At 42.1% G+C, this 288,358-nt stretch overlaps 1 protein-coding gene and 1 long non-coding RNA gene across 2 annotated transcripts; one reads left to right on the forward strand and one right to left on the reverse strand.

Annotated features, from left to right (window-relative positions):
* Window positions 1-33,018: 33,018 nt before the first annotated feature.
* Window positions 33,019-37,495, reverse strand: LOC127689578 (uncharacterized). Its single transcript, XR_007978943.1, has 3 exons — window positions 37,249-37,495; window positions 33,704-33,962; window positions 33,019-33,610 (listed from the first exon to the last, which is right to left on the reverse strand). It is a non-coding gene; the product is annotated as an uncharacterized LOC127689578 (long non-coding RNA).
* A 9,977-nt stretch (window positions 37,496-47,472) lies between these two features.
* Arpp21 (cAMP regulated phosphoprotein 21) lies at window positions 47,473-209,776 on the forward strand. Its single transcript, XM_052187090.1, has 21 exons — window positions 47,473-48,075; window positions 92,897-93,073; window positions 94,910-95,070; window positions 96,007-96,048; window positions 96,611-96,700; window positions 100,967-101,111; window positions 102,387-102,465; window positions 103,121-103,180; window positions 103,901-104,041; window positions 122,170-122,278; window positions 124,386-124,484; window positions 130,180-130,217; window positions 131,907-131,966; window positions 135,692-135,921; window positions 142,171-142,398; window positions 151,663-151,856; window positions 152,602-152,706; window positions 154,179-154,439; window positions 159,153-159,279; window positions 207,780-207,928; window positions 209,033-209,776. The coding sequence occupies exons 3-21, from the start codon at window positions 94,945-94,947 to the stop codon at window positions 209,282-209,284; spliced, it is 2,535 nt and encodes an 844-aa protein (XP_052043050.1). The 5' UTR covers window positions 47,473-48,075; window positions 92,897-93,073; window positions 94,910-94,944; the 3' UTR covers window positions 209,285-209,776.
* Window positions 209,777-288,358: the final 78,582 nt, after the last annotated feature.

The following is a 288,358-nucleotide window of genomic DNA, read 5'->3' on the forward strand; positions in this document are numbered from 1 at the left end:
CCTTCAGTGCTGTACTGTGATGTGGAAGCAGAAGTCAAAGAAGTACTTTCTTCCTCAAGTTGCTCTGGGTCATGCTGTTTTGCCACAACAACAACAACAACAACAACAACAACAAACCCATGATAATTGCATTCTGTTTCATCTAGATAAATTGCTAGGGTTCTTTATTGATTTGACATTGGGATGACTTATATAAAGCTTATTTCTAGACTCTTCTGACACTTTATTTCTATTCGTATTTGTTTTACTAAAATAGGTGATAGTGTTTGATGGATATACCTTAGATTAAATATATCCCTTCATTACTAGGCAATGGCCTTCTTTACCTCTTAGAGCTGATTTCTATTTGAATTCTACTTCATTAGAAACTGTAATAGCTGAGTTGAGTTGCTTAGGGCTGAATCCGTGAAGAATGCATTGTATCTTTGGATGAACAGTCTGTGAGTGTTTTTTTCCAGTGACAGTTGCTTCTTGGAGACCACAAGCAGCTGTACCCAGTTTCCTTTAACCCAGTCAGTTTGTCTTTATCACTTAATTGATGAATTGCAGCCATTTACATTTAAGGTCGTTATTGAAAGATGGTTGCTAATTCCTGCAAAGTTTGGTTGTTTTCTTATTGTATCAAAGGTAATCTCAGATATGATGGCTCATTTCCCACACAGATGTCATTGTCTCCCTACACATGCCCTTCCTCATGCTTGCTTTCTGAAAAACTTTTCCTTGGTGTCCTTCTAGTATTAGGGTTTGCTGGTTTACTGTGTGGACAAGATGGATGGCTACTCTAAATTGTCCTCTTTTCTCCTTTCTGTCCCATGAATTTTTTTCTTTCTCATGCTCCTGTGTTAGAGACTCTCTTTCTGAGTGTATAATATTTCATGAGGTATCTTCTGCAGAGCTGTCTTGATGATCTTGGACTTCCTTACTTGGCACTGGAATTAGATTCCTAGCGGTTTGTTGTTGGTGAGACTTTTTTGTTTTGTTTGTTTGTTTGTATTTGTTAGTTTTTTAATGAAAATAGAAGATTTGGATTTGTTTGTAAGAAAACAGAAGTGGGAAGGGGATAAGAAAGGATACTGGAGGTTGAAAATAAGCAAAATACATGTACATGTATGTGTGCATGTGTATGTGAGTGTGTGCATGTGAGTGTGCATACATTCATGTGTGTGTGTGCTTGTGTATGTGTGTATGTACTTTTCAGAGAATATTTTTAAAGATTTATTTTTAAGTGCATATGTGTGGAGGCATAGGTGTATATATACATTCCACAAGTAAGAAAGCAGCTATGGAAGCCTGAAAAGAGCACTGAAGTCCCTGTCACTGACGTTATAGCGCTTAAGAGTGATGTTCCTGGTGTTGAAAGTAGAACCTAGATCTTCTACAAGAACAGCAGATGCTCTTAAGCACTGAACCATTCATTGCTCCATCTCCCTAAGTATATGTTGTTTATTTAAAGAAAAAGTATCCTCCCCTAAAAACAAAACTGAGGAAGAAAGGAATCTCAGATTACAAAGACACACAGGCAAAGAGACTTCAGAAATGTGACTTTAGTGACACATTAATTAATTAATTGATTTCATCAGGGCTGCTTGCACTAGAAAATGATCCAGTAAAACCCATGTGTGACTTGCCAAAATCCATTAAGATTTCTATATACAGAAAACTAAACACTAAAATAAAAATTCAGACCGAGCGTGGTGGCACACGCCTGTAATCCCAGCACTTGGGAGGCAGAGGCAGGAGGATTTCTGAGTTCGAGGACAGCCTGGTCTACAGAGTGAGTTCCAGGACAGCCAGGGCTACACAGAGAAACCCTGTCTCGGAAAAAAAAAAAAAGAAAGAAAGAAAAAAGAAAAAATTCAGTATAGACTTGGAGCATTCTTAAAAATCTTATGTGAACTCCATTGAGGGGAATAAAGAAAGAAAGGGTGAGAGACAGAAACAGAGTCAGAGACAGAGACAGAGAGAGAAGACAGAGCACACCATCCAATGTGGATGCCCCACAGACAAAGTCAAGGGAGCAGTGGAAAATGCTCCCCACCTTCTTTTACCACAGGGCTCTCCTGGATAGTACATTTCCTTAGACAGGAAAGAGAGATAAGAGAGAGAGACTCACTCATTCTCATCTAAATTCATACACATGACAGAAATAACCTTACATTGTGTGTAGTGCCATATTTCTTTAATGATCTTCAAAGCAGAATTTACAGACAACTTTTGTCAGTACCTAAATAACACTTTGTTTTCAATTCATGAAGCTGTGTGCCTGTATTCCCCACATTTCCATTGTAAGATTTCCTCTGATTTAAATTTCACATCCTCTAATACTTCCATTATTTCCTAGGTTGTGCTGTTCAGCTGATTTAATTTTTAAATCTTTTTGCAACTTCTCCTTTGCATGGTCTTCCCTCTGTGCTTCTTTGACTACACATAGAGTTGCTGACTAGAAGATACCGCCCATGCCTTTCAGGTTCTATCTCTCTAGTTACACACTAATTAAGGGAATCAGACTTTGACAAATACGCAACCTTATTCAAAACAGAGGTGTGTGGGTGGTCAACAAACCACTCTTTGACAGACATAGCAGAAATTTGCCTTGAAGGGGAAAATGAGAAGAGAAATCAAGGTGATGTAGGCAAGTGTAGAGATGGCTCAGCACTTAAGAAAACTTAACTGTTCTTGCAGAGGAGATGAGTTTTGTTCCCAGCATGCATATTATGCCTCACAACCATCTCTGAGTCCAGTATAAGGGAATTCAAAAACTTATTTTGACTTTCATGGGCACTGGACAGACATACACACAGGTAGAACACCTATATACATAAAATAAATAACTCAAAATAAAATTTTAAAAGGGAATAGCTCAGCAGCCTGAGACTGTGCACAGCTTAGGACACATGCAGACACAGACACACAGACACACAGGAGCACACATAGATACACACACGCATACACACATTGGGTTTCAGACATCAAAGGGCATTTGGCCAAGGTCACGCTGCTACCAATTAGACTACAAATTGAAACTCTGCTTTTGAGTTAAAGTCATCTTAAAATTGTATGCTCAAAACTTCACAATGAGCGCCACTAAGACCAAGAAGCCAGTTACATCTTGTTCAGTACGTCTGTGGTATCTGGTCTCCATCCATGCCTTGAGTCTTCCAGGAACAACAGTGCCAGTGAAGACAACTGAGGCCCACTCTACAAGCTCTATAGCAAATGTATCTGACAGAGACTGCCTTGAGCACCAAAGAAGCTAGAAAGAAGTAGACTTTTCCAATCAGATGGTTAAACTAAATGGGTCATATAATAAAAGCAAAAGTCAAGAACAGACAAAATATTGATGGGCATGAGGAGAGTTGACAAGGATGGAAAGGTGATGAGAGAATCCACGGGGAGAGAGAAATCACAAAAGAATGTTTATGTTTGTGGGAACTGTCAAACAACAAAATAACTCTTAAGAGAGATAAGTGAGAGTGTCGACCCATGGCTTCTGAAGGAGAGGAGCCCTGAGGTATATACTGAAAGCAAAAAGCATAAATCCTGAACACACGATCAACACTGAGAGCAAATGCTGATTCTGGATGTTCAAGTACCTCTGTGTGGTGTTCTAAGCATCTGGTATATAAGTCTTTGCATCCATCCATCCACCCATCCATCCATCCATCCACCCACCTACCCACCCATCCATCCATCCACCTATCCATCCCCACCCATCCACCCACCCACCCACCCATCCATCCATCCACCCATCCATCCACCCACCCACCCACCCATCCATCCATCCATCCATCCACCCACCCATCCATCCATCCACCCATCCATCCACCCATCCATCCACCCATCCACCCACCCACCCACCCATCCACCCACCCACCCATCCATCCACCCATCCATCCATCCAGCCAGCCAGCCAGCCACCCACCCATCCATCCAAGAAGGTTGTTCAGCTTAGCTGTATGCTCAATCTCATGGCAGAGGACTCAGGGGGAAATGATCATGTGCCCAGTTATTATTTGAATAAAACTGATTCCTCAGGATAAGGAACAAAACTTGACCCAGAGAGGAAATTACATACATTAATCATCATTTTTATTTATGACTATCATGAGATATAGTGAGAACTTGGGCTGTGGGTGACACATTCTTCCTGAGTGAGATGAATGGGATCAGAAATGGTTTCAAGAAGTAAAATCAAGACCAGGAAGAGGGCATTCCATCTCCAACTCTGTCATTCTTTAAGTGCTACAGGAGCTACGCATGATGAGATAGGAGGTATCGTTGTCTAGCAGTCATGGCTAGTGCTCTTCCTGGTCTAGCAACAGATGCACGGGGTGATAAGTAATGGGTAACAATTACAGAGGTCTCATCATGATTGTAGTCTGTTTCCTCAGCTTTAATCATTCAGTCTGATAGCCACATAAGTCAATGGGAAAACATCACGGAAAGGCATTCAAATGGAGATCCTATTGACTGTTCCAAGGCTGAAGGCCTGACTGTGTTATCAGCCATCTCTCTTCTGGGGCAATTATCTCGTTAATGGCTATTAAATGATCCTTGGAAATAACATGTCCAGACTGTTGCCACTAGAGGCTTTCCTCAGACACAATCCCATTTGACACTGTAAACAAATCAGAAGTGAGTGCTGGCTATGAGAAGCCCTAATGTGACCTGATTTGATCAACCATAGCTCAGACCTTGTTCCTACACTGACCCCAGAAGCTCCTTGGACAGATTGTCACATGATAAATGACAGCAGTACTCATTCTCTTGTCTAAACCTTCTTACAGGCAAGGAAACTGAGACCCAGAAGGGTTATGCCACCATACAAGGTCATGTGGTAAGAGCTGTCACAGTTACCCAAGCTTCATTTCATCTCCCACATGACTTGTAGTGGATGTTTCTTTAGGAATAAAAATCAGAGACTTACAACTGCATTGGCAATACTTTTTCCACTTAGTCACACTTAATGTGAGTGTGTGTGTGTGTGTGTGTGTGTGTGATTGTGTGATTGTATGGAACCATGTGACCACTCGTACCTGTGCATATGTGGAGACCAGAAGCAAGAATCAAGCATTTTCCTGTATTACATTCTTCATATTCCTTTGAAGCTATGTATTTTCCAGAAACCAGTTTCTGTTTCCATAGCTAGTCTGGAAGGAAGCAATCCTCCAGAGTCTGCTTCAGCTTGGAGCTGTAGTTACAGGTCTACACATGATATCAAGCTTGTTACATGAGTGCTGGGATCTGAACACCATCCGCGTGATTGTACAAGTGCTTATAACTGCTGAGCGTCTCTCCAGCCCACCTTTTGCCTATTTTCCTTTCTTTACTTCCTCATGTCAAGCGACTTGCAGAATAATGGTTCTCAAAACCTCTGGAGTTTGCTAACAGTACAATGTTAAGAATCTGGGTCCCATTGCATAATTAATAAAATAAAATTTCCTGGAACAGAAGGTAAGATCAAAACCTTTTTAAGACCTCCCAGCTGATTCTACAGTAACTTACTGAGCAGTGGCCTCAGGATGTGACACTGTGATTATAGTCCTGCCAATGTTATGTCTTAGAAAATCTTGAAACTTAAAACTTCATGTACTGTGCAGAAAAATATTGGTCTGGTATTTAACTTATTATATGGGTGAGATGACCATAAATGTGAGAAACTATTTATGAAATTCATCAACATAGTCTGAGTTATCTGTATACATTCCTACTAGCCTTGGTTTACAGATTTCTGCTTGAAGTCCATCCCTATACGGTATCATGTGACCACAGCCTCCAATAGGGAAGTTGATGGAAGCCTTGTTGATTTCTTCATTCAATTATCTTTCCATATGTAAACATCTGCCAGGAAGAATCTGCCAGGAGACTTGGCCTAAATATTAAAACTGCTCTTTAAAAGTCTCTTGGGAAAAGATCAGAACGTATACTTTAACCTTGTAATATTTAAATTGAAGAAAATGCATCCAAAGGAGGCAAAGAAGATATTATTTTATTTTAAAATAATTCATAAATAATCCATAGATATTTTAATTCATGTATTTAATTCATAAATAATCCATAGATATTTTATTTCATATACAACCATGCTGTATTTACATACTGCAGATACCCTCATGCTATATTTACATACTGCAGATACCCTTTTGCTGATTCCAACTTCTCTCATGTCTCCCCAGACTCTTTGTCTCTAATTCATAATCTCTTCTGCTGTTTTTATTTTGTAATATACATGTCACACATGTGAATATACATATTATATACATATATTTACAATTTGCTTAGTCTCGTAAATGTTGCTCTTATTTGTGTTAGGACTGGCCTCTTAGGTCCAGGGTCTTGTCCCTTGTTCTCCCTCTCTCAGCATCCATACACTGCCCACGTTTCTTCATATTGGGGTAGGGCCTTGTGATGTTTTCTCCATCCATGTTAACATGTCTATTGAAGTGATCTTTGCAGATTTTCAGCAGACAACCATACTGTTGGGAGTTTATGGGGGCAACAATCCTGTCTTGTTCAGATAAAAACTTTCTTGCAACAGTTGACCAGGCCTCTTGGTCTTTTTCTTCTTCCAGTCTTTCCACTCTCTCTTCTGTTATGTTTCCTGATCCTAAGGTGTGGGTGTTCTAGATGTCGCATTTGGAGCCAGGCAACCCAACTTCACATTTTCTGTGCATTTTGAACAGTTGTGGATCTCTCTAGTAGTCTCCTGCAAAAAGGAAACATCATCAGTGATAACTGGGAATTGTACATCTCTTTGATGACTAAGATAAGTACATAAAGGACAATTGGAAACTAATACTTAGTAATTTGATATTATGTTCTCCAGCTCCTACAATCTCTCAAGTAATGGGCTCTTGGCTAGTTTGACAGTAGCAGAAATGAGTTCCCTCCAATTGAGTGGGCTTCAGATCCAATTGGTCAGCATTGGTTGCCCCCAAGAAACAGGTGCCACTATTTCACTATTGAGGATTTCTTGCTTGTCCTATTCTTATGGTCCTCAGGATTTACAGGAGGGTTAGGCCGCTGATAACTATTATCTGTCATTAGCATTTATAACACATTCCAACATTATAAAAGCCATCCCTCAGGGAGGAAGCTTCAAGGTCAATACCAGCTTGATTTTCTCTGAGTGCTTTGTCTGAAGTATGTGATATCTCCAGTGATAGGATCTTACCATCCTATTCTGGAAGACAAGCAAAGAAAATTGTGATAGTCTATATTGTTTTAGGGGATCTCTTGAATCCTTCTGACTAATGACTTGAAGGGAGATGATTCCTGCCTAGTCTTGGTTTATTGTAGTTGTTGTTGTTGTATATTTTATGGCACTTTGGTAAGCATTATCCCTCCATATGCATTAAAATCATATGTGTGTGTTGTGAAGTGCTCATCACTTGTCTAATCATCTTTTGTGATATTTATCCCTTTTTTCCTCCCTCTATATTATACCCCCTCCCCTATTCCCAGCTATTCTTTCCTGCTTATTTTTACATTTTCTCTTCTTCATGGTCACATTTTTATTGAGAGGGATTGAAAGTTGGAATGTGTGTATATATACGTATACTTATCAGCAAGATTAAAACTTGAGTCAAAGACCAGAATAATATTTTAAGTAAATTAAAATCAGTGTTCTAGTTTGAATCTGAAGCCCACCAAGAAGACTTACATAGTAAAGGCTTGGTGCACAGATGGCATCACTACTGAAGGGAAGTACTAGATCATGAGTGTGCTCACCTCATCAGTGGGCAAATATATTGAGAAAGAAAAAGGAAAGTTATGTTGTGGAATGGCATTTGGTCAGTGGGGATGAGTGGGTCTTTGAAAGATATATTGGGATATCTATCTATCTACCTACCTATCAATCTCCTTCCTGCTTTACTATAACATAAATATCTTCCTCTGACACACTTTTCTGTCATCATAATAGAATTTTCCCCCACAAACCTAAAAGAATAAAATCAGTTGACAAGGAAGTGAAACATCTGAAGCCATGAACCAAGATAAGAAGCCTTTCCAGCATTACATTGGCCATCCTGGGTGATGGTGTATACTGATGAAAACATGCCAATGTAAGTTCTTTACAAAATAGACTTACCCCAGGGTAATACAGCCTTGAAATGTGGGCTCTTTCAGAATAAATAGAAATAAAATGAGATAAAAAGGAAATATGACTCAAATTAGAAAAGCCACTCAGTTGAGTTTGTACGTAATGATTGCCACCTCTCAAGTTCTATTCTTCTTTTATTTAAATAAAATACAGGCACATCATTTTTTATGAAAAGGGGATTTGTGCTCTTTAGCTCCTCAACCAATCCCCTGTGATGCTGCAACAATACTAATCAATTTCTAAGAGATTATTAGTATTAATGGAAAAATATTTTACAAAAGGAAGACTAAAGAGACAGTGTAACCATGCCAATCCCAAGGAATGTATTGGAAGATAAAAGAGAAGAGAAAGGAGAAAGGGAAAGTGGCTATTCGGAGGCTCAGCTGTTTAAACAGATATGCACAGACTTTCACTCATTATTCTATGCTTCTTTAGTATTTTATTTTTATTCTTAAATTATGTGTTCATACGTGTACATCTATTAGGGAATCTGTAAACTTGTGAGTGTAGGTGCATGCAGACGCCATAAGAGAATGAAGAGTCCAATGGCCCTGGAGTCACAAGTAGTTGTGATCCACCCAAGGTGGGAGCTGGGAACTAAATTCTAATATTCAGCAAGAACAATATTGTGGTTATTAGAATAATAATGTGTTTCATAGCCTATTTTATTTGAATGCTTGGTCCCAGTTAGTAGAAGTGTTTGGGAAGGATTTGTGAAGTATGGTTTTGTTGGAGGTGTGTCACTGGAATGGGTTTTTGAGGTTTCAAAAGTTTATGCCAAGCGCCCCTCTACCCTGCTCTCTGCCTGCAACTTGTGGTTCAGATGTAAGCTTTCATCTAGTGTGCCTCCAGCATCATGCCTGCCTCCTTGCTGCCATGCTTCCCACCATGATAACTATGGAGTTAACCTCTGAAACTGTAATCAAGCTCCCAATTAAATCTTTTCTTTTGTAAGTTATCTTGATCATGGTGTTTCACTGCATAAGTAACTAAGTAACTAAGACAACCATCTTTCCAACCCCTGACTCATACGTCTTAACAAAATAATTTTACACACTAAATGTAGCCCTGCATAGCATTTTTGGCCCTGTGCGCATATGAGCTAGCTATTGCATAAGCTGTATTCTCTTTTTTTTCCAAATCCCAGAGCTCTGGTGAAAGGGATATGACAGAACCAACTGTGCTACCTAATGAGGATGTCTTGGTTATTTTTCCTGTGACTGATATAGTCCCCTAGGATACATACCTTAATGGGAAAAGAATTTATTTTGTCTCACAGCTCAGGGTAGTCCATCATGGCCAGAAAATTTTGCCAGTGGGATTTTGAGGTAGCTGGTCAAGTTATATGAGAGTGAGGAAGGAAAGGGAGTCTGCCACAATGAGGAAAGAAAAGGAGTTTGGGCTCAATTCACTTAATCCTTTTAATATAATCCAGAACATCTCAACACAGGCCACAGTGTATTGTCTAACCTCAGTGAAGCTAATGAAGATAATCTCATATCCCATGGGCATGCTCAAAGTCTAACATAATCAAATAATTCCTCACAGGTGTGCATGGAGACATGTCTCCCAGATGTTTCCAGATCATATGGGGTTGGCAAACAATACTAAACATAGAAAGAGACCATGAAAAAGCCCAGTTATCTGTTCTCTGGCCTACTCACAGCTACCTCTTCTTGCTAGCCTTGTCTAGAGCAATGAGGAATGGGGTGATGATGAGGGAGTTTCAGACTATTGGCTAATATAGCAAGTGTGGTGCTTAAGCATGCATTGTTTCTGGAGCCAAATTGGTAGATGTGACACTTTCATGTGACCCTTGAGATACCCTGAAATTTAGTTTGTGGCACCCAGAATTGTGGGTTTTCTATTTGTAGCAATGATAAAGACAATGATACATGCTCACTTAAAGTACCAAGTTCACTCCTGTCCCTGTTTTTCTCTGTGCTGCTGTGATAAACACCAGGACAAAAAAAAAAAAAAAAAAAAAAGAGGAGACTAATTTGTTTCATCTTATGCTTCTAGGTCAAAGTCCATCTTTGAGAAAAGTCTGGGTGGGAATCTCATAGCAGAAATGGTCGTGGAATGCTGCTTGCTGGCTTCTTCTTCTTCTTCTTCTTCTTCTTCTTCTTCTTCTTCTTCTTCTTCTTCTTCTTCTTCTTCTTCTTCCTCTTCTTCATCATCATCATCTTCATCTTCTTTTTCTTCTTATCCTCCTCTTCCTCCTCCTTCTCCTTGCTCTTCCTCCTTCTTCTCCTTCTTCCTCTTCCTCTTCCTCATCCTTCTCCTTCCTCATTTGTTCAGATTCATCTAGGTTCCTTTTCAAATTTTTCCTTTCATATTTATTTTGCCTGTATTTTGTGTGCATATATGTCTGTGTACTACATGTGTGCCCCCTGTCCTCAGAGACCAAAAGAGGGTCCTGGCACTAGAGTTACACAGTTATGAGTTGTCATGTGGATTCTTGGAACCAAATCCAGACACTCTAGAAGAATCCAGTCTCTTAACTGATAAGCCATATGTCTAGCCCCCCAGGTAGAATTCTTATACAGCCCAGACCCCCCTACCTAGTGGTGTACTGTTCATAATGTCTTGGGCCCTCCCATATCAATTAGCAATCAAGATAACCCTACCAGGCCAAGCTGATGGAAAGAAAAATCTTCCAATTGATACCATCCTTCTCTTATTAGCTCTGAGCTAATAAGATAAAGCAAGAACTGGGAGGACTGTTTTATACCTAGAGCCAGTGGATTTTCTTCATGACCTGTTGTCTTAGCTTTCATAACAATCCCAAGCCAAAATGCATTTCCCTTGATGAGTACATCATCCATCACCTTCTATTGTTAATGAACCACCCCCCAAATGTTGACAATCACTGCCATTTCCTGAGTGCCTGGATCTGCAGATTGGCAATTTGGACTGGATGCAGCTGGCTGGTTGCTATGGTTTGGCTAATCTTGGCTGGCCTTGCTCTTACATCTCCAATCAGCTGTTAAGTCAATAGGGCTACGTGGAACATCTGGGCCCCTGTCCACATCAAGAGCCTGCGTTTGTTCCCATGGAAATGGGAGGGTACTGAGTAAGCAGAGTAGAGACTGTTAGACCACTTAAAATCCATATTTGGAATAAACATGCTATGGAATTCGGTCCTAAAGCACAACAGCTGCTATCTTCATCACATTAGCTATACCTTCTTGCAAAATATCCTCATTAGAACTTCCCTCCCCTCAGAAGAAGTGAGTAGGGAGGGTCACTGAATACTCAGGTGAGATTTCCTCCATTCCTGTAGTTCTCAGGCATTTGTGTACAATTATATCATAACTGCCCAAGGTTTCCTAATCTTAGGGAATGCTTAGATGTATAGGCAGGGGAAGGCAGCCAAAGTGGGTACCTTTATCTATAGCTATGAGAAAAACCATCATCTATGCTGGGATGAGACTTTCCAGTGGTATGGCTGCTATAGGGTTACCACACATCTATAAGTGATCCTTCACCCCACCCCACACCCCACACCCCACACCCCCACCCCCACACCCCACACCCACACCCCACAGCCACACCCCACACCCCACTCCCCACCCCATCCCCCACACTAAGTTAACCCAACTCATCTGTTCTCAGGTGAATGTGGATGCAACTGTTCCTTAGTTTGTTGTTGAGGCTGTAAGGGAGGGGTAGACATGTCTTATGTTCCCCTCCATTAGAATTTGTGCAACAAAATCTAACATCACCTCTGCCTCATCCTTTTGGCTCAATCATATCTTTATGATGATGATTATAGGTCCTGCCTAGGCTGAAGGGTCAAATGAAAGTCTTTCTCTTAACATAAAATCACTTATAATTGGTACAATTTGCCACATATCATAGCAGGTCAGTTCTCTCTGAAGACTATGTTAATTGACAAAGCTCTGTGGCTTCTACCCACTTCCCTGGACCATGCTATCATCATCCTTAGTGCAAATGACCTGTTTCATTTTAAGTTAAAATTCTTTCTCCTAGTGATTAATCCCAAGGCTAAAACTAGCCTGAACTGTCAGGCATTTGTTTATTTGGAGGTTAGGGGCTCCTCTTCTTCTTCTTTCCTTTCTGACAGGTGTCCCCAGAAATCCTCGAGAGCAGCAATCTGGCCCTTCTTGTTTCACCAATCTGATCACCCTGGGGTACGATGGTTTAACAGGAGTAATTAATCATTGTGTTTGCGACAATGGGAATCGAAGGAACATTAGCTTCATACCAGAGAGCATGTGTGCAAGTAAGGGGGTGATGGTGGTGTGTGTGTAATGAGAGAGGTGAGAGTCTTATAATTAAGGAGGAGCATAAATAATAATGAAAGTCATTAGTGCCACTCGGATGAAAGAATGTCATAAATGTAATTGGGACATTAAAGTGAAATCCATTATGACAAACATTAACACATACAAAGGAGGGGAAATGTGGTTATCTTGGGTCTGACGGATAGTGTCAGCTTCCAGTGGGGCCCAGATGGCATTCAGGAAAATGTTATGAGCAGTTTATTTTAATATTTTTGGTTATGTGATATTTGGGAATCGAATATCACCAACACATAAGGAATTTCCGTACGCCTGGCCTGGCCTCCAGTAGGCTGGGAGAGGGGGAAGGTGACCCAGGCAGGGGCAGGCTGGAGGGCTTCGATGGTGGTCGCTCGCCAGGCAGGCTGGCTGAGGTACCATGGTAACTGGAGGTGCACAGTGCTCTGTGGCACCGAGCCTGTGAAGTTCCCTACTGAGGCAGACACACAGCTCGGGTGCCTTCTTTAAAAAAAAAATAGCGAAGTTTGGGGAGAGAGACAGGGATGAGAATGAGGACATTTAAACAATTATGCAGGAAATTATAGGATGCTAAAATTGAACGAGGACAGACTGCTCAGTGGCAGGATTCCCACTCGTGCTGAGCTCTGCAGAGGGAACGGGTGTTGGCTTTCTCTACAGGACTGTAATTTTTTTTGAGCATGAAATAATTCTGAATGCAAAACAAAAGAAAGGAATTAAATATGGCTAGAAATGGAAGCAAAGAGGAAGAAATAAAATCCGTTAAAATATAATTAAGCTGAAGGAAATTGTTTGCATTGCACACCTGTGTGTGTGGATGAGCACATGTGTTCATGTGGAGGGGTGTGCATGTGCACACACACACACACACACACATTCAAACTTGCACTCACACAAAGAAAGAGACTGATAAATAATTGGTTGCTTGAGAGGAGAAATGCTTTCTTCTGGGTTTTCCTTTGGGGACAGCACAGAATCAAGAGTCTCATGTTTCTGCCACACAGGGGTATTCTGGGGACACAATGAATCTATCCATATATATCAAAGGCTTAGCACACTGACTGGAAAACGGTAAGCCCTCAATAAAGGAGAGCTATAATAACGATCATTATAAACATTATTGTTATCATATATCAAGGCTGATGCAGCATGCCGTGTATTTGGGGATCTAGAATTATTCACACTTGATGAGGAAGAGGGAGGGAGGGAGGCGTTCCCACAAGTGAGGAGCCCCCTTCATGCAAAGAGAACTAGCAAATATGTTGGTTCAGTGAACACACATTGCAAAGCTGCTTGTGGGTAGTGTTGCCTGCACTCAGGATGACAAAGACTCATGTTAGTGACATCCATGTGAAGCAACTGAGACTGTCACTGGTACATGGTAAGTACTTGGCAAATGTTAGTTCCTGTGACTGTCATACCCGAAGTCATAGTGCAGACTGAGTCTTAGGAGAACTCACATTAAACTCTTCTCTTTGGTTCTCACTGCACCAAGTTACTCATATGAGTCCTCTGGGTCAAGGGCACCCTCCACTGCAAGTGAGAGCTGGGGTGTACTGAAAGGGCTTTGAAGCCTCCAGTCAAACCCTTATGTTGAGGTCTCTGCTGTGATGCTATAGAAATGTGGGGTTTCTAGTATGGGTGTGGGAATGGTGCCCAGAGTTGAATACAAGGAAGGAGACTTGTCCCTGTCACTAGGAAGGCTGTCAGTAGAAAGTCTCCGTTTGCCAGCCTTCTGGCTCACTTTGGTGGCCAAGAATCATCTCACACAAGGTCATGGCCATGCCTGAGATTGGCCGTACTTGATGACAGATGGCTGTGGGATTAGAGAGGCCTAGACATCTCAACTCAATAGGAAGAACTCCAAAGAGCCATCACAGTTCTGGGCCTCACGGCAGGTAGGGAATGGCACAGGCCAAGCTACCCTGGATCTATGTTTCAGCTCACCTCCTGATCATCTGCAGCCCTTTCCCGCCATTGGAGTGAGTGCCGGGTGTCCTTTCAGTAAACATTCTTGCTGTGTGAATTTTTCTGCGGGGATATAAACAAATATCTACTCAACCCTGGACAGGAGGAGCGAAAACAGAAACACACACACACACACATGCACACGCACATGCATACATGCACATATAATACAGACACACACACCACACAACACACACACCACAGACACACACACATACACATACCACAGACAAACACACATGTGCACACACACCCACAGACACACACACTACAGACACACACATATACTCACTACAGACACACACATATACACACATATACACACCACAGACACACACATATACACACACATGTACATACACATACACACACACACACACACACACACACACACACCACCCTTCAGGGAACCTGTCAGAACAGTTACCTTTCTCTTATGGAACTAGAATGTCTGTCTCTCTTTTCATAACCTCCCTTCTGCTTTCCAAGATGGTTTTCTTTTCTAATTAGTCTTTTCTTCATACTAAAGAATTTCTCCTAGCATTCAGGGCTCTACTGCATCATGTTCTAACTCTCCTAATGAGGCCCTTCAAAGGGCAATTCATCTCTGCTCTTCTCCACCAAATTAAGAACACCTTGTGTAAGTTACAACAGCCTATATCAGGAAGTTAGCTTTGAAACAGCAATTGCTATTCTTCAGAAAATATTCTTCTTCCAGCACAAACAGAATGACTTTTCTCAGACCCTCATTGCACAGATATATTTGCTCTCTAAAAATGCATACATGTGAGTGTGTGCAGGTGTGTGTGTGCATGTCCATGCATATGCACATATGTATGCTTATTCATGGATGCCAGGAGACAACCTCATGTATCGTCCTCAAGAATGCTATCTACCTTTATAGGGATGAGTTATCTCATTTGGTCTGGAGCTCACCATTTAGGCTAGCCTGGCCAGCACAGCTCAGGGCTCCACCTCCATAGAGATCCACAGGGATTTCAGAGGGTAGAGAGGATGGCTGGCTTTTTAATGTGGGTCGTGGTGATTGAAGTCGGGTCTTTATGCTAGCAAGGCACCGCTGAGCCTGACTATAGCTAATTTCCACAGACTTGAAGTGGTCTGATATTTTCTGTGATTTCATTTTTAGGCAGTTAATCATTAAAAATATGCAACTTAATATCTACATATTTTGGAGGGCATTAGCCATGAATACATTATTGATTTCTAATTTGATTTCATCAAGGTTAGCAGACAGTCTGATCTCTTCTAAATTAGAGCTAATTCCTTATTCCCTGGCATATTATCTGTTTTCGTTATGCCTCAAGTGCTTGAGAAGAATACAGATTTCTTTTCTCTCTATGAGGTCACAAAACATTCCATAAAGCTATTAGGTCATATTTGTTAATTTTTACATTTAATCTCAACCTCTTTACCATGTTTTCTTTTATTTATTCATTTATTTTTTATTCAATATATTTTTTATTTACATTTCAAATGATTTCCCCTTTTCTGGCTCCCCACTCCCCGGAAGTCACATAAGCCCCATTCCCTCCCCTGTTTTTCCATCCAACCCTTCCCACTTCCCTCTTCTGGTTTTACCCTATACTGCTTCACTGAGTCTTTCCAGAACAACGGGCCACCCCTCCATTCTTCTTGTACCTCATTTAATGTGTGGATTATGTTATGGGTATTCCAGTTTTCCAGGCTAATATCCACTTAATAGTGAGTGCATACCATGACTGATCTTTTGAGACTGGGTTACCTCACTTAGTATGATGTTCTCCAGCTCCATCCATTGGCCTAAGAATTTCATGAATTCATTGTTTCTAATGGCTGAATAGTACTCCATTGTGTATATATACCACATGTTTTGCATCCATTTTTCTGTTGAGGGATACCTGGGTTCTTTCCAGCTTCTAGCCATTATAAATAGGGCTGCTATGAACATAGTAGAGCATGTATCCTTATTACATGCTGGGGAATCCTCTGGGTATATGCCCAGGAGTGGTATAGCAGGATCTTTCTGAAGTGAGGTGCCCAGTTTTCTGAGGAACCGCCAGACTGATTTCCAGAGTGGTTGTACCAATTTGCAGCCCCACCAGCAGTGGAGGAGTGTTCCTCTTTCTCCACATCATCGCCAACACCTGCTGTCTCCAGAGTTTTTAATCTTAGCCATTCTGACTGGTGTAAGGTGAAATCTCAGGGTTGTTTTGATTTGCATTTCCCTGATGACTAATGAAGTTGAGCATTTTTTAAAATGTTTCCCTGCCATCCAAAGTTCTTCGGGTGAAAATTCTTTGTTTAACTCTATACCCCATATTTAATAGGGTTATTTTGTTTTCTGGGGTCTAACTTCTTGAGTTCTTTGTATATATTGGATATTAGCCCTCTATCTGATGTAGAGGGCTGATGTATTGGTGAAGATCTTTTCCCAATTTGTTGGTTGCCGATTTGTCTTTTTGATGGTGTTCTTTGCCTAGAAAACTGGAATACCCAAAACATAATCCACATATCAAATGAGGTACAAGAAGAACGGAGGAGTGGCCCCTTGTTCTGGAAAGACTCAGTGAAGCAGTATAGGGTAAAACCAGAACAGGGAAGTAGGAAGGGGTGGGTGGGAGAACAGGGGGAGGGAAGGGGGCTTATGGGACTTTTGGGAAGTGGGGGGGGGGGCAGAAAGGGGGAAATCATTTGAAATGTAAATAAAAAATATATCGAATAAAAAAAAGAATTGAGTTGGGATTTTGATGGGTATTGCATTGAATCTGTATATTGCTTTTGGCAAAACGGCCATTTTAACTATATTAATCCTGCTGATCCATGAGCATGGGAAGTTTTTCCATTTTTTGAGGTTTTCTTCTATTTCCTTCTTCAGAGTCTTGAAGTTCTTGTCATACAGATCTTTCACATGTTTGGTAAGAGTCACCCCAAGGCACTTTTATACTGTTTGGGCTATTATAAAGGGTGTCATTTCCCTAATTTCTTTCTCAGCCTGCTTATCCTTTGAGTATAGGAAGGCTACTGATTTGCTTGAGTTGATTTTATAAACTGTGACTTTGCTGAAGTTATTTATCAGCTGTAGGAGTTCTCTAGCAGAATTTTTTTGGGTCACTTAGGTAGACTATCATGTCATCTGCAGATAATGATAGTTTGACTTCTTCTTTTCCAATTTGTATCCCTTTGACCTCCTTATGTTGTCTAATTGCCTGAGCTAGTACCTCAAGTACAATATTGAAAAGATAAGGAGAAAGGGGGCAGCCCTGTCTAGTCCCTGATTTTGGTGGGATTGCTTCAAGTTTCTCTCCATTTAGTTTGATGCTGGCTACCGGTTTGCTGTATATTGCTTTTACTATGTTTAGGTATGGGCCCTTGAATTCCTGTTCTTTCCAAGACTGTTAGCATGAAAGGATACTGAATTATGTCAAATGCTTTTTCAGCATCCAATGAAATGACCATGTGCTTTTTTTCTTTGAGTTTGTTTATGTAGTGGATTGCATTGATGGATTTCCGTATATTGAACCAGCCCTGCATCCCTGAAATAAAGCCTACTTGATCATGGTGGATGATTGTTTTGATGTGTTCTTGGATTCGGTTGGCAAGAATTTTATTGAGTATTTTTGCATCGATGTTCAAAAGGGAAATTGGTCTGAAGTTCTCTTTCTTTGTTGGATCTTTGTGTGGTTTTGGTATCAGCGTAATTGTGGCTTTGTAGAAGGAATTGGGTAGTGTTCCTTCTGTTTCTATTTTGTGGAATAGTTTGAAGAGTATTGGTGTTAGGTCTTCTTTGAAGGTCTCATAGAATTCTGCACTGAAGCCATCTAGTCCTGTGCTTTTTTTTTTGGTTGGAAGGCTTTCTATGACCCCTTCTATTTCTTTAGGGGTTATGGGACTATTTAGATGATCTATTTGGTCCTGATTTAATTTTGGTATTTGGTATTTGTCTAGGAAATTGTCCATTTCCTACAGATTCTCCAGTTGTGTTGAGTATAGGCTTTTGTAGTAGGAACTGATGATTTTTTGAATTTCTTCAGTTTCTGTTGTTATATCCCCCTTTTCATTTCTAATTTTGTTAATTTGGATACTTTCTCTGTGCCCTTTAGTCAGTCTGGCTAAGTTGATTTTCTCAAAGAATCAGCTCCTGGATTCGTTGATTCTTTGTACAGTTCTCCTTGTTTCCACATGACTGATTTCAGCCCTGAGTTTGATGATTTCCTGTCTTCTACTCTTCCTGGGTGAATTGGCTTCTTTTTGTTCCAGGGCTTTCAGGTGTGTCCTTAAGCTGCTAGTGTATGCACTCTCCATTTTCTTTTTGGAGGCACTCAAGGCTATGAGATTTCCTCTTAGCACTGCTTTCATTGTGTCCCAAAGATTTGGGTATATTGTGCCTTCATTTTCATTAAATTCTAAAAAGTCTCTGATTTCTTTCTTTATTTCTTCTTTGGCCAAGGTGTCATTGTTCAGGTGTCATGGTGGCTGTTGTTCAGCCTCCATGTGTATGTGGGCTTTCTGTTGTTTTTGTTGCTATTGAAGACCACTCTTACTCCATGGTGATCTGATAGGAGGCATGGGATTAGTTCGATCTTTTTACATTTTTTGAGGTCTGTCTTGTGACCAATTATATGTTAGATTTTGGAGAAGGTACCATGAGGTGCTGAGAAAAAGGTATATTCTTTTGTTTTAGGGTGAAATGTTTAATAAATATCAGTCAAGTCCAATTGGTCCAAAGCTTCAATTAGTTTTATTGTGTCTCTGTTTAGTTTCTGTTTTCCTGATTGGTCCATTGAGGAGACTGGAGTGTTGAAGTCACCCACAATTATTGTGTTAGGTGCAATGTGTGCTTTGAGCTTTAGTAAAGTTTCTTTTACAAATGAGGGTGCCCTTGCATTTGGCACATAGATGTTCAGAATTGAAAGTTCTTCTTGGTGGATTTTTCCTTTGACCAGCAAGAAGTGTTCTTCTGTATCTCTTTTGATGACTTTAGGTTGAAAGTCAATTTTATCTGATATTAGAATGGCTACTCCAGCTGTTTCCTGAGACCATTGGCTTGTAAAATTGTCTTCCAGCCTTTTACTCTAAGGTAGTTTTTGTCTTTGACACTGAGGTGTGTTTCCTGTATGCAGCAAAATGTAGGGTCCTGTTTCCTTATCCAGGCTGTTATTCTATGTCTTTTTATAGGGGAGTTGAGTCCATTGACATTAAGAGATATTAAGGAATAGTGATTATTACTTCCTGTCCTTTTCGATGTTATTTTTATATTTGAGTGGTTATCTTCTTTTGGGTTTGATGAAAGAAGGTAACTATCTTGCTTTTTCCAGGGTATCGTTTCCCTCCTTGTATTGGAGTTTTCCTCTTATTGTTTTTTGTAGAGCTGGGTTTGTAGAAAGATATTGTGTAAATTTGGTTTTGTCATGGAATATCTTGGTTTCTCCATCTATTGTGATTGAGAGTTTTGCTGGGTATAGTAGTCTTGGCTGACATTTGTGTTCTCTTAGAGTCTGCATGAGATCTGCCCAGGATCTTCTAGCTTTCATGGTCTCTGGTGAGAAATCTGGTGTGATTCTAATAGGTCTTCCTTTATATGTTACTTGCCCTTTTTCTCTTGCTGCCTTTAATATTCCTTCTTTGTTTAGTACATTTGGGGTTTTGATTATTATGTGACAAGAGGTATTTCTGCTTAGGTCCAGTCTGTTTGGAGTTTTGTAGGCTTCTTGTATATTCATGGGCGTCTCTCTCTTTAAGTTTTCTTCCATAATTTTGTTGAAGATATTTGCTGGCCCTTTCAGCTGTAAATCTTCACTCTCATCTATACCTATAATCCTTAAGTTTTGTCTTCTCATTGTGTCCTGGATTTGCTGGATGTTCTGGGATACAAGCTTTTTGCATTTTGCATTTTCTTTGACTGTTGAGTCAATGGTTTCTATGGTATCTTTGGCATCTGAGATCCTTTCTTCCATCTCTTGTATTCTGTTGTTGATATTTGCATCTGTGACCCCTGATTTCTTCTCAAGGTTTTCTATCTCCAAAGTTGTCTCCCTTTGTGATTTCTTAGTTGTTTCTACTTCTGGTTTTAGATCCTGGATGGTTTTGCTTAGCTCCTTCACTTGCTTGTTTGTGTTTTCCTATAATTCTTTAATAGATTTTTGTGTTTCCTCTTTCATGACTTCGGCTGTTTGACTCACTTTCTCCTGCATTTCTTTAATTTTTGTGTGTGTGTTTCTTCTTTATTGGCTTCTATCTCTTGAGCCTTATTCTCCTGCATTTCTTTAATTTTTTCTTCTTCTTTATTGGCTTCTATCTCTTGAGCCTTATTCTCCTGAATTTCTTTAAGTGATTTTTGTGTTTCCATTATACAGGTTTCTAGCTTATTCATGTTCCCCTGTATTTCTTTAAGAGATACATTTATGTCCTTTTTGTGTTCTTCTAGCAGCATCATGAACATGATTTTAAATCCAAATCTTGTTTTTCTGGTGTGTTTGTATAACCAGGACTTGCTGATGTTGGAGAGTTTGGTTCAGACATTGCCATATTGCCTAGATTTCTGTTAGTAGTGTTCCTGCGTTTGCCCTTTGCCATCTTGTTATTTGTGGCGTTAGTTGGTCTCGCGTCTCTGGCTGGTGTTTATGCCTCTTGTAAGGCTGTAGGGCTATTTCTGCAACACTGGATGGCTGGGTTTCCCCTGTTACAGATTGCTGATGTGCTTTCCTCCTCTTTGGTGCCCTTGGAGCCCTAGTGTGCCTTGCCCCAGATTGTCTGTGTGAATCAGGTGGTGCCCATTTGCTCCTTCAAGGAGTGCTGATGGTCTATGCTGCAGGACCTTTTCCGAGTGCTGGTCATTCTGCTAGGCAGCCAATCTCCCAACCAGGTTGGTGCACACAAGGCTAGCCTAGCTGCTCAGGCCCTGAGTCTAGGCAAAAGCCTGGAAGGCTAAGGCCCGAGCAAAGTTCCACTTGGGCTATGACTGTTAATTGGTTCTGTCAGGTGGCCAGGATGGTGGAGTGTGAGAGCGCTCCCTGAAAGTGCTGGGAGAGTCTGCTAGGCTAACAACCTCCTGGCAGGGTTGGAACACAGATGGCCCACCAAGCAGCCCAGGGCCTGGGGTCAGTCCAAGGCCTGTCCGGCTTAGACCCACCACTATGTTAGCCTCAGGCTATGACTCTTAGCTGACTTTGCCTGCTAGAACTCTCTGTGTCCCGTAGTCAAAATGGAGGTGCGCCCCGGGCCGGGCAAACAACCTCCTGGCCGGGTTCGCACACCGATGCCCCCCTCTCCAACAGCCCAGGGCCTGGGTGCAGGCCAATGCCCGTCCGCGATGTTGGCCTCGGGTTGTATTTGCAAACCTCAGTCTGTCTGATTTCTCTGGCGCCTGAGATCCAAGATGGCGGAGAGACTCTCTTAAATGACTGGCGGGAGGCAGAGTTCTGATGTGGCTTCTGTGGGGTGAAAGGCGCTGTAAATCCGCCGCTGCTTGCAACCCGGCTGGGCAGTGATGGTCAGTGGTAGCGGGCACAAGGCCTGCCTGGACCCTGTCACCTTGGTTCCACTGCTGATGGCTCTTCCGCTGGACCAGCTGCTGCTGCCGCTGCCGCTCCAGTCTCAGTCCTCACTTTCTGTTTTCAATCAAATTTTAAAGCAGAGGTGTGTATAGAGGCAATGCCCAGCACTCAGTATTCCTCAGGATTCCCATGTTTTCTTTTAATCTACCATTATGTATACTTGCATATGACACCATTGTAACTTGAAGTTACGTTTCCTTCTTAAACATATATTTCTTTGCAACCAAATGTAGCTTGGTTTTCTGTTGAAATGCCAGCTGCCACCTAGAAAAAGGTGCTATTCCCTACTAGTCTGGAGAAGGTGTGTTCATCATCTCCTTCCCTTCCGCCTTTTCCAGAGATCAGTAATTGATGACTTTCTCCCCACAGAGCCCAGATGCTCCTTGGAACACACCGATCCAACACATCTGTACCAACTGATGTGATTGCAGTGTGCCCTTCCAGTCAAGCCTTTCTGCCTTCCCTCCTTAAAACATCACCGAGTCAAGAGAAGAAAATAGAACTGATTGTCTAGCATGTTAGGATAGAAACATCAAAAATTGTTTTCTTGACTAATATATTAGTCAAAACAAGTAACCCCGCACTGTGAAACTCAAGATATCAATACATTTTTATGACCTTTCAGAAACAACTGCTGGGTGGAATCCAAATAACCAAGAAATAAATCAAAATGAACAATCCAATCTTAGATAAACCATGGCAAATGGAATCCATCCAAATCTAATTAACCAATTACAGTTACAGGCCATAATGAATACAGGTTCGACTTTGTTAATCGTTATGATAAACATTACTAAGAAGAAGTAAGCCATCTGGCCCATGATCTATACATCTTTAAGTATTGGGAGGATGTTGTCACTGAAGGAAAAAGTCTGGTGGCCCAATGTATTTCTTGTAAACATATCCATAAATTGTCAGGTTGGCAAACATACTGAGGTATTTGATAAGAAGGAAGGTCTTTATCTACAAAATACTCTGAACAGCGTGCACCTGGGTAGGGATGGCTTTGGATCAGTGGGACTAGTATCAAAGAATCAGTAAAGAAAGATTTCAAAGCTACAATAGTGTGTAATACCTAGGGGTTCAGGCATTGAAAGCATCAGTTCCAAAGAGCATGAGAGTCTGAGAATTTCCGTAGCTTAGAGCTCTTGGGTACTACCTGTTATCCACCTTGCAGGTGCAACTGTGCATTGTGGTATTTGCTCTCTGCCAATAACTGCCTCCAAAGGCAGGTTCCCAGGAGACAGACACCCAGTTCTAACATGGAGATTCTAGGAACTAGATCTTGATCTCTCTTATCTCAATGATTGCTACATGTTACTGGGGTTTCCTAGACTTTGAAGTAAGTGCCTGGTGATGAAGGCAGCCCCTGTAATAGTGAAGAAAGTAACTTTAAATAATAAATGAGATGATAAATGCTGAACAGTGGTAAACAAATTACATTTGCTTAAATGAGAATCAAAAAAGATTACCCACACCTTAACCTAATAATTACTCTTCACACATGTGGGTATCACTGAAGACTGAAGTAATTAAATAGGTCACAATATAAAGACAATATTTTATATGTCAGTGAATAAAATCTGCTTTTCTTCACCTTCTTTAGGTAAAGGCCACAATTTGTTATTACAAACTTTGCTCTATAGCTTGTTTCAATGTGGCAACAGTGACATAATTAAAATATACAATAGAAACATATGCAAAGTATAATAAATTAGAAAATAAATAAATGCATGAAACTCAAAAATATTGAGTGTATATCCTTATGATTGTCATCTTATATCTCAAAGCATACCTAATTTGATATTAAAATTAAAGTGAAAAATAAGGAAAATGGAACATTTAAATAAAACTGTTCATATTATAATATTAATACAAATCAAATCATTTTGGATTTTAGATGTGAAGCTAAGTATAACTCAACCCTTAAATATGTGCAGGTATATGTACATATCTATATAATCTAGATTATACATATGCATATTACATATACATCACATATACATACATATATATGAAACTAGAAAGGGAATTACTTATTGGGGACAGAGAATTGAGAAAAGAAATAGAAAGGAAGAGGGAGATAGAATGGAAGTAGGAAGAGGCAATATGAAAGGATGGTAAGAGTGGAAAAATAAATACCACATATTTTTTCTACCAGTGACATCTAAAATTTTTAAAAACTATAATCACGGCAATTAAAACAAAGGTACATGTCAGTAAACACCCAAGAAATTACTGCTTGGACAAAAATGAACAGGAGCATTGATCAAACAGATACTGGTCAACTTTGGTAAGTGGATCAGCATGTCTTTAAAATGGTGATTTCAAACCCAGGGGTAATACGCTTGACCTGCAAGAATTCACCTCTTCTCTTACAGAAGTGCCTCCATGAGTCAGACTCTGCCTGCATTCTTAGGTACCACCCTTTGCCCTGTTCAGCCAAGTAGAAATTCTCTAGGTACATGAACTTAGTTTCTCTCTTTATCTAGGACATAGGGCAAAAGTCCAGGAGAAGGCTTGTCCACATGGGACTTGGAATGGTTTAGTCATGCTCACGCATGTGGAGTGTGACTCACACCTGTCTGCACTAAGTCCTTGACCCTGAGTGACACTAAACTCATAGAGTCTTGGCCAAGTGTATAGGGACTCCCATGCATGAGTTAGCACAATTCTGCTTTCTGTGAAGTCTGGGGCCCAGAGAAAACATGTGTTACAGCTTCACATAAAGACTACTGCACATAGCAAGAGTAAATGGACAGCTTTCTTCCAATATGCATCTGCCCCAAAGCTTCCCAATTCCCCTTAAAATCAGTTTTTATGTGACAAGCTGGGGTCAACGAACTGAGCAGGAGCACTGAGTGCCTTGTGTGTGCCAAGGCATTTCAAAGTTAGTGAGATATCTTCAGCCAACTATAGCTGAGACCCTATTGAACCCATAGCAGAGCCTCCTTACCTAAGCAGGGAAGAGCCTGGCACTGTTCCACATGCAACAGGATGCTTAAAACTTCCCCCTTAAAGCAAATTCAACAACAAAGTGACATTGTGAAATTCTACCAATCTACCAGACATTTTAAAGAAGAGGGACGACCAGTTCCAATTAAAATCTCCTTGTAGAGAAGGGGATGCTTTCAATATGATTCTGAATACAGTGGTACCCTGCCAACAAACCAGAAAGGACACTAGAAGGAAAGGATGGAAGAAAGAAGCAAAGAAACAAAGAGAAAGGGGAAGGGAGGAAGAGAGAGAAGAGAGAGAAAAGTGGAAGGGAAGGAAGGAAAAGAAAGAATGAAGAAGGGGAGAAATAAATGGAGGGGAAGATGATAGAATGAAAGAATGTAGGGAAGAGGTGGGAAGAGGGAGGAGAGTACTAGAAGAGATGAGCAAGGGAAGAAGAGAAAAGTGATGAGGAAGGGATAAAGGAAGAGAGAAAGAAAAAGAAGGAATGGATTAGATGAGGGATGGATGGGTGGAGGAAGGGAGGAAGAAAAAACCTGCAGGAGATCTTTGAAGAACAAGCATGCAAATATTCTCAACTAAATTTCAGCAAACTAAACACATATTACAAAACAATTCATCAGCCGGGTGGTGGTGGCGCACGCCTTTAATCCCAGCACTTGGGAGGCAGAGGCGGGCGGATCTCTGAGTTCAGGCCAGCCTGGTCTACAGAGTGAGTTCCAGGACAGCCAGAGCTACACAGAGAAACCCTGTCTCGGAAAAAGCCAAAACCAAAACCAAACCAAAACAAAACAAAACAATTCATCAAAGTTACGCGAGTAGTCATCATCCCAGGATTACATGGACAGCTCAGCACATATAGAAAATAAATCCAGTTGGGCACGTTCCCTGTGTTGCAAAGCACTGCTCATCATCCCCAGGACTGGGTCATAGACATAAAAGACAGCTATATCATTTCAATAAAATCAGAAAAGCATTTAACAAAATTCTGCATTTCTTTGTAGGGTTAAAAAAAAAAACTCAACAAACTAGGAACACAAGGTCCCAACACAAGAAGGGTCATGGTTGCCAGCTCACAGGTGATACTAACCTAAGTGAGAAGAGTTTCCTGTAAGATACAGAAAAGGACCAATAAGAGTTACCAACTTTTGCTACTTCTATTCCACAGATTTTGTGAAGTTCCGGGTAGAATGATAGGTAAGAGAAAATAATAAGGGACATGAATTGTAAAGAAAGTAGTTAAATTACCCGTTTGTGGATAACATGATTATCTAAATAAAACACCACAACGATGTCAGTGAAAATCTGTTAGAACTAATGAACAAATTCAATAGAGTTTCAGGATACAAAATCAATAGAAAAAAATCAGTAGTGTGAACACTGGCTAATGGAAAATCATCTGAAATAGAAACAGAGAAAATGATCCCACTTAGAGTGACTACAAAAATGTCTTGGGAATAAATTTAACAAATAAAATGAGTGATCAAAATCAAAAAAAATCATAAATCATTAGTAAAAAATAAGATGCAAATAAATGAAACAATATGCAATTATATTAAAATTCTTATTCTAAATACAGTTATTGTGGAAGTTTGAATGAGAGTGGTCCCCATTATGCTCATGCATTCGAAGTCTTTGTTGGTCCCAGTTGGGGAAACTTTTTTGGAAGAAACAGAAAGTATGGCCACATTGGAGGAGGTGTATCATTGGAGATTGGTTTTGCCCACTACAAGTCTAGTCTATTCTCTCTCTGTGTGTTTCTCTCTCTGTCTCTCTGTCTCTGTCTATCTTTCTGCCTACTGCCTATTAGTCAAAATATAAGACCTCAGCTACTCCTCTCTCCTCTCTGCCACAACAGTCCCCACAATGATGGTCATGGAGTAGACCTCTAAAACTGTAAACATACCCCCATTTAAATGCTTTTTGTTGTTGTTTTTTTACATTACTTTATTTATTGATTTTACATCCTGATCATCACTCCCCTCCTGGTCCCCCCTCACACATCCTTTCCTCCCTCCCCCCTCCCCTTCTCCAGTGAGAGGGTGGACATCCCCCTGGATATACCCTTACCTTGGCAAATCAATTCTCTGCAGGGCTAGGCACATCCTCTCCTACTGAGGCCAGACAAGGCAGCCCAGTTAAGGGGATGGGATCCTGCTCCAATTGTTGGGGGACCTGCATGAAAACCGAGCTGCACATCTGCTGCACATGTGCAGGGGCCCTAGGGCCAGTCCATGCATGCTCTTTGGTTGGTAGTTCAGTTTCTGAGAGCTCCCAAAATTCCAGGTTAGTTGACTCTGTTGGTCTTCCAGTGGGGTTCCTTTCCTCTCTATGGCCCTCAATCCTTCCCACAACTCTTCCATAAGAGACCCCAAGCTCTGTCCAATGTGTGGATATGGGCCTCTGTATCTGTTTCACTCAGCTGCTGGGTGGAGCCTCTGAGAGGACAGTTATACTAGGCTCCTGTCTGCAAGCATAACAGAGTATCATTAATAGTGTCGTAGATTGATGCTTGCCTGTGTGATGGGCCTCAAGTTGGGCTGGTTATTGCTTAGACATTGTCTCAGTCTCTGCTCCATTTTTGCCTCTGTATTTCTTGTAAACAAGCAAAATTTTGGGTCAAAAATCAAATGTTTTTTTTTATAAGTTGCCTAGATCATGGTGTCTCTTTATAGTAATAGAATAATAACTAAGACAATTATGTACAAATCGAAAACCATCCCTATAAAAAACCTCGCTGAAGGTTAGTACTGTATGCTCTCCTAAAAACACACCAAAAACATTTTCAAAGAAGTAAAACTCACTAAATAAATAATCTTAAAATTTATGGGAAACCATAAAAAGCCAAATAACAGAAAACAACAGCAACAACAAAACCTGAAAGCATCATACTGCCTGACTCCAAAATACAGAACAAAATTATTCTAGTCTAAAGCATGATTCTGACTTAACAATGGCCACAAGGAATAATAGGGAGCAAATAGAAATCCATTTATTCCCTAGTAAGTGCTTTCCATGAATGGCCAAGGAGTTATAATGGAGAAAGGACATGCTCTCTAATAAGTGATGTAGAGGAAGCCAATACTTGTATACAGGCTAAAATTAGGCTCAGGTATCTCATCTTCTGCAGGCCTCAGCTCAGATGAATTATGGATTTTTATTTCAGACTCTAAACTGCAACTTTCAGAATAGGACCCATGAACTTGTGTGTTGTGAAACTTTTAAGAGGGTTGCCTAAGACCATAAGAAAGCACAGATATTTATATTATGATTCATAACAGTAACAAAATTAGAGATATGAAGTAGCAATGAAAATAATTTTTATGTTGTGTCCCTAACACAAGGAACTGTGTTAAAGGGTCACAGCATAGGGAAGGTTGAGAACCACTGCTGCAGAAGAAAACATAGGGGAAATACTTTATCACCTAGACCTGAACAAAAACTCTTTGGTTACAGCCTCAAGTGCACAAGTAACAATAATAAGTAAGTGTAATTTTTTTCTCAAACAGCATAGCTTCTCTATAGCTAAGAAACAGCTGCAAAAAGAATTGCCTGTGGAGTAGGACAAATGTGAGTGTAGAACATCTACAGGAATCCAGGCTTCTCAATATCAAGGAAAAAATTTCATGTTGGTATCAAGTGTTCAAAGAGATTGAATAGGCATTTCTCAAAAGTGGACAGTCAGATAACCAAAATAGAGTTGTAAAAGTACTCAATAGTGCTAATTAGAGAAAGGGAAATTAAAACCGTGGTAAGGTATCACCCATTCCTGTTAGGATGGACATTGGCAAAAGTGGAAGAAGTGTGGCCTTGCTCCACTGAGCAAACCACTATACATTTATTTTTCTTATTTTATACTGCTTTTCGTATGTGTGTGTGTGTGTGTGTCTTTCTCTATTTCTCTATGTCTGTCTGTCTCTCTCTTTCTCTGTGTATGTAAGTATGTATGTATGTCTATTTGCCTTTGTGTCTGTCTGTTCCTGTCTGTTTCTGTCTCTTTCTCTGAGTCTTTACGTTTGTCTGTGTGTGTCTGTCTCTTTGTCTCTGTGTCTGTCTGCCTGCCTCTTTGTCTCTGTCTGTGTGTCTCTGGATGACTGGATTTTGTCAGAGAGATGGCTGTCTCTGTCTCTGTCTCTCAGTCTCTCTCTGGTGTGGGACCATGAAAGGCAGTCTGTGGCCTGGTTGAGTGAGGCTTACTCTGGAGACCCAGTAGAATATTCTACAAGGGACGGAACCAGTGAGCCGTGCTCCCAGAGACTCAGGCTCATACTCCTGATTCCTCAACTCCAAAATCCTGTGGCCATCAGTCACACATAGAGCCAGGCTCCTAGTGTTCTGGCTGGATTCCACCCACATAGTCTCTCTCTCTCTCTCTCTCTCTCTCTCTCTCTCTCTCTCTCTCTCTCTCTCTCTCTCTCTCTCTCTCTCTCTCTCTCGTGTGAGTGTGTGTGTGGTGTGTGTGTGTGTGTGTGTGCTCACATGCTATGGTGTATGTGTGGAGATCAGAGGAACTTTCATGGGGATGAGTTCTCTCTACTCTGAGTTCCTGTCCAGTTGTCACACTTGGCAGCAAACCCCTCTCCCCACCTACTCCACCCAAACTGCTGTACAGTACTCACTCTTCGTGAAGAAGCCTCAGAGCACAACTGTGGCAGTGCAAAGAGGTAAAGGATTTTGCAAGGCTCATTGTGGGGAAGAAGATGCTAAAAGTTTATGTGTCCACTGATGAAGCATTTATATAAATATATGTAGCAAAAATTAATAAAACTGAAATAAATAATTGAAATGTGACCAACTTTGAAGACCCGCCTCTTGTCAGCTGAGAGAACAAACCATCAGCCAAGTCAGTAAGGAAGTAGAGAACTCATTTCCTACATGTATTTTTCAAATATACACGGGAAGGTGAACAGGGTACACAAATGCTGGGCACAGAGCAAGTCTCGGTAGATATTAAAGAATACATTTCTCTTCCAGTACAGGCCGGGCTGGACCCCACCATTTCAAATCAAAGCCTTTAGAGTTTTGTGCTGAGGATAAAAAGATTGGATGTGGGGGTGAGGAGCAAAAATAGTAACAAAAGAAAATAAAATAAATAAAAAACGGGGAGTGGGAGGTCTGGACGGAACCTGTTTCTGAAGAATGTGGATGGGTCTGAAGAGAGGGAATGTGGGCTGCATCACTACATGATGCATATTCTGTTGAAAAGAATTTCAAGTGTAGAACTGAAATTTCCTGAAAAATCACTTCTCTGTGCTAACATGAGACCACATAGTTAGAATATCTTGCCAAGGCTATCCAGGTAGCATTTCTAAGTAGATTATACTACGATAAAGACCAGTATATAACTAGACCGTCGTCCACCAGGCACCAATTCTTTGGAATTTTATATATGATATTTTCTCTCCTCACTAATTATTCTCTCAGTCTCTTCAGACCTTTCTGAGGCAGCTTGTTCTTCTGTGCTATAGTGCCAGCTGGGTCACATGACCTTCCCCCACCCCTTTTTATGAGATACATTTAGAAAATGCTGGTAGACAGTAAAAACTATGTTGTGAGATACGTAGACAAGCTAATGAGAATAAATCCAAGTTTATTTTAGAGCCCCTAGAGAGGAGATGTGGCAGAAGGACAGAACACTTGATTAACACATGTAAAGTGGAAGATGAACATCCCAGGTTCGGCCCCAGCACCACACCAAAGCAAAGCAAAGAATAAAGAGATTTTAAAAAGATTCAACTAGAGTCTCCAAAACCAATCCAAACCAAACAAACAAGCAAAACACTGACCATTCTGTAATTGTGTATATATTGTCCTCGTTTGCTTTCTGGTGTGATAGACACTATAGCCAAACTCAAGTTGGGCAAGGAAAGAGTTTATTATGTCTTCTAGTTTATAGTCCACCATCATCTTGAGATGGCCTGTCTCCATCCTCTAAACTGAGAGTTACCACTGAACCATCAGGACCACAACCCAGCATTTATATGAATTCAGGGGATTTGATTCAGTCCTCCATTCTTTGCAAGGTCATTGCTTTAACCACCGAGCTATCTCCTCAGTCCCTAGACTGCCAGCTTCTCACCACAGTCTCACTCACGGGGCAGAAGGAAGACTCCCTGAGGTCTCTCACATGAGAGTGCCAAACTCACTCATGCAGCCTCCTCTCTCACAGCCCCGCCTTCCTGTCCCAGCACATAGGTTGTGGAGCACAGAGATTTCTATTACAAACCTTCATTTTCCTCATTACATAAACATGCTGAAAAATGTCTCTCATTTAACCACATATCAGAAATACCAGGAAGAATAAACCTCAGCTTCTTCTAAGCTTTTGGGTTATATGCCAAGAACAGACTTTTCATGGCCAGGAGAAATCAGGAAAGCATAGTTCTTCAGTGTGTGCCAGGGTCTGACCTTCCATTGCAGTTACTGAAGGCAGGGTACCTAAGATACATGTAGAGCAGTCTTCAATGTCACTGAAAGGGAGAGAAAAAATAGCCAGTGACCGGCATTCTGGTGACAGCTCACAACCAAGTCCAGGCCTCACAGCAGCAGGGTCTGGATTCAGAGTCATCAGGTGCCACATGCTGGGGCGCCCCTCCCTTTAAATAGCTTATGAACAGCTGTGTTGGCTGCTGTGTCCCAGTCAGCTTCACATTCTCTTCCAGTTTTAACTCATGATCTTCTAGGACTGGATTCTGGTGGACAGCTGTCTGGTGTTCACTAATCTCCCCCAACTTCTCTTTATCAATGCAGTAATTGAAAATTGTTTTTATTCTTTGATTTTTTCCATACTTGATGTGTGTGACTGTTTGTGTGTGTGTGTGTGTGTGTGTGTGTGTGTGTGTGTGTGTGTGTGTGTAGAGGAATGTGAATGCCTATGCATCTATAGGTCAGAAGATGACCTTGGGTATGACTCCTCAGTGTCATTTACCCTGTGTTTGAGACAGGGTCTGTCACAGGCCTGGCACTCCCTAGGTACCTGCTTGCCCTGCATCCCCAGAATGTCATCATGCCAGGTTCTGGTAAGGAACTCTAGTCCTTTTGCTTAAAGAAAGAACTTTACCCAGAGAACCAACTCTCCAGCTCAGTTCAAACATCTTTAGTAGCATTTCTTTTTGGAGACTCAGATCACACGAAGTGGGTCCATCATATTTCTGAATGTTCCTATTTCTCTTCTATTGAAATCTTGAGAGTTTTCAATACACCATGTTCCAAACTGGCATTAATTTCCTTTGTCAACTCATTTCTCCTGCATCTCAGAGCTAGGGAAAGGTGGAGTTTCCCAACTCTTACTAGGTGAAGTTGAGATAATCGTACATCGAAATTTCTCCAGGCAATGGATGCTTTTGGTAGCAGCAAAGGTGACCTGGGTGCCCGTGGCTATGGAATCTTTCCTCTGTGCTAGAGTTCAGATTAACATTGGGATACATGCTCCACTATGTTCATAGCAGCTCTATTTATAATAGCCAGAAGCTGGAAAGAACCCAGATGTCCCTCAAGGGAGGAATGGATACCGAAAATGTGGTATATATACACAATGAAGTACTATTCACCCATTAGAAGCAATGAATTCATGAAATTCTTAGACAAATCGATGGAACTGGAAAACATCATCCTAAGTGATGTAAGCCGGCCTCAAAAGAACACTCATGCTATGCACTCACTGATAAGCTGATATTAGCCTAGAAGCTTGGAATAACCAAAACACAATTCAAATACCAAAAAAATGGGATTTTAACATACATGTAGGTGAGTATTTAGTCCCTAGATGATCTCTCTGTGCTGCCTTCTGATATGATTTCCATCTAATGTTCTCTGCCCTGGTTCAATTTACCCATCCTCATTGTTCTTTCTGTTCATAACTTGCCTGTTTTGGATACCAACTCACAAGCAGAAGAGAATATCTATTTGCAGAATGCCCCTTTGTTATTGGTGTTCTTCCACTGTGTCCTCAACAGCATCAATGCCAAATACTTGCTGTCCACTGGTGACCTTGTGCTCCTCACTTTATCTTATTGAACAACCCCTCTGCTTAGAAGAAGGACTTGTGTTCTCTGGTAAATGAAAAAAAAAACTCTTGTGAAACAGTCCTGCATGTCATGCCAACTATGAACAGGATGAGACATACACCGATTTCCAAAAATCCACATTTATTTTATGTATATGTGTGTTTTGCCTGCACATTCCTAAGTCCACCATGTGTGTGCAATGCCCACGGATGCCAAAAGAGGGCACTAGATCCCCTGGGAACTGAAGTTACTGGCAGCTGTGAGTCATGCATGGGTCCTGGGAAGCAAACCTGGGTCTTCTGCTGGAGCTGTCTGTGCTCTTAACTGCAGAGCCATCTCTCCAAATTTCCCTCTATTCTTTCTGTTCAGTTAGGTTTATTGAAATGTAATGGATTTGAGTGGCAGTGACCAAGAGAGGAACACATCAAATGTAATTTATTTTAAAAGCAATTGAGAAAATGATGTACCTAAGTAGCATGTCTAACAAATTGAGGGAAAAGACCAGATTAGATTTTTATTCTACCTTGAATTGGGAACTAGATCCAACAGGAAGATGTTAATTTTTTTATTTTTTTACAAAAGCCCTGAAAAGATCTTTTTCTGTTAACAAATGTTTAGTGTGAGATTTCAAAGTGCTTCCATTGTAAAATATCCCAATAAGCTGACCAGATGCTTCTCTTTCTCTTCATCAAACTTTATGTGGTGAATGGATACACCCCATGCTTCAGTAAAAGACTGTCAAGTTCAGAAGAAACAAAACACAGAAGACAAATTTAGGAACCAAAGAGGAGGTGGTACAGGGATTAACAATTGTGTTTATTTCCTTACCTTTATTCCTTTATTGTAGAACATGAGCAGGGTACCATGGACCAGGCTCTTTACACACAGGCATGGTGATGGGACAGTGGAGTGTTAGGAGACCCTGGAGTGACACCTCTTCTCCAGGATCTAAGATTTATGTGTACACATTCTTGTGTCATCCAGTTGGCCTTTCTTCCTTTGGAATCCAAAGAACTCTTGAGTCCTCTTTCTAGTGTGGCTAAGCTCCCAACAGACCAAAACCTCACTGCTATGCTAGTAGCGAACTCTGTAGAATAAAAGACAATAGATGCTGAAAGGAAACTGATCCTGGAATCAAAAGAGCATTAGATTCAAGGTTAAACATGTTCATGGATTGTAGCTGGCCAACAATCTAGCTAAGGCTCTATTCAACAAAGGTTTAGTCACCTGACTTGTGGAGAGTAATAGAGGACTCCAAATGAGCTGTTCATACAGAGGAACCCTCATTCTGTCCATCTATCTCATCTGAAACCTTGGGGACTCACCTTGGGTGCACAGAACATAATGTAGAACAGAAAGATATGGGGGATTTTCAGTTGCTGGTTTAAATGCTGAGTAGGCAATTTGAGCCCAGTCATGTTAATTGTCTCCTAAAGCAAAATTCACCACACCAGTCACTGCGCCACAACAGAACAAGAACTGGACATTGCCATTCACCCAGTCTATCATTTAATGCAAAGTGTTACTAATTATCAAATAATAACTATAAGATGGTGTTTAGGCTGTCTTTCAGATAGCTCTGACTTTAGAGTTGGTAACTAACTGACCCGCCCAGCAGGTCCAGTTATTCCAGAGTCCCGAAGAGGCACTACCTGAGGGTCAAAAAAGGGGGGAGAGAAGGAAGGAAGCCAAGCACCCTAAGAAAGACAAGTCAGTCTGTGTTGTGTCAAGGCTTCATTTAATGTCGGGGAGGTAAGTGGGTTTTAAGGCTTACAGAGAAGGAATTGACCTTCACACAAGAACAAAGGAGGAAAGGGCAGAGACACCTCTAGCAATGGAAGCAGGAAGCGAGGAGGTCATCCAAGTGGGGACACCCGCCGGCAGGAACATTCCTCTGTTAGGGCAGGAACATCTTGTGGTATTCTTGGGAATCTTCTCGCACCGATAGCTCAAGGGGAAGGCTCTAGTTAATTGTTCTTCCTTCTTGGCAACTGCCACCTTAGGGCTGTGAGTAAGCATAAGTCCGAATAGCTCGGGATGGTTCCCCACAACTAACAGGTTTACTTTTTTTTTTTTTTTTTTTTTTTTGGATTTGGTTTTTTGAAACAGGTTCTCTGTGTAGCCCTGGCTGTCCTGGAGCTCACTCTGTAGACCAGGTTGGCCTCGAACTCAGAAATCTGCCTGCCTCTGCGTCCCAGAGTGCTGGGATTACAGGTGTGTGCCACCACCGCCCGGCTGACTAATAGGTTTAAAGTAGGGATCATAATTAAACTAAGTGAGAGAAATGAAAATATATTTTAAGTGAATAAAAATATAAAGAATGTGAGACAATAAAAAGATGTGAGAAAATAGCAAAGTACATTCTAAACTGAAAACAGCTAAATTTTTAAGTTATAGCTGTTCTAGGGCTGAAGAGAACACATGCTTGTTCTTGAAAAGTGTAAAGAATATCTATGGCTCTTCTAATCTGCCAGGCCCCTCTGCCACAAGGAATGCTGACAGCAGGAGAAATAGCTTCTCTCAGGGAAGAACACACCAATTGGCTCTCCAGTACCAAATGGTCAGTCCTGAAAACATACTTAGAAGTAACATGATACAGACTAGCAGGTTGTAATTTATGTATTTAGGCATATATGCACACACACACACACACACACATACAAACACATACTCACAAACTCACACATACACACACCTGCATACATTCACATACAAACACACACACTCACAAACACACACACATATGCACACATACTCATACCCACATCCTCACACTCACTCATAACCCACATGCACACACAAACACATGGAGACTCATAAACACACACATATACAAACACACATATGCACATATATACTCATACACACACAAACACACATATGCACATATAAACACATACAACACACATACAGACATATAAACACATAAATGTAAATAATGATTTTTTTTAAAGGCTACAAATTTGAAAGAGAGCAAGTAGGGTTACATGGTAGGATTTAGAGAAAGGGAAGGGGAAATGATCTAATCATAATAAAATCTCAGAAACTTAAAAAAATTAAAAAGATATAAGGCATGAAAATTTGTACTACTACTAAACTCCTAAATAAAATAAAATTTGCCACTATCAAAAAAGCAACCAGAAGTTTTCATGTACATGTATACTTGTGGCTATGTACAAATAATCATTATATATACAATATATATACTATATACATAAGATCTATACTACACGCCATAGTATATGAAATACTTTTTGAAAATGCATTTGTTGAGTAGACAGGCATTTAAAACATTATGCATAAACTGAGGCTAGAGACAGCTATGTGGTTAAGAGTGTGTGTTGCTCTTTCAGAGGACCCAGGTTCAGTTCCCAGCCCCCACAGAGCAGCTACCAACCACCTATAACTCCAGCTCCAGGTGATCCAATTCCCTTTTCTGACCTCTGCAGGCACCACACATGCATGTGGTATGTATCCCTTCATGAAGGCTGAATACTCAAGCACATGAAATGTGCATGCAATAAATAAATCTAAAACAGTCAAACCTAATACATCAAACACTATGTAGACATATATGTTATAAGGACATTTGTTATATGCCACATGTGACATATACTGTGTTGTACAATATATTATGTATGTATCTTACACACAAGCCAATCAATTTTGTTAGGAAGCACATTAACACAACGGAAAAGACAATTATGAAATTGGATATGCCAGAAGCTATCATACAAACCCACTGAAAAATCTTCCTATAAATTATATATACTACATTATAATATATATATATATACTGTACTCTACAATATTATAATATATGCATGAGTAATCATATATGTAAGATTAATCAACAAGCTTATATGTAAGGGTATATACATATGAAAATATTTTGTTTACATGAAATTTTTGTCTTGTTACTATAAATTGGTGATGCAATATTGTTTTTTAAAGGCAATCTATAAAAAGTGTTATATGCTCTAGTTTGTCAACCAAAAGGAGGTATGGACAGATGACAGCTTCTAAGGCAGAGAGTATCTCTTTAAATATCTGTTACTCCAGTAGATCAGCTGTGTTCCAGCAAATGGTTCCACACCCAAAAGTACATGACTAGCCCAAATTGGAGTTGAGTTATTAAAGTCTTCAAAATGAATAAGATATATTAATATAACCAAAACTTTAGAATAAATATTTAGTTAATTTTTCTATGGCATGCTTAGTTCATACTGATGAATCTTTTCTGGTCGAGTTAATAGAAATGGCAAATTCACAAGGAAATTAGAAAGAGCATCCTTGGAGGCTTAGTAATTATGAGAAAAGAAATATAGATTGAAAAGAAAATTAGACGGAGGAAATCATCCAAGTCCTCCTACCTGACGGGGCAGAGTCCCACGTAGCTTCAGAAGGAAGAGTGAAGAAGTCAGAGCTTCAAAGGCCACCGGAAGAAGGCTCTTCTTCGAGAATCACTTCCTGCCTCTGTCTGAGGGTGACACACCTGTGTGGATCCAAATCTCATCAGTGATGTGGGTCACTGGGGACAGGACTGAAGGCTTCACAGCTGGGACTGGACAACCGGCTCACTGGGCTCCTGAGCACTGAGCAGGGTGACTAGCCAGCTTCCGGGCCCCGCCCCCACGCCTTTCCTGCTTTATGAGCCCAGATATGAGCCCATTTCCCTCCTGTTACTTTTGTTGGGGGTGTTTGGTCACACCAATGGAAAAGAAACGGAGGCAGACAACATGAGGAGAGATATTTAAAAGTATCCAGAATGGCAGGTTAGTTGTTTACTACATTTGCAAGGGGGAAAAAAAACCCCAAACGGCTATATTCTAATAGGTGACTATGCAAATGAAAACTAATTATTTTGAGATACATAGATAAAAACAGTATGCAAATAACTAGGAAACAGAAATGTATGAAAATATTAAATGAAACCGATTCCTTAAATTATTTTTGAAGAACCTATCAAGCACAGGTTTTTTTAAAAAAAAATCTTTATTTTTATTATTTTTTTGATTGTGTATAGGTACGTGGTTTGCACGTGGATTTGTGGACATGATTGCAGGTGTCTGCAGAGTCCCGGATGTTGGATTCCCTTGAGCTGAAGTTACAGATGGTTGTGAGCTGCTTCCCCAGTGATGGCAACCAAGTTGGACCTCTGAAAAAGCAACAGATGTTCCTAACTACCAGCCACCTCTCCGGCCTCTTAGGCTCAGATTTTTAAGATAAAGGCCATTCATTATTTTTGCATTCCATTTACATGACAGATAAAGGAAGATGGGAAGTTAGCAGATGAGCTGTTTGACCAGGGCCTTGGGCAGTCCATGGAAGAGCACCAACAGACCGTTGTAGCTGGGGAACATGGACTAGATCATTGGAAGATGAACAAAAGAGAGATCCTAAAGTGGAACATCTAAAATGTGTACAAACGAAAGTATAGTGAAGTCTAATAGATGGTTAAAATCACAGGTGGGAAAGAAAAAGAAAAAGATCAAAGACAGGAGAAAGCCATAAAGAAGTCCCTACAGGAAAAGGAGACAGTTTGAAGCATCAAGAGCCTACAGTTTATATCTAATATAAGCCTCGGGAAAGAAATCAAAGAAGCGATGGTCAAGGTGAAAGTCTTCAGAACTAAATCCGGAAGAGAGTAACAGAGTAGAGGACAGCCCTGGTGGTATAAATGAGCACAGATCTAGCAAATTAATCCCTGAGGTTGTATTTGTAACAGACCAACAGTTGTCGACCTTAAATGAAACAGGACCGCAACTCAGAACATACACTAGTAACAACACAGGAGATGCAAAATGAAGGTTGAATACATCAGCACTGGACGGTCAAAACAAAACTTTTCTGTCTATGTTAATGACAGGCAAAATCAACTTTCAAAAAGGCCGTGTGTAGCTAGAATGCTTCAATGGGAGGGGAGGCCCTTGGTCCTGTGAGGGCTTGATGCCCCAGCGTTGGGAAATGCTAGGTGATGAGGCAGAGTGTGGTGGGGAGTGGAGCGTGCTCATAGAAACAGGGTGTGGAGGTTTGCGGAGGGGAAACCGGGAAAGGGGATAACATTTGAAATGTAAATAAAAGAAAATATCCAATTAAAAAGTGGAAAAGAATTAGCAAAAGACACACACAATGTAACATTTTTGTCTCAAAGCGTACTCATAATAAAAGAAACTAAAACCCACAATGTTTGTAGTGGAAAGATTAGCAAGCTTCTAGAAATAATCGAAGACGTTAGCGCTGTTCGCTCAGTGGCTGGGAGAACAATGCAACAGCGCAGAGGGAACAGCAGAGGCTTGTTTGAAAAAGTGCAAATGGTTTATACGGCTGAACTAACAGTTTTACACCGAGCCTCTACTGACGGACATACGTTGTGTCCAAAGCACACGAACTATTGGAAGACACTGTATGGCAGAAGCTAAAGGAGAGCTCCGCTAACTAAAATTACTGACTGAGATAAAGCAAAACTAAGTCTCTGTGATGAAAGATGAGGCAGCCCTCAAAAAGCAGGTCAGTATAAGTCAGATGTAAATGATAAAAATATTTCCTAATTCTCGTGGCATGATAATGATTTATAATTCAAATTATAGTGTAGGACAACCATAATAAAAATAAAGCTTATATTATAAATACAATTATATCATATATAATAATGTTACCATTATATTATAAATATAATTACATTATATATAATAGTATAATATTCTAATATATAATGCAATAATGTATATATAATATAACAATGCATATATGTATATATAATATATAATGTAATAGTAACATAATAATAAAGCTTCAATGGGAACAACTTTGGCTTCCAGCAGATGCATGCTAAGATAAATCCAGATATATATTGTTAAGTGTATCTAACAAGAGAAAACATTCAGATTTAATAAGACAAATGTATTCCTTAAGTGGTCAAAATAATAACTGAATAATTCCTAAAGTGTTCAAATGAAAACTAAAAATGTAGGGGTTAATGAAATAGTAAAAGCATTTTATTTAACACCCAGGCTATTTGGAGAATTACCATCAAAAAACTCTGGTAACATTGGTAAAAACAGGTCAGAAGTTAAATAATTGAATCTAGAAATGAAAGAGTTTATGGGCAGATGTGACAATAAGGAGTGGTGCTGGAACCTGAAAATCCTCACTGCAGGTGAGAAAACAGGATTAGCTCAGATTTTAGATTTAGAGAGACAACAGCAAACGCCACCAGCTCCCCACAGACACCCTCTAACCTCGACTCGGTTCTGATGTAAAAACCTTTTAAGATAGTTTATGAAGATTTCTAGGCCAGTTCTAGAATTCAAACAAAGATGAGAGCATGTAATTATATTGCTGGCGTAATGTTAACATACACTAGGAACAAGCTCCTTCTGGGTGTGTGCCAAGCCTCACCGTAAAGTGTCAACAGAACGGCTCGGGATTGATTTGAAGAAAAACGTAGACTCTTCCCTGCATTTTAGAAATGAAAATAAAAGTAATAATAAAAAGTAGATATAATGGGGTTCATATATAAAAATGACTGGTTTGAATCTCACAGTAATTTGGTGACAGGTTCTGTAGCAACTCTGGCCTTGGGAATCCTAAGTCAGGCTCTATTTACTAGACTGCCGGTCTCATGTTGTGGGATCAGTAGTTTACAAATCATGGCAATCTAGATGGACTTTGTAACAAGCAACAGTTCCCAATGGCTTAAGCCACAATGTTAGCTCTTGCTGAACTTCTGTGTCTCATTGGGTCATCCTCAAGGCTGATTCTTAGAGACCCTCAGAGACTCACCAAGTCTGTGAAATTTTCATAATCCCTTGCCTAGATTCTCTGTACATCCAACCCCATGTACATCACTGTGGGAGATAAAGGTGCTATACATCTCTAGCACAGCACAGAGAAGCGTCATTTGTCAAAATTTGATACAAACCATTCCCATGGTAATTGAATGGTCCACTCATCATGACCTCATCAGACAGCAAGAAGATGGAATACAATGCATGCAGGAAAGTCGGGAAGCCGCGAGAGCCTGGGTTTCAGGTTTATAAGGCATGGAGAAGACAACTGCAGACAGATGCCTGGCAGTCTTTCTATCCCAACAGAACCTTCCTTTCTGCCAATGTGTTTCTAGGAGCTGAGGAGTTGCAGTAACATCATCAGTGCCTGTGACTCTGTAGGCTAGAGTCATAAGCAAAGAAAAGGGACGACTTTAGACACCTTTGGGTGTTTCCTAGGGGTCTGCTTTATCGCTGGGAGAGCAGAGAGCCGAATCTCCTAGCCCATCAAATCCTAACTTCTTGGTCTAAAGGTGTTCAGTTTTATTTGAAATTGTTTACCAAAGAGAAGTAAAATGGTTGTTAGCAAACACAGAGAATTTCTTTTGCTCACTACATAAAAATGATTTTGTCTTAATTTAAAACAATTTGGGCCAGTGGGATGGCTCAGCAGGTAACGGTGCTTGCTGCAAAGCCTGGGGACCTGAGCAGAATCACAGGCCCAATGTGGCGGAAGGAGGGAACTGATTTTCACATGCTGTCCTCTTCACACACACATACACACACACACACACACACACACACAGGAATACAAACATAAGTGCACATACACAAACACAACAGATTTTTAAAATATCTTTTAAAATCCCATTAATTTAAAAGTATATTTTAATATATTTGTGATATACTTAAATTCTATAAAATCAATATAATAATAAATGAACAACCAACTGCTCTCTAATAAATCCTGATAATAAAAGAAAATGATATTCAGAAATTAGTATAATAACTGTAATCTAGGATTGTATCAAATATAAAATATAGATACTTTTTGGAGGAAGAGCTCAAGTTTTAAGATTTCCCTTGGGGCTGGTGATGTAGCTTTGTTGATAGGGCTCTGGAATATGCTCTGGGCCTAATGAGCAGCAGTGTGTACACTGGACATGGTGACACAAACCTATAATCCAAGCACCAGGGATCTGGAAGCAGGAGAATCAGTCCATGATGAGTCTGAGGTAAGCCTGGGCTACAGGAGACCTCAGGAGGGAAAATTCATTTACTTTAAAGAGAATAAACTCTCCCAAGTTGGAACTCATATATTCTTTTACTTGTAGCAGAGGTACATTCAAAGATTTAATGAACTACTGTGTTGTAATTAACCAATATAGCCAAAGACATAGAAAGAACTCATGATTCATTCAAAAGTCGAGAGGAGAGCAGGGAACAGGGAGGTGGATTATAAAATAACACGTAGTCTATAATCCATGATTGCAAAACAGATCCATGGATTTACAGATACATATGCATAGATATTGGCTAAGCAAAAAAGCTGTGGCAATTTGGATGGTTGTATTCTGGGAAAGGTTTTATTCTGTTTCCTCTGATTTTGAAATCCTCTTCTTTTCCCCAAAAAGCCTCTTTACATTGCATAAATGTAAATTTCATTTTGAAAAGAAAAAAAAAGACATTCTTTGAAGAATGGCTCTAGAGAACAAATTGTACATTTATGCAGATAACTCTAGTGTTGTCCTTCTGGAGAGGCTGGCTATGAGATGACAATTATCTTTTTCATAAGACCTAAGTATTTTTTGAAGTGGCAAGTGCATACGTGCAGGCACACACACACACACACACACACACACACACACACACACACACACATCTCACTTTCTGGTTTGGAGAATAGTTTTGAAATTGAGATGTCCTGCATCCCATCAGAAATGGACTGTAGCTACCCACTCCCCATAACACCTAATTAAATTAATTGAATTGTCACTATCAGAAGCCAAATATCTGATAGTGGCACTCATCTGCTTCTGTGCGAGGAAGGAACCAGTGTTTATCCTGGGGAATCTGTGACCTCAGGAAAGGCTATAAAAGAGATGGACTACAGACCTAACTTGGCACAGCTTTGGCTCTGCTCTCTGTCCTTCCTGGGACTTCCTGGATACAATATCGACCTCTCTTTTCTTACATGGTCTTCTAACACTTGTGGTTTTTCTCCACTTTCATTTTTAGGCCAAGTGTTTTGTGTGTTTGTTTCTTTTAAATCAATAACACCTTTGTCTGGGGAAATGGCTCACTGGATGAAAGCACTTACTGGGTAGGCTTCAAGATCACAGTTCGGATCCCCAGAACCCACAAGAAAGCCAGATGAGCTTCGAGCCCCAAAGGTCCCAGCCAAGCAAGCTAGTTAGATTAGACATATCAGTGAGCTCTGGTTCCAGAAATATACCCTACTTTAATAAATAAAAGTGAAGATGGGCAGAGGAAGACTCCAATGTCAATCTCTGGCCTCCATATATTTGTACACACAGGTGAATGTGAACTGCGAGTCCATGTGTGCCCACACCACATGTGAAAATACATACTCCACAAGCAAAAACCAAAAAAAAAAAAAAAAAAAGCAACGATGCCTTTAATGGGTTCCATGTGGAACTATACTATACTTCTATTTAAAGTGGTCCTAGAATAGTCGATGATAAGGGTATCCCACTCCTGCTTTGCAGAAAAAATGTCTTCCTGCCTCTGTCCTCCTGCCTGACCCCATGAGAGCCTGGGGCTTCTCAGGATGCAAATGGGCAAACACAGTGCTCTGCTTCCCAGCAAGGAAGCAAGAGAGAGAGAGAGAGAGAGAGAGAGAGAGAGAGAGAGAGAGAGCAAGATGCTTTGAATGTCTCTCTATCTGACCCAAGGAATGCTGAAAAGAAACAAGGTAACTTATTCAGCAGCTTTCCTGGTCTATTGTTGCTCAGATCTTTCCCTGACAGGTTTTCCAAACCTCCCTGTAGCAGATGCCTCCTGTGCCTCTGTCTCCATCGCCCCTCCTCTGAGTCAGGAGCTCCAAGAAAGCTGCAAACCCATTTATTTTTAAGAAACGTCTTGAGCTACTTTGGCAACAGAGCATCACTTCATGGGAGGGCAGGCTAGGGGTCATTCCTGGCCTGCCTGCTCACAGAGATCGTTTTCCTGCATTGCACACAGCCAGCCTACTGCAAAGGAGACAGAGCTGGAACCAAGGGATCTGTGCCATCTGAACATTTGGTTTCTAGTCTCAGAAGTCCTCTTTGTTTTTGATCGTGACATTTCTTCACGCTCAGATGCATACATGATGTAACATTCTTTGTTGATGTTCTGAAATGTGTTTTTGGAGTTATTTTGGCTGAGTACGAAGTAAGAATGGGGGCTCTCTCGACTTTTCTGGTTGAAATGTTAATCTTGCCGCCCTTACCCCGCCCCATCTTTCTCTTTGCCTTCCTCCCTTCAGTATATTTCTAAAGCTTGAAACCCAAACCCAAGACTGATATTTAATAGACCCTAGCCAGTTTAGCTGGATACGAGGTGGATGAGAAGTCTCTCTAGGGAATATGTGGGCCTTTACAGTGGAGGGGGTGTCCACCCTTAAGTGGAGTTCCTCACAACCTAATTGTTGAGAAATGCTGCAAGTTCAACAGCATGGAAATCCGACTTCTCGCTTCAGTTGAAAAGGTGCTCATAAAGGTAGCTAGGTTATTCTAGCAATTCGCCTTATTTTGAAAATCCAATTTGAGAGCTTCATTAAAGGGCACTAATTTAGTGTCTCCAGGGAGTGTGTGTTTAGAGGAGCTTGTCAACAGTCTCAGATGTTTGCCAGTGTGTAGGTGAGCTCAGCTCCCTAAGCTGGGGTTACCTGGTTACAGGCTCCCCCTCCCATTTCAAACACAATGCCAGCAAACACTCCAGGGCCCTCAGACCAGGAGTAACAGCACCTCCTGCTTTTCCCACTTGTCTAGGTCATCTTTAAAGTGAGGACATCCCCGCCACTGTGACTTTATCACTCAGAGGTCCAACACGGAAGATCTCATTTTACACAATAAAAGATCTGTTAATCTGTCAGGCCAAAGGCCTCAATGGTTAAGAACCACTTCTAATCATTTAAGGAAATGTGCACCCTTTCTGAACCCTACAATGATAGCACTGCTCACTATCTGCCTAATAGTCCCAAGAGGATATTTCAGTCCCACACCAGGACACAAATTTTTTAAATTGGATAGCTGAATACCAATTAGCAATGTGGCCTCAAATAAACTTGGACCTTCTTAGGCCACTGATTTGTTGGCAAAAATACACACACACACACACACACACACACACATATATATATATATACATATATATATATATATGGAGAAAAGTCAGAAAATAAAATTGAGTTTTAATGTTTTAAATCCAAATGTACTTCCTATTTTCAAACAGAGCTTAAAAATTCACAAGAGGTATTACTCTAAATATCATCATCCAGTTTGTCCATTATTGTTAAGGTTTAGAAACTTTTCCTCGGTCTAAGTGCTAGAGTTGTTTTGTTTTTTTAAACTAGAATTTCTCACAGAATTCCACTCTCCTTTTCAAAAGCTGTAATTTCCACTCTTGTTTACAGAATTGTGTTCTGTGTGGGTATGTATGGGTATATGGGGATGGGGATGGTTTTGTCTAGAAGATACCTACACTGACCACATACACATATTAATACAATTTCCCAAGAAGCCATTTAGTGTTTGGTTCTTAGGGTATGATTAGAAACATTTTTTCCTATTACATTCCAAAAGGCTGGAAAACACTTACCAATATGTTTTGAGAAGCGTTAGTCGGAAAGATGGAGCTAAAGCCAAAGTGCTGATCCTGAAAGCTTTAGGATCCTTTGCCTGAAACTTTACACTGTGAATTTGTCCTGCCCTGCAGAAGTGGAAACCCAGAGGGAGACGCTAACAGCTAGAGAATAATGACCTACTCATCAAGGACCAATCCAACCTTCTACTCCCTGTAGTGTACACATGCATGTGTGAACACACACACACACACACTTTAAGATCTATAATCTATATATTAGTAGCTGGCTGCATGACTATACAGATTCTATGCAAATCACTCTTCTAGAACACCACGGAAGCCATGTGTCTTGATAAGTCTGTTCTTTGTTGTCGTTGTTGTTTGTTTTTCATTTTTTAACCACTACCAGTAAAGGCAGATGTACTTAAATAGAAGTCAAACAACAAATAAATAAAAGAAGAGATTTTCATAGCATAGTTTATGGTGGTTACATATTTGTTGTTTGTTCATGGGGTTACTAATCACCAATGTAAGTTATTTGTTGTTTTTTCTTTTTCTTTTTCAATGTATTGTGCATTGCAGCAAATCCACACTTAGCTCGCTGTCTGCATCTCAGAAGCTCGGGTATTGGATATTGTTAAAATGAGCTTTGGCAGTTGCACACAGAAGTGCACGACTATAATTTTGCTATCCATTAATAACAAGCCAGCCAAGAAAGCCAGAATCCAATGCCTTGCTCTCAGCTGGGGGTAGGAAACTAGACCTGACTATCTTGGCTGGTGACCTATGCTGTTGGAAAGTAGGATGTATAGTTTGCTCGCGGGTGGGCGGAATTCCGGAAATTTATTCACTCTTCACTGTACTTTTTCCTCCTCTTGGTAGTGTGCCCTTAGATAATGAAAAAAAATGAATTGCGCATAATAAAAATAGTATGCATCTCCAAAACAAATGGGTAAATCAGAGCTTTTATTTCTTCAGGTGTCAACTCTGCTCCCTGCCTCAGCCCTACCCCTCTGGGCTCTGCAGTGCTTGGTTTCTCTCAGTCAGCGCACCAGCGCCCAGCGGGGCAGACAGCAGTGATCTGGGCGGTCTTGCATCCACAGGACCAGCCTCGCTGAGCAGCTGGACTTGTGGTCTCTCTCAGCTCCAAAGCCTGGGCATCTGAGAGCTCAAAGCTGAGAATCGTTTCTTGGGTGGGGTGAGGTGTTGCTGCCCTGGGCTGTTTTTTGCACTTGGCCGGGGAGAGTAAGCGCGGGGTACCAGAAAGCCAGAAGCTCTGGCCAAACATCCCTAGGATTCGAGGTGGTGGTACCCCAGCGAGGTAGGCAAGGGCTGGGCTCCGGGGCGCGCCTGATGGCTGGGAGGGAGAGGCAGGGTGGCGGGGCCGGGGCAGCGCGCCAGTTTCCTCTCTGATTAATGATGCTCGCGCTGCCGCGCGCGTGGCTCATGCGCTTTGTCTCCAGCCCAGGGGTGGCGAGAGCAGTGGGGATGGCAGCGCCCGGCGCACAGAGCAAGTGCCGGCTGCGCTCAATCCTTGGCTTTGCGTGGTGGCGCAGCGACCGGGCATCACCAGGCGTCCCCTCAGGGCCAGCTTCCTCCGTGGAGGGGTCGGGAGCACGGGTCTTGGGCAGGAGCTATGGGGTGGGGTGGGGGGAGAGTATGTGCAATGCTTTCGGTGCTCTTGGTGCCCGCCCGGCTGGACGCGTCTTCGGCCAGCGGGAGGAGCTGGGCGCTGCCTGGGAGCCTAGCCAGCCATGTGGGAGGGCATGGCCGGGCGGGGCGGTCAGGGGGCCCCACCGAGGCTGCTGACTCCGGCGGGACTGCAAGAGTGACCGGCAGGTGGACGCACTCAGCCAGAGAGATCGAAATCCTGCGAGCGAGAGAGAGAGAGAGGAGAGAGAGAGAGAGAGAGAGAGAGAGAGAGAGAGAGAGAGAGAGAGAGAGAGAGAGAGAGATTCAGTGGGCAGAGAGAAGGAGAGGGAGAGGGAGGGACAGGGACAGACAGCCCCGCGCACTCGCTCCCTGCAGTCACCTCCTCCCACCCGACCTGGGGAAGTGGCCGGAGCGCAAAGTAGCAAAGTAGCAGAGACCTGCGGGCTCCAACGACAAGTCGCCTGGTCTCCCCCCACCCTCCGCATTGCTTGTGGGACCTCAGGTCGCAGAGGGGCGGACAGATCAGTGCAAGGACTGGCTGCAGGAGACGGTGGCTACTCCCGAGAGAGAGGAAAGGAGCAAAGCCTGGACACCACCCCCAACCCCTTTCTTGAAGCAGACTGACTGACAGACAGGCAAATAGTCGGACAGGAGCTCAGCAGCCTGGGGTGACAACAGGCTCTCTTGCAGCGACGACCTCCAAGCGTCCGGAGCGACGGGCGAGCGTCCGACAGCCGCAGCCACACGTTCCCCAGCAGCGCTGTGCCTGGGCAGCGCGAGGACCCCTGACTCCAAGCCGAGGGCTCCTTTTGCTAGCAGTTAAATAAATCGACCAAACAGCAAAGGCAAGCCACAAACCAAACTGACCCAACCAAAGCATTCACTGAGAAACAATAATTATTCACAAAAGCCCCAAACGAAATCCAGTCAGTCAAGGCACCTGGACGCTGTGTCACTCCACTGTTCCTTCAGGTAAAGAGCCAAGTCTTCCGACGTGAGCATCGCAAGCCTTTTGTGTCTCGCTGTTGGGGCTTTCTGCTTCTGCCGCCCACCCCCACCCCCTTTTTTCTTTCTACCATCTATCTGTGTTTTCCCTTTGACCTGTTTGTCGTTTCTGTGTTGTTTATCTTGTTTCTGTGTCTCGGCCGAAAGCATGGGTGGACTCCCCTTCCCCCAAAGCAGGCAAAAATTGAAATCTGGGAAGGGAATTGAAAGGGACGAGGCTTTCTGTAACAGAAGTTTCCAATAATTTCATATGGGTTTTATGGTGCCAAGTTTGGACATTCTCTTGATTCAGTTGAAAAAGAATGTCGAGAAAATGGAAACTTGTCACTTTCCTCAGTTACCACAGAGGTCCTAGGTCCCAAGAGGCCAAAGAAGGGAGGGGGAGGATGGTAATATTTTTGTTTTATTTTGTAAAATCTTGAAGTCATTTTCATGACAGCCTCCGGTGTAACGTTAGATGTCTCGGGTGATAAATGTGGTAGTAGGATTGGATCTGTATCAGGCAAGTGTTTTAAAAAGTTTCTTCTTCGGAAGAGAAATTATATGGCTTAGGATTGATGTCACCGATGTGTTAAGTTCGAAGCTTGGTCACCTTCTCCAGACGCAGACTAAGACTGGAGCATAAGTTTAAATTAAAAAAAAAAAAAAAAAAAAAAAAAAACACAGAGGAAGGTAATGTCATGGCAGGATGGGAGGCACAAGGTGAGGCTGCTAGAAATAATGTCCCTGAGAACATGTTACAGATGGAAACCGTCATTTTGCTGTCTGCCTTCTCAAAGGACACAGCTTCTGGAAGTAAGAATGACAGTCTCTAAAATGGAAATGAATCTGTATTTTTTTTTTCAAAATTTGCTCCAATGCAGAATGAATCTAGACTGTGCCCACCCCTTCCTCATCTGCCTTGGAACACAACTCTGCTGCTCACTGCTTTAAGTAAGCAGAGAGGGCAGGCAGGAAGGCAGGAAGATCCTTGTTTGCTTGTATATTTTTTTAATTCTGTGAAAGTGAGAAAGCCTTCTATGTGTTCTTCAGCACGAGTAGACCCTCTCCTCCTTCAAGATTGTGTTACCATAGGGCTTGATGTCTGACTAGCGTTTTAGCTAATGTCATTTTCACGAAAGACAGTCATTTGGAAGTCACGGGAGCTGGTTATGCTCCCTTCAAATAGCAGAGTGATCTTAACAGGAGAGACCCTGTCTTCGGGGTTATGTAGCTCTTCAAGGTATGTAACTGCGTGCCTTTGATTCTCAGTGTCATTTGTCCACATCTTCTTTTGCTTTTTAATCGCTTTGACTGGAGGGCTATTTTTATAGTTTTCTAGAGAATAAATGTAGATGTCTTTTTAAAGTGATCCATGTTTTCATTCCAAAAAATTGAGAAAAGAACCTCTCTTGCTTGTCTCTCTTGCTTGTCTGGGCTAATATGATTTGGTTTCAATGTAATTTTAAATGTATTGCTTTAGATCATAGTATTTTACTATGTCTTAGTTTCTTCTCTCTGAGTATAATTTATGTCATCCAAATGATAAAGTAACTATTCCTCTCACTGGATGCTTATTTAATAATACTTTGGGTGAAGCATATGTAAAGAAACTTATGCAGCTCTGGGGAATAGTATTAGATTTCTTGGTGACTGAATTTCATTCATTACATGGTGATTTCTTTTTGCTGATAATTCCGTTCAGACCCAGACGTGCGTGTGTGTGTGTGTGTGTGTGTGTGTGTGTGTGCGTGTGTGTGTGTGTGTGTGTGTGTGTGTGTGTGTGTGTGTGTGTGTGTGTGATTAGATTTGCACATTGCCAATCCCGCAGTGACTGCTTGTCATAGATCCCAGTTGAGTGTGGTTACCTTGAGAACTATAGCAATCGCCCTGTTAGAGTATGCTGCCCTGAGGAGTTCTTTGCAGTCTGTGTTTAATGCTGTTTAGCGAAGAAGTAGGCATCTCACTCTGCAATGAAAGGAGCACAAGAAAAGACAGAGCCCCGTGCTGCTGTGGAGACTGCAGAGCAGAGGGAAATGGAAAGGTAACACAGGCTGCAGAGGTGGTCTTTTGAATCAGGTCCTTATATCTTATCAATGGGAATTGATTGCTTTGGGTGAAAGAATTCTCTCTGAATAGCTGGTTAGATGTTCCTTCAATGTCTTTGCTGGTTCTTAGAAAGAAGACTCAATAATTCGAGTTTCTTAAAACTTGGGAGGAGATGCTAACTGGGGACTTCCTGTGTGTCTACTATTTTTAATATAGGCTGTGAGAATGTTGGGTAATGAATGCAGAAATAATTTCAAATTCCTGAATCATTGTTCTGCTGTGGCAGATGGGTTGGACCTTACAAAACATTCTGAGATTCAAAGAACTACCACCATCTTCAGATGGTGGTGGCAATCTGAATTTCTGCCACGGGAATTTTGGGTTGATTTTTCTGTCATGAACTTGAAACTTTGCTCCAGAGCTAAAGGAATCTGGAGGTTTTAGATGGACTTGGTGGAATAGTTGTGTTATTTTTTTCCCTTTAACTTTGGAGGAAATCTCCCTCATTTATCTTTCTAAAGACTGCATATCTTAAAATGTCTCTGAGGTAGCACTGATTGCCTTTAGAATATTATTCTTGAGGGCCAAATATCTTCACGTAATAGCGTGTAAGATACAAGAAAACATCTGTCTGCATTGCCGGCATCTCCACGGAACACCCATCTTCAGGGACAAGGTGGGGATGTTCAATCAGAAAGGTATCTTGCTCGTTTTCGTATTAACAGCAATCATCGGGCCACTCCCCCACCCCCAGGGTGAAGCTCATCAGACTAAACACTTAAGTAGTTTCAAAATTAATAAACATAAGAGAACATGAGCAGCTTATGTGAAATGGGGAGCTAAAGTCATATCATTTTGTATCAATGCCTCTATGAGAACTCAAAAAGTTGATGTGGATATGACCAAGTTTAAAATGAAGTAAACACCTAAGAAGAATATTTGCATGGAGATACTGTAAAATCTTTTGTCCTTTTTGTTCATTTGTCCTCCAACATGCTATTTCTAGAGGGGGAAGTCAACCACATTGGTTGTTAATATTTCCCTCATGACTCTGCCTTTCTCTAGCTTCTCAAGTCTGAGGGCATTCGCATCTGAATTCAAAGTGCATTTTTTTTCCTTTGGACAAGATAATGATAAGCTTCATGAACAGAGATGGGAATGAGTCAGCTTCTGAAGATAGAAAGTAGCCAGGAGCTGGTAGCCAGACATGGATACTGTGGGGAATTCTTTTAGAATGGGGAGATATTTCAAAGTCCATAGGGCTGGACACTGAAATTTCACTATTTGTTTGCCAGTCAGTGTCATTTGAATCTGGTCTCTCACAAGATTAGTCACGAATGGGGCACCTAACACTGTGGCTGCCGTGGAGAGCCATTTTCTCCGGGGGTAAGTACTGGCACCATTTTACCTGGGTCCTTCATTTAGGGAAGCTGTGAGTCTCCTGGTCACGGAAGGGACTTGGCTTCCATAACAAGGCAGCTGGTTACCGGGGAGATCTTCAGCATACCTTCAGTGATGTCCTATTTGTAAAGCATCCACTTCTTCCCTTAAGACAAAGGATCTTAAGAATTGCTTAATCCAGAGGTTCCAAGTGTCTGTGGGTTTTGCTTTTTAATATTGTTCACTCCACCACCTTGTATTAAATATGAAAACCACTTCTTAAATACTATGATATGCCTACGCTTACGGATTATGAAATGCAAGAAAAACTGAGGCAACACAGTCTAGACTGTGTATGACTAAACTTATTTGTATTTTTGCTTCTAAGTTCTGAGTTTCTTTTAAGATATTTTTATGGTAAGTTCTTAAAAATCAATTCTTTTCAGTGCTAGGTCTGATCTTAGATTAATTTGGATCATGTTGGATTACTGCTAACCATAGATATAGAAGTTTTTATTATGTATGTTTACATCATAGACGTCTCATGTCTGTAAAGATGCAATATGAACTGAGATATTACGTAAATCACTGTGTACTTACTAAGATTGACAAAGAATAAATTCCCTAAGTATCAAGCTCATGCAACAGTTTTTAATGTTGACAAGGTTGTTATGCTATGGCCTTCTCCCAATCCCCTCACACCTAGAGATTTTTTTTAGTATATCAAATGCCTTCATAGCGTCTTGAGTATGTCCTTGCTGGGGCATATCTCTGTGATAAAAAAAAGAGAACAGAAACAAGGCAAGAAATGAATTGAAGCAATTGCACAGAACAATTGAAGAGTTGGGGGGGGGACAAAAAGGTGTTGGCTCGACTATATGGTGTTTATTGACTTTCTGCATTCAGACTTGGTCCTTAGCTTCATGCTTCACTGCTGATTCTCCTCCTCCTCCTCCTCCTCCTCCTCCTCCTCCTCCTCCTCCTCCTCCCCCTCCTCCTCCTCCTTCTTCTTCTTCTCCTTCTTCTTCTCCTTCTTCTCCTTCGTCTTCTTCTCTGCCAGCATAGATCCCAGCACTGCCAGCAGGTGGGAAGAATGTTATCCACTATCAGTGGTCACAATAGATTGATGCTTTAAATTCCATCCTATGGAAATCTCTTCTGGCAGTGTTACACATAACCACAACTTAATGCATACAACAATATGACAAGGTGTTTATGTTCTGTATAATCAAAATGAGGGATCAAATGGTCAATGTAACTTAATGAAACCTGATCACTTACACAAGGAGGATCTCATTCAAGGCATATATTTATAATTGTTCCCCAGTCATAAATTCGTATCACATTTTAAAATACTACCATCACTCCCTTTACTTAACAACAGATAATCATTCACTTTTTCTCCAGGTAAGGAGAGACACAATTGTCTCTTTTATAAACAGGCCTTCTAGCACATTCTCAACTTTCATATGACTTCAAGATGATACATGCAGTTTTCAAATTAAAAATAATTACGGTGATATACAAATTATTACAGTTGTGCTAATGTTAAAGTCAATAGCCCCTTGTGTGATGTTAGTTTAATGGTAACGGTAACAACATGCAAAATTTAGTTCTACTTTAAAAGAGGAGTCAAGACTTTTAAGGAGACAACAGTGACATCATTTTAAATTTCAAATATTTTGGCAAATTTTGTAGAGTTTTACTTAACACCATGGGCTATATTTTGGTGCAGAGACACATAATCTACTGAAGTATCAAATCATCTCTTTATAGCTGTTTCCTAGAGACCATGTGACTAAGCTTATCTACTTTCATGAGTCCAACTGATTCCTTCCTCAGTGCCCCCATCATCCACGTTAGTGCTGGAGTTCCTAATAATCTGCACTCATTTCCTCCAGGTCACTGGTTGCTTGTTTATTATACACTAAATACAGTACATAGATGCAGAAATCATACAACAAGCAAGGGAGGTGGGTTTCTGATACTTAGCGAACTCCCTTCATATTGACTAGATAACAACCCTCACTTTAGAACACCCCAGCATAAAAGGCCTTTCAATGAAAAGGAACATAAACCCGTTCATCCTGGCATTTTGATTTAGTTGGCATTAAGAATCACCATAAGGGAGGGGCTGGAGAGTTGGCTCACTGGCTAAGAGCACTTGCTGTTCTTGCAGAGGATCTGAGATCTGTTCCCAGGAACCACCTGGTGGCTCACAACCATCCAATGATAGATAAGGCATGTGGTGCACATGCACGCATACAGTCAAACAATCAAACAAAAATAAATGAATAAATAAATTTAATAGTAATTTAAAACACTGTGATAGGAATCAACATATGCAAGCTAAAATATTCCCAGTACAACTTGGAACATTAATTTCTAAAAGGTCTTTTTTTTCCTCCCAGTTTAAATAAATTATCTTTTTCACTAGTTCCTTAGGTGGTAAAGAAACCTTTCATACACTCAGCATTTCAGAGTGTCTTCAGAAGAGTTCCTCAACGTTACCGCAACTTAGAAAACTCTAGAAAAATCTAGATAAAGACCACCGAATTTAAAGAAGGGACAGGTTAATTCATTGGCACTCAAAGGTTAGTCTTGATCCTTTAATTTTTTTTTATTTGCCTATAATGGGCTCAACTGGAAAATTAAAGACTGTCAAATGATTCCCATGTCTCTAAAAGCACAGTCAAAAGTCTCACAGGACGTTCTAGCATTTATTTGTGGGGAAAAGGCAGTGAATGGCGTTCCTGGCTCATGTTTTGTCTGTCAGGAAATGTAATTTCAGTAGGAATTCCAGTGCTGCTGTGATGGCACAATGACATCATCAGCCGAGAAGAAAACAAGAAAGAGCAAATTCAAGCACGCAGCAGAATTAAAACCTCCACAGCACTTATGTTAGCGGCACACCTCCTCTCTAAAACAAATGGTTAACTGGGTTTGTAGCTGGGAAATGGTGCACATACATTAGTTAATTAATTAATTAGTTAGTTAATTAATTAATTAATTAGAAAATAAGTCTGTGCAGTTTATCATCAGGTCCTGACTCTAAACCAGTATGGTACAAAGTCAAAATTGGTGCTGAATTCCCCCAAACGAATTGTGAGACTTCCACGGGGGAATGGCTGAGCCAACACCAGCACCTTGTGTTACCTGGTGTGTTTGTGTTCTGTCTACTATAAGTTATTTACCTGGGCTGCAGTCAGCAGATTTTTTGGAAGCCAGGATCTCCACGGCAAAGAGTTGATCTATTTTTTTTCTTTTCTTCTTTTTCTTTTTTTTTCCAATCCTGGTTTTCACATATTCGTTAAGAATATTCTGGAAACATCCAGCAATGCAGTGCTGATCAAGCTTCCAAAGCAAACTGTGAAACTCCCGCTTGTACCAGAATGTCATGTGTGTTGTAAGGAACGGCATGTTTAGTCTCACAGTGGTTGCTGTCTCCTAGATCGATAAATAACTTCCTGTTAGGAACTCTCTTCAGCATCAGGATGTCATCAGGAGAGTAGAAATGATGTACCGGTTCATGTATCACAAAATGTTTAGGCTTAGTGAGTTGAGTCAGCCAGGGAGGGTCTCTGTCTCCAAGGCTAATAATCCAGGTTCAATCCCCGGGACCCACATATGGAAGGGGAGAAGTGACTCCTGCAAGGTAGCTTCTGAAGGCCGCTCACACTCAGTGGCTTGGTGCGCGCACACACACACACACACACACACACACACATACATACATGCACACACGCATACACACATGCACACACACATACACACACACACACACACACGCACACACACATGCGCACACACGCACACATATACCCATACACAGATACACATACACACACACATACACACACACATACATACATACACACACACACACACGCACACAGACACACATACGCACACATGCACACACACATGCACACACACACACACACACATGCACACATACACACACACACACACACACGCACACATACACACACACACGCACGCACAACACAACACACTAAGAAGATGAATTTAAGCATTTCTAAAACAAATTATACATCTCCCAGAGCACTGGTATAATTATCCTCCTACAAGTAACTTTTATATCTGTGTGGTCAAATGCGAGGCAGGAAGTCAGAAGCAAAAATACTTTGACCTTAAGTGGAGTCTGGGATTGAAACTAGGGTTAGAACCAGTGGAGAGGATGTGCACCCAGGGAGGATAGGACCTCATGTGACAAGAGCAAGGAACAGTTAGGGGAGAGGAAGGACTGTTCTCCCCAGGAGGAGTCTGTGGCCTCCCTCAGATTCTGTGAACATAATTTGCATTGGGATCAAAGGATCAGGGAAATAAAGCCTATCTTTTGCACAGCAAACCTCAGTTCTCCACCCTAAGTACAGAGCTGCTCACCTGAGTGAGAATATGGCCTAGATGCCTGGCTTCTTCCCTACAGTACATAACCTGCTCTGGGGACCCCAGCTCAGTTAACCTGTGCAGTAGCACTCTGATCTTAATCATCTGCTAGTTATATGACTAGTAACTTAGTTAACTACTTACTTTTTCTGATCTCCATTTAGAAGGTGGAATTGACCTTCCAGCACTAACCACCCCTGAGATGGACAGTGCACCACTAAAATGAAGTCTTCATCCTCCCTCTCATATAGAAAGGTTAGACACAGATTTACTTCATTACATAAACAAAACACAGTTCTCTTAGCTATTTTATTTTATTTTATTTTATTTTATTTTTAATGTGTTTGCTTGTTTTTCCTGTTAAGTGTGTCTCTGTAGGACATGCATGCCTGGTGCCTGCAGAGGTCAGAAGGTGTGACACATCCCCTGGAACTCTGAGCTTCCTCCCACATGGGTTCTGGAAATTGGAATTGTACCCAGGTTCTCCAGTAGAACAACCAATGCTCTCAATCTAACACAGCTCCATTTAGGAAAAACAGAGAAACAAAAAACAAGAACAACAAAAAACCCAAAGCTTAAAAAAAAAAAAAGCTAGGGTTTGGTACTGTAATTAATAATCATTATTAATTAACAACAAGTACTTTTTCTTTTTTATTGTTTTTATTTTTTAATTTTTTTTTTATTTTTCAGACTGGGTCTTGGTACGTACCACAGACTAACCTAGAATGCATGATCTTCATGACTTCCAGATGCTGAAACTGTAAACATGTCACTATGCCCAACTGCCAAATATAAATGCCAGTTTCAGTATTTAAAATCAATGAAGAGCTTCATTCTTTGTGTCTAAGACTTATCAAAGACCAAGGTAGTGACTAAATCTCAGGGGTGCTGATTGGAAAAAGAGCACAGTACTTCCTAAGACCCTATCTTCTCTCCGTCCCTAAGGGAAGGGATGTCTGCCCAAGAGTTCTCCAATCAGGCCGTTGTACTTGTCTCATTTCTACCATCTAAAACGGACGGCCCGCTTTTCAGATCTTTGAACCAGTGATGGTTAGAATAACTCCGTGAAGGAATAACTTTGCAGAAGCCAGGTAGGGGGAGCCACTCAACAAGAGTTCGGATGGCAGGGGAGATTAAAACAAAAAATCAATTTTCTAACCCAGGACAAAGAGCAAGTGAGTTTGGGGGCTTCCGAGGAGACGCTCCTGTTTTTCTCCCAGGTTCCGGCTTCCGGCTTCCTCTCTCTTACACTCCTTTGCGCGCAGGGCAGCAGAGCTGGCCTCTCTGATCCTGAAGTGTCTGCGGATAATTTTGTTCCGTGAGTCAGCACCCTGGGCTGCAGGTATGCCTGAGGAGGAAGGCCACGGCTGTCAGGATGAGGGATCCCACTTATTTCCCCTCACAGGAAACAGAGAACCACAAGAGGTCCTCAGTATAGAAGAATGTGGGCTGCACCCAGCAGCAAATGCATCCGATAATTGCATTGTGCTTTCTAGTGTAATTTGAATATCGTCCTTTTTTTTTTTCTGGGGAAATAGCACCATCACTTTTAGCCAACGAACATTCTCAGAGGCCTGGGGGCACTCTCACAAACCTTACCTTTTACAAGATTTTCTGGGAAACAAATAAAAGAATTGCATGGATACACAGATGCATACAAAAACGTGTGTGTGTGTGTGTGTGTGTGTTCGTGTTAAAATCAACAAAACACACCCCAAAAGTTCCTTCCTCACATATTTTTCATAGTCTTCAGCAGTTTCAGGCTAGTATAGTGATTATTTGTGATTAGTTATTTAATCAAAGTTCACTGAATTAAAATTTGACCTTTGTTAGTATTGATTGGAGCTCATGTGCAGAGCTCCTACTCAGTATTACATGAAGTTTTACTTGTATTTCCTTCATGGAATTTCAGCTCGCACACCTGTGACAACTGTCTTTCTGAAAAAAGATCAACAAAGAGATGCCTTTAAATATAACACTGTAACCACACTCAAGACTTTTCTTTTGCCCTTTCTTTCCCTATTTCAGGAAGCAGGTAGGAATTCTGAGACATCACAAAGCCCCTTCCTTGCCGGCCTGCGTCAACCTAATGATTGCTGACCTGCATGGGAGGGAGTTACGGTTAATACTCCTCGCTCAGCCAAGTGTTGGGAGGCGATGAGGCAAAAGTGGGCACATGGTTTTGAATTCTTGGCTCAAGGTGCTGGAGATATCTGGCCTTTCCGGGATCTATGCTTATGAAGGGATTGTGTCTGACTTGGGGGTCGGGGAGGGTCAATCCAAGGACTAAGCAGGTAAGAGGCCAGCTCAGGGGTGGAGAACAGAGAGTTCTAGCACACCAGGACTTCCTCAGGCAAGACCACTTTTCCTAAACTCCAGAAAAGTTGATAGCTCCCTGTCTCTTAGGAAGAGGATAGACTTAACATGGCTTAAATGGCAAAGGATGTAAGCCTCCCCCAGGCCACTGATGACTGATGGACTCTCAGCTGTAAGGGCAATTTTGAGATAGATAAATACATAGATGACAGATAGATACACATGCGATAGATAGATGGTTACGTAGATACATAGATTGTAGATATAATCACATAGATTTTCATATAATTCATGAATATATACATATATACATATCTAATATATAGATATATATGAATATATCAAATTAAATTGTAGGTTGCTCTAAAAGAGAGATAGGGAAAAAATGGAGCCATAAAAATTGTCTGACTGTTCTTAATAGATGAGAGCTTGCTGTCTGTAGTTAAAAAGCAGTGGAATTAGATACAGTTCTAGGGAGCCCTTAGTTCCTAGGGAGTGGTCTAACCTGCAGGTTACCTGCCAAGCACAGCTATTGCATCAGATAATTACATTGTATTTTGTAATATAGTGTGTATGTTGGACATTCCTTCTTTTGTATTTGTGTGTATGTGTTCACACATGTGTGTGCTGGTATGTGTTGAAGGAGAGACTGACATTAGCATGTCTTATTTTTTGAGACAGGGTCTCGCTCTCTCTCTCTCTCTCTCTCTCTCTCTCTCTCTCTCTCTCTCTCTCTCTCCCTCCCTCCTTTCCTCCCTCTCCCTCTCTCCCTCTCCCTGTCCCTCTCTCTCCCTCTCCCTGTCCCCCTCTCCCTCTCCCTCTCTCTACCTCTCTCTCTCCCTCTCCCTCTCCCTCCCTCTCCCTTCCTCCTCCCTCTCCCTCTCCCTCCCTTTCCCTTCCTCCTCCCACTCCCTCTCTCTCCCTCCTTCTCCCTCTCCCTCCCTCCCCCTTCCTCCTCCCTCTCCCTCCCTCTCCCTCTCCTCTCCCTCCCTCTCCCCCCTCTCTCTTCCCCCCCTTCTTCCTCCCCCCCCAGCCTGGCACTCCCAGATTCAAGTACACTGGCTAGCCATCCAGCTCCTAAAGACTCCCAGTCCATCTAACCCAGCGATGTGGTTGCAGGTCCATGCCTGCAGGTCAGCTCTTTTCTGACATCTGAGGACCTCAGGCTTACTCACCACATCTCACAAAGGTACCCATGCTGTGCAGCGAGTTACCAGCTCACCCATTTGCCTGGCTACCCCCCACCCCAAGGACCCCCTTCTTTTATTTTAAATGCAATTCTTTCCATTGATAGAAACCTTGCAAGCAAAAGTGCACCTTGTGAAATGATTATCTGGGTAGGACTTTAAGGTGAACCTTTATTGACTCCAGGCTCATAGGATCAATGAAAGGTAACGACCATGGATGCTGAAACAAAGCATGCCGATGTGAGACTCAGGATATCCGCACTGGAACTGAGCTCTGGGCTCATTGGTTCATGGCCAAGTATCTTATCCCACAATATCACACTGGGGGGGGGAGCTATTTAAGGGGGTACCTATAAAGCAATCCATGATATCTAAGGTCTCTTTTTGTTTATAATTTCTGTGATTCAATGGCACACTTGTTGTAATAACCGTGGGTCTGTTTTTATACTGTAATGTTCATGAATTTTTATTATAGATTTTCCCTTCGGGCTTGAGAGCAAGCGCGGGTCTGGGAAATAGAGCGAGAGTTTAGACTGATGCGCTTATCAAGATTATTCAGTGAAGAAATGGGGGGGGGGTGTTGAGGGAGGGATGGAGTCCCAAGAACCAGACTCAGATCCCACTCTGCCAGCACAAGTTCATTCCTTGAGTGTTCTGCATTGGTGTCTTCATTTCTAGAGCACGACTGCACTAAGAACTAACGGCCAAATGTTCTTCCCAGTGATGAGTTTAATTTTTTCCCTTGTCCTCCTCATATCTTCATGCTTTGCCTGGGTGCTTCCATCACGCCGAGCACAGCCACACTGCACATGGTAGCAGAGACACCTGTAAAAAGAGGTCTGGGTGAGAATGATTCAGAATTCCCGACCCACACAGAATTCCACACAGCATTTCATTACCTGCTAACCTGACTCATCTCCGAGGTGAGACCATGTCTTTTTGCTAATTTACAAAGGAAGTTACCCAGGCCTCCTCCCAGACTCCTCCTATGATAACACTTTAGTACCCTCTCAGGGGTGATTTAGATCACTATCTAAAGAACCAGAAATCAATTCAAAGGAAACAGTCCATAGATTTCTGACTCGTGCTGTGGCAGAGAAAACCCATGAATCTATCTGGCACATGTCATTTGTAAAATCAAATTCATCTATTGGATACAGCCAGACAAGGGAGCTCTAAAGTAATTTACATTTTTCCTAAAATCACAAGAAAACATGACCTCATTGTGTTAACCTTGCTGTGCAAGTCTGATGGTTTACGATCAGAAGTGATTGCTTGTTTCACTGGTGATTGATTAGAGCTTTGGGTCTAAGCAGGGATCAGCTGCCTTGCTGGTTTTGCCAGGGTCTGCGCAGCTTGGAGAGCCAGCCCTGTACATGCAGATCTGTGTCTGATGGTGTATTTTAATGTGTATACATGAACTTACATATAGACTATGGAATCAACAGAAAGCCCATGACATTGATGGAAGAATACTAGGGAAGACAAAAAAGAAAGAGAAAAAAAAAAGAATTTTTTTTTTCTGAAGTGGTTAGGGAAGCTACCTGTGGTCATTTGTAGTGGCAACTACACTTACTTCTGCATCAATGAGTTCATGTGTTTGTGTGTGTGTGTGTATACATACATATATATATGGACACGATATATATACACACAATATATATATATTGGACATATATATCTCCAATGTGGAGAACCAAAACCTCTGTAGGTTGTTTGCATTGCTTACTAAGGCCACATGAACAAAGACAAGTAAAATTCTTTCTTTCTCTCTCTCTCTCTCTCTGTGTGTGTGTGTGTGTGTGTGTGTGTGTGTGTGTGTGTATGTGTGTGTGTGTTCATGATGTCCAAACTGCCCTGCCTTCTGTTAGGGATCACACAAAGCTAGTGTCTCTGGTGTGACACACACACACACACACACAAGACTGTTTTATTTCTTCAATGATTTTTCTTTGTGAGAGGAACTATACTATATTATGTAATTGCTGTTTTTTAAAAAACCTACAAACACTTAAGTGGTATAGTCTCAAAGGAGTGGTTGAAAATCCCAGAGTCAAAGAAGATTATATAATGAAATTCTGGTGGGAAAAGAAGGCATAGGAGGCAGGTATAGATGGGTAGTCTTTTGCGGTGAGTGTGGCTGCTGCCCTGGGTGTGTGTACTGTCTTATACCACTGTTCCTAGTTTTAACTGTGCTCCTGCCAAGGTTCCCCTGAGGTCAAGGACAGGTAGTCTCAGGCCCTCCTCTTTCTTACCTTCCCAGTAGGCCATGGGGAGCTTGGGGTGTCCTTAATGAATCTCACATATAAAAATTCCCCATGTAATTAGAAACACAATCTCCACCCCTGGTGTTTTGGGTTTTTTTTTGTTTTGTGTTTTCTATTCATTGACTGTGAAAAGAAGCCACTGTGTAGCTACACTTGCAGAGCATGTTCAAGGCCACATTTGATTCCATCCCAGCACCACACAAAAGAGGAGGAAAAAGGAAAACCCAGAAAGATGGGAGAACTCGGAGGACAATGGAAGTTTGGTTTGTTGTTCTAAATATTATAATATAAATAGTATATTCTATTTATAATATAAATATTATAAAAGAAAGAGCGGCCAGAATCTTGTTTTTGAAGAGGGCCAGCAATAGATATTATATAATTGCAAAAAGTAATAATGAAGGCCGGGGCAAAGGCTCCTGCACTACACATTTCAACTCACCCTACAGATTAACTTGACTCAGGCTCTGGTTTAGGGACCCAACAGTTTGTACTTAAAACACCAAAATACCCACAGAGTAAGGGTTTATAGAAAAATATGAACTTTTCAGGGAAAAATGAGCAAATATTAAAAATGAGTTATTTTGTAGGTGCGTAGAAAGTAGAGAGTAAAATTGAAAGAAAAAGAACCTTTTCATCTTTCTCCCCCTGATGGGTTCTCCTGCTTGAGACTTTCAAGCCCCCTGCTGTAAGATCTCAGTTTTTGGTTCTTTATGGTGCCGGTGAATTGCCTCCTAGTCTTTAGATGTACATTCTAATCAATCCCTCCCCCCAGTTAGAGAAAAGTGCTGAACTGCTCACATCTGACCTGCCTTCCATCCCCTGCAGGACTACTGTTAACAGGAAGAGGAATTTGTTTTTAATCCAGTGCCAGCATGGATGGATGTATTTTATTGACAGTGGGGATGAAGTTACCCACTTCAGATTAGCACCTTGTCCCAGCATTATCCTCCAGGACACATAAATGAGCATTAGCCAGCCTGGTCCCTGGGCGCCAACCAGTCCCCCTAACCCCTGGGATGCATGTGTTTGGGCCGAGCTTCAGCTTTCTGCCTGTCTTTGGTACAGGGCAACGGTTACTCTGCAGATTTGGCACAGGGTGGCCGTTGCTCTGCAGATGTTCAGGATCGACGGGGTACCTCTCTCTCTCCCCTCCTTCAACTCTCAGGAGTCAGTTTCTCAGACAAAGGAAGTGGCGAGGCTAAACAGAAGGTGCAGCGTGACCCTGAAATAGAAGTTAAGTAAAATAGGTCCAGCAAACCTGTTCATCAAGAATTTGTGAAAGGCAGCAGGCTTTATTAAAATATTCTAACAGGGAAAATTAGAGACAGTGATTAACTTTTTTGCTAATGAGGTGTTAGATCTTATTTCTTGACCTGAAGCAATGGAACAACTCACATAATCTTATTTATTTTTCTCACTCAAAAAAGCAGAAGAAATACAGAACTGTAGAAATATTCATCAAGGGTAAATAGATTTATTTTTCTCTCAATATATTTTAGAAGATATATAGAAAACACATTGCTTCATGTTTTGTTTGGTCTTTTTTTTTTTTTTTTTTTTTTTGCATTTGTCTGCTTCACCATAGGCATTAGCTTACCATAAGTATCAACCCAATACCAGAAGGTCAATTTAATTTTAACGATACTTTTTGAAAAGAGTAGAGAAAAATCAACAAATATGCCTACACTGCTAAACATATATATTTCTATGTTGATAGGTACCATGCATACATAACTATATAAACTGCATATAAACTAATAAGTAGAATTTATTTATATACCTGTATAAATTTGGATCCTCATTCTACTATGAACATATTAATCTCTGCTATTAAAGAGCCTGTGATAGAGTGAGCAAAGCTCACTGATTTTCTGTTCCTTTTGTATTTATTTATTCTACAACTAATGAAGAATATAAGTACCATTAAGCATAAGGTTACAGAACAGAATCAGGAAGGAAAGAGGATTTTCGTCTTTCTCTGGTTCCAAACCCTTAGCCCCAGTGAAGTAGAAAAACGAATAGAAGATGAATGAAGAGTTTCAAAATGCAGCTTAAAGATATGCATACATGCAATTTTTTATTTCATATCTCCACCCCAGGGATCACTGTGAACACCCTTCCCTGTCTTTCATGCTCACTGGTGAGCCAGGGGTGAGCATCTGTGAGCTACGCTCTTCCTTAAGTGAGTCCTAGTGCAATGGAACCACATGTGCCATTTCCAGGGGAAGTCTCAGACTGTAGCACTTTGTCTTCTGCCACACCCAGGAGAGTTCTTGCCCTAAGCATTTGTTCTCAAACCTGCACAAGCTCTGGCCAACAGGGTTTTATAAAATACAGAGCATTCTATCTCAGTAGGTTGGGTGGGACTCAGATCTGAATTTCTAACAAGATCCCAAACGATGCCCAAGTTAGTGGTCCATGAATCGCAAGTTGAGAACCAGTTACTGAAAAACTAGGCTTTCTTCACAGAACGCAGTATGCATAACCAATGGATGGCCATAATTTCACGGGCTGAAAAAATAGTAGTAATATAAAGTAAAAAAAGTAGTAATATAAAATTCTCTGGAACAGACCAGCTTCTAGGCTGGCATGATAGCTCATGCCTACAGTCCCAGCGGCATTTAAACAACACCTTCCAAAGAAACTAGTGCCCTTCTGAAATTACTATAGTATTTGAAGCCACCGGGGCCCCTAGAAATACCTGGAGAGTCAGGGCTCCCCAAGGGTTCAAAGTCCATTGTAACCAAAGCTATAATTACGGAATGTGGACACACAACTCCAGGGAGGATGAGTACATTTTTCTCAGCGAAAAACACAGTGGCTAAGACACGCACAGTGATAACTAGGTGAGACAGGGACCCCTGGTTCTTGTTTTCGAGGTGGAAACTGAGGCACAGAGGTTGCCTGATGAGTCCTGGATGTCTAACTCAAGATTTGAGACTAAAGCACAAGGCTATACTTTCTCTAGTTGAGGTTTTGCTTTCTCTGCATTTTTCTTCTGTGATGTAAGCCTCTATCCTTGTTAATACTCCCTCCTAGTTCACACGAGGTCCATGAGATCTGGGGGCACCTGCAAGCCCTTGTCCAGAACTGATCTGTTGAGGCACCAGGGAGAGTTTTTAGATCTTCCTGTTTGAAGCTGTTACACTGGAAGCTGTTGGGCCAGGTGGCTCTGCCTGTGTAACCTACCTATGTGGGCATAGCTACAGCTGTGGCAGGAGGAAACACCTGGTAACACAGGAAGGGGAGGGAGGGGCTCTCGAGTGGATGTCCTGAGATGCTCTCCTCTTGTATAGCCAGCAGGGCACTCTCTGCCATTCACAGCAGAAGCTTCTTGGGGGAGTAAAGAGTGTATTCCAGAGGAAGCTGGGCCAGGCACGTGCTGGTGACCTGGTAAGGCTGCTTCTCCCATTCCCATCTAGCAATCAGGCAGGACCTGAAGGTATGGGACAAGAAGGCCCAGCTATTTCTCTTTCACTGACAGGTCTGGTGGAACAGCTGAGTCAAAATGAGGCTGCTAGCCAGATGTTAGAGACTTTAGGTTCAAAGCAAACCAGTGGTTTCTATAATGCTTCAGTGAGCCTGATCCTCAGAGAGCTTCGGTCAATTCAGTCCTCAGAGATGGCTACGGACTGAGGTCAGCCCCCACCATAGAGTCTAACTTTTTAAAGTCTCCAGGCTCAATGGTCAAGGTAAGACACCAGACATTCTCAGAAAAGCCTTCCATAAGTACAGTTGCATTTGGGGGTCACAGGCTACATGGGCATTTGGTAGTAGCAGGTATTTGTGACTGAAAGGTTTCTTATTGTTAGCCCAGCTACAGGGGGACACAGATGTGTGTTTTAAGGGGTGTGTGACAGACAGTGCCATAAATGGAAAGCAATTACATGCATCTGGCTGTAGGTTGCAGAAATGACACTGATTACTAAGACTAGATGCATTTTGATGTGGCTTGATACCTTGCTGCAGTAAGTGACAGTGGCTCTGTGTGTGCCTATTGCGTTCATTTTGAGTAAACAGAACCCAAGTGGATACACGGAAGGGGGTAGTGTTGTAAAGCAATAGACAGAGCACGAATTTCTAGACCCAGATGAATGATGCCAGCTTCATTTGACCTTGGACAAGGACTCATCCGTTTTAATCTCAACAATTCCTTCCTTTTCTCTCCCTTCCCTACCTCCATCTTCCCCTCACCTCCCTCTCCTATTCCCATCTTCCTCCTATGTAGTTCTTTCCTTCCTACCCCCTTCTTTGCCATCAATTACATTCATTCATTCATTCATCATTCATTCATTCACTTACCAATTAATTTAGTTGTGCCATGATGCACTTGTGGAAGTCAAAAGACACCTTCCAGGAGTCAGTTCTAGCCTTCCCCCATGGGGGGTCCTGGGGATAGAACTCAGGTCATTAGGCTTAGCAGCAGGCATCTTTACCTACTGAGTCATCTGTTCAGCACCCCCCTCTCTTTTTGTGGTTGCTATTTTTACTTTATTCTTTTCTTCCTCCTTTTCCATTTCTCCTTCTTTATTATGTATAAGTAAGTTGTACCAAGCACGAAAACATTATATATAAAATGATCCTTTGGGCACTTGGCCCATGAAATATAAATGAAGCCACAATAGCTGTTATTTTTATGGGACATGTAAATGCTTCTGTGTTGGAGGTGAATCAAATAGAATGGCTCTGGGGTTGTGGCTACCACTCTCTAACACCAGCTTTGTGGTTCCCTTTACCACAGATCTGCAGCATCATTTCTTCTCAAGTAGGAAAAATGGACCCAAGTTTCTTTTCCTTACATCACCGAGTCTGGTGAAAAATAGAACTGACCTATTTAAGTTCAATTCCAGGATTTCCATAGAGGTAAATGCACATCTATCTATAACGGAGGACATGCTTTAAGGTGGCTGTGTCTAAGACAAGGTGTTTTTGGAACCAACCCATGGTCTTGGCTCTAGATGTGTGGCTGGTATGCTAAGTGCTGACTTTGGGGACTCTGCAGATGTTGGTCACAGTGTACATGCCGAGAAAATACCCAGCCAATCTTCTGCAGCTGGGAAGAGCAATTAGCAGCTCCGTGAATTAGGGTCTTGTTTATGACGCTGCCCAAGATAATCATCTGTTTGTTTTAACTAAGATGCTCTGTCTTCATCAGGCGAATCAGTTCTCATATTTTAATGATAAGGCCTTTGAATCTCACACTAGTGTTTGAATTTCATGGTGGGATCTCCAGCATAGCTTTCGTTTTTTCTCTTGATGACTCTGGAAATCAGCACACAATGTCCCTGTGTATTTTCCATTACTTCTCTTTCGTCTCAAACAGAAAGGGAAATGCCTGAGATCTGCAGCATGAATTCTTACTGAACACATCCATTTTAAAAAATACCTTACTTCATTTGGAATTCTAGTATGCATTTGTGTGTGCACGCTCAAGACACACACACACACACATGCACACACACACACACACATGCATACACACACATGCACACACACACATGCACACACACATACACACACACACACACACACACACACACGAATCAAATCCTTATGAGTCGTAGTCTTTTAGCACAGGTAACATACTCTAACTCATTCTGTATTCAGGCTCATTCTATATCCATCTGAGGTTTCTATTTATTTCACATAAAAATATCCCACTGGGGATGCAGCTCAGTCGGTAGAGGACATGTAGGAAGCCCTGGGATCTATCCCTGTAAACACCCTGTAAACTTGGCGTGGCAACCCCAACACTTGGGAGGTAGTGGTAGGAAGATCAGAAATTCAAGATCAACCCCAGTCTCAGATTGAAGGCCATTGTGCGGTATGTAAAACCCTCTTCTTTAAAAAAAAAAAAGTGATAGAGAAAGAAATGATGGAGGCAAATTAAAGAGTAATTAAGTAGTGGTCAATCTTCCTGACTTGCTATTGGGTCACAGCAAACTGATGCTCACTGACATACCAGGGACTTACTCATGGCCCCCTGTTTTCTCAGAGTTTACACAACAGAGCTCATCTGGGCTGAGAGTGAGAATTGATTATTATTTTCTCACTGAATACTTATTGGTCTTTGAAGAATAGGATCATTCATAGTCACAGCAAGTATTTATTGATGAGACTTAAAACTTATTTGGGGAAAACTTGGGTATAAGTCACTAGCTGACTGATGTCCACCATGCCAACAAAGGATTTCTTGTGTGAGTTAGTCCACATGTACCTGACAGATATTTCCTCTTTCGGGTTCTCCATTCACCAGTCGCAGCTCACAAGCTCAGATCAATTTCTTTTTTTAAAAAAAAATCCATCTTAGACTATGATAGTAAAATGTAAATACAAACACTGAATATTTAAACAAATGCAAAACCTTAATTTTTAGAAACATTAATTTCCTATGAGAGTCCGTGATCTTTTCACTCTGACACTCAGAGATCAGAAAGCATGGCTGCTGACCTGGGGAAGCCTATGACCTGCATGATTTAGGGACCCTGCCTTTCCCTGAGGAGAAGTGGAGATGTGTGGCCTGGTAGGAGCATTAGCGTGAACCCAGGGTATGCCAGAGGATTGTTAGAGAGGTGTCTCCTGACTCACTCTGTGGGTTAGCACCGGTTCAGAGCAGGTTGGCTGTCAGAGGGAGAAAGAGTTGTTAAGAGATGGGAGAAAACAGGAGCCTGGAGATGGATGGAATACAACTCTACCTGGTGCAGGGGCTCAATGCCTTCCCCCATAGCCCTGTACCCTCAGTCAGGACGCCCTTAGGGTCACCAAGATGCCTGCCTGCGTATAGACTCACTCATGTAAGAGAATAAAACAAGATTGCTGCATGACAGGTGTGCCTTGCTCCATCTGCTGGCACAGACAAGCATGAGACTCGTTGCCAGGGACAGAGCAGAGTCCTGCCAGGACAGGCCTCCTCGGCTTCGTTCTCCTGGGCTCAGGCTCTGAATCTTCCTCCCTAAACACAGCCTTTTCAGAGATATTTTCGAAGGAGACCATGAGTCCATCGCCCCCAAGCGAATCCCAAAGATTCTGTGAAACCTTTGGACTGAGGTAGCAGCTCTCATTCTCTCCAGGGGTCACAGGAGACTAGTCGATTCACACCTCTGCCAAAGAAGCATGGTGACATGTGTAACAGGTGGCAGGTCACCAGAGGACTTCCTGCTCTTGGCTTCACCTTGTTGGTGGCGTAGTCTCTCTCAGGAAGCCAGCTGCCTGAGCTCTGAAGGCTTCTCTCCCACAGACCCTAAGTTTGTGGCCCAGGTTTGACCTTTTTTCTCTTTTTTTTAAGCCACCTCAGATATAGAATGCAGCCTGTACACTCACCTCAGGATGGCTGCGCCAACTCTAAGTAAAGACCTAGGGCAGGAGATGCATGCTCGGACTCAGGTGTGGGAGGCAGAAGACTGGCAGCCACAGACACCTCAGTGTGTGATAACAAGTCACAGACTCTTAGATTCTAATTCTTGGTGGGATTCCAAAGGAGAATTTCTAACCCCTGACTAAGAGGATGCTGAGTAAGAGTTACTATTCATAATATTGGTTGCAAAAGGGATCCTGTGTTTGTGTGTTGGCTTGTTTGTTTGAAACATGGATTAGTTTGTTTTCCTTGAATGTTAGGAACTAATGATAAGGATTTATTTAGAATTATTTTCTACAATACTTATTGAAAAATACTTAGCAGACTTGTGTAATTATATGAAGCTAATTGCAATTTTTTTTAAAAAAGACTCATTTTTATTTTATGTGTGTAAGTATTTTGCATACATGTATGGATGCATCATGTGTGTGCCTGATACATGGAGGAGCCAGTAGAGGACATTAGATTCTTGGAACTGGAGTTACAGTGTCATGAGCTGCCTTATGGGTGCTAAGAATTAAACCCAGTGCTCATAGCCACCAAGCCATCTCCCCTGCTCCCCAGGGCACATTTCTTAAAGCAAGTGTGCCTTTTACAACAGTAGAACACTCACTAGGAGCTGATTTCATAATCCCTTTTCATTGTTCCACACATTATTGGGGTCTACGTACATAGATGTACTGAGGTATACATGGACTGGCTAGACAGTTAAAGCCAGGCTCTCCTCAGTTCAACTGAAAGACAAATGCAAGCCTTCTCAGTCTTGTAGAGCTTCAAGCACTGCCTCCAAACTGACACTTTCCTGTGAGCCCTTTACCGTGTTCAGGATGACCTTCACTGAGCTGTGCAGATGAGCAAGAGGACCCGTGGTGCTAAAATCTCAGAGCTCCTAGGGGTAGCCAAAAAGAGAAGGGCAGTAGTGAGTGTGGAAACAAAAAGAGTGGGAAGAGAAAGAGAATCCAGGTCCTTGGTACAGTGCAGTGGAGTTCCGCTCAGCACCCAGGATCGTGACATAGCGGATGCTATTGGAGCTATCCAGGCCATTTCTTTTAGGGAATACTGGGGTGGTTTTGTGCATACTTTTTATGGAATAGTGGAGCTTGGAATTACATTAATCTCTAATGACCCATTACAAATTTTAAAAATCAACTTTACATTTTGATACCTTGCTTCTTCCTGTGGATAACACATCTCTCAAGACAAAGGGTCACAGTTTTAGTACTTTTGAACTTATTAGTTGGGAAAGGTGTGTGGATAGACCAGTGTAGAATAGAAAGATAAAGATTGAGAGAGAATAAATGAGATGATTCTGTAAGCCAATGAGCATTTAGAGCAGCAGTTCTCAATGTGTCGGTCTCGGCCCCTTTGGCAAATATCTATCTCCAGAATATTTACATCATGATGCATAACAATAGCTAAATGAAAATAATTTTATGGTTGGGAGTCACTGCAATAGGCAGGAACTGTATCAAAGGGTCACAGCCTTATGAAGGTTGAGAACCACTGACTTAGAGTACTGATGGTTCATCTTAAATGCTAGCTTGATTAAGAAATCACCTGGGGGCTCGAGATGCCCCTTTTGGGTGTGCCTGTAAGAACATTTATTAGAAAGGGTTAACAGAAGAACAAAGGCTGTCCTGAAGGTAGGTGATACCATCCCATGAACTGCAAGGCCCAGAATCAGTAAAAACAGTAACAAATGGGGGAACTAGCTAACTTCTGCCCCACCCTTCTCTCTGCTTCCTGGGTGGCCGGCCCTGTAGACAACTGAGTAAGGTTGCTGCACTCTCTGCTGTGAAGAACTGGACTCATGAACACTGTGAGCTGAAATAGACCTTTCTTCCTGCTGTGTTGGGCTGTTTGTATTGGATCTTCTGGTCACAGTGATAAAACTAACACAGAGGCACTAACTCATATGCCATCCTTATACCTTCCTGTTACGTATCATACAGAATAATAGTTGCTTGTGCTTCAGAACTAGAGGTGTGATTTTTTGAGACACCTAAAAGGAATGGGGTTTCAATTTGCAGTTAGTAAATTAAACACCCTCTGAATGCTAACATGAAGACAAAACAAAAATCAGAATGACTTCACACATGAAGGTAAGGATTCACACCATTAGAGGAAATCACCTCTGTGTGTGTGTGTGTGTGTGTGTGTGTTCTCCTGTTAGCCTGTTTAAAATTAAATATGTGGTTTCATAGGAGCCAATAAGCAGAAGTCATGAGAGTCAAACTGGAACATCTGGTATTCCCATTGGGTCCCTTAGAGATATGCACAACTCCTGGACCTTACAATTACTGACCAGTCTTAGGAAAGGTGTGTTGAGAGAGCCTAGGTAGGGTCTCTGGAGCAAGTTCTGAGGTGGAGTTCAGTGTGCAGTTATTTAGTAGGGAGCACTCTGGAGACAAACACCATTGAGGGGCTGAGGGAAGAGCAGCCTGGGAAGAGACAAAAGGTAAGCTGTAGATAGTTAATGCAAAGAAAATGGCCTCCCCAGGCCCACAGGATGATATGGAGCTAAAATGGCCTCTGGACTGTAGATTCCCAGTCTCTGCTAGTCCCTACTAGATTCGCTATTTTTCTCATCACTATGACAAAATGTCCAAGGAAAGCGACTTAAGGACAAAAGGATTCAGTGTGGTTGGTTCACTGTTTGAGGGTGTGGTCCATCCTGGGTGGGAAGCACAGTGGAGGGACTAGGAGACAGCTGATGTCACTACATTCTTAGTCAGGAGTGCTTGCAGACAGAGGGATGCTCGGCATCCTATTCTGTGTTTTATTCCGGGTAAGACTCCATCCCATGGGATGGAACCACTAACATTCAGGAGGGGTCTTCTCCACTCAGGTCAAGCTTTCCGGAAGCACCCTCACAAACACACTGGTGTCTGTGCATCCTAATGGATATTAAATCCATCAGGCTAGCAACAAAGGAAAAGGTGGCTTGAGTTGAGCTGACTCAGCATTTTAGAAGAGCTTTCAAGAGGCACAAGTCAGGGCTCTGCAGGGGGTTCAGTGAAATGCCTGCTGTGCAAGCCTGGGGCTGAGCATTCCATCCTGATTCCCCCAGATCTAAGAGGGAGGCATGGTGGTCTGCAGCACTGGGCGGGTCAAGAGAGACAGATCACTGGGATTCACTGGCCAGCCAGCTTAGCTTGATTAGCAAGCTCCAGGCCAATTAGGGACCTTGTCTCAAAAAATAAATCAAACAGAACCTGAAGAGTGAACTCAAGGTTGACCTCTGACCTCTGCATATGCATGCATACATGTGCAAATATGCAGTCCCATACATATTCAAAGATTCTCTCTCTTGTGTACACACACACACACACACACACACACACACACACACACACACAAGTACATGAACACACACAAGTACATGAACACACATCTAGGGCCACTTGTCCTACAAGGGAGATGTGTGTCTATGACCTGAACTCCACCAGAAAGATTAGAAGCACACCAGGTACTATTCTGTGAGAGCTGAGCTCAAGTGTATTTTGTCTTTCTCCATACTAGACTTATCATTAACAACGCCAAGCATAGCTACTTGTGTTGCTGGGTAAATGACTAGGAGGGAGGGTATGGTTTCAGAGCAGGAGAGGGTTGCCAGTGCCTGAAATCAGGCCTGTCTATTGGTTGAGTTGAGCTGAGTAAGAGTAAAGGCGTTGGAGCCATGTTTCTGAGAAATGGGAAGTCCACTGTGCAGCCCTTGGGCGGGGCGAGCTGTCTACTTTTGTTTCCAACATTCAGATTCTACAGAAGCCCAAGGATTTGGGTCTGATGCTAACACCCAAGGCTGCTTCGGAGTCCTGTGGCCTCAAGACATCATGCTCTGAGTCCTACACTACATGAAGGCACAAAACATCCAATGTGCTTGTTTATTTTGTCTGCGTGCCTTGCCTGCACATGTACATACATGTGGTGTGTGAGTGACGGCCAGAGACAACCTTGCATGTCCTTCCTAGGACACTGCTAGCCTTTTTTTAAACAGTGATTCTCACTGACGAAGAACTCTCTGACGAGATGAGGCTGGCTAGCAAGGAGGAGGCATCTTCAAGTCTTTACCTACCAAGCAGTGGTATTACAAGCATGTGTTGCCATGCCTACCTTTATAATATGGATGCTAGGGATGAATTTAGGTCCCCACCATTGCAAGGCACACATTTCACCAACTGAGCTATTTTTTCCTTAGTGTGTGTGTGTGTGTGTGTGTGTGAGACAGAGAGACAGAGAGACAGAGACAGAGAGAAAGAGAGAGAGAGAGAGAGAGAGAGAGAGAGAGAGAGAGAGAGGAGGAAGAGGAAGAGGAGGAGGAAGATGTCATTTAGTAAATTTCCTTTTGGAAATCAATAAGTCTAAAAGTGACTTTAACAGCCACTCCCCTTATGTTTCTAGCAGATTTTCATCTCAGCATAAAACCAAAATGAAAATCTCTGCTTAGGAAAAGAGTATGTTCCAGAAAGTCTACAGGGAATATTGAAATATGTTTGGAATCTGACATGAGGCCTGCCACTTGAGCACACAGTTCTGACTCCCCACCATTCAAATCCACAGATGTTTTCCGGAAGTGTGGAAGATGAGCTCCCGTGCCCAGCTCTGTCCTCACTGAGCAGGGCCCAGGCGCGCCTCAGAGTGAACCAGCAGCTGCTGTGTCCATGAAAGGGAGCAGGGCTGCCGCTGGTTGGTTGGCTCTGGAGCAGGTGGCGAGGGGTGGGGGGAGCGAGGCTCCAGCATTTCCTCTTTAAGGTGGTAGCCAGCTGCTTCCTCAGTCATGCGCCCGCCCCAGTGAGCTCCTGCAGGAGGCAGGAGGCCAGGAGTACAGCTGAGACAGCAGGCAGCTCCCGGCAGCTGCTGCTCTGTTCTTTGAGCTGAAGCATCTCCAGGCCTCTATGTGGCCTGATCTGGCATTTGGGGAGGGGCAGCAGAGGAGTGTTGCTTGGATATTCCCGACTTAAGTGACTTAACCCAGCTGCTGTGCTCCCTGCCCTCGTGTGTGTGTGTGTGTGTGTGTGTGTGTGTGTGTGTGTGTGTGTGTGATAACTGAAGCAACACTTCTCAAATTCCTTGAAAAGTTTACAGCAGTGAGAAACAGAGAGGCCAGATCTTAAAGGGGTGCTTGGTAAGGAGAAGGCGGAGCCTTCCCTCCTACCCCAGGTTGCATGAGTTTAACACACACAGAGCTTAGCTTCTGTCTGTCCACCCCGTATTCACAAAAGCAGCCTCCAGAAAAGCTGTGCCAGGGGCGTGCCACAGCCGGTGAGTAGAGACTGAAGCAGAACTTTTTGGAGACCCTTGTTTTCTTCCACCTTTAGGTGAGTTCTGAAAATCAAATACAGGTTGCCAGGCTTGTACCACGAGCCTTTAGCCACTGAGCTCATCTCAATGGCTAATACCATTGGTTTCTGAGACAGAGTTTGCTCTGCACCTTGGTCGATGTGGGATTCAGCAGGTGTTTCAGGGGCAAAGGTATCATGATCTCCCAGCTTCTGCTGCCAGGGCTTTTGTAACCCCAAATTTGTTTTGGTTTTTGTTGTTGTTTTGATTTTTTTTTTAATGTAGTCATTGATGCAGGACTCAAAGGAACTTCTATCCCAGTAATAATAGGAAGAAATCTGATATAGAAGCTCTTAGGCAAATGTGTAAATGAGAGTGTTTTTTTTTTCTAGAAAAGCAATAATTTCTCAACCTTCCTAATGCTGTGACACCTTCAGTTCTTCACGCTTTGGTGACCCCAAACCATAATTTTTTTCGTAGCTACTTTATAACTGTAACTATGCTACTGTTGGGAGTCGCAATGTGAATATCTGTGTTTTACTATGGGCTTAGGCTATACCTGTGAAAGGATGCCTGGGTCTTCAAAAGGGTCGTGCAGGACCCACAGGTTGAGAACCACTGCTCCAAGCAAAGCATGATGGGAAGAGGGGAGGGATCTTTGGGCCAATACTGGCAGAAAGAGGCTGGCTTGCGCAGATCATATGAGGGAATCAGCCATTTTGCGTATCTAATGTTTTAAATCGTTTAACTGCAGTACACAGAATTAAGCTGCGTTATGGCATTTTCAAACAAAGCACACTTTCGTTAATGCTCTCTCCCAGACCCCACCTCCTTTGTCTCCGTTCTTCCCTAGTCTCCATTCTACTGCATCACGTGTGTCCCATTACCCAGCCCTCCACGCGTCCTCAACACCTTTCCTTTTTAAAGTCTCTTACCCCCAGAGTTCACAGACTGCGCCGAACTCTGCCTCATTTGCATACATGCAAATAAGCCTTTTATGCCGGTGTCCTCAGGTTGCTGGAGTGCTTCTAAGTCGTGAGGTTGGGATTTTCCTCATGTAAGATACAACCGATCAGTTGGCAAGTTCGTCCTTAGAGATGGCATGCCTCTGCCCTGCACCTGGTGGATTTTATCTTTGTGATGGGGACAGCGACAGAGCCGAGCATTCCAGCATTCTGGTGGGTGCATTCCACGCATCGTTAATGAGAGAGGGCTTTACTGTCCGAGTAAGAAACTATGCATGAAGGATTGGAGAACCTGGTCTGTCTTTTGTCTCTGTTAGGGTCTGTGTCCACTTCAATAAAGATATAGTAACCCTGTCAAGCCAAATTATGAAGACTTACATTAATATATTCATGTATATATGTATATATATATATATACACTATACTATTACATATACTATATTTTAGATTAATATGGTAATTATATTTTATATTATATACTATATATCAATTTATATAATATACATATTATGCAATAATGTATAATATATACAAATATGTGTGTACGTATGTGTGCACGTGCATGCGCCTATGGACTGTGTGCCATGATGCATGTGGAGGTCAGAGGACTTGCAGATTTTATTCTTCTCCTCTAGATCTTCAGACTTAGCTACAAGCTCCTTTACCTACTGAGCCATCTCATTGCCTCTAAAACCCTTGCTTTTGAAAGGTCCATGCAAAAATTTTATTCACTTACATCTATAAACTTCTATGGACTCAAAATGCAAGCTTAGGCTCATATCCACATGCTTTTCCCACTGGGCCACAGTTAATACAGCTTTTGACATCATGTCATAGAGCTGATTTCTGTGATATCTCATTTGGAGAGAAAGGATCACCTTAAACATTTGAGATTCCAGTCTGGTCTTTTGTTAGAGAAACAAGAGATGAATCTTATGGTGACTATCCACAAGTCCACAGGCCCATGCCCCAGACAGAAGTGCTGCAGTCAAGGGAGAGATGTTTACTCAACCAAATCCAGGCCTATGAAGTCAATACAACTTGAAAAACCTTCTGGAGGCTGAATTCTAGCCCTGTCTGTGATGTCTATTCCACCAAAGTCCTTGGCTCCAAAGGGTTACAGGTGTCACAGGTCCCTCTGCTCCAAGCATGCCACTATGGGCTCTCCTAGAAATTTGGTTTTCTCTGAAATTCTTTCATTTTTGTCTTTCAGAAGGAAGTGAGCTTAAAAATAGTCAAGTCTTTGGCTTAGCCCAGTCACTTTAGCAGTTATTCTGGGCTCAGTCTTCAGTGTACTCGCATTGTTCTGACTTTGATATTTATTCCAAGCACAAAAATCTATTTTATGCTAATTTAAATGATTACTTAATAAGTGTGAATATTCTTTTGGCATTTCGTTAAGATCTGAGTTTGCATATAAGGTGTTTTCCTTTAGTTTCTTTTTCTTGAACAATTATTTAAAACATCATGTTCTATTAACAAAACTTCTCTGGCACATTTGATTCTATTGCATTTACATTTCTTCACGTTTAACTTCATTGACATTTCATGGCATCATGCTAGATTTCTTTTCCTTGATTTCGGGACTCTGGGTTCTTCTGTGTGCACATTGGTATGTCTAAGCACAGATACAGATGTTACAAGTGTGCAGCACCATACTGGACTATTTACATGGGTTCCTGGCCTTGCAAGCCAAGCGTTTTACCAACGAAGCCATCCCTTCAGTCCAGTCCTGGTTTTCTTAGTATTTAGCTTTATTCCTGTGTAAAGTATCAAATTTCACAAAACAAAGCTATTGTATTTACTGATGGAGTTTTGGTAGTGATAATGACTGTGGGTAACTATTGGTTTGGAAATAGAACAGCAATGGCTTCATTCTATAATTAAACTTCATAATCCCATAGATACATTTATCTGTTAATTCATTCAGTACCTTATCAAGACATTCCTGAAGGTCAGGCGCTCTATTACATGTTGCAGAACAACAAAACTAAGGGTAGTCTTTGCTTTAACAATGATTTCTAGCTGGGTGTGGTGGCTTATTCTGAAATTCCATCGTAGCTGTGAATTTGAGACCAGCCTGGAAACAGAGTAAATTACAGATTAGCCTGGCCCTCAGCCCATTGATCAATCCACGTGGGCCACCTGGAAATTCTTCCTACACCAACAGCAAATGCAGTGACTGTTGGGAGTCGGACTCCACCTGTGGCTGTTCTCTGCTTTCAGTGCCCTGTGGAGAGGCAGGGGACTGGACTGAGAGAGAACCATGTGAAATGCCTTGTATCCAATTAAAGGAACGTGTGCTCTTTCTGAAATGGGCTTATATCCCCTGTTAGTCTAATTTCTAGTAACATTCCAGAACAGCCTTAGCACACAACTCACAAATGATACATTTGGAGAGTTAACTATGGCACACACCTCTTAAAAAATAAAAGCCACACTAAAGGGGCCTTAATGGGCTTCTGGCTTTGATGTTCCAGTACCTGGACCTGAGCCAGCTCTAGCAAGTTGAGTATCACCTGCAAGTTGAATACTCCCTTTCTTAAAGAAGCCTGAAGCCAGGAAAAGGAAGCTAGAAATTCCTCTCCCTAGGGACTGGTCATGCCCCTCCCTTACCTTTCTTCATTGGAAACTGTCTGTTTTTGTCCTTTTGAGTGAGACGGTGTCTTAAATATAGAGAGATATATTTTTAGGAGAGAAAAGGAAACTAAGAATCTAAGACTCTGTGTTCAAGGAAACTGAACATGTTACTTATAAATTTTATATCTGCTACATTCTTTCTTTATATCCTGGGTGTGCAGCTAAAAAGGGTGACTATATTAAAATGTCCAAAGGCTACACAGACTAGGATAATGAACATAGTTTCAACAGGTTACTTAAATTCTTCTCTGGTGCTATTTCAAGACAAGGCCAACTGTGTGATTATCTTTCAAACTCTACCAGAGAGATGAAAAAAAAATCAGTTGTTTTAAGATGAAGATGATGACAAAAAAGTAGAATCAAGTTACCCTTGATTGCTATGTGCTCATTTTGGAAAAGAAAATGTCTGAGAAGCTTGCGAGATGGCTCAAGGGCTTAAAAAGGACTGCAGGGAAAACATGAGGACCAGAGTTCAAACCCTGAGCTGAGCACTCACTTGATGAGCACACCCAGCAGGGCTGCCTGTAGGTGTGCCTGAGATCCCAAAGCTATTGCAGAGGGAAGGCAGGAAAAACGAGATCAGTTTGGCTTGGTAACCACCAGGCTAGCACCAGGACATTGGGTATTGTTTTCTAACCTCTTTGAATACATATATGCACAAGTGTGTGTTTCCGCTTGTGTGTGTGTGTGTGTGTGTGTGTGTGTGTGTGTATGCTCGAGAGTGCATGTGCTCATGCCTGCACATACACAGGCACTACTGAATACATACCACACACCACACACCACACACACACACACACACTCAGAAGTGATGCATCATAACACCTTATAAAAGGAAGCATCCTAAATTTTCTAGCTAGTTTCCTGTGTCATCAGGATATAAATTCAGAAGCAGAACACATCTGTTTGTCTTATCATGAAGAGAAAAACAGGGTTATACAGGGAGTTTTGCTAAATAAGGGTACTTTAAAAAAATGTCTAGTAAATGCATCATTAATGCGTTTATGGATGGAGGTTACCGCAGGCACTGTATACTCAAATGACACCATTTGTCCTTAGTCCTGCAAAGTAACATTGAGTTTGGTGTCTTGGGGACTGGTACCTGTAGCAGGTGTACTTCTCTGATGACTTGTCCTTATTCCTGTGGTGCTGCTGAGGCTCTGGTATTCAGAGGCATCTCGGTGTGAGTGGACACTCACATAAGCAGGCATGCCCAGTGCCACAGTGAAGAAAGCCAGAGCTCAGTGACCCGTGCCACCGGAGGCCAGGACATACTCATCCCTGAGGGCAGATTGAGAGGACTTCAAATGCCTAATTTCAAATGCCTGAGGTCTGCCATGTGCATGTTTGCAAATAGCCAGAATTCAGATTTCTCACAAATTGTAGGCAGATCCAAATATTTTAAATTAGGATTCCAATAATGGCTTATGAGAGCAAATGTAACCATCTATGTAAAGAAACTTAAAAATTCTTCAGCACTTTTAGATTCAAATTGCTTCCCTTGTCGTCATGGAGAGTTCTATTATATTCTTTGTTTCTCTCCCACGTCGATCTCTTCATTAGTAATAAGTGAATTATCTAAAGTGCTGGACACATGCTCCTATAGCCCATATCTTAATAGCTCTATGGAAATGGCATTCCTACGTCTCTTCTTATCTATAATTGTGAACGGTGTCCTTTCCGCTAGGTGGTAGGGATAAGGCCCAATGGCTTTCTTTTTTGTCATGATTTTTAATCTTCATAAAAATTACATTTGGGGGCTGGGGATATGCTCTGTCAGTAAAGTGCTTACTGTATAAGGCCAACTACCTAACTCCAGATGCCAGCATCCCTGTAGAGTGCCACGTGTGGTACTGCATTTCTGTAATGTAGGTGCTGGATGGTGGAGCCCCGCAGATCTCTAGGGCTCCCTGATTAGACAGTCAACCTAACTGGTGAGCTATGGGTTCAGTGAGAGACCCTGTTTCAAAAGGTAATGTATGGAGGTCAGGAGGAAGACACCTGATATTCACCCTGGCTCCTATGCACGACAACACTTCACATGTGCACACATGCACATGTGTATACACATACACACACACACACACACACACACACACACACTGACTAAGAAAAGACTAGCAAAATTTAACGGTATTTTTTTAAAAAATTTAAATACTCTGGGTGGTCTGGAACTCGCAGAGATCTGCTGGCCTGACTGCTGCCCTTCCTGCTGCCTTCCTTGCCCTCCCCTAGGTTCAGACTTTGCCCTTTTCAGTCAGAATACAGTAAGTCACAAAACAGGTTCCTCCTTAGAAAACCAGCATACACTGACTTCTCCATGTTTATCTATGCATAAAATCACCAAGGTTTTAAAACAAAAACAAAACAACAACAAAAAAACAAATAAGCCCATAGTTCCAAAGCTGGGTCATGTATATCCTTCAAGATTGACGATAACTCTGAGATGTGTCTCTCTGTGTAATCCAGCCCTGCAACTTTCCATTGCTATAGCCTGGCTATGAGGACTTTCAAACTTTAAAAATGGTGCCATCTTATGTGTCTGTTCCATGGTGGATTGTCAGGTGCTCAGTCCCTACTAGAGAGGCCGGGTAGCCTTGTCTTGCTGCAGGGATTCTGCAACATGTTTGCTGGGTTTAAGAGCAAGGCTGCACATCAGAGCTATGATAGAATGAGGCAGGTACACATATTTCTTTCTGAAATCTTGATTTTTCACAAGGCTCATCAGCAGTTTGCTTGTTCAAGGCTATGAACACACACACACACACATGTACCCACCATAACTATTGAATTTACTCATGCCACATTTGTGCATGGATATTAGTCCCTTGCAAGCCTTTAGAGTATACACTGTAAAACTGTGATTACATGCCCTCAAATATTCAATCTCAACATCAGAAAAAAACCCAGAATCCCTGAACACATCTTAGCACTTCCATCAAAAGTCCTGGAACCATTTAGCCATAACCTTGGCACCAAGATTTTCTATAAAAGGCCTGAACTTGAGACCCATGAAACCCCTGACTAGGTTCTGTAGCAACTGGTTGAGACCACTCACCTATAACAGAAATAAAAATAATTCTGATAAAAGAAAGAATGAATTTTTTCATACGGTGATCAAATTTGGAGAGCGGCTAACCAGTCATCGCCCCTTGAACCAGAGATACTTGAAGGAGGCTCATTCATTCATATAGATCAAAACTCAAAATATATACATAGACGTCAGTTCAGGCAGGCTATGGGCAGGAGTCACAAAAAGGATACTTTGAAATTCTAGTTTTGTGGTGTCATTAACTTAATTAACCAGAGTTTATTGTTGGATGTTTGCACTAGTTCAGGTTGGTGTAGAGACCAAAGGTTGACATTGGTTCTCTTCGTCAATAGCTTCTCCATCTTTTCAGCTTTAAGGAAGGGTCCCTTACTAGACATGGAACTAATAGATTTGGATAGGCTACCTAGCTAGCAAGACCCCAGAATCTGCATGTCTGTGCCCTATGCTCTTGACCCAGTGCTGAGGTTATAAGCATGTCCCACCATGCCTTGCTTTTATGTGGTTGCCAAGGTTCTGAACTGAGATCCTCAACTTCCCATCACATGCTTGGCTCTGTGATTTCGGAAGAAGCCTACAGTGTGTGGCAGTAAGAATTGGGGATCTGGGGTAGCAGTTTCTACTCTTAGAGGGATATTTCTTCTAGAGAACTGAAAATAACATTTTTCAAACTCTAATTTCAGCGAAGCAGAACACTACACAAGCTGAAGCCAGGTACAGTCTTTCATTGCCCAAGGCCAGGCTGACCTTGTGCTTTCAGTAGTCCTGACTCTTTCCAGTTCCTTCCTCTAGAGCAGAAAGAGAGCCAGCTTTCCCTGTGTCTTTAGAAATAGGTCATGCTAGCAGCTTTGAAAAGCTTCCAGAACTTGTAGAATCTGTCGTTTCCTACGGTCACTAACATTATTTAGTTTACGATGTGGAGAATAGCCAAGAGCAAACTGCCATTTCCCCCAGACTGCACCTTGTCAGGGTAGAGGAGCTGGAAGGAATGGTGCACACATTGTCACATAGAACTGCATCAGGTTTGAATGCCAACAACTCTTAAGGCAAGAACTTTTGCTTAGACAGAATTACATAAAGTCGGGCTTGGAGAGTGGAAGGAATGAAGACATCTCACTCAGCCCTGAGCCATGTGATTACAGCTCCGAAACTGAGTGACAGGCAGCAAGCCAACTTGTACTAGAGAATGACAAACCAAAGAGCCCCCCATGTGAGACCTAAACAGGGTATGGACGGTTCTATTATCATGCCCAAGGACTGCTGCGGTGTCCAGGTATTAACAAAGCAAAATAAATACACACAGTGCTACATCCAAAGAAGGAAATTAGCTTTTCTTTTCTTTTTTTTTATCAGACCTTGGGCACATGGTGGTGATCCTGATTCTTCCCCACTAATGTGCTGCAGATTTCTTGAAAATATTTTCTGCACATGGCTATATCTATTTATCCTCTCAGCCAAATATATCAGCTGTGGTCCTGTCAGTGTGAAACAACAGCTGGAGAAAATGCTGTGCAGAGGCCCTCCTGTCCAGGGAATTTGAGAATTCAGAGCCCACATTTGTCATTGAAACATTTTATTAGAATATTTATATTTAAAGCACAAGACAAACACAAGCAAAATCCTTAATGATGTAGAAAAAGAACTTAGAGGCACTCTTCTTGGTATCTCCATTCACAATACGTGCCTGTGTCCTACCAGAATATTGACATGACAGTAGCCATCTGAAGGCACAAGACCCTCCTGACCAGCTGTCTTTTAGGGCAGACAGAAGAGTCATATGCAGCAGCTCCTTTTTTTTTTTTTTTTTTTTTTTTTTTTTTTGCCAGATAGAACTCAGAATCTTGAACTGAATCTTTTGTTTTCTTTAGTACATCCATGGCCACTCTGAGCTCGCTCTACTAGAGCTCTCCTGCTGCAGCCATCTGAGTAGGTCTATAGAGGTTTAAGTAAGCTGGGAGCAAATTTTCAACACAATGGTGTTGTCCATTAGTACAAAGTTAAATAAACAAAGCCAGTCAATGCCAAGAACATTCATTAATTTTCAATTTCAAGTTGTACCTTCTTACCAAGTGTCTTATAGAATGAGAAGTAATAATTATTGAATGTTTTACTCTGACTTATGAATACTTAAATTATTTCTAGAAAATATGCTGATCCCAGTACAGTGGCTTGTACATTTTAATGACCATGAATATACTGTTGTCAATGTGGAATTTTAGGCAATATTGTAGTATGTGATATAGAGAAAAGGGGAAGTTACACAGAGAGAAGAAAAGGCTTTATCCTCCCCCATGCTCTTACTTACCTCAGACCTGCAGGTTGCTTTCTGATTTGTTCAGTAGTCCCTCCAAGTGTGCACCATCTCTTCCTTCTTCTGGTATCCTATTCCAGGGCCATAGAGTGTCCCACATAGTGAGTGGGTTCTTAAGAAATGCATTGCAATTCTCTTTTAATGCAGTGTCCAACACTACAGAGTGTTTCAGGTCACGCATCCACAGATCCAGAAGCATGATATGGCTTTGCCCCTGAGCGCCTTCTAGCAGTTATTGGTTAAACCCATTAAGTTGCTTCTCAGATGTCTGAGAGTGAGCAGAGGTCTTCGCTTTCAGGTGTGGGAAGCCCAACAGGGTTCAAACACTGACTGTGTTGCCGGAAATGTGGAGCCTTGCTTAACTTACACAGTGAACAAATGGTTATTCATGCCAGGCACTGTCCCTGGGATCAGGGTTAGTGTAGAGGCAGACAAGGCAGGTACAAATCTGAAACTGTCATAACAGTGGGATGAGAGGGATTTGATGCCTTGGTTCAGATGCCGACATTTGCTACAGAGTGATCATGTTGAGGCCCCAGAGGGATCCACGGGGTAATGGGTCATCGAATCACTTGGATTAACACTAAGGAAATAAGGCAAACAACACAGGTTATTTTCTGCACCGAGGCTGACAAAAATAGATGGGGTTGATGTGAGGATAAATTAAGCAACTGTGAAACTCAGTCTCAATCGATCACGTTGTAAACACTTAATCAAAGGTGGTTGTCCTGCTGGTGCAGATACTGAATTGTTTGCACACAATTTTCTATCTGTCTGGGAAGATGGCTCTGTGGCTGAAGTGTCTGCCATGCAAACACGAGGGCAAGAGTTACAATTCTGAGAGCCCATGTTAATGCCAGGTGGATAGCCCGGTCCCTTTGCAATTCTGGTCCTCAGGAAATAGAGATAGAGCGAGCAGCGCGCCGCCTAATCTAGCTAGTCTGGCAAGTCATGTGGCTGAGCTCTCCCTCTGAATGAGAGACACTGCCTGAATGAATGAGGTGGAGAGCACTCAGAGAAGATGTATGTCCACATGGGTCCTGCATACACACATGCACACACACACACACACATACACACATGCATACACATATGCATACACATAAGAAATAAAACTTTTAATTAGCTTTCAAGATGCTAACACAAAACTTAGTCCAGAGCAGCCTATGTGAATGGAAAGCCCCTTTTTGTGTTCAGAAGTTTCAGGTGCTCTTGGTGGAATGGCCCTTCTGTCATACCAGATGTCATCTCTGTCTCTGCTCTTCCCCTTCCTGCTCTAGAAAGCTGTGCTCATCTCTACCATTAGAACTTCTACAATGTGTGTGTGTGTGTGTGTGTGTGTGTGTGTGTGTGTGTGTGTGTGAGAGAGAGAGAGAGAGAGAGAGAGAGAGAGAGAGAGAGACCTTTAGAGAGTGGTTCTCAACTGGTGGGTCTCGATCCCTTTGGGATCCCCTATGATATCGTGCATATCAGATATCTATGTTAAGATTCATAACTAGCAATATGAAGCGATGAAGTAGCAATGCAATAATATTATGGTTGAAGGGGATCTCCACAACACAAAGAACTGTATTAAAGGGTCACAGCATTAGGGAGATTGACAGCCGCTGCTTTAGATCCACACAGCTTCTCTTCACTTCAGGAAGATGCATGCCCTATCATTTCCCAGTTTCTGGGGAAACTTCTTTACCTTTGCATTGGGGCAAGGGACTATGTTATGTAGCAAAGATGCCTTTGCTGTTGTTAATTCTGCAAATGGGATGCTGAGGCAGGAACTGCTCATCTGTGAGACAGAATGCTACGTATTGCCATAGCAAAAACAAGACTTCCTGTTAATGGAGTTCTGTGTCTTCTAATCAGGACTGGGGTTATTTCAAAACCCCAGCAAATAACAACTCACTGTGGTTTTCTTGACTTTGCTCATGTTGTAAAAGTCTCTCTTCCTTTCTTCTTTCTAATGCTGCAAATGCTAAGCTCCCACTCTGTCACCCAGAACTACATCACATGGACCAGATTTCATTGTTCTGAAGTGACAGGTGCTTTTTGTACTTCTTGTAGGAATGCAGGAGAAAAGAGTTCATGTCAAATATGCTGATGATTGTTAAAATTAATATTCCTTTTAAAATGTCTTTCCTCTTTGTGATGATGAATTTTGTATTTTGAACCCTTTAAGCCAGGATGAAAGACATAGGATTTTATAATAAATCTTTGCTCCAAGACAAAGCATCTCCAATATAAGAAATAGAAAAGAGTTTTTGTCTTAGCCTCTATCTAAAAGGATTTAGTTTAACTTATATCTGTATCTGAATTTAGATCTATGATCTAGGCAGGATTGTCACTTCTGGTCACCATCATTCCTTCCCATTCTAAGATGATTAGTACTTAGTATAGGACAGTGGTTCTCAACTAAGGGGTCATAACCTCTTTGGCAACCCTTTGTCACCAAAAATATTTACATCATGATTCATGACAGTAGCAAAATTACAGTCATGAAGTAGAAACAAAAATAATTTTATGGTTGGGTTCATGACAACATAAGGAACTATATTAAAGGGTCAGATAGAAACCCATCAGTGTAGATCACCATACCATGACTATGAGACAGCAAAATCTAAGATATATTCAGATATATTCAGATATATTCAGATTGAACCTGAAGACATAACTGTTTAAAATATGCATATATAAAAACATATATATGTATATATACATATATATATTTCAGAAAGGTTATATGATAGCATTAGACATATTTTTAGGAAATTTGTTGTATATTTACATAGAAGAATAGGGTGCCACAGAAGCCTGAGATCCTAGCATTTTGCTTTAAGATTAGGTTGGTAATCCTTTCTAGATGGTGCATGTGGCCTGCCAATATAGATTCTAATTAATGTTTATTTTTAAAAAGTGAGCCTGTCTTCCTGAAAACCCTAAGCCTATTTTATCTGGATATCAGGTAGATGTATGACTTCCTGCACGTTGGTCCTCAAGAGATGGCTTATTACATAAGAGTATTTGTTATGTAAACATGATGAACTGAGTTTAAAGTCCCAGCACCCACTTAAAAAGCTGTATGTAGTTCAGGTTCACCCCTGTAATTCCAATGATGTGGGAGGCAGAGAGCAGAATATTGCTGGGGCTTGCTGGCTGCTAGCCTAGCTCCAAGTTGAGTGGGAGAGCCTGTCTCAAAAGAACAAGAGTTGAAAGAGATAGAATGGGATTCCAGGCACTCTATTCTGGCTTCCACACATACATAGGCATGTCCATCTACTCATTATATGTGGGCATACATGGAATACATATACCATATGAATACACCACAGACACACACAGAAAGAGAGAGAGACACACACACATACACATACACATACACATACACATACACATACACATACACATACACATACACCCAGAGAGAGAAATGTGCAAGATGGTGTGAGCTCTGGATACGGAAGAGGAAAAGTAGGCAGAAGGTTTACATACAGACATTAGGATATTTTGATGCCTGGGATATATGGCTTCCAGGGCTGTCAGAGAAGGACAGAGAGCAGAATCTTTGACCCAATCATGCTTGTGAGCTTGGGACCAAAATAATGCAAGAGACTGCTGTTATCAGGAGTTGGGCTGCAAGTGTCCATGTGATGTTGAATAGCTAGCTAGCTTATGAGGCAGAACATAGTGACCCAGTGAACATACCTGAACGTCATGTCCAGTGAATGAATTGTTTTGATTGAGTAAATGTGGTTTACTTTGCTACGGCAGCAAGCAGTATAGGAACGAGAGTGATTGACAAGATCTCTGACATCCCAGGCGAAATGATTGGCGTTAGCTCAGCTCTGTTACAGAGTGGTGGAGGGTCCTGTCTAAGCCTCTGGATTTGATGTCTGTTAGATGTGCTTTGCAGTGGCTTTGCTGCTCTCTGAATTATGTAATCTTTTAAAGTTTACACTTGCTTAGAAATCAATGGACCAAAGCATCTATGAATACACCCTGCTTATTCTCTTCATTGGATGATGTTAGAAATACGCGGTAACAGAGGCCATACGGCTCAACTTGTCAAGGTGCCTGCTGCCACTTGTGACCTCAGACTTGTGGTGACTTGTGGTTTGATTCCCAGAACCAACAATGTTGAAGGGGAGTGCTGATTCTCCAAGGCTGTTCTCTGATGTCAACACAGACGCCATTGTCTCTAATTTAACACATACCCATAAACAAAGGAACAAATGAACAAATTGGAGTAACCAGCATGAAAGTTGAGGCCATTTGAATAAATTTTTCCGACTAGACAATGGTCTGTCAGTCAAACTGAACTCAGGCCCGATCCTGTCAGAGTCCAGTTCCTTTCTATTGAAGAGTATTTGTTATGTAAACATTAATTTATTAATTAGGTCTAATAACCCTCTTTAATGGAAATTAAAACAAATATATATATATATATAAAACACTGGATCAGAGATATAAAAAGGCAGCCAATAAGTTGTTTTGCCCCACCTGACATTCCTGACAGTCAAACCTTTGCCCCTTCGGGGGAGAAGGGAATTGCAGAGCTGTCTTTTATTGTAAGTAGTGCCTGTGGAGCAGTTCCCCCATGGTGGGCAAGAGTACACTTTAACTTGCTTTCTATTGTTGTGACAAAAGACTAGGCAACAAAACACCTTGACCAAGAAGCAAGTTGGGAAGGAAAGGGTTTAGTCAGCTTACAAAATTCACAGCACTGTTCAGCACTAAAGGAAGTCAGGACAGGAGGAGTTCAGCAGGGCAGGGACCTGGAGGCAGAAACTGATTGCAGAAGCCATGGAGGGGTGCTGCTTACTGGCTTGCTTTACCATATGGCTTGCATCCTTAATAGAACCCAGGACTAAGAGACCAGGTGTGGCACACCCCCACCACCACGGCCTGGACCCTCCCCCACTGATCACTAATTGAGAAAATGCCCCACAGTTGGATCTCATGGAGGCATTTCCTCAGCTGAAGCTCTTTCCTCTCTGATGACTCCAGCTTGTGTCAAACTGACACACAAACCCTGCCAGTACAGAGTCTATCGTCAATGAAAGTTGGGGCAGCCGCTCAAGGCAGGAACCTGGAGGGAGGAGCAGAAACAGAGAGGCTTGCTTGCCGCCCTTCCCTGTAAAATTGCCTTGTTCCCTTTGCTTTCTTATGCAATTCATGACCACCTGCGCGGGGTGGCATTGCCTAGAATGGGCTGGGTCAGTTCCTAATCAAGAAAATGTCCCCACAGACTTTCCTAGAGGCCCATCTGATGACAATTTCCCAATTGACACCCCCCTCATTCCCAGATGTCTCTAGCTTGTGTCAAATTGACAACAGCAACAACAGTGAACTGGCCAGCATGGCACACACAACCCACCCCCATACACTGATGCTGGCAGATTCTGTGACTCTCACATACCCCTCCCTAATCAATCTCTCCCGTCTGTATCCACACTGCACTGAGAAATCGCAAAGCCTTTCTTAGCATGAAGACAGCTAAGGTGATGGGGCAGATGTAATTTACAAGTCAAGTCCCAGTCAGAGCGGGTTACATCACAGAACTGTTTTGTACAGGTTTGTCATCGAGATAACTGAGGAAACTTTGAACGGCAACATGGCAGCTTTCTCTCGTGCCCTTGCATATTCTGCCTTTGATCTTTTGGCATATATAGCAACCCGCTTCTTGTTTACCCATATCATATTCAGAAAGGAACAAAATAAAATTTCCAAGGGGAGTTGCATTATTTGACCTGAATGTCATGTCTCAGAGATCAACTTTGGACATGATGGAAGCTTGGAAAAAGCTTGTTTTATGTGGAAGATAAACTCTCAATTCTTGACTTTTCTCCCCTGGATGTTTTCACTGACAAAAGATCTCCCCCTGCTTTTTAAACATTTACTTGCCAATAGGGCTACACTTTAGTTACCAATGCTTTATTTTATCATCTATTTTCTTTACCTGTTAGGTGCACACAGCCACCCATGAATACAGACCTAGACATGTGATTAAAAAAAAACTTAAGAACTAGGTTTATGTAAAAAATAAAATAGTCTTACAAAAGGGGCATTGATAGAATAGTTTGGGTTTCCTAGAATTTGTGGACATTTATTTTCTTAGAGGTAGAGGTACCTCCTAAGTTTAATTTCCAAAATGTTTTATTGTCAGTTTTTCTCGTTTGCATGCAAACAATTACCTTAAAATATTTGTGTGTTTTGCCTCACCAAAAATAAAAAAAAATAAATAAAAGCTTATCTAAAGGGTCAAATTCCTAGTCTAGTGCCTCTTAGACATATATTGAAACTTAAATCTTTCATTGGGAAGCTAAATCTATGGACCAACTTCACACCTTTTGTTGAACCTTCAGAAGATTCCAGACTTGCTGAAGTTACTAATGCAAGCAGGGCCTATGCCTTGCCATTGTGATCCTCAGTTTTATCAAGGGCTTTCATTGCAAAATTTAGCCTTCTTTAAACTTAATTTGAGGTGCTAAAAATCCTTAGGAACTCCAGCCAATTGAGTCTTTGGCGATCGAATCATATTTTAGCTTGTCTGTATTTCTACTTTACACAGGAACCCAACAAATCACTACTGTCTCCTCAAAATGCAAGTAATGTTCATTTGCAGAGCGGGAACCTTCTGCCAAGGGAGAAACCATTCAGCTGTCCCCGATGAGTGTCATCTGACTGTGTTGTCTTGCCATAAAACATTTGCACAAATTTAGCATCGGTGTGCTCACTCCTCACATATTGTGAAGGAGTGACTAATGAAGCGAGCATCTCGACTTGCAGACAGAATCCACCTTTAATCTCCCACTTAGACAGGAAAAGGGAGAGCCTACTGGTACCCAAATCGAATACTACACCACTCCACAATGATAAGGGTCTGCGACACATAGATACATCCAATAGGACGTGTGCAAGTTCTCGGTGGGAACTGAAGGCAGACTGTTGTACATAAGCTTCGAGTTATAGTTCTCTCTTCTCCACTTCTTTGCCTCCTCCTTACAACCCTAATTACTATCATTTTTTTCTAAAGCAAGGTTAAGACATAGAAAGCCGCATTAAGAGAATACAAAACGAATTAAAACGATGGTCATCGTTTTAAATAAGTTGAAAGCATTGTATCAGTTTTCTGTAGGTTCATTACCCTGATAGGCTCTCCTAAGGCATCCTTCCAAATTCATGATTAAAGTAATATTTCTGGAATTCTGAGATGGCTCAGCTGATAAAGGTGCCCACAACAATCCTGAGGACCTGAGTTCGGACCCCAGGTCGCACACATGGTGGAAGGAAGCTGCCCTTTGATAGCCACACGGGTACTGTAGCACATGCACATCCACATCCACACATGCACGTAAAAGTTACTGAATACAAAGTAATAATAATAATGTCCATAAAAAGTCCAGCAACTTTTCTTTTGTGTGTTATATAGACTATGTATATTATATAACACAAGTTCTCCCTTTCTGTCCTTTTATTACATAAATTAAAATTGGATGACCAAATTTATTAACAAAATTTTGCCAAGAAAAATATACTCATTAAATATAATTTGGTTCTTGATAAAAAAATGAGAGAACTTGGACCCAGTCCCCATGAAATGGCAGTGCAGGAGCGAGGTTCGTTTGGCGAGGAGAAAGCTGGAGTGGGGCTGGTCCTTGGCATGGCTTCCTCAGCAAAGAGAACAATTTTAATCAGTTACAAAAATATTTGCGATCCATATGCTCTTCTCTGCTCACTCCCATATGCCCACGTTCTCTTTTATCTTGGGAAAGATGATGACTTCATGATTCAGCCGTGTAAGAATAATACCTCGCTGACTTTAGAGTTCAGTTCTATTTCAAAACATGTCCTGGCAATTACGCACACACACAGATCTAGGCTGTTAGCACTTGGGTAGTTACGTGAATATGAGTTTGTTCTGTCTTCTGGGGGAATATATATATATATATATATATATATATATATATATATAATATATATATCCTTACATCCTCCTACTGGAGCCAGGCTATGTGTCTCGAGGCTTCAATTTGAAACCCCATGGTCACTTGCCTTCTGGATTAAATACTCCTGCACAACTGACTGTGAGGGTAAGAAAATGAGACAAAGGCTTGTAAAAATTCACAACTTTATTCACCTTGGGAAAAAGAAAACCTCACAAAAAGCCACATGGTAACTTTATCTAAACGGAGAGCGTGTTCTACCCATGCAGGCTGCATTGATCCTTTCTTTTCTTTCCTTTTTTTTTTTTTTATTTAATTAAAATTGGGCATCTACCATGGTAGCTGTGGTACAAGGAGCCAGACTAGAAAAATAAAAGTGACTATCAACCCATGATCCGTGTTGTGTAAGATGTGTGCCTGCCTATCCCAATATCTATGCGGTTTCTAACAAAAGGTGTACATTTTAAAACCAGGTTGTCTGTCAGCATAAAAAATGAATAAATCAGAAATTATCGATGGGACTCATGGTTGTATTTTCAACAGTTGTTTTCCACTACACAACAAATGGCTTTGTAACCCAATATGCTATTAACAGAGCCACTGCCAGAACTGAGAGGAATCAGCCATGTCCATCCAGGCTAGTAGGGATGAGATGGCAAAAAGAAAGGCATCCCAGCCTTTGGAGCAGTAGTTACACTTAGCTTTCTGTTACCCGGGCAATAAGACCCAAGAGGTGTGTCTGCCACTGTCAGTGGCTGTGCCCCTCACCTCCCCCGGGAGGCTGAGAGTTTGGGTTTGCTTTTGGCAAACGCTATCAGGATCCCGACTCTGTTTGCATCCAAGCTGTCTGTGTGGCTGCTCCTGTAGGAGTTTCGAGAAAAGAAAGTGTACATTAGAGCGTGGATTGTTTGCAAGGGGCTCGGAGTGTGCCAATCTGTTGCTTGCTGCGGCAGCGATTCTTTGCTGTCACACTGAATGCTCAGCTGGCAGAGCTGTCCCTGCTGGGAAAGAAGGAGGGATGTGGAGAGACAGTTCACTGTGACTTGGGGATATTAGGAATGCTTTGCAAACTGTCTGCGAAGTGAAAGGTGTTCTTTCAGATGTGCCAGTGTGGAAGTTTTCTGCTGTCTTCTCTCTCTTTCAAACTTTATAGACAAGTCCTCATTAAATCCAAACCTGTTCATATACTGCATGAAGGTATCTCTCATAAGAGACTCATAGACGTAGATTTAAAGCATATCGCATCCACCTATAATTTGGACAAAGGCTTTCTTTGATTTAGAAATCAAAGAGACAAACCTTTGGCATGTAGGTGACTTTGATTCTTATCGAAGCAAACACACAAACTTGTGTGTGTGTTTTTTTAATACGAAGTGCGAGATTTCACTAAAAAAGGTTAAAATTGAAGTGAGTAATCTTCGGTGCATAATTCAGTTGTTAATTTTAGCTCCTTGCGTGGGTGCCGCTCTGACTTGAACAGCCGGCTGTAGCCTTCATTGGAGAAGAAGCCGGCAGCTTGGGACAGGTGGAGCTGGAGCTAGCTGGGAGCAAGATTTGCTGGAAGCTGGTCATTAGTGTTAGAAACCCAGTCTTACTTACTGCGCGCTTCTCCGGATGGCCACGACTGTTGCCACAATGATTTACTGTTCTTCTTTTTTCAGGTTGTCGACCATGCGTCAAGCTGTGTAAGGAAACTGCCTCGAGATGGACATCCTGGACTGCTAATGGGGACATGGGACGGCAGTTACCTCTGATCATTTGCGTGGATTCTCCCGGAGCAGAACGACAGAAGCCGCCAGTCATTCGTCCAGATTTGCAGCTGGAATTCTGTGCTGAAGGTACCGCGCTTGTGGGGCTGCATTTCATCTGTATCTCACAGACATACTTCCTCCATGACCATACCTGTCTGCAGAGACCAACCCTCAGAGTCAGGACCTGTCTGTCTGGGGTATTAGAGCTCAGTTTGCTCACTCTGCTTAATTATTGTTTGTTAGGTTGGGTTTTGTTGTTGTTCTTGTTGTAGCTGTTGTTGTAGTTGTTGTTGTTGTTGTTGGTTGATTTTGTTTTAACTGAAGCACTCTGAAAATCGAATTAGGGGAACAGAAGTTCTTTGTCTCCTCACCCTATCCACTGCTGAGGAAAAGGAAACTGGGAGAACAAAACTTTTGTTTTGTTAACAACTTTATGCTGGGTAAAGCCCAGGTAAAAGACATTTGCCCAAAGGCAGCAGATCTTAAAACCAAAACTTAAAAAGCAGCAAATTCACCAACTCAGACCTCTGCCTCCTTCAGGAAAACTTTTCTTTCTACAATCCCACGATCCTCTGGTAAAGAGGTGGGTGTAGTTGTAAGACTTTTGTCCCGGGCCACTGTCCTGTCGTGGTGGGTTTTAGTAAATCTGAGATCAGTTGGCTGTGGGATGGATTTGTTCCATGATTGCTACTTCCAGCAGAGAATAAAGTTCCTACGCTAGTACCTGGTAATGCTGCCATGCTCAGAGACAACGGGCTACGACTCTGTCCTATGCCACTGTAATGTCCAGGATGGGACAGCGAATGGCGGGGAGGCTTCTGAAAGAAGGAACCATCTAAGCTGCAGCTGTTCCAGTCCCACCTCTCACCTCCTTTTCTTTCTTCCTTCTCTGCTTCTCAGCCTTTCCTTTTCCCTCCCTCCATCTTCCGTCTTCCCTCCCTTCATTTTCTCATACATGAACAGCAAATAAATAAGTGAATGGTACAGGATTTGTGAGCGCATCAGTGGGAAAGGAGTGCCAGAGAGATTTTCTAAGGAGGTTAAAAGGGGTGGGGGTGGGACAGGAACAATTACAGAAATGAAGTAAAAAAAAGCCACTGTAGAGCAGGGTCTTTGAGTGTGGGGTGGTAGGGGGCAGCAGCATCTGCCCTTAGTACTGCCTGGAAGGCTGCCTCTCCAGAGTGCACTGCACTGATGTAGCACAGGTAGGAAGGAAGCTATGGAGGGGCTGCTCCTGCTGTTGCTGCTGCTGCTGCTGCTGCTGCTGCTGCTGCTGCTGCTGCTGCTGCTGCTTTTGTTAGCTGTTAGTCGGGAGCCTGAATGCGCTGACCCAGGAAGGCTCATGGCCAGAACTAGATCCTGTGTTTATACCAAATCATAATCTTTCCCTCTGAGTTTTGTCCCTGATCATAGTGCACAATATTCCATTGTTGCTGGGTGCTAGGGAGGTGTTTCCATGGTTGCAACCTAAAAATAATTTTCTGAATTATATCTGAGGTGCCGCCTGCCATCGGTAGGACCTCTCAACTTGGAAGTAGGGGGTCACCTGTTGAAGCACTGGGAAACCGCCACCAGTTTCTTCTCTCACTCTGTAGCGGGATGTGGGTTCTCACATGGGTGGGAGCTATGTGTCTCGACGAGGTTGACTCATTAAGGCAGAAGGTGTACGCACATGTGCTGGTGTGTGCGTGGATGGGTTAAGGCTGAGGTGACGCACCTGCCTCCTGTGTGTGCATTTGCTGCTCGATATTGTCTTCCTCCGTCCTCTGGAGTGTGTCAAGTGGTTGGTAGGGTTGCTGGGCTGTGCCTCTGGATGTGAATTCACAGGGGCGAGGTGGGAGGGAAGGGGGCATGAGGGAGCTCAAAAATAATTGGAAATCCTTCCCTGTACTGATATTGTTTTCTGATACTGTAACTTTTTAGGGTCTAAAAACTCATTTTAATTTGGATCTGGGAGAATGTCTGAGCAAGGCCAATTGACCCCTACCATACTGGAAGAAGGGCAGACAGAGCCAGAGTCTGCCCCAGAAAATGGCATCCTCAAGGCAGAAAGTCTGGATGAAGAGGAGAAGCTGGAACTGCAGGTGAGGTGCAAGGATCTGTCCTCTTCTAGGATGTAGGAGGCTGCGTTAGGAATTCGGTCTTTAAGGGATTAGGAGATCAGTTTTAGAATCATCTCCCAATTGCTTAGGGTCTTTTGTTTTTCTCTTTCTTTTTTAATGATACCATAAAATGTCTTAAGAAATGAATGATAAAATCCAAGGAGCATATTTAATTACTTCATTGTAGTTCTTGCTAGACCACCTCGAGCTGTGTGTGTAAGGTCTTTGCAGATGTGGCTTTAGGCTCTTGAAGTCTTGACACAGATTCCTTATCTCATGGAAAGATGGAGACACAGCTCATATGTGTCAAAGCCATGTAGTCCATTCATCATAGACATGCTAAGGTTTGAATCTTATTTTCAGACAAATTGAAGCTCAAGAGTCCTCAGCTGAAGAGTCAGAACACTAAAATGAATTGGGGGAGGGGTGGGACCTAGAAACAGCTGGGGGAAGCAGGGAAGAGGCAGGATTAACTCTACTGTGATTTCCTAGAGAGAAAAATGTCCTAGGTCCAGGGAAAGCAAACTGAGCTTGTAAATGCTATAGATTTTGGTTGAACCGATTCACAAATGTGTTAGCTGTCTTCCGTGAGCTAACCTTATCAAAAGCCATGACCACATAGCGATCAGAAGCTCTCCAGGTTGTTCCTTCTCTCCTGTGTTTGCTGGGAGGACAAAGGAAAGAAAGTGACAGTGTGGAATGATTGGGACTTAGGCCAGGAGGGTGTCCTTCCTAGTGGTCACATATCTTTGCTTCCACAGAGGATATCTCCATTGTGAATGATAATGATGTCTTCCTCTTTGATCTTTCTCTCCCCACCCCCTTCTGTCTTTCTCTCCTCTTTCTGGTTTACTGTTTTGTTTTTTGCTTTTTTGTTTTTGTTTTGTATCTGTTTCTGTTTCTGCTTCTACCATACAGCGGCGACTTGCAGCTCAGAACCAAGAGAGGAGAAAATCCAAGGTAAGGATCTTAAGGGTCCCAGGGGAGTCAGTGCCACAGTTACAATTTACAGTACATTTCCCATCGGAGCTGAAGACGTGCCCATATCTCCGAGGCTGGGATGGGTCCTAGCTGTCCCATTACAAGTCATGCTCATCCTCTGGTCTCACGTAGATGCTTCTCTCTCAGAATCTGAACATCCATGAGTGTCCCTGTTTACAGTAGGAATGTCCGTGGTGCTTTACCCAATCCACATCCACGGGAGGTTTTTCTCTTGTTGCTGTTGTTGGCTAAAATTTAGAGTAGACATTTCAATCTTTCAAGTGATCTCTACCTGGAAGTAAACGGGCAGTGCTGCTCAGTGCTTGGAACAAGCACCTCCTTTGTCGAATCTTTTCCTAGTTTAGTTTTAATGGAAATTTGTCCTGTCAAGTGTTTCTTGTGATATTTTCAAGAAATGACATTCATTCGCCCTTCATGCTCGAGTCAAGATCATTAAGAACTATTGCATGAGGGTTTTTTTCTTTTGACAGTCTGAGAATGTTTTCTGCTTTTCTTCCCCCTCCTTAATCTCAATCCCCAGTCAGGAGCAGGCAAAGGGAAGTTGACCAGAAGTCTTGCTGTCTGTGAAGAGTCTTCAGCTAGATCTGGAGGAGAAAGTCACCAGGATCAGGTATAAAAGCTGGTACTAGAGGGGATTGCATGACTACATCTCTGTGAGCATGATCAGGTAGAATCCTGATATTAGACAGGATTGCATGCCGACATTTCTGTGTGCATGGCCAACCACTGACTGGACATTAAACGATGTTTTGTGGGAGAAAACAGGAATTGAAGAAGGAACGTTTTCTTGCTTCCTCCTATGTATGAGATATTGGGCATAGTTTAGAAGTTTGGGGCTGGCAACATTACTTAGCAAGTTAACTGCATGTCTATGGCTAAGGCCCGGAACCCACTCAAAACCTGAACATGGTGCATATACCTGTAACTTCACCACCGGGGGAAGAAAGACAGACAGAGATTCCTGGGATCCAAGGGCCAGTTGGCTCAAGGCCTAACCAGTGAGCCCCAAGTCCCTGTGAGAGACTGTCTCAAAAATGAATAAATAAACGAATGAATGAATAAAAATGGCAGATAGCAACCAAAGAGAAATACCTGAGACTGAAATCTGACTCCACATGCACAGGCACTTGTAGTCCCAGATGTACCTCCCACAAATATGCAAATGACACCCCCCACATACACCCCCACACCCCCATAACCCCCAACTAGTTTAAATGTATATCACAGGATATTATTGCATTTGTTTTTTTTCCAGACTCTCTGAGAACTGCAAATGGAAAGGAACTCAAAAGAATTTAGATTAAAACTTAATTAAAAAAAAAAATAAAATAAAATCCAGTAAGCACAGTAGTGCTGGATGCCCACCAAGGCTCTGTCTTGATAAGGCTGAACCAAATACATCCCAAACATCCTGTCTTTATGGAGACAGCTTACCTCTCAGCTCCCCGAAATGAGCTTGCCTATAAATAAAGCACCATGTTGGCTCCTAGGAGATGTAAGAAGTAGGGTCTGCGCACCCTGAGCTGTGGAGAGATGCCGTAAGGGGCTTCGGGAGGTTTTTTGGTTTTGGTTTTTTTTGTTTTGTTTTGTTTTGTTTTGTTTTTGAGTACTGCAAAAATGGCCCAGAAAAGCAGCGTCTGAACTGGTGGCAAATTTGAGACTAACCAGCTGCTGCACATCTCCACCCTTAATCTTTGATCCCCAAAACTTAAAATTCCAAGGCCCTTCCCCTCCTCTTTGCTACCGTTTTTTTTTCTTTTGAACTACTATGTTTATTCGCTTACAGAAAATGTAGTCTTGATGCTGAAATGTTGCTTATTTTTCTCAGAGGTCAAAGGCAGCCCAGACAAAAGGCAAATGATCTGTCTGAGCCCGAGGGCAGAAAAATTGATTACGAAATCATTAATTTTTGTTTGGATTTCTTTGGCTTCTCTTTCACCCTCCCCCCCCCCCTTCACTTTAATTGAAATCCTCTAGACTTCTCTTTACGGACACAGAGAGCATGGAGAGCTCTTTCTTTAAAAAGAAAAACAATAACAACAACAAAGCAATCCTTATAGATTTTTGTCCTAAGAGTGTTTTCTTCACTAGTCTCAGTTTCTTCACATACCTTTTATGTGGAGAGTCACAGAGAAGCTCTCAATCAGTAGCCATTACTGTGTGTCATAGACAGCCCCCTACCTCCCCCCCCTTTTTTAAACCTGGGCTCTGAGGAACATGTGGCTTTCCTTCAGCATTTTATGTGCGCTTCTATTTTTAACGGAGATGGAGAAGGTGGAATGATGCGAATCCCATGCCTTGTAAAATCAAAGTGGACGGATGGATGGCTTGTGATACACGGCATCCGACTCGTGTGAAACCGTGCAGGTTGCCCGGCTCTGGGAGAAGTAAGGACCCAGTTGTTCCTCACTCCTAATGCCAGGCAGAGGAGGCCAGCCTCTGTGGATTTCATTTGCTCTTTGTCTCTTTTGACAAGGCACAGGAGTCTTTAAGAGTCATCTGTATCATAGCACCCATTTCAGAGGCAGGTCTAGCGGTACCTCTACACCGTGGGTGCAAACGGTGCTTTGTTCCTGCTGGTTCTGAACCCAGAAAACAGGATTCAAGTTGGAGCAGAGAATTAGGCCCCTCGAGCTTTCTATGGACTAGCCAAAGAGTGGTGAGAGAAGGGGGTTGGCAGAAAACCAACAGACACATATACGAGCAAGTCACCCGATCTTAGAGTTTATACGCAATGCCTTCACTAGACAACACTGAACATTTAGGAAATGTGTGGACTGACTCCCAGAGAAGTATACAGTACATGGAATGTATTGCTTCACCCATGTTTGTATATTCACAGTATTTGGAAAACTGCCTTCATTTTCCTGTGTGGGAAAAGCTCTCTTGTTCCCCATGTTACTTGACCGCAGACCCACACCCGATGGTTCAGTCTGTCTTTGAGTTAAGGAAGCGTGTTTTTTTCTAATGTTATAATATTTACTGACCAGTGTGTTACTGCAACTTGAATCATTCTTTTACTGTTGTTGGGTATAAACTTATCCTGTACCAATGTATTTATTAACACTTGTATTTTAATATTGAGCGTATCAATAAAAATATTTAAAAATAACAGATTGTTTTTACCAATTCTACAGCACTTTTTGTGTATTCTTTCTACACCATGTTGTATGTTTATGTGTAGAAATATATATTTTTTTTACCCGAGTATAGTATTTGTCAACATACAACAGCGATTTGTACATTTGCCTGCAGTAGACGTTTGGCTTCTGTTTTTGTGTATAGGATTTAGTGCCAATGTGATGATTTTTTTTAGATTCCAACTTAGAGAGGGCTGGATGGTTCTTACAGTTTTGAAGAAGAAATGGAACCGTTCTCTCAAGACCCACGTGCCCACAACTTCTCCATGAGTCTACTGATGGCCTGACTGTGCCTCAGATGGCACCTCAGCTGGAAATGTCCTAGGGATTTCCTGAAAGTGTAAAAGCAAACTGCAAACACTAGCTCCTCCTTGAACCCTCACTGACTGCACCAGCTCTCTGTCCCTAGTCATGTGAAGAATGACGACAGCAGAATTTCAGTCTGATTTGCATATCTTGTATACCCCCCAAAATAGACTCCCAGGAGTCGGCAAACCCAACTCACTTAAGAATTTATGAATGACAACATGTTTTTATCTCCGTATCATGGAAGTTGGAGATTAATTTTTTTGGTTAGTTTTCTCTCACCATCATCCCAACTTCCCTTCAGCTATCATTTCTAAATGGGTCCCTCCTCATTGGAAACATGACCCACCCCCTGCCCAACACCACGACATAGTGTTTGTCATTAAGTGATCTCTCATATACCTACCACATACACAAAGCCAGCCACAACTACCCTAAGCCAACATGGCTCCAATTGACATACACTTTGCAAAAACTAAAAAAATCCAAACAAAACATCATGTGATTATTCTGCTCCAAAGAAGCAAGTGTGCAATCAAAGTAATGGCTCCTGCATGTCAATATAAGCAGATCAGTTTCTAGGAAAAAAAAAAAAGATTAGCAATACAGATGTAGGTCAACACTGCTCTATACCAAGAAACAGCACAGGAGAATCTGTTTGGGTAAGAATTAACTACATTTACCCAAACATAGATTTATGGATAACTTATGGAAACATAGCAGGCCTCACCACCACATTTTCCAAAAGGCAATGCCTTTTTGTGACTCTTATTTGTAACAAAATTTTAATGATATTCATAAGCAAATGTGCAATCAAATGTGCCCTGTGACCCCAGATCTAAGATTCCATCAGTTGCAGAGTTCAGTTTCCCATATGTGGGGTATTCTTCTTGGCCTGGTTTCGTGGTAGGATTTCTACTGGAAATTGGCTGTTGGGTGCTTTCTTTCTCTCTGATCTAACTGTAATTCTGACTCCTGTCACCTGCCTGTCTGTGTGCACGCTTCTCCTTATAAGGAGCTCTAGAAGAGAATTGGAGGAGCTTTTTTTAGGAATGACAGTATCTCCATTATGAGCAGATTAAAGGATCCCCCCCACCACCACCACTACACATTTAAAAATAAACCTGTAGAGACAAATAAGAGTTGTGATCTACACGAGTTTAGCTTGATTAAAGTTAATATTCATGAGGCAAAGTTTAATACTAGATGTGCCTTCTGACCTCCCATTGACTTCTGGATTTCAGTTCACTGTAAAGGGCAAGTATTCTTTTTTTCCTGACAGGCTTAATTTTTTTTTTATAACCACTTAAGAAATAGGAATCCATACCAAGCTCTCATTTTTCCATACCCAGTAACCTCTGTGCGAAATGAAAGCCAGGCAGACATGATTACTTCTGGCCCTAAATTATTATATATTTTTTCCCCAACAGGAATCAATTCACTTACAGCTTTCCAGTTTCCCCAGCCTGCAAGAGGAGGATAAATCTAGGAAGGATGACTCTGAGAGAGAAAAAGAAAAGGATAAGAACAGAGAGAAACTCTCTGAGAGACCCAAGATCAGAATGTTATCAAAAGGTGAATCTAAAAAACATTTCCTTACCTTGCTTAATGTGGGCACATGCATAGCCAGGAGACATTGCAAACTGACACCAGTGTTTACAGCCCTGGGCACTCTGCACCTAATGTTCCAAGTGACCCTGTATGTGTAAGAGGAAAAAAAAATAGCGACCTTGACTCTCTTTTGGTTCCTGCACCCTTATTTGTATAGCTAGAGAGGTTATTTTTAGAACTACTTATTTCTTTGAATTCCCATTTGAATCTTCTGTTCTTAGTGACAAGCTGGGGAGAAAGAGGGAATTGAAATCCGGTTCTTGCATTCAGGTTCATTGACAACCTACTTGGATTGGTGAACAATGGCGATACACAGCTTTCTATTTTCACTCCCACCCTTATCTTAAAAGACAGGCAGCAAGGGCCTTAGCACCTCCTCATACTAAGGCACATGGAAATGGAGGTCAGCAGAAGCCCTGGCACCCTCTGAGGGCTCTGCATCCACTCACCACTGCATGTTGTTTCATTTGAAAACAAAAATCACATTTCTATTTGGAAAAGAGCTGTTCCTCCTAAAAAAACTACAGGCCTACAGTTTGGAACTTTTAGACTGCCAATGTACCTCTAATTCCACAAAGTAGAAAGAAGCCAGACTGGAATGGAGACCACTCTGGGAATCCGAGCAGCTTAGGAATGGTAGCCACTCTTAATGTGTATGCTCTGTAAACATATTCCTGCTTGGAACAGTTAGCTACTGTCTGGATGAAAGCCTCAAGCCAGAGGTATATAAGAGCATAGAGCTTAACATTTCTAAAATGGCTGTATAAACCTGAGTTTACCCAGGACAGGAGCTCAGAAAGACTTGAGAACATTTATCTCTTGCCATGTTTTATACTGATGAATATTTAGATAGTTTTATAATAGAACCATCATTTTTGAAAAACTGCTCTGTTTTAATTAAAAAAAAAAGGGTTGTCATGGGATCACAAGCTCTTGAGGTCTCTGTGGGCTGGGATGTACCTGTCATGTGGAGGCAGCATCACACCCAGACCACACTCCCACCACCACCAGCCAGCACACATCCCCTCCTCTGACACCAGGGTCTTCCCACAGTCAAGGTCTCAACCCTCAGGGCTTATTTCTGATGGTCCGATCCTTGCTTGCAAGTATTTTCACCCTTGTAACTTCCTTTGAAATTTACCTGAGCTGGAAGAAAACCAGAACATTTTCAAACCCTGCCCACCTGGTATTCCCCACGGTCCCTCCCTCACCTCAGCTCAGTCCTGTCGTTTGTTTCAGATTGCAGCCAAGAATATACAGATTCTACGGGCATAGACTTACATGAGTTTCTAATTAACACGCTGAAGAACAATTCCAGGTAAATTTAAAAATTGTGAAACCAGCCTTATGGTGGCGTGGGGGTGGGGAAGGAGGGATTCAGACAGAATATTAGGAAATGATTAGTCTGAATACTTCTAAGAAATCAAATACAAAACCAGCTGGCTTCCTTGCTGTCTCTGCTGAACTTGCTCTTCTCTGTGGTTAGTTTGTATCTCCTTGTGGATGGCTAACCTGAATAGTTACACAGTAGCTCACTGTCTGAGTTAGACTGTACCAACTTTGCTTTGCTAACCCCAGGGACATATTGTAGTAAAAAGGAGAGAAAGCAACGATCACTTTTACAACAGTCTAGGACGCCTGGGCGCAGGCACACAGCCACCTGTTCTTAGCCTGCCTTCTTTTCAGTTGCTTTCAACCTCAAATCTTTGTTGGCTATATTTTTATTATTAAAAAATTTACATGTCATAATTAGCATTAAAATGACGACATTTTTACCACCAAATATTAACGAGTGAGAAGAAAATGAAACTTCTGAGTTCCAAGGCATGGCATGCAAACCAAAGGAATCAGCAAGGTCTTATGATGAGTTGGAGTTAGGTCTGCTCTGTCTCCCTGTTGAGTTTGATAAACTGTGTTTGCTCTTTGGAAACTGAACGTACATGAAACTTTTTCTTTGAACATTCATTTTACAGGGACAGGATGATACTCTTGAAAATGGAGCAGGAAATGATTGATTTCATTGCTGACAGCAAGTATGTTCACTGGCAATGCTAGCTAATTCGATGACATGTCTTAGCTCGGTGTCTGAGTTAATGGCTCATTCTACAGAGAGCTGTAGAGAGATATCATGTCAGTTCAGACGGTTCTTGGTATCTTCAGTGGAGAACTCCCTGGGTTTTGGAGTGGTCATTGCTCAGATCATATGTGATCTTACCTGTTAAATTCCTGGCAAAATATCCATAAAACGGGGGTGGGGGGTGGGGGGGTGGCTGTTTAGCCCCCTCTAATTTGGATGGAGGAGTGTAACAAGAAGGGATCCTTTTCATTTTTATTATAGTTTTTTAATGGGCTCCAGCTGGCTGCAGTCAGTTGTGCCTGGAAATAATTGTGCTGTGCTTGGTGTAAACTGGGTAAATGACACATGTCCAGAGAGATGTCTGCGATCTCTGTTATGTCATGGAGTCTGTCCCCTGCCAGCCTCTGTTGATAAGGTACCATGAACTAACCCAGGACAGTTTGCAATAGACAAAATGAACGTGCGGCTGAGAAACAGCAATGCCTACTGCAGCTTGATCAATAAATTTATGATAGTAGAGATTTGTCTGTGAGAGAAGACATCAGGTGGTGTCGAAATGAAAGATGCCAAGTGATTCTGGATAAAAGGAGATAGTGACATGTAGATCCCTGTAAAATATACTACTGGCATGAAATGTGAAGATGCTGATTTTACTTCTCCTCTAACTCTGTTCCAGTAACCACTATAAAAAGTTCCCCCAGATGTCATCCTATCAGAGGATGCTGGTCCATCGGGTGGCAGCGTACTTCGGATTGGACCACAACGTGGATCAAACTGGAAAATCTGTCATCATCAACAAGACCAGCAGCACCAGAATGTAAGTGCCAACACAGTGTCTGTTTGGTGTTCTCTTTTTCTATCAGGGATTGACTTATGAAAGCACACTATTCATTGCAAAGTATGTGACATTAAATATGTGCAACACTGGTTATCTTTCTATCCCAGCAGCCATAGGGTGTCAGGGATCTGTATAAGACTGAATGAGAACCAAGAATATTTGTAAACCCTAGACAGTAAAACGAACTTGTTTCCATTGTTTGTTTGTTTGTTTGTTTGTTTGTTTTTACAAGCTCATAATTTTATCCTTTCTATTAGAATTCCATTAAGTTACACAAAAGATGGGGGGGGGGTGTCACTTCAAAGTAGCATTCAGATAAAGACAATGGCCATTGGTCTGAGAGTGTAGCTCAGTGGTAGAGAACATGGATGACACACACACAGTTTATTATGCAGCGGATTGGTTAAAGTCAAAGTAAGCAAGCAGGCAAGCAAGTAAACTCTTTCTGCAGAGGCAGGCATGATGGCCTGTGCCTGTGTGCTCAGTACTCTGGAAGCTGAGGCAGGAGGATCAGGAGTTTTTAAAAAAGCCCTATAAACATGCTATGATTCTGTCAAAAAGAAGGGGAGGGGGAGGTGAAGTGAGGGTGGGGGGGATGGGCTAGGGGAGGAGGAATAGGTCAAGGATTGGGTTTACAAAGCTGTGGCACACAGAGACTTTTGTCCTTTTTTGAGTCTGAGGAAACATGTGCTTTGCGGAAAGCTCAGAACAGGATGCAGAAGCCTTGCTCCTCAGTCCAGGCATACTGACTAGGCACCCAGCCTGCTGCGGTCCTTATTCGCCATCTTGGTTTCTTCACCCGTGAGACAGAGGTCTGAGCTTGCCAGATATCTAAGTTTTAGCTCTAAGAAGACAATACTTGCCTTTTCTCAAGATAACCACTCTCTTTCATCTTAAATTCTTTTTCCTGTCCTCACTGAGTCATCAAGAACTTCCTCTTAGGAGACGTCATTTGCCTTGACACCTGCAATTGTCCGCTTTGAACCTCTGTAGCTTCCAAATAGTGCTAGAGCCGCTTTTTAAACAAAAAGTGTGGCACCCTCAAAAACCGTAAATCGCCATTAAAAAAAAAATATGTTCTTTCCTTTGGGGTGTTTGGTGAAGTCACGGGATTTTGGAGTGCTCATTGTTCGGATCATATGTGAACTTACCTGTTAAATTCCTGGCAAAATAGCCATAAACATGGGGGCCTGTTTAGCCCCCCCTGATTTGCATGGAGGAGCTATGACAAGAAGGGATCCTTTTCATCCCTTTGTGTCAGAATGTTACTGCAGGCACTTTCCGGTCCAATGGAGCTCTCATGGTTAAAACCGGCTTTCTTTTCTGCTCACTGAAGGTTACAGCAAGCAGGGTGGCCTCTGGACTCTATCTCCTGGGAGATCAGCCTGAGCTCAGCAGAGGCACAGAGACAGTTAGGGGGAGGAGCACCCAGTAAGGAGCCTAGACCAAGAGTGGCTATTATCTCGGGGACACTGTAGTGCTTCACTTTTTTTTCCTCCCGAGTTTCAAATTGCTTATATATCTGTAGAACAGTTTGAAGTGGATAATGTTTAAGAGCTCTCGAAGCTTCAGAATTATTGGGTCCCGCAGTTGTATTCTACTGTGCTGGCAAAACACATCTCAAAATTTAGCAGCTTTCCACTCCATCTGATTGTTGACACTGCCGCCTCCTGTCTTGACTGTCATGGAAATTAAAGGTCACCCTTCTTTAATCCGCCACATTTTTGTTCTCCCTCGAACACGCCCAGCTGGTTTTGGTGTATTATTGTTTATTATTTTTACACTCCGTTCTAGTTTTTCTCATGGCTTGCAGGTGCCATGCAGCAGAGAAAGATGCCCTGAGAATAAAGCAAGGAAGGACTTGACTTCTGTTTTTAATTGGGTCTTTGTGCTGCATCCCGAGGTCATGGGAAGTGTGGATCTGTGCATAGATAGTGTAGATTAAGCCTGATAGAGTTATAACTCATAGAAAGTGGGTTTGTTAATAGTTACAATTGTTTTACAGTCTCACAGTCATGGATATGAGTTCATGTTTATACACTAGTTGATGGGGATATTACAATAGTTGCCTTTGTGAATACTCTTGATAGAAGTTTAGCCTTGACTCTGAAGCTGCCTTTTACATGGTGGTAGCTCCTTTTAAAGTACATTTTTAACTTAGCTAAATTTACATACAATTTTAATGTTCAAATTAAATTTTTCATCGCATTAGTACCATTTCAACTGCTTACAGGGTCGGAGTACATTGTCTGTGATTCTAGAAATTTCTGAATTCTCCTGTAGATTCTTGTGTTTCCTTTAGATTCTCCAACATCACAGTAGGGATCAAAAGTGCACCAAGTCTCACTAGATCTAGACCTACAGGCAGTTGTGAGCTGCCCAGTATAAATTTTGGGAGCTAAACCTGGGTGCACTGCAAAAGTAGCAAGCACTGTCAACTGCTCAGTCATCTTGTCAACCTCTGTCTTTCCATTTTCCTGAGCATTATTAAACAGGCTGCATATGTTTACACTCAGGAGAGTGAACAGTGAGCACAGCATGGGAAGACAGTACCTCCCAAAGATAGTGACTACATTGGTGCCAGCACCAAATCCAATCTGATCACCCATCTTCCCTACCACCCTTCACCATCCTTCCGCTGGTCATCATGCACTTTCTAGGCATTAGCTGGAGCACAAAGCCCTTTTCTCCAGTGCCAGTGGTAGAATTAGAGGGTAAACTGCCACCTCTCTGGAAAAGGAGGAGGAAGGAAAAAAAGACAAAAGAAAGGCTCTTTGAAAGAGTAGCCTATTGCAGCTTTCAAGACTTGGATCACATTAGCAGTATAAGCAGAAGACTGTTGTCTCATGAGAATGTATGGATGTTATAGCTGTCTGCTGCTGGGGTGTTTGGGTTTGAAGGTAAAAATGGACCATTAAGATCTAGGCACCTCAGGCTTCAATTACCATTTATTTATGTGTGTGTGGGAGGGGGGGTCTGTATTCTCTGCAAACGTGAAGGGTTGCCATTGGTAGCCAATGGGAACCAGGCTAATTTGTATTTATTGTTGGATTGAACTATATTGACTCATAGGAGCAAGAGAGCAGATGTGAGAATTCTTCCCATAGTCCACTGTAAGTGATGTGTTTGAGGAGTACCTTTGCAACGTGTTCGGGTTTCTGCAGCTCCATGCAAATCCTTGAAAAAAGTATGAATTTCAAATGTCATTGTGGCTTAGGAAAACAGGTCCAGAATATGAAGTCTGTGGACGGAGTACAGAAATGAGCTATAAAGCAGAGAGAGAAAACACATTTTTTATATATTGGCTTGTTGCTTGTTTTCCTTCATTGAGTTCTCATGGTTCTATAAGGTATGCCAATAAATGTAGATACAGGAATTATCATCACTGTATCAGCTACAACCGAGTGACACCAGCTTCCTGGTGCCATGCTTTTCTGGATGAGGACCCTTTAAGATATTTTAAATGGGGACTAGAGACTGTTGAGTGTTTCACAGAGAGAAAATAGTTCTATATGAAATTCAGATTGCTCAGGTCATAAAGGACGATCCCTGAGAGCCATGTGAAAGTGTGACTGGCTCCTGTGTGCTTGTCTCTGTTATAGCCTCAGTTAGCCCCCACTAGCTCTCCCGTGATGGAGCGGACTGGTCTCCAGGGCATACTCCTGAATGATAGCATCTCTTACTGAGAATCACGGCACTTACAATGTGTGCACTACAACCTATGCTGTAATTCTTGGTTTACGTACATTATCATATCTAATTCGACAAAGAGAATTTCAGCTTGGGGGCCTTCTCTATAGAGATGAAGATTTTTACTAGATAACTAGTTATCTAGATAACTAGATAACTAGATAACTCTATAGAGAAGAAATAACTAGCAGGACTCAGTTCTAAGCCAGTGTGTATAGTTCACTGGTTTATTGAAAAGTAGTGAAATTTTGAAGTGATGGTTATTTTAAGTTGAATCATCTCAGCTACTGAGCCACATTCTCAAGATACATGGCTGCATCTGAGTGGATTTCTGTAGTATGTAGTTTTGCTGACCCAGCATTATGCTTCTGACAAGTTGCAGGCACATAGGCACACAACCGGGTAGGAGCTATCTCAGCTCTGTGAATGAAAACACACACACATACCAGTTAATCTTTAAATGCCTTGGCTAACTCAATGACTGGGCACTCCTAAACCTTCCCCTGATATTTCAGGCCCCATGGCCACTTACCTGGAAATTCACATGGCTGGTTGGCTGGCTTTGTCTCCTACCCTGATTCTCCCTGTGTTCTATCCAAGATGCTCTCAGCGTCCCACCCCATGCTTAGCCATTGGCCACGGGACCTTTATTGACAGATCAAAAACCAATTGTGAACAAGGACCTTCAGCATCTGTACATGCAGATTCAAAGCATTAGCATCAATCTCCAATAGAGTTAGGCTGTTTAATTCCTTTGTTGTCAGATACATAATTGAGACTACGGAGCTGTTATTTTAAAGGTATTTTGAAGATTTACTTACTCATATAAGTAAACACCAGAACTGTTTTATAGTTTTATAGTCCTTGATGTATATTTCTGGATCGTCTCTTCTAGCATGTATGGCTTGTTGAAGGACAGCATCCACGTGTCATTTCTATCAATAGTGTTAGTATAGAAGATGAATCTACCCATTGTGTTCTGACACAGCCACTGCCATCAGTAGCCCTAGATTCCCATCCACACACTGCAGCCTCAGCTCCATGGGGAAGGAGGAAACACAATGGTGAGCCTTAGAGTGAAGTCATTAGAAGTTTTGCATTACTCACTAATAAGTGGATATTAGCCTAGAAAATTGGAATACCCAAAACATAATCCACACATCAAATGATGTACAAGAAGAATGAAGGAGTGGCCCCTGGTTCTGGAAAGACTTAGTGTAGCAGTATAGGGCAAAACCAGAACAGGGAAGTGGGAAGGGAGAACAGGGGGAGGGAAGAGGGCTTATGGGACTTATGGGAGTAGGGGGGCCAGAAAAGGGGAAGTCATTTGAAATGTAAGTAAAAATATATCAGATTTAAAAAAGTTTTGCATTAATGCTCTCAATATTTTGGAGATTCCCAGAGAATGTGTAACTTTGTAGCAGAGAGGTTGGATTCTTGATGTACTGTTGCAGTGGACAAAACAGAGGAGCGCTCATACTCAAATAATTACAGGAAAGAGAGGATTCATCTATTATATGCTAATATTCTGCATTTATTGAGCAGCTACAAAGAGCTGAGCTTTCTGTAGAGATGACGGTTCCTACATCTTATACCCATATAACAAAATACTCTTGTAAAAGTCACACCAGTGCCTGAACTGAATGTCAAAGTTGCTGAGAGGGAAAGAAGGAGGGGTCACAAGTTCTTGTGGGAGATATCCAAGATGGTGCTGCTATCTGAGTAAACCTATGCACATTAGAGCCTGTAATGTTGAAGGTTTTCTAGCCCTCAAAACTAACCAAGAAAGAAGTATGAGTGTATGACCAGTTGTTTCCAGGCACACCTTCTGGTTTCTCACTTGGGTCTTAATGGCTGGTGAGGAATTACTAGCTTTTGGAATTATCTGACTTCAGGGCCCGAGAAGAAGCCCTATGTTTTTGTAGTTGTTGTTACTGTTGTTTATTTTGCCATATTCTATCAGTTCCATTGCCCCACCTCTCTGAATTTTGACAGAAACAGGATTTATTCTCAAGCACTGTGGATTTCCCACTATTGGACTTCTGGTTGAGTGTCAGTCTTGGTAGTACCACCCACTGAAGATCTACAATGCAGATGCTAGGGTTTATGTTACTTGTATACCACAGAAGGTCTTTATAATCTTTTGGTTCTTTATAATGCCCCTTGAGATGGAACCCAGAGTCTCATGTTTGCTAGGTTAGAGCTCTACTAGTGAGCTAATGCCCGCACCTTCAATTTCTTTGTTTCTTTGTAATGCTGTTATTTATGTCTTCAGACAAGGTCTCACTGTGCAGTCCAAGCTGGGCTTGTATGTGTAAGCTGTTGCCTCAGTTTCCCATGTAGCTGGGATCATAAACAGGAGACCCCCACCCCGGACTAATGCTACCATTTGGAATTTTAGATAGGAGACCAAAACTATGAACATGTCAGTTTCATAGATTCGTTAAAAGTGTTAAGTTTTTCTTTGTTACAAGTATGCGCCTGCTTCATTAGAAGCTCTGTGCATTTTTTTGTCTCTCTAATCTCTCTTTTCTCTCTTTCAATTACTTTTCTACATTTAGCACAAAGATGTACATTGTTCTTTTTTATGGAGGTTTTTTTTTCTGTTTTTTTATATTCTTCTCCCTTTTCCACCCCAGACAAAGGATGTAGATCTGGAGTTTACCATTTGAAGATGTGAAACTATCTACTTACACTTGCATTTTCCACAAACAACGTGATTACTGCACATGTACACCTGGCTATCTTTGCATATGGCAGATCAACTTTTAACTTGTCTCAGATAATTTTCATGTTAAAAGGTTGTCATCTCTTCACAGTTTCTATTTCATCTTTCACATCCACCCACTCACCTTGCCTCAAATTCCCTACCCTTCTGAGTGCAGAGCAAAGCTTGGCAATATCAAATGCTGTGGCGGACAGTATGTTCATTCTCTGCAAACCGTGGGGCAGGGGGCTCTTAACTATTGGGAGGATTCCCACAAGATTGAGGCCAGCCTGGGCTACATAGTGAATTTCAGATCTGCCTTGCTACAAGATGTTGAAGCTAGCCTCGCCTGCATTCTGAGCCTCTCAAAAGCAAAACAAAGCAACACAAACAAAAAGAGAGTTAAATGCTCTTGGATTCAACTCCATGATTCTTGAGGTGCATGGTCCTCGAAACTAGCCTGGAGGGATGTGTGTGTGTGTGTGTGTGTGTGTGTGTGTGTGTGTGTGTGTAGTAACTGCTCTAGAAAATACAGTTAATTTTGGTGTTTGTCAGTAAAACAAGAACAAAGAAGTCTCTTCTAACTAGAGTCTCTCTAGAAAGTGCCACACACAAGACTGAAGGGCCCTTGCTAAGATGCCCTGAAGAGACAGCTCAATATTGTACTAACCACAGGAGGCTGGGCCTTCCATCTTCTCAGGGCACAGACCCAGGACAGAGAGGCTGGGCCCAGGTGAAGGAGCACGCACTCTCCGGAACACCCAGAAGCACCAAGGCTAAACTGGGGGATTATTGGGTGCCCACAATGAGTAGTTTCATACCCTACAGAGGACTGTGTTTTCACTGAAGCAAAACAAAAGAAAGAACAGACAGAGGCTGCCTTTCATGTCCACAGTGTTCTTGTCCTTGGTTTAGAGCTCTAAGGGGCACTGTAACATGCTAGCAGCATATAGTCCCATGCTTACTTGAGAGCTCTGTAGAAGACCAAACCTCCTACTAAGTGCATCTAAGAGTGGTTGACTGGCCCCTGGTCATTTCTGAACATGGTGAATCTACTGTTAGCTTTCCATAAGGTCGGTGCTACTGATCATCTGACCAGAACCCAGAGGTTTGTGCACGGAACACACTCCACTTCTTCTCCTTGTCTGATTGGCAAGCATGCAGTGTGGCTTGGATACTCACACATAGGGCTTAATGATAAAATCAGTATCATTGACATATTCATTTTTCTAAACATTTGCCCTTTCTTTGGGAAGACACCTAGGTCCTTAATCATCTCTTAAGCTTAAACGTGGGGCTATTTGTCACCAGGGTCAAACTCTGCCATTTCCCCCAAACATTATATTGTCTTCATATTGTCTTGCTTTTTCCTCTGAGAATATAAACTTTGTGCATGGGAGAGGGGGATCTCAGAAACAGAGAGCAAGAAGGAAAAATAGGTTTATATAGTGCTTCTTTTTCTGATTGTGTGCTACAGTTTACTATTTAATTTTGGAAACAAAGCAAGGGGACACCTCTGTACATATAGAATCTGTTACATTATTTGAAGGAGATTTGTGCATGGCACATTGATCCACCTGGGGATTTTATTTTTCTGTCTACCTATGTTTATTTATGTGATTGCTTATTCACTTGGCTCTCAGTTTGGTAGTCTGTCAATCAAGCCTGTCCATCTCATAGGAGAAAAACCGAAGCCCAAGTCTGTCTTATCTGCTCGGGTCACAGATGATCACAGCCAAAGGCCAGGAGCTCATGCCTCTCAGCCCTTGACCTTGACCTTTCACAGGAAAAAGAATTTCCATCCATAGAATCAATGGTGTCAAGTTACTAGGAAATTGAGAGGGTAATTAAGCAGTCTTCATCCACTGCTATCCACTGGTTCAGTGACAAAGATCATGATTTGCATTTGATTCTTTTTAAAACTGTGCAAAGGGATTTGGAGACAGTGGGTAAAGTGCTCACTCTGCACTTGCGAGTTCCTGAGTTTCATCCCCAGGATGCACATAAAAAGTTGGGCTTGGTCATGCACACTTGTAATCCCAGCACTGGGGAGAGAGAGGGAGGAGGCCCCTGGAGGCTTGCTGGCCAGTCAGCCTGTCCAAATTGGAAAATATCAGGCCTCTGAGAACTCTGGATTAGATAAAAACAAAACAAAGAAACTAAGGGGGATCATGTCCAGAGGCAGGGTACCTGAAGTTGGCCTCTGATCTTCAAACACACATGCGCATGTACTCCCCAACCCTCACACGTACAAATTCGTACATGCACACATGCATGCATTCACACCACACTTGAGCATACACACACACACACACACACACACACATACACAAAGTGTTTAAATAGAAAAGAAATTTTTTAACACCGAAGTAGATGGTAAAACTATGAATTAGCACACTGTTGTCTTAGCACACTTATTAGTGAAGTAAAGCCTGATTCCATGACCTTGAAAGATGTTCAGCAAAGAAATTCTTCTCAAGTATTTAGTACTGTGTGTCTCCTGCTTTGAAAATCAAAGTTCTCTGCCATCTTCTACTCACTGTGTGGGAAATAAGCGTCATAGCGGTTGAATGTGTAGGTGTGTGTGCAAGCACACTCACAACATGCAAATCCAAGATTACATGTGCATGTCACTTAATGCATAGTGCATAGTATGTATTCAGGACAGTCATAGAAAGGCTGCTACACAAAGAACACTACATATAATATTGGCCCAATTATATAATAACTCTTTGAAGAAGCACAAGTAGCTTGGGTCTCAATGTGCAGAGAAATTTACGCAGATTAAAGGAATAGACTCAATACTGAGAGCACCCTCTACCCCCTCCCCAGCCCCAGCTGCATCCAGACTCACGTACATCATTGATGGTGTGTCTTGGTTGATGTGGGGGCACACTTGAAGATGAGAGTGCCAGCAGATCTGGACTTTACGATATGCTGTTAAACAAACTGTCGTCTACAAAAAGAAATGAGCTCATACAAAATACCTTTAATCCCACATCCTGACTTCCGCACCTCAGCCTCTTCCAGATCCCACAGTGAACACAGAGGAGTACCACCCCCAGCGTCCTAGCCTCCCCTTCCTTCCCTGCCCCCTCCATTAGATCGGGAGAGAGAAAAGCTTTGCATTTCTTTGCATGTGCAAAAAGCAAGCAGAAAATAAATGGCAGTTCTTCATCAACCAACTCGCAATAGCAATTCTTTATTAGCGGAAATACAATATTTACCTATGAGTCATTTCACACAGACATTATAACTAATAAACAAAAAGCCCTTCATTCCTCAAAACACCAATTATTTTTCACAGTTTCAAAGGCAGAATTATTTTCATAAACACCTGAAGGGCCCATTTGGACACTCATGAATCAAACATTATTTAAATGTTATGACGCAAATTAGACCTGTCATAATTAAGATTATCTCTAACCCTGATGAGAAGGTTGTTTAAATATTTCTTGGTGTGCCCTGGGCTGACAGATGTCTCAGTGAGTAATGACGCTTGCCACCAGTCCTAACAACGTGAGTTCAATCACTAGGACTCACACAGTGAGAGAGAGAACTAAATCCTACAAGTTACCCTGTGGAACACAAACACACACACACGCACACACACACAGTCATACACACACGATAAAATCTAATACAACCTAAAATATAATTTATTGGCATACCTACTAACCTTGCCTATTCAGAAAATATAAACTGCATAGTAAGATTTCCTAGAATTCTAAGACTCACTCGTACTGGGCAAAAACTTCAAAATTGCTAAGATTGCTTACATTCATTCAGTCCTCCTATGCATGTTAAAGCACACATTATATTTTTTCACTTTATTCAACAAAGCAAATGAGCCAGACTCCTCCTTTATAAAAATTATATAAACTGTCAAAAATAATAATAATAGTAACACAGTCAGTAAGGTACAGGACTGAAAAGACACAGTATGTTAAGTTTGTTTCACAGTGTTTGTATGTATGTTAAAAAGCATTTTAATATTAATGTTATTCTACAGTAAATATAGTTTCAGATCATTTATTCTGCAGTCACTGATTCACACACTGGGATTTCCTTTAGGGAATGGAAGTTAGAGTCATTAGATATATTAATCTAACAATATTTTTAAAATTATTAATTCTTTGAGAATTTCATGGTTGTTAGTTTTATGTCAACTTGGTCCAAGCTAAAGTTGTCTGCCTCCATAAGACCAGCCTATAAGACCAACCTATAGTACATTTTCTTAGTGACTGATATGGGAGGGTTCAGCCCATTGTGGGTGGGACCATTCCTGGCTTCCTGGTCCTGGGTTCTGTAAAAAATCAGGCTGTGCAAGCCATAAGGAGCAAGCCAGTAAGCAGCACTCCTCCATGGCCTCTGCATCAGCTCCTGCCTCCAGGCTCCTGCCCTGCTTGAGTTTCTGTTCTGATTTCCTTCAGTGATGACCAGTGATATGGAAGTATAAGCCAAATAAACCCTTTCCTCCCCAAATTGCTTTCAGTCATAGTGCTTCCCCTCAGCAATAGAAATCCTAAGTAGGCAAATTTTATACAATGTAATGTGATCATATTCACCCCACTTTTCTCCCCTTTGCTGCTCCCAGATTCTTTATGTAAGACCAATGTATAAGGTATAATTGGGGTCTAAGCATCACTGAGAAAAAGCTTAGAATTTAAAAAATATCCATGTTAATATGATAGAACTGAACAAAGGTCATCTCATTAATGAAGTGTTGGAAGGAAAACATGGAAAAGCCACATGCAGAGGGGTGTGTCTTCTGTAGGGTGGAGCTGCTGAGGGAGGAAGGATGGGCAGATTGAAGCATGTGTCATATTTGTGGGTGGAAACCACACTATTGGTTCAGAGGTTAACCTAAAATACACCTTCAACATCATTTTGAAATATAAAGAACTTCAAGTTACCTTTAGGTAATCCCAAATGTGAACCAACAGCGTGATCGGAAGACAGACAAGTACTCTGAATAGCAGCCATCGTTGCAGGCTCCTTGGCACTTATGGGACCCACGTGGAGGAATGTCTGTATAGTTTCATGAACGTAGGCATGTATTGCACATTGCCTTTTCATCCAAAAATAGAACTAGACAACATTCCATACAAGAGAAACCACTCATCAGTCATTTTTGAAGGACTTTTACTTTCTGCATTGTAGATATTATTTTTCATTTGTACAAAAACATTGATTTATACATAAATTTAAAAAAATGATACCAGTTGCCTGAAGTTCAGTGTTGAAACTCCATGCTTAATACAGTTCATGAATAACTAGCCACAGAAACCAAAAATACCATATTGGGTCTTAACTGTATAAGATTTATTTCCCCCCTTAAGTTTTTCATTGTGTCCTTCTTATCACCTTAAGTCTTGTTCTCAATTATCATTGCTTGTCTTCTTTATAGTACACACACACACACACACACACACACACACAGAGAGAGAGAGAGAGAGAGAGAGAGAGAGAGAGAGAGAGAGCAGGGGAGACAGAATCAGAGACACAGAGAGATAGACACAGAGAGAGATATTTTTGGTGACTGTTATCATTTGGTCATTATCATGTTGTCATTGGTAAAATGTCCATTCATACAATTCAAGAACAACATTCCAGTTAACACAGGAATTTTGCAGGATGAGGTGAATTCTCATGAACTAAAAGTTCCGAGTATAAGAAGTCTGACTTGTACAAAGAGCAAAATGTAATCTTGCATTTCCAAAACCTTGCAGTGTAATAGAAGGATTAGGAAGTAATTTGACAAAGAAAACCATTTAAATCTCCAATTACCAGATTATTAAATAATACATTCAATGAAAGAGTATCTTGTAAATATTCAAAATATAAGAATAATTATCTATAATCCAATGATTTGGTATGAGTCATTATTAAGTTGCTAAATTGTTTTGCTATCCAACTGAGATAACAACTTTCATTATTTTGTCACTACAAAATCATATGTGATTATTATAACACAAATCTATAAAAGGTTAGAAGTAAAGAGGCCTGTCAGTTTGCCATCCATAGATAAGATTTCTGCTAATATTATTCTTGCTACCATGTGTTAGAGCTTGAACATAAAACATAGTCAACTCATATTAGTGTTTTTATATGGAGCCTTTGCTTGCTGGTCAATGTTATTGGATATTGTTTTGAAGAACTTCAAGTTACTGTAACGTATCTCAAGTTCCTTATGCATGCAGGAGAGAGGTTCATTATTCCGCCGTTCTGAAGTGGAATTTGGTGTTCATTTTTGGCCAGTCCCTTTGGATTCGTTCTTAGACATAGGATCATATTATAAAAGGCACCTTGGTATGTTTATGTTTCTTCATCCATATAGCCCAGGTTTTCTTGTTGTTGTTTGTTGTTGTTGTTGTTGGTGGTGGTGGTGGTGATGGTGGTGGTGGTGGTGATGGTGGTAGTAGTGGTGGTTTGGTTTGGTTTGGTTTGTCAAGGAAAAAGCACAAATTTAAAAGAATCTTTCAGACTCCAGTTTGAGTATCTGCTAAGTGTCATTTGTGGTAGTCTGCAGTGCAGAGGAAGCAAAGTATCATGTTAGCCTGCACGTCACTGCGACCACTTAATTGCATTAAAGAAGCTCAGAAGAAAACGGCTAGCAAGGTGGACTGATCTATAAAGTACTCCTTACCTGTGCATGAGAAACTTACTTTGAATCTCCAGTTAGAGCAAATAAAAGACAGGCACTGTGCCACAGACCTGTTGTCTCAGTGTTGGGGAACAGGAGACTGGAGGGCCCCTGGAGTCTGATGGCTAGTAAGCCAAATCAGCAGCTCCAGGCACAGTGAGAGATGGCGTCTCAAAGCAAAAGGCGGAGAGCTGTCGAGGAAGACACCAAGTGTATACTTCTGGCATAAAAAAAAAATGTATGCGGGAGGCGGGGGATGTGTACCTCCCACACATGCATAGCCATGAACACGCATCTACCTATACTATTTATACATACAAAAGAAAGAAAATGACTTTGCAAAAACACCCCAAATTCTAAACACAAATTTGCAAGTTCCTAGTAACAAAAGGTACAAAAAGCTAGTAAAATGATTCAGTCTGCTCTCCAAGTTCCCTGACCTCCACAGAGGCGGTATGGTATATATATGCACATACACAAAGTGAATGGTAAATAAATGCAATATGCACATATATATATGAAAGAAAATTATTTTGCAAAAACACACAAAGTTACATACACATACATAATACACACACACACACACACACATATATATACCTCCAATTCCTCTCTTAGTGTATAACATATAATACCATTTAAAAGATGATGAAGTGGAATCAAATGACAGACTGATATAAGAAATGGTAACACATACCTGTTAAATAAGGATAAAGAGCTTTGATTTCCCCCCAGAGACCCATAGCTGTGAACATTCTAGGTGAAATGTTCATGGTCCTCTTAGGTCTATCTACTATTTTTGACAGTTAAATCCTTCACTGTTTGTGCCACTGTCCAGCTGTTTTCCAGCTGTTTATTGAGATAATATCTCATCTCGGCGACACTTTTCCTTCAGTCTACATGGCTTGCACCAAGGCCTCTCTGTTACCCTACCCCCACCACCATCTACCACCCCCACCTCCTCCTCCACCATCAAGAGAGTTCACTTCTTCCTTTCCGTGTGGGATGGGAGGAAGAGACTCAGCTGAACTCTTTGGAAGATGATGAGTAACAAGTTTGGTCTTTGGAGGCTGAGTGACAACCTTGCCTTAGGAACCTAACAGCAAGGCTAAACTGTTGAAAAATACTTAAAGAGAAGTGAAATCAAAATAACAGTATTAATGAATGTTCATTCAGTTTAAGCTTCTGAGGAAAAATTTCTTTTGAACTAAAACTGGAATTGATTGAGGAAAAGAGAGATTTGATTGTGGTCGCCAGCCAGCCACGCTGTTTTCCATGAGTTCTGTCTATAGGAGGAACAATGTAGAATAAACTTAAATAATCCTTTTTTTAATTCCCCAAAGAGGCCAAGATACTGGCTGGAGATGCAAGCAAACTCACCATACAAGAGCAGTGTTGACCAGGCTGGGAGCAGTGGGTCTGTTGCGTGTGCTATATAGATTTTTACCTGGAGATGAGGAACCTATTACCCATCTAAAACAAGCATTAATTTTATTTCTTATATAGTTTGGTAATGATATATAGAAAGCTAGACATGAGACCTCATGAAACAAATTCTAAAAATATGAAAATAAAAATGAATATGACAAATTCGGTCGGTATGGTACTTGTCCTTGAAGTACAGAGAGCGAAGCCGGATTAACAACGTTTAATAAACACATGGCTTTTCATTCTTTGGAAATTATTCTTGAATTGCATTTTTGTGTTCAAAGACTAAAAGTAACTAATTACTATTGGCAATACTATTCCTGAATGAAATACTTCAGTGTTATTCATCATGCGGCTCAAAAATAATACTATTTTGGTGTTCAATTTGTTGTAAAAGTGTAAAAGTCATTTTTAATAGCTGGGATACAATGGTCCATTGTCAGTAGTTTTTAACTCAATTACTGCAGTATTTCAATTTATACTTTGGTTAGCTCTAACATCATGAATAGTTCTCTATAAAGCCATCCTGAGGAAAAATAATTGTATTACAGTTGCTTGATTCTTTTTAAACAAACTTTAAAGTTACTTTATGAGCATTCAAAATATTTTTCAAGAAACCTGAAAGAACTGATTTTCTTCTAATTTTTGAAGATACAAAAAGAAGATACTTGCAAATCAGTCACTGAAAATTTATTTTATATCAAATTATAAATTATATTTATAATTTATATCAAAGTATAAATCATTCTTAATATTTATGTTACAAATAACAATATTTCCTCTAAGTTTCATCATGCTATCAAAGAATTTTTATATATACATACATATATATGATATATGTTACTATAAATAACAGTACTATGAAGAAATGGATTTCAGAAGGAACAATGAAATAGAACTTTATCACACTTTACTCTGAGGTGTTCCAAAATCAGAATGAGGAGGATTAAGATTCCTTCTCTAGCCTAGATTTCTCAATCTTTTGCAAAATGATTATAATGATTAACATAAATCCAGTGTTCAACTACCATTCTGTTTTCAATTCAAATTTATGCTCCAACTAACCAAACTCACTGATGTCCTGTTCTGTAATTAGGGAAATTATGACATCATATCAGATTGACCAACTCTCAATCAGTCCCTGAGCTATAATGATTTCTACAGGGAAAATTGCCACTCATCCATACATTGATCCATCCATTCATTCAGCTAAGTGTTTTGCTGGCACCAGGTTTAAATATGGGCACTAAGGTTGAAGGTTTATAATGAAACAGTGTGTCTACCAGCTAGCATTTTGAATCATCACTCAAATGCATTTTATCTTAAAAGAAAAAAATTAGACTAAACAAATTCAGCCTGGGCTCATGCCTCAAAATGTTCGTGTTCTCAGGACCTCTCCCTTGTGTGTGAATATTTGCACACTGTTAAAACCAAATACAGAAAGGATATCTGTAAATTTAGGCAAATTATTTCATTTTATTAGGGCTTAACAGACTAGTGCGTGAGGATATCAGAAGAGACTAATTAGCATTGATATGGTGTAATTAACATTGATGTAATCAGCATCTTTATTTCAATTGACATCCTTATTTTAATTTTTATTCCTAAAAGAAAGAAAGAAGGAAGAGAGAAGAAAGGAAGGGAGGGAGGGAAGGAAGGAAGGAAGGAGGGAGAGAGAGAGGAAGGAAGGGAGAAAAGGAAGGAGAGAAAAGAAAAAAGAAAAGATGTAACAGCCAAAGAAGTGTTGGTTGGCAATGCCAGGATGCTATGTCATTTGAGGGAGTTTTCATTTGCCCCAAACTGTAAGTGAACATGTTACTATCTAAAACTTTCACTCTACAGTAAGGAACCCAAGTGTATTATGAGTGACCTGTATCAGACTTATTCATTTCTAATGCCCTATTTCCACTTCCAGGCCACTTGTTCTATTTTATTATATTTTAAGTTTGGTGGAAAATGGTTATGTTGATCACCAAGATGATGCGATGAGGCTTCGTGGTTCTTTAAATTGAGGGGTGAGCCTCCCAGTGTCTGTCTCCAGCCACTGTGTACTGTATAATCAGAGGGACTGCACTACACTGTGCATGGGATTGTAACCAGACTGTTTGATGACTGTGGTTTCACGGGCAAATCTATAGTCATGGAATCAAAATAATCACTAAGGGATGCTTTCCTCATCTTAAACAAAAATGGCTTCTTCTGCATCCCGATTTTACTGACAGGGCAGGGCAAGAAGATGGTATCATCTTATAAAGCTTGTGCATGGTGTAGCTGATGCCGTCTGAGCTTTTCTGCTCGTGTCTGCTCATTACCACTGCCCTAACTTATAGACAGGCTCAGAGGAGAGAGTGCTTCCCATCCCAGCATGAATTAGAAGCTTAAGACATTCCTTTGTCACCAAACTGCTGCTTGTGAGAAACCTGTTTTCTTGATTGCTGGTCACCCATTGTAGAGCACAGGCACTGTAAACTTGGCTTCCATTGCCTGTGACACCAGGAACCCAGCAGGGTCAGGAACTCCAGAAGTTTGGAGACATTGTTCTTAACCTAGAGAGAAACACGGCAGCATGTCCCATGTGAGAAACCAGAACCCCAACTCATTCATGGAATTCTAGGATGTGTGCAGTGCTGCTCATGGGAAACTAACCCATAATGATTAAGAGATTTGGCCAAATCAATTGACCAGTCTGTAGCAGTCAACTACCTAGAGCCTTCCTTTCACACCAATCAGCTAACACGTTGTTTAAACTGAAATATCATTAGCTCTCTTAATCACTGAGCTGATTTAGAAGATAAGGTCTATAAGGTCAGGGGCTAAAGGAACCAAATCCCCAGAGCATCGGGAATTGGGGAGAAGCAGAAATATATTTTAAACAAAGCTCTCACCACTCAGAGGACCCTAACCATGTCCTAAGAGGCAGTTACCAGACATGCATGAGAGGATGCATCCTGTTTTAAGCATGTATAGTCATCTGGGCCTGGTGGTACACACCTGTCACGCCAGCCTTTCAGGAGACTAAGGCAGGAGGCCACTGGCTCAAGGCCAGCTTGAGCTACAATGTGAATTCAAGTCTAAGACTCTGTGTAACTCAGATCTCAAAATTACAAGGAGAAAGAGGGCTTGAGATGCTGAAGACACTGGGGATGCCGCTCAGTTACAGTTCTTGCTAGCAAGCGTGAGCTCCTAGGTTCAATCATCAGCACCAGAAAATACAAACATTAACAATGACCTCACATTCATTTGAGGGTGCAAATGGGGGAGTTATATGTTCAGGAGCCACCAAAGGCCAAAACAACTAATGAAGACATCAAAGCAAGCACTATGTGTGTTGGTGACCTGAAATATTTCTGTAAGTTCATCCCTGATGATCAGCAAGTAACAAGCAAGGTTCTGAGTTGGAAATGACAAAAGGTATTATAACCCCCGTGTAGAGCGACATGTTAGTGACATGTTATGACCTGCCTATATATTGCCAGCAATTCTAATTCCACAACCAAGTAGAAAGCTTTCTCTTTCTCTTTCTTTAATTCTTGTAAATTAAATGCCACGTGGGGAGGGAAAACTCACTATGCACTAAGTGTATTCAGATGGGAAAGCAATACTGCCTTTTATTGATATGTTTTACTTTGCTGGCAGACCAGAGCAAAGGTTTTGTGAACATTTAAAAGATGAAAAAAGTGAAGAATCCCAGAAGCGGTTTATCTTGAAGCGAGATAACTCTAGTATTGATAAAGAAGACAATCAGGTTGGTTCTCAAGTTTGAGAATGGCTGACGTTGTTGTTTTTGAAGGTGGGCTGACTGATGTTCTCGTTACCCCTCTGTTGTCCCCTCCTGCCTCCCAGTCCTGCCCCCTGCCTCTGACAACTGCTGCCCTCTCTCCATCCCCTTGGCCTCTCTCGCCTCCCCTTCCAGCATTCACTGGGTGGCCACATGGCGTTGCTCCAGTTGCTTAGCTGTGGCTCTGTGTTGGGCTGCATGGGAGGTGCTTGGCTGCAGTCTTTGCTGCATGTTGTGGTGGGGGTCGGGATGCCGCAAGCTCCAGCTGTGGGGGTAAGCTTGTCAGCTGCATTTCCAGATGTGTGTGTAACTCTGCCAGTCGCTCCACTCCCTACAGCTCTGTCCTTCCGTTGTGCACAATTTGAGTTGGATTATCACTGAGGACCGATGAACCACCGGTGTAGCTGTAAAGAACATACCTTGTTATGGTGAGGACAGGAGGATTTTGCAACTATCCTAAAAAAAAAAAAAAAAAAAGTCTTCACAACAAAGCATCGAGTTTACGTTCTAGTCTCCCACCCTTCTTCCCGTGTTTTATGGTCTATGTAATGTGTTTGCTCGTTTGCATGAAGTGGAGCAGAAATTGATGGCTGTGTATTTTGCTTGTGACAAAACACTGTGTCATTCTAGAAGCAACCTTAATCATGGTCCTTGACCAAAGGTAAAGAGACCTTACTGAATCTCTTCTCTGTGTGGGTAGGAGGGAGAGGGTTACAAGCAAAAAGAGAAAAAGCTAAGTAAATTATAACCCCCCCAAAATATTTAATAATATTAAGAACGTCAGAAAGCCAGGGAATGTCTCGACAATTGCACTTGTTGTCTGACAATCAATATAGGGATTTTTGAAACATGCCTTTACTTGAGACTCCAGAACATAAGACAATACATATCTCACCCAAGGTCTCTTGGGAGTTACTCAGCAGGAGTCACTCTGCACCAGCATATGCATCCCTCTGTGCAATGTTTTCTTAAGAGCCTGTTCTCTACCTGCACCTCCGTGTCTCTCAGCACTGCTGACACCAGCCCTGGGCTGCACTGAGGCTCTTGTTGACTCCAAACCATGCCTATGTCGTGTGCCCTGTGGGTGTCTGGCGGACGTGTGGATGAACGTGCTTAGTGCAGAGAGGATCTTGTCCACAATGGAGAATAATAGGAGGGAGGCAGCTGAGAAGGACGGCGTGGGTCAGGGGAAAGGATGGACACACAGCGCTCATGCTGGGTTCTTTGGATTGCTCTTTTAGATTGCACTGTGCTGACCATTACTAGCAAGCAGGTTTTCCAGGCTGAGTTTATATTCTCCACACAATTCATGGGGTCAGCCCCTGTGTGAACAAAAATGGCCTCGGAGCCAGAGACCATCTTTCAGGACCCCACTTTCTGTAATTTTTTTTTAATCTTTTTTGAGATCTCAAATATTCACAGCCACTTCAACCCTCAGGTCCTCTGAACTCTCTCTTCCCTCTTTTCCATCAAGACTTGGCTGTTGTGGTCAGACACACTCAGCAAAGGTGAAAGAGGCCATCCCAACTCTGGACCAATTCCTGAAGCATATGCAAACCTGCTCATTTTTGAAATATGCATTCTACTTTCCTCTGTAGAGGATAAAACCAGGAGTTGCAAATCATTCCTATGTCAGTAGTCTCACACACACACACACACACACACACACACACAGAGAGAGAGAGAGAGAGAGAGAGAGAGAGAGAGAAAGAGATACATACATACACACATGCATACACACATATACATCACACACAGAAAAAGAGTTACATGAATGCATATACACACACACACATGCATAGACAGAGAAAGAGACATGAGCACACACATGCATATGCATATACACCACACACACAAATGCATATGAACAGACACTAGACACATATAAACACATGCATACTACACATGCACATACATACATACACACACATCTATGTCTAGACTCCTCAGGGAGCAGAGGGGGTGGGTCTTGTCAGGCTCTAGTTATCTATTTGAGCATTTATTACTCTCAGCTGATGGTTGCTTCACAGCTCACCACGGATAACCCTCCTGATTTCTTTTCTCTGTTCAGCAGAACAGAATGCACCCATTTAGAGATGACAGACGAAGTAAATCAATTGAAGAGAGAGAAGAGGAATATCAGAGAGTGAGGGAGAGAATATTTGCACATGATGTGAGTAGTTGTTTTATTGCCTCTTGAGTACGGTCCTTCCATCAGCAGAAAGGCCTCCTCATTGCTCGGACAGAGATCCGGCAGAGTACAGAGGCTGGGAGCAAGGAACGAGTTACCAAGCAGGAAAGACAAATGTTTCTGGGAGAGAACCTGGTTCAGGGATGTGGTGAAAACAGTCTAAGAGTCCTGTGGGCATCACCTATGAGGGCAGAGAGAGGTGGTGTGGATCATTAAAGAAGACAGTACAGAAAGGGTTATCATCATCTATATATACTTCATATATATATATTTGTATTAGGGAGCAGGGAAAGGGCACAGTGAGGGAAGTGTTTACTGTACAAACATGAGGACCTTGGTTTGAATCTCTGGCACCATTGTAAAAGACAGGGATGGGGACAGGCTTCCATAACACAAGCACTCTAGAGAGGTAGATACAGGTGGATCCTAGGAGTCCATTGGCCAACCAGTCTAGTCCATTTGCAAGAATCTGTTTCATAGAGCAACTCTGACTGCAAACAATAAGGTGGAGAGCAATAGAAAGAGGTGCCTGATGAGGGCCCCTGATCCCCACACATGCACATAGGCACACATGTGTGAGAAGAACACACACACACACACACACACACACACGCTTGTATAGATGCACACACATACGCATATGTGCATGGTGCAAACAAAATGCCTTTTTATTTAAAAATCAACAGAACCCAGAAGGAGCTTAAAACACTGTGTTAGTGCACACTCTCTCTAATACACACACACACACACTCACACAAACCTGTACATACACATAAAGTATTTTCTGAATAATTAGCAAATTTGGACATTTCACTATGACAATGTTAGTTGATAATATCCATCCCCATGTTGATTTCAGATCAAGTCAAATTTATGAAAAATTTGCCAAGGGAATATTCACTAAATAACTTTCTGTTTTGTTGTTGTTTAAAATGAAATAGATAATATGTGGCTGTGATTCCTTTTTAATTTGTTTTTTACCCATTATGCTAAAAACCAAATGCGATTAAATTAGACAAAAACTAAAGTGTAAAAAATTAAAAGCTGAATTTCAAGGCCAATGAGTTAAAACATGGAGAAATCGCCATAGCTTCCTCTTCTGTGAAGTCCATACAATCTATCTCTGCTGCAGTGACTTGTTGTTTGGGGACACACCAAGCCAGCTGCACATGTTGCTCCTCAGTTTGAGAAAGGCCTCTCCAAGCCAAGGCAAGAGTTAGCGCCTGACACTCACGGCAGTTCTCGAAGCTGCAGAAGAGGGGACATCTGCCGTGATGGCTTTACTCTTCTATGTCCCCAACCTCACTTTCCTTGAAAACACAGAAATAGACATTTAATCATGGAACACCATGGTCCAGAGCTCTTAAATGAGGAGAGAATGGGAGAGGGAAATGCAGCCGGAAGTACAGGTCTAAGTCTAGAAAATATGTGTGTTAACTTGACCGTAACTTGTTACCATCAGAACGCGCCACGATACAAACTCTCACTGGATGAGAGAATAAAATGACGAAAACTTTTGTCCTTGTCATGAGAGGGCTAGAGTACATTTGTAGTGAGCAGGAGGCAGCCCGTTCTCCTCTGAAGACCTTTCATACATGTATTTACCTAGATAACCACAAATGTCCCCTCCCACTCTGGTTCTGACAAATCAGATGTCTTGGGAATGTGTCAGTATATTGGGATGCAAATGTCCATCACACAGACAGGGTGTTAAAAACCCCGTTTTTGTCATTATCTTTATAAAGTTATGCTCAGGAAACCCTGTCTCAGATACCTGTCTGCGCTAAGAGTGGAACCCATAATTCTTACTTCTTCAGGAAGCTGGCCACATGGAGAAGGGCCATGTGTGGCTTTCCTCCGCTGGGCACAGAGGTTCCAGGGGAGAGACTTGACACACTTCTGTCTGTGTTAAGTTTTACTGGCCACAGGAATGGATAACATTTCTTTCAAATGAAAAGCAGATCTCAGTATGGCAGAGCTTAGGGGCCAAGCTATAGCCAGTTCCTCACTAACCCCTGACCCAAATCATTTACTAGCCTAACATTGCATGGTGGGGTTTTAAAATGAGATTTAAAAATCCTTCAGTCAAAATACACTCACAGACAAGACTTCATAATTGAGTGACACCCTTGATATTAATAAAATGATGTTGTGTGTCTAAAGGGGAAAATCCCTCCCAATATTTAAAACCTTCCTATAAGTTCTCATGATCCCTAAAAGACTGAGAGGAAAACTCATCTTCACTACCATTCCCTGGGCATACAGAGGCAGTCTTGTCTCTGGCACTCTGTGGATAACTACTTATTGAATATGATACCTTATCCGCAAATTTTCAGCACAAAGCAAGCTAAATCTGCTTATGACCTCATCCTCTCTATGGGCTAGGCATCTGAGGTAGCTTGGAGGGCAATGATAACTCATAGGCTCTAATAGAGGCTTAAGCTTAGCTCTTAGTTGGGCCTAGTGCCTGAGGAACTGTTAACTGTTTCCAGCTCTGCTCATGTGGTGGCTTGGAGGGCCTCCCTTGTTCACCTGAACTGGTCTGTAGTTTGCAATTCTCTTGAAGGGTGAGCGTCCCTGGAAATTGTTGTGTGCCATTCAGAAATGGCAACTCACGTCCCCAAGGGAATGCAATTCATGAGAGAAATGGAAGCAACAGTTATCTATGATGTAATCTTGGAAGTGCCCATTTCCCCTCCGACTGCACACTGTTAGACACTCAGACAACCCTGAGAACAATGTGGCAAGGTTGTGAGCATTAAGGCATGGGAGATGACACCATATGAACAAAATGTCACCACAGCATCTGTCAACTCAAAATTTCAAGGGTGTAACATGACCATATGAACTTTCTTGAATAATATACACCTTGGCATATCTTGCACCACTCCTTAACACCCTACCTCACGGGACATTCATCTATGCACCTGCAGTTCCAAAGCTGATGGGTCATTGTCACCCACTCAAGTTGTTGAGGTACAAGATCATTTCCCACACAATTATAGTGATTTCACATTAAGTCAACTATTTAACCAATACAAAGGATCCAGCATAAGAACGCTGTGTTTTAGAAGTCTTTATTTTAACTATTCTTTGATTTTATTTTCTCATTCAAAAAAAACAGAATGGACAAAATCAATTTTGCTCATCAATTATCATTATTTAGTGGTGATTTAAATATTGAGTATGTATATAGGGCTCCCTACCTAGTCCAAAAATAGAAAGTTCAGACTTTAGCAAGATTTGAGCTTATCTTAAAATGAGAAATCTTGAATGTTTTGAGGAATGTGTCTCAGATGTGTGAGAGTTTGAGAAACAGTGTGCATGTGTGCCTGTGTGCATGTGTACCTGTGTGTTTTCACATATGCAGCCACGGGAACAAGATAGGCATGTTGCCTTGGTGATATGCTAGAAACAATTTCAAATATGGCTTCTAAAGTTTAGTACCTTGAGATAAGATGGCTATCAGAGAACCTAATATTTGTAAGTGTACAGACAAATATAGCTCTCAAACAATAAACCAGCATGCCTCTTTTGTCAGTAAGATTTTGGATAAAATGTTATTTCTTTGGTGAGAATTTAATCTCATTTTGTGGTCCTTTCTACCTGATATTAGTAACCTTGGGAAGACTGGTTAATAAAGCACGATGCTCAAGAAAGGCCTGACCTGCCTGGAAGGAATTTTGCTGAAGACATCTGTGTGTTGATAGGGCTCCAAGCAGGCGCCTGCTTGCCCCTCCACCATGTGTGGGGTCTGCCCCTGAGTGGCTGAGAGGGCACAGGCTCTGAGCACAGTGGGGGCGGGATGTGGGGGAGAACTATAATCCATTAAGCAAAATCATTTTCTTCTTTGGGAAAAAAAATGAAGCCTTTTATATCCAGGTATGCATATAAGTGACAGCTTTAAATGTTGTACTTAATTACTGTGACACTTTTATCTTTCTCTGCCATTAAATGTGCAGGTTATTAATACTCCCTTTTCTAAAGTTTGTTTCCACCAGCTACTGAATCACAGCCCATAGCTGTCTCACTTATGAGAGTGTGGGGAAGGGCCTCTGGTGGGGACAGGGACCACTTGGGAGGGTCGTTCTAAACACCCAGAGGCATACTCTTGAGGATGTTTTTCGAGACAAACGATTTGTTGGTGTCTTGCTTTTTCACTCAAAGAATCGAAGTTGTTTAGTCTCTCCTCCCATCAAATGGTCTTGTAGTTAAAAAGTCTGAAGATCAGCTTCCTTAAATAGGTTGCTTCTCCAATTCAAGAGTCTGGTGGTAACACTATAAAGCCCACTGTCTTCTTTGCAAACATCCAAGAGACTCTGTGTCTAAGCAGAGTCAGGCTTAGTAGAAAGAAGTGATTTCACTGTCAGAAAGAAAGTGGGCCACTACCTGGCTGGCCTCTCTGAGTGTTAGTGTCACAAACCTGCGGGTTTAATTTAAGGAATTGCTCACCGAGGCTGGGGAGATGGTTTAGTTGGTAAAACAAAGCACAGGAACATCAGTTTGTTTGCCCCAAGCCCAACCAAGAAACCAGGAAGCATGATGCAACATGCTTTTAAACCCACTGAAGACTCAGAAGCAGGTAGATCCTGGGGTCTCTGGCCAACTAACCTATATTTCTTGGTGAGTTGTAGGTCAGTGAGAGACCCTATTTCAAAAATAGACAGGTGGAGAGAGGTCTGTGAGATGGTTCATCAGGTAAAGGCACTTCTCATCGGGCCAGACAATCTTAGTTCAAGGCCCAAATACCCACCTGGAGAAAGGAAAGAAATGACTCCTGCAAGTTGTCTTCTGACTTTCACATGTGTGCCTTGACATGCACACATACCCATCCATTCATACACATGCAAACACACACACACACACACACACACACACACACACGAATACAAAATAGTTTTTAAACCAATAAACCATGGACAGCCTCTTAGGGACAACACCTGGACTTGTCCTCTGGTTTCCAAACACATATATAGATGTGTGCACAGAAATTCACAGATATGTAAACACGTGCTTAAAGAGTTGATGGAGTCATTATTATCTCTGTAGTACAGCGGGCCTGTTAGGTCCCTATTTATATCCCTTTTGTAGGTCACTTACTCATCTTGGCGCCTATGCACAGAAGATAGCACATAGATAAATATACAGATAACACCTAACCCTGAACTTGGCTTTGTATTGTTTCCTAAACACAGTGTGCTGTCACATAAGCACATGTCTGCTTTGCAAAGACTTCTCTTTTTCTTTCTTCAAGTTTAGAGTGATCCACCTTTTCTTGGCAGGTCCCTAGGTGGACCCTGTCAAATCTGCTTATCTTGTTTGGATTTGAACCTGTGCCCTTGGTTGGTGTAAGATGCTGCTCAAAACTCCACAGTCACCCTTCTCTCCGGCCATTTGACTCATCTTTCTCTTTTGACCTTGATTCTGACCTTGAACTTCCCCTGTTCATCTTCAGAGACTTCCTCCTCATGGGAATATGCCCTGTGCTGCAGAGAACTGGCTACCCTGCTGACAACACTAACCTATTTTTCTCCTTTTAAAGTTCTCCTCTTTTGTATGTATTTTTTAAATCTTTTCCCCAAGGAAGGGATAGTAGTTTTAAAATCAGGCAAGAATTTGAGGGACTTCTGCCAATCCTGCCTATCTGACATGGTGCCTTTTTATCTTTATTTTTCAGTCAGTTTGCTCCCAAGAAAGCCTATTTTTGGACAACAGGTAAAATGAGATTTGTGGTTTTTTGTGTTTCAGAGGAATGGTTTGTCATGTGTCCTCTACATTTTCATGTTCATATGTATCCAGTATATAAGTGTGTGCCTGAATATATATATGTATGAGCACATGCATATATCTATATGCACCCACATATATATTTACATATGTGTTACTTGATTTGTTTAAAGCATTTGATTTGAGGAAGGAGTTCTCTTGGTTTCTTTCAGACAGGGGCTTAAGCATTTTTGCTCAAAGTCTGTTTCTGGCCCTCCCAAAGATGCAGTCCAGGCAGCCTTGACAAAGGATGAGAGTGGATATTCAGTTGCTGAAAGTGTATTTGCCATTTCTTGGGTCTCATCACTTTAGCTATGCCAAAGATATATATATATATATATATATATATATATATATATATATATATATATATATATATATATATATATATATATAAAATTTCAAATTTCACAGATCTCCCTGTCTTCTTGAAAGTGCTGATGTGAAAATGTTCTTTTAAATGCTGGCTTTTGTATTTCTCAGTATAGCCGGCTTAAACCTCAGTGAGGGAGGCACTGGAGAAATGGAGTCTTCATTGAGTTTCTAGAATGTTTGGGGTTAAGGGCAAACCATTGAGACTCAACACCCTTTTCAAACAGTTTGAAAATGTTCTCACGTTTCAATCATGTGGATTCCAGGCAAAGGAAGGAGGTGGCAGGAGTTGTGCTATCCACATTCGATCAATTGAAATCTGCAACTTGATTTAGAAACGCAGGTTTCGTAAATAGAGTGCCGGGTTAATTTAATTTAGGGTGTCAGCATAATGGGTGACCCTCTAAGTCTGATTAAAATTGAAGCTCATTAAATGCTATTACTCAGAATTTAAACTGGATATAGGAGAAAACTAATCTGAAAGATAAAAGGTCACTGTGCTAGCAGTCAGAAATGTTGAGAGATTCACCTCTTTTAGGTGAAAGGAAGACAGAATATGTTCATTCCAAGCCTGTACAATCTGAGGCACAACTCTCCATTTTTAGTAAAACTGAGAGTCCATCATTGGTTACCTTGGTGATGCCCTGAAGCATTTCAAAATTTTACACCCACACCAGAGATGTTGAGTCGAGACAGTTCACCTCCATAGAGACACATTTCCAAGTCCTCTAACCAATCATTTCTCTATTCCTATTCATTGACTCTCAAATGCCCTAAATATTCAAGTTGAATCATATTCAGCATTATAATAACTGGTCATCTCTGTCCATTGCCTATATGAACATGTCCTAACAATCCAAGAAGGAAACATCCATTCGAATGTCCCATCATAAAAAATAAATAGTAAAATGGGCACTTACTTCTGGAATACTGACATTTCCAGTGAATTGAGTTAAATAACTTTGCAGTTGTCTTAAAAGTAAATATCAACACATAGGTTTAATTAAACTTCTATCCTGTGTCTACCAGCCTCTTTGGCTTTCACATTCCTCCTCTTGTCCCTCTATCTAACATAGGATGAAGGTCTACAATAGTTATTTGCTGCCATGAATGTATTCATACAAACCTTAACCTCATTCACACAAGTGTGTGGGATTGATTTACGGGCAGGGCAGGGCATGCTGTGATAGAGTGCACATCCATTCTGCATAGGGCGTCTCATACCCTTAGGCTTTACGTGGTAAACATGGTGTTTTTCATTCCCAGTAGGCTCCAGGAAGACATGCACATACGCAGTGAGACCTATAAGAAAAGACAGCTCTTTCGGTTGGTATGGTTTGCTTTCATAAACTGTTTTTCAGATGATGTGGCGGGAATCCGTGTGCAATATAAGTGTTAGTATGCAATATTTCTGTTCATGGAGTTAAAAATCTGTTCAGTTTCCTTCCTATAGCATTTGTTACACAACTGGACAGGGCAAGAGGTAGCATTGGAAAGATATGACTTTGTGTCTTCTCCTGGGTCCTTGCCAGGAAATATCATTATGTGGAGGATTCACTGTTTAAAGGAGTTGAACACTCTCAAACCTGCCTTGACCAATTAAACCCAGTTAAGATTTCCCTGGAAGGTTACAATGATGTGTTCATCCCCAATCCTGGAGACTAAATCAATGAGAACTCTGTTAGGGTGGCCGGTTTTTAAATGATGATTGTCCTTTGTGATATTTCAAATATTTTAAACACTTATTTAATTTCTAAAAATAAATTATGAGGTTTCTTCAACTATAATGGACTATTTAGGCAAAGATTTGTGGAGTGAAGGGAAAGAATTAATTTTTTTTTGAGCTCTGTGCTAGACTAGCAGCTCTAAGGGACCAGAGGACCAGCCTTATTTTTCATCACTTTCTTAAGGGGCTGCCTGAGGTGCATTATAAGATCAATTGTGAACGATGTTATTAAAAACACTCAATATCAGGTCTTCAAGATGACTCAGAGGATAAAGGTACTTTTCACCAAGCTGAGTTCAATCCCCACATGGTAGACAGAACTAACTCCTGTAGGTTATTTTATGACCTACACAAAGAGGACTTGGCACACACACACACACACACACACACACACATTCAAAATATTAAGTATTTATTATGTACTTATAGATGCATTTCTAAGTACTAGGGAGGGTTGATCTCTGTTAGAATAAAGATAAAACACCAAACAAACTCTTAATAATTTCAAAGAAAGAAAAGGAGAAGAAAAGTGGATGGATTTACAAAGCCTTTTGCAAGCAGTTTGAATTGAGATCTTCATCACAAGTGGGGTCCTTAGGCATTAGTTAAAAAGGAGGAACTGGGGTCTTGTTTTCTTGTTTCTAACTTTCCTAGGCTGAACATTGCTTTCCCAAGTCCGTTTTGCATCATTAGATACTCCCCTTTTTGTTTTTCAATATCTAAGTGATGACCTTGGATTTTTTCTACTAGAAACTCAGAGCCTGAACTCACACACTCTGTGATATGGATTAGATCCAAACCTTTGAAAATCCAGTTCCTTTAACACAACCCCCAAGTCACCTCCTAGTGGAGCTATAATATAGTCAGGGGAGCCATCGGAATGTGGAGCCCATCACTTACCCCAGACACTAAGTTTCAGATGTTACAGGCACATAGACCATTTTAAAAGAGGTTCTTAGTACATATCTAACTTGGGGAAAATAACAACCCAAAGTTCAGAAGTAAAGGAAAGTGTCATTAGTTATCAATAAGCAAAGAAACAGAACAAAATGTGTATTTGGTTTATGACTATCATGGACTAGAATACTAGTTGTCTATGAAAAGCTCCAGTGACATTATTTTCCCAGACACTCGTTGGAAAGGTCCAAACTGAACGTACAAGGCATTTTTTGAGTATGTGCTTTTCTGTAACGTTTATGAGTCCATACTGAGTAGACATGCAATTCCTTTAGAACACCAGCCTGTCATTACTGGGGTAAATAGGAGATAGATTAATGAGGTTTACATTTCAATTTGTACATATCTAAAAACCATAAATAACTGTGTATTTTAATTTATATTTTATTTATGGTATCTCCTAAAAGCAGAAAGTTAAATTCTCCCCCTTTAAAAACTGCATAGACCCTGGCTTAGAATGCTGATTGGAACTTCCATCGGGCCAGGGGAGGGTATCTCAGGTCATTTTATGGATGAGGGGGGTAGGGTAAGTCTAGATGGCCTTTTACAGTTACTGGAAACAGTTCTACCATGCCAGAGGGTGTCAACTATACCCTGGAAAAAATGGAGGTCACCTCCTTGTGAAGACAGTCTCAGCCACACTGGAACTTTTACAAGCCTGGATTCCTCTCTTGGGGGTGCAGAAGTCAGGGTGGAAGAGAGAAAGGAAGAGAAACTGGTAATAGGAGAAAGGATTGCCCCACCTGGAGGTCACATTCCTGCCCTGCCCTGCATGCTGAGGCTCCAGATATTCCAGATCTGGACAACACAAGCCCTTGGGAAGGCTGTTCTTCTACAACAGCCCTAATAACAGCTTTCTTACATTTTTAAAAGGGTGTCAATTAAAGGCACCCAGGCATTGGTGAGCATACCTCCTTCCCAAATCTGGTCTCCTCTCAGGTGCCTGTTACTTCTGAAATCATCTTTTCCCAAGGTTCTGAAAATAGATATCATAAGAAAACTTTGGTAAGGGGTGTTTTCATCTACCGTGCCTGGTGAAAGTGCTTCTTATTCCATGATTTCTCTATCCCACCACACATCTTGCTTCTCAAAGCTCCTATTGGCCTTCACCAGATCTCAAATCCATTTCCCTTCTTAATCTTCCTTGACACAGACAAAAGTTTCCTATGTTGAAGAAGAGGCTCTGCTTCTGCTCAGTGTGCCGGGAGTATTTGTTAGAGATCTGCCTGGACTCCTCACTCCTCAACAGGACATTATTGACTTAGAGAGATTGGTTTTAAACAAAGCTTTGATAGGGGATTGAGGTCTGAATCATGCATTGATCACATCACATCTCATCCTGATGTGAAGTTTCACATTACCTGTGAGTAATGCCCCCTTTGCTCATTTATACCCCAGGAAAAGTCTAGGGTACTTTAATGACACATTATTTCAGCAGAGAGAAAAAAAAGCTTTATAAATATGCAAAAATTTGTTCCTTAAGGAGACTGGAAATCAATGAAACTACAAATTTCTTCACAAAATACATGCAAACATCCATACATACCTCTTGAAGGAAATCTGGGGTCCCCTGCCAATTCAGCTTTAGCTATTGGGTAACTTCCATTATATTAGATACATTTTGAATGAATGTGTTCTTTCACTTCAAGGGGGTTTTTTGTTGTTATTTTTTTTTTTAATTTCCACTGATGTTCTTGGAAAATCTCAGGCCAAAGTAGGGGTCAGGCTGCTATTTTCCTGAACTGTTCAACCTAGTAAGGATTAACAAGCTGTTTCCTTAGACCACTGAGGGTACAGTCATGGGACAGATTCCCAGCATGAGTTCATATAGAAATTCCATGATCACTCTTTTGTTAAAATCTTGCTGAACAAAGATTACCATACAGAACCTAAAGTTGGAAAATGAATTAATAAGTAGCTTTCCTCCAAGGCAAATTATTTCATGCTAAAGAAGAAAAAAAATAAGTTCTTTCCTGGGAATTATTTTTAGAATTATGTAAGATGATAATTACTTCTGAACATGAATTCATTATTGATTTGAGTCAGGAGAGTGTACCCACTTTTCTCACAGAGAGAGAAGCTAACAATTATGTTTTATTGCATTTGTCTCCAACTGTGTCTCCTTTACTGGCAGAGGGATCATGGTGTCTCTAGGTTGGGTTTCCCATGTATAATGTGTACCATGTGTCATATGTTACGTGTCTTTATGTCATCCAGGTATTTGTGACACCGTTGGTTAGAGGGGGGAGGGTGTTAAAACGGTCAGTAAGGAGAGTCATGGTGACTGTTCTCCAAAGGGCTCCTCTGCCCACCCACACCGTCATGATGCATAACTCTGTCCCCACGGTTCTTTCTGATGGCTGTGCAGGGCTCACCGAGACAGCTCAGGAAGAACTTCCGGGAGCCGGCAGAGCAGCTCAGAGACTGAGCTCAGGTGGCCAGACCACCAGCGGGCATGGAGCAGTACAGATTCTGATAGCTCCAATCGCAATCTGAAGCCCACCATGACCAAGACGGCAAGTTTTGGGGGCATCACGGTGCTGACCAGGGGCGACAGCACATCCAGTACCAGGAGTGCTGGGAAGCTGTCCAAAACAGGTAGGTATTACTGAAAGGGTCGCCTCCCTGGTGCTTCCTGGAGTCTACCCGGCCACAGGCTCTCTGTTTCTCTCGACTTTTAATTAACTACTAGCAGGAATAGCAATTCCACTCCATTTAAGGAATCAGGAGGTATTATTTAAGTGGGTTATTGTATCTTCCTAGCTAGCTCCAGACTTGAAGTTCATCCTTTAGCTTCTTTCTCCTTAGTTTCCTTCCTGGTAAAATATATATCGTTATCAGATGTTTTATGAACCCGGTTTACTTAAAGTTTAAATGACATAATTTTTAAAATAAAGGTGAACCTTGGGTAAATACCTATGACAATTATTTAACAAAAGTTAGCTATTGCTTTTAAATGTAATGCTATGACATACTTCTTATAAGTGCCTTATAAGGTCATTATAAGGGTAATAGATTGAGTTCCTATATGAGTACACTGTTCTTTCTGGTCCTGGACCAGTTATTATTTAAATTATATGAACCTATTTCCTCCTCTGAGATATATAAATACTAATATCTCTACATTTAATGGTTATTAGAAGACAAAAAGTTTCAATATATGCAAACCAGTTTGCACATAGCTGGCATGTGGCAAGGATCCAGTCAGTGCATACTTATATTAATCATGGCCGTGAAATATTTGCACCCCTAATTTGCAGATAAGGAAGGCCAGTCTCTGGAGTGTTTGGTGTTTCCGAACTTCATTGAGAAGTGAAGGTCATTTTGTTGTTGTTGTTGTTGTTGTTTCTTTATGATTCCTGCTTTATTCTTCCTCTCCAGGAATAGTGATATTTTCAGATAGATAAGGAACAGGCAAGATTCTTAGAAGGTGTTGAAGGTAAACCTAGAAATTTCTCTCATATCATAGCTTTAGAATGATCACACTCACTCTCAGTGGGGAGGTAGACATTCCAGACGCTGACTTCTGATTCTTACAGAGAAAAAGAGGTGGGGATGGGAGCTGGGGGCCAAGAGGCAGGGCCTTGTCACTTGAACTGTCACCGAGACTTAAACTGTAATTCCAACAGGACCTGGGGGTGAGGACTGGGGTACAGCAGTGGAAGACTTAGGCAGAGCATAGAAAACCCCACTTGAAGCTGAGATATCTTTGCCCTGCGTTGACTGCTTTCCAGACTCATGCTGAAGCAGGAAAGAAGGGGTTTGCCCCAAACCCGGTCCATTACGCTGATAGCTTAGCATAATTGCGTTGTTGACAAATTCCTCCTAAGAAATTATCTCATGTTTTCCTACATAGAAGGCAAATTAATAACATTTATTCAGAGACTTCACTCTATACATACCACAGAGCTCCTTGGAGAGCGCAGGTGGGTGGGTACCCTCTTCCCAAGAGCTCTGTTCACTAGCTGCTAAGCTCTTGATTCCAACTCTAATTAATTGCTCTTGTATCTCACTATCACAGCATCTGAAATCCCCAGAAACTGCGGCGGTACACTTGAACTCTCGTAAACTAAGAAAGGTTAAACAGTTTCAGTTCTTAAGATGCTGAAACCAAGTGTCTTAAATAGTGCACTTAAAAATTCCAGCACCCCAAAAGGGCTCTTACCATTTTAAAATTAATCACCATTTTCCACGCACCAAACCCTCTGTCACTTCCAAAGCAAAACTCATCGGAAACATTTAAAACACTTCACGAATGGTAAAACGCTACTCTCTTTAGAGAACCATTAGAGATTATAAACGCTTCAGACTTTTTTTTTTCTTTTAGTTTAAGTGTCTGCGTTCGAACGCTTGTCAAGGCACAGGCATGGAAAGGAGAAACGATTTTTTTTTATAAGGAGATGGAGAGGATGTCAAAACAATCTTAAACCTCCCCAAGGTGGTTCTATGAAGTAAACCCGCCGGTTTGGCTGTCATGAGCACCAGAACAGGTTTCTGATTTATTTTCTAATTGGTATAGTAAAGTTGAAGACTTTTAAAGTCTTTCAGAAACCAAATGTGTTTTCTGAAATGTGGTGTTTAAGCTGTTCTTCTAGTTGTGAAGGCTCTGGCTCTAACTGGGTAATAGTGAGTCTTTGCCCATATTGGAGATATTCTCCTACATCAGCGTAGAGCTTGCTACTTCGGATCCCTGCGGTCTCCTGTGTGGTTTGCCAGCAGCCCAGCAGGAGTCTATGGAGGTTGAGGATGCAGTCCTGCTGACCTTGGGAACAATCTTAAGGTGGTCCTTATGCTTTAGCCTTGCTGTCCCCGTGAGATTAGCAATGTGACTGTGCAATAGGCACACACTTCCTCGTGGCTCCGCCTCAGAATACAGGGCCTGGTCATTCACCCCCATGGTTCATCTCCACGACAATGTTCTCAGCGTCATCAGAGATGGGAAGTCTAGTGACATTAATTACACATTGTGCCTTCTCCAAAGCTTTTGAGTCAGTAGGTGTCAAATGGAGCGCGCCAATTTGTCTTTCTAGAAGTTTCCAGATGCCTGGCAGTTGAGCCACCCCTCTATATCCTTTGAAATAACCTCTCCATAGACAGAAGCCATCTTTCCATTTTCATAACTTGGGTGACTGCATGGTTTCATTTTCTAGATGTAATTCATCTTCCCTACTGTCTGTCTCTATGCCAACCTCTGAGGATTGCTCTTGATAGTCTGATATTAACCTTAGTGCCCTATTTTAATTTTCTAACTTTAATGCATCACACCTCATCTTCCCACAACCTCATCCTCTTTATTTTGACTACTCCAAGTAATAGCCTGGGTGTTAGCTTTCTACTAATAATTTTGGAAGTCTTAGATCACTGTCCTGAACTCTGACCCTCTGAATCTAGAAATATTTTCTAGCGTTATTAACTAAGTAAGACTTCTGTGCCTTCGGATGACTGGACAGAGGGGAGATTGGTCATTATGATGAAGCCTTCCCTGAGTAGTGTGATTACTAATTGGTGATAGCCGAGGTTCTGCTCTTGCCAACTGTCACTTGGCCTTTGAGTGGAAGGTTTGGGTACAGATCACTATTAGATAGAGCATTGTCATTTATTTGCTGGTTCCTTCACATTTTCATGCACATATTTAAGGTACTTTGGCTGTCCTCACGTTAGCCTCTGTCATTCTGCCTTTCCCTCCTAGTGAACACCATATTCTTCCCAATAAGCCTCTCCCCCTCTTAACTTCATGTCATGATTGTCTTTTTGCACCCCACTATATTGAATTAGGATTACTTATCTGAGCATGAAAGGGGATTGTTCACTGAAATATAGGTAACTTACCAGTGCTTACACCACTAGAAAATAAGAGCCCCCTCCTCAAGGTACACATTAACTGCCTACAGGTCCTCAAGGAGGGGAGGGGGCTCATGAGCTTCTCCCCCACCCACGATGGGATGTTGAGAATCCTAACATTGTGTAGGTCTTATGTAGGAAACCACAGCTTCTGTAAGTTCTGACCTTAACTGAGCTGAATACAAAGAAGAGAACGAAGCTTTGATGCACAATATAGCACGTATGAGCCTTGAACTCTATTCTAGCAACATTAAGGAAGCTGTCTGCCCACATTTTAGCAATTGTATTTATGAAACATATTCTACACAGACAATCTACAAAGGTGGGTTTTATATCAGACATCACGTAGAGTTAGGATAAGGATTTGGAATTGTTCAGCACTACTAAAATCTATTCACTTCCTTTTGGCGAACCAGCACTCTGGGAGGCAGAGGCAGGCAGATTTCTGAGTTGGAGGCCAGCCTGGTCTACAGAGTGAGTTCCAGGACACCCAGGGATGTACAGAGAAACCCTGTCTTGAAAAAACCAAATCCAAAACACCAGAGAGAGAGAGAGAGAGAGAGAGAGAGAGAGAGAGAGAGAGAGAGAGAGAATGTCTTAAGACAGGATAGCAGTGTTTGCTCTGCTCTAGTGATATACTAAAAGCCATTAGATCCCACAGTAGAAAAGATGGAATTTTATGGTACATAAAATATATGTCAATAAAGCTGTTGCAGTGAACAAAATCATCTGATGGGACTAAAGAGTTTTAAATTTTAGAGTGTAGTACTGTGGCTGTTCTATTAGTTGGATATGGGGGAGGCGGGTAGAAGTATGTGTGTCGGCCTGTCTTTCTGTCTGTCTGTCTTTGTCTAATGAGCAGCTGCAGTACCACATTTCCTCTGTCCGTTTATATTCTTTCTTCATCTTCCTCCTCCTGTTCCCTCCTCATTCTCCGCTTCCTTTATTCTCTCCTCCTCTGTTCCTTCAACTTCCTCCTGTAGGATCCTCTTACTTCTCTCCGTGTTTTTTTCTCCTTCTCCTCCTCCTCTTCCTCATCATCCTCTTCTTCCTCCTCCCCTTCTTTTTTCTTGTACTTCTTCAGGTTTTAAGCACATTAGCTTCCAGTCCATCTAATATTTCAAAACATCCCAATGTGCCCTGTTTACCTCTTGTAATAATTGTCTTGTGAAAATGGCTCTCCCAAAAACAAACAAACAAACAAACAAACAAACAAAAAACCCAGCCGGGGCAGTGGTGGCACACGCCTTTAATCCCAGCACTTGGGAAGCAGAGTTAGACAGATTTCTGAGTTCGAGGCCAGCCTGGTCTCCAGAGTAAGTTCCAGGACAGCCAGAGCTACACAGAGAAAACCTGTCTCAAACAAACAAACAAACAAACAAAAACAGAAAACAAAAAACAAAAAACAAAAGACAAAAAAAAAAAAACAAAAAAAAAAAAAAAGAAAGAAAGAAAGAAAATGGCTCCCAAGTCTAAGAAAGACAGAAAGGTTACAAAGTAGAAAGAAACTGGGATTTATGCCTTAAAGACACAGAAAGTGTCTCCAGTTTGCCTGTAATGCACCCAGTCTCTCCAGGAAGAATCTGTTGCCTCAACCTCAGAGCTCTCTTTTGTAAATCATCCAGAGCTCTCTTCTTAAACCATCCAGATGGACTGGAAGCCAGAGGGGGGGAAGGTAGCTTAATTTTCCATCCTGGACCACATTTCCAAAAGACTTCTCTTTAGCTCCAGTTTTCAGTCTTTCTGTGTATTTGCTCTGCCTTCCATTAAGCCACTGGAAAAGGGCAGCCAGATACATCTTTAACACTGGGAACCTAAAACTCTTATGTTTTCAGGTATCAATTTCAATATGATTTAAACCTTTGAACAATTTTCACCCTTCATTTTTATCATTGTTGCCAATGTCCATTTTTAGCCAAATCTATCAGTAGTATAGCTGTGTAGACTATCAATGTGTCTGTTCCAGATGACTGGCTTACAAACTGGCCCAAGCATACCAGACCAAGTCAACCAGAACGGGCACCTAGTAATCGCTGTGCTCCTGTCTAAGTGGTTATCAGATTCTTTTCTCATGGCTTTGACCCAAGAACTTGACAAAAAGCAAATTAATGGAGGAAAAGTTTAATTGGATTCACAACCAAAGGATATGGTCCATCATGAAAACTAATACTTCCATGATGTTCAAAGTTGCCCCAGTTAGAAGGTTGGAGAAATGTTAGACCCAGATGTAGCTGTTTGTCTTCTGCTCTAAACTCTATCCTTGCTCTCCTAAGTCACCCCTCTGCCTCTGGTAAATGGTTAGGGTTTTTTTTTTCTGTTTATTTAACTTGTGACTCCAGGTTTAGGTCTGAGCTACAGCTCTTTTTAAGCACATGTGAGACTCCGGATTCACTCTCCAGCATCATAAAAATAATTCCCACTCATGTAGTTCTGTGTTCTCAATAGAAATGGTCTAGTTCTCTACTCATAGAGGAAATAAGTACCAGTTTGCATCAGTTCCCTTCAAATGTTGCTTATAGAGGCTTGAAGGATGGAGATTTAAGAGCATACATGGGGCATTGTGTCTTAGAACTCCTTTGGTGGCCTTCTCTTTTTCCTCCACCCTGTTCCTTGTTCCTATTGGCCGGTCTGTCTCACTAACAGAAGTATTTCTTGTAGCATTAACTATTCAAGAGATGGGAAATTGTAGGCACTGAGTTCTTTCCTTGGATATTCCATTTACCAGTTTACCTCCTAAAGAGTGTAAGCACAAAAACTGAAGGAATGGTTGTTTTTAAAACCCCCTTCCTTAGAAAACTTAGCACACCTGAGAAACAGGAAGCAAAGATTTCCATAAATACAAGTTCAAAATGTGGAGGGGACATTGGCTAACCTCATCCTTCTGCACACCCCTCAAACTTCCCAAAGTAAGTCCTCGCATGAAAAAAACAGCTTTTTGATGTCTGACTATTGCCTCTCTACTTCTCTGGGTACCACATACTCTGTCGATTCCCCTCTTTCTGCCAGGTTCTGAGTCTTCCAGCAGCGCAGGCTCCTCAGGATCACTGTCCCGCACCCACCCGCAGAGCACGGCCCTGACCTCTAGCATGGCAGCTGGTTCTCCTGGCTGTATGGCCTATTCAGAGAATGGAATGGGGGGCCAGGTCCCCCCCAGCAGCACCAGCTACATCCTCCTCCCACTTGAAAGTGCAACTGGCATCCCACCTGGAAGCATCCTTCTTAATCCTCACACAGGTCAGTACTCCCCTGCTCCTCTGGAAACACAAGCTATTAAAAGTTTATGCCTCTGTTTGATAAGTAACATTCACTATCGAGTTTTCTGCAAAAAAAAAAAAAATACTTGGGTAGGAGACAGAGTATGGGGACAACTTTGCAATGACTTTGGGGAAGTCTGGATTTATAGCTATGTATGTAAATTCATGAACATTCATATAGATCAGACAGGAGCCACCTTTTCTCAAGAGTTAGGGCTGAAGTCACGTGGTAAATTACTTGCTTGGCATGACTAAGGCGTTGGGCTTGATTCCTAGACCTGAAGGAGGAAGAGGAGGAGGAGGAAGAAGTGGAGGGAGAAGAGGGAGAGGAGGAAGAGGGGGAGGAGGAGAAGGAAGTGGAGGGAGGACGTCAGGCAGCAGCTGACACAGCATCCCCTGCTCTTGGTCCCTTTTTCTTGCTCATGGAGAGTTTTATCCTCTTCTGAGGACCTCAGATGAGGGTCATCTGTGTCCTGGGCTATACTAATCTTAGTGCTTCTCACTTTTAATGCTCAGTTGAGCCTCCATGATACCTGAAGTTTTTTCCACTCAAAGACATTTCAGGAAGCACTGGATCCCTGGATCCCGGGTCCCTGATTATAGAAGATTATAGGACTCACCCAGCCCCTGCAGAGTAAGAAGAACCCACATGAGTAAAGAAAATAGTGACACGCATTAAATACCCCCTCCTGGGGATAACAGACCCAGCCTGCTTACGGTGGGGCTGGGAAACTGTCCCTTCCATAATTAAGGCTCATTCCATGATGACCACCAGTTCCCTAGGGGATAGATAAAGGTAACTCCCCGTCTTAACAACAAAGAACTGAGGCCATTGAGATTCCAGCCTCCACAGATAAACTGAAGAGAATATTTAAGGAAGTATGCCTTGTCCCCTTCTTCTTTGTCATCCTTGTTTAGGATCTCAGAAGGTAAGGAGACTCTTCTAGCTGAAGTGTAGCAGTCTCCCTAAGAAGTGGACCAAAGACGCTCCCCCTGCCCCCACCTCAGAGAGCAGAGAGTCCAGAATATTCTTAGAGCTGTGCTGGCATGTGTGTTTAGCATTCAGAGCTTGTTATTGGGGACTGGAAAGAATGGGATTCCCTGAGAAGGGGTCTGAAGTTTAGCTCTGGTATGTAGTAGAGCATTACTTCAGTTATCTAAGCTTGAACAGAGAGGAGCAGCTGAATATCTCACGAGAGTGACTGGCCGGGTCTGCTCACATAGGGAGTGCTACCGGCAATGAGGGTCCTTGGCACAACATGGATACTATGGCAAAGTAGTTCCTAAAGTAACTGCCTGTCCTTGTGAAGCATATGGCCTGTTCTCAGAGCATGGGACTTGATGGAGACATTCTGAAAGTTCCATAAGTTTGACAGAACAAAGACCGTAGTCATTTTACGGGAAACCACTTGAAAGCCTAAGCCTGGATACTTCTAAGAGGCATTTTCTGAATGGCTCAGGTTTTATTGGGATTCTTGCAAGCTTCATAAAGGAGAGGAGAGGAGACGAGTATCACACCCACTACTCTGGGCCCTGACTGAAGGACAATTTTATTGTTGGCATAAAAGCTTTTGCTGTTGAGTGGGTAGAGGGCTCGCAGAAAGGAGCCAGCACTGAACATTCATTTGATTTGCTTTAAGCAGAATTCCAGAGCATTCTTTTAAAAAGGCACAAAAGTATGTTTTGTAGAGTATCATTAGTAATGATAGTGTGGCTTTGCATATGTGTGTATATATTATTATACACAATCTAATTTATTAAGCAAAGAAATAGAATTCTGCAGGTGCAAAGTCCTGATTCTCATTCATTGGATGGAGTCACTTGGGGCTGTCATTAAAATATCTCCCTTGAGAAAGGCTCTCAACTAGAGGGAAGGCACTGCTGAATGGTTTCTCTACAGACCTTTGTCTGCTTTGACACATGCTAGGCATTGAATTATCCCTCACAAATGACCATGGTTATTGTATTTTATAATATGGCTGAGCCAGGGAGGTGAGAAGCTGGGGGGATGACTAAGTGGTTAGAGCACTAGCTGTGTCGGCCTGAGGACAGGAGTGAGGACTCCAGCTCAACTGTAAATGCCTGGGGGGCATGACAGTTTGCCAATAATTTGAGACTTGGGGAAGTGGAAGCAGGCGATGCCCGGGAACATACTGATTAGCAAGACTAGCCAATTTGTAGAGCTTTGTGTTCAACTGAGAGATAATGAATAATGTGGCAAGCCATTGAGGAACACGCAAGACATCAATGTTGGGCCTCACAGTCATGCACAAGCAGAGTCACAGTCATGAGCTGGAACCCATGTATGCATGCATGCATGCACACATGTGTGCACACACATGCACAGACACATACACACATGGACACAAACCTATGCCCACATACATGCAAAAATACAGACACATATACAAAATCCATATACACATGAAAAAACAAATTATATTTTTCTTTCTGAAGTGCTTTTGATTTCATTGATTGAAAATATAAATATGTTCGGACAGACAGATGGGTCAGTGGTTAAGAACATGTACTGCTCTTGAAGAGAATCTACTTTTGGTTCTCAATGTCCCAGTCAGGTTCCTCACAAACACACATACATCCTCCTCCATGGGCTCTGACATCTGGCTTTTGTGGTAATCTACACACATGTAGCCACACACTGAAAAGTAATAAAAATACTAAAAACATACATACATACATACATACATACATACATACATACACACACATACACATGCACACATTTATGCGCATGCACACACGCTGAAAACTAATAAAACTAAAGCCCTAAGAGGGCTATGCATACAAGCATGCATTTAAAGTATATAACACATACTATATACCTGTCAAGGGTATGTGTATAGTATACACATGACACATATCATGTGATTCTTACATGAGCTCTACTGTAATTTATATCTTCCATCCATCCTTTACTGCTATCACCATGGGTGAGAAATCACTCTTCATACATTACAAGCATGCTTACTTTCATGTTCAGCATCAATTGTACCTGACTACTATGTGAAAGAAAGGAAGGAAGGAAAGAAGGAAGGAAGGAAGGAAGGAAGGAAGGAAGGAAGGAAGGAAGGAAGGAAGGAACAAACGAATGAAAGGAAGAATATGACTGTTCCTAGGCATAGTGGGCAAGAAGCTTTATTGTCATATGAGGGAGAGCATAGCCAGAGGCAGGGACATTTGGGAGAGTCCAGAGTGAACTTGACCCTGCGCTGGACCATGTGAGGAGAAGAGAGAGGGGAGAGGGGAGAGCCAGGAGAGGAAAGAACAGAGGAAAAGACTAGATAACCAACATGTCTGAATTCTATGGGGGATGGCAGGTTGGGGAGGAGCAGCCCAGCCCCTGGGCTGGAGACGTTTAGAGCATTGTGTGCCAGGCATTCCTTTTAACAGCTAGTTACTGAGGGATGCTGGGAGAACTTGGCAGCTGAGACTACTTTGATTTGTTAAGTAGGTACCTCAGCATTTAGCCCTGGGTTTGAGAATTGACACCTTCTTTCCCATCTCCTTGTTGGTGCATTTTAATAACTGTGGGGGAAAAAATCTATAAAATTAATTAATTAATTAATTAATTAATTGCATTTGATTTGCTAGAATAAATGATAGACTTCTAGATACAAGTACTGGATGGTTACTGATGAACTAAATATCTACCAGCCATCCCATGCGTTTATCCAGATAACACAGTGATTTCCCACCCAATGCCAATGCCGTATACGTGAGAGAGTGGGCTCTGTGTATGAATTTGTAACTGACTGAACTTGCAAGGTTGGGTCAGTGGGTGAAGGTGCCTGATGGCAAGCTTGGCCATCTGAGTTTGATTGTTGGAACTCATATGAGGGGAGAGAACTGACTCCTACAAGCTGCCTGATTTGTTAATAGATGTGTGGTACATGAACCTCTGCGTCCCAGTCACGTGTCTACTGCATGGAGCAAAGAGCGGAACATCTTTGGTGTATTCGGCAGGCTTAGCTCTTGCTATGCCCTAAACATAGAGTCCCTTCCTGCATGTTCCTGTCACTCCCCAGGACTGCCACAGATACAAATTTCATGTGTACATGGAAGTATAAAATGGTGTGTATGTGTGCGTGGTCTGTGTGTGTGTGTGATATATTTACTTATGGGTGGACAGAAGCCAGAGGGGGGATGTCAGATCTCCCACCCCATTGCTCTCCACTTTCTTCCCTTACAACAGAATCTCTCTCTGAACCTGTGCTTAGACTAACTTCCAGCAAGCTGTAGCAATCCTGCTGTCTGCCTCCTACGGCACGGGTGTGACAGGCAAGCCTGCAACAGCACCAGCTTTTTGCATGGGTGGTAGAGATTCACACTCAGGCTGTCATGCTTGCTCAGCAAGGACCCTTACCTGCTGAGCCTTCTCCTTGGCCCCCAGATGTCTGAATTTTGTCTTGACCACCAAGTTGCTTCCCATTCAGTCTTACTCAAGCCTTCTTGATTCCTCCTGGCTGTTTCCAGGTACCTAAATGAGTAAGTAGTCACAACGTTTTTTCTTTGTTTGTTTGTGTGTTTATCCAATACTGTCGTGCCTGCCAAGCTGTCCTGAAGCACAGGCTCCTTTGGGTGGTTTTGGCAGATTTCGTTGCAGTCTAGAAATGCCAACAAGCAGTCCTCCTCTTCTAGCAGATGCTCGTGCAGTATAGTCACAGTGCCTTCTCTTCACCTTGCCCAAATCCACAACTGTGTAAGGGCACAGGATTTGGGGAGGTCATGCGGAGGAGCCACTCAGAACTTCTCTGTCAGGTGCTCCTGCTGGGCCTCTCCAATTGTACACCTTTATCATGATTCCCGGCGTCTGTTTATCCAAAGTGCTTCCATATTGTTCTCAATGTTTTCTGGAAATGTTGGTGCACTGTCAAGATGTCCTTCAAAGGTGGACTTAATCCTTGCCTACCACGAGCTTTGTCAACATGGCCTTCTACACAGTAAGAAAAGAAAAGCCCCTCCCCCCTCTTCCCTTACCATTCTATCAAGTAGGAAGCAGACATGCTTTGGTGTCAAGAGCTTATGGCTATTTTATTTCTTATGTGACTTTCCTTGTGTGTGTGTTTCCTTATTACTAAGATATTTGTGAACTCTTAGGGAGGGGAGATTATCAGTTATATTTTGCTTTATAACACTGGGATCCATGGGTTGAACTCAAATTATCAAACTTGGAGGCAAGAGCCTTGACCTGCTGAGCTATCTCACTTTCCCAGAATTAGTAAGGTACATTTTTTTCCCTTCTTGCAAAACAACAAAATGTTCTGCTTTGTGCGATTATTCAATAATGACCCATTATTGAAATACTAGCAGATATGTTGATGTGGACCATGGAAAACTTTCTCAACTGATTTCTGACTTCATGTATTTGCCCCCTGCGCCCAACATGCATGCTGTGGCCCACGGAGCCTGCTCCAACAGCAAGTGCCACAGTTGCTTCCCTCAGACTGAATAAGCTCAGGCTCAGCCGGGCTTTCCCCCACCCAGCCCGCCTCCTGCCCCTCAGCAGTCTGCCTCGGCTGTCACTCAAACTAATTGCTTGTATTCAGTGTAATTGTATCTGGATTGGTAGAAATCGTCAGACACAGAGGAGCTGCTGTGGTCTGACTAGAAAGCCAACAGCCACCTGGCACAGGTGTCCCGGGAAGTTGCTTTTGTTCTCTTCTCTGGCAGCCTTGGCTTTCCCTCAGCTCTGCCACCTTTCCTGGGTAAGCATCAAACTAGCATTTGACTCCTCTGGTTCTTTCCAGGTCGAGCCATCTATGTCGTAGGAATCATTATCTCGCAGACAATTATTTGGGGCCATCTCTGGCTTTGCACCAGGGAATGCTAATCACATTTCAAGCTGAGATTTTAGAGTTTATCACAAAAGGATATCTGAGCGTTTGGAGTTATAATCTAACCAGAATTAGAGGTAGATTTGCCTATGTCTCAGAGGTGGTGGTCAGAAGCGAGGTCATAATAGAAAAGAATCCATTCCCATAATGTGTGAGAGAGCTAGTGAATCTACATGTATGTGTACTTGTGGGTGTTTATATAGGTGCACATGTTTGGGCAGGTATGTATGTACACGTGTGTGGGTGAATGTATATGTGTGCCCTATCAGCCCATAGGTCAACAGCAGGTGCTTATCCGCAGTGGCTGTCCATCCATCCATCCATCCATCCATCCATCCATCCATCCCTTTATCCATCCATCTGTCCATCCTGTTTTTGAAACAAGGTTTTTTATTAGCCTGAGGCTCACCTGATTTGTCTAGACTCATTGTCCAGAACTGCAAGGGTTATTTTGAGCTCACCTTCCCAGCACTGAGGTTAAAAGAAAACTGAGCATTAGAGCACTCAAAAAGCATTGATAGGTTGTATTTGTCTTCATTCATTAATTTATTTACTTTACATCTTAATCAGAGCTTCCCTTCCCTCTTACCCTCCCAGTCCCATAAATGTTTTAAAACTGAAACAATTTTTAGCCTTTTCCAAATTGCTGGTTTGAGGGAACAATGGATTACAAGTTTTGAATCTGGGAAAAACTTGGTTTTTAAGGGGAAAAACAGTCATACAATAAAATGTAGACTAAAATTAAATGGCAATAGTAAGAAAGCATGTGTCTGGGACATTATGAACTTAAGAAAAAGTTACCTAGGTATGGTGACCATGCTTATAAACCCAGCATTCGGGAATTTGAAAAGATCCTGTATCCCAGGGTTCCAGGCCCAGTTGAATATGAAGCCTCTCAACTTAATCAACATATTTTCTATGGATGTATTACTGCTTCATTTCCTGTAGCAGTCAGTGGTATTGGTTCTGAGACTACTGTGATAATATCCTTAGTCCTAAGAGGTACATTTGTTGATATGCAATGATTAAAGTTTCTGACTTAATTTGTTTACTCCTATTTCATAACAGTCCATGCCATGGTGTTGTGACGTTCACATGAGCACCCTGCCTAGGATGGTAGGCTTCCTTGAGCGGGGTTTTAGATCTTTCTCCTTCTCACTTCATGCTGCTAATTTCTTTCGCATGAGATTACCAACCCTAGCTTGTTCTGCCTCTACATGAGTGAGAGTATCAAGGCAAGGTACCCATGTCATTTACATCCTTCTTGTTCAAAATAACATAACAGATGCTCCTGAAAGCCCTGTGTCTCCCTCAGGACCATGGATAGGCTCAGAGGTTTGGGATATATGCTGTAGGAGAGCTCAACTTGCTGCTGACACCACCGCCCAACATCCAGTGGGGAAGGCTTTCCCTGGAGCATCACACTGGTCCAGGGAGTCCTACTTCTGCTAGGCTCCTGCAGTGCACTTCTGACTTCACCCTGTAGAGAAACACCCCCAGTTCTTTATTCCCTGTAGGGCTGCCAGATGGGAAACTTTATGGGAAAATGAAGAAAGCAATTGGTCGGTACATGATCAATCTCCTGTGTATCATGTCTAATCCCTCCTATGACTACACAGAAGGAAGCAAAGCATCCCCGAATTGTCTGGACCCTCATGCCATGACTGATGCCTCTCAGTCGCATGGTCTGAGTCACACTGTGTGCTCTTTATGTATATTTTCATAAGTCAGTTACATTGTTGGGTACATGAGAAAGTGAAATGGGCTTTGAAGCTTCACTAGGCAGAGGCGCATCTCCCCAACCTGACTGCTCTAATTTGTTGTTCATCCGAGTGTTTATTTTGCCAAATCAGTTTCCTGGTCTCCTTGAGCCTAATTTTACTTCTGTTGAGGTAAAAATGAGAATGAATATTCCCAGGGTTGTTGGAAAGAGGTGAGATCTGTGTTTAAGACCCCTGCCTGCCACACCAGAACTGTGCTCTCTTCTTACCTTCCCCCATCACCTCCTCTCCCCTACCCCCCCTCCTCTGCCACCTTTCACTCTGCAAGCCACAGTCTTCACCCTCATATCCCTGTGAGCCTCTACTTCCTCCAGCATCTTTGTCCAAACTGCAAAGGCACATAGTCACTAAGCAGTCAACATTATCGCAGTGAGCAAGTCAATATCTCAAAAGGTCATACTGTAATATGGTCCATTGAAAGATCACCTGGTGATGAGTTTGAATCCAGCATAAGCTAGTATTGGTCACAAGTGGTGGTACCACTGTATTCTCCAAGCAGGGCTGACTTCTCTTTAAAAACATAAAACCCGGAAAAACAAACAAACTTACAAAATCTGGAGATAAATGGATGGAACAGAAAAAGTTTATATTAAGTAAGGCAGCCCAGGCTTGGGAAGACTGCATATTCCCTCTCATATGTAGACTTAGCTTCCAATTGCTATGTGTATGTATGTATGTATGTATGCATGTATGTATGTATGTAGTATGCATGCATGTGTGTATACATGTATGTATGCATGTATGTATGCATGCATGTATGTATGCGTGTATGTATGTATGTATGCATGTATCTATATAGAAGGAAGTGTAGGTAGAAGTATGGTGACTGAAAAGAGCCTTTGGAGATGTGAGAGTGGAGATAGTAGGGGAGGGAGGGAAGTGAGGTAAGAGAAGACATGTGATTTGTAACTAGAAGTGGGACAAAAGGGGAAGTGGGGTACAATGGGGGTGGGGTGAGAGAGATGGGGGATCAGTCAAAACTTAGCATGTAAGAAAAAGCTATGGGGACTCCTGCTACTTTGTATACTCATTAAGGAAATGAATGAAGAACCCCAGCTATCCCCAGTTATGTGCTTAGAGAAGGGGGCGGTAGATTTATCCCATCTCCTTATTTTGTGTATGAGTTTGTGCACCTGCAATAATTCTTGTTTGGTGGCCAGACTGAACGGAATCAAACTCAGTGCTTTGGCAGATAACTTGTTACTGATGGTAGTCGGAGTTCTGTAATCGGAAAATAGCTGCTGTCTCTTAGAGTACATTATCTCGCTGAGATGTAGGAGACAAAACAGGGTTGCACAGAGATCACTTCTCCTCAGGCCTGTCTACTGGTTCCACTGTCCACAGTTGCCCTTGGCTTGGCATATCTCCCTGAAAGAGGTGGGTTTATTTGCTGCTTCTTAAATTGCTAAGCGCTCACACTATCATCCAGCTTTAGCTAGTTTGGGTCACAAGCAGGAAAGCATTGTCCTTGGAGCAGGGTCCTGAACTCCTCTTGGTTGTGCTTTGACTTCAGGCTGTTTTCAGAGATTCTATGAGAGCGCTCTTTTTCCCACAGGGAAAACAATGAGACCCTCAACTAAGCCCAGGCTTTGTCTGGCTTCCTTTCAGGTCAGCCCTTTGTGAACCCGGATGGAACTCCTGCTATCTACAACCCTCCTGGAAGTCAGCAGACGCTGCGTGGCACTGTTGGTGGGCATCCACAGCAGCCTCCACAGCAGCAGCCGTCGCCTCAGCCTCAGCCTCAGCCTCAGCAGCAGGTCCAGGCATCACAGCCTCAGATGGCAGGGCCACTGCTCGCTCAGGTGAGGAGCTGACTGAAAGATGAGGGGACCTAAGCTTCAGGTCAGCAATCCATCTAGGAGAAAAGATGTGGAGTGTCATTTGCCATCAGACATGTAGGTAAAATCCTCCAGAGTATAATCATCAGTGGACAAAATATCATCTGTTCCTACCAAAGCAAGTGTCTCCTGGGTGGGAGTAGGTACTAGGGAAAATGGATACACAGGTTTTTAGGTCTAAGTGCTGTTTGTGGCAAAGCCACAGATGCAACTTATAGTCCTTTCTAGGACTTTGAGTTAATTCACCCCTCGCCACCACAGATCAAATGCTCATGTCTGCATCATCAGTGCTGACCTCCTCCTCAGTGGGAAGAGCAGAAATCAGCCAAGGCCCAGCTGATCCAGATGCTGTCTCTGAGCTCCTGCAAAATGTGCAGAGATGCCTTCCTTCCCTAGGGAGGCACAGTGAACCCTGAGGTGTTCTAAGCAGGCTTCCTGGGTCAACCTCCTTTTTAAAATGTGCCTTTACTTCTTAGTTCTTGAGCAACATGTATGTCCAGAGCACCCAACCAACTCAAGTGCCCGACACTTAAAGGCATGCTTTCTGGGGCCCGCTCAAGGCCAAAGCCATCTGGCTCTGACATACACAGCTTTCCTCTGCATTGAATGATCTTAGGGCGCCTCTGAAGGACAGCAGTACACTTCCCATGGAATGGGATTTCAGCCCCAACACTCTCCTGTTACCTGATCAGTGTTTTCTTCCCTCTAGTCTGTCCAGAGCCTGCAGCCATCTTCCCAGTCTGTGCAATATCCAGCGGTCTCTTTTCCTCCCCAGCATCTTCTGCCTGTGTCGCCAACACAGCACTTCCCCCTGGTACAGTATCATAAGCATCACACTCACACACACACACACACACACACATGCACCTGCACACATGCAAGTATATGTGCTTATACACATATACTCATACTCGTGCATGCACACACAGGCACACCCAAGCACATGTGTTCACACAGACACACACTCACGCATGCACACATGTGCATGCATACACACAACATATTCATGTGCGCTCACATCCGCGCGCGCGCGCGCGCGCGCGCACACACACACACACACACACACACACGCACACAGAGCATTCTCACAGGTTCTGCAGTTTTTCTGCTCAGCTATAGATGATGCTCAATGCATGGCCTGGGCTGACTGTGACGTCATTGTGTACGTGTGAACGTCTCATGCCTGACTGGTACCATCCACCCCTCCAAACAGCTTGCTTTCTTTTGCCTGTGTCCCCCTAAGTTAAAGGCGTCTGCGTTCGGATACCCTTTTTAAAGTTTACTAGCTTAAATGGCTGGGGAAGTGTCAATAAAATGCGTGCTACAAAGGGCTGAGTTCAGATTCCCAGGACCCATAGAAAGAGCTGGCCACGCTGTGAATCCCTGTAGACTGAGTGCTCTGGAGACAGCCGCAGGAGGACCAGCCACACTGCTGAGCTCCAGATTCAGTGAGGGACCCTGGTTCAAATCATGAACTGGAGAGAAGTTGGAAGAAGACACCCCATATTGGCCTCTGAGTCTTTATGCATAGGCACGCATGTGCAAACATGCACATATGCATGAACATGGGCGCGCGCGCACGCGCGCGCACACACACACACACACACACACACACACACACACACATAGAGGTTACCAGCCAAGCACAACCCATTGTCCTTAGACTTTGATGTCATGAGCAAACAGGTTCCATGATCTTGCTGTGAGATTGTCAGGATTATCTAAAGTCAGGATGCAAACCATCACTACCCTGAGCTCCTGACGTCCTTGTCTCCTAAGAATCCAGCCTCCTGGTTCCTTCACCTGTTTCCCTAACTATTGTGAGTCCTTGTAGAAACAGCACACGATCCATAAGTATCAGGTTACGCCCAGAGAATAATGTTTTCTGTAAGATGGATATTTGGATTCTGTTCCAAAAGAAGGTTCGTCCTCTATGGAGTAGGCAGACCCAGGCTGGCCACTGAAAGACCTGCTGACAACCACACCTTCCTTTGTGCGGTGCTTCCTTTCTAGAGCCCATCCCCTCCATGATGAAAGAATAATTTCCTTCCATTGAAAGAAGAAGATTTGGGCCAAATTGCTTCCCACCTCTGCGCTCTTCAGCTGCGCAAAGCCTGCCTTCTCGCATGATTTTTCTTGATTTGTCCGGCTGAAGAACTCCTTTATTTATTTATTTTTTCACTGTGTGCTTTGCCTCATGCCCCTCCCTCTCCTTTCCAGTGTGAGTGTGTGTCGGCCTCCGTTTGCCTTGTTGGTGACCAAGTTCCTTTATTTCCCTGCGTGCAGAGAGAAGAGCTGGCCGCCCAGTTCAGCCAACTGAGCATGAGCCGGCAGTCCTCGGGAGACACTCCTGAACCTCCCTCCGGGACAGTCTACCCAGCCTCCCTCATGCCACAGACAGCTCAGCCTCCAAGCTACGTCATCACTTCCGCGGGCCAGCAGCTCTCCACAGGGGGCTTCTCGGACTCCGGCCCTCCCATCTCCCAGCAGGTCCTGCAGGCCCCGCCCTCTCCCCAGGGATTTGTACAGCAGCCTCCACCTGCGCAGGTAGGTGGGGTCGTTCCCTTCCTTCTTCACCACAGATGATGGCTCGTGGCCCTCTGATTTCTGCCACTGTGCCGCCTTCTTGTTCACACTTAGTCCCCGGGACCCCAGCTTTGTCCTCCTCACCAGATCCTGGGGACCAGAAAGAAATGAACCTCACAGGTGGGAATCCTGGAGAGGACCCATCTTCCTGGCAGCTGGCGTAAGCCCACGGAAATGAGTGACTCTGCGTTAGGGAGATAGCTCGATTGGAAGAGTTCTTTAAGCGAAGGGGTGAGGAGCTGAATTCAGTCCCCAGAGCCCACCTGAACAAGATAGTTGTGGTGGGCTACCCTTGTAATCTCAGCACTGAACTGGAAGAAACAGGTGTATCCCTGGGGCCTATTGGCAACTGGTTGTAGCCAATATAGCCCATTCCAGGCTAGTTAGAGATCCGGTCTCAAAAAAAACCCACCAAAATAAGCTGGATGGTTCCTGAGAAAATGGCACTTGAAGTTTGTTTCTGGCCTCTGCATGTGCACACACACATACACACACATACACACACACACATACACACACACACATACACACACACACATACACACACACACACACACACACACACACACACACACACACACGGGTGATACTGTTCACTTGGCAGAAGCCAGGAAGGGAATATCCTAAACCTAGAAATTTTAACCCCCTCCCTTGGTGCACAAGAAATTTGTTTCCCCTGCTTATCAGTTCACAGCCGCCTTCTGGAGCTCATCTCCAGACAGGCGTGTCTCTACGAATACAAAGAACGGAGCAAAGCCAGTACCCACTGTCCTCCCTCGTCCCCCAGGAGAGCCAGAGCCCACAGCCCATCTCACAGGTAGCCATTAATCATATTTAATTGACTGGAGCATGTAAGACACCACAGGTCACTGATTTTTACTGTCTTCTCTAAGACTGATTGTGTGTTCCTGTTCGGCACCAAACATCTCTGGGGCTCTCCTGGGGATCCCTTGCAGAATATTGGAAGTGATTACTGTCAAGACGGAAACCGCGCACCAGCATTTTCCGCTCCGTTTTCAAGGCGTACACAATCCCAACCAGCTTCCGTGCTCATTATGAAGCCCAGCCTGGGAGGTGCTGCTTCAAGTGCATGTCACTGTGGTGGCATTAGTTCCACTGCCTTCACATCGTGAATAAATTATTTTCTCTTCAAGACACGCAAAACTCTCCGCCAGGAAATGATTTTCCCCCTCAGTTGTTCATTTTGAATGATTAATTAATGGAGGGCCCCGAGTCACCATCTCAGTAATATTTCCTCCCTGGTGGGATTTAAAGTGGTGTTTAAGATAATTTTAAGTAATAGGAGAAACGATTCCGTTCCTATATTAATTATTTTACTATAAATTCAATATTTCAAGCTTAATTATTGGGAATAAACAGACCCATTGATCCAGGTGTAGATCACAACTCTCATAGTGACTTCTGATGTAGTAAGCACTTTAAAGTTTAGCTAGCCAACCATGCAACTTTCCAGAGGGCTCCACTGAGCCGGTCTAGAGGTGTCAGTGGAAATGTGTCTGTCTCTTTAGAAGGCTGTCTTTGACTTGGCTTGTGTGTGCTTTCCTAATGCCACTAGAAGGAGACCGCCATTCACAAGACTGAGGCTAAGAGCAACCTGAGGGTGGACATAGGAGGTTTTCACACTGCTCTTCCCAAATATGTCCATGGGCTCAGATCGCTTTTCTTCCTGTAGGACAGAGGATAGGGATGGGCCAAGTGCCCATTAGCTTCTGAGTGTCTGATGTCACCATTCCTAAGGACTAAGTAACAGCACACCATGGAGAAGTACCGTGTAAAGGTGTCCAAACCTTTGCTAGGCCCAGAAAGAAATATGATTAAAAAAAAGAACAAGATTAAACTAACAGAAATGAGTAGCTTCTAAAATCTACATATATGAAGTTTGACATTTTCCAAACTATGAGTGCTCCTTAGGAATTTTTCAAGTGTTAAACCTCCATTCTATAGCTTTGGAGTGCTTTTTGTCTCATATTCAATGCTAGAAGACAGGAATAGATAGCACGGGCTGGTGAGACCAAGGCGTGAGACACCAACAGTTTGATCTTAAGGCTCACGTGCTAGAAGGAAAGACCCAACTCTCACACGTTGTCTTGTGACCTGCACAGGCATTCCACAGCCTGCAAATTCCTGCATCTATCTCCATATCCCCACAAAAACACATTTACATACACACCAAAATAAGTAGTTTTAAGGAATTAATATTGTGCTCATAAGCTTATATTGAATTCCCACATAATCCTTTTTCTAAAGTCATGAAAATGGACTAACCGATGTATGCATATAATGCTGACAGTTCGCAGTTGTTCTTGTTCTTAATACTGTGGGGTATCTATGTAATATGTAATGTGTAGTAGTGACTTTTAACTGTATCACAGTGTTCCAGAATAGATCCAAATTGATTTGCTCATGAATTCTTTATGGTTTTAGTTTTTTTTTTAATTTCTTTATAAAAAAAAAAAAGAGAGAAGAGGCTAGGGAGACAGTATACTTGGCCTGGCGGCATGAAGATCTGGGCTGGGACTGCCAGCACCTGTAAAAGCTGGGTGTGTCTATACACATCTGTAACACCAGATCTGGGGAAGGATTAAGCAGATGCTTAGACTTTATTGACTGGCCAGTTGAAACAAGCTGTTGACCAAAGTTAGATGGAGGGACCAGAGAAATGACTCATGGGTTAGAACATCCATTGCCCTAATGGACAACCTGGGCTTCAACTACCAGCACACACACACACACACACACACACACACACACACACACACACACATATATATATATATATATATATATATATATATATATACCAGCACCACTCTTCATAATCCCAGTTCCAAGGGATGTGATTCCCTCTTCTGATTTCCACAGACACCAGATATAAACACAGCGGACATACACACATGCAGGCAAAACATTCATACAGAAGACTAAAGCAATTCTAAAAATCAAGGAGGATCTGCTGAAGGAGACACCTAACATCACACTCCAGTATATACACACGCACACTCCCATGCATGCACACACATACATACTCACACACACAATGAGAGAGAGACAGAGAAAAAGGTTAAATGGCCACAGATAATGTGCGCAATTAGTAAATGGCTGATTGCTAAGCAATGAGGCCAAATAGTTCTAGGCTCCCCTTCTTCTTGGTCATCCACCATACTAGAAAGTGAGAATAAAGTTCATGTTAATTCTATAGCATTGTAAAACCACAGCCATACAATGTTTGCTTTGCTTCCACCTTCTTCCTGAGAGCTGGGAACATATCATACACTCTAGTAAGTAGCAAGACAGAACACTAATATCTTATGACATAATCAAATCAAAAAATCAAATAGATATAAAAATCAGAGCTATAAAATAATTGGTTCATAATCATCTTTTTTCTGCATAGACAACTTGTAACCTCTGGGGTATATAACAGATGGCCACTATTCTCCCTTTAAAGAAGATGAGAGGAGAAAAGCCGGAGGGAGGCCTGAAGACAGGAGGAATTAGCTGAAATCACTAAGAAACTAGAAGGTGGACAAAGCCATCTTCTGTATCAGGAAACATTTGATCTCAGTGTGAAGGGTCACTGGCTGTCAGTCATTAAATGGTAGGCAGAGGTTGGCAGGCCAGGGCTATAGACCTGTATCTCCAGCATCTGAGGAAAATGTGGTAGGAAAATTGTGAATTCAAGACCTTCCTGGGCTGTAGTACGAGTCAAAAGCTGGGCAACCATGCTTACCATGCAAGCGTGCACACCTGTGTTTGACACCCCCCACCCCGCTACATACACACACACACACACACACACACACAACATACGCACGCACACACGCACCCCCCACTACATACACACACACACACACACAACAAACGCACACACACACACGCACCCCCACTACATACACATACACACACACACACACACACGCGCGCGCGCGCGCGTGTGCGCGGCAATGCCTAAAGATATAGCTAGGTGTCTGATAAGGGGCTTGCCCAGCAGCCATGAAAGCCTAAATCCAAACTCGAATTCTAAAAATAAGTTTGCAGACGTTACATAGACAATATCTTAATATAGGTCTCATTTGTGTTGCATATGCTGCAGATTTTGACACTGGCTATGTATAAGTCAGTCTTCAAAGCCTTGGACATCAAGTGGCCTTCTGCTGCTCATGACGCAGTCACCAAGCGGGCGGGACTTCTTCCAAGAAGTCATTTCTGTTCTGTACGGTACTAGTTAGAGCACCTGACCCAGGTTGTGCTCAGCTTCTGAAGACTGAGGGTTGCCAGTCAGCCAGTCAGCAGGAAGCCTCTGACCTCGTCCACAGCAGGATAGAGAGGTGTTTCCCATCCTCTTCTTCAGCTGGGACCTTGCAAATCTCCTTAAAGTTCCGGTTTGGGAAGGCCAGACATCACTTTTGCCTCTTTGCATTGATCAAAACAGGTTACAGAAAGTTCCTCACCCTCAGAAGGATGAGGAGATGCCTCCCATCAGGGGAGAAAGAGCCTACACACTGAAGCAGGTGTGAGAGAGGATTCTCATGGCCCCCCTCCAACATCTGCCACAGTTTAATGACACTGTAGCGCGACAGTGGGTTTTATGTGGGAAAATATGTTTCTTGTGCACGGCTTTCATCTCCGTTTCTCTCTCCTCCTGTCCCACAGATGTCCGTATATTACTACCCATCTGGTCAGTACCCTACCTCAACCACACAGCAGTACCGACCCCTGGCCTCAGTCCAGTACAGCGCTCAGCGGAGTCAGCAAATACCACAGACCGCACAGCAAGGAGGTACGGGAAATCTGTTTCCTTTCTGTCCTCCGCCTTGGTTCTTTTTGATGGTGAATTTCATAGATGTTTTCACTGGATGAATACCCAAAGGAGACAATTTAAGTCACGTGCTTTCCCTAACCAGGGAAACTAGCAAAGCAATTGATTCACTCTGTGGGAAACTAAAAGGCGTGAGGAGACGAGAGCATAGGAGCCTGCGCATGCTCAGTTGTTCCCCAAAGCTATTTTTACACCCTGAGTTTATTTTAAAGCAGAGACAAGTGCATCCCTATCTTCCAAGCCCATGTGTTATTTTGTTTCCTTTTCAATGTGAAGAGAGTATTTTCCCTAGTTCTTAAGGAGTCAAATTAGGTTGTGTTGATACTGTACTAAAACCCAGCGCCCGCCGGCTTTAGAAGAAGGCTCCCGACTATGCAGCGTGCTTGACGGAACTCTGACTCCATGGTTCTCTGTCACGATGGCCACATGCCTGCCACCCAGAGCCCCGGCAGCCACTGTGCAGTGGGAAGGGGGGCCGATGCACTGTAAGAGAGTGAGTAGCAGGTCTCACAGTGAACCGGTCTCTTTCCCTACTGTGTCAAACTCCTAAGGAATGCCGTTATCCACAGAGCAGCAGGCTCCCAGCAGGGGCAAAAGGAAGCGCCCGCTAGGCAGAATTCCCTGTCAATCCTGCTGACCAAACTGCAGGGAGAAACTGCTAATTGTCATGCTGAAGAACTCTGCCTCTGTAAGTAGGTCACACTAAAGAGCTCCCGCTGCTGCAGCTCTCCAAAAAACCGCCCGCTCTGAGGTCTGATGTCTGCGTGGGATACAACCGTAAAGGAATACGTAATATGTGCAGATACACGTGGGTGACATGGATAAGAGTTGTGCCATTTTTACAAGCTAGAACAAAACAAACAAACAAACAAACAAAACCCCAAACTCCCTGCCAAGGATTAGCTGCAGGCACAAACACCGCAAGATTTCCAATGTTGATGGTGCTCTTGCTAAAGCTTTGCCAGATCCAAACTGGAGACCGAAATTCAGTTCTTCTGCACCTATCGTAGCTATGTGTTCTTATTAAGGCTCATTTAAGGACTTCTGAGAGAAATTAGAGAAACCTACAAGAGCCAGATTTTAATTTCCTTTAAATGCTGTATTTCTCTGGGATCTTTGAGTGGCTTTTGTACTTTTCTAGAAGAAGAAGAACAAAAGGGTTTTAAGTTATTTTTGAGGGAAAGCCTTCAACCTTGCATTGTGCAATTGCCAGGACATCTCCAGCTTGTTGGAAGGGACTGTGTAGCTCCTTCTGATCAGTCATGCAGGATAGTGTCTTTGCATGTGAATGGTCCCATCTTTGTCTGCCTATGTTTACTTAAAGATTACTCTTTAGAACTGTGAGAGAGCTGAGTTGGTAAAATACTTGTCATGTGAACATAAAGAGCGTAATTTGATCACCAGAACCCAGGTCTAACATAAAGAAGGTGGGTGTGTGATGACTCCGGTTTATAATCCCAGCCCTGGAGAAGCAGAGACAGACTCACTAAGCCTGAAGCTTACCGGCCAGCCAGCTCAGCCTACTGAAGGAACATCAAGCCAATGAGAGAGCCAGTCTCAACAGACACATGTCACCTCCAGCCTCCACACATGCATGACTATCTACACAAACACCATGCTTGCACACATATGAAAACACACGTTCACACCCAAAGTGACCATTTAATCCCCCAGACCTTAGTTCAGAAGGTACCACAGAGAAGGTTGCCTTTGAGTCAGGAATGTATTAGGAAGAAACACGACACAGGTCATTAATTTTACTGATCTCACATGTATCTAATGTAGTGCCTGAGTGTGACTTTCAGAATTCTAAAGAAATACCCCATGATAGGGTGTTATATTAGAAAGGGGCATGGCTAACAAGGTAGGAACCTGCTAAGTGAAGAGTCTGTGTCCAGGTCCCAGGGCCCCAGAATTAGTATTAGAGCAATCACTGGTAACACCTTGGCCATGCCTCCTCTCCACTGTCTTCTCTGACGACTGACAGCATATGAGAAAGTAGCTGTAGTGTTTTCATTCTTGTATGAGGTGCAGTGAGACCACTGAGAGACACAGAAATCCCTCCTGCGTCTCTGAAACATACATGTGGATAATCTAAACCATGTAACTTGGTGACCTGGTGTAACATAGAACCATGAATATGCAATCCCCTAAGAGAGATGGTGACTCATTATTATTATTATTATTATTATTATTATTATTATTAAGAGTAAATCCTGTGGAAGGTTTGTGTTTAGAGTGTTCAGACAAGGGGAGGTCCCACATGTCTAAGTCGTGGGTAGTCTGAGAAGAAGACACAGGAAGAACAAAATGACTCAAGAATGGCTTGGTCCCCAGTCGTACCACCAACAGCACACAGACTCAGAAGGAGACCTTTGCCCGCCTAGGTTTGATGATTGCGCCTGACACCTGGCCTACAATCCCAGCAGAGCTTGCCTGCAGAAAGGGAATTTTCTGTGGATTGGTGAAGGCAGGTGCTATCTTCAAGTCACAAAGACTCCTGTGCTGATAAAATCCAACTGTGGTAAAGCATGCATGGTCTACATTCTGTAGGAAGGAAGACCTTTGCTAAGGCCTAGTGAAACCAGCGGAGTTGGGGTATGGCAGGGTGGGGCCATTCATGGGAATGGTTCTATTAGTTGGACAAAGTCCTTTTAGATGGTTGTGACTGCTGTGCTTTCTGGAGCAGTTGTGCAATGCCACCCCCACCCCTATCCTCTACTGCACCCTCATCATCTTTAATGATAAACTCTGGGTTAGCTCTGACTCCGAGCCACTATACAGACAAGCTCTGTGTAGCCTTTCTGCTCTCTTCTGGGCTGTCACATACTAGAGCACTTTCGTCCATTAAAGTCAGTGAGATTTATCCCCACTCTGCTCTCGAAACTCCAGTTTTTATTGTAATAAAAGGCATCTCTCTCTTGCACGTTCTTGGCAGAGTTGATCCCCTGTCGGGTTACAAAGCTTTGCCTAGGCCTTAAAACTCCAGGCAGTGTCTTATTTTATCATTTCTTTTCCCATTCACATGTGTGTGTGTGTGTGTGTGTGTGTGTGTGTATTTCCCCATGCCTGTGTTTGTGCATACACATATGCATGTGTGTGGACACACCAGTGTGCAGGTACATGTGGCAAGCAATGACTTAAGGTTAATGTTAGGAATCCTCTCTACTCTTCCTCCGTATTCACAGATATGGCTAGCCTAACTAGCCAGTGTCCTCGGGACTCTACTTTCCAATGCTGGAATTACAGACAGGCCCCCTTGCCCACCTGGCATTTACAGGGGAACTGGGGATCAGAACTCTGGTCCTAAGGCTTGCCCAGCAGGTGTTTTCTCCACTGTTATCTTCCCAACCCAGAGAGTGAATTTTTATAAAGAGAAGCAGAGTCCTTGCAGCTGGCTAAATGGGACACTGAGCTTATGAATATTAGTCACACCAGGGATGAGAATCTTCCTCTTGGTGACTTCCTTCTGTTCGCTCCATTGATGGGCAATACTAAAATTAAAAATCTCCGCCTGGCATGATGATGCATGAAGGCCAGGGATAGTAAGCAGTTTTGAAGAAGCCAAAGGGGATATTTCCAAAATGATATTTGGATCTCACAGTTATTTATATTGGAAATTATAAACCTTTAATATAGAATATCTCCTATGGGAAATGTTCTGTGCACATTTGTAAACAAGCATTTGAGAAAAATCTGTGTTTGCCATTTGAGCAACATTGACCTCATAAAAGGGATGAGAAGTGTACCATCCCCTTCTGATTTTGCTGTTGTTGTTTATCTATTTATTTATTTGATTGGGGGTATTGCTTGTTTGATTATTTGTTTTAAGGAGAGTATGTGAGTTTAGAGTTGTATTTTCTTCAAATGTCAACAGACTTCTGTTTGAAATGCTTTCGCCTATAGGGTCAGAATTTTCCAGAGCATTTAAATTATGAATTGTATTTTCTTTTAAAGTTTATATGTATGTGTGCACCTGAGTGTATGTATGTGCACTGTGTGTATAAGCAGAAGCTCTAAGAGAATGTTGGATTGCCTGGAGCTGGAGTGGTTGTGATTCTCCTGATGTGGGGTCTGCAAACTAAACCCAGGTTCTCTGTAAGATCAGCAAGTGCTCTTCACCACTAGCCCATCTCTGCAGCTGCCCAGTCATTTGTGGTTAGAGGGCTGCCCTGATGGTCTTTAACACACCTGAGTCTGAGTCTGGGAAGTTTGTGATTCTCAAGGAATCGGCCCATTTCTTGAAAGCTGTGAAATTTAGGAACATAAAGTTGACATTGCTATTTGAATTTTTTATTAATAATAATTATTATTACAGTTTGCAGCAGTTGGGATTGAATAACTGTTGTGCAAGCTCTCTAGCACTGAAACACACACACACACACACACACACACACACACACGCACACACGCACGCATGCACGCATGCACGCACAAGGCTTCTTTTCTTTCTCACAGTTCCATTCCTGGCATTGCCTCTTCCTAACTCCTCTCTGTTTCCAGACACTCTTTCTATATTCATCAAATTTACCCAATCAGTCATTGCTTTGCCAAGTTTTCTCTATTCCTTTACCATTTCAGTTTCTGTGCTTGCTGTCTCTTTACTTTGATGGCGTTTTCTGTGTTCTTGAGATAGGAGGCTCACTTGATTGGGCACATCTCATTCTTTTTTTTACCACAAACACAAAGTGATCTGTTTCCCTCTCAGTGAAGCACCACCTCTACCCATGTTTTCACAGGCTGGGTTTCCATTTCCGTGGTTTGGATTGGTTTTGTCTTTTTGCACGTGGTGGGGACCAAACCCAGGACTTTGCGGATGCTTCTCTGGCAGCAAGCTACACCTCTAGCTTTGTAAGCATCTCTAAAGTTTCCTTAGAATTGCCTCATTACTCATGTGTTATTTAGTGTCCTGCGGCTTGATGCACAAGGGTTTGGAGAGTTCCTTCTTGTCTTTCTGTTCCTGGGTGATGATAGATTCCTTTACAGTTTGATAGAGATTCCGTGTGATTCTTTTTCTGCTAATATTGTTGAGGTGTTTTCAACATGGCCAGCCACGTTCTACCTTCAGGAATGCTCCGTGAACTTTTGGGGAAACTTTTGGGACAGTCTATGTTTTAGGTACCACAGTGTACAGATGACTTTTAGATCTCATCTGCTTCCTTTGTGGTTGAGCTCTCCCACGTGTTGCTTAGCATTTTATTTGCTACTTCTGACCATTCTTGAAAGGTGGAAATTCACATTGGTCATAAAACGCCTAAAGGTCTGACATATCCTCCAGGCAGGGGGTACCCCACATCGCTGGCATCTCCTAAGCACAGGGGCGAAGCCTTCAAGGCACACCGAAGTTTGTTGTCAGCTTCTTTTCCAAGCAAATATGTTTCACTTCCTTCAGAGAGAATGCTAGAACCTTTCACAGAAAAAAAGTCTGGAAGGGAAAGGCTCTGATTAGTGGAAGTTGGGAGAGCTGTTCTCTCTCTCTCTCTCTCTCTCTCTCTCTCTCTCTCTCTCTCTCTCTCTCTCTCTCTCTCTCTGTTTTCCTCTTGGCCTCTGTGTATGTCTCTCTTTCTCTGTATATGTGTCAGACTTTTAAAAATATTTTCATTTATTCTTTGAAATTATCATACATTTATACAATGTATTTTGATCATATCCATTCACCACTACTTTCCTCCCTCACACTCATGTTCTTCCCAAGTTCATGCCTTTGCTGTTGTGGTTACTAATGAAGCCCTGAGAACAATCAATGCAACTAATATGCCTACATACTAACTCTTACACCCTTCCTCTCCGCCCTTCCACAGTGTTCCCTGACCTTGGATGGAAAGTCTTGATAGATGTGATGGGTCTATAGCTGAGCACTCACGGTGACATAGTGTCAGTTCTTGGAGCTGTTCTGAGTTGCCACAGTAACTACTGCCCAGTGACAAAGGAAGCTTCCCTGACAGAAGCTGAGAGGAACACAAATATTCAGAAGCCAGGCAGAGATTCAGCAAAACAACAAGTCTCTAGACTCCCACAGGCTCCACACTTGTGGCTAACAGCAGGAATATACTTCAGGATTAGATAAAATAGTAAAGATGACATTAACAGACAGTGCACAGTTCTGCCCACCTAGCAGACCAGGAAAATCTGGGTTTTTGAATGCCAGGAAATCTGTAGAACAAGGTGTTTGTAGAGCAGAGAGAGAAAAACCCTGAGAAGTTCCTGAGTTGTATTACAATAGCTGCACATGATTTCCCTTGGATTTTGACAGCCATGGAGATGATTTTTTTCAGGTTTGCTTGTATTATTTTTAATCATGCATCTTTGTGGGGGTATGCCGTGTGAGTACAGCTGCCTGTGGAAGCCAGAGTACTAGGACAATGCTTCTGTGAGCTGTGTGAGGTGAGCGGCAGCTGCGGACTGAACCTATGCCATCTATGAAAATAGTATGTGTTTTTTAACCCTGAGTTTTCTTTCCTAGGAGATAGTTCTTGCCTGGTTTTGTTTTGTCTTTAGACAAGGCCTCACAGATCTCCACCTCATTCATTAGCTCCCATATCTCTTCATACCCAACCTTCCATGATGTTCCCTAAGCCTCGAATGGAAATTGATAGACATTATTTATAGCCTAGGCTGATCTCAAACTCACTCTGCTCCCAAGGATGATATGAATGTCTGATCTTCTCATCCACACCTCGTAAATGCTTGGATGATAGGTGTGAGTCATCACCCATGTTCTTACCTCTATTTTGTAAAGCCATTTGGTCTATGAACCCTCCTCAGAGCCAAGGGTCCATTGGATGACTTCTTTGGGGGCAAAAACTATACTATAGATAGAGATTTGCCTATGGAAAAAAATGTTGCACATTACAAATTATAGCTCAGATGGAATCTCCCAACTCAGGCTCACGTTCAGATAAACAACCATAACTAGTGTCTGTAGGGAAAAAAAGATTGGCTGGAGAAAGGGAAATGGCTCAGAGGTTAAGAACAGTTAGTGCTCTTGGAGGGGAAATGAGTTCCTTTACCAGTACCCATATGGGGCAATATAACCAATGGTAACTTCCAGTACCAGGGGATCTGATGCCCTCTCCTGGTCTTCCTGGGAACTGCATGCATAAGGGTACACATAAATACATGGCAGGCAACCATTCATATATATAAATAAAATATTTTGTAAGGATATCAACATAAGGAGTGTTCTTGTTGGAAAGAAAAGTTTTAGAAAGGATGGGTGAGGAGGATAGGAGATTAAAAACTCAGAAAAAAATGAAACTGTCAAATAATTTAAAAAGAGGATAAAAACTGTATTGTATTGCAAAATCCAAGCAGATTTGTGAGAATTACTTCTGTGTATTGAATGTATTTCTGCTCTTCTTTTTAAAAAGTCTCTGTGTTGAGTTAATGGTGCCCCAATGGTGTTGAAATGTTCAGGTTGGAATCCCTTGCAAACACAGAGGTCAAGACCTTCATTATCTCCCACCCCAGGATGAATCTCACTTGATAATCCAGCCTGACCTTCAATCTTCAATCTTTCCCACATTCAAGATAACTCTCCCTCTGACTTTCTCATCCACCCTGTCCCAACAGCCATCAGAACACAGAAAGTATGCACAGAAACAGAGTATGGGCATGATGAGGTTCTGTGAGGAAACTGAGCCTAGAAATCAGCCTTCTGTCCAGTGCGGACACAGATAGTGGAAAGCCAGAGGCAACAGGAAGATTCCTGTCAGAGATGGTGGGAAGTTCCCAAGACTTCAGTGCATTCAGATTGAGTTACAAAGGCAGCTTTCAAAACCCATGCAGAGCTACCATGTCTAGCAAAGTCTCTGAATATGTCGAGTCAGAATCATCAAATATAGACAAGTCATGGGAGGAACAAACCCCAGAGAATGGGAGCACAGTGCCCAAGGCTTTAGGGAAGTGTCACACCTGCGTTCCAAGCTGACATCAGTGAGATACTCATGAGGAAACGAGGGAAGAGAGAACCAGGCGAGGGAATGTAGACTCTGTTTTGTTATGGAAATGATATGATATGAATAATATGATAATATGATAAATGATGGAATAACACAGAAAAGTGAAGGGGGCTCTCCTTGGGAACATCTCAAAGACCACACTTCCCCCCCTCACCCGAGGAGCCATTGGTGGACAATCATGTCTTCAGGGAAGATCTGCAGTGTAGAAGTGAGTCGATCTGTCGAATATACCATCTTAAAGAAAACCCATTCGATTAGGTTTAGCTGCACCCATATATATATATAGGTGTTCATTTTGGTGTGGGCAAGGAGTATAAGACAACAGAGAGGAGCTGGAGAGATTGACTGATTAATTGACCGATTGATTGATGATTGACTGATTGGAAGGAGGGAGAAAGTGTGCTCTCTTTAGCCTTTCTTCTCAGCATCTCATCCTCTCCCCTTGGAAGACACAATGCCTCAGCTGAAACCTCAGCATCATTATCTGAAAGCTAAATGGAAACCTCAGCCATCCAATTCAAATATAAACAAGATCTCAGCTGTAACTGAACTAAACGTTGTTGAATGGAATAGAATGGCAAGTGGACAAATGAACTCCCTTCGGCAGGCAAACATGCACATTGTTAAAGTTCTGACCTTTGCTGGGGTTCAGTGTGTCTGGGGCCAGGGGTGCCTGATGGCTTGGAAAACTGTAAAACAGGAAGCATTGTTGTTGAGTGTTGAGGTGACAGGATGTGACCCAGTCTTGACAACCTAACCTGTCATAGAGATGGCCCCTCATTCCTCCTCCAACCCCTCTGTTCTATGGAAGAGAGAATGATGGCCCTTCTGGTCAAAGCATCCAGTTATCTGCTCCATGTGCATGTTTGAGAGTAGACAAAACCATAGTCCCCTTGCCTGCATGCAAGCTCTATAGATAAAGATGGGTTTAGCATTATTGGTCTCTTCTCTCAGATGTTCTATGGTATACTGTTCACATTAACCTTTCTAAGTAAAAATGTTACTACCTCCCAAATTTTCTGAAGCACATTTGCAATGGGGCAAATGACACCCTTACAGAATCCATACCCTTATTTAACCAGGACTCACAGCAAATCCTATATATTCAGTCTAACTTATCTATCATTTGGTGGCCATGTCCCTTGGAAAAGGTTTCTCATTTAAATAAGTCTCCTTGCTCATTGTGTTTATTTATGGCATTTCACAACTGAACTTCTTTCCTCTCTTGGGATCAGATGGAAATGGCAGAGAGGAGGGGAAGCGGCAGAATGGTGGAAGGGGGTGGGATTTGGTGTAATAAGTAAGTACATTCCATTATGGAGTTAGGGAGGTGGCTTAGTTGGAAAATGCTTACCCTGCACGCATGATGACTTGGGTTTAACCTCCAGGACCTGCATTGAAGCACCTGGCACAGCAGAGTCTCTGGGACTCATGTTCAGCAAGTCTAGACAAAGTGGTGAGGTCCAGTCTCAATGAGAGGCTCTACAACAAAGGATAAGGAAGAAAAAAACGAAAACCCCAAGTCAAGCTGTGGCCTCCTTATATGCTCACACACACACACACACACACACACACACACACACACACACACACACAAGAAAAAGACAAAGAAAATGATACACTCACAGCCATTGGGATTTTGATTTCCTATTTTAATTTTCCTTCCCTGGGATTTGATGGTTCTAAAAAAGGATTTAATTAATTATCTTACCTATAATTTCTGTACATGTTCATTCTCAAAACTTCTCAATTTTATACATATATCATACATGTAGCTTGAGCAAATAGTATGCTCACAATCACACAGAGAAGGGACAGAAAGGCTGTCACACCCGGCAGCTGGGGAGAGGTGCTGTGCAGTTTGTGTGCCTGGTTCGCGCTCTCAGAAGCAGGAAGATAAAGGATGAAAGAGTAACAGGGGGGTTTAATGGTCTGTCTGATTTCTGTTAACATCCCTGGGAGTCACATGGATAAATCCTTGTGGAACACACTGTTCAGAAAATAATAGTTTGGAAAAGGTTTCTATGGAAATGTCCCTGTGTTTCTTCCACTAATTGCCCTAATTATTACAGTCTTACATACTCAGGAATGGGGCTGAGAAGGATCACATCGGGATTCAGAGAAAGGTTAACAGGGCTAGGAACTGGTGACAGGAATCACTATTTTTAGGCATGAAGACTCCTTCATGCTCCCACATGGAAATGTCCATGTTCCCTGTGCCCGGCAGGAATTTACAGGGAAGGACTTTGTTGGACATGTGAGTAGCTGTGGATTTAGCCTTCGGCTTTGTCTTATCTCTCAGTTGCTATATTTTCCTTTGTCAAGCAGTGGGAGTCCATGGGTGTGGTGATGGTTTTCCTGGTGTGTGTGTGTGTGTGTGTGTGTGTGTTTGTGTGGTACGATATCTTTGTATGTGTGTGTAGGACAATAAACCACACAGTTTCTTCTTTCCAATTACACAATAGAAAATGGAGATCAGCAGCTACTTGAAACAAAGGAAGGAAAGCTGAGCTGGGGTGACAAGAAAGGAAAGGCAGCAAGGAAGAAATAACCCTGCTTTTCTGCGTGAGTCTTGAAAGCTTCAGAAAGATGTAATCGGTCAAAGAATATGGTTTATCAGTGACTTTAAAGAAATGTTTTTAAGAGAAAACAAGCTATTCTGAGACTTGTGGAGTCTCAACTGGCTGTTTCTTTGCCCCCATCCGTTGCTTTCTTGGTCGTTACATTGCTCAGTAGTTGTTGCTCAGTAGTTGTTCCATTGACTCAGTTATCACCTTCATTATGACCCTTCAGTCCCATGGGTCTTCAGGAACACCTTTCTAAAAGACCTCATCTCATCACTACTTCCTTGCGCCCACATCTGTGTCCTCAGTTTCTATATCCAGCTTTAAGGCTGAACAGCTCACTGGGGCTTCCCCTTCTTTGTATATTAGACAAGATTTTCACTGGAACCTCCTGATGCTCTAGGTGATATTTTCATTGTCTCCTCTCTATCTGTTCATCTATCCTTACATCTATCTATCTATCTATCTATCTATCTATCTATCTATGCATCCATATATCCATACATACATTTATGTATCTATGTATATGTATGTATGTATCTATGTAACTATCATCTATGTAATCTATCTTATCTATATCTATATATTTATCTATTATCTATTTTTCTATTATCTATCTCTAGCTATTTATCTGTCTATCCTCCATTTATCTACCTATTATCTATCTATCATCTCTCCATCCATCTATTATCTACCTATCTATCTACCTACCTACCTATCTATCATCTATCTATCTATCTATCTATCTATCTATCTATCATCTATCTATCTACCTACCTATCTATCATCTATCTATCTATCTATCTATCTATCATCTATCTATCTATCTACCTACCTATCATCTATCTATCTATCTATCTATCTATCTATCTATCTATCTATCTATTTTCTATCTCTGTATCTCTCCCCTCTCTCAGTTTATTGGCATGTGCCCTTAGATCCACATATTCTTCCTTACCTTAAGAGCTTTATTCTATCCTTAGACCCAGCCCAAGAGGTGACCCTTGGATTTGTGACTTCACTTAAAGATCCACAGAGATGAAATGTGAGAAGTGAGCTTTATCTTTCTTCCTACACTAGGCGATATTGGGGTACCCATGACAAGACTGTTAGATTCAGGGGAGGGGTGTTTGACAGTTCCACTGAATTCACTTTTGCTTGAAAATATCAGGGTCTTTCTATGTTGAATATGAAGTAGTATGCAAATCATTACATGGGAAGAACTACTTGGAATTAAGTAGTCCTGAAGGATGTGTTTCTTCAAAATCCCTTTTACATTCCCACTGTCTTCAGATGTGGCGGGTTAGTGCACACTGCAGGGACACAAATGCCATTTTAGCAAAACTAATGAGAAAGGACCTACTTTATTCATCACCCCCCCATACACACACAGCTTGTACCTTCTCCATGACCAGAATGGCATCCAAGAATGCCAACCCTTCCAGGTCTGAAGCAGCATAGCTGTTCCTTCCCCAGCAGCAGAGACAGGCATCCATCATTGTCATCCATGGAGACTACAGAATTACATGTATCACAAGGATTCTGAGAGAAACATCTTGTCTCATAAATCCTCTTTAGCTGGAAAATCCCAGACCACACAGTTACCAGAAAAGAAGCCTAATTGGCTCAGTCTACAATTCCAGACATCCTTACATGCCTGCGCACTGGGAAATGTTGGTGATATGTACAATTCCCACACTTAGGCTATTCGATTCTTGAAGCCTCAACAGGCTTCCTCTGTGGCTTTATCCAGGGGGCCCAGGGATAAGTTTGAAGCCCAAAGACTCCTCCTAACCCTCAGTAATGTCCTGATGACATATTGTCCTTGGTTCCCAAAACATTTTACTTAAAGATCTTAGAGGCCCATTAAAACTGGATTTTTAAAGTTCTTCAAAATATTCCTACCTCTCTACTTTGTCCTCCTCCCCCTCTCCTGTTCCCCCTTCCTCCTCCTGCATTCTAGTACCATGGCACATTTTATGAGCCATTGGTTTCTTCCCATTAGACAAACCTCAGTTTTCTGTCCCAAGCCTTGAGAGAGAGAGATAAGCCAAGGAGAACAATCCAAGGCTCATAAGACGTATGAGTTATAATCTATGATATCATAACTGTCCTGGGAATTAAAAATAAAATACAGAAAGATGGGGGCAGAATAGAGCCCCCACCGCCTTGCGGAGAACGTAATACTTCAGCTAACCCCACGTTTTGAGGCATGGCTAGGGTGCCCATGCTGGGTCAGCCTGGCCCCAGGTGGTTTTGCAATATTTTTCTTACCCAAGGAAGTCAAATCCTGAAGGACTGCCATTAAACTGGTCTCCATAAGCCTGAACAGCGGTGTGAGGTGACATGACTTAGAGGTCTGAGGGCTTGAGTCTTCTCCAGGGAAGTGAAATGGAGACCCTATCTGAAAGGAGCCAGTTCTCCCTGTAGGGAAGGCTCAGTGCTGTCTGTCCTGAGCCTGGGTGTGTGGAGCTGAGTCAAGAGGAAGGATGATGCAAAGACAAAAAGGAAATCCTAAGAACCTCCATCTTTCCCCCTTAGAACGGTGTAAGAACTGGGATAGATAGGCAATAACCCAGAGGATACTATCTGTAGCCTTTTGATGGACAGAACATTTTATCAATTGCGAAGAGGAAAGGGCACTTTTAGTAAATGACCAAAACCTTTAACACAGCAGTGCGTTTTTGTTGTTGTCCCTTCTTTCTCTGCCTTTGAGCCTGTGTGTGTGCATGCTATAGACGGGAATCTGTTTTTGATAAGAAGAAATCGTGCCACGTACTAATAATGCCAATTCTTATTGATACAGCATTTCTTTAGTCAACATTTAATACTTTATGTAACTTACTCTTCCAACATCTCTAACTCAACTGTTTAATAAATCTGAATTTGATAATCCCACCATGGTTTGTGTAAAACAAACAATCAAAAACAAAAAAAGCAATCTGCAAATAAGCTTCCAAAACTTGTGAGAATGCGTTTACTGTGTTGCTGAGCACAAAAATCAAATATGAATGCCAGCAGTACTGTTTTACACTATTGACTAATAGGAGGGTTTCGAATTCCATTTATAATGGTGGCACACTTTCACCAACAGTATTAATGATGGTTCTTCTGATTTGGGATTCAGAAAGGCCTGCATCAGTTGACAGCCACTCAAGAGAACTTCCCCCAGATTCTGACACAGTTGTATCTTGGGGAGCTACAGCATCAAGCTGTGAGATGACTCTCCAGATGCCCTGTTTTCCTGTACCTCAGCATACACTCTGGGGACAGGTGAGCTTGCAAACCTTCTACTTGTGATTCTTCAGCTTCCAGTTAGAGCAAATGCTTTTAATGTGCAAGTTGTCAGGAGTTGTCTCTATTGGCTTGGCAGTCTCCCCTCAGACGTGGAGGACTCTGGAAGTTGCAGGGTAATTTTCAGACTTTGTCTTTTAGAGTTTTCTTTTTGTTAGGATGGCACAATATGGAGTGCTTGCACCACCTTGAACCTCTATGCACAGTGTATTGGAAGGTGACTTTCTTCACACACACACACACATACACATACACACACACATACACACACACACACACACACACACACTGAAACCGCCTCACAATTCCCTGCTCTTCCTTGGGCTCAAGGGCATTTTAGCATGGTACTTCGTTTAGCCACTGACTGAAAGACTCTTCTGCAACTCACTGATTCTACTTTTTTCCATAACTCAAAACAGTTCAGTTGTAGACTTGGTAGACTTGGAATTCTCTCACCGACGCCTTTGGCTTTCGTAGTGTTTAGGTAGAGAGAGAGAAAACCAGGGCAAATCAAATTTGTGTGTGTGCATGTCCAAATGTCATGGTCCAGATGAATTGCTTCTACATCATAGGTAAAATCTGTTTTTATATTTATTTTCAGGCCCTGAAATTTCTATAAAGGATGTTTTTTTTTTACTCTGATGGGATATAGTGGAATATTTAGTGACTGCTATAAAGTCACATATTAATTTGTCAATATTCACAACATACTTATTAAGAATGCTTCTAAATGATCCCTCCATTAAAAATGAGATGAAGCCCTAAGGATGTAGTCCTATTGGAAGAATTCTTGTCTTGCATGCATGAGATTCTGAGTGAAAGCCTATCACCATGGTGCATACACAAAAATAATCCAGCACTCAAGAGCTAGAGGCAGGGCAATCAGAAGTTTGAGGTCATCCTTGGCTATATAGGGAGTTTGAGGCCAGCTGGGGATAGAGGAGACTTGGTTTAAAATAATAATTAATAATAATAGTAATAAGTAAATGACAATGATATAAAATGTAGCAAGGCAAACGTAGTAACTGGACATTCTAAGGTGAGCCCCCTGAGCTCTATTTCTGGAACTATTCCACAGCAAGTCCATAGATCACCTGAGTGATCTGGAGCAAACAGCTTCCTGGGAGCACCGGGAGATCAATAATCCCATACCACTGGAGATCTAAAGTTCAACTTCCTTCCAGCCTATTGATCCCTTCTGACTCTGATTGCTGCCTACCTCAGAGCAATGATGAATATGCACACACAGTGACGGGCTTCTCTCGTACCCCACAGCCGAACCTGTCAGTCACAGAAATGAGGGTCGCAAGCCCACGCCTTCTCCTCCCTTCTGTGGAGTAGCCACCTGCTTAGCTTGCCTCCACAGGAATCCAAGCTGGCTGACGCCAATGCTTCTTCTGCAGGACGAACTCCCTGTACAAATAGTGCTGGAAAAAAAAAAACAAACACGTTAATGACATTTATTTTCTGATTTTTTCTCATTATTCCTGTCTTCCTTTTCATGTGGATTAAACTAGTGAAACTTATTTTCCTACCATCAGATGCTCAGACTCTGTGATGGCTCTGATTTGGTATCTTAACTTTGCTGATGTGGGCCCCATTCACTATAAACTGAAGAAAGATAGTCAGGGTAGAAAAATCAATGTTGTTTTGGCCACATGGCCTTTCAGTGTAGCCAACAGACACTTGTACTTTGAATTAAAATGTCAATAATTTAAATTACCCAAATAGGAAGAGAGAGCCTGTGTCCCCACCCTGTTCAGCAACTCTACAGTGCTATAGGAATTACCATCCATCTCAGGAATTAGATGGAATATAGCAAGAAATCCTTTGCATGTTTGTGTGTACTTACAGATTTCGGAAGCCTATGAAAAGATACTAAGCCAGGGTTTGTTAAAGGGACTAAGAGAATCAGACTAACAGGAGTCCAGGCCCCCCTCCCTTTGCTCCTTATTATTGGCTTGTGTGACAGTGACTGGGTGTAAATTATGTAGTCCAGTAATGCCAACTCCCAGCATCAACAAGAGCTATCCCCCTGCCTCAACTCCTAGCCCTGAGGGTTTGTGGCATTGTTCTAAAGACTGTCAACTTGAATCCTTTCCATTTGCCTCTCGGTGACAGGCAACATTCGTAAAGGGACAGCTGCCATGTGGCTGCTTTCTGTTATATTTGTAGCAGGAGCCTGGCTCGGGTTTGGAGAGCCTCTGGGGAGGCTGAGCCTCTGAGGAGTCACAACAGATGGCTTTATTGAGGAGCTAACAGGCGTGGGAGTAGATGCAGGAAGTAGAAAGACACAGCAGCTGGGAGTTGTACGTCTGCTACTCCTAAAGGAACTTGATATGAACTTATGATTAACTGAGCTATATTATGTATGTAGAAAAAATGGTGATGAAGATGTTGTGAAATCAAATTAAAACCGTGAAGACTTTAAAATGAAGGAGCCCGTCACCACCCTCTGAATGGGAGACTCATCTTCTGGCAGAGCCTGTGACTGTGATACCAATTAGCCAAGGCATAGCTTGGGCGTGAAGTTTGGCAGTAGGGTATTTATCTAGCATGTACAATGTTCTGGGCTCAATCCACAGCACCAGCAAACAGACGAATACATTGGAGGTCTGGGAGGAGAGCTCTGTGGGTAAAGCACATGCCATACAACTGTGCAGGCCTGAGTTCAGATCCCCAGGAGCCACCTTCAAAGGCTAGCTGTGGCAGAGTGCATCTTCAATCCCAATTCTCCTCCCATGAGATGGGAGATGAAGAAAAGAATACCCAGAAGCCCGAGGCTCAGGTAGGCTGTGTTACACAAGAGCCAATGAGAGTTCCTGTATAAAATAGGTGAGAATGAACCCTGGAGGTTCTCCTCTAACCTTTGCACCAAAGAGAACATGGGCCTGCTGCTGGCTTACACACAGTCCCACTCTCTCACCCCAGCTCCTACCCCCAACGATGATTTAAAGAAAATCTAACTAAGAGGAAAACATTCTTTCATGATTCCTAAATAACTGCTTTCCAAAAGACATTGTGCCTGTTTTCAGACTGGTATGTGGAAGGGCCATGCAGAATACTAATAAATAGGGATTTGGGGGGGGGGGGTGTCACAAATTCCACTAATTGCCAATGTCTAGCCAAAAAAGATTCAGTCTGGGTGGGGCAGATGCATTCCTTCAATCGTTTCAAAAGCTTCCTTTCTCTTTAAATGTAATGGATTCTTAAACTCAACTTAGGTCAGTTCCTCAGATATGCATTCTTCAGCAATTAATGTGGCATTAATATTTAAGAACCTCTGGCCTGAAGCAAATTGACTTTGAAAAGTCTTCTGAGTTTTGCTTCCTTTCCAGTGTTCAAAGGGAACCCCCATTGGTAAGAATGTCATGGGCATTGAGCTGAGCATGAATTTTCATCTACACTTTCAAAAGCATCTTTAGGTTGCCAGAGATGTCATCTGATTCAGCAAAGGTTTACTTTCCTGCTTGGTCTCCTGCTTATGAGTGTGTTGAGAGGTGTTTCTGGGTAGGAAGATGGGTAATCAAATGGAAGGAAGATGCTAAAACGTGAGATCTAGTAGCAGTCTTGAGTACTTATGATGCTAAGCCTCTCATAAGCTATTAATGGGTGCTTCCTTATACAGTATCACCACAGCAGGGAGTCAATCAGAGAAGATCCCATCCCGGGGCATCAGCTGGAGGAGGCTGGCACACAGCTAGGCTATACTCTGCTATTGTTTTTCCTTCTTCCAGTTTAAAGGGACATGTTCTTATAGCTCCAAGTGAAAAATAATCTTGATAGATTGAAGAACCAACAAAGCTCTTTATTCTTAGATGTAAAAAGGAAACCAGGAAGAAATGGGTTCCTAGAGTGCAGAATCAAGAAAGATCAGTGCTACTGGGCCCTGAAGGTATTCACCCAACCCATAAAATTTTATGTCAGTCCTCTGAGAGTGTAGTTTCTGAAGGAAGATGCAGCACCAACTTTGTATTGAATGTTTACTGGGCCCCAAATAGTGCCAGGCAGGGATCCAATTATAATCGCAGAGAGAGCCCTAGAAGTCATTCCACACTGAAGCTATTTCCAGCATTTCTCTAAGCATCCTTTCAGATGGGCGATGACCCCATCAGGGTTCAAAGAATGAAGAGCTTTTTCAAAATGGAGAGCAGTTAGCATTAAAGTTGAAACTTGGACTAACCGTGCCTACACACATGTGCTCCAACACAGACAGATACACACACACACACACACACACACACACACACACACATACACACACACACACACACACACACACTCACGTGAGTGAATGCATGCACCCTTGTGGAATCTCTACCATTCTTCTGCTACTTTGCAGTTTCGGCTCAGAAGTCGGTTGTCAATTCTTCCTGAAGCTTTCTTCCTTTTCTCTTGGTTTACATCTGTCAAGATGTCAAATGGAAAACAGGATCATCTTCCTTCTGACTCTTTGCTTCTTCCGTCACTTAGGTGGGAGAGCCATGGCAGCGCCTGCTAGAAGTGTGTCTGAGATGGATTCTGAGTGATAGCTCGGAAGTTTAGCTATGAGCAACAGGTATGGGGGACAGTATGAAATGCTGTGACATGCACTGAACTGAATCCCCTCTCACGCTCTGGGACTTCCAGCGTATCGTAAAAGGCAGACGTCAGTGTACAGAAGTCAGTGAGGAAGCCTTGTTGGGTGACTACAGCAGAAATATAGTTTCACATATTTTCTTTCCTGCCAAGGAACACAGTTCAACCATTCCAAGAAACAAAGAGGTTGCATGGAAATGTACAAATTCAGCAAAGTGCTTTTGATGCTTATTAAAATTAAATCACGAGTAAGTAGTGCCCTCCTACTGAGATTTAAAAATGAGAAAGACAGAAGTTCGTCCTTTTAGATAGGTGGGGCTCAACAATTACTACATATAAATAATTTACCCCATGTAATGGAATAGTTAAGCTAAAACCTAAGGCATTGGATTACCTGAGATCAAACCTCTGCTGCGTGCAGCAGTGCAACCTTGAACAGCTTAAGGTCTCTCTGTGCGTCGGTGTACTCACGCATAAACGAGATGATCCTAAGACTGCCTCGTCAGCCCTTAAATGCAATCATGCAGGGGAATTGCTTTGTTAAATTGCTGGCACACTGTGCTGGGTGTGGAGAGAGCAGTGAATGCCCAGAGGCTAATGAGACCCCCAGTGTCCTGGTGGGTCTGCTGAGGAGAGGAGGAGTGGTTCTGAAGCCCAACCATTCCAAGACCCTGCCTCCTCCTTACCCAGAACCAGAAGGTATAAAGTCCTAAGTACCAACCCAGGCATGTTAGCACATGCTTGTGATGCCTGTGTCTGGGTTATCGGACTCCTTGTGCAAGATCCCTAGCTAACTTGTCCTCTCCCAGGCCAGCAAGAGACCATCTCTAAAAATCAAAAGAAGAAAAGTATGTGGTTCCATAGAAACCACAGATGAGTTAACTTCTGGCCTCTATCTACATGTGTGTACATGTGCATGCACACCTTCACACACACGTATCTGAATGCACATGTGTGTTCACGATCAAACATGCATACATACATACATACATACATACACACAAAGATAGTAGAAAATTAGCTTACTGTCATTTAAAAGAGGAAACTGGGCATTTGGGATTTTATTCACTTGACAAAATAGGGCACAGCTCTGCCTGGTTTCAGCCTGGGACTAAGTTGTGAGTCCCCAGGAGCTGGGGCTGCAGCGGCTTCCGGGTGATGTAGGATGCTCTCAGAGGCTCCAGTCTCCTGGAAGGAAGAGCAGTCTGGCTGTGGCAGAGGAGGCAACACTATCAGGAAATGAAGCAATTGGGCACTAATTTGTTTCCTGGCCTGTCCTAAAAGTCACTGCCAGTGTGGATCACAATGGAGCATACATTCTTGCTAGAATTTGGAGGCTCCAGGCCACCGATGTGCCAACTGCTTTCGCTTGGGGTTCTAGTCTGTAATTTATCATCAGGGTGTCCTACCCTGCTCAAACGCGCCCTTTGTGGGCAGAGGCAAAGCTAATATACTTTCCAAGTGCGTTCGAATTGCTTCAATAAATCACGGCTGCCAGTGTGAGCAGCTTTATCATTTGGCAGGACAATAAGTTATCTTCATGCTTTGGAGACACAGGCTCTCCAAGACTTTTATTTGTGTAAATTATAATGCATCATAACCCATTTCCTAAAATGAAATTAAGAAGCTCACAATGCGTGTGTTTTTAAGAGGCAAGGACATACGCCAAAGACAGCGAGCGATCCAACGAAGGGAGGGAACTCTTTATCGGGCTTGTTTTATAGGAGTATTTTATTTCTTTATCACTGGCACAGCGATGTGAACATTAAATGCTTGTAACCGGGGTTAAATTTCGTCTGGCTCTTTATTGCCTCAGTGTTTCTGTGAAAACAGCCAACAAATGAAGAGGGACTAAGTGTAAGATATTCTTAGGAAATGGGCAAGTACGTCTGTTGATAAAATACCTTCTGTGAGGGTCCAAGATCAGATCCCCAGCACCCACATAAGGATATACCTGTAACCCTGTATACCTGTGTATACCTGTACAGTGTATACCTGTAACCCTGTATACCTGTGTATACCTGTACAGTGTATACCTGTAACCCTGTATACCTGTGTATACCTGTACAGTGTATACCTGTAACCCTGGCGCTGGGGCAGTGGCGACAAGTGGATCCTTGGTGCTCACTGGCCACCTGGCTTAGCTGAGTTGCTGAGCTCTGGGTACAGTGAGAGACCTTGTCTTAAAAATCACAGTAATGAGTAGTTGAGGAAGACTCCTGTTACTGACTGCTGGCGGTCACATGCATGTGCTCGTGACTGCATGAGCATGCCTGTGCAAACACACACAAGTATACACACACGCCACACACCACACACACAGCATACAACACACAAACCACATACACACAACACACATATCACACACACCACACATACACACACACACCACACACATACACACAACATATATACCACACACACACCACACACATATACACATCACTTGGATATGCCATGTTGGATGCTTGAAAAACTTGTGGTTTGACATAAATTGATGCCTTGTCAGTTCTGTTAGACAACTTTTGCAATCAATGAGGTTACAGAATCAAATGATTTCCCCTAGTGTTCTCTGGGACCACCTCTGAATCTCTTAGTCCATTCCTACCCACCCAGCTTAGATCCGGAGTGTGTCTGATTTGAATATTTGAGATCCCTGATTGGGAAGATAAATGTGTTACATAACAGCACAGTGTCTGAGGTTCCCAATAAGGAAAATGCAATCTACTTTTGATATTGTTTGGGGACTCTATTCAGGATGATGGACAATAAAGTCTGTTCTTTTTATTGGATTGACTGAAAAGCTGTTTGGTATCTATAAACTAATCTGCCATCACTTTGTACGTGATAAGAAAGTACTTTTGCTTGTAATTGCACCAATAGCTCACTCTGAGAAAATGATGTCGACAAAGAAGCCAGGTTTTAGCGCAACTGGCAGCAGTTCTGTTCCAAAACCAAGCTTGTTTTGTTGGTCTGGTTTTTGTTGTTTTCATTTTGTTTATTCTGTACCACGGGAGATTCAATTCTGTTTTAAAAAGAGATGTGACTGGCATTAGCTCCTGAGTTCAATCTCCAGTACTTCAGAGAGAGAGATGGAGTCAGAGACAAAGATAGACAGAGAGAGAAAGAGACAGAGAGACAGAAAGACACACACAGAGGAGAGTCAGGGAGAGATAGAGTCAGAGACAGAGACAGACAGACACATTCACAGAGGAGAGAGTTAGAGACAAAGACAGAGAGACAGATAGGCAGACACACACACAGAGTCAGAGACAAAGTCAGAGACAGACAGACAGGCATGTGTGTGTGTTTCTGTGCGCGCGCGCACACACACACACACACACACACACACACACACACACGCATGCACACTCACACACACACACACAAAGAGAGAGCGAGACAGAAAAAGACAGAAACAGGGGCAGAGACACAAGAGGCAGAGACAGGAAGACATAAAGAGGCGGGCACTGAGATAGAGATGCGAGACAGAGAGACATGGAGACAGAAACTAGAGACAGAGAGAGGCAGAGACATAAAACAGTATTTTTAGGCATTTTACATTTGAATTAGTTTGAAATCTCTCTCCATTTATCAACAAGATGGGCTCTTGTGGCCTGACATTGAATTTCAGGTTGTGGCTCATCTTAATTTGAGGTGGCTGTTTATTTTTATGACTAAACACTCAGCAACCCTTATGAAGAACTTTAGTGCCTCACAAGCCCTTCCATGCTTCATCCCAGGATCTCTCCAGCATAGACAGACAGGCTGCTGCCCTAGCCTCTGAGCAGTTAGCCCTGAATGCCAGCGCCACTGTGGCAAACAGGCTTGGCCGTGACTCTTCTCTTCCCGTTTCTTCTGCTCCCTTGGAGAGTTTCCAGCTCCCTTAGCTGCCCCCAGCCTCTGAGTCCTAAGTCAGACGGAGCTCAGGCTACTGAGGACTGCAGGGTGCATGCCTGTGTGTGTGCATGTGCGTGTGCGTGTGCGTGTGCGTGTGCGTGTGCGTGTGCGTGTGTGTGTGTGTGTGTGTGTGTGTGTGTGTGTGTGCGCGCACATGCTGTGGTTAGGAGGATGGAGTAGAGATGTGGCAGTGAAGATGTAGATATGTAGATGCAGGTTCTACAGGTTCTGAACATGCAGAACTACCTTTGTTGTGTCTTCTCTTTTCTGCAAACCCTCACCTTATATTTTTCTCTGTCCATGCCCATGGGTAGAAGGGGTGATTTCCTCTTTACTGGAAGTTACTCAAAATACAAAATCTACCTCGAATAGTAAATAGAAGTATTGCTGTTTTCAAATTTGTTTATTTCATACACATGGCACTGCCTAATGCTAAGATACAATTAGTCTGTGTCTCTTTCTAAAAAAAAAAAAAAAAAAAACTTATTTTGGGGATTACCACTATTTCATCTCTACTTGGGGTGGGCTGAAGAGAGGGAACTGATATTTGGTTTGTGGTAATGGTAATGTCATTTTAATAGATTTTAATAGAAATTTATCTTTGCAAGGAAGAGGAGAGGAATTCCACCCCCCCCACCTTTGGAGGATTCATTTCAAGATGCCTTGGACAGTTGAAACCACAGGCATTCTGCATCCCCATGGAATTGGTATCTCCAGGATTCCTGCCTCAGAATCACACACTCATGATAGAGCTTAATGTGTAAATAGCCACAACCACAATGTGTCACCTTGGCCAGAAGTAGCATTGGCTTCATCAGCAGACAAAGCCTCTGCTGCTGGTTTTATAGTGTGAGTTATTTAAAGCCTCTTTCTGAGTCTGTGCAGCATGGCTCCTTTGCTCTAAAGGGATTGCTGTCACACATGTCTGGGATCTCTGGCTGGAGTTGTCTGTAGGATAAATGCTTTCTCAGATATGTGGTTGTCACAAGGAAAGTGTCTTCTGTTCATGTTTTCCACCCACAGATAAGATGCCTTTCTCCTGTTTTCTCTGTATGCACCATGAGGGTTTTACCTTCTGCAGTATAACCATCAAAGTCTTCCTTTTCTTTCCTAAACAGTAGAGTAAGTACAGGAGTCCTTTTACTGTGCATCTTAGCAACATCGGCACAATGACTTTTTTTCTTTCCTTAGTAGGTCTAGATCTTTGTCCATTCCATTTGAAAGAAACACTTCATGGCTTCCATTTGGCATGTCCAAGTCTCAGATCTCATAGCTCTTTCCCTTTGGCTCAGATCTTAGTCAAATACAGGTCACTTTCTGTCATGGATAATCTTCGTTGTCAGCTAGACATACAAGGGAGAGGGACCCTCAATTCAGAAACTGTTTCTACCAGATTGGCCTAAGGCCATTTTTTGATTGCTAAGACTAAGGTGATTCTTGATGCTAAATTCATTTTGGAAGGCCCAGCCCACTGTAGGTGGTGCCATCCCCTAAGCAGGGACTCCTAGGTGGGAGGGTAGGTAAACACAAGTCATGAAGCAATCCAATAAGCAGCATTTCTCCATGGCTACTGCTTCAAGTTCCTGCTTGAGTGTCTGCGCTACCTTCCTAGAGGGTGAACTGCATGTAACCTGTGAGTTGAAATCAACTCTTTCCTCCCTATGTTGCTTTTGGTCGGCGTTTTGTCACAGCAACAAAAAGCAAGCTAGAGAGAGCATTTGACCACAGATCATGAACCCCCCAGGACACTAGATCTCTCAGCAGGAACTCAGCTAAGGGATGGACAGACATACTGGACACTGGGGACAGGATGCAGAAGTATCAGTCTGAGTCTCTCCACTCACAACGGGAGACCATTTAAATTGTATGAATTATGTATTTCTGAGATTCCTCTGTACTTTAAGTAGCTGTGGGTGACTGAAACTATGGGAATGACTAAAAGAGAGCTTGCGGACAAAGGGTGACAACTATATATTGAAAATAGTAATGTTATTTCGTAGAGGAAGTAATTAGTAAGACCATCCAAATTTCGCTTCAGGGGCTGAAGATGCAGATTAGCAGTAGAGTGCTCGCTGCGCATGCACATGGCCCAACGTTATATCCCTAACACTTCCAGACATGACATTTTTACTAATGATTTTATTTTGGCACATTGAGTTCTATATTTTGTAAGTGTTTAATTGGGCATGATTTACTCTAACTTGTTTTTTCACATAGAAAAAAGGACACCTGCATAGTTTCTAAATGACGACCATATTATAGTATTATTATAACAAAGCTTTTTAAACACAATTTATTGTCCAATTGCCAGCATGTTCTTTAACTGTGGCATGGCATTTTTAAATCCTAAATTCATTTTAAAAAGAACATGTATTAAAGAGTTGCTAATATCTCATAGTAAATAAAGTAAATTCCCAAGGGCTAAAATAATAGAATTTGTCTCTTGCATATCAATCTCTCCTAAGCCAAAATGGAAGGTAAAGAAAGGGAAATGATTGCTGGGTCCAGAAAACAGTTGAGTGGTTAATAAAGAATTCACCCTTTAGACAAAAGGAGAATGTAAATAGATTTACATAGTATACTTCACCGAGCAGCAGGCATATCATGACCAGCAGAACCTCCTACAGCACTAAAAAAATGAGCCACTGGAATCTCCATTTGGGGTGAGTCCTGGCTTCGTTAGGGTGAGCTATAGATGTCTGTAATTCCTCCTCCTGTAATCCGTGGCATACAAATGAAAACATCTCTGGGTGTCAGTGCAGCTGTTTTGCTTAGCCATGTTATTCTGCTCTTCTGGCTTTTTAGGTAGAGTGGACCAAAGTCCTTCTGTTTGAGGGTGCTGCATGGACCAGCCTTGTACTGGGGACCTGTTCCCTTTCTTGATCTTTAAGTCACAGCCTTTTCTCTACCATGATCAGTAATCTTGAAGAATACCCTTCCCAGACTCACATACTCCCTCTCTCCTCCTTTCTCATTTTTTCATACTGTGTGAGTCCATGCACGCATGCATGCATATGTATATGACAGAGATGATATAGCTGAATCTTGAGAAAGGAAAAGCCTGCACAGTCATTCTTCAGGAAGGAATGACTGACAAGGATAATGCCTGAAGCACAGTGAATGAGGAAAAACGATCCTCATGAAAAAGGATTTCAGCTCTAGCAGCCCAGGGAAGTAAGAGCCATCATGCCCTCCACTGAGAAATCCTGCCCACAGAACAGAAAAGTGACCTGCCTGTGGTAGCATATAAAACCTGTTGACTTGAGATTGATACCTGGAAGACCTACATAGTACAGGTAGAAAAGTAGAGAATCAACACTTGAAAGTTGTCCTTTGACCTCCTCCTTATGTTATACACACATACACACACACACACACACTGAATAACTAAGTAAATAAATGAATGAGTGAAAATTTAAATCACATTAATAAACATACACAAATAAGTAAATAAATAAATAAATGTAAAAATTTTTTAATGGAATATGATATCCAACTCCTGCTTAGAAAATTGAAATTACTGTGATGGGCAGTAGCTGCCTCATCGCTAACCTGGGTGGTGATCCACCTCAGTGTTCTTCTCCTATGTCAGCATCTATTTCAAATCTCTCAAGACTTTGAAGTTCCAAAGGAAGGAGGCCACAAGTATTTTTTTTTTCATAGCCAAGATGGAATATTGAATTCTTGGCAAAATGTTCTTTTGTTTTCAACCCATCCAAAAGCCAACTCATTTAAATTCCCAATTTTGTACCATCTTTGGTTGGTGAGGTACTTTGTGGCTGGCCACATGCCCTCAGTCATTAACCCAAGTGACAGCTGTCAGACTGTAGTTTTGTTCTTGGTAGTCATGGTCTGGTGATACTGAGACTATCTATATGCATAATTGCAGGTTCCTGGTTGTAATTTTGGACCAAATCTCTTTGCTACCAGCAAGAAGAGCACATTCCTATAGCTAGAACCTTGTCAGGAAACAAAAAAGCAGTTTGGCACAGAAGCAAACCATAAGCATATATGGTAGTTTAACTGAAAAACGTTAAACATTGGCTTCTAACGACAAAAGTCAAAAGCATATAGGTCTTTTGAGAATGCTGGGAAATGTGACCACCGCCCCACCCCACCCTACCCCCACCCCCCACGCTCCCATCCCCACCCCCTACCCCCTACCTCCCCACCCCCCTATTCCCCCACCCCCCCACCCCCACCGACAGAGGAGATTTTGCAGTCTAGGTCTAGGTGACTCACTCCTCAGGGTTCCAAAGCTTCTGTTAATAGAACTCAGCAGATCCAGGCAGATCTGAAAGAAGCCACAAGGCCTTTTGCTTATTTCCTAGGCAACGAACCACTCATCTGAAAAGGTGCTGCTTAGTTTCTTCTGTGACTCAAGTTAAATTTATTTCATGCTTTGCTTCCCAACATAACCCAAACTGGGTTTTTACACATTCTTTTGAGGTCCCAGGAAAGACTGGAATCTATCTCTAGGTGGAGGCATGCCACTGTCTCCCCTAAGAGTTAATTCAGTTGGGGGAGCCAATCACCCAATTGACAGCCCCTCAGGAAAGTGGCCATGCCAAAGAGATGGCATTATCCCTCTAATGAAATATACACCTTTTCCTTCCCAGAATCTCCACTGTCAGTGCAGTTGCTCCAGAACTACCATGATGTTCTGTTGGGTGTGTTCTGAGTCCTAATAAAAAAAAAAAAGATAGAGCATTTTACTTCTCTCGCTTTATCTTGGATGCTGGCTAGTGCCTACAGTATCTGAGGCAGCTTCAGTTTCTCTAAAGCTCCCATGCCCTACCATGCGGCTGCTTGTCCCCCAAGAGGGTCACCTTGATGTCACCTTAACTCAAAAGGCCTGGTTCTTTGTCTCTTCTCTGTCTTTCTCCTCTGGGGAGTGTTGAGATGCACAGCTTGCCTGCCCAGGGTTTTCTTTTGAATTAATGAAATTGTCTTTGATTTTCCTATTAACTTTAGTTCATGGATTGTCTTATTAGCAAGACTAAGAACTCCAGAAGGATCCTTGATTTCCTCAGTAGCATGTGGTGACTCTACTGGGACTCCCCAAAATATCTGGTAACATCATAGGACTCTAAATCATCCTAGAATATGGCAGCATCCTGAGGCAGGAGGATGGCAGCACTCCCTAGCCTGGCCTTCATGTTCTTTTCCTCGATGCAGAGGCTGGTGTCCTTCGCTTCCCCTCCTTGATAAGCCTGGTTCCACTCTTTAGAAAGAAGTTCCCTGGGGTCAGGAGGAAGGTCTGCTTCGTTTGTGAATACCACCATACAAGGCAAACCGTTTATACACACACGCTCCACGCGGGCGTTGCTCTGCTTGTCAGGTATGGGGGGTGAGGAATGGGGAGAAGACTAAGAAGATGCTTCTGAAGGGAATTAGATTCAAGAAGCAGAGGGAACATAACTTCTAAGAATGATTGGATAGCCAAATAGTAGCAAAACATTTTTAATGTCCTCCAGGCTATTTTTTTTTTAATCTGCTGAGTGATGCTGATATAGATGAACTTCAATAGACTCTAAGAAAATCCAGTGTATATCAGGAAAAATATTCTTAAAATGGCTTGGTATCATCAAGTTGTGTTCAGGCCTGATGTTATCACTGTTAGTAACAAATGTACCTGTTATTTAAAGCCATTATCAAAGTTTCTTCCCATTTTGGCTATGCTAGTGTCCACTCCCATTCACAAATGGAATCTTTGATCAGCTAGAAGTATCAAATGTCAACTCAGGATATTCTCAGATGTGAGCAAAAGAAAAAACACTCAAGAGGGAAACGACTTCCAAGAGTCTAAGAAGTTTATTTCAATTTATTAGCCCTTAACTGTCCCAATAAAGCTATCGTACTTGAACTATATGAAGTTTACATCTAAACCTTATGAACTTGATGTGATCATAAGTAATTTCAAACTGATCGGCAGTGCAAGCACTTAGACTTATATCCCATCAGTGGTGAGGAAACGACCAGCAGACCTGCACAGAGTCGTACCCCCCAAGCCAGGCTGCGACCAGGCACTCAGGTTGCCAGGCACACAGTGAGTGGCCTGCTTGTTGGTGTCCACATCAGCAGCCGGGTGTGTTTCTTCATTCATAAGGGATTCGGCACCCTCCTGCAACATCTTTTATAAAAACAACGCTAACCTATAACCACAGCAGTCAGAATGAGGCAGGAGAATTGCCAGGATGTCAGGTGTGGCTACAGAACCTCTGTCTCAAATTAAAAATTGTCCAAAGCCAGCATGTCTATATTCTGCCCAAGGTAGCTGCTCTCCAGGTAATGATCCCCTCTTGTCATTCCGTTTACTGTGGGCAAGTCTTCTGGATAGCAGTCACAGACATGCATGCTAATTAAAGGTTTCTGGGTGCCTGGAAACAACAGCCAAGGCTTTTCCTGGGCTCCTGGATTGATAATATCCTCAGGGTACAGAGCATATGCCAGAACCTTGGTAGGCTGACCTTCCCGTAGTTGATTGCTGGGACAGAACTTGACGTCAATTAGTTTGTAATTCCTGTTGCCCACAGGAGTTTGTCCTTCATAAATGCTCCAGGTTTTACTGAGGCTAGATCAGGAAGGATTCTGACTTTGTTGGCATGTTTTTACCATAAGCAAGATCTGTGGAGGGTGCTGAAATGGGATATTGTAAATCAGTCAAAATGCATGTCTCCTCAACTGGCATGATAGTATGCTCCTGTTGTGCCAGTATCATGGAGGCAGAGGCAGAGGCAAAAGCAGGACTGCCAGTTTGAGTGTAGTCTTGGCTTCAGAGAAAGATACTGTCTCACAAAATCAAACTATGGGCAAACTTCTCAAGGATGTCATCTATGGGTGGGAGTGGAGCCTGGCCAGGGAATGCTAGTCATGGTATATTCTTACCTGCAAGCAAACTCTTCATTTCAAAGCATGGGGGAATAATCTATCAAGTGTGAAGAGAGAGCTCAGGGTTAGAAGGTTTTCTGCTCATGCAGAGGACCCAGGTTCGGTTCTCAGCACCCACATGACCTCTCCTGACCTTTTGTAACTCTAGGTTATCAGAGGCCTTCCTTTGGCATCTGTAAGCATGACATGTGTGCCGTGTCCATGCAGCCATTCAAAGGAACACTCAAGCCTGTTTGAAAAAAATCATTAAAACATCCTAAGCAACTTAAGCCTCTTCTGTATGCAGATTAGCATGGGTACCACCCCAGCCGACCCTCACCAGACCCTTTCAAATTGGAGCCACCAATTGTATGAAATATAGCTAATGGAAATAGAGATTTGGCCTAGTATGGTAAGTAATTGCCCCAGGATATGCAAATGATCCTGAAGTCTAGGTCCTAAACATAGTATCTCTCATAAGAACAATTTGTGCCTTCAAAAGGGCAAGCAAGCAAACAAACCAATCCAAACCCAAAGGCAGTCATTATGCTGTGTCTCCCCTCCCCCACAAGCTGTGTCCAGTGGATGAGAGCTCGTGCCCACCGGGACATCATTAGACACACCATGGTGGCTCTGGAGTATTGAGTAGCTGTTCTCACACACAGAGGGGACGCTGTTGCTTTCCTCATTTGTCTTTAAGCCTCTCTACTGTATCCTTCATCATGATCTTGTTAATAATGCCAGGCCGCTGAGGACTTGCAGTTGATGAAATTTCATCTTACGAGCTTTCCAGAGGGCCTCACCTGCAGAAATTCCAGCCCTCCTTAATTAAAATTTGATTCTCAAAGGAAGCTGCTATATGTGTATAATAACCCAAGGAGTCATCATGCTGTGTCCATGGCTACATCTGTTTGGAGGTGGACACAGGTAGCTTTGGGTTATCTCAAGTCATTACCAAGACAGTAGCCATGAAGGAGGTGTGTGTGTGTGTGTGTGTGTGTGTGTGTGTGTGTGTGTGTGTGTGCGTGCTCTGTGGTGAGTGCTAAATTATGTCTCTCTCTCTCTCTCTCTCTCTCTCTGTGTGTGTGTGTGTGTGTGTGTGTGTGTTGCCCACATGTAAGTATTTGTATGGACATTGTTAGGCTAGTGCAGGATATCCTGTTACTCTCCAGTTGTTTTCTAGAGGCAGGTTCTCTCACGGAGCAGGAAGTGCAACTTTTGGGCTAGCTTAACTGATCAAGGCACTCTCAGGATCCCTGGCTCTCCTGTCCTATAATGGGGGTGACAGGTACATGATGCAGCCATGCCTGGCTTTAAGAGGGTGCCAAGGATCTGAGCTTCATGCTTGCGTGAACCATCTCCCCAGTGAACCGTCTCCCCAGTGAACCGTCTCCCTAGCGTCCTAAGCTGCAGTCTAGCTCAAGATTCTGATGGCCCCATTAAAATACATGGAGCCCAGGTTGGCTTCAAACTCACCGTGCAAATGAGGCTAGCCTAGAAATTCTGGTCTTCCAGCATCCAGGATTACAGGCATAAGGCAGTGTCTGCAGCTTGTCTCTACTGTAGGTCAGACGGATGGCAACATGTAAAAGCCTAACTGCCCCGTTATGAAGTCTTTGTAAATGTAGCTATAGTTAAGTCAGAAGTCATTCCTAAAAAGGTGCTTACAGACTTAACAACAGATTCACTGACTTCTAGGAGCCGTGACATCTCTACAAAAATAAATAAATAAAAATGAATAAAAATGGGACTGGAAATATCACTAAATGTGAAAAAAACATTGAGCAATGTATTTTTTGTATCTTGAGTCTTTCTTCTCAGAAAAACTTCCCATGTACATTTAATCCACCAAGGATTCTCTGAGAAATATCTCACTTTGTTTATTATCTCCCCTGAATTACTGACGCCTGAACTTGTCTGGGTAGCAGTAAGTGGCTCTTTATGGTTGCAAATGTATTCCCTGCTCTCTCTCTCTCTCTCTCTCTCTCTCTCTCTCTCTCTCTCTCTCTCTCTCTCTCCTCTCTCCTCCCTCCCCCCTTTAGGGAGTCATGCAGAGGGGTTGATTTAGATGCGGGAGTCTCCATCTCCATTTGAATTCGCGCAACTGTTGCATTCAGAACAGTAGCAGTGGTTACCTGCATAAGATCCTCCCAAGGCAGAGCCTGTCAAGTCAATAATCCCCCAAGAACAAATTATTCATAAGTCCCCACCCTTCCTCAGGAGCAGTTAAAGGTTATAAATAATACCCTTTATTGTGAATGTATTTCGGTTGTAAATTATAACCTTAAATAAATAAGCCCCCTCTCGCTAATGCAGGCACAGCAGATGCAGTGTGCAACAAAACCAGACAGGAGAGCCAGGGGGCCTGGGCAGAGGGATTTGGTGGGAGTGGGATGGCAGCAAGACAGGCAAAGGCTTTGATTAGAAAGCATTGCATGCATATGTCTGAGACTGTGACCGAGAAAACGAGGGGCGGGCAGGAGAGATGGCTCCCTGATAAAGAATGCGTACTGCAGAGGTCCCAAGTATTATTCCTAGCCTCCAACTCAAGTGGCCTTCCAGTGATCTCTCTCTCTCTCTCTCTCTCTCTCTCTCTCTCTCTCTCTCTCTCTCTCTCTCTCTCTCTCTCTCTCTCTCTCTCTCCTCTCTCCTCCCTTCCCCCCTTCCCATTCCCCCTCTTCCTTCTCCCTCCCTCTCCCTCCCTCTACACAGAGATAGATAATTTAAAATCTTTTAAAATAACAGTTTTAGAAAAGAACTCTGCCACATTTGAAAGATGCGAAGTGTGGGCTGCTCACGTTTCCTTCTGGATTAGGTGTTTTGATTTCCAAATTTGATGCCCAAAATTTGTGGCATTCTTAAAGCCAAGGAAATGTCATGGAAGATGACACTGGAGCCTGAGTGTAACTGATTAGAAGGGTAACACCTTCCAAAGCTCAGCACTACCCAGCACACCTCCCCAGGTACTCAGGGTCTAGCCTCTGCCCTTTCTCACTGCTACCTATTGTTTAATTACACTGTTCTTCTCTTCCAAAGATTAGTGAGAAAACCAGGCAGTGGTCACTAAACCTGTGCTTAAGGTTTCCAGGATTTCTGTTCAGTTTAAAGGAGATTATTACATTAAATTAGTATAACCACTTTATACAGTCAAGAGCATTGCCTTTGAAGATGTGCTCTTCGTGAATAGACCAGAAACGGAAATCGAATGGTCCAACGCTCTGTGAGTCATCCACTTAACCTTGTTGGCACTGTTTGCCACCACATCAACCACCAGCCACACGTGTGGGGGTGGCACATGTATTGTGAGTGTGTCTAGGAGTATGTGTGTGAGTGTATTTGTATAGGCATGTGAATGTATGCATGTGTGTATGCACGTGTACTTGTGTGAATGTGTATACACATATATATGTGAGTATATATGTGTTTATTTGTGTATGACTGTGTATATGTGTGTGAGTGTGTGTATGTGTATGAGCATATATGTGTGTGTATGTGTGTGAGTGTGTGTGTGTGTGAGTGTGCAATGCTCACACATGTTCCTGAATGTGAGCACAGATACATTCTTCCCAGGTCACATGCTTGATGGTCAGAAGACAACTCCTGGTACTGGCCCTCATCTTCTACCTGGTTTGAAATAGGTTGTTCGTTCCTGAGTGCATACACTCCTGAGTGTCTGGCTCATCTGCTCTCTCCATTTTCTGATTCTTCACAGGTATACTGAGGTCACCCATCTACACTACACACTGTGCCTGGCTTTTATGTAAGTTTTAGAGATTCAAGCACAGGCCCTCAAGTTTACATAGCAAACATGTCAACCACTGAGCCACATGCCCCAGCCCTATCTGACTATTTTGGGGCCACATTTTTTTGACACAACAAATATGGAGTAAAGACAGAAAGAAAGTGAGGCTAGAGGCACGCCATGTAAATCTTGGCACTAGTAAAGCTGAGGCAGGAGGATTATGAATTTGAGATCAGTCTAAACCAATGGTTCTCAAACTTCCTAAAGTCGTGAACCTTTAATGCAGTTTTTCATGCTGGAGTGATACTCCCAACCATAAAATTATTCCATTGCTACTTCATAACTCTAATTTTGCTAATGTTATGAATAGTAATATAAATTTCTTATATACAGAATATCTGACCTACAGGTAGAGAACTACTGGTCTAAGTTGTGTAATAAGATCTTTTCTCAGAAACTCAGATAAATAAAAGAATAAAGAAAAGCAAATGCTGTAATATAATTTCTGAAAATCATAAAAGGAGTAACATTTTACATATTCATTCCAAGTGAACTTTTTATTGTAGTCATAAAATCATAACACATACATGTATATGCACATGTATGTGAATGATGTGTTTACATGCAATATATAATTTATTAAACTATACACAGTTAAGAGGGATTTTTGCCTGCATATATGTCTATGTACCACATGTGGGGCCTGAGACCAGAAGAAAGGACTGGATACTTGGATCTGGTGTTACAAGTGGTTGTAAATCATCAAGTGGTTGCTGGGAACTGAATCTGGTCCTCCTTAAGAGCAGCTTGAGCTGTGGAGCCATCTTTCCAGCCCCAAGGGGGCTATAGATAATTAGTCCGTAGAATCAATTTACAAGGACATATGGCCACTACCTATATAAGATTTTCCTCTTATTTAAATAAAGTACCAGAACCAAGATATGTAGATTCTAATCTCCATTTTATTCAATGAACCTTATAATAGGTATTAAACCATGGAATAATGACTAAAATTAAATAAATCTTGTAAAAGTTCAAGAGAGGATATCGGTGACTCCCTAGATTGGCTTCTGTTGATAAGGCACAAAGGGTGTCTCATATCCACACAGGGTTTGGAGGATACGTGGTTATGGTGAGCAGCTTGAATCCTTTGTCTTATCCAGAAATTAGGAGCAAAATGAAAAATTCATCAAAATCAACTGGTTGGCTCTTTTTCTTTCTTTCTCTCTTTCTTTCATTCTTTCTTTCTTTCTTTCTTTCTTTCTTTCTTTCTTTTTTTTAGTGCACAAAGTATGACATGTCAAGTGCCTTGTCTTGGACCGTGTACTGTCACTTGCAGTCATTATTCCAGCACTCTAGAGACTCATGCACAAGGATCAGGGAGAATCCAAGGCTAGCCTGGGCTATATAGTGAGTTCCAGAGTAGCCACAAAAACAGTGAAATCATGTCTCAAGAAAGCTGACTTAAAATTCTTTTGTTTTTATTCTTCAAAAATTTTTATGTTCGTCTATCATCCATGTGTTCCCAAGCCCAACATCTCAAAATATATCCTCTCAGGCTTCATGATAGTTTTTAAGTCAATTAAAACCTCACAGATCAGCTGTTAGAGGTGAAGAAGTAAATCTGCTTCGTGCATGGGATGAGTATTATTTAATTCTGCATTTGAAAGGAAAGGAAAGAGAATGTATACCATATTCAGTGAAAGTATTATGTTTTCTTGAAAGAGTAATTGTTCATCTAGCATAAAACAGTACGAGGGGACTAGATTAGAAATGGCTTGGGAAGTAGAAGTCTGACCTTGGCCCAGGTCTCTGGCTGACAAGAAGCAGTACAGAAGCATTGCATAACTCCTTGGGCCAGCACAGCTGCCAAGAAATGCCTAGGAGAAGGTATCTGAAGTGAAGAGAGGGGGTCCATTTAATTAGTCACCAGGAAAATATTTAAGGTGCTAGTCTGTTTGCATCTGGAGTCTGCTCATTGTCTTTGATATCTGAGAAGGTTGTGTGTGTGTGTGTGCGCGTGTGTATGTATGTGAGAGTATGTGTATGTGCACATGCCAATACATGAATTAATGTATGTTAGTGCATGTGAGTCAGTATATGTGAGTGTGAGCATACCATGGTACCTACATGGAGGTCAGAAGATGACCTCAGGTGTCAGCCTTTGCCTTCTGTCTTATTGGAGATAAGGTTCCTTTGGGGGGATTTTGGTTTGTTTGTTTGTTTGTTTGTTTGTTTGTTTTCTACTGACTGTGCCAGACTAGCTATCCATGAACTCCTTGGAAGTCTACACTGCAAGAATTTTACCCACTGAGTCATCCCTCTAGCCTCCCTAAAAAGTGAGGCTTTCCAAGTGAGGCTGAGTTTACCTTCTCCTGAAAACTTTGATAGAGAAAAACAAAGCTACGGAGTGGGCAACCTTTGGTTGGGAAGCAAAAGACAGAGACCTGGATGGCTCTCCTCTCTGCTTGTAAGAGTAAATCTCCAGTTTCCCCAAGTCTCTGCTGCTACTGATGGCTGCACTCTGTCTGGAATCCAGAAGCCTGATTGTTCTTACACTGCAGCCTAGAAATCAGGGACAAACCAGGGTTTGGTGCCTGGGCTGCACAAACCCATCCAAATAATCTGTGCTGGCTGGGGGCTCCTAGCTAGAAGCAGGTTCCCCCTTCTGTTCTCCACTGACCTATGTGTTTAATCAATATCTACTTTCAAGCTGCCCAGCTAATAGAGATTAACAATTCCTTTATAAATTATAGGCAAAACAGCACATTCATTGAACTAGTCAGGACCCTTCCTTTGGAATTCTTCTTCTGGGTAGCATATGTAGAGTTTGTGAGCTGAAACTTGGGTGCCAGGAGCTAGCAGGAACATTTCCAGGACTTTTGTTTGTCGGTTTATTTTTTGGGGCAGTGGGGGAGGGGGGAGGGGAACGATGAAGCCCCCCACAGGATATTCTCAATATCCAGTTTACTTTTCACAAAACGTGTAATCATGGATGGAGCCAAAGCTCCTCCACTGAGTTGATAAGGCCAATCAGCACAGGATAAATGCATGTTGAGAAAATCACCTTACCCTGCATCTTGCCTGAGCTTCACAAAAGCCCCAGGAGGTAGGGAATCATTTGCTTCTGGTTTATAGAGGAGGAAAAATCTGGGAAATAGAAGCAGTGGGTGTAGGTGTTGGCATGCAGCTTGCAGTGATGGAGTCTGTGACCTTTTCCAGTAAGAAACACATTGAAACTTGGACTACAAAGTCGACAAAGCCTCATGCCAGGATTCCTTCATACAGTCTCCCCTTGCTGAGCTGATGGTTGCATTAAATCTTTGATCAGAGCTAGAAGAGTGATTTGGTTGTAGAATAAGGGTTTAGCATAGGACTCTGTTCTAGCCACAACATCAATAAATAAGAAAGGAGGAAAGAGACGTTGGCTAGGTGTAAGAAAAGCTTAAGACTAATTTACAGAACATCTCTTCAGCCAGATAAGCTTACAGCAATGCAAGACTGGGAGGGAGCTAGCGGAGGAGACAGAGACCTTCGCCTACCCTTTCTTCATTTCTCCCACAGTTAACATTTGCTCTCAGCCATCTGCTTCTGTATCAGGTGAAAGAAAATGTCAAATTTAACAAAATAAGTAGTGCAACTTGAGTCATAATATACTTTTTTTTCTCTTTCCCCTAGGATACTTAGACAGTGACATTACTTAATAGCACCCCCTATGTTATAATCAATTCCCTACCAGTTTTGCCATTTCCAAAGGGAGGGTCAAGTACTCGGGCGGGGAGTCAAACATTCTACCCTAATGTCTAATGACACATAGATTTGAGAGTTAACATTTATTTAATTGCTGAAGCGGTCATGCTAAGTGCATAGTCTGACACATTATTAGATGTTAAAAAATGATCATTTTTTGAGACAGGAAAAGGTCTATAAAATCACGAAACAGGGCTAGAGAAATGGCTTAGATATTAAAAACACTTATTATTGCAGAGAACTCAGGTTCAATTCCCAGCACCGACAATGGTGACTCAAAACTGCCCCTACCTCCAGTCCCAGAGGATCCAACTTCTAGTCTCAGTGGGTACCAGGCATGCATGTGATACAAAGATAGACATGCAAGAAACTACTCAGAACATAAATCAATCTTTAAAATTGTTAAAAGAAAACAAAGACAGTATGCCATTTGATGCATGATTCAAGTCACTTTTAAGAGCTTCATTTGTGCAGATTGACCCCGTAGCTTGGGCAGTGCTCCTTGTTGTGACATTTCTGTTCTCTAAAGGGAAGGACTGTGGTGGTAACAAAATTAGCCGGTACTTCATCCTTCCCTAACTCTCTAGACTGCCTCTTTCAGCTTACGTAGCCTTGAGGCTTCTAGATAATACATGCTAATGTACAGCATGTCCTGACAGACATCCAGGGGTGGAAGAACATTGAAAGGATGCAGAGCTGTCTGCACTGCTGTTCTGCTCATTCTGGAAGATGGACCCTTGCTTTCTTCTAATCTGTCAGTGTCCTAGCAGGCTCCTGAGGCGATAGCCTAAGTCACCAATACCAGGACATCACCTCAGCTCTTTTTGGCTAACTCTTTATGACCTTAACATTCTACTCAATCTTTTTTTTTTTTTCTACCTCATTTTTATTTACCCTAAAATGAGAGCCATGACTGTGCCCTACTTTATAAACTATTTAACTGCGGTTAACTGTCCCACTGTGAGGGTGGGAAGGCACGTGAGTATATACCAACCTGGATACAGAAGGAATGTTTGATTTCCCCATCTGAATACATCCAGTGTGGTGTCTGCTCCCTCGACACATGGTCACCTCAGATTGTCTGATGGCAAAGAACTCTCACGGTTCAGGTTCCCGGCCAAGGAATGATGCTTCCCATAGCAGTCCATTTTCCCATCCCAGTTAATGAAATTTAAACAATCTCCAACAGACACGCCCAGAAGGCCATCTCCCAAGGAGTTAACAATTAACAATAAACCATGATATGAAAAGAGGAGCCAAGGCTGGGCAGGGAGTGAAGGATATAGCTCTTTGTTAAGAAGACCAAAACAGCCCTGAGAAGAAGGTTCCAAGTGAGTGAGCAGGTGGTTTAAGACTCCAAGTGGGGATACCGAGAGGAAAGCAGAGACCCGTGACGTGTCTTGGCCACTGCCTGCCTCCCATGTCTCTCACCAAAGGGACGTCTATCCTGACCTCCTCAACTCAAAGACTGAGGCTACTGTACAAATAAAGTGAAATTAGAGATACGGAAGACATTCATTATTAAGCTGATTTTCCCCCAGAAAAGTAAGAAATGGTAATCAGTAGGAATTCAAGGCCGAAGTACGTACAGAGCTTAACACTTTCTCTCAATCCAGATAACTATCTACTTCATGAAAGTTCAGTAAATATCAAAAACCAGATCACTTTTCTTCTCTTTCTCTCTCCCTTTAAGGCATATGAGCATTTATGTGTGCAGATGCATGGGGAGTCTAGAAAACTACCTTGGGTGTCACGAACACCTGTCACCCTCCCATGAGGCAGGGTCTCTCACTGGTGTGCAGCTCCAGTTACTTAGACTGCCTGGCCGGTGAGCACCAGGCATCCATATGGGGATATATATATATATATATATATATATATATATATATATATATATGGATATATATGGATATATATCCAGCACAGGGATTAAAAACTCAGACCACCATGCCTAGCATTCATTAGTATAAGTTTTAGACACTGAATTCAGTCCTAGTGTTTATGGGCCACTTTACCAGCTGAGTTATCTTCTCCAACCTTCAAAGTAAGACCTCAAGATCTGAGATAGCAGAGTGGAGGAGGATCCCTGGGCTCTAGTGCTTTGTAGTATAACCTTCAGTAGATATTCCAGGTTCAGTAGAGACAAGTCAACCTGCAATCCACTGACCCAGGGGAATCAGTGCTCTAACCAGAAGCAAATTGGGGAACCCGGATTGAGCACTAAATAAAGAACTGCTTTGAGAAGCCAGTCTCAAGCCTCTGGGTGGATGGGCCCATCACAGGGCCTCACATGGATACCTTTAGGTGTGGCTTCATGGCTCATTAGGGAGGGGCTAGCTTCTGTAGTCCCCGTGTTTGCATGGCTGTGCCAGGCTGAGATCCAGAAGTTTCACCTATTCTCCTAACAATGGGTAGATCTAACTACTTTGTGGGCAAAATAGTCTTCCAACTGACAGAAAACTTCAGACAATGGTCTTGCTGCCATCTTTATCAGCTCCAGCTGGGAGCTTATAAATCACTTTTAACCATGATGGAAGGCTGGTGTTACCCTTCGATGCCTTGAGGTGACAGCAAGAGTTAAGAAGTGACTGATCAGAACCATTTCTCTCCTTGCCCTGGAGCAAACCATTAAAGAGTGAGGCTGCTCAGTGTGCAGCAGAGACCGCCAGCAGGGGTGTGCATGTGCCAGTGCTTGCATGCTATGATGCATGTGTGGAGGTCAGAGGACAACTTTCATCAGATAGCTCTCTTCTTCCACCATGGGCTCCAGGGACCAAACTCAGGTCATCAGGCTTGCATGACAAGTGCATTTATGTGCTGAGCCACCTCATCAACCCAAGACAAACAAATTTGAATCCATGTGGGCAAGCCTGTGGATTTCTGATAATTGCCTTGGCCCAGATTTTTAAAAGGCACTTGTAAATGACAACTCTCATACATAGAATAAAAGATCTTCCATAGTGCTACTCTGTCAATGGTGGTTATGACTTAGGTGGTTATACAGATGAACGGAAATTGTCTCTTGACTATTATTGGAGTGTTATGATATCATCTGGTATCCAGGGGCTTTTGCATTGGGTTCTTGTCTATTGGGACATTGATGTAGTTATACAATCACAAGGAATCAGAAGTCATGTTCCCAGCTCAAACTGTAATGACAATTTTAAAAATGTTTAGCCTTGGGCGAGAGGTCAGTCAGCAGAGTGCTTGCCATGCAAGAATGAGAATCTGAGGTCAGACTTCCATGTTCAAAACAAAACTGCCCTAAAACTTCAGAAAAAAAAAGAAGAAACCAGATACTGGTTAGCATGTAGCATTTTCATATGTATATGTATATGTATATGTATATGTATATGTATATGTATATGTATATGTGTATGTGTATGTGTATGTGTATGTGTATGTGTATGTGTATGTGTATGTATATGTAAATATATAAAATAAAGAAGTGTGTATATGAAATCTACTCACACTCAAAGACTATGTATCTGTGGCATAACAGAAAACATCCCTACAGTTTCTGTAAGGGAATTTAGCTTGATTGTCCAACTTACTAGCTGCTATGGAATGTTCCATCAAGTCAAAAAGCCCCGTTGATTAAATTTGAGTGGAAGCTTCATCTGAAAACAGACTTTCTCATTGATCTCCCCTGAATATCTGGAGAGTTATCTCTGTTTCCTGTGGATGAAAGAGCAGTAATCATGTCCTCAAAATGAAAATCATCTTTCTATCATATTCTTGCAGGGGCTTGTCATGGGTGTTATTTGTTGGCTTTTCATTATAGTACAGAATTATCAGTCAGAATTAGCATGCAACACTATTTTGTGCTTCTCATTTTTTGAGTTGTCTTGTGCCTTCAACCAAGTTGGCAGGGAGTAAAGACCGAAGACAAGCCACTGTAGGATTGAAGGAGATACGTGATAGTAATTAGCATGCTGAGACTGAGAGATCAGATCATCCAGAGAGAAGAATGAAGGCTCACTGTCCCAGCCCCCTAACCCTCTTGGCTGTCTACAACCCTTGGTGTAAATGTGTGTAATGAGAGCGTGCCCATAGAAATGTGTAGCCTATTCTACTTTTATTTACCATGTATCCAGTTTCAAAACATAAATACCCCTACCTTTATCTGTGTTTCAAAAGCAGTAAAAATAAACCATCAAAATCCAAACAAACCTATGTGCCTGGCTCCCTGCCTGGTCCTCCATCCGGTACTAGGCCTCACCGCCATGCTTCTCCTGGGAACCACTGTCTTCTGTTACCTTTGTTTCCATCCAGGTCACTATTATTTGCTGAACATAGACACCTCTCTTCCACAATAGCTCTACAGTACTCCTCATATTCCAAGTTCTCTGTTCTCACATATGCTGCTCTCTACTTTGGATTACAGGCTCTTCTGGTTCCTCTAGCCTTTCCACCTCTCCCCAGACTTCTATTGATTGTTCATTTCTGCAAGTTAATGCTTGAGTGTTGCTGTGACTTATAGATCCATTTCAGTAGCCATCCAGGTGATAATAACAACGCATGTTCTAGTGACTTCCAAACCTATGCCCTAAGACAATAAACAGCTTGCCTAAGCTTCAGAGCGGTTCACTCATTTGTTTACTAAAAACTAATAGGCACTAAAAGCTAATAGGACTAAACTTTGTTCCTCTAGTGTCCCCAGCTAAGGGGCTACCCTCAGTTACATACATATGTAACTTATAGGATCACTAAGGCTGCTCTACACTCTCTGCCATTCCTCTCTCTACCTGGATCACAGGCTACAACATCTCACATTCTAAGTAGTTCTTGGATATGTTTCTTATCTCTACCCTACCACACTGGCTCCGCTGTGTGTGGCTTCATCTTCTCTCCTGGTTTACTGTTGCTGTCCCCATGGACTCCCAACCTTCAACTCTGTATCTTCCATGAGTCCAGGCATGCCTTTATGGAAGTGCCCACCATTCCATCGCTCCACTTAGATCCATACCATCAAGTTCCGATCCGATCTTTCAGCATTAAATTTCCATTTTACAACACAGTGTTTGGGTGTTCAAGGCCCTACAATTTGAGCCTGATTTGCACTTCTGTCCCCTTCTACAATCCCTCTGTCGGAATCTTACCTTACCTTTTGAACTGATTTCTCAGGTCTGAGGCTTTGCCTGTATGAATCCTGACTCTTCCTACCTCATATAGCCTTATTAACATTAACCACTCATCTTCCTATTGGAAGCTTCTGAAGTTGTGGCTCATGACCCCCAAATGACATCACAGAACTGACTTTGGGAGTAAGTTGTTAAAAAAAAAGGGCAGGGGTATGTGGTAATAAAATTCTGAATGTATGAGGACCAGTGTCAACTCGGCATCAATGCAGAACGAATCCAAGACTTTTCTGAGCCGTCATCTGTCCCTTAAGTAAAAGCTTTCCCAGTTGTCATAGATAGCTACCTACAGACTGGCTCTGAGGCTGTGGTACTTGTCTTAAGATGTTTGAGGTTACACCCTCACACCCTGTAGTCATATGCAGGTCAGTCATGTGACCTCATGGCCTATGGCCTCCAGGTGAAAAGAATTAAGTCTGTAGAAATAGGTACCAAGGGGCCAGCTATCCCAGCCTTCTCCATCTTTCTCTTGACTCTGGCCCCTGCACTCTGGTCCCTGCCCCACCAGCGTGATTTGGGGAAAGCCTCTGTCTGGCTCAGTGTTCTTCTGCTGGCCAGGTGAGTGTGCAGCATTACAATTAACAGGCCAGCAGAGGCACACGGATGCTCGATTTTCCTCTGAGGCCCTACCCTCATTAAGAAAGTAAAATGTTGGTGAGTCTTGCCGGCAGCCTTCCTCCCTCTGGATCGTGGGAGATCTCTGGCTGTCAGCATAGCACTCTGGGCCAGGAAAGTTCAGAGAATTACTTCAATAATATGACAGCCTCTTCCATTTAAAATGGAATTCAGCCCGGCTTCCCTCAGAGCCTTCATTGAAATTCTGCACATGATCCGTGCCTCTAGTCACTTAACAATGGCTCTCATGTTTGCCCTGATTTAAGAAAGAGAGAGAAAGAGAGAGACAGAGAGAAGGAGAGAGAGAGAGAGAGAGAGAGAGAGAGAGAGAGAGAGAGAGAGAGAGAGAGAGAGAGAGAGAGAGAAAGCAGCCTAGCTTTATGTTTGTGGTAACTCAGATCAGGGTGGTGTAATTGCAGGGAGGAGACCCCCAGGCTGACAGTAATAGGATGGCTCCTCTGATGTGTGTTACCATCAGACAATGACCTGTGCGTGGTTGTTCTCGGGGGACAGTAAAGAGGCTTTTAAGAATTACTGGCTGTGAAGGATGAAAGCTAATGAGGAAAGGAGCAAGTGAAGAGCGGAGAGACTCTTCGGGAAGTCTGGCTCCACTCAGAGCTGTCATGGCTCCCTTCAAAGTCATTAGGACGGGGTGGGTGTCTGAAGGAGCGCTCTGAGCATTGCACATTCGCAAGCAGGCTCCTCCCAGGTCAAGGCGCCCTCTTCCTGAGGAATTAAAGCCACTAAATAATAAATATCAAGGGAAAGGAAGGGAATGGATCTAGAGACTACCAATAAGTAAGGTGAGAGAGGGCATTCGGCTCAAAGAAGAAACAGCTCCTAATGGGCTTCTATGGCGAGAGAGAAAAAGACAATCCTTATACTCTGTGTCCTTGTCTCAAAGGCCAGGCATTGTACACCGGCAGACTGGTAGCTTGTGTTAGACTTGGACACTGTCATTAAAAATAGCAAAATCAGATGTGCCTGGGGAACCTCAAGGATGCTGGTGCAGAACGTAGGTGGCTATGTCTTCCAGTGACGTGCCCAAAGGCTGCTCTCTGAGCATAACGTGGTAGTCCACTTCAGGAACCCACAGGGATTCTGCAGTATAAAGTTACATACTTGCTTTCCTCATCCACAGCCCCCGGGGACCACAAAGGCTGTGGTTGCTGAGGCTGGGAAGGCCATCATGTCCTAGAGATGTAGCCTTCGTAGTGAAATAAAACTACGGAACACGTTCACAGTATCCACACGGTGAGATAGTGTACCAGCAGCATACACTCCAAACACAGTATCTTGAAATGGCCTCAGGCAGGGAGGCTTTTGCTTTTTCTCCAGCCCCTGATTTGATAGTCTAGATTGATCTACAGTGGGGTTCTCACATCCATATTTACCCCCAAAATATCCTCCATCTCCGGCAGCCTCGTGCTCTTCCTAGAGTTAACCAGTTGGCGAGGAGGATTTGGACTGAGTGGAAATCACAGCGAATTATGCTACTTGTGACAATTCTAACTCTCAACTGGAGATGACCTAAAGTTACTTGGGAAGAGGGCCTCCTGGGGAGGGTTTGCAGAGATCAGTTTGGTCTTCGGGAGTCTTCCAGAGATCATCTTGATTGTTAATCGAGGTAGGAATACCCATCCTAAATATGGGTGGTAGCCTTTCAGGGACTGCCAAGAATTCAAAAGCTAGTTAAGCAAGTAAGTAGACAACATGGGTTTCTCCATTTCTCTCTGTTTGGTCTGTGGTTATTATAAGACTAGTGATTACTCTGCAAAGTCTCCCTTTAGCAGAGTTGGCTATTCAGAGGCCATGAGGCATGCGGTCACCCTTAACCCTTTCACTATCAGAAAAACAAATGCCACACAGGACTTGAAAATTGAATCAGTCTTGACTAGGTATGGAATAATAAAAAACAACTAATGTCTTCATCGTTCCCTGAGCAAGCCTGTCAGGCAGAAGGGTGTTGCTTTTTTTTTTTCCTCTCCCTATTTTGTAAGATGTATTATAGCTGACTAATCCCCCATAAATATGAAAGAATGATCGTTTCACGGCTACCAATTGACAAACTGGAACACATTTTTCATTTGAGCAGGCAAGATAAGCAGGCTGCCAGGGGCTCTGCCATCTCTGCCTCAGACAAAGCCTGTCCCAGGCAGAAGCTGCTGGTTCATTCATAGGTCACCACTATGTTATTTTTAGTTGTCTGTATATTCACAGGAGTTCAGATCACATTCCTAGCAGCCTCCTGTCTCAGGGACTCCTCTACAGTCCACCTTCCCTCGAACAATTTGAGAGAAATGGGTACCTCCAATTAAACCATTCCAGATGTAAATTTCTTGCCCGGAGAGCAAACAGAAGCAAATGGGATTCATGAATATAAATTGAGCCTCCCTTCCGCTTCTGTTTTCATCTTGAAATTGAAGACTAGTCCCCTCCCCCACATAAATCCTTATTTGCCTTAAGTGCGGTTACGGTGGGATCCCAGTGCAGGGCTGGTAGCATATTTCTATGCATAACCAAAGCTAACTCTCACAAATCATCCTGGGATGAGGCCCAGGAAGGGAGGGCTGCATGTGTCTGCATCTGTGTTTCCAGGAAGAATGTATACGGCTGTGCAGCAGGCTGTGCCCTGTGTGGTGAGGGCGTGACTCGGCGTCCACAAGCTCTGCCTGTCCTTGAATAGTTCCTTCATTTTTATGCAAGGAGAGCTTTTATTCTCTCTGTATATGTCTCTGTCTCTGAACATCTTTGCACCTCTCTTACTTTCTCTCCACCTTAGTTTTGGTTTAGCGATTGATTGCCCTGATACACGGCGCTCTTGCCAGCCACAACAGTTTCTGTTTTCCGGACGGACAAGTCTGATCAGCAGACATGCAAATGAGCCTCGGACTTTAGGCTGCTCTTTCTCTTGTTCCTCTTCCCACATCTTCACAACTCCGTTCTGCTTTTCTGTTTGTTTGTTTCTTATCTATCTAGTGCAGTGTTTCTCAACCTTCCTCATGCTGTGACTTTTTAATACTATCGTTCCTCATGTTGTGGTGACCCCAACCATCAAATTACTTCCCTCGATACTTCGTAATGGTAATTTTGTTACTGTTAGAAATCCTCATGTAAACATCTATGTTTTCCAATGTTCTTAAACAAGCCCTTATGACAAGTTCTTTTACTCCCCAACAGGGTTGTGACAGGTTGAAAAAAAACTCATTTAGTGGCTACACACAGTCAGTAGAAGGTCTATTTAGATGCCACATACTAAAAGTTTACCCTCAGTTTTCAGCAGGAAATGTCTATTTTAGTACTCCCAGTGGTGTGACCTTGACAGTGAGTTCAAATTGCCTGCTCTCTGTTACAAAAGCAAATGGTAAAAGAGACTATAGCTCATAATTGAATGTAACCCTCCCACAACCACATCAAACTTTTTTCTTATGTTTATTACAATGCATGTTGTGAAAAACTCATTGTGGTTCAAAATAATGTGGTAAGGAAATAGTAAAATACTCTCAGATTGTCTTTTCAGAGTATAACTTTCTTTTGTGTAAGTGGGTTCTATGTGTGTGTATCTGAGTGTCTGTCTATCTTTGGGTCTGAGCGTGTGTGTCTGTCTATATTTGTGTGTCTGAGTATGTTTGTGTATCTGTCTGAATATGTGTGCATCTGTCTGTTTATATCTCTGTATCTATCTGCCTGTTTGTATCTGTATATGCATGTGTGTGTCTGTCTCTGTCTGTGTCTTTGTGTGTGTGTCTGTGTGTGTGTGAATGTGTGTCTATGTCTGTGTGTTTGAGTGTGTGTGTTTCTGTCTGTGTACGTAGGTATCCCTGTGGGTGCCCGTGCAAGTGTGTAGAACAGACACCGCACTTGGGTGTCATTCTTCAGGGGATTGTCACTTTTCTTTTTAATTTAGGGTCTCCCACTGGCCTGGGAATCACCTACAATACAAGACTGGAGAGGCAGCAGGACCCAGGATCTGCCTTTCTCTGCCTCCCTGGCACTGAGATTGCAAGGATGTCTCAGCACATCCAGATTTTTTTCTCTTTAAACAAGAGTTCTGTGGATTAAACTCAGGTTTCGGTGCTTGCAAGGCAAGCACTTGAATTAAGTTATCAACCACCTCTGCCAGATGTGATGTAAATTCCAGAGCAGCTGGATACATAAATTAGAATGGAGGGTGTAAACGCTAAAGACCAACAGAAACCACTTAAAAAGGAAATGTATTCAAGCAGCCCCACATTCAAGGCCTTCTGAGAAGCAGAGTCAACTTGTCATGGCCTTTGTGGTGTTCCTTAACTGAGGTCAGGTGGGTTGGTGGTTGAGATACACATGCTGTAGGTGTGAGCCCTTGGAGATGGGACTCTGAGGGATACATGGGACTCTGAACACATGGAAGAAAAGCTTTGAGCAGGCACCCTGGTGCAGACAGAGCAGAAAGACAGCCATTACCCTTAATTCAATTGGTGACACAAGGTGTCCTTACAAGGACTTTAAATAATTTACTACATTAAAAACCTCTGTAATAATGAACAGGGTGTACAGTGGGAATAAAAATTAAGATGACCCTCAAGGCCATTGAAAGGATGACTTTAGAAAGTCATACTGATTCAACTCCCTAACCTCTCGATGAGGCCTGTCCCCAGACTATTGTCTGCTGTCTTCCTTGCCAATAGCTGGCTTCAAATCAACTTGGAGAGCATAACTAGTCTTCTAACTCAGCAACTCTCTGCAACATGGTTCTCTGATATGTCTGATATAAGTGAAGGTATGTCTTCATAGAACCAAGTGTTTCCTTCTGTGAAGACTAAGATTTTATCCTTCCTCATTACAAAGCCACAGCATTCATAAGTACTCACTGTGTGTATCTGTTAACAATGTCTATATAGTCTGTGTTCTTGTTTCATTTTTAGAATCCCACTGTACAATTTATTTCAGTATCTGTGGTAAGATTCTCCTCTCTGGTTCTCAGTTTCTCAGTGTAGTACATATGCAAGCTCTGGTCACACCTTGTTTACAGCAGTGACAGATGCTGTTGTGTTTATTTACGGTATTATCCTATCAAAATTGTAATGTCAACATTTATAAGAATAATGTCTCAGCCTCCTTTTACAATATATTTTACAATACATTTAAACATTGTTTAGTTTCTAATACAAAACTAAATAAAGTCTGCTTTATCAATAGAGAAAAAGAAAGGAGAACCAACCAATAGACCCATCCAAATGAATAAAAATAGATAACTTTTAAAAATATTGTTTTCTATATCTGATGCATGTTTGTGACCACTGATGGGTGTTTTACTGGAATGATCTCTTAGGGGCTGATTGTTGAACAGAATGTTTTTCTCTTGCTGACACCCCAGTGGATGTCTAATTACTCAGTATCGGGGTCCTTTTGTTCACCAGGACATGGTCAAATGGAATCCACACTGTGTGAACAGGCTGTTTGGTGGTCTCTGCATGCATAAAGCAAATTCAGGAGAGTGGGAAAATCAATGAAGCAGTCATTTAAACTAAAACATCCTTAATAATATGAAATTATTGAAACCATTGAGGAAGCCAACCAAGAAGGCTATAATTTATGATGTCAAGAGAAGGCCCCTGTGTAATGATGAATTAATCATAGTCACATGTGCTCACTGGACTAGTCTGTGTAACAACAGAAATACCAGGTTTTCATTGGCCCATTCTGTGTAACAATAGAAATGTCAATTTTTTTTTTGCAGCACTGGAAATGTCAGAGAAGGTTCATTGGACCATTCTTTATAACAATAGAAATTTTAGATTTTTTTATTGAACTGTTTTATGTAGCAATGGAAGTGTCAGTGGACCTTTGAAGCCATATTATTGTCCATACTTCGAGGTTGTTTTAGTTTTTTTTTTTCATTCTTGGGAAACAAACACCTGGATAGCTTATTCACAGCATGGAGACTGAGGCGTTGGAGGGTCAGTTAGAAACAAGAGCTGCTCCCACCCTATTCAATTCCACAATTTCTTCCCATGAGGGCTTCTTAGAATCCATTCAGAAGGTTTTTTTTTTCTCTCCTTTACAGGTTACCAGTCAGTCTTGTCTGGTCAGCAGGGTTTCCAAGGCCTGATGGGAGTACAACAGTCAGCTCACAGCCAGAGTGTGATAAGCAGCCAGCAAGGAGCCCCGGTGCACGGTGTGATGGTCTCCTACCCGTCCATGTCTTCTTATCAGGTGTGTGCCAGCAGAGGGGAAAACCCTGGCCACAAACTCACACTTGTCAAAACAGAAGTTATAGGAAGTTGCAGGTGTAGAGCAATTGCTAGAGTTGTGGACAGTTGACCTATCCACCCATTAGTTCACTTCGAATTGAGATATACAATTCAAATGTCAGGGCTTTTTAATGCTGTGCTGGGTTTGCTTCCATAAAAAACCTCCTGTCCATCAAAGGAAATTCGTTGATGTTCTATCCCAGACCACCTTTGGGTATTCTGTTGAAACGATACTTGGTAGAAAACCATTGTGATTTCTCCCACTATATTTGTATCTACTCAAGTAAACTTCTTTCTACTGGAGTTGCATATTATCACAGATTTTTATGTGGCCCCTCAGATACATTTAGAGCACACTGATGCAGGCATAATTCCATTCTTCAGGTCAGAGTACATATTGAGTCTTTAACATATATCGTCTGTGCTTTCATAGTTTGTAACCTGAAGCCTCCAAGAAGAAGAAATAAGGATGGAGGGAAATGGTTTGGTTGTTCAATTTAGCTGTATTAGGTGCTTTTAGCTTTAAAGAAACTATACTCAGCCTTCTAGGTGCACAAAACCTGCTCCTTACTAAGGAAGTCATCACGCTTCTTCTCATGAAAACAGAAAGAGGCATGTTTTTCCACACTGAGAGATAGCTAAGGGGGCATTCAGATACTGCACTGGGGCAAAGGAAAGAGCCAAGGAGAGGAAGGAGGAGAGAAGTCAAGAAGACTTCACACTTGTAAGCATCTGCTGCATCCTGGAATCTCTTCCTGCCATACTCACAGGTTCTTTGACAGAGATGTACTTATCCAAGTGGTCTGCATGTATGTCAACCTGAGGTTCACATGCATTCCGTGATCCCTGTGAATGTAGCCCAACATATTCATAAGTCATGTAACCCTGTACCAGTGTCAAAAGTTGTACAGTCAGATAGGTTAAGTGACTTTCTCCAAGTTAAATAGCTAATAAATGGTAGATACTAGGAATCTGTTCAGTGGATCTCAAACCTTAAGTGACATTTATGACACCGTCCCCTCCCTGAACACATTAAACATCATTTTCAAACTTGTGTCTTGCACAGGTGCCAATGACCCAAGGTTCTCAAGCAGTGCCCCAGCAGACATACCAACCGCCAATCATGCTGCCTAGCCAGGCAGGCCAAGGGTCACTCCCAGCCACCGGAATGCCTGTATACTGTAACGTCACACCGCCAACCCCTCAGAACAACCTAAGGTTGATGGGTCCACACTGCCCTTCCAGCACGGTCCCCGTCATGTCTGCAAGCTGCAGAACAAACTGTGGGAGTAACGCAGGCTGGCAGGTCAAGTTCTGAGAGCTCAGGCTGCCTGTGGTCACTTCATCAGATGTTAACTCATGGCCTTCAAAGGGAGAGGAGACTGTCCACCGCCTGAGGACTTCCATATACACTCAACGTGCAAACAATTGCTGCTGGTGTTCTGTACAAACTAATCAAAGACTAATACACACATTAGCTGGTTAATGGTGCATATTTCTGTCATGTCTGCTAGGTATGCCTTTCTAGCTTAGCTAGTGACATGAATTCATCAAGGTAAGATTTTCTCCTACCACTGAATACCACTGTGTAGATTACAATATTCCTGATTCGGATTAGTTTTGTACTTTGTGTTGAGTTTGTGATGCTAAAAGTATTTAAAAATATATATAAACTAAATCACATGGTACCAAAGCTGTAATAGACAAAGGAAAGAGTTAAGGAATGGAAGGAATAATTTATATACACCATAGAGTTTTCTTTTTTAAATGGATATATATGGTATTGTAGTGTTTAACCCAAATAAAAGCTTATTTGACCTTACAGAGGAAGGTCATGTTTTTACCACCAGTTTGTGTCCGTCTCTCTCTTGATGTGCTGTTTGCTTATTTAGTTAATGGTTTCAATAGCAGGTAGATGTTAATTATACAGAATGACATTTTCATATTTGTATAGAATGTATTTTGACCACATTTAAACTCAGGGTCTTCTCAAAGTCTCCTTGAAAACCCTCCCTCTTCTCAGTTAGCTCCACTGCCTCCCTGCACTGTCTATTTTTAATGAATCAACGAGGATTTTGGGGGGAGGCCTTTATTTGGCTTACACTTCAATATTGTTGCTCATCACCAATGGAGATCAGGACAGGAACTCAAACAAGGCTGGAACCTGGAGGCAGGAGCTGATGCAGGGCCTGCCGAGAGGTGCTGCTTCCTGGCTGCTCTGAATCACTAGGGCATCTTAGAGAAGCAAGGGGAGGGGATTGTTCACAGGAGCTTACACAATTTCCCTCATAGAGGAAAAGTCTCTCTATCCCCCATCAACCATTAACTACCTATAAATCCTCCGAGAATCCATCAACCTCTCCCTCCCATGACAGGATGTTGTCAGATTCCATTTTGTGTAGATAATCGAAGATGCTGTGAGCTCAGTCAGGCCATTCTGTATCAGGCCTGGGAGATCGTGTTCCAAGAAAGTCTGTCTCTTCTGCCAGCTCACGCATTCTTTCCATCCCTTCCTCTGTGGTGGCCCCTGTGCTTTGGGAGGGATCATACAGAGATATAATTTTGGCTGAACATGCACTATCAGTTTGTGTTTTATTTGTGCCCATGTTGTTCTTTCTTGGCATCATCTCAAGAATGCTCTGTGGTTCCCAGGCATTTTGAGTTGAATGGCATCTCTCTGAGAGATGCTATAAGCAAATATTAGTATCAAGAATAACCCCTCATCTTGATAGCATCATAAGGGTCATGAGCCTAAGATGATATCTGTGTTACTGCTTTTAATTTAAAAAAATATTGGAGGTGTAGAGCTATACTGTATTTACTAGGAAATTCTAAATGTTGATAATACAAATGCCCACTCTACATCTAGTCTTTTTCTGTCTTCGCTGGAGTTAAACTATGTGTCTAGTAAAGGTACATTTCTTTATATTAATATAGAGAAAGGCAGAGTCTGATTCCTCTTGCTATACTGAGCCATGCACTCCAATGTGCTACAGGTTTGGACAGTGGGCTAACATCTTCAAGTTACTGACATTTGTTCTGGTAACTGAAAAAGAATATGTATAGTCATCATTCAATAACAAAGGCTAGAACATCTGCAAAGCAAATATGCAATGTCTGTGGCTATTCGATCCCCTGATGTATGGAGCTCATGCTTAAAACTGAGTTAGGGCAACATTTAAAAATTAATAACTGAATGCTGAACTCTGAGGATTAGCCCTTGGAAAGATGTCTCTTTGAGGGAATGAACCTCAGAGCTTTCATCTTAATACCACAGGATAATAATTGCTCTGTTGTTTATATTTCCTCCCTAAAAATGCATCGTGGGAACTGCATCAGGGAAATTCTCATCGGTTTTCATTTGATCACATTGCCTGCTGTGGATTTTTCGTTTTCACACTGTTTATCTGTGGGTAGAGTTAAGCACTTAAAAACCCTACTTAGTAGATTACCATTTCTTTCTGTCTCTCGTTTTCTTCTTCCTTTCAAGGGAGCCTTTGTGCTATTCTAATTAACTCCGCTCCTTGTGAAGTCCGCTCCATTTTTCCATGTCTGGGTCTACTTAATTTTTCATCAACATAATCCCTGACCATGAAAAGCATTATAAGAATATTTCTTTCTTTTTATTGAGCCATTGGACCAATCACCACAGTGAGGAAAGCCGGCACACTTCCTAGCGAAGATCTTTCCCTAATGGAAGGAGGGTCTTGGCCATGTGGATTCAATTTCTAATTACATTTATTTATTTATTTATTTATTTATTTATTTATTTATTTAGTGTGTGTGTGTGTGTGTGTGTGTGTGTGTGTGTGTGTGTGTATACATGTGCACACATGCCATGGTGCACATGTGAAAGTCATAGTACAATTTGCAGGAGTCAGGTCTCTCCTCCTACCATATGGGTTCCCTGGATAGAACTCCTCCTGTCTCCCGCCTTGATGGCTAGCACCTTTACCCTTTGAATTATCTCACCAGCCAATATTCACTTGAAAAAAAATCCTCTATTTAGCTTTCAGACTTTGACAGTAATTCTAAATTCAAATAATCCAAACATGAGTTGGAGTGCTTACCCTCCTCCCATAGAACTCTGAGAAACTTTGGTTTTTGTTTTATGATCCTTAGAACTGCTGAGCTGCTTAGGTGCTGTAGATTTAAGCCTTATATCATTGATAGTAAAGATGGGTTTTTATATTATGTACTTTTTATTATATATGCTTCTTTCACGTCAACTTTTTTTTTTTTGGACACAAGACCAACCATGTAGCTCTGGCTGTCCTTGAACTCACTGCATAGAGCACCTTGTCTCCAACTCACAGAGATCCATCTTCCTCTCTGCCTCTCTGCTTCTCTCCCTTTCTCTCTCTCTGCCTCTCTCTCTGCCTCTTTCTGCTTCTCTTTCTCTCTCTGCCTCTCTGCCTTTTTCTGTCTCTTTGTCTCTCTGTCTCTCTCTCTCTGTCTCTCTGTCTCTCTGTCTCTCTCTGCCTCTGTCTCTCTGTCTCTCTCTGCCTCTGTCTCTCTCTGTCTCTCTGTGTCTCTCTCTGTCTCTCTGTCTCTCTGTGTCTCTCTGTGTCTCTCTGTGTCTCTCTCTCTGTCTCTCTCTGTCTCTCTGTCTCTGTCTCTCTGTCTCTGTCTCTCTGTCTCTGTCTCTCTGTCTCTCTCTGTCTCTCTGTCTCTATCTCTCTGTCTCTGTCTCTCTCCTTCTCTCTGTCTCTCTCTACCTTTCTGCCTCCCATGCTGTAATTAAATACAATGTACCATCATGCCTTGCTTCTAGTATTTTCTTGCACTAGGATATTTAAACTGGCTATGTGAGGTGATGGTTCTGTAACTGAAGCATATTCAGAAATCAATTTATTATCAAGAGAACACTCAATATGTTTTTCATCTTGGTTAATAATTTTATCACCATCATATCTTAATTACAGATTATTCAGTTTATAAGCTTAGGTGGAGATATTAATATACAGATACTTAGAAAAATAAACACATGGATAGATAATTAAAGCCATCTCTAATGGTCCCTTACACCTCTGTGTGAATGTAAAAGGGTACACTGGTGACTTATGTAAACGTTTATTACATAGTTGAATACATCGTAGTTATTCAGGACCATTTAAAACAGGGGTACAAGCACATCCAGCTACTTTGACTTGCTCTTGCGGGTGCTGTCTCGGCTGCTCTGACAGTTGCTAGTAAATGCTCTGACTAGCATGCTAGTTTGCTGTTGTCTAATATATGCTTCTGCAGGACCTGAGGTAAGGCTGGGGAGAATGATCAGCATTACAGAAATAAGATTACATAACTGTGAGTTTAATTTGAAGGTCGGAATAGAGCTGTAAATCACCATTAGAAGTGTGAGCCCTTTGTGAAAAACACATTCTTAAAAGCATGATTTGGAAAAATCAGATAGAGTGAAGGGGAGCAACAGAAATGGAATTTCGAGCTTTCATAGGGGCGTGTTTAGAGTCTGACTCCACTCTTGACACAATCAAATTGTGATGGATACGTGGGCACTCCATCCTCCTCCTCCTCCTCCTCCTCCTTCTCCTCCTCCTGCTCCTCCTGCTCCTCCTCCCTCTGCACCACACACAGGTACATGAGGAGGACACAGTTGTTCCTCTGACAGTCACTTGTTCCCTGGCCCTTATGTCACAGAAATAGGTCTTTGGGGATTCTCAAACTGCAATAGATGCAATATTTAATATAAACTGGAACTAGGTATCTTATTTCCTAAAGTGGTTTCCTTGGAACAATTTTTATTTTCAATCTGTGCACATGTAATGTTTGGGGTCACATCTATACCACATGCTTCCAGTTTTAACAAGCAGGACATGGTAGTTCACAGACAACACTGGAGGACACAGAGGCAAGCAGATCCCTGAGTTCAAGCCCATCTTAATCTCATACACACATGCATACTTATGTGTGTGTACATATATGTGTGTGTACATATATGCATGTACACACATATATCTCATATGTATGTATGTGTGTAAGGCAGGTCTATGCACACTATGCCATATCTGTGGGACACACACACATGCACACACACACACATACACACACACATACACACACACACACACACACACACATGCACGAGGCAGGCCCATGCACATTGTGGCAAATGTGTGGACACCAGAGGTCAGCCTCAGGTGTCAGACCTTCCCTTACTAAGACTAGGTGGGTATCTGGCTCCTTGCTGAGTGTGACAGGCTAACAGAGCTGGGGGCCCCTGAGGAGCCTTCTGTGGATAGCTCCACCCTTGCCTTCTCACTGCACACGTGCTAGAATTACAAACACTCTGTCCCACATACAGCTTTACAGACGTGTTGCAGATCAAAACTCAGGTCCTCGCACCTGTGCAGCAGGCAGTTCGACCCCAAAGTCTTCTCCATGAGCCCAGAACACACACTTTGTGTGCCATGCCTCCTTACAGCTGCTCTGTGAAGCAGAGAGAGGAAAGGGCCATCAAGGTCAATTAATATTGTTAAGACCTATGTGGTTTCTGGCAACCTTTAACCTATTAACTCATGTTATGAATTTCCCAAAAGCAGCCCTAATTTTAGTAGTTTTGCCAAAAAGCCACCTTAGTTCACAGACAATATCAAAAGACTATTGTTATGAGGAACTGTTAAGAAAATATATCAGAAGGAGAGACGTCTCTACAGTTAAGCACAATAGCTACACTTATAGAAGAAATGGTTTCAATTCCCAGCATCCACATGACAACTTATACTCATCAGTAAGTAACTCTGGTCCTGGAGGATCTCATGCCCTTTTCTTGTCTTCTTGTGCATAAAACATGCATGTGCTACACAGATATTCATGCAGGAAAAACAGGGGTGTGTGTGTGTGTGTGTGTGTTTGTGTGTGTGTGTGTGTCTGTGTGTGTCTGTGTGTGTCTGTGTGTGTGTCTGTGTCTGTGTCTGTGTGTTTGTGTTCCTGTTACAAGCCAGGAATGGCGGCTCACACCCAGCAGTGAAGGAGGTAGAGGCAAGCAGATCTCTGACTTCAAACCCAACTTAATCTACATAGTGAGACCTTGTTATACAGATATATAATTCATATTCACACATATACACATATTATAATATGAAAATCCTAAAATAATATATTTAGAATTTGCTTTAATTTCAATAGCAATAGTGTTCTATCTCTACATTTACTCATTTTGTTCCCCCTGGGTCCTCACTGCCTGGGTTAGTTTTTGTCAACTGGGCACAAGCCAGAATTACCTGGAAAGAAGGAATCTAAATTGAGGAAATATGTATCAAATTAGCCCGTGGGCATGTCTATCGAGAATATTCCTGATTAATTTTTGATATGAGAGGACTGAGCTCACCCTGGCCAGCGCAAGCTCTCCCCAGCAGTCCTGGTGCTCTAAGAAGACAGGCTGAGCATACCACGAAGAGCAATTCAAGAAGCAGGGCTCCTCCGTGGTCTCTGCTTCTGTTCCTGCTCCAGGTTCCAGCCTCAATTCTTGCCCTGACTCCCCTCAAAGAAGGACTGTGATGGGGCAGTATAAATCAAAATGAGAAGAAAAAAATCTTTCCTCTCCAAGTTGCCTTTGGTCATCGTGTTTGTTACAGCAATAGAAATCAAGATAGGATACTAGTCAGTAATTGCAAGACACTGAGTCACTGTTCATGAAGCCTCTGCCTTTAAAAGGCCTGAGAATTTTAAGAATAAATTGTGTCCATATTTCAGTAAATACAAATACATTAGCCATGGAGTTCATCTGAAGAAAAACATAAGAAGAAGAATATAAGAAGAAGAAAACAAGTTAGCTATCTGTGACTCTATGAGGCCTTTGCCCTGCCCTATGTTGGATACATGGAATTGGGGTTTGCAGAGATGTGTATGAATGTGTCCTAACCCTAGCCAAGAGGAATGCCTATAGGGCAAAGAAAGACAAGAAAAGGTGAAATATGATTCAGATTGTTTGGAGTGGGAGGTGACTGAGTAGAATCTACAGAGTGGTGCATCCTGGGAAGTGCACAGTCCAAAATGGCTGCCCTGACCCTAAACAGCAGCAGAGTAAACAGGCAACCAGCAGCTTAGAAAAAAAATGTCCCAATATAAAGTAATATGATAACAGCCTCCAGAAGATATCATACTTCCAAAGAGAAGTATATACCTCCAAAATGTAATATGGGTTACATTTTAAAGGGGTCTTCACTCAGAGACCATAGACAAACACAAACAGACAAGGTCTCTCTGATCATGCCACAGCTACCAGTGGTATCAAGGAACAAACCAGAATGTATCTTCTCTAGGCCTGGCCCACTCAGCAGTTTTACTATGGGCACAGTAAAGTTTTAGTCTTCTGCCTCAGCACATGGAGATGTTCTGCTATTGCTTGATTTTCCCTAAAGAGACTCAAAGAAATTTCCATTCACCAAGAGCACAGAGCCCGGACAGAACAAGGAAAGGATTCCATCCAAGTTCAACTCAATGACCCTGTGCATTATTTCTGTGACTTACAGGAGCATCGGTGACTAAAAGGGACAAGGTAAACCACACACACCTCTTCCCTGCCCCTCTCCAGCCCTGAACCTGTGGGATGGTTGATAGATCTGATCCCCTGAGGTTCTCATGCCTGTGATCTTAGCCATTCTCCCTTAAGATGACAAAGATCATGTCTGACCCAGAGAGAACAGCTACAGAGCATGGGGAACCTAAGCCGTCAGGATTTGAAATCAGCCTGGGCTACGACTGGAGCAATCATGGGAAACTTGCTGAGCCTCCAGCACAATCAATCATTATTGGTCCACGATGAAATTGGACAGCCTCTTCCCATGGTCCTGTATTGGAAAATGATGAGAACAGGCATGTATCTGTGGCTCGGGATTTTGCCTCCATAATTCTATGGAAATCATGTCTTCCACATGAGATCAGAGCAGTTGGCTTCATCCCACTCTTTTTTAACTATTTTACTTGAGGGGGTGGATCTGCATTCCTCTCAACTGGGAGGGGCTGGTTTGACAATGTCAATAAAACCTATTTTCCAATAGTTCTCATCATTAATGTCTACCTCACACTTAAATCTGTCTACTTCCAGCAGGGTCTGCAACCTCAAATAACTGCATAGCCATCTGCCACTATTTATGTGTCCTCAATGGCAAAAATTGTCACCTGAGAAGCCTATGTCCTGTTGCTCTTCCCTATCCTGTGAGACAGGGCAGCTGCTGGTCTCCTGTGGAGAGGAAGATTCCCTCCTCCAAGCTGTCTTTATCACCACAAAACACCAACAAGATAGTGCTGTGTCAGTAGCTCTGAGGAGGAAGCCTTGGAGAATGTCCTGATGTTTACATTTGCTATTTGATTTGTTTTTGTTAGGTTATATTGAATTTTACTTTTCAGGATGGAAAGACATCAGATTTGGGACAGATAGAAGGAGATGTCAATCAGGAGGGGGTGTTATATGTATCTGTCATACAATCTAGGAACAAACTTGGACTCGGGGTGTTCAAAGCATGCATAGATGCATTGTGAACTAATGTAGGCTACTTGGGCTGGAGAAAGAATAACATTTCATTTCTTTGCTAATTAATTAGTTCATTTATTTTTCTTATTCACTGAATTAACTGATTTATTTGTTTATATACGGGCAGGCACCACAAACCCAAGGCAAGCCCCGTACACCTCCAACTAAGAAATGCCGTATTTTTGCATTTACTCTCAAAGTCCCATCCTTAGAGTTTCTGAGAGTATATGTTGGGATGGGATGGCCTTTAGCTACTGAGGACATGGAGAACATGGGGAGGGAGAAAATGAGACCAGATTCACAAAGGTCCTTACATTAACGATAATGTATCAAGGCGCAGAGGAGATGCTCAGTGGCTAAGACATTTACTGCACAAGTATGAAGACCTGAATTTTCATCCCAACACCTATGAGAACGTTAAGCATAGCAGCATGGGCATGCGTCTAACCCCAGTGCTGTGAGGCAGAGACAAGAGGATGCTGGGGTTGCTGGCAGGCCCGTCTACCCTAAATGGGGGGCTATCAGTGAGAACCTCTGTCAGAAAATGAAAGACAAAGAAGCAGCTGAAGAAAGTACCAGTGTTAATCTCTGGTGTTCACATGACCCTCACAGGCAAACACACCTGTATAGTCACTACACACACGCACACACACACACATATACACACAAAGAGTCACATGCACATACATACAGGTACATGCACACACACACATACATGGGCACATGCACTTGTATGTGTACAAGAACACACACCTAAATGAACACACACCACACACACACACACACATTCACTACACACATCCATGATACATTACATAAAGACACACTAAACAAACAAAATACAAATAAATAATTGAACAAATAAACAAATGGAGACGGCAACTTGATATTAAGCTTAGAATCATGTTTTTACTTCTAATACGCCATAAAATGTCCCACCGTGACAGATATACATGCGTGTGAAGGGCAAACATCGACAAACTTCTCAGTCTGTGCCCCAGAGAAATTTTACCATAAAGACTTTGAAGTCCTCAAGCTTGGATTGCGTGCTGTTCCCTAAAGAACCGCCCCCCACACACACACACCACACACCCATCTCCCCACACCTAGGCTCTTGGCTGCCCTTAGAAGCTGGTCTTCCTACAGCTTGTGTGATGGACAGGTATGTTTCTGGAGATTTATCCCCTCCGTTCCCATGGAAGGGCACGAATGTCACCTACTGCAGGTTTGGGTTCCTTGATGACTGCGTGCTTGCCTTAGTGCTTCAGCGTGCGTGGAGAAATGCTGTGTGCATGCCTGTCCTCTGCTCCCTGCAACAGGGACACAAGCTGTTTTAAAAAGTGGTGGTGGAAACTCAGCAAGAAAATCACTCGCCTTCCTCACAAGCGCCATGATCGAGATCCCCTGTCCCTATCATGTGTTGTCCATTTCTGAATCGAGACGCACGAAGCCCCGTTTTCAAATGAGACGTGGGAGCCAATTTCACCCCTTCTGAAAGGGAAAGGAATTACTAAAGGTGCTTAATAGTAATGTAATAGAGAGCAATGGCCTGAGACTGGAAAAATAGGCCATTCAAATTGGACATTAAGAAAATTTCACTCGAAGCAAGGGCAATTATACAATGAAATAATTTCCTAAGGGAGACGCAGCGAGATGCTTTTAAAGCAGTTGTTTAAGTGAGCACGGCTGAAAACCCCACCGCTGAGCCTGCTGGAGATCATTTCATGACGGATTGCCATGGCTGCCTGGATGTCATCTGCCCTGGAGGTTTACCTGACTCAGTTAGGCAGCACCTTCCCTTCCCTCCCGGATGTAATAATTGCAGGGATTGGTCACCTCGGGGAGGGGGAGGGCCCCTCAGGGCTCAGGAAGACTCAGATGTCTGCCATCAAATCTTTTCAATGCAAAATCAAACGCTCTAAGATGATCCCAGGACAAGGCGAGGGATTGTGGGGCCTGCATTTGAAACAAAGCGGTGTGGAGATAGTATTGTGGAACATTTTGGCGTGACTGCCTGCATATGAATGCACACACTTAACACGAGCATCTCTGCTGTCGTATATGATATCTACTTTGATTGGCTACTGTGGCTATGTGTGATCTCATTTAAATGCTCTTGCAGAAGTTAACAGATACATTCATTTTTGTCACTCTCAATCATTCTGTTACTAGAAAAAAGGGTGTAGACCATAGCTAGTCCTTCACGTCCCATGCGACAGCTCCTTTCCCTGCGAGCAGAAATCCTAAATATTCTCGATCCTCACACACAATGTGCGGGTTAGCTGTTGTTCTTTGGTTTATCTTTTCATTTTTACATTTTTTTTTATTTTTGGCACGTGGACACGTTCTCTAGTCATTTGGGAAAAGAGAACAGCAATTGAGAAGTTTTCTCCACCAGATGGGTCTGTCAGCAAGCCTATTGGGAATTTTCTTGATTAATGATTGAGGACCCAGCTTCCACAGGGTGATGGCCCTGGGTTGTCTAAGAAAGCAGGTTAAGCAACTTAATATCAGGAGCAAACTGATAAGCAGCAACCCTTCACCATCTGTCAATTCCGGTTCCTGCTTCATACACATATAATAAAATTAAATAAGTCTTAAAAGAAGTAAACATTAAAAGTAATCATAGATGAATACTAAACTAAAGTTTTCTTGTTGCGGAATGCTACAGTACTTAGAGCAGATGCTAGCACTGGGTTTCCCAGCAGCCAAAGTGAAAAGAGAAAATGTGACGAACCACGTGGAGCTTATGTATATCAGAGAGGACGATACTGTTTCCCTGGAAAGAAAAGTGAAATCTCGCCGGTAGTTCTTTGTGAGTGGTTATCCATGAGGATTTGTAGGAAGGAAGGAATCACAGAGCTATCTCATCTCAGAGTCAGAGGATGAAGGGACAGCCAGTCACAAGGCAAGCATTAAACCACAGCTGATTATCCTGCACATACAGTGCGCTGAAAGGAACAGAAAACAGAGAAATTGGATTTTGGAATACAGAAAGCACCCCTGTAGACCATGGCAAAATTAATTTGTGAGATGCGGAGATGTAGCATAGTTAATAATGACGTCAATGTGTTCCCATTTCAAACTAGCAAGCAAGGAAACATAAAGAATAAACAGGAGTTAAAAAACTGTCTTGCCTCCCGAAGCTGACTTTCTCTCTGTGGACACAGTGTGGAGACATGTGTTGGGCAGGAGGTTCTGCTCATTACAGGTACCGGCAGCACGGACAAAAACAGAGTCTGTGTGGCCAAAATCCAATCAATATGCAACGTGCCCTGGACAATCTCATTCACCGAAGTACATGGTAAGGTGAGTGTTGTCACCAGTCAGGTTTGTTTTTAAATAAACCTTACACAGATGTACTGGAGTTTTACAAATCTGTTGTTTTGGATCTAAGACCTGGCTCATGTCTGGGAACTCAACACAGGGGTTTAGCTTTGGACTGGAATGGGTGTCTTCACCTTCTGCTGTTCCGCTTTTGCTGTTTCTTTTCTAGTTTAAATTAATTATTTATTTTAGCAAATAATAATAATCAATTAATTAAATGTTTGTTTGTCTTACAGCCCTAAGTGCCTCCTCCCCCCTTTCCTCTCACTCCGTCCTTTTCTCCTCTTTTCCCCTCAACCCCATCCTCCAATCCTCTCTCCTCAGAAAAGGGGAAACCTCCCATGGATGCCAATCTGTCTTGGCATATCACATTTCAGAAGGATTAGGTGCATCTTCTCCTATGGTGGCTAGACAAGGCTGACCAGTTAGAGGAAGGGGATCCAAAGGCAGGCGACAGAATCAGAGACGGCCCTTGCTCCTGCTGTTAGGAGTCCCACACGAAGGCCAAGCTGCACAATGGTTACATATGTGCAGAAGGCCTAGGTCTGTCTGGCCCGTGCATGTTCTCTGGTTCAGCCTCTGTATAGCAGTTCAGTCTCTGTGGACCCCTATAGTCCCTAGGTATTTTTGTGGGGTCCCTGACCTCTCTGGCTCCTTCAATCCTTCCCTTCCTTTTCCACAGGATTCCCCCAAGTTCCACCTAATGTTTGGCTTTGGGTCTCTGCATCTGTTTCCATCAATTGCTGGGTGAAGCCCCTCAGATGACAGTTATGCTAGGCTCCTGTCTGAAAGCATAGCAGTGTATCATTAATTGTGTCAGGCGTGGGCTCTCGCTCAAGGCAGGAGCCATTCGCCAGTTCTCCCTCATTTTCTGTTCCATCGTTACCCCTGCATGTCCATCTTGTAGGCAGGAAACATGGTGAGTGGAAGTGTTTGTGGCTGGGTTTGTGTCCCAGTCCCTCCGTTGGAAGTCTTTTCTGGTTAGGGACTTCATGAAACTGGGAAGCTTCTGTAAGGCAAAGGACTCTACCAAACATACAAAACATTAGCCTACTCAATGAGAAAAGATCTTCACCAACTCTCATCTGACAGAGGGCTGATATTCAAGATATGTAAAGAACTCAGGAAACTTGACAGCAACTAGCCAAATAACACAATTTAAAATGGAATACAGATCTAAATAGAGTTCTTACAGAGTAATCTCTAATGGCTGAGAGGCACTTAAAGAAATGTTCAACAGTCTTAGTCATATGCCCCAAAGATGCCCCATCCTCCCTGAGTACACTTGCTCGGCTATGCTCATGGAAGCTGTATTAATAATTGGCAGAAACTGGAAACAACCTAGATGTTCCTCAACTGAGAAATGGGTAAAGAAAACAGGACACATTTACACAGTGAGATACTACTCAGCTATTAAAAACAACAGCATCATGAAATTTGCAGGCAAATGGTTGGAACTAGAAAAGATCATCCTGAGTAAGGTAACCAAGACCCCAGACCCAGAAAGACAAGCATAGGATGGACTCACTTATCAGTAAGTATTAGCCATAGAGTACAGGATCCAATCCACAGACCCAAGGAAGCTAAGTAACAAGGAGGGCCCAAGGAGGGACGCTTGAATCTCACTGAGTAGGTGAAATAGAAGAGACATTGGAGGGGGGTAGCGGGGGAGGGGTGGTAAGAGTAGCAAGAGGGATCTAGTGCAGGGAGGATGGGAGAGGGAGACTACTGGGAGAGAGAAATGGAGTCAGTGGGGTGGCATCTCTGGGATGAGCTAGAAATCTCGACAATGGAAACTCCCAGGAATCTGTGATGGTGACCCTAACTAAGGCTCCTAGCAATGGGGGACGTGGAACCTGAAAAGGCCATCTCCACTCTTGCTCTTTCTAATGGAACCAGTTGGTCTATCCATTTTCCTCCAAGAGGTATGTCCTGAAAAACCATTCTGAAATCTCCCAGCAGACAAGGCCCTGGGCATTTCCCTTATACCTGTCACAGCAGAGCCTGCCTGCAGCCTGTAGCTCGGCACTTTCACTGGGTGCCACCATTCTGGAGAACCATCATCCTCAAGGTCACTCGATACGCCTAGCTCTCTACTGCTCCTGCCATCTGCCAGCCCCTGCTGGTCTAATGATGGTGATACCTTCTCACTAGCCCATCCTCAGGAGCTGCTGTGATGGCTCAGTTCCTCAATCCTCCCTTCAACAATACCTCTTGCACAGGTGATTTGTAACACACTCACTGCCAACTAGCCATCCCCTTATTTGATATCCTCCTCCACTGACTCCCTCCCACACACAGTAAAGGGAGTCTCCTCCTTCCTTATACCAATCATCGTGTTCTCTAACAGACTCTCTCTACTGAGTGCTGGTCACATAAATACACATCACTGCTGGAGAGTCTGGGCGACACATGCCTGGGTAGAGAGCTACTTAGACACAATAACTCTACAATATGTAAACAGAAACACCAATCTTTTTCTGTCTCTCAAGTTAAACTGAGGCTAAATAAAAAGATTACTAAGATGCCTTAGTTATGATGGAATTGATGGAAAAAGAAAAAGTCACAATAACTGAAAACAAATAAAAATTATCAAGCATAGTCACAGATACAGAATATTCAAATTTTAGATATCAGAGACTGATAAATGGTGTTTTATTGCAGCAGATGAAGCTATTCCCGAAAGCTAAAGCTATAACTTGAGACGTATTGCCAGGAATCTCCAAAAGTGTATCCCCATATCCAAAAGAAATTGCCAGTGGCAAAGAAAACAAATTTTTAGAAACGGGATAAGGAAATTGTTTTATTAAATATACAAAACATTTTCTAAGACTGCATAATAAGGATGGAGTATATCTTATTGGTAGAGCATTTGCCCAGCATGTATAAAACCCTGGTTTGATTCTTACACACACACACACACACACACACACACACACACACACACACACACACACACACGCATACACACAAATGGGGTTGGGGTGGAGCTTCTCAGTGTCATCACATTAACAAAGTATTATATGCAAACAAATAAGTTACATCATCTAAAAACAGACACATGTGAAAACGTTTCAGTACAAACTCTAGAAATAAAACCATTTACAAAAAGGAACGAACAATATTGAAACATTTTCTATGAAAAATGAAGTTAGACTTTTATCTCACAAAGTAGTCATAAATAACCTTAAGGTGAATAAATCATAAATGAAAAATTGCAAAGTACTGGAGTGTCAGAAGAGCCACAAATGGCATCCTCGTGACCTCAGGGTATATACTGAATTTTCCAGAAAACACATGGGATAACATAAAACAAAAATTTTAATGAATTTTTTATCACTATGAAATTTAAAATTTTTTTATAAAGTATCACCATGGCAAGAGAAGATTTTGTTAGGAGATATGATATGTATACAAACACAGAGATGCATATACTTTTATTCACATGTCTATTATAATATGTAAAGGATATTGGCAGATCAACAAGAAGACCTTCATGCTGTGTGGACTTTGTGGACTCATACTATCCACATGCTGAGAGTCTACAGGAGAGATGGAAAGATGGATAACTCTTCTCTGCTGGAAGCCCATTGCTGAGATGAACAGGCTACTCTTGTGGCAGTAGCATGAATCCCTAGGACTGTGCCCTCATGGACTGTCACCCCCGAGGGCCTCTGGCTGTCAGCATGGTTACATAGACTTAAGTTTCAGCATGACTTGCAACGGGTGTCACCATGTTGAGGGAAAAGACAAATTTTCAATAACAGATCTTTACATTCTCCACATACAGTTCAGGCAGCACAAGTGTCGGGTGATGACAGCTGGTCGTTCAGGATTGCTGAGGGTGTGAAGTAGAAATGTCCTTTGGGAAAAGAAGCTTATGAAGTGAGAAATCAGCCCATCCCAGGACACCCCAGCCCCACCTACAGAAGTTTCTGGATTTCTGAAAGAGTAACACCATGTGTGCAGGAGTGTGTGATGGGTAAGCGAGCAGCCCAAATGCTAACCAGCGGGGAAATGGATAAGTTAATACAGTCATACAATGAAATAGATGCACCCGCAATGATGTTTAAAAGCTGCGATTGCAGCCAGTGCAGAAAGCTGTCAAAAACCCTAAGTCGGTGAGGAAACACACAGCTAGAGGATGAATATTTAAAATGTGATACTTGTATAAATTCGGAAACATTCAGAGCAACTCTACGTATGGCTCATAAATACGAATACATAGCACATATTTTAAAATATGCACTAAAATATGCATGGACAGACTAGGGATCGAATGCTAGGCCAGTGATTAATCCTGTGGAGATGAGAATAAGTAATGGAGAGAGATTTAACACACAGAAGAATTAAACAAATTTAAAAGTAAGAGGAAAAAAATGAAATAAATGTGAAAGGAATCTTACAATCCAGACCTACAATCTAAATCTAGTTCTTTTTAAACCTAGGTAGTTCAGTTTTTTCCTCCCTCCCTCTCAGTCTCCCTCCCTCCCTCTCTCTCCTTCCCCTCCCTCCTTCCCTTTTATTCTCTTGGAGACAAAGTCTCCCTCAGTAGCTCAGGCTGCTCATGATCTTATGCACCCCAATCTCTGAAGTGTTTCCCCAATAATTTCCCAACTTCAAAGGGCAGCGAAGCCTTTGTCCATTGTATTTCAGCTGATAGCTGCCCCTCTAACAGCCTGAGCTGTCAGTACAGAAACCGTCCACCTCTTCCAGTAAGGGACCACTCAGAATTACTCTGGGAAGGCAGTGATTGAAGATCGGAGAAATATTAGGTAGAGAGGAGTCCAGACCTAGAGGCAGCCCTTAGCCTCTGCAGCCTAGCTTCGTTTGCTCTCTGCTCTAGAGGGTCCGCTGGAACTGGTTTCTCGGCTGGTAGAAATAAACCTTGATTACTTCCTAGAACTGGTACAAATTCTTCTGGAGAGTGAGAACAGAGACAGCTGCTGGTCAGGACCTGAGGGAATTCTACAGGAGGCAACTCATCTTACTAACTCCATGTGTAGTATTTTAACTCGCACATAGCAAACCAGGTTGCTTTTCTTTACCCCTCCCCCACTCCCTGAATGGGGTGGACTCTTCTGAGAAATGGCCTATGTCTCTTCTCATCACCAAGAGTGTTGATTAAAAAGAAGGCATGGGGATCTGATGCTTTACCCATGAGCACTGCCAACTTTTACTTTATATTGTACTGTTTTATTTCTGCCTATTTTAGAAGAAATGCTGCTTCTGATAGTGGTTAGTTCTTCTGGTATAGGAATGTTTAAGCAAAAAAAAATGTTGAGAAAAAATTGTGTTTAAGAAAGAAAAATATGTGTGTTTGTGTGTATATATATGTTTGTGTGTTTTGTGTGTATATACTTGTGTTTGTGTATATGTTTGTATGTGCATTTGTGTTTATGTGTGTGTGTTGTGATATACCACTTTAGGTTCTGGTTTATTTGATAAGATGAAAATTGGGCATCTTGGAACCTTCTGCTCATTGATATACTGCTGGAACTTTACAACCAGTTTAATAGAATTCAATGAACGTATCAACTTTAGTTTACTGGTGTTGTAAATAGTATTTTTTAACCATTTATCAATATAAGCTTTATGACATAGGTGAAAAAAATCATAGGAAATAACAAATCCAAGTCAAATGAGCCATATGGAAGATTTTCTGAAATGAATATATAACTTGAAGCATTTGCTTGTTTGGAAAGAAAGAAAGAAAGAAAGAAAGAAAGAAAGAAAGAAAGAAAGAAAGAGAGAGAGAGAGAGAGAGAGAGAGAGAAAGAAAGAAAGAAAGAAAGAAAGAAAGAAAGAAAGAAAGAAAGAAAGAAAGAAAGAAAGAAAGATGAGAAGAAGAGAAAAAAGGGAGGGAAGGAGGAAGGAAAGAAGGAAGGAAGGAAGAAAAGAAAGAGAAAGAAAGAAAGAAAAAGAAAGAAAAAAGAAAGAAAGAAAAAAGGGAGGAAGGAAGAGGGGAAAGAAGGAAGGAAAAAGAAAGAAAGAGAAAGAAAGAAAGGAAGAGAAAGAAAGAGAAAGAGAAAGAGAAAGAGAAAGAGAAAGAGAAAGAGAAAGAGAAAGAGAAAGAGAAAGAAAGACCATATTCTCTCACTATGTAAGAGCCAGTTTGCCCTGTAACCCCAAAATGTTCCTTTTCTTCTTTTCTGGTGTCTGAATCATTTCCCTTTGCTCTCTCCAAAACCCCACCAGTAAAGTTAATCTAATATTTTTGCACCACCATTTTCACAACTCCAAGGGAGTTAATAGACGTTTGGGGCTCAGATCTCCTTATTTCAGAAAGATGTTGGTCTCAAGCACAGTGCAGCTCTCATCCCTATATTTTGTAGTTTCCTGAATCCTCAGAAATAATTAAAGTGTAAACTCTCATACCTCACTAGATAATAGAGAGTAGCTCATTTTAGCTGAGATGCCTTGGGGTAGGTTTGGAAGGCTCACAAGGAGTCAGGCTGGAATGCTGATGTCCTGTGCTCTCTCTTAATATTCATTGATTCCAAAATGAATGTGCCCCCTCATTCTCTCAGAGAGAAACAGAAATGCAGTTAATAGTCTCTATACTTTTAATTGAAAATGCCATCTTAAAAGTTAAAGATTGTAAGAGATGCAAAGGAAAAGAATATTACATCAAAACATCCAAGATAACCAATATACAGGTGTCAACGGTAATGTTTACAATGGCCACAATGAATGGTTTACAAGCCAGGCAACTACATTGTCTCCTGCACCCCCCCCCTCACACACACACACAACTCTTGAAGGACCTCAGACAAGTAAGGCCAGGGTTGCACCACTGAGTTACTGGCCTAATGCAGATTGTTGAAAGGGTTAAAAAGATGCAAATCATTTCCTGACATCTGGGCCCTGCTACAAAAATTAAAATGGACGTCTAGAATTGAAAAGAAATATGTAACTGCACTTGAAAGCTGTCGGGTGGATGGAAAGGGATATTTGGGGGGCGGGGATGACAGGACTGATGAAGTCAGAGATAGGAGGAGATAAGAGAAGTGAAGGGGTAGGTGAAAAGCTGACAGACACAGCAGACTAGCCAGGAGGCATGCACACACATGGTCTGAATGTGAACCTGGTACTGGAAGAGAGAGTCGATATTGATGGGGTAGCAGCACGAGGTATTTCTGAATACAAGCTGAAAGCCTCAGCCTGGTGGAGAAACTCATCAAAAGCTAACGAAGATTAATGTAACGGTTCTATGATGGCTTGAGCTCTGTGTTGCTCTGTTTTGCCAACTTGAAGCCACTGTGAGGGGATTGCCTTTATTGCCTCTGTTGATGTGGGAAGACCATCTTGAAAGGGACAGCACCATGCCCCCTTGTCGAGGACTTGAGTTGACTGGGAGTAGAGAAAGCGAGCTGAGCAGGAGGCAGCTCGGTGATCATTTCTCCCTACTCTGAGCTGTGAATGAGGCTAGCTGCCCCCAAGTCTCAACTTACGCTCCCTCAGTAATAGACCGCAGCCTAGAACAGTGAGCTAAAATAGACCCTGAGTTGCCATTTGTCCGGCAACTTTGTCACAGCAATAGAAATGGAACTATGACAAGCTGTTTGGGTAGAACTCTGCTGTTCTTGAGTTGCTATCAGCCAGCCCCACTCATGGATCTACATGACTAGCTGCCGGCTCCCCTGAGCGACAGATGGCCCAAGTGCTTTAAACTGGAGTGGACAGTGGCTGCACCATATGGGCTCTTATCTTCTGGGAGGCCCTCTTGTTTATTAGCCTAACAACTCAGGGGTTCATAAGAGGAATTAAAGGCTCAGGACAGACAGTTCTCAGTGTCATTTCTAGTTTCTATCAGTCATAGAAATAGGCAGGGCTCAGGCCAGACTCAGAGGGTAGAAAAACAAACTTCACTTCTTGGTAGAATGGACTATAGAATTACACATGGGGACTGTGGATATAGGGAGGAAAATAACAGCATCCTATGTGAACTCTGTACTGATGCTTATATCCATAGAACCCAGAGCCCTTTGTATATATTAACTTTAGGTTCTCTAAAGGAACAAAACTAATAGAAACACACACACACACACACACACACACAGACGTGTATTCCAGGTAGTCCAACAATGTGGTAGTTCATGAGACCGTATGCCTCAACAGTACCAATCTGATTCTGGAGTCTCAGGAAATTTCTAAAGAGCTGTTGGTCTTCGTCATACATTGGACTCACAAAGAAGTAAGTTCTAATAGCAATGCAGGAATGACTCACCATTAGGATACATGAACTTGCCAGCAAGACTGAGAGCAAGCTGGCAAAAAGCAGGAGCTTCCTCCTTCTGTCTATTATATGAGATGCCACCAGAACATGTGGTAGAAATTTAGCATGCGCTTTCCCTACCTCAAATGATCTGGGATGGTTTGAATGAGAACACTGCCCCCTTTCCACAGGTTCATATATTTGCATGCTTACTGCCGAGTTTGCATGTATTTGGAATGATTAAGAGGTATTAAGAAGCCTTGCTGGAAGAAGTGTGTTATGCTGGTGGTGAGCTTCAAGGTTTCAAAAACCTATGCCAGGCTCAGTGTCTCTCTTTCAACCTGCTGCCTGTAATCGGCATGTCAAGCTGTTCCCGTGCCATGCCTCTCTGCTTTCTGCTGCGATGGTGGTGGACCAACCCTCTAAAACTGTACGCAAATCCCCAATTAAATGTTTCCTTTTATAAGAGTTGCCTTGGTCATGGTGTTTCTTCACAGTCACTAAGACATGATTCAATCAAGAAAATCTCTCACAAGAGTCCCCACTGCTTGGGTTTTGGTTGATTCCATGCTCTGTCAAGTTGACAACCAAGATTAGACAGAGCAGACCTTTTCTTCTTATCTATACCTGAAGAGGATGTTGTTAATAACTGTGTAATCTTTTATTCTGTGGAATCAGGCTCCATTTGACTCCCATGGACTCTGGAGCATTGTTTGTTAGTCAACAGAACCCATTCTGTTGCAAGAGGTCACAGGTACTTTACAGAAGAGATGAACTTTGCAAAGGAGTTCTGATGTAGTCATTCCTTAAGCTTTGTTGTGATAATTGTCACAAGGAAACTTTTTTCAAAGTTATACTGTCCTTAAATATGTCAAAAATAAACTGCAGACTCCAGAGCTTTGAACTAGTCCAGCTAACCACGCCATGTTGAACCAGGTGTCTTTCTTGTCTCATGACTCATTTCTCTCCTGGCCATAGAGCTTGCCGGGACCCACACACATGCAGTAGTTTGGGTTAGGTTTTCGAAACTGAGAACATCAAAGGAAACAGATGCCATAGAATCAAAGTGCATGAGGTTTAATATTCAAGTCTTGGGCTGGGTTTGTAGGGAGCACTTGCCTAGTATGCAAAGAGCCAGGATTCAGTCCCCAGTACGACATCAACAACCTGTGGTGCTTTCAACACTTTGGAGGCCAAGGCGGAGGTCAGAGGACTAGAAATTGAAGGTCAACTTTGGCTATGTAGAAAGTTCACATTTAGTCTGGACTACATGGAACCCCTGGTTTAGAGAGAGAGAGAGAGAGAGAGAGAGAGAGAGAGAGAGAGAGAGAGAGACTCCAACTCAGCTCTTTCTAATATAGTGTCTTTTGAATTCTTCAGTCATTTATGACAAAGCTTCTAGTCAGTGATAACTCCCTTGTTTTATTTGATTAAGTGTTTCTAAAGTTTTCAAAGTTGTTGGAGCTTTCACAGCAGTGGTCAAACTTGGTCTTCTCTTCAGAATCAGGTCAAACCAGCCTGCTTTCATCCCAGGCTTAAAAGCCATCTTATAGGAAAGACAAACTCACTCCTCTTTACAATGAAACCTCTGTTTTTCAGAGATTGGCCTGGGCCCCACCTGTCGCCTTAATGACAAGTGGTTCTGTCCTGCCTGGTCCAGGAAATGGTAACCATGTCTTTGTTTCGAGAAGTTGTTTATGACCATTTTGCAGCCTTACCTTTGTTTAAAACGTTAAAGGACCACCTATGACTAGCTTTCTGTGACTACCTTGTTATGACTACATGTTGTTATGTCTGCATGTTGTCATGACTACTATATACTATATATGAGAAGGCTTCTCCAAGATGACCATGGAGAGACATAATCCTCCACTTCCACCATAACCTCCCTTCATTGTGGTCATCATCTTGGCCTTATAAACTTTCAGTTTGTGACTCTACTCTATAAAGGAAGTCCCATTTTACTCTCAATTTACACCAATGAATTTCCATTCTCTCTAGTCTTAGCATCACAATGAATTCTAGTTACCTCCCTCCTTATGCACTGCTCTAAGAGGCCTTCATAGAATACTAAGTCAGAGACAAGGTGGATTCATATTCAGGGGACCTGTCTGGGATACAGGGCCTATATTTCCAGCAAGCTCTCAGGTGATAACTCACCTTAAAGGCCTCATTCCGAATAGCAAAATCCTAAGGTCTAGAATAAGGTTTGGTGTCTCCATGATATTCTCTGTCATGACAGAATTCAAGGTGGTTTGAAGGTGGGGCATGGAGTATAGATACTATGCTAGACTAGGAAGGAAAAGCTGCCCATAATCTCTACACTGGGAAGGAATAACTGGGTTTGAGACAGGAACAATCTTCTCTTATGCATTAGGCTGATGTTAAGCACTGCTTAAAAGTCTGTTAAAAATCACTCTTAGTGTCTGTGACAAGTTTCTCTAGTTATAGCATGAACATACTTTATGGTGTGCATTTTCTTCTAAACAAGCAAAGATATGGAGGGATGGGGCATTTTGACACCTTAATTGGCCGCCATTGCTGCCTAGGGTCAAAGCCTATGCATCTAAGAGCCAGTTGGACTATTCTTCGTGAAGATCCACCCATAACCGATGCTTTCTGAGAAAATTTTTTACTAGAGATTTAGCAATCAAGAGCCTCATTGATTCATTAAGAGAGAGAGAGAGAGAGAGAGAGAGAGAGAGAGAGAGAGAGAGAGAGAGAGAGAGAGGACGCACTACCCCTGCAGGACTGACACCAGATTAATGCTAACTGGCAAGGCTGTGATTGGCCCTCAAACCCCTTCTCAGGCTAGATAAGAGACACATGCCTGTGTCACCTCCCCTGGGTTACACTAGACCCAATAAGGTCTTCTTTCAAGTTCTCTTGGGCTTACTACTTTCAGTAGTGTGGGTTAAGCCTGTCTCACTATTGGTTGTAGCTGTTGTGACAAAGGAAGAGTAACAGCTGAGGATCTCTTTAGCACCATCTGTACCCTGAAGGGCAGACCTGAAGCCACATAGAGCAAACACAGCAACACAGGATTCTTTTTTTTTTTTTTTTTTTTTGTCTTTTTTTTTTATTTGATATAATTTATTTACATTTCAAATGATTTCCCCTTTTCTAGCCCCCCCCCCCACTCCCCGAAAGTCCCGTAAGCCCCCTTCTCTTCCCCTGTCCTCCCTCCCACCCCTTCCCAGTTCCCCGTTCTGGTTTTGCCAAATACTGTTTCACTGAGTCTTTCCAGAACCAGGGACCACTCCTGCTTTCTTCTTGTATCTCATTTGATGTGTGGATTATGTTTTGGGTATTCCAGTTTTCTAGGTTAATAACCACTTATTAGTGAGTGCATACCATGATTCACCTTTTGAGTCTGGGTTACCTCACTTAGTATGATGTTCTCTAGCTCCATCCATTTGCCTAAGAATTTCATGAATTCATTGTTTCTAATGGCTGAATAGTACTCCATTGTGTAGATATACCACATTTTTTGTATCCACTCTTCTGTTGAGGGATACCTGGGTTCTTTCCAGCATCTGGCAATTATAAATAGGGCTGCTATGAACATAGTAGAGCATGTATCCTTATTACATGGTGGGGAATCCTCTGGGTATATGCCCAGGAGTGGTATAGCAGGATCTTCTGGAAGTGAGGTGCCCAGTTTTCGGAGGAACCGCCAGACTGCTTTCCAGAGTGGTTGTACCAATTTGCAACCCCACCAGCAGTGGAGGAGTGTTCCTCTTTCTCCGCACCCTCTCCAACACCTGCTGTCTCCTGAATTTTTAATCTTAGCCATTCTGACTGGTGTAAGATGAAATCTTAGGGTTGTTTTGATTTGCATTTCCCTAATGACTAATGAAGTGGAGCATTTTTTAAGATGCTTCTCCGCCATCCGAAGTTCTTCAGGTGAGAATTCTTTGTTTAACTCTGTACCCCATTTTTTAATAGGGCAACACAGGATTCTATACATTAGGCCAGCAAGCTCATCAGCATCCCCCATGGGCCATGGGCTCCACACTACAATAACATGGCTTTTTTTTTTTTTCTTGAATTCTGAGTTCCGGAACAGCTCTACTTAGTGTACACTCCAGTGCATTAACAATAACCCCCGACTGCTCAAGAAGTGTGAGAGGCCTTAGACCAGCAGTTCTCAACCTGTGAGCCATGTCCCCCTTGAGGTCTGAGAACCCTTTGACAAGGGTTGCTTAAGAGCATCAGAAAACACATTATAATCAGTAACAGTAGCCAAATTACAGTTATGAAGTAGCAACAAAAATAATTTTATGACTGAGGGTCACCACAACCTGACTGTATTAAATCCTTAGCATTAGGAAGGTTGAGAACAGCCCTCTTAGACCCGCCTACCATTAACTCCCACAGGCATGACTCTGCCTACTAATGTGGGTTGACAGCCATGAACTGCCTGCTGATCCCTTCCTTTCGCTCACTGCCCCACCAGAGCTAATTCTTAAGGCCTGCCTTCCTCACTGCCTCCTGAGCAGCACTGAACATCTTAGCTCAGACCCTAGTTCTGAATTCAGTCCATCTTAAAAAAGAAAAAAAAAAAGGCAGACACTCGGTTAGTCAACAGTGTCCACAAAAAAAGAAGCCAGGGCAAGAAAAGGAAAGAAACAGAGACTAGCAGAGACAGCAGGCCATCCATGTTAATAAAAGGCTGTAAGACGCCAGAGAGGAGAACCTGCAGGACCTAGCCACCAGAGGAGATCCAGAAGATGTCCAAGTCATCAGAGTCAAGGGTCCCTGACCTCAAGCCGAGAGCTGTAACATAGCCACAGCCAAGGACCCAAGTACCCAAGAGCCGGCAGGTCCAAGGACTGAAACCTTAGATTTGGCTCTAGCCACTGTTCTCACCTGCCTATGACTGCTGCAGCACATTGTTGCCAAACATAGAGGGGCGGGAGGTGAGAGATGCCAGGCACCCACACTGTAGGGGCTCACAACTTGTCAAGGGTATCAATCTAGATATAGCAAAAGAACCCCCCCACACACACACACACAACTGACCATTGACTAGCTCAATAGTCTCACTGTTTTCAGAAGCCAGTTTGCATGGAGAACAGACTCTCAAGGGTCATAGGAACACTGTCAGTGAACACAGTGGTTAGGGAAGAGTTCCTGTCACAGAACTTGCCCATAGCTTGTGAGCTACACCTGTATGAGGATGTATGTGTGTTGGGGGACCAAAAGGATGATGTCAGATGTCTTCTTCAGTCACTCTATACCTTATATATTGAGGCAGGGTCTCTCCGTCAGACCTACCTACTGCCTACTGATTTAGTCTAGCAAGCCATGGACCCATCTCTACTTCCCAGGTTCTGAGATGACAGCTGGGATGTTCCTATGCTGGCTGAGCATTAAGCGGGTCTGAGGATCCAACCTCTGGTCCTCATGTTTGCACATCAAACTCTTTAGCCACTAAGGCATCTCTCTAGCTTTCCTATTATGAAAACATGTTCTAGAAAGGAATTTTTATTTCTTTATGTGTGTTTCTGTGACTGTGTAAGTATATGCTCATATGTGTGGAGTGATACATGTGCCTGTGTGCCTATGGGGAAGCAGAATGGGACATTGTGTCCTTCCGAGCTGGAATAATAGGTGTTTGTACAACACTGGGCTTCTTGTGTAGACACTGGAATCCAATCTTCAGTACTTAGGATTGTGTAGCAAAAGCTTTTTTTTTATTTTTTTTTTTATTTTTTATTTTTTTTTTGGCTTTTCGAGACAGTGTTAGACTCTGTATAGCCCTGGCTGTCCTGTCCTGGAACTCACTCTGTAGTCCAGGCTGGCCTCAAACTCAGAAATCTGCCTACCTCTGCCTCCCAGAGTGCTGGGATTACAGGCATGCGCCACCACCGCCCTACGCAACAAGAACTCTTTTTTTTTTTTTTTTTTTGGTGTTTTCTTTTTTTTTAATATTTTTATTTTCTATATTCTTTGTTTACATTCCAAATGATTTCCCCTTTCCCAGATACCCCCTCCCCACATGTCCCATAAACCTTCTTCTCTCCATCCATTCTCCAATCACCTCCCTCCTTTTTCTCTGTCCTTATATTCCCCTCAAATGCTAGATCAATCCTTTCCAGGATCAGGACCCTCTCCATACTTCTTCATGGGAGTCATTTGTTATGAGATTTGTGCCTTGGGTATTCAGGGCTTCTGAGCTAATTAATATCCACTTATCAGAGATTGCATTCCTTGTGTATTCTTTTGTGATTGGGTTACCTCACTTAGGATGATATTTTCCAGATCAAACCATTTGCCTAAAAATTTTGTGAATTGTTTCTAATTGCTGAGTAGTATTACATTGTGTAAATATACCAGTTTCCGTATCCATTCCTCCTTTGGGTTCTTTCCAGCTTCTGGCTATTATAAATAAGGCTGCTATGAACATAATGGAGCATGTGTCTTTATTGCATGCCGGGGAATCCTTTGGGTATATACCCAGGAGAGGTATAGCAGGGTCCTCCAGAAGTGTCATGTCCAGTTTTCTGAGGAACCGCCAGACTGATTTCCAAAGTGGTTGTACCATCTTACAGCCCCACCAGCAGTGGGGGAGTGTTCCTCTTTCTCCACATCCTTGCCAACACCTGCTCTCTCCTGAGTTTTTGACCTTAGCCATTCTGACTGGTGTAAGGTGAAATCTCAGGGTTGTTTTGATTTGCATTTCCCTAATGACTAATGATGTTGAGCACTTCTTAAGGTGCCTCTTGGCCATCTGAATTTCTTCAGGTGAAAATTCTTTGTTTAGATCTGTACCCCATTTTTTAATAGGGTTATTTGGTTCCATAGGGTTTAACTTCTTGAATTCTTTGTATATATTGGATATTAGCCCTCTCTCAGATGTAGGGTTGGTGAATATCCTTTCCCAATTTGATGGTTGCCGTTTTGTCCTTTTAACAGTGTCCTTTGCCTTACAGAAACTTTGTAGTTTTATGAGGTCCCATTTGTCAATTCTTGATCTTAGATCATAAGCTATTGGTGATCTGTTCAGGAACTTTTCCCCTGTGCCCATGTTCTCAAGGGTCTTCTCCAGTTTCTTTTCTATTAGTTTCAGTGTGTCTGGTTTTACATGGAGGTCCTTGATCCACTTGGAGTGAAGTTTAGTACATGGAGATAAGAATGAATCAATTCGAATTCTTCTGCATGTTGACCTCCAATTGAACCAGCACCATTTGTTGAAAAGGCTATCTTTTTCCACTGGATGTTTTCGGCTGCTTTGTCGAAGATCATGTGACCATAGGTGTGTGGATTCATTTCTGGATCTTCAATTCTATTCCATTGGTCCATTTGTCTGTCACTGTGCCAATTCCATGCAGTTTTTAACACTATTGCTCTGTAGTACTACTTGAAGTCAGGGATACTGATTCTCCCAGAATTTCTTTTGTTGTTGAGAATAGTTTTAGCTACCCTAGGTTTTTTGTTATTCCAGATGAATTTGAGAATTGCTTTTTCTAACTCTGTGAAGAACTAAGTTGGGATTTTGATGGGGATTGCGTTGAATCTGTAGATCGCTTTTGGCAAGATGGCCATTTTAACTATATTAATCCTGCCGATCCACGAGCATGGCAGATTTTTCCATTTTCTGAGGTCTTCTTTGATCTCCTTCTTCAGAGACCTGAAGTTCTTGTCATATAGATCTTTCACTTGTTTGGTTAGAGTCACACCAAGATACTTTATATTGTTTGTGGCTATTGTGAAGGGTGTCATTTCCCTAACTTCTTTCTCAGTCTGCTTATCCTTTGAGTATAGGAAGGCAACTGATTTGCTTGAGTTGATTTTATAACCAGCCACTTTGCTGAAGTTGTTTATCAGCTGTAGGAGTTCTCTGGTTGAGGTTTTCGGGTCACTTAAGTAGATTATCATGTCTTCTGCAAATAGTGATAATTTGACTTCTTCCTTTCCAATTTATATCCCCTTGACCTCCTTATGTTGTCTAATTGCTCTAGCTAGAACTTCAAGAACTATATTGAAAAGATATGGAGAGAGAGGACAGCCTTGTCTAGTCCCTGATTTTAGTGGGATTGCTTCAAGTTTCTCTCCATTTAGTTTGATGTTGGCTACTGGTTTGCTGTATATTGCTTTAATGATGTTTAGGTATGGGCCTTGAATTCCTGTTCTTTCCAAGACGTTTAGCATGAAAGGATGCTGAATTTTGTCAAATGCTTTTTCTGCATCTAATGAGATGATCATATGTTTTTTTTCTTAGAGTTTGTTTATGTAGTGGATAGCATTGATGGATTTCCTTATATTGAACCATCCCTGCATCCCTGGGATGAAGCCTACTTGATCATGGTGGATGATCGTTTTTATATGTTCTTGGATTCGGTTGGCAAGAATTTTATTAAGTATTTTTGCATCAATATTCATAAGGGAAATTGGACTGAAGTTCTCTTTCTTTGTTGGATCTTTGTGTGGTTTTGGTATCAGCATAATTGTGGCTTCATAGAACGAGTTGGGTAGAGTTCCTTCTGTTTCTATTTTGTGGAATAGTTTGAAGAGTATTGGTGTTAGGTCTTCTATGAAGGTCTGATAGAATTCTGCACTGAAGCCATCTTCAGGTGTTATGGGACTGTTTAGATGATCTATTTGATCATGATTTAGTTTTGGTGTTGGATATCTGTCTAGGAAACTGTCCATTTCCTCCAGATTCTCCAGTTGTGTTGAGTATAGGCTTTTGTAGTAGGATCTAATGATTTTTTGAATTTCCTCAGTTTCTGTTTTTATATCTCCCTTTTCATTTCTGAGTTTGTTAATCTGTATACTGTCTCTGTGCCCTTTGGTTAGTCTGGCTAAGGGTTTATCTATCTTGTTGATTTTCTCAAAGAACCAGCTCCTGGTTTTGTTGATTCTTTGTATGGTTCTCTTTGTTTCTACTTGATTGATTTCAGCCCTGAGTTTGATGATTTCCTGTCTTCTACTCCTCCTGGGTAAAATAGCTTCTTTTTGTTCCAGGGCTTTCAGGTGTGTCATTAAGTTGTTAGTGTATGCTCTCTCCATTGTCTTTTTGGAGGCACTCAGGGCTATGAGTTTTCCTCTTAGCACTGCTTTCATTGTGTCCCATAGATTTGGGTATGTTGTGTCTTCATTTTCATTGTGTTCTAAAAAGTCTTTAATTTCTTTCTTTATTTGTTCCTTGACCAAGGTATCATTGAGTAGAATATTGTTCAGTTTGCACGTGTATGTGGGTTTTCTGTTGTTTTTGTTGCTATTGAAGACCACTTTTACTCCATAGTGATCTGATAGGAGGCATGGGATTAGTTCGATCTTCTTATATTTGTTGAGGTCTGTCTTGTGACCAATTATATGGTCGATTTTGGAAAAGGTACCATGAGGTGCTGAGAAAAAGGTATATTCTTTTGCTTTAGGATAGAATGTTCTATATATATCTGTTAAATCTAATTGGTCCAAAGCTTCAATTAGTTTCACTGTGTCCCTGTTCCATTTCTGTTTTCCTGATCGGTCCATTGAGGAAAGTGCAGTGTTGAAGTTACCCACAATTATTGTGTTAGGTGCAATGTGTGCTTTGAGCTTTAGTAAAGTTTCTTTTATGAATGAGGGTGCCCTTGCATTTGGAGTATATATGTTCAGGATTGAGAGTTCTTCTTGCTGTATTTTTCCTTTGACCAGCAAGAAGTATCCCTCAGAGTCTCTTTTGATGACTTTGAGTTGAAAGCCAATTTTATCTGATATTAGAATGGCTACTCCAGCTTGTTTCCTGAGACCATTTGCTTGTAAAATTGTCTTCCAGCCTTTTACTCTAAGGTAGTGTTTGTCTTTGACCCTGAGGTGTGTTTCCTGTATGCAGCAAAATGTAGGGTCCTGTTCACATATCCAGTTGGTTAGTCTATGTCTTTTTATTGGGGCATTGAGCCCATTGATGTTAAGAGATATTAAGAAATAGTGATTATTACTTCCTGTCATTTTTGATGTTAATTTTTTAATTTGATTGGTTAACTTCTTTTGGGTTTTATGAAAAAAGGTTACTATCTTGCTTTTTCCAGGGTGAAGTTTCCCTCTTTGTATTGCTGTTTTCCTCCTATTATCCTTTGTAGGGCTGGTTTTGTGGATAGATATTGGGTAAACTTGGTTTTGTCATGGAATATCAGTTTCTCCATCTATGGTGATTGAGAGTTTTGCTGGGTATAGTAGTTTTGGCTGGCATTTGTGTTCTCTTAGAGTCTGCATGAGATCTGCCCACGACCTTCTAGCCTTCATAGTCTCAGGTGAAAAGTCTGCTGTGATTCTGATAGGTCTTCCTTTATATGTTACTTGGCCTTTTTCTCTTACTGCCTTTAATATTCTTTCTTTGTTTAGAACATTTGGTGTTTTGATTATTATGTGACGGGAAGTATTTCTGTTCTGGTCCAGTCTGTTTGGAGTTCTGCAGGCTTCTTGTATATTCATGGGCATCTCTCTCTTTAGGTTAGGGAAGTTTTCTTCCATAATTTTATTGAAGATATTTGCTGGCCCTTTAAGTTGTAAATCTTCACTCTCATCTATGCCTATATTCCTTAGGTTTGGTCTTCTCATTGTGTCCTGGATTTCCTGGATGTTTTGGATTACAAGCTTTTTGCATTTTGCATTTTCTTTAACTGTTGAGTTTATGGTTTCTATGGTATCTTCAGCATCTGAGATTCTTTCTTCTATCTCTTGTATTCTGTTGTTGATATTTGCATCTCTGTCCCCTGATTTCTTCCCAAGGTTTTCTATTTCCAAAGTTGTCTCCCTTTGAGTTTTCTTAGTTGTTTCTACTTCTGATTTTATATCCTGGATGGTTTTGCTTAGCCCCTTCACTTTCTTGTTTGTGCTTTCCTGTAATTTGTTAAGAGATTTCTGTGTTTCCTCTTTCATGACCTCAGCCTGGTGACCAAAGTTCTCCTGTATTTCTTTAAGTGATTTTTGTGTTTCCTCCTTTTTGGCTTTTGTGTTCTCCTGAATTTCTGTCAATGATTTTTGTGTTTCTCTTGTAAGGGCTTCTAACTTTTGATCCATTTTCTCCTGAATTTCTTTAAGTATATCCTTCATGCATTCCTCTACTAGCATTATGACCAGTGATTTTAAATCCAAATCTTGTTTTTCTGGTGTGATGGGGTATTCAGGACTGCTGTTAAAGGAGAATTGGGTTCAGATGCTGCCATATTGCCTTGATTTCTATTAGTGAGTGACATTCCTGCGTTTGCCTTTTGCCATCTAGTTCTCACTGGTGTTAGTTGGTCTTGTCAATGCTGGACTCACCAGTGCAAACCGCCTCTTTCCAGCTGGCCTCTGGTGCACAGCTTACCTCCTGCACTGCCTGGAGACAGGGTGCTGTGGCCCAGGCTGTTCAGATCCCAAAGCAGATACTTGAAGGCTCCTGGCGGGGCCTGCTGGACTCCACAACAAGAACTCTTAACCACTGATTGCCCCCCTCCTCCCTTCCTCCTTCCCTCTCTTTCTCTCTCTTTCTCTCTCTTGCCCTTACACACACACATACACACACACACACACACACACACGAATGCCTGCTCATGTACACATACACACCTGTGTACATGCACATGCATGTACTAAATTCTTAATCAATTAGAAAAAGAAGCCTGGGTTCTTTCCAGCTTCTGGCTATTATAAATAGGGCTGCTATGAACATAGTGGAGCATGTGTCCTTATTGCATGCCAGGGAATCCTTTGGGTATATTCTCAGGAGTGGTATAGCAGGGTCCTCTGGAAGTGTCATGCCCACTTTTCTGAGGAACTGCCAGACTGATTTCCAGAGTGGTTGTACCAGCTTGCAATCCCACCAGCAGTGGAAGAGTGTTCCTCTTCCTCCATATCCTCACCAATACCTGTTGGCTCTCGAGTTTTTAATCTTAGCCATTCTGACTGGTATGAGGTGAAGTCTCAGGGAATTCATGAAATTAGGCAAATGTTTGGAACTGGAAAATATCATCCTAAGTGAGGTAACTCATTCACAAAAGAACACACATGGAATACAGTCACTGATAAGTGGATATTATCCCAGAAGCTCTGAATACCCAAGACACAACTCACATATCAAATCATTCCCAAGAAGAAGGAAGGAGAGGGCCCTGGTCCTGGAATGACTTGATGCTGCATTGTAGGGGATTACCAGGACAGAGAAGTGGGAGGAGGTTGATTGGGGAACTGTCTGAGGGAAGAGGGCTTATGGGGCTTATAGGGAGGGGGGAACTGGGAAAGGGGAAATCATTTGAAATGTAAAAGAATATAGAAAATTTTTTAAAAAGCAAGTTTGTAACTGACATTGATAAAGAACAAAGTAACAGGGAATAAGCATTTCAAAAGAAAAAGAAAAAGAAACAGGAGACTGCTCTTTGGTTTTTATATTTTACATTCAACTTGATACATTATAATATGTAGCGCTTCCTGGTTGAGAGTCAAAAGATGTACATTTGAGAGGACACAAAAGAAAGTACTCTTATCTGACAGGTTATTCCTGAGTTCCAAAGAACATTTAAGAGGCTGATTCAGGACTTTAGATTTATGGCCAAACTCTCGCAGCCCGATCCTTCCAAGCTACCAATCCATGCAAAGCAAGAAACTGTCAAGATTCCCAGAGAGTGAAAGTCACAGACAGAATTGAGTTTGTACTTCTTGCCACCCAGGAAAACTGAGGCTCAGAAGGAAATGGGCTTTGAATTTCCTATGTCGAGGGACTTTTCAAAAGACTGTGGTAAAATCAGAAACATAACCCTGCAGGTGTTTAGAAAAACAGATCAGTGTGATAAGGAATTTCATAGACAGTCAAGAATGCTCACACCTTCATGCACATCTGAGCCCAGAGGACTAGGTGTCAGCTAAGTTGATTGACTGCTAAATGGAGGGTGGCCTATGATTACATCTGCTCAACAGGCTCTGCCGTATTCACCCCAGCCAGGCAATGATCATTTGGGCCCTGAGCCAAGAAAGGGAGAGAGCCGAGAACCTGGGCCTGGGAGCTCACGCAGCGTTCATTAAAACCGTATGCTGTCAGACATCTTGCGTGACGAACTGGGACGGAAAGCAATTGACATTTGCTCACTTCTTTTGAGGGCGAGCGGATGTGGGAACAAGCAGAGTTTGAAGATCTTCATTAGTGAGGAAGGGGAGTATCAGAGCTTGCCAGGGAGGCTTTGATGCCCACAGGCCGAGGGAAATACACGTGTCAAAATCAAAGGTGAAGTCCATGTTGATTTTTTTCCTCCTGCTTTGACATCAGTTGCCTCATGCATGTAAAATTAATCTCAGAGGGTCCAGCTATCATATGTGCTTAGAAATTAAGACACAAGTGAGACTGTCTGTATAACTTACTGGAATTGAATTGCTTGTTTGTTTTTTTTTTCTTTTCCATCATACAATGACCTCTATCAAATGACTTGCCTTATTAACAATTTGTAAATGGCACAATGAAATTTTGCAAGGATTTATGGAAGACAATGATGGGTCAGCCTTGGGGGTAGAATATGGGTCTAGAGAGATGACTCAGTGGTTATGAGCATTTACTGCCCTTGCAAGAGATGCACCTTCAATTCCCAGCACCCAAATGCAACTATCTGTAACTCCAGTTCTAGGGGATCTGATGCTCTTTTTCAGACTTCTAGAGACACCAGGTATGTATGTGGTGCACATATATACATTCATGGAAACTACTCATTACACATGAAATAAAGATAAATAAAAGTTATAAAACAAAAAGAACAGAGGGTAGGTAATCCTGTCTTTGAGACAGGATCTGTTGTGGTATCAGGAGTTAACTGACTTGGCTAAGCACTGGCAAGTGAGGCTCAGGAATACACTTGTTTCTTCTCTGCAACACTAAGGTTATAGGCACATACCACCACACTCAGATTGACAGAGTGCTGAGGATCTGAGCTGAGCCCCACCCCCACGTTTGCCTGGGATGTACTGGTCTGGGTCATCTCCATACAATGCCATTATCTTCTTATTACATGCAAAATAGTTTTGTGGAATTTTAATTAGAATTATTTTGAAGCTATAGAATAACTTTAGAAGTAATGACACCAATTCCCAACCCCTAAACAGAAAATAGTTATCAGGTCATTTAGACCTTCCTTGATTGTTCTTAACCACGCTTTGCAGATTGATGCATATAAATCCTGCCTCTGTTTTGAAGGACTAATATCTGAATGTATATTTTGTGATACTGTTGTCACTGGCATTTATATCATACACTTCAAATCTTAATGGTCTCATTTATGTAGAGAAGCAAAGGAAGGTTCTATATTTCCTTAGAGCATGTGACCTTTCTGTGTTTGCTGATTAGTTGCAGGAATGATTTTGTTGTTTTTGTTCTTGTTCTTGTTTTGGGCATAGATTATCATACTGTTTGTAATTAAATGTGGTTACATGTATCCATTTCTAGTAGTTTCACATTCTGTTTCTTTTATTTTGTTGTACTGCACAAGAGTTCACACTTGGAATTGGTGTGATGGGAAATTATTATTGAACTTTTCCTAACTATGGGTAATACATGGATTTCCCTTCCACCAATAAAAACATCAGCTGTAGGAATTGTTGGATACTTCCAATTTAAAATTTAGGACATTTTCACAAGTTAATTAATGTTGGATATAGTAAGATATTTTTCTACATCATTAAATGGGATCATATAATTTTTCTTCTTTAGACTGCTGTGTAGGGATAATCTAATCTCTCTTACACACTGTGCAGAAGCATCACTTGTCATTAAAACTTTGATGGCCAATAAGCTGAGTGAGGATCACAAAGTGGGACACTGGGCAAAGAGAGAGGAACTCTGGGAAATGGTCAGGTGGGAAGTTTTCCTGCCCAGACTCAGGAAATAAGATATATAAGACTGAGGAGAGGTGGGCAGTAGCAGTGGCTGCTCCAGCTGAAGGGCCATCAGCGGTGGAACCAAGGCGACACAGGGTCCAGTTAGGCCCTGCGCCCACGACCACTGACCTTCGCTGACCAGCCGGGCGGCAAGCAACTGCGGTTCTGCGGAGCCTTTCGCTGCACGGAAGCCACTTCAGAACTCGGCTTCCCGCCAGTCAGGAGAGACTCACCTCCATATTGATCCCGGGCTCCAGAGATCGGTCAGACTGAGGTACACAAACATAATCCTAGGCCCAACACCGCAGGGGTCTGAGCCAGACGGGCGTTGGCCTGCACCCAGGCCCTGGGCTGTTCGAGTGGCCATCGGGGCGCCAACCCAGCCAGGAGTTTTTTTTGCCCCAGCCGGCGCACGCGCGGCCATTTTGCCTACAGGAGCCAGAGTGCTCAGGAGGGCAGAGACTGCTAACAAGCGTAACCTGAGGCTAACAAAACGGGGGTCTAGGCCCCAAAAGGCACAGGACTGACCCCAAGAACTGGGCGGCTTGGTGGGCCATCTGTGTGTCAACCCGCCCAGGAGGTTATTAGCACAACAGACTCTCCCGGTGCTTTCGGGGAGCGCGGACGCGCACGCCCGCCATCCGGGTCATAGCCCTAGGGGAACTTTGCTCGGACCTTGGCCTCCCAGGCGTTTGCCTGGACTCAGGGCCCGGGCGACAAGGCTAACCTAGTGTGCGCCAGCCCGGTTGGGGAAATCGGCTGCCCAGCGGAGTGAGCGGAGCACAGGGGAGGTCACAGCAACATTCACCTTCGGAGCTCCCTGGGGGTGCACACGGGTTCCACCTGGTCCACAGACACAATCTGGGACAAGGCCTCAGGCAGAAGCCCCCAGCTCAACTCTCTCCGCTTCAGATCAGCCTGGGTGGCCGCCACATCTCCAGGTCCCTCAAGAGGCTAGTGGGGGCTTCCGGGCGGCCAGCTGGGAGAAGTCGGTGTGCTCCAATAAATCCTGCGGGCCCCAGAGGGAGCCTTCAGGTGCCTGCTTTGGGATCTGAACAGCCTGGACAACAGCACCCTGTCTACAGGCAGTGCAGAGTGTAAGCTGTGCACCAGAGGCCAACGGGGAAGGGGCAGCTTGCACTGGTGAGTCCAGCACTGACAAGACCAAGTAACACCAGTGAGAGCTAGATGGCAAAAGGCAAACGCAGGAACGTCACTAACAGAAATCAAGGCAATATGGCAACATCTGAACCAAATTCTCCTCTACCAGCAAGTCCTGGATACCCCATCACACCAGTAAAACAAGATTTGGATTTAAAATCACTGGTCATGATGCTGGTACAGGAACACATGAAGGACATTCAGGAGAAAATGGATCAAAAGTTAGAAGCCCTTGCAAGGGAAACACAAAAATCATTGAAAGAAATCCAGGAGAATACAAAAGCCAACAATGAGGAAACACAAAAAAAAACTTAAAGAAATACAGAAGAACTTTGGTCAACAGGCTGAGGTCATAAAAGAGGAAACACAAAAATCTCTTAAAGAATTACAGGAAAGCACAAACAAGCAAGTGAAGGAGCTAAGCAAAACTATCCAGGATCTAAAATCAGAAGTAGAAACAACTAAGAAAACTCAAAGGGAGACAACTTTGGAGATAGAAAGCCTTGGGAAGAAATCAGGGGACAGAGATGCAAATATCAACAACAGAATACAAGAGATAGAAGAAAGAATCTCAGATGCTGAAGATTCCATAGAAACCATGGACTCAACAGTTAAAGAAAATGCAAAATGCAAAAAGCTTGTAACCCAAAATATCCAGGAAATCCAGGACACAATGAGAAGACCAAACCTAAGGATTATAGGCATAGATGAGAGTGAAGATTTACAACTTAAAGGGCCAGCAAATATCTTCAATAAAATTATGGAAGAAAACTTCCCTAACCTAAAGAGAGAGATGCCCATGAATATACAAGAAGCCTACAGAACTCCAAACAGACTGGACCAGAACAGAAATACTTCCCGTCACATAATAATCAAAACACCAAATGTTCTAAACAAAGAAAGAATATTAAAGGCAGTAAGAGAAAAAGGCCAAGTAACATATAAAGGAAGACCTATCAGAATCACAGCAGACTTTTCACCTGAGACTCTGAAGGCTAGAAGGTCCTGGGCAGATCTCATGCAGACTCTAGAGAACACAAATGCCAACCAAAACTACTATATCCAGCAAAACTCTCAATCACCATAGATGGAGAAACTAAGATATTTCACGACAAAACCAAGTTCACCCAATATCCACAAACCCAGCCCTAAAAAGGATAATAGGAGGACAACACCAATACAAGGAGGGAAACTTCACCCTGGAAAAAGCAAGATAGTAACCTTTCATCAAACCCAAAAGAAGTTAAGCAATCAAATTTAAAAAATAACGTCAAAAATGATAGGAAGTAACAATCACTATTCCTTAATATCTCTTAACATCAATGGACTCAATGCCCCAATAAAAAGACACAGACTAACTGACTGGATACGTAAACAGGACCCTACATTTTTCTGCTTACAGGAAACACACCTCAGGGTCAAAGACAAACACTACCTTAGAGTAAAAGGCTGGAAGACAATTTTACAAGCAAATGGTCTCAGGAAACAAGCTGGAGTAGCCATTTTAATATCAGATAAAATTGACTTTCAACCCAAAGTCATCAAAAGAGACTCTGAGGGACACTTCTTGCTGGTCAAAGGAAAAATACAACAAGAAGAACTCTCAATCCTGAACATCTATGCTCCAAATGCAAGGGCACCCTCTTTCATAAAAGAAACTTTATTAAAACTCAAAGCACACATTGCACCTAACACAATAATTGTGGGTGACTTCAACACTGCACTTTCCTCAATGGACCGATCAGGAAAACAGAAACTAAACAAGGACACAATGAAACTAATTGAAGCTTTGGACCAATTAGATTTAACTGATATATATAGAACATTCTATCCTAAAACAAAAGAATATACCTTTTTTTCAGCACCTCATGGTACCTTCTCCAAAATCGACCATATAATTGGTCACAAGACAGACCTCAACAAATATAAGAAGATAGAACTAATCCCATGCCTCCTATCTGATCACTATGGAATAAAAGTGGTCTTCAATAGCAACAGAAACAACAGAAAACCCACATACACGTGGAAATTGAACAATACTCTACTCAATGACATCTTGGTCAAGGAAGAAATAAAGAAAGAAATTAAAGACTTTTTAGAACACAATGAAAATGAAAACACAACATACCCAAATCTATGGGACACAATGAAAGCAGTGCTAAGAGGAAAACTCATAGCCCTGAGTGCCTCCAAAAAGAAAATGGAGAGAGCATACATTACCAACTTAATGACACACCTGAAAGCCCTAGAACAAAAAGAAGCTATTTCACCCAGGAGGAGTAGAAGGCAGGAAATCATCAAACTCAGGGCCGAAATCAATCAAGAAGAAACAAAGAGAACCATACAAAAAATCAACAAAACCAGGAGCTGGTTCTTTGAGAAAATCAACAAGATAGATAAACCTTTAGCCAGACTGACCAAAGGGCACAGAGAAAGTATCCAAATTAACAAACTTAGAAATGAAAAGGGAGACATAACAACGGAAACTGAGGAAATCCAAAAAATCATCAGATCCTACTACAAGAGCCTGTACTCAACACAACTGGAGAATCTGGAGGAAATGGACAATTTCCTTGACAGATACCAAATACCAAAATTAAATCAGGACCAACTAGACCATCTAAACAGTCCCATAAAGCCTAAAGAAATAGAAGGAGTCATAGAAAGTCTTCCAACCAAAAAAAGCACAGGACCAGATGGTTTCAGTGCAGAATTCTACCAGACCTTCAAAGAAGAGTTAACACCAATACTCTTCAAACTATTCCACAAAATAGAAACAGAAGGAACACTACCCAATTCCTTCTACGAAGCCACAATTACGCTGATACCAAAGCCACACAAAGATCCAACAAAGAAAGAGAACTTCAGACCAATTTCCCTTATGAACATCGATGCAAAAATACTCAATAAAATTCTTGCCAACCGAATCCAAGAACACATCAAAACGATCATCCACCATGATCAAGTAGGCTTTATCCCGGGAATGCAGGGTTGGTTCAATATACGGAAATCCATCAATACAATCCACTACATAAACAAACTCAAAGAACAAAACCACATGGTCATTTCATTGGATGCTGAAAAAGCATTTGACAAAATTCAGCATCCTTTCATGCTTAAAGTCTTGGAGAGAACAGGAATTCAAGGCCCATACCTAAACATAGTAAAAGCAATATACAGCAAACCGGTAGCCAGCATCAAACTAAACGGAGAGAAACTTGAAGCAATCCCACTGAAATCAGGGACCAGACAAGGCTGCCCCCTTTCTCCTTATCTTTTCAATATTGTACTTGAGGTACTAGCTCGGGCAATTCGACAACATAAGGAGGTCAAAGGGATACAAATTGGAAAGGAGGAAGTCAAACTATCATTATTTGCAGACGACATGATCGTCTACCTAAGTGACCCAAAGAACTCCACTAGAGAGCTCCTACAGCTGATAAACAACTTCAGCAAAGTGGCAGGTTACAAAATCAACTCAAGCAAATCAGTGGCCTTCCTATACTCAAAGGATAAGCAGGCTGAGAAAGAAATTAGGGAAATGACCCCCTTCACAATAGCCACAAACAGTATAAAGTATCTTGGGGTGACTCTTACCAAACATGCGAAAGATCTGTATGACAAGAACTTCAAGACTCTGAAGAAGGAAATGGAAGAAGACCTCAAAAAATGGGAAAACCTCCCATGCTCATGGATCGGTAGAATCAATATAGTTAAAATGGCCATTTTGCCTAAAGCACTATACAGATTCAATGCAATACCCATCAAAATCCCAACTCAATTCTTCACAGAGTTAGAAAGAGCAATTATCAAATTCATCTGGAACAACAAAAAACCCAGGATAGCTAAAACTATTCTCAGCAACAAAAGAAAATCTGGGGGAATCAGTATCCCTGACCTCAAGCAATACTGCAGAGCAATAGTGTTAAAAACTGCATGGTATTGGTACAGTGACAGGCAGGAGGATCAATGGAACAGGATTGAAGATCCAGAAATGAACCCACACACCTATGGCCACTTGATCCTCGACAAAGAGGCTGAAAACATCCAATGGAAAAAAGATAGCCTTTTCAACAAATGGTGCTGGTTCAACTGGAGGTCAGCATGCAGAAGAATGCGAATTGATCCATCCTTGTCTCCTTGTACTAAGCTCAAATCCAAATGGATCAAGGACCTCCACATAAAGCCAGACACTCTGAAGCTAATAGAAAAGAAACTGGGGAAGACCCTTGAGGACATCGGTACAGGGAGAAAGTTTCTGAACAGAACACCAATAGCGTATGCTCTAAGAGCAAGAATTGACAAATGGGACCTCATAAGGTTACAGAGTTTCTGTAAGGCAAAGGACACCATCAAGAGGACAGATCGGCAACCAACAAATTGGGAAAAGATCTTCACCAATCCTACATCAGATAGAGGGCTAATATCCAATATATATAAAGAACTCAAGAAGTTAGACTCCAGAAAACCGAACAACCCTATTAAAAAATGGGGTACAGAGTTAAACAAAGAATTCTCACCTGAAGAACTTCGGATGGCGGAGAAGCATCTTAAAAAATGCTCAACTTCATTAGTCATTAGGGAAATGCAAATCAAAACAACCCTAAGATTTCATCTTACACCAGTCAGAATGGCTAAGATTAAAAATTCAGGAGACAGCAGGTGTTGGAGAGGGTGCGGAGAAAGAGGAACACTCCTCCACTGCTGGTGGGGTTGCAAATTGGTACAACCACTCTGGAAAGCAGTCTAGCGGTTCCTCCGAAAACTGGGCACCTCACTTCCAGAAGATCCTGCTATACCACTCCTGGGCATATACCCAGAGGATTCCCCACCATGTAATAAGGATACATGCTCTACTATGTTCATAGCAGCCCTATTTATAATTGCCAGATGCTGGAAAGAACCCAGGTATCCCTCAACAGAAGAGTGGATACAAAAAATGTGGTATATCTACACAATGGAGTACTATTCAGCCATTAGAAACAATGAATTCATGAAATTCTTAGGCAAATGGATGGAGCTAGAGAACATCATACTAAGTGAGGTAACCCAGACTCAAAAGGTGAATCATGGTATGCACTCACTAATAAGTGGTTATTAACCTAGAAAACTGGAATACCCAAAACATAATCCACACATCAAATGAGATACAAGAAGAAAGCAGGAGTGGTCCCTGGTTCTGGAAAGACTCAGTGAAACAGTATTTGGCAAAACCAGAACGGGGAACTGGGAAGGGGTGGGAGGGAGGACAGGGGAAGAGAAGGGGGCTTACGGGACTTTCGGGGAGTGGGGGGGGGCTAGAAAAGGGGAAATCATTTGAAATGTAAATAAATTATATCGAATAAAAAAAAACTTAAAAAAAAAATAAAAAAAAAAAGAAAACAGAAAAAAAAAAGAAAATATAAAAAAAAAAAAAAAAAAAAAGACTGAGGAGAGGTAACTAGCTGTCAGACATTGAATAGTATAAACAGGTTAATATAAGTTCCAAGCTAATCAGGGAACAACCTGTGGCCTAGGCCTTTATTCACAAATAATGCACTTCCATGTAGTTATTTGGGAACTGGCATGTGGATAAAAGCCTTGGCCTGCTGCCTGTACAATAGGATGGAAAGCTCTCAGCTACTGCTTTCCTCCATGATAATCGTGGACCAGCCCTTTAGAACTGTAAACAAACCCCAAGTAGATGCTTTCTTTCATAAGAGTTGCTCTTGGTCATTGGGCCTTGCCATAGCCATACAACAGTAAATAACACAGGGTTCCAGTAATGGCAAGAAGGAGCATTTTTTATAGTAAGTTTTTTGAAACCAGAACCCTTGGAAACAAAATAAAATTCTACTAAATTATCTGTAGTTTCTAAATTTTATGACATACTACCATGGGGGAATTTGTCCACTCACCAAAATTATCATGAATAGGAGTATAGATTTGTTAAGAATATTTCATTATTATCCCTTCAGTATCTGTGGAGGGCTTTTATGGGGTGAAAGCCAGTCCTGAACAGGTTATGTTCCAGAGTAGGGGTTACTATTCATGTCATTGCACCAAAAATCTCTACAAAGGCATGCAAAAGAAGGGAGGACTTGCTTTGTCTCACGGTGTAAGAATACGGTCCATTATGTCCGGGAAAACATGGCAGCGGGAGCGGTAGGCAGCTGGTCACTCGGCATCTGGTCAGGAAGCCGGGAGATAGATAGATAGATAGATAGATAGATAGATAGATAGATAGATAGATAGATAGATAGATAGATAGATGGATTCTGGTGCTCAGCTCTCTTTCTCCTTTTCATTCAGCCAGGGGCCCCAGCCTAGGGTGTGGTGCTGTGCACATTTAGGGTTGGACTTCTCATCTCAGTTTTTCTAATCTAGAAACTTCCTGCAAAATGTGACGAGAAGTGTATATCCTAGGGTTGATGGCCTGGACACACTTTCTATTCACTCTCAGCTTCCTGTGTGTGGATGAAAATGTGTCTGTCCAGCGTCTGCTCCTGACGGCATCCCGCATCTTCCCAGCCGCTAGCTGTAGGATATACTGTTCTGTGAGCTAGCTGTAGGATGTACTGTTCTGTGAGCTAGCTGTAGGATATACTGTTCTGTGAGCTAGCTGTAGGATATACTGTTCTGTGAGCTAGCTGTAGGATGTACTGTTCTGTGAGCTAGCTGTAGGATGTACTGTTCTGTGAGCTAGCTGGAGGATGTACTGTTCTGTGAGCTAGCTGGAGGATGTACTGTTCTGTGAGCTAGCTGGAGGATGTACTGTTCTGTGAGCTAGCTGTAGGATGTACTGTTCTGTGAGCTAGCTGTAGGATGTACTGTTCTGTGAGCTAGCTGTAGGATATACTGTTCTGTGAGCTAGCTGTAGGATATACTGTTCTGTGAGCTAGCTGTAGGATGTACTGTTCTGTGAGCTAGCTGTAGGATGTACTGTTCTGTGAGCTAGCTGGAGGATGTACTGTTCTGTGAGCTGATCTGTGATCATGGCATTTCATCCCAGCAAAGCAAAAGTAACTAGGATCCCTCGTTTCCACCTTCTTCCTTTTGTCTTTCTCCCATCTCCCGTCTGCTTTAAATTGGGCTGTCTATGTATCTATGTATCTATCTGTCAATCTATGGATCTATGTATCTATTATCTATGTATCCATCTATTTACGTATCTATGTAACTATTTATGTATGTATATACATACGTATGTATATATCTATCATCATCTTAGCTATTATCTATCACCTATCATCTACCTATGCAAATCATCTATATCTATCTCATGAAGCTATCATCAACCCATCACTTACCTTTTATCAACTATACATCATTTATCAATCTATATCCACCATCTCTATGTATCTATCATGTCTCTCCATATTAATATTAGTCTCTCTCTCTCTCTCTCTCTCTCTCTCTCTCTCTCTCTCTCTCTCTCTCTCTCTCTCTCTCTCTCTTCCTCCCTCCCTCCCTCCTCTCCTCTCTTCTCCTCTCTTCCTCTTTCCTCTCCTCTCTCCCTAATTAAAACATCTCTAAAAGCAAGTCTCTACATCTGGTTCTTTTATAGCATTAGCTTGCTGGTGAGACTTTCTACCTCAACAATAAAGAGCTCCTTGCTCTTTCCCAAACTCATTCTGCCCTGTCTGAGCACACTGAATCTTTTCCTTGAATTGTCACTACCCTGACCCTATCACATAGAAAGCTCACCAGTTCTCTAGGAGCCACTTCAAACACCATCTTTGCAATTCACTCCCGGTGAGACAAAATGGGAGATACCTTCTGACCTGTACCATATGGGATGTGAACTGCGCTTTGAAAACATGGCTCTGACATAGGTGTCGAGAGTGAGTGCCAGACAAGGGGGGAAAAGGGAGTAGCCCAGGATGTTAAAATTCAGAAAAGTACTTTTGATTGCCTATGAGCTATATTTTCTCTCTATTCAATTTTTCTGTCTTTTTTCTAGTCTTACACTTCAGTGGCACAGGTGGCCTGTAATTTTGTTTCTTGATGGGAAAAAAAGGAGTTCTAGCTGTTTGGTGAGGAGGCTGAGCCCCTATAATGAAGATATAACCTTCAGTTTGGTCTCTGGAGTTGAAAGACTGCCATGTAAACACGTCTGTGACTCACACATATTCAATCTAGGACAATTGCACTTGGCCATGTGATGATTCCATCTGAAAATAGGGCCAGTCAGGGAGAAAATGGACTTTGTGAGCCCAAACAAACAAGTCATTCACTGAAAACTGAAATTTTCATTTTTTCCCTGGGTTCTTGAATGAAGCCATCCATGTCTTTAAAGCCCTGGAGAATTCGTTTTCTACTGTGTCAGATAAGATGTACTTTATAAGTGAATGTGCTCAGCAGATGCCTGCTGGGCTCCTACTGCAGCTCAAGGTGTGTGGCAATGCAGCCCTTGCTGCCTTTGAACCGCAGCAGACTTTGGGTATTCCTTGCTCTCTCCTCCCCATCTCTCTCTCCCCCTCCCACTTTCCTAGTCCAAGTCAATAATAAAGAAAGCTTCCTTGGCAAGATAATTGCATTTAGTGAACTAAACAAGAGGACAGTAGGTCTCTTTGGAGACTTGAATTAACTAACCTTAGGTATAGGTATAGGTAGGGAGATAGGTCCTTAGATATAGGAGGGAGGATTTTTTTCAAAGCAGAAAGAAAAAGGTTCTTCTAGCCAAGACTGAAAAACGGAGTTCAATAGCCAGGACCTACCTGGTGGAAGAGGAGAACAGATCCAGAAACTTGCCCTTTATGTGCCACATGAGTAAATCAATAAATGCAATAATGATAATGTAGCTTCGCTGCTGTGGACAGAGGTAGAAGTGCAAGGTGGGTTTTGTCAATTTGAAACAAACAACAGTCACCTGGACAGAGGGAACCTCAACTAAGGAATTGTCTCCATCACACTGGCATGTGGGTATGTGTTGACTGGTGATTGATTTGGGAAGACTTGGTCCGCTGTATTGGATGGCACTCTTAGGCAGGAGGTCCTGGGAAACAGAGGAAAGCAAAGTGAGCAAGCCACAGTGGAGTCAGTAAGCAGTCTGCTTCAGATATTGCCCTGACTTCCCTCAGTGGTGGATTAACTGTAAACTGCAGTATGTAACGAATCCTCCACTCCCAATGCTTTCAGTTAGTGCTCTATCACTAACTGAAACACAAACAAAACACAAACAAAAAACTAGAACAGTGATTCCTTTTACCTACAGTAATTTCTTCCATTAGAAAATCATTGTAAGCTCTGCTTGCCCTCACAGATAGTTTTGGGTGCTAGCAATAAACAGAGATGACTGAGTACATTCAGAATGTACAGGAAAAGCAAGGTACTGTGGCTGACTCTGAAGAAGATGCTAAGTGAAAGCAATCCTTACACCTGCTCTCAGAATGTGTTGGTTGGTCACTAAACCTGGTTTCCTTGGTGACTTTTGAAACCTCTGAGATCAGTGGCAGTTCTAATCAATGATAATAAAATGTATTTAGAGTCAGCAGCAAGAGCTACACAATGATCTCCAAGAGACCTGGATGACTTTTCATGACAGAAGTAACAGATAATTCCCTATGTGCCTCATTGAGAAAGTCTCCTAAAAACATGTTTCTTATGCCCAAAGAATTAAGAGCACAGTTAGAATAGCAAAGTTTTCCGGGAACCAGGGAACAGTATGTGGCTACTTGGGACCTTGGAGGTGCTGTCTCTATCTGTAAGGAACAAGATGTAAAAAGAAGATACCATGGATGAAATGCAACCATGGAAACTAAGCTTAGAGTGTGTGCGAGAGTATGATAAGATGAAGAAATGTGTGAACACCTTAATTATGATTGGCTAAAAATAGCTTAAATACCCTGATCTGTAGACTTGGACACCCACCCCAAAGGAGATGAGCCCACACAGTGGACCAAGTCCCAACAGGATCCGAAAGCAGAATATGTCTAAACCAGGCTACAACATCGGGCCAGACCGTAGGTTAGTGAAGTGTGTGTGTGAATGAATGTGATCCCATTTCATCACCTATTTTGTCACTTATTTGTCTATTGATAGTTAGGAATAAAGATCTCATAACCTGACCTCCGAGTCCAAGGTTCCCTTCAAGCCTCCAGCCTCAATCCCAAGTCATGACACTATACAAGATAGGGACTAGAGAGTGGAACAAGATTCTCCATCAAAAGTTACTAATACTCAAAAGAATCAGCTCCAGATTTGAAACATCACCTCCTTTGCCAAAATACAACTTTCATCCCCTGCTACAATAGCCTTGCAAAGCAGTTCAACACATCCTCAGCCTCAGGAGGACCAGTCAAGAACCAATTACTCCAGCTAACCAAAATCCCCTTTCTTTCCACCCACTTCCCCTTGCCAGATCTCCTGCAGACCCTGTGCCACTGAGGTGGGGATGTTGCCAAGAGAACCTCAGTCAACCTTAAGAAGCCACTTACAGGAGAGAGCCAAGAACATTACCCTGTTCTACCCTGTTTCTTCAGACTATGATTTTGCCAAGTGTAACTCTACCAATTTTGATAAGTCTAGATCTAAGATGTCCCAGAGTTAGTGAACCTGAAACCTTGGTCTTTGCATTCTTAGTAAATATGACCTCCTAATCTGCATTCAAAGCCACTAGGAGGTATTAAGAATAGAGTCTTGTTGTTCCAACAAAAATAAAAGGACAAGCTTACTAATGGCATTGGAATTAAAAAGTGCTTGGTCATCATTGATTTTATTGAGGTTTTTTGGTGTGCAAATGCCTGCTCTGAGGATAGCTGTGTCTCCAAGGTCATTGAGCTCATTCTAATATGTTGTAGCACAGGAAAATGGGTCTGCAGAGACCAGGCAAGAGCTCTATCACTTTAAACAAGCATGTGTTTTCGAATGCATACTTGTCAAGATAAACAGCTGGAATTTCTAAATATCAGACCATTTGAATGTCAAATTGGCTCAGGCTGAACTCAGATCTCTCAAGTGCTAATGGCCTTTGGTCACCCCCTCCCCTTGTTGGAAAATGCAATGAATTATTGATTCTTAGGAAATTCTCTTTAATAATTCAGGGATTGTGCTTTTTGTCTTTGTATATTTTCAAACTAGCAGAATCTTAAAAAATGTGATTTTCAAATCAGTATCGAATAAATAACAAAATAAGTAGATTTTATACTTTTTGGAAAAAGCCCTATAGTTCCAATTAAGAAATATGACATTGTGGGTGCTGGAGAGATTGCACAGTCTGCAAAGTACTCACCATGTAAGCACAGGGACATGGTCCAACCCCAAAACCCACATAGAGAAGCTAGGTGCAGTGGTACACACTAGCAACCCAGGAAATGGAGAGGCAGCAGAGGGTGGATCTTTTGGACTGGCTGGCCAGCCAACCTTGGCTACTTGGGGAGTTCCAGGCAGATGATTTAGTATCAGATAGAGTTATAATTAGGGTTGCTAGTGCTGCGATGGAACACCATGACTATAAGCAACATGGGGAGCAAAGGGTTTATATCACACACACTTTCATACTAGAGTCCATCATCTAAAGCATGAGGACAGGAACTCAGGCAGGACAGGGACCTGAAGACAGGAGCTGGCACAGAGGCTATGGTGACTGCTCCTTACTGACTTGACCTCTGCCCCCATGGCTTTCTTATCCTGTCTTATAGCTTTCAGGACCACCACCCCAGTGGTGGCACTAACTATAGTGAGCTAGACCCAACCATATTAATCAGCAATTAAGGAAACTTGCTTCAAAGAAAATTATGTAGAAACACTTTCTCAAATGAGAATCCCTCTTCCCAAGCTGTGTCAAGTTGACAAAAAAAATCCAGGAAAAACATATAGACATATATAGGCATATGGATGGGCACATGGATGTAGTTACTATCTATAGAACAAGAGTCATGGCTATTCTCTGACATCTAGCCATATATATGTGTATGCACATCCCCATACTCATGCATACACACACACATAAATATGCATACATATACATTCAAGAAATTTGACAATATAATTTCACTGTTGAAACAATTTAGTGACTCATGTATATCATATCAGCACTTGAGAGGTGAAGCAGGAAGATTCCAGCAAGATCTAGGCAAGTTTTGTCCTACACAGTGAGTGTGAGACCATTCTGAGCTACAGAGTACACTTCTGAAGATATGTTCTCCAGTAAACAATTCATATGGGTTGGAGTTGTAGTTCAGCTCACTGGCAAGAGGGTTTGCCTAGCATGCAATAAGCCTTAAATTCAATCCCCAGGGCCACACATAGAAAAGAAGTAGGAAGGAAAGAAGCAAGAAAAGAATGTGAAGTCAGGGGAGGGGGAGAAAAGGAGGCAGGGAGAGAGAGAGGAAGGACGGGAGAAGCAATGGAAGGAAGGAAGGAAGGAAGGAAGGAAGGAAGGAAGGAAGGAAGGAAGGAAGGAAGGAAAGGAAGGAAGGGAAGGAAGGAAGGAAGGAAGGAAGGAAGGAAGGAAGGAAGGAAGGAAGGAAAGGAAGGAAGGAAGGAAGGAAGAAAAAGAAAGAAAGAAAGAGAAAGAAAGAAAGAAAGAAAGAAAGAAAGAAAGAAAGAAAGAAAGAAAGAAAGAAAGAAGGAAAGAAAGAAAGAAAGAAAGGAAGGAAGGAAGGAAGGAAGGAAGGAAGGAAGGAAGGAAGGAAGGAAGGAAGGAAGAAAGAAAGAAAGAAAAGCATAAGCAAAAAATAATGTGAACCATGAAGCTAACTTAGTTACTATGCAACCCAGTTTCCTCACAGGTAAACTGAAGATTGGAGAGACCGCTATAATTATAACCCAATCTTTATTTTTTAACATATCCAATGAATATCACTTCATTTGGCAGCATCCATACCATTTTTTTCTCCACATAAATGCTGAAGTATTAATCAGAAACCAAAATGACCATTGACCCAGCAAATTCAAGGATATTTGGGACCTGTTCAGTGAAAACCAAGGTTGATGATAAAACTTGTGGGAGTAGTGAACATATATGTTATCATTCAACAAATGCCATCATTAGAAAGCAGATGAATGAAGCAGACTTGGATTCCTCTGTGTGTGTGTGTGTGTGTGTGTGTGCCTGCATGCATGCGTGCGTGCGTGCGTGCGTGCGTGCGTGCGTGCGTGCGTGTGTGTGTGTGTGTGTGTGTGTGTGTGTGTGTGTGTGAGAGAGAGAGAAAGAGAGAGAGAGAGAGAGAGAGAGAGAGAGAGATTAATACACATGACTGTGAAGAGGACACAAGATTTCCTCCTCTATTGCTCTCTACCTCATTTGTGTCAGAGTCTCTCACTGAACCAGAAGCTTGTTAGTTGAGCTGGGCTGGATGGCCAGTGAGCTTCAAGGATCTACCCCTGACTCTGATAATATAGACAGATCCTGCCATGCCCAGCTTTTATGTGGATGCTGGAGATTTGAACTCTGCACCTCATGTTTGTACCACAAGAATTCTTACCCACCAAGCTTCCTTCCCAGTCCCTTGGATTCCTCTCTGAAGGAATTTAAATTTGAATACATTAATCAACAAAGTTTGGTTAAAAAGTGAATCAGAAAGCAAATAGTTTTAGCTCTGAAATGTACAACTTTGGTCATTGCTACTAGGCTTGCCCACCTCAGCATGATGTGTAGTTGAAGTCCCTAGCATGCTTAGAACCTGGCTCTACTCCTGTTTCTGGTTTGTAGCTCTCAGAGTAACTGCAGATGTGTGTGTAGTCCAACATCCTGAGATAAAGAGAGGTTGCCTGGACTCAGCTCCCATTCCTTCCTACCTAACATTCTTTGGTCTAGCCATCCTGGTAGTGCTTGGGATGTCATGGCCCAGGGTGGGCTGATTCTGGGGTAACTTTAGTTTCAGTGCAAAATGAGGCACGGGTAGGAAAGACTTTACGTTTGAATGTTGTCCCACTGTGAATTTCAGGAAAGGAAGTGCTAGTGTAAGCAGTGTGAGGTGAACTTGCTTATGGAAACTAGCCTAATATAATACATTTTAAAAAACAATTCTGTATTCCATTAAAATCTCACTCATAAAAACAAACACTGAGCCAGATTTACCTGACTGACCTGTAAGCTATAGTTTGCTACCTCTCTGTTCAATCTACTCTAGCTATCCAGCAAACAAAAATGGAAATACTGTATATCTCAGTCCATTTTGACACAACTGACTTTTAAACTTCCCACCATCATGATGAAAACAGATTTCAGCCTTACTTAGAGACAAAATTCAAACCACAGTACTGGGTTAAACATCCAAAAACTAGAGAAAAATGTCTCCCAAAAGTTAAATAAAACAAGTGAGGTTTAGGTAATTGAATTGCATTATGTCACTGGGTTTCCTCTGCACTCACTTTCATGCTCTACAGAATTTCTCCAATAAATGTATGCTACTAACAAAATAAAGCACGGGAAGGGGATGTTTAACATTTATATGCATTGCCCTGAGCCCTTCAAATAGTAACTATGTTCTATGATGAGATAAAAGATGAATAGTGAACTTGATTTAATCACTCACAATGTAGCTGAGGATCAAACACAACCTCTGCACATACAAATGCAATAGAGCTAGGGAAATTATCAGTACAAAATGTTGACAAGATAGTCTGTTGTTGGGGATTGGTTCTAGCGCTTTGTGTGACCATTTATTGGAATTCTTACATGGCTCATTGGCTCTCTTTCCTGCAGCTCTAGATCTGATCTATCTCCCATTGCATCATGGTGATTGTCTATCCATTCCTCTCTTCCTCATCCTAGCTAGCTAATCTCTCAATTGGGCCTGGAGTAGCAGGCAGAGAATCAGAATTTCCCAGCCATGAGCTAGTCATGGCATATTAAAATTAAGTGATGTGTGTGTGTGTGTGTGTGTATGTGTGCATGTGTCTTTTGTTCAAGGATCGAAAGAGTTCTTGGGCAGGTGGCTAGAAGCATACAACTTACCAGGGCCCAAAGCAGAGTAGCAAGTTACCGCTACATACTGTCTAGATCAGGGTTGTAAGTCTTAATTTAGGATGTATGGGTCATCTCTGAGTATAAAGCTTTTGATTCACCTTTGTTCATGATTTCAACTGTGTAGAATCTTATATGTTTACATTTATGCATCTTTGCAGTGGGGTTTGGGTAGATCTAGTCTTCTTGTTACATTTGAACTGACAAGGCACTTGGTCAGAATCAACTACCTTGATTAGATGTTTCTAATTTGTTTAGCACCAGCTAAATGCTATGAAATATGAGATCCCACCATCCCAATTCTGAAGAGCAATTTTATAAAGAAGAAAAAGAGAACCCAAATCATAGTCATGGTGGGTGCACGTGTAAGATCATTTTCAGTTGTAAATAATACCACTTCAATTGGTCACATGATAGGCTAAATTATAGGCTCCTCAAAAAAAGACTGTGCTAAGTTCTGTATCTCAGAATGTGACCTTAATTGGAAACAACATCTTTGTGAATATAATCAGACTAGATGGAGCCATTAGAATTGACTACAGTTCAACAAGATTGTAATCTCTAACCAATGGAGGATGTAAGGATTCTGACATGAAGAAGATAGCTATGTAAAGATGGAGAAGAATTTGGAGGGATGGAAGCTGACGCTCAGAGCCTTAGAACCAATCTTCTAACAGCTTGACTTTATTTTCCTGCCTCCAGACTATTAGAGAATGAAGCAATATTGTTATAAACAGCCAGGTTTATAGTATGTTGCTATCGCTTCTCGGCCTTTTGGCTAAGATCAGGTGATTAGTATGTTGTTATGGGAGCACTAGAAAATTAATATACTATGAAAAGATTGACTCAGTCACCACCTGAGGATAGAGACTTGCATTTTGGAAGTTTGCCTACTGTGATTCATGAGAGCAATACTTCTAGAGTGTGTATTTAAACAGACAATCTCCAGACAGTTTAGACCAATTCCTTTGGATCCTGAGGTAAATACCACCTTTTAAAGAAGGGCTGCATCATTCTGTCTTTCTTTGATCATTAGGTAGACTTGGCCTTCTAGAACTTCTGACCCAGACCCTAGGAATTCAGGCAGTTTCTGTTTCCTCTTTGGAAACTGGCTCTCTTGTCTGAGAGAGACTGAGCCAGAGGGAGAACAGGAAACCTTGAATGACATAGCCCATCTAGTCCAGTCTGAGCTTTGGGCTAGATATGGCCAAACAAGCATGTGCTGTTACACCTAGTGTTTTACATAGGTTTTAGAAATCTGTACTTAGGGCCTCTTGCTTTTGCATCAAGGAGTTTAACCAATGAAATGTCTCTCCATCCCTAACAGCACATCCTTGAACTCACTTAGGTTTGTAGAGAAGAAAACAGCATTGTTGAGCCCTGACCCAACTACTGCTCCATGGAATGTTGGCAAATAACACTCCAAATTTGATATTAGTACATGAGGGACAAAGTATCTGTGGGTCTTGGAGAATACATGTAGTCATGGGGGTAGGTAGGTTGGGTTATAATGGGCTGACACAAATGAGTAGTGGGAAAGGCAGTTGTCAAGTTATTTCCTACTTTTTTTATTTTATAAGATTCTGATCGTAGACAAACATATAGGGCCTTATCAAAATCAGTCACATTTTGGTTATATCAGAGTCACCATGCTTTCCAGTGCTGAAGTATTACCTTCTCTAGAACTGACAGGAAGTGGTTGCTATTTGTTTCATATCTTGTAGGCTACCTGCATGAAGGTTAACCAGCTCATCTTGGTAAAGCACTCACATCCAGAAGGGATGTGAATGAGCCATACAATAGCAGAACCACAAGGCATTCCTCAGAGATGTGCCAGAAGCCATAGCATCAAGCCTCTAGTGCCAGACAGTCTGACAGCTATGGACTGTGGTCTGCCTGTCACACTGTAGTCAAGGACTTAGGGCTCTCAGCAGACTGATGTCTGTGAAATCAGCCCTATTGGCACCTGTTCAGATGTTTCACTACAAGGCACATGTAATACCACATTTAGTGCTGAGATCTCATCCCACCTGTTTTCTTTATGTGCAGCAGTTGCAGACCATTTATAGCTTCAAGTGTGAGGTCATGAGAACTCAATGCTGGCCTTGCTGGAGCCGGGCATTAGCCCTGGAATGTGGTGAGCAATGTCTGAGGAGCTCTAGAGTTTCCTGCACGAATCTCTTGTTTCTTTAGGCCCCACCCCCTCTCAATCCTGTATTTTCATATCCATCGAGTACACTGGCTCAGTCACCCTTTCCATATCTGTCTCAGCTTCCAAACTTAACTACATTAGCATTTTTATCTTGGCCATTATCTATCAATTCTGGACAGGAACCAAGAGCATTGGCAATCACTTGTAATGTTTGGAAGGGTTCTCTTGGACCACCAAGGCCAACAAACCGAAAGGAGGTCCAGTGTGCCTTTTGTTGGGATTTGTACTTGATAGTCACTGACTTTTGAGGGGACACTAACCCCCTGTGTGGTAACTCTAAGTAACTCTATATTTATCTATTTATTTTAATGTTACTAATTAATAGAAATGTATAAAGTACAAGCCCTTCATCCCAGCCCAAATATTAAGCAAAAGAACACCAATAAACGGTGGCGAGTGAAGACTAATTTGTTTGCAATAATCTGAACAACAAAATACACTTCTTGTACCACAACACTCAAAACAGACATACCAGACAGGGAGATTGCACTGAGAAGGTAAGATTAACTGTGTCTGCCACTGCAACAACAAAATGTTACCCACTAACGTTTAACTCACCTCGGTTTTATTTCTTTGTTTCTTATTTAACTTGTGTTCTTGTGTTTTCAACCAAACTGGTCGAATTTGAGCAGTGCTCACCTAGAGCATCAGCCTCTCCTTTGGAGCCAGAGATTACAGGAGCTCCTTTGAAAATATAAGGTATTGGCAATCCTATAAAAGCCATCACAGAGACAATAAATGCAGCGGCAACACTTGGTAGCTACTCTGGAAGATCTCTGCTGGCTGTAAAAGCTGAGTTACTGACCATGGACTTCTGTTTGACAGGCAATGGAATCTGTTGGGTGAATGGTCCCAACATTAACCTTTCCAAACCAAACAACCGTGATTTTGTATGAAACAATATTAAGTGACTCTAAAATGAATGCTAGGCAGCGTTATCAAGCAAAAATGATAGGGATGTCTGTATTTCTAAGAAGCTTATAAAATAATAGGTTTCGCTATGGCTTTTCCTGGGTTCTTAGCATTATGTATCCTTCTGACCCCCAATTTACACTTGTCTCCCCTCCCCCCTGCTTCACACTTCCACCCAGAGTCAGCCTCTCACATCCCCATCCTCTGCCCCACTTAGGCTAGAGTTCTTCCTGACTCCAATTCCTTAACACGGAGATCACAGATATGCCAGCACATCTGTCTTTTAAATAATATCTCTTTTATTTTTGAGATTATAGCAATATCATTTCTTCTTTCTCTTTCCACTCTCCTGCTCCAAACTCCCATAGGTCTCTACTTGATCTCTTTCAAATTAATGGTCTCTCTCTCTCTCTCTCTCTCTCTCTTTTTTTTTTTTCATTAACTTTTGGTACATTTCCATCCCAAAAACATAAATACAGTGTTTGTTGAATGCATGTTTTAGGGCTGACCATTTGGTACTGGACAGCCAATAGGTGTTTCACCCCGGGAGGAGACTGTGTTACTCTGTCAGCTGCTTGAGGTAGTTTGTCCTGTAGGACTGAGACCTATAGCTGCCACTTTACTAAACCATCCTAATTCTGAGCACATGGCTGCTGGGGATCACTCTAGGGATCATTCTAGTTTCTGGTATCACCCTGGCTACTGGGGGATGACTCGAGGGATCACTCTGGTTTCTGGGATCACCCTGGATGCTGGGGGATCACTCTAGGGATCACTATGGTTTCTGGGATCACCCTGGATGCTGGGGGATCACTCTGACTGCTGGGGGATCACTCTGGCTACTGGGGGATCACTCTGACTGCTGGGGGATCACTCTGGCTACAGGGGATTACACTGGCTGTTGGGGGATCACTCTGGCTGCTGGAGGATCACTCTGGCTGCTGGGAAATCACTCTAGGGATCACTCTGGCTGCTAGGGATCACTCTAAGGATCACTCTGGTTTCTAGGATAACTCTGGCTGCTTGGGATCACTCTAGGGATCACTCTGGTTTCTGGGATCACTCTGGCTGCTGGGGGATCATTCTGGCTGCTGGGGGATTACTCTGGCTACTGGAGATTACTCTGGCTTCTGGGGAATCACTCTGGCTGCTAGGGAATCACTCTAAGGATCACTCTGGTTTCTGGGATCACTCTGGCTGCTTGGGATCACTCTGGCTGCTTGGGATCACTCTGGCTGCTGGAGGATCACTCTGGCTGCTGGGGGATGACTCTGACTGCTGGGGGATCACTCTAGGGATCACTCTAGAGATCACTCTGGTTTCTGGGATCACTCTGGCTGCTGGGGATCACTCTGGCTGCTGGGGAATCACTCTGGCTGCTGGGGGAATCACTCTGGCTGCTGGGGAATCACTTTCTTGGCAAGCATTATACTCACTGAGCTGTTTCTTTAGCCCAATGTGAATTATTTTAATTCTCTTCTTGCCTCCTCCCTTATGTCCCCTTTTCCTTTCTGCTCTTCTCTTCTTACAATGCCTTGCATGATTATAATACAACCTGATTGTGCAAAAGTTACTTATGTCAGTGTTAAACTTAAAACTAAGTAAATTAGTCAGAATGGTTTTAACCTTTGTACCCTCATGTTCTAAATCAAAGGCATCTTTGAGATAACTCCTTTCTTTCTTATTTTCCTGTCTTACAAATCCCACGTGTCTTGCTTTATCAATAAGGATCACTTCATATTTGTGTTCAGATTATTGCTTCTGAGGGCGCACACCTTTTACAGAACAGGCAGCTCCTAATGAGTAACAACAGCAAAAAGCACATGTAACTTCACTAAGGAAAACCAACAGTGCTGTGCACCATTTTCTCAGTAAAGAGGAATCACTGTGTTTTGATTTGACTGAGTCTGTGTTATAGCCTAGTTTAATAGCTTTGTTTGAAAGGCAAGGATGCTCACACTCCTAGTTCTTCCTTTCATACCGCAAAGTAGAGGTGCTCTGGCAGGTGAGCCTCCAGCGTCCCTTCACAGCCTTCCTGTTTCCTTTGGCAAGATAATATAAATGTCCACAAGAGCATGCATCTGAAGAAACAGGAGAAACAGAGGTTCTGGACCAACTATATTCTAAATGGTTTATTTAACAAATGTATGTATGCATATTCATATACATACATATACACACATACACAATGTTTAAATACACATATATGTTTATGTATGCGTATGTGTAGAGAGAAAAATAGAGAGACAAAGTCATAAAATGGTAGCTAGGTATGATGTCATACCCATTTAATACCAGCACTCAGGAGGCAGAGGCAGGCAGATCTTTGTGAGTTTAGGGCCAGTCGGGTCTACATAGCAAGTACCAGGATAGCTATGGTTATATAGTGAGACCCATCTCAAAACAAAACTGCTGTGAACTGAGATGAATATCGATGAGACCGTGTGAGTGTTTGTGTGTGTGTGTGTGTGTGTGTGTATGTATGTATGTGTACATATACATTCATGTGTACTCACATAATTTAACCATGGCACATAACCAAAATGAACTATGATTTTATCAATGTGACAAAATTTCTTAAAAGGAATATTCCATTTATTTTAATAAGGACAATGGGTAACACAACAAATCTAAGGCGACCACATTGCTTTCTCCTTTTGTTCAGATGTAAGTATCACAGAGAAGGCAGGATTAGGCGGCTCATCTGAATATATTACACAACATATGCCTGTCTGATCTTGGCAATACAAATGTGCTCAGGAATTAATGTCACCTCTTGTTCTCCTGACACTGTGAAATTTCTCTCACTCTTTTTTTTTTATTCATTTATTTGATGGAGGGAGAGGAACTTAGTAGAAGGCATAATTTTAAACATTAAAACAGTCTATAATGTTAGCTTTGGGGTGTCAAATGTGTGTGTGTGTGTGTGTGTGTGTGTGTGTGTGTGTGTATGTGTCTGTGTGTCTGTGTGTGTGTCTGTGTGTGTCTGTGTGTGTAGTGTAGTGTTCGGAGGCCATAAGATATTAAACCATGCATCACATCATAAAAATGTGTACTTATGAATCAGCCTTAGGACATTTAAGCAAGAGATATGAGCAGAGTTGGGTTTTTTTTTTTTTGTATCACTGAAAAACAAACTTGTGGACAAGAATAATATGAGTAAATCTTTTATGAATTCTGATATTCTTTCCTTGGATCATAAACTGAGCCTGCGCTTTATAAACAGATCATAGCCTGTTGAGGCATTTATTTCTGTGTCTTTTATATTATATGAAATAGAAAACAGGCAGAAGATTTTTCCCTTCGAAAGTCCCTTCCTAGAAGAGCTGGTGACATATACTGCAGAACTCAGAGCTATCACTGACATAGACTCCAGATTCAGCAATGCACAAAGGCTTTTGTTTGGAGTAGAGTAGTAAGTAAAAAATACCTTAGATGCAGAGTACAAAGACAGGCCAGACTGAGGCTGGGGATGTATTTGAAGGATTTGCTAAGACTCGGAAAGGAACAAATTCAATGGTTTTTCAATGAACAAGAGACAGTCAACCACCGTGCTGTAGGGCCCCTCCAAAGGACAGGACCTGGTAAAGGTCAACATAGAGAAAATAATGCAGTGTGACAAGCAGTGTCTGTGGCATTAGAACATGAGGTCAAAATTCCCCATGATCAAGATTTCCACAGATATAACTTGACCTGAGCTAATGTCCTGTATAAAATTGTTAACGGTAGGATTCTGCCAAGCACTTAATAAAAATGGAGGTTCCTGTTTATTTCATTCTTGGGGTGTATGTATTTCTGTGTATGGAGCTATTCAGATGCATGTGTGCTCTTGTGCATGTGAAGGCCATAGGCCCAGCTCAGGTATCATCCTTCAGCTCATGCCCCAGAGATCTGCTTGTCCCTGCCTCCCCAGCGATGGGATTATAAGTTCCTTGCTGTGCCTGTTTATATTTTAATGTTAATACCCAGAACGTATAAATAAGACCAAGCTCTTCTAGAAGAAGATGAGCCATGGATACCCTCAACCCCACTTAGGCAAGCTGACAAAATGAAAGCACGTGACCTTTCTCATCACTGGGATTGTGAGGCAGAATGTGCATCAGTGACAGCATTTACGTTTGCGCCTAAACAAATCTTTTGGAATCACTGAATTAGGTTCTAACTTTTGCTGAGAAGTTTGAGGTATGGTTGTAGAGGGTTACTGGCTCACTCATAAAACAGAAGTCGGTCCAAAGAACCATGCAGTAAAGTGGAAACCAGTGGAGGGACGTGGCATGAGAGGGATTTTAGAGCCAGATTTTACTGTGAGAATAAACAGTCCAAACCCAAGAAAATCTGAGGATGCTAGTGAACAGGTAGATATGTGTGCTCTACCCTGAAAGGCAGCAACTCAGCACAAAGACATTCTCGCCAGGTCTCTGAGATGCTAAAGGTAGTCCAGCCATGCTCAGACACAGCTCTTTAACCTACCCAGCTTCTCTCATCTGAGAGTTAGGACTAGATACTCTTTCTAACAGTTACTGTCTACACGTGAAGAATGTGAAGACAGCTGTGAAATGCCTATGGTAGCAGATGCAGTCTGGCAAGCCATCCTACTGGATCTGAGGGCCACCAGGAGCATTACTTAGCAGACTCAGATGGGAATCCTTAACCCTCACAGCAGTCTGATGAAGCTGAGGACAGCCAGCTGATCTAGGTGGTTCCTTAGCACAAACACTCTAACTATGGCTTCCAGATGAAGAGCCACCCTACAATATGGAAGAGAGGGCACTGTGCTATACTAATGCCCTAGCCCTTGGTGCACTCAGGAGCAGCCGAGAGCCTGTAAGACACAAGAAACATTGGTTCTGCTGGGCAGAGGTGGTGCACACCTTTAATCCCAGCACTTGGGAGACAGAGGCAGGTGGATTTCTATGTTCGATGCCAGCCTGGTCTACAGAGTGAGTACCAGGACAGTCAGGTCTACACGGAGAAACCCCATCTCAGAAAACCCCCCCAAAAAAAGAAAGAAAGAAAGAAAGAAAGAAAGAAAGAAAGAAAGAAAGAAAGAAAGAAGAAAGAAAGAAAAAAGAAAGAAAGAAAGAAGAAAGAAAGAAAGAAAGAAAGAAAGAAAGAAAGAAAGAAAGAAAGAAAGAAAGAAAGAAAAAAGAAAGTAAGAAAGAAAAAAGAAAGTAAGAAAGAAAAAAGAAAGAGAAAGAGAAAGAAAAAAGAAAGGAAAGAAAAGGAAACATTGGTTCTAACTCAGATGCCTCTTTTCAGTCTTTTTGATGGAATCTGCTGGTTCAGTGTTGGAAGAGCAAACTAAGACACAACAGTGCTTCATTTCTGTCCTTCACATTCAAAGCAATATATGGAGAAATGAGTATATGTTATTACCAAGAGAAGTCCCTAAAAAAGATGACCTGCTTCAGACATAGGGAGAGAGATAGAGTGAACGAGAACTTTAAGCGCTAAATATCACACATGGACCAGCATATGGAAAAGCACTTCTTATTACAAGTGAATTTCCACCAAGGCAGGTGCCGTGCACACAGGTAATGATGATCCCAAAAAAGCTCATTCTGCATTTCCATTTCTTTCATTATGAAGTCGGCCAATCTAAGGCCAGACAAAAATCCTCCAGGCTTAAGGTTTGTGCAGGAATATGAGAGAAAATCTCTGTCTGAAGGAATAGGCAAGATTAGGCTGTAAATCACGTTGAGTGCCAGTTTTTAAAAGTTAGTGGTTGTTTTAGTGCAGAGATGGGGGGAAGCTTGAAGGATGACCACAAGACAGCCGAAGTTTAGGATGGTATCTATGAAGATGGCTAATGCTCTTTAGAAAGGACTTTCTTTGAGAGTTAGTTTGGGAATAGGTGGCAGATCAGGGAGTCTCTTTGACCAAGGTCAGGCTAAAAGATGCTGAGAGTCTGGCCTGTAAGCTTAGTTTTTTGTTTTTTTTTTTTCTTTGATTCTACTGGTCTAAGCCCAGCCTCCAAAGGCAGGGGAGAAAAAAAAATGGTAAATAGGACAAGGGGATTTGGACCTGTTTAGAAGTATTTCTTTGAGGCAATTCCAGTCTTGTTGTCAGGATACCAGCATCCGGTTCAATAGTGTTAGGCTACCAAACCGGAGTCAGCAGTAGTGGCAAGATCCAGCAGAAACCACCAGGCATCTGCTGAATCAGTACAGGTCAGAGGGAGTGACCAAAATCAGCCAGTTTGCCAGATGCTCTCTGCCTCTCTCAAAGAAGCAAAGATCAGCGAAGACGGGACACCAAAGAAGCTCTGCAAGGCTAGCTCTGCAAGCTCGCCATAGTCACTGTCCACTGAGCCCTGCTTATATTCTCCAAATGTCACGTGCCCTCCCACAGGTCTTGCCTAAGCATAAAACATACGGGTCTCCATCACCTGACATATCCAGAAACTTCCACTTCACTGACTCATGGCAGAGACAGTGGGGATGAAAGAGAAGAGATACTTGTTTCCAGGAATGCTATGGTGGCTTTGACCTTGGGAGGCTGACCAGACAGGAAGTGTGAGAGTTCATTAGAATTTTCTACATGTCACTCTCTGTAAATGCCACCCATAGAGGGTCCTAATCGATGAATAAGTTTCTCAAAACAATAGGCACTGTATTGTGGATGTTTTCTCTTGTGACCAAATACCCAGTAATAATCAAATGAAGAGAGAAAAGTTTATTCTGAGTTAAGTTTGAAGGATTCAATCCATCATGGCAGAGAAGGGCTGGAGGTAGGAGTAGGGGGCAGCTTGTTGTGTCTGCAGCCAGGAAGAAGAGTTAGCAGCCAGGAAGAGGGTCCCAGATATAAAACCTCAAGGCTTCACCTCCCAATGAAGCTTACAGGTTCCAAACACTGCCACCAGCTGCAACCAAGCATTCAGATGTGCAAGCCAATGGGAAATGTTCTGTACCACACCTACCCTGTATCAAATGATCACTGGGTACGAGTCATGAGTAGGTCATTTAGAAGTTCACCTGAATTCTCACAACAACCTGGAAGGGGAGGGTTTGAGCCTGAGTTTTACAGACAAAGAAATGAAAGATTAGTGAGCTTGGCTACTTGCCAAACTTGAGGTCATGTAGGCAATAAATTGTGAGTAGCGGCTTAAATACAGAGTTGCTGATTTTAACAGTTTCCTATGAGGACTCCAAAGAGTTATTTTGGTAAATGTGTGGCTGGTACCTGACTCATTCTAACTGCTACTACTCCTTCACTCAGCAACAGTTATTGAAAACACTTGACCCATGAGCAAATGCCTTTACTCAACCCATCTCCCAGCTAGGAAAATCAGATTCCTGCTACCTTGTGATATTTCCCCTGAGGTGTAAATTCATTAATGTGCTTCACACTGGCCTGGAGGACTCTTTGAAATACATGTTAGCTATTTCTAATAGTACTACAGGCCAAACAACCATAATCTGAAAATCTTAGAGGAACATTACACTAAAATTTGAGACTATTGAAGACTTTGAATTTGAGGATTAGGAATGTTCGTCTACCAATGTCTGTAGAAGTATTTCAGAAACACAAAAAGCTAAAAATCACAGTTATGGCCCTAAGCATTTCAGATAAGGGTTGATCATATATTTTATGATCAAAATATATACGCAAAGACTTGTATGTTGACAGTTGCTTAAAATTCCACACTTAAACTGAAAGTTATACAAAGGCAAACTTCCGTTCCAGAAATGGGCATTGGGGTGAGACTTTGTAGCTTTGAGAAGCACGTGGTAGAGAGTGGGCATCCACCCTTCTTAGACTGTATGCGTGGCTGAACCCAGGGGCATCTCCCACACACAGTTCTCCTCATAAGGGTGAGTGTAAGGAGCAGCTGACATCTGGCATCTCCCACACACAGTTCTCCTCACAAGGGTGAGTGTAAGGAGCAGCTGACATCTGGCATCTCCCACAACCCCATTGTTGCCTTTTCACAGTCCTCTCCCCTAAACTACACTTCACAGCCACCATGTCCCACCAAAGGAAGAGATTCCTTTAAACTCTCAACAAACCACATTCGGCCATCAAATAAAACCACAACTCTCATGCAAGAGGGGGTAATCCAATGTGGGTGACCATGGCCCAGGAATGCCATTCCAGGTTTTCCCAACCCTATATTCTGTTGTGAAAGCAATTCAGTGAGGTTTTATTAGTTATAGAACAAAGGAAAATAATAGGCCAAGGTGTTTACCAAACCCATAAGTGCAGATCACACAGGTAGGTAGGTTATATAGCATAGTGGAAAACCTGTCACAAGTATCAGATGCTTTTGTACTGGTAGCTGCTGGCGGTCACTAAGAACATGTTTTAAAGTTTTATTAGTCACATGAATGCTAGATTGGACATAGGTGTTGACAATGAATAGCTTTCAAAGGTTCTAAAAGTAGCTCATGGTAATTTATCTGTGTTATACAATATTTAGATTTGATATAATCTCAAATGTAGTCATTTGAATCATTAATACAGGTATAGCCTGCCTGCCTGTCTTCTTTTCTTTCTTTCTTTCTTTCTTTCTTTCTTTCTTTCTTTCTTTCTTTCTTTCTTTCTTTCTTTCTTTCTTTCTTCTCCTTTCCTTCCTTCCTTCCTCCTTCCTTCCTTCCTCCCTCCCTCCCTCCCTCCCTCCCTCCCTTCCTTCCTTCCTTTCCTGTCTTTCCCATCTTTGAACTTCAGTTACTGTGAGCTAAAAATGAGAAGAGCTTCCTGAGGAGGTAACCAAATATAGGCCCCATTCTTGCATAAAGCATAGTAATTTCTACAGCTTACCAGATGCTACTCAGGAAATAGTGATAACTATTGATTAAATGTACTTTGAAGACGTACAAAATCTTGATTATAACTGAAATTCTCTGACTATTTTGTTCAACTCTGTGCCTTCCAGTTGCTCCGAGGTTGCCAAGACAGGCTGGGATAGATGCCTCGCCACAGACGCCACACAGAGTGAAGCCTTTAGGTGCTGCCGCATAGCCCATGATTATTACTGATGCTAACAACCTCAACATAGCCTGTTATGTCTGCTCCGTGTGATATTTTGAGGCTATAAATGAATCGTGGCTCGGAACGTCACAGAGGGAGAACTTCTAAAGGCTTTATCTCGTGCCCTGGATGGAAAAAAATGCTTTCATCTCGTAAGTCTGTCTGAATTCACAGACAGAATGTGTTCCTATGGCAACACATTCTGAGATGAAAGACTATAACAAAAGAGTGAAGACATCTGGCCTCACATCTGGCCTTGCCACGACAAGGGGGCCAGTATTTATTTGTCACCGGCTAATGCACACACACACACACACACACACACACACACACATACACGCACACACACACAGTGACTATGATCATACATATAAGCATATGAATTTGTGAATCTGTGCACCGTCTGGACACCTCTGTTGCTTTCCTTGTGCACAGTTCACCTTCATGACCGCGAGCCTTCCATTCACCCACCCATTCAATGAGCGCCTTTCAAGTGGCCCTTTGAAGCTTGTTAAACCTGCCTCCCGTCCATCTTTTTAATTCTCCTCTCAAATAGCCTCTGAACCTGGAGGTGCCTGACCTTGCTCTTCCTATTGACTCTAAAGTGGTGCCTACGGATAAGAGAGCTTCAGATAATGAGTTTTAGCTTAATGATACTCACTTCATCACACAGCCGGTCCATCTCGTGTTTCTGTAGGAACTCATCATCCAGATGACTGAAGTCCAGGGATATGAAGCTCAGGCCCCCGCCCAGGGCTGTCTCAGATGGGTATACCGGGCCTGCTGTGCACGTGAAAAGCCCCAGCCACATGGTCAAGGGGTATGGCTCACTTTACAAGGTATTTTGTAAACCAAATGGTTCATGACCTGGCCTCCTCCTAAAGGGTTCCGTTCCTAATAGCATTATAATTACCATTAAAGTTCAGTATGCATTTTACAGGAGACATTTCCTCTCTCTACATATCTGTCTATCCTGGTGCTGTGTTAAATTAAGATGCAGGGTTAGGGCCCTCACTGGATGCCAGTGCCATGCTGGTGCCCCATAAATAGAATTAACTTTCACCATTTATTAAAGAAAGACTGTAGCTTGGGAATTGTTGGGCTTTGTTTTTGGAGGTGGCAGACTAGGCAAATTAAATCAGTGCTATTTCTGAAAACAATTAGAGTCTCTGGAAAAGAAGCCTACTCGGAGATACAAAATAACAATGCTAAAAAGCATCACCTAGGAAAAGAAGAAATCTAAAGAGGAAACACTGTTACTCAAGGTTTTTCTTCTAGGTCTTGTAGAGAAATCAAAAGGAAGCAAGACAAGGAAGCAAGACGTATCACAAGTCTACAACCCAGTATTTTGTAGCTAGAGGCAGGAGAATGGCTACAAGTCTGAGGCCAACTGTTGCTGTGTAGATAGTTGTAGGTCAGCCAGGGCTACAGAGTGAGATTTTGTCTTAAAAAAATAAATGAGTGAGTAAACAAACAAATAAACAAATAAATAAATGTAAATTCAGAAGAGAGAGTTGGCCACTCATAGAACAGAGTTTGTCAATGTGGGAGATCTTTTAAGCAAATATGTACTTGCTTTGTACTGCTGGGTTGTCTGTTGTGTGACTGGGAAGTCTGGGGCTGGATGGAACCACTAAGTTGTATTGACTGATTCTTTTGCTAACTTCAAATGATTGCTAAGACAGCGCTGGGACAAAACCTCTCTCTGCCTGGAACTCCTAAAGATAACTAAGTAAAGACATCTCTGGGATATTTTGTTTCTGTATTTCATCCATTTGATGGTAAGTATTGAAGTTTGAGATTAACCCTGTAGTGTGTTGAAGTGTGTCTGAGTCATTCTGTGAATGAACATGAGTGTTTTGGGGTGAATCTCCAGATTATGCACATAAGAGCCATTTTGTTTGCATCTGTGGTTTTCCCTTCCTTTGAAAATTAAACTATGTAAAACGAAAAAGGTTTAGAGAGATGGACTAAAAGAAAGGGCGGGTTATAGGTTGTCCAGTCATGTGCTATGTGGGTGTTAACAGATAGAAATATCAGTTGTGAGTTTTGTTGCTGGAAGAACACTTTCTCTTCTAATTTTTAAAATTAAGACAGATGGAAAAATCTTACTACAGGATTTACAAAATTCTCTAATCTTTTAAGGCAAGATTTTTATAGCCAAAATGTTTTTTCATGCACGGATAAAAATAAATCTAAGTAATATACATTAAATTTTTGTTTATCACCATGTTTTTGTTTAGCAGAAACATTCTTTACATAGAAATTATGCATATTGACTTTTATTAGAGCTGTGAAAGAGTAAATGATGGAGAATATATACATATTTGTATATACATATATATGTATATATACATATATATATGCTTGTTAAAGTTGTTTTGTAAATTTTCTTTTTAAAATAAAAATTTAGTTGCTTTTTTATTGCTGTGATAAAACACCCTGACCAATACAACTTATACAAGAAAGACCTCATTGGGCTTAAGGTTCCAAGGGAGTAAGAGGTTCTCGTGACAATGACAGGAAGCTGAGAGAGCACATCAGGAAGCAGAGATGGAACAGGAAGTGAGGTGAGACTTTAAACTCTCAGAGATCACTCCCAGGGACGTATTTCCTCCAGCAAGACTGAACCTCCCCACACCTCTCCCAAACAGCACCACCGAAGGGGAAACACATATTCAAATGCTTGGGCCTGTAGGGACCTTTTCTCACTGAAATCCCCACACCTGTGACTGAGAGGGTCTGTGTTTGTTTATTCTGCATGCAATAATAAAAGACCCATTTTCTTAAGTCTTACTAACAATAAGAGACAAACTAGTATCGTATGCTGAAAGGGTGCTTCCACCTTTAAAGTACACTCTTATTCCATGGTCAAAATATCTTTAAACTGCTTTTTTGCTAGACAAGCAACTTCTTGGGGAATTGCCTCTATATAGATAATTTTTTGTGTGATTTCCAGAGCTTAATCTATTTGAAATTCACACAGCTTGTTCATGTTAAAATGGGCTAATTTAACTCTTGGCTTACTCACTAATGTATTCGATTATAGAATTAAGTATCTTCACATCTAAATATGTTGGCAGGAACTAGGCTTCTCTTTTGTCATATCTTAGTCTTATTAATGGGAAATCTGGAAACGGACTCAATTAAAAAACACCCTCACAGACCATTTTGTTGATATTTAAGAAAGGGGGAAAAAAGAAAAAGCAGAGCTTTCTTGTACCGCTGCTGTAGCTGGACCCCTGCCAGGGCCTCAGGGGGAATCTGATTGGCCAGTCAGTCCATGGAGACCCCAGCCCTGCCCTGGTGAGTTTGGCTGTTTGGCTCCACTGCCCTGAACACACAACCTGCTCTGCTATCTCCTTCCAGTGAGGCAGAGGTGGTGAGGGAGGGGTGGGAAGTCAGCAGGAAAGGGCGAAAGTCTTGACAGTGGCTGAGTGAAAGACAGGAGAGGAAAAACATGATCATTTATTTAATACAATAAATAAAACAGTGAGGCTCAGCATAAGAAGTCTATAAAAAGCCTGGAAAGAGGGGTGATTTTCACAGAAAGCTCATTTCAAGTGCAAGGGATTCCGGCCTGTATTCAAAAACATGTTTTCCTTTTTAAATCCCAAGTGCAGGTATTATAGGTGTGTGCCCCCACGCTTGGCTTGCTTTTATATTCTGACCTCAATTATGAGACATTTCAGATGATGTAACAGCTTGGAATTTTTCTTCTCCACATTCTCTGACTGCTATTAATCAATTGTTTCACTAACTGGCCTGGATACAATTTGTGATTTGTGTCTTCCTGTGAATTTCTCAGTGTCTATACTCTGTCTTGGAATATTTCTGGGCTTCTTTTGTTAATCTATTTTGTTTTATTTTTGTGTTTGTGTGTTTTTTTTGTGTTATGTTTTGCTTTTTGAGACAGGGTGTCTGTAGTGGTTTGAATATGCTTGGCCCATGGGAAGTAGCACTATTAGGAGGCCTTACTGGAGGAGGTATAGCCTTGGTAGAAAGAGTAGGTGGGTTTTGAGGGCTTCTATGCTCCAGCTGTGCTCAGTGTGTGGAAGACCCTCCTCCTGGCTTCCTGCAGAAAAAGTCTCCTGGCTGCCTTCAAACCAAGATTTAGACCCTTTTCTCCTTCTCCAGTAACATGTCTGCCTGGACACTGCCATGGTTCCCATCATGATGAAAATGGACTAAACCTCTGAAACTGTAATACAGGCCTAGTTAAATATTTGTCTTTATAACAGTTGTCTTGGTCATCGTGTTGCTTCATAGCAATAAAGCCCTAACTAAGACAGCTTCTCTATGTAGCCCTGGCTGTCCTGGAACTTACTCTGTAGGCCAGACTGGCTTCAAACTTAGAGATCCACTTCCCCCTGCCTTCCAAGTACTGGTATTAAAGCCTGTACCACCACCCCTGGCATTTTAGTGACTTCCCCTGTAACCCAGGTAGGTTGGGTTTTTGTCCACAGCTTGGTCAGAAGTTGCACTCAGATAAAGCTTATATTCTGAGCTAGGTGATTTAATTGTACGTCTGTGTCTTAGGGTTTACTGCTATGAACAGACACAGCGCCCAAGGTAACTGTTATAAGGACAACATTTACATAGGACTGACTTACAGGTTGAGAAGTTTAGTCCATTATCATCAAGGCAGAAGCATGACAGAATCCAGGCAGGCAGGGTGCAGGAGGAGCTGAGAGTTCTATATCTTGTTCCAAAGGCAAGCAGGAGAAAACTGACTTCCAGGCATCTAAGACAAGGGCATTAAAGCCCACACCCACAGAGACACACCTATTCCAACAAGATTACACCTTCTAATAATGCCACTCCCTGAGCCAGGGATATACAAACCACCACAGTCTGAGATCATATTCAAATCTCAGGCCATTTCTAACCCTTTCTGTCTTTCTGTGTCTACCCTGCACCAGGTAATGTGAACTAAAGATCCCAAGAGAAGCTATAGTACTACAGTATATTGACTCTTGAACAAAGCCTGATTGATTGATCAAAACTTCAAGATTGCAGAAATGTTACAATGTTGCAGGTCCAGAACTTAATATAGTTATCTTGAGCTAGCCTGGCCCCTTGAATAGCATTCATTGTCCATCTCTCTGTGTGATCTGACACCCTGTGATTATTGGGGGATCTTACAAATGCACGTTGAAAGGTCAATGAGAAAGAACAAGAGACAAGAAAAGGAGGTACTTCACACAGCCCAGGCCTTTATTTAAGGATAAGCCTACAGAGTAGCTTTTTTTGTTTTGTTTTGTTTTGTTTTTAATTTTTTTCAGAGTGGCATTTTTATAAGAATCCAAGGTATGTCTGCCCTCAAGCTGGAGTAGTTAATAGAATGGTGAGGGTGGGGAAGGAAGTCAGCTTTCCTGAGTGTGACCTGAAATGCTGTGACTGGAAGTTACCATTGAATAATCTATTTGTAGAAAACATTAGGTGATTGATCAACATCTTCCCTGCTCAGCCATTGCTGGGGGCTCCCTGGGGAAGAGCAGTCAAACAAGTTCCTTTAGTTCTAGAAATCAAATTGCTGTAGTTACGTGAATGGTCATGCTTCTGCCAAAATGGAAGCTGTACAAAATGGTGTAGTCCACATCACACATGTGACCTCACAGACCTCTCTGACTTCCACCAAACCAAATGCTAAAAGTGTTGTCAGGTTGCATCAAAACCCACAGCATAGTGTTCCCCTGTCACTTTTGACTGACCTTCCTGGGTCTTTCACCAATACTCTTGAAGAATACCTCGATGGGTGATTTTCTTCATTCTGTTACTACAAAAACTTTGTACATCTTCTACCACATTAGAACATGAGCTTGAGGCAACCAGAAGCCAAGTTCCAGGCTCTGGTCACTTACATTTGACCCTGAAATTAAGCCTCTCCTTCCTTGTAAGGTGAAAGATGTGTTTTTTATGCCGTCAGTGGGTGTTTAGTTAGGGAAGCTTGAGAATCTAGGACTATGGTCCAGTCTCCAGTCATCTGGTAATCATGAAAATTTATCCAGTTTCTTCCAGCCTCTCTCCCACAGAACCTCCTAGATAGCTTCCCTGTCTGTTTTTAACCCCCCCCCCCACCAAAAAATAGCAGCTGACCACCATGTCTTATTGCCTTTGAGCTGCCAATCCACATGTGGTGCTCCCCACTTTTCAAAAACAATGAAGTTTGTTTCACAGCCCAGGCACACCACACCAAAACATACAGAATGTATTTGCTGAATTCCTAGTCATCAGAATGATGGAGTTTGTTTTTTGACAAGGTCCCTTGTATCTCAGGCTGGCCTCAAGTTTCCTACATGGCTAAGAATAGCCATGAACTCCCGATCATCATGTCCCTACCTTGCAAACGCGAGGATTCCAGGTGTGCACCACCACACACAGTGTATGCAGCACTGGGCATTGAAGCTGAGGCTTTGTGCTTCCTAGGTAATCACTCTACCAACTATGCTGCCCTCCCGGCTCACCCCTCCCTTACTCAAGACAAGTCTCAACTGACTCATGCTGGCCTCAAACTTCTGGTGTTGCTGAGAATGACTTTGAACTTCTGTTGACATTCCTTTTGTGACCACCTCCCGAGTGCTAGGATAACAGGCACAGCCTGCTCCATGGCTTGGCACCATGAAAAGAACCTATGAGAGGCTATTGGTGAAGCCTAGTTACAGCAGAAAACAGCAGCGTTTTGGAGATGCCAGTGCTATGCCATGACCACCAAGAACAGCAGCAGCAGTGGAGTACAGGCAGCTGGAGCCTAAAAGACAAGGTGTGTGCTACAAAGGGCAGAGCTGGAGAAGTGACCCAAGCCCTTGGAGGAGCCTGGAAGATTGTGAGTTGGATCCCAGACATTGAACCATTGGAGTTTGAATTTTGCTTCTGATTGTGACTGTGCCCTGATATGTTTCCCTCTTGAAGGAAGAAAGTATTTTAGTTGAGTCCACAGTTAAGAGACTGAATTTTTAAAGATATTGGACATTTAAAAGTGATTGAACTTTTAATATGTAAAGACTGTGGGACTTTTAAAGCTATTTAGATCTTGGGGATGAATAAGAAACCACTCAGGAGGTGGTGACAAAATAAGTAAGTAAGTAATAAATAAGGGTTGAGACTTAATAGTGATGTGTTTGTGTGTCAAGTTGACAAGGGGTCAGTTGTACTGGCTGGTTTTGTGTGTGAGCTTGACACAGGCTGGAGTTATCACAGAGAAAGGAGTTTCAGTTGGGGAAGTGCCTCCATGAGATCCAACTGTGGGGCATTTTCTCAATTAGTGATTAAGGGGGAAGGGCCCCTTGTGGGCTGGTGTTCTTGGGTTCTATAAGAGAGTAGGCTGAGCAAGCCAGGGGAAGCAAGCCAGTACAGAACATCCCTCCATGGCCTCCTTATCAGCCTCTGCTTTCTGATCTGTTCGAGTTCCAGTCCTGACTTCCTTTAGTGATGAATAGCAGTGTGGAAGTATAAGCTTAGTAAACCCTTTCCTCCCCAACTTCTTTCTTTGTCATGATGTTTGTACAGGAATAGAAACCCTGACTAAGACACCATCTAAACACCTTAATGGGCTCTTTGGGCAGATTCTTATTTCTGTGACAAGGAAGCACCTGCACTTTCCTATTTTAATTTCTTACTTTGATTTCTTACAGTTCTCTTTCTTTTAAACTTGTGGAGGTTTCTCTTGCTACATCCCGTTCACAATGAGCTGAACAGATTATATACATAGCACGATCCTTTGGTACTCACTTTCAAAATTCCAAGGCATCTAATATCAAAAATAGTCAAGCCATCTTTTTTATACTCTTCTCAAAGGATGTAAGAACACTAGACACTTTGCTTCCACACTGCCTTCCATCTTTACCTTGTGTTATTCTTATCTAACATATGAATTAGATATGACACACACACACACACACACACACACAAAATCTTATACCTTTGTACAGTGTACATTAAAAACATCCCTCTTGACTGCCAAAGCGTATTAACATTCACCCATAATCCCCTTTGTTCCTCATTCATTTGGCACCCTGGAGTCATGGAGGGATTCTTTCATTCTGAAGGCTTTTGGATGAAGATGACTGCCAAGAGAACTCATTTTGTTTTCCTGACACATCTTTATCTTAGGCTCTTTAAACAACTTAAGGGTTTCTTTCAGCACTTCTGTGACATTCCTGACAGTTTTTGAGTTTCTATTTTTGCTACTGAAAAATTAGCTGTCTTCCTTCCTCCACCGACAGACAGTTGTACTTTCCCCACCTGCGGCGGATGCTCTCTCCTTTTATTAAGTTTTGTGCCGATCCGCAATCAAATGTCTAGATGTGGGTTTTTTTTTTTTTCTTTATTGAGGTCTAGAGTTTCTGTGATTTCTTTGTATGAGTTTCTGAGGTTTAAATCACTAAAGCTTATATGCTCTACCTAAGTATATCACGGCCATACTTTCCAGAGCAAATTCGTGTTTTGGTTTTCTGTTCTGTCTCAGATGTTACTTAATCTCTCTCAGCTTATATCCCTACAGTTGATATAATTCTTCCTGCTTGCTTTTGGTCCCCAGCTAATCCAATCTGTTCCTAAGGCATTTCTCTGAGTTAAACAGATATATTTTTAAATTATAAAAATACTATTTTAAAAGAGTGTGTGTGTGTGTGTGTGTGTGTGTGTGTGTGTGTGTGTGTGGTATGTAATATGTATGTATCTGTGTGGTGTATGAGCACATGTATGTACACGCTTGAGCTCACGAGTGTAGAGGCCAGAGTTCAATGTCTGGGCACTCCTCTGGTCACTCTTCACCTTACTTCTTGAGACAGCATCTCTCATTGAATTTGGAGCCCACTGGTTGACTGGGATGCCTGGCCCACAACCTTCAGAGGTCTCCCCAACTTTGTTGCCCTTCACAACCCTGAGCAATGAGATAACAGAAATGTTTCAAGCTCAGTGTTTGGCCTGGATGCTGCTCATCCGAACTCAAATCCCCACGATTCTGTGACAAGCTCTTTACTGACTGGCTATCTCCCAGGCCTTATATATGGAAGTCCTATACCTCCCCAGACAGCTCTCATATCCATTTTATATTATCCCTTGTTAAAGCATTTTGTTTCCTTCTTTACTTTGTAAAACAAAAGTTTATTTTAAAATAGATATATGTTTCATGTTCTCCAACTTATATTTTAGCTGAATACTTTATCATGTGTTTTCTGAGTTGGCTAGCTTTAATCCTTACTGGCTTCTTCTAAATGTTCATTTTTAATTGTGAACTGATTTTTTTCTCCACATACTTCTTTTGTTCTGTTTGGTTTGTGAAAGAGGGTCACAGTGTGGCCAGGCTAGCTTGAATTTCATAATCCTAGTGCCTCCGTTATCCAAATGATGGGACTATTCCACACTATCCTATAAAGGTTTCTCTTAGGGATGTTAAGGGACCTACTTACCAGGGCGGGGGCGGGGGGAATGAAATATTGATACCACTACTCTCTAAAGTTATTTTGTTGGGAGACTTTTAACTATGAAAGAATGTTTGTGAAGCACATTTTCTGCATCTACTGATGCAGAAAATGTTTTATATAATGAGCCATCCTTACATTCTGTGACAAGATGATTTGGTCATAGTGTCCACGCTTCTTAATGCACTTTGCTCCCATATATCAAGGATCTTGTTCTTATGTTAACTAGGGATAGTTTTTCCTGTGTTGTTACTTTTCTTGTACTGCCTCTGTCTGGCTTTGGTGTCAGAGTAAAGTGAGATTCTGGAAGTAAATAGGGAAGTGTTTCCACTTGTTGGCTGACTGGAGAATTTAATTTTATTTTAGTATTATCAATTGAGAATACAGCTTTTTCTATACTATTCATGATATGGTCCTGGCTCAGAGCACTTGTCTGTGCACAATTTAAACCAGGACCATCCCATCTTTTTTCCCTTTTGCTTTTTACAAATGCAGCTTAAACTCATACAGCCACTTTCATAAAACAAAATTGACGATTGAATTTTGCATTAATGGAAGATATTTGGCTATAGTTGAATCAGAAAGCCATTGGTCCTAGACTTTACCTTGATGGGAAACTTTTGAATACTGAATTAACCTCATTAATTATCATTTCTGTTTAGAGTATCTGTGCTTTCATGATTCAGTTCTGGAATATTATATATTCCTATTGACTCATCTGGATATTCTAGATGCTGAAAGGATGAAAAATACAACCTAACTCTCCAATGACCCCAAGAAGTCAGAAGTTCAGAAATGCTACCTCACACCAAAGAAGCCCTACTTCCAGCCTCCTAAGAAGCCCTAAATACCTCAAATTCCAGACCCTGCTCTCTGCCAGTAAATAGGTAAAAGGTCACATTTCTTGTTGTTCCAGTTCTCTGTATAGACCTAGGTGAAGGGGGTGTAAGATAGGCCCTTGAGTATGTGATCCTGGCCTAGTAAGATAACAGGAAATGAGCTGACTAACCGCTTATCTGGCTTCTGTAAACTGCTTGCGCCATAAAAAGAAAGCCCTTATGACCTATCTTAACTGCAATTTGTCACCCCCACCCAGGAGTCCGCAAATGTGGACCTCCAAGACTATAGGAAACTGAATGGCCCACGGAACCAGCTTAGATGATTTGAAATGACTGGCCTAGAAACTATAAAGTAGTACAAATTGATTGGCTTGCACCGTGTGGGCTCTCGATGCTAAGGAACAATTGGTTTTCGATGAGCGGGCTTTGTTGTAAACCCTATAAAAGCTGTCCCGATTCTGCTCTGGGGGTGGGGAGAGGGTCTGCAGTCCTCTATCCCTGCGTGGCATACTACTGCGGGCTCCAGCATGCTTGGAATAAAAGTCCTCTTACTGCTTGCATCAAAACCGTTTCTCTAGTGAGTGATTTGGGGTGTTGCCCTTCCTGAGCTGGAGTGTGGGGGTCCTCACTTTGAGGGTCTTTCAATGTGTGTGTGTGTGTGTGTGTGTGTGTGTGTGTATGTGTGTGTGTGTTTCCTGCTTTCTTCTTTATTTGTGAGACATTGATTACAGTGTCCCTTTTATTCTGATTATATTTACTTAAATATGTCCTCTTTTTTTCTTGTCTAGCAAAAAGTTTGTTGATCTTCTTGTTTATCTTTGTTTGAAAAGCTTGATGTTTTTATTAATTTTCAATTTTATTTTCTTTGTTTTCCTATATTCTATTTAATCTTCATTGTTTACTACTTTGGGAAAATGTAGACTGCATTTTTTTTTCTGGTTGTCTGAGGTGAACAGTTGTTTACTCGAGATTTTTCTTTGTATTCACTGCTATAAGTTGTCATCTCCAGCATTGTTCTGTTTATACTATACCACACGAGTTCTGATATGTTGTGTTTCTACCTTGTCTCGAATTATTTTCCGTTTTTATTTTTATTTCTTCTCTGACCCACCTGTGCAAAAGGGCACTGTCTGATATCCACACAGGTACCAGTTTTAATTAATAACTGTCAATCTCCTTGATAATAAAGATACAGAATGACCTTAACATCCTTAAGTTTGCTAAAAGATTTCTCATGGTCATTTTATACATGCTGGAAAGTATTTCATATGCATGTAATAATGTGCAGCCTGCTGTTTATGTCTGCACACACATAAGCACAACACACACTCACATACACACATGCACACACTTTTCTTTAATAAGCATTCATTATAATTGTCATATCAGCCCTGTACTTAGTGGGTTTTATTTTGATCTCAGAGTTCTAGCGATTGTTGGGAGCTGAGGCTTGTTGTCTCCTAGGCTGATTTGCTATATAGTGCCATTCTGCCCTCTCCTTGCTTACCTCAGATAACTAACATGTAGACAGACACACAATTGTTCTCTATTACCGAGGAGTGGTTATTTGGTCATTACATAACAACTTTCTTATGTGCCTTCTGGTAACTTTTAGCTTGTTTTGCTTTCAGGATTTATTACCTAATCTCGACTCTCCTCACCAACAGTGTAACCACTGAGAAATCTACTTCTAGCTGGACCCTCTTGGATTTAAAACATTATTTTAAAATCTATTTTTCTATGGCTGCTTTTGAACTTTACTGTCTTTGACTTTTGACGATTTGATGATAAATGCTTTCAGAGTCATGAAGCTCAGCACACCCTTCCCACTCAGATGATACATGTCACTATTGTTTATAAATGAGGTTTCTGTGACTCTCTTCCCTTCCTCCACAGACTCCCATAACGTGCATATATCGGTGTTTTTAATGTGTTATGTCTATTCCTTCTGATTCCTCCTCACTTGTTTTCCTGTTTATTTTTATTTTGTTCATCTGACTGATTAAGAAACTGCTGAGTGAATTTTTTTCTTCTTGAGTTTCATGCTGGAAACTTCTAATGAATCCTTTAGTCATTTTTCTTACCATACAAAATCTTCGTTTGGTTCCTTCAAAAGTACTTTCTGTTTGTTTGTAATTTTAATGCTTTGTTCATAGATACAGGTTTTCTGGACCTAGGTCTGTCTCCACTCTGCTTTTCATAAATAGGCACTTCTCTGAGATAGTATTTTTGAAATTTTACCATGTACATCTCAGATCTTCATTGGTTTAGAGATGGTTAATGCATCTTTGTTTCCTATGATTGAATATGTCATATTTATCTTTTATAACTTTGCTTTGGTATGTGTGCAGTTTGAACCTTTTTCCTCTCACAAGTTTATTATTTTATTATTATTATTATTATTATTATTATTATTATTTGGTTGGTTGATATTTTGTTGGATTTATTTTCATTTGGTTTTGGTCTGTGGTACATGCCACACACACATTATTTGAAAACGAGAGAATGAATTCGTGGACTTGGTTCTCTCCTTTTACCTTTACCTGGGTTGCAGGGATTGAACCCAGGTTTTACTGCTGTTGTTGCTGTTGTTGTTGTTGTTGATGTATAAAAGGTAAATGATAGAATTCAACAAAAATTCAAATTTTCCTAACAGCTCATCCTTCTGTTCCTGAGTTTCTGGTTTGTTTTGTTCTGCTGTTTGCTTGTGTTAGACTGAGCCTTACTCTGTAACCCTGCCCAGCCTGGAACTTGCTACCTAGATCAGACTAGCCTTGAGCTCTCAGCAATCCTCTTGGTGTTGCCTGCTAGTTCTGATTACATGCATGGACCACAACGTCTAGCTTTTTACTTATCTTTTAGAGCCACAGTTGGTTGTCTTTAGAGTTACTTCTTAGAAATTCAATCATATTTGGAGGAGATCACCATGGAGGAAAGTAGCTCGATGACATTTCTCTTCTAGACTTAGTAGTTGGCAGACATTCTCAAATATGCTAATGTATGTGACATTAGTATTCATGACTCATTAATCTGCAGATGTCCCTTCCAAATTGCTATTTTCTATTGCTGTCACCTTCATTCATATCATAAAGTTACATATCCATTACCCTCTTGATATCCTTAAATGTTTAGCAAATATTTCAGACTGGGCATGCCAAAGGAACACTTGTTTTCTTTCTTAAAATATCCTCATTCCCCGACACTTCCTGATTTGTATAAATAGCATATCATTGCATCATTGCCCTATTTTTAAGGCTGTTCCTAGAGTGTAAGTTATTCTCCCCCAACATATATACACATGCTTTGCACATCAAAGGCATATCTGTATATCAACCAAAACAGAAGGTCTGTCTACACTATTGCCTTAGTATGAACTCAATTTCCCATTAAATTTCTTCTACCTAGCACCATTTTGGGACTCCTAAAACAACCGCCTTACTGACTCTCATGTTTTCAGAGCCCAGATTGGCATGGTAAGGTCATAGAATGACTGAATTCTTCAACAGCAGTTGGCAGTTATAGTCAGAGAATGACTGGCAACCTCAACATCACTGAAGGAAGAATATGTAGAGATTTTTTTACTTCAGGACTTAGCTTTTCTATTGTTCAAAGAACTGCTATTTTAAGCCTTTGTCATGTCTGTATTATTGCAGTATAATGCCTGATTGCTGAAATCTCATGTAGAGAAAAATACTTTATTCAGAAAGAAAACAGAGCGAATTTAAAAAGTCAAGAATTAAAATCCCATGAGTCATCAGAGGAATTTAATAGAATCAAAACTGCTTACAGCTTCACAAAAGAGAAGGAAAGGAATAAACTTATATTTTAATTATTAGAATCAATAATGCCTCTACAAGACCAAGTGCAATAAATGTCACTGAATTATCCATTTCTGAATAACCAAAACAGCCATTTTATATAATATGTTATACACTGAACCCATTACAAAAAGGGAAATCCAGATTCTCTTTAATTTCTTGTTCTGACCATTTCCAACTGGACTCCTTCCTCAGTGTTTGGTAACAGTACCCTGAAGGAGATGTGAAGGCCTTTTCCCAAGTGCTGCCTGCTGCTGCTCTCTCTGAAGCATGACCTTGAGCTCTGTGATGTGACATTATGTGTATAAAATGCTTTCAAGAATTTTCCTTTTGAAGTGCCTAGGAACCATGGCACAAAGACCACCCCTGTGCAAAGCTCTCATTGTCTAGATTCAGGCAGGAATTCTCATCGTATCAAAGAATTATTACATGCAAAATCTCTGTTCTCAGGTTTCTGTTTTAGTGATTGTTAAACATCAGAGCAAATAGAAAGGCCATTTATGAAAAGGACAGTAGACAGACAAAACCTTCAGGTTAGGCTTTCCCAATAAGTAGATGGTGGTTTCTACTTCCGTGACTGGAATGTTTCTACTAAAAGAAATATTCTGTTTATTTTTTAATTCACCTTTTTTATTGAATATTGTTTTCATTTACATTGCCCATTGGCAATACAAAAAAAAAAAAACCCTAAGACCTAGTGATGGTCATATATGTATAATAATAACAGGAAAAGCATATTGGATAGCAGGAATCTTTCCTAAAATGATTTTCTCATGGGCCTTGCCTATGGAAGCTTCATCGTAGATTTCTAACCAAGGCGGAGTCATCTCAGGAAGATCACCTACTAGCTTGACCACCTACTAATCCTATGATGGATTCTTATAGGGAATGACTACGGCCTGGTGGCCCTGGTGCTGGGGATTAAATCCAGGGCTCCTGCATGCTCAGTGAGCACCCTGCCCTCTGAGCCACAGGCCAGGCGCTGAGAAGTGACGTTTTTGTGCCTTTTAACAAGCACGTGTTCTCAGCACTGATGGTCCATTCACTGTACAAGGCCAAGGCTTCCTCTACAGAACTCAGATGTGCAGGAAGGAGAGAACTTACCACCTCCCTCATTTTCTTCCTTGAAAGGCATCACTGGAGTCAGTGCTATGTCATTGAAACATCAGGAAATTCAAACATCAGTCATTCGGGTACCAACCTCTCCTTCCCTGCCTGTCTTTTACAGTTTAGCTGATTGACTCAAGTCCCATTACTTTCTGGAGTCCAGCACTGCTGATACTCAAAAGAGCAAGTGTGTCTTCCCCTGCCTGTGTCCTGTGGGAAGAGAAAGCCAGTCCAGCTTGGATGACAGAACTGATTTTTAGCACCTAGCAATTGCGCATTTCCTGTCTCCCTGACATCATTCGTATTTGCTCCTAATGGCCTCCATCGATGGTGTGTGAGACATGCTCAAGCTATGTCTTCACTCAGTTTCTCATGAGGTGATACATTCCCCCTTTATGTCCAACCGGTGATTCATGGTTTGATGTCAAGAAAGGAGGCAAATTAAACCCAGACCACTGCCCTACATGCTCATACCTGCAAGACTGCTTAAAAACAGGTGTTCTGAACAGGCCCTTAAATTAATTTAGTGGCCTCACTCAATCCTAATTCTAAGAAAACCCATCAAGCTGTCAGAGGTCCTTGACTGAAGAGACGTCAGAGCAACGAGATTGAAATCAAGCAATTGTATTTACTGAGTAGCAGACTTTATTTTATGAAAAGCAATAGGGTACAAATTTGGAAGTGATAAAAATGGTGTTTATGTGAGTATGCATTTCTCAGAGACATAGTCTGTTCTTCTAGTTTGGGGGCCAATGAAGGCGACACATTACTTTGGTCCACTGGCTTGGCTTGCACTCCTCATGTGGTGGACTGCAGGGTTCCTTCTTACCCACCAGATTGCTGGATTTTTTGGTGCAAATTACTTTCCCTCTATTATGTTCCATCCTTCTCCAGTCTCCCTCTATGACAGAGTTCACCCAAAGTGTGCCGACTTCCATAGATTTAGTTTCTGTATCAAGTTACTTTGTTTTATGTTTGGTTGGTTGGTTTTGTTTTTTTTCTTTCTCCTATTTTGAGACACTCTCAGTCTGAAGCAAGTCTGCTGAAGGTAGCTGTGTAGTCCAGCTGGGCCTTAAAGTCTCTGTGATCCTCATGCCTAGCCATCCTTTGCCCCACCCCTGCCCCTACCCCCCACCCCCACCCCACCTCTTGTATGACTATCTTTGAGCTATGGGAAAAGGGACTGTCATC

This window comes from Apodemus sylvaticus, chromosome 7 (assembly GCF_947179515.1).
Source record: "Apodemus sylvaticus chromosome 7, mApoSyl1.1, whole genome shotgun sequence".
NCBI classification, from domain to species: domain Eukaryota; kingdom Metazoa; phylum Chordata; class Mammalia; order Rodentia; family Muridae; genus Apodemus; species Apodemus sylvaticus.

Bases quoted from the DNA above. Each gene is read 5' to 3' on its own strand.
- Arpp21 (XM_052187090.1), top strand. From the start codon at position 94,945: ATGTCTGAGCAAGGCCAATTGACCCCTACCATACTGGAAGAAGGGCAG. The intron at 102,466-103,120 runs GTAAATTTAAAA...TTCATTTTACAG, and splicing joins ACGCTGAAGAACAATTCCAG to GGACAGGATGATACTCTTGA. The intron at 122,279-124,385 runs GTTGGTTCTCAA...TCTGTTCAGCAG, and splicing joins TTGATAAAGAAGACAATCAG to AACAGAATGCACCCATTTAG.